The sequence below is a fragment of the Nelumbo nucifera genome, chromosome 6, assembly GCF_055504915.1.
Source record: "Nelumbo nucifera cultivar China Antique chromosome 6, China Antique-T2T, whole genome shotgun sequence".
Classification (NCBI taxonomy): Eukaryota; Viridiplantae; Streptophyta; class Magnoliopsida; order Proteales; family Nelumbonaceae; genus Nelumbo; species Nelumbo nucifera.
The window spans coordinates 3,144,181-3,351,353 of record NC_142654.1 but is presented as its reverse complement, the minus strand read 5'-3'; the positions used below and the strand labels follow the sequence as shown (position 1 = coordinate 3,351,353).

Genomic DNA, 207,173 nt, shown 5'->3' with positions numbered 1-207,173 from the left:
GACTTAGAGGCAAAGAAAGAAATAATATATATTGGACTCCGAACAAAAAGGTGCCCTTATCTGATAGAAACCCTTTTTTTAAAATATATATTATAAATAAATATATAAATATATAATATTATATAATACAAATATTACAAATATAATGTATATTTATATTTATATATAATGTATATAAATTTATATATAACATATAGTATAATATATATTAAAGAAATATATATATATTAATCTTCAATTAATCATTGGTTTTTCTTTAACCTAACCGAAATTGAACTGATACCACTGATTTTCAAAAAAAACACTAAACTGAAACAGAGCCAATCGGATTGATTAATCAGATTTTTCAGTTTTTATTGAGCACCCCTGGTGCTAGTAGTCAGTAATATGTAAAAAAACATTGAGTCAAATCCCATCAACCTGGATGATTAGATTAAATAAATTATAGGTTTAAAAATAAAATGGAAATGTTGAGATTAGTCAGTTGGGAAACGTTGGGATGTCAACGGGTTCTGTTTGATACAACATACAAGTTTGCCTTCATCCTTATCACTTATCAGACTCGTAGGCTTTCTTTCAGCAAATGGAATCTATTCGTGAGAATATATTTCCACGTGAGAGCACTATTATCTTATTAATTACAATAACAGTAATTACTGTAATTACTGTTATTTAAATTACTATTATTATTATACAGTTATTAATTACTATTATAAATAACAGTAATTACTGTTATTAATTATTACTGTTACTGATTATTACAGTAATTTAATAAATATATAATTAATTATTATTATTATTCTAAATATTATTAATAAATAGATATTTACATTGATTTTACTTTAAATTAAAATTATTAATATTGTTATTAATAAATACTATTGATAAATTTAGTAATTATTGTTATATTAAAAATAATTAAAAATGTTATTAAAAGTATTGTTATTGATTATTTAATAAAATACTATAATTACTATTACTGATAAATATGTTAATTTAATTTAATTTTGGTAATTATTAATTTAATGAATATTGTTAATAAATCCTATTCATAAATTTAATATTTACTTTTATATTAAAAATAACTAAATAATTTTATTAAAACTATCATTAATGATTATTTAATTAAATAGTATAATTACTTACTATTACTGATAAATGTTGTTAATAACGTTTTGACAACCGACGGTTTAATCGTCCAGTTCGAACAGAAGGCCCGTTCTGACAACAAAAATTCCAAAACCATTTTGGCCACTGGTTTTCAGGTCGACGTTCGATCATCTAGTTCGAACAAACGGTTCATTCTAATATCAAACATTATTGGAAAAAAATTGAGTTTGTGAGGTCCATTAAATAGTACCATACGTGTTATGTCATTCGAGTGTGTGATTCATACGACCCGAAAATGGAACCGTTCTGGCCACTGGTTTTGGGTCAACGGTTCGACTGTTCAGTTCGAATGGACAGCCCGTTCTGACAACAAAAAATTGCAAAAAATTACGGAACCATTTTGGCCACCGGTTTTCGAGTCGACGATTCGATCGTCCGGTTTGAACGAACGACCCATTCTGACAACAAAAATTACAGGCAACAGATTGAGTGTGTGAGGTCCATTAAGTAGTATCATACATGTTATGTCATTCGAGCGTGCGACTCATACGACTCGAAAATGGAACCATTCTGGCCATCGGTTTTTGGGTTGACGGTTCAATTGTCAAGTTTGAATAGACGGCCCGTTTTGACAACAAAAATAAAAAATAAATAAAAAAATAAAAAACCATTGAATGGGTCAATGGGTTGACCACTCGAGTTAATGGGTCGTTGATTGATTCAACGATTTTTGGCCAGGGACCAGGATTGGGGTAAAATGGAACTGGTTGCCTGGACGGTACCCAATTAAAAAAAAAAAAAAAAAAAAAAAGAAAAAACAGATGACCCATTTTGACAAAAAAAAAAATTACAAGCAAAAAATTGTGTGTTTGGGGTCCATTAAGTAGTACCATACATGCTATGTCATTCGAGCATGTGACTCATACGACCTAAAGACGGAACCGTTCTGACCAGCGGTTTTCGGGTCGATAGTTTGACTGTTCGGTTTGAATGGATGGCTTGTTCTGACAACAAAAATAAAAAAAAATGACAAAAAACCATTGAATGGGTCAACGGTTTGACCGCCTAGGCCAATGGGTTGTTGACCAATTCAATGATTTTTTTGCTAGGGACTTAGATTAGGATAAAACGAAACCGGTTGCTTGGATGGTTCCCAGTGAAAAAATAAAAAAAAAAATGGCCAAAAACCATTGAATGGGTTAACGGGTTGACAGTTTGACTGCTCGAGTCGATGGATTGTTGACCGATTTAACAGTTTTTGGCCAAAGACCGGGTCAACGAATCAACAGGTCGACGGTTCCATTCTAGCCCCTGCGAAGCAGGGTCCCTCCACTAGTATTTTTTTATAACACATTTTCAAAACGAAGCACAATTAAATTAATTTTAGTTGGGAATTGGTTATGGGTTCAAAAGTATTATTTTCTCATCCTCGTAAAAAAAGAAAAACCTTGGATGTGTTTGATTTGAAGGAAAAAATAGGAAAAAGAAACTGATGTAACCGTTTTTGGTCACGTACCATTTTTTGTGATGTATAAATTTTTTGGCTACGTACCTCGTTGTTTGACCCGGTGGTGACGTGCCTTGGTGATGAGCTAGTTGGTGGCGAACTCCCTAGGGGAGAACTACTTGGTGACGAACTGCCTGGTGGTGCTCCCTGGTGGCGAACTGCCTGGTGGCGAACTGCCTAGTGGTGCTCCCTGGTGGCGAACTGCCTGATGGTGAACTGCTCGGTGGCGAGCTGCTTGGTGGCGAACTGCGTGGTGGCGAACTGCCTGGTAGTGCTCCTTGGTGGCGAACTGCCTGATGGCGAACTACCTGGTGGCGAGCTGCCTGATGGCGAATTGCCTGGTAGTGCTCCCTGGTGGTGAACTGCCTGGTGGCGAACTGCCTGATGGCGAACTCGTCACTTGACTTGCTCCTAGGCGGTCTGCAACTCAGAGGATGGTGGAGCTCCCTGGTGCAGCGCAACCCGACTACCCTCCGCGTGAGGTGATTTTCTCTCCTTTGTAGATGGCGGGAGCTGAGGGACCTGCGAGAACTGAATCAGAGGACCCGGGGGTATTTTCCCGGCGGGGACTCTCCGATGCCTAAGTTAGCATTCTGATTACAGAGGGCTTGGAGAGAAATGAGAGAGCTAGAGAGCGGGGGTTACCATACGTTTTTCTCCCCCCTTGGCTTTGGGGGTCGGAGTCCTTATATAGTGGTGCCCTCGCGGGTTAGGTGGGTGAAAAGCCTTCAAATGGTAAGACGTCATATCCCGTCAGAACCGGGGTACGGTGATGAACTCCTCGAGGTTGTCAGGCTGGCACTTATGCCAGGCGGCCAGGTCGGCGCCTGGGCCAGGTTGTCAGGTCGGCACCTATGTCAGTCGGCGGGTCAGTGTCCGGGCCAGGTTGCCAGGCCGGCGCCTGTGTCTATTGGCGGGTCGGTGTCCGGGCCAGGTTGCCAGGTCGGCGCCTGTGTCAGTCGGCGGGTCGGTGTCCGGGCCAGGTTTCCAGGCCGGCGCCTGTGTCCGGGTCAGGTTGTCAGGTCGGCGCCTGTGTCCGGGTTAGGTTGTCAGGTGCCTGTGTCCGGGCCAGATTGCCAGGTCGGCGCCTGCGTCCGGGCCAGGTTGCCAGGTCGGCGCCTGTGTCCGGGTCAGGTTGTCAGGTCGGCGCCTGTGTCCGGGATAGATTGCCAGGTCGGCGCCTGTGTCCGGGCCAGGTTGCCAGGTCGGCGCCTATGGCAGGCTAATCCGGCTAGGTCGCGCAGGCCGCGCGGGCCGCGTGCAAGCCGCCCGTGGGCCGCGTGCATGTCGCGCCAGGCCAGCCAGACCGGTGCCCAGGGGGGACACCAACTTGGTAAGTTGTTGCCTGGGTGCTTGCCTAGTTGTCACGAGGTGCCACGTGTCACAATTTCATTGGAGGGCCAAATCTGCCCTCATCAATTGCCCCCCACTCCCGAGTTGAGAGTAACTCAGCGAAGGGAGTAGATTTCTTTTGGCCCGTAAGTCGACGAGCTAGTACGTTTTGATCCAATTCCTTAGGCTTTGGGAGCTGCCTGTATGTGGCGAGCTGCCAGTAAGACGAGGGGGTCTCCGCCAATTCAGTAGTGTAGCCCTTAGGCTCTGGGGCAACTTATAGTTCACTTTTGCTGATTTTGTTCCTGCTGAGAAAGCAACTGGATATTTAGCAATAGTGTGGCCCACAGGCTTTGGGAGTGACTCGTAGTCTACTCTTTTTTGACTTTTGCTCGTGCCGGAGAGGCGACCGGGCCTTAAGCAGAAATGTGGCCCGTAGGCTTTGGGAGTGACTCGTAGTCTACTCTTTTTTGACTTTCCCGTGTCAGAGAGGCGACCAGGTCTTCAGTAGTAATGTGGCCCGTAGGCTTTTTGGGAGTGACTCGTAGTCTACTCTTTTTTGACTTTTGTCCGTGTCGGAGAGGCAACCGGGTCTTAAGCAGTAATGTGGCCCGTAGGCTTTTGAGAGTGACTCGTAGTCTACTCTTTTTTGACTTTTGCCCATGCCGGAGAGGCGACCGGGTCTTAAGCAGTAATGTGGCCCGTAGGCTTTTGGGAGTGACTCGTAGTCTACTCTTTTTTGACTTTTGCCCGTGTCGGAGAGGCGACCGGGTCTTAAGCAGTAATGTGGCCTGTAGGCTTTTGGGAGTGACTCGTAGTCTACTCTTTTTTGACTTTGCCTATGCCGGAGAGGCGACTGGGTCTTAAGCAATAATGTGGCCCGTAAGCTTTGCCTGTGAGGTGTCGAGCTATGATTGTGCTGCCTCAGATTCGTAATGCCGGTCACCCACTCCTACAAGAAGCTACTAGGAGCTCGACCTTCGGGGACAACACTACTAACTTTAGGTTGCCAGCTCACATGGGAGCCTTGGAAGGCTCGACCGGTAAGGGCGCCTATGTAGTCTGTTGGCCGTCAACTCCCCTAGAAGCCACAAAAAGCTCATCTTTGTAGGGGGACCTTGCGGAGAGGACTGATGAGGCATTATCTGAATTGAAAGTAAGGTTGGTAGAGCTACTTAGTCTGTTAGCCCCCTGCATAGTTTTTGAGTTCATAAAAAATGTAAACTATAAAGTGATATCTTCAAAAAAGTGAGGACTTAGCTTTGGTAAGATGAGAACTTAGCTTTTGTAGGATGAGAACTTAGCTTTTCGTAGCGTTTCCCACAGACGGCGCCAATTGATGTAACCGTTTTTGGTCATGTACCATTTTTTGTGATGTATAAATTTTTTGGCTAAGTACCTCGTTGTTTGACCCGGTGGTGACGTGCCTTGGTGATGAGCTACTTGGTGGCGAACTCCCTGGGGGAGAACTACTTGGTGACGAACTGCCTGATGGTGCTCCCTGGTGGCGAACTGCCTAGTGGTGCTCCCTGGTGGCGAACTGCTTGATGGCGAACTGCCCGGTGGCGAGCTGCCTGGTGGCGAACTGCCTGGTGGCAAACTGCCTGATGGCGAACTGCATGGTGGCGAACTGCCTGGTGGCGAACTGCCTGGTGGCGAGCTACCTGGTGGCGAACTGCCTGGGGGCGAACTGCCTGATGGCGAACTCGTCACTTGACTTGCTCCTAGGCGGTCTGCAACTCAGAGGATGGTGGAGCTCCCTGGTGCAGCGCAACCCGACTACCCTCCGCGTGAGGTGATTTTCTCTCCTTTGTAGACGGCGGGAGCTAAGGGACCTGCGAGAACTGAATCAGAGGACCCGGGGGTATTTTCCCGGCGGGGACTCTCCGATGCCTAAGTTAGCATTCTGATTACAGAGTGCTTGGAGAGAAATGAGAGAGCTAGAGAGTGGGGGTTACCATACTTTTTTCTCCCCCCTGGCTTTGGGGTCGGAGTCCTTATATAGTGGTGCCCTCGCGGGTTAGGTGGGTGAAAAGCCTTCAAATGGTAAGACGTCATATCCCGTCAGAACCGGGGTACGGTGATGAACTCCTCGAGGTTGTCAGGCTGGCGCTTGTGCCAGGCGGCCAGGTCGGCGCCTGGGCCAGGTTGTCAGGTCGGCGCCTATGTCAGTCGGCGGGTCGGTGTCCGGGCCAGGTTGCCAGGCCGGCGCCTGTGTCTGTCGGCGGGTCGGTGTCCGGGCCAGGTTGCCAGGTCGGCGCCTGTGTCCGGGCCAGGTTGTCAGGTCGGCGCCTGTGTCGGTCGGTGGGTCAGTGTCCGGGCTAGGTTGCCAGGCCGGCGCCTGTGTCCGGGTCAGGTTGTCAAGTCGGCGCCTGTGTCCGGGTAAGGTTGTCAGGTCGGCGTCTGTGTCCGGGCCAGATTGCTAGGTCGGCGCCTGTGTCCGGGCCAGATTGCCAGGTCGGCGCCTGTGTCCGGGCCAGGTTGCCAGGTCGGCGCCTGTGGCAGGTTGATTCGGCTAGGTCGCGCGTAGGCCGCCTGGGCCGCGCCAGGCTGCGTGCAGGCCGCCCGTGGGCCACGTGCAGGTCGCGCCAGGCCAGCCAGACCGGTGCCCGGGGGGAACACCAACTTGGTAAGTTGTTGCCTGGGTGCTTACCTAATTGTCACGAAGTGCCACGTGTCACAATTTCTCTGGAGGGCTAAATCTGCCCTCATCAGAAACTAAAGGTAGAAAAACTTTTACAAACTTTATATAGATTTTCCTTCCTATCCCAACCTTTCCTTCAAACCAAATATAGCCTAAGTAATGAATTAGAAGTTAGAATTAGTTTGCCAACAAAAATCCCGACCAACACGTTTCAATCTGAGTTGAATTGTACATCATATGCATGGTGGATTCCAGTCTTGTGGCAGGTACGTAATTATGTGGTGGATCTCACACATGGATCATGTTGTAACGTGTTGGGAGGGATTTTTACTAGCAGAAGGTGGAGACTATAAAAGTTATACCAAATTGCAACAATACTCTGTCTATATATTAACGGGTATCATGACGTAGCAGGGGTGGGGCAGCAAAGTTTGAACTGAACTCCAAGCACTAAACTGACCTTACATCCAAATAAACATGATCTTAACCCACTCCTATGGGGTTAGATCAAGCCAGGGTTATCATTTAACCAGTCTGCCCATTAACATCCCTAGAGAGATACCAATCAACCGATAGTAAGAGAGAGAGAAGTGGTTTTCCCTTCAGGTTCAAAAAAGACAGTTGTATTCCAAAACGATAGCACTTCTAGAAAATGAAAATATTGGCTTTGAACCATAATAAACAATCTAATATATATGGTCAATGTTCAAAATTTGGATAAAATATGCCCCTTATCAGGTGTATCATATCGTTGGGGTTCTGATAAATCTATTTACATGTGTTTTGGGATCTCTCTTTTTTTAATAAAAAATATGTGAAAAAAAAGCTTTCGAAAATCAAATTTTGAAAAAAAAAATTAAAAAAGTTATAAAAATGTGTGGTTTTAAGTACCTACATGCCTTTGTCAATACGAGTGGATTCAAGCTTAGCCGAGCTGAATAGTACTCGGCTCGAGCTCGGTTCGAGTAAAAAAATCATAAGCTCAAGCTCGATTTTGAGAAAAAAATATTTTATAAAAATAAAAATTATACATAAAAATATTTTTTATTTGATATTTAAAAATTAAGAATTATAATATTTGTATTATATATATATATATATATATATATATATATATATATATATATATATATATATTCGAGCCGGCTCGTGAGGCTCTAGTAGGCTCGAGCTCAGCTCGTTTAATAATCGAAGCAGTGAATTAAGCTCGAGCTCGATTGAAATCGAACCTAGCCGAGCTTGAATAACTCATAAAAAGCTCAACTCATTGCCACCCCTATCTGCCAATACATAAGAGCATATTGATACTTTAAACCTTGTGTATGGTTGTGGTCGTAAATCATACAAAACCACCATTACGCTCATGGTCCTTTTTTTTTTTTATTCAACATGTTATCAATGTTTCTTTGTGGCTCACATGCATGGAAGTAATTTATCTATTACCGTTGAACTTTGATTGTACAACCTTTTTTTTTTTATTCAACACAACGACATGGGGGTTGTTACTTTGGATTATGGTATAGGGTTGTTCATAACAAGATTCAAACTGACCAAATAGACCAATCCAGTCCGATCCAATCCGAGTCGGCTAGTTTTTCTTCAGTACCGATCGGTTTTGGGTTACAAAAAACATAAATCGATGGTTTGGTTTGGTTTCGGTTTTCACACACCGAACTGACCCAAACCGACTTATATATATATATATCGGAAATATACATATTATATATAAAACTTCAGCTTTGATCCATCAAATCATTTTTAATTTCCAGGCATCTAGCCTTCGCTTCTTAGACTTGAATCCTTTATCGCTCACATCGAGAGAATCATTCACAAAACCGACCCAAACTGACCAGGTTGGTTTTACTTGGTACAGAGTTGGTTTCGGTTTCATTTATAGGTAAACCGGTTAGGTTGGGTCGGTTGGAAAAGCGCTAGTAAACCGACCCAACCCGACCCGTGAACAGCCCTATTATGGTAAAATCTCATGCTAGCAGGCATGAATAAATGGGCCCAGGGCCCCCACTTTGTGCAAAAAAAAAATGTCAAAGCTTATGACCTTACCCAATCGACCCCTCCCAAGACCACAAATAGTTGACCCAATATAAGATTATGATCCAAGATACACAAAACCAATAGACCACATTAGCTTTCTTTTGGACCATGTGGTTGTGTTAAACAAGTTGTCTTCAAAGCGTTTAAAAATGGAGATCTTGCTGGTTTTGGAACCATGGTTTTCTTATTCTATAACTAATAAGAAAATGAAAATATCCTTTATGATGAGGGGTAAAATTACCCTCCATTTACGAGTCGCTATGTGGTGGCCAAAACCATCTTCTGACATTTTGGCATCACACGTGGCATGACCTCGGTGGAATGCTTCTCGACAGATCAGCTTATGCCACCCAGGATAACACCAACATCGCTTAACAACAAATTGGCATGTGGAATCCTTTATGTAGTCTCTAACAATTCCGATTTGCCTTTTTGACCCAAGTAGCAAACGACTTGATGAGTTAGACAACCTCGGGAGCTCCGACCTACATGGCAAGTCTCCCCTTATTTGCTTGCATCACTTGACACCTTCGAAACGCATGGTGCCACATCACCCACCTAGCAACAATAAGCCCAATTCCTCTCGCTGCCGCTCTAAGCAAGGGGTTCAAGTTGTGCCATCGACTCATTGCCTCCCTCCTTCTTGAGTTTGACCTAGGCCAGTTGAAGACCTTGGCTCTCATCGATGAAATGGTGAGGGAGGTCAAGGAGGAGGAGGAGGAAGAGGATGGCGAAGATGAAGAGACTAGTGGTGGCAATGATGAGGAGATGGTGACCGGAGGGAATGACTTGCCCCCAATTGATAAGTGTGGGTAAGCCAAATAGTCGAAGTGAGAATACAATGAAAAAAAGTGTAGTGCGACAACCTACCTACAGGACTCAAGCTAGCTTGGACTAGTGCCTCCTCAGTCAAGAAATCCTCGACCAACAATTTTTTGTCCACCAATTCTTTTATTCGAGCTTCTAGCTGCTCGTCTAAGGGCTCCTCACCGATGTCACTGATGGTTGTGCTCCACTCCGTGGTGAAGGGACACCTCTTTTCATCCAAGATATAGAAAAATTTTCTTTTTCCACTCCTGCACTTTATTAGAGAAGCCACTTAGCAACTTGCGCTTGGAGCAGTAAGACAAATAGTAAAATCCCTTCTCGTTGACCAACTTCTTTATCTGGTAGAGGCCGGTGAAAGTTTGGAGGTTAAGACTTAAGAGGGAGGTTGAAGCGATGGTATGCCAAGATGGTGTTGATCAAGGTTTTGACAAAGTTCGGGTGGAGATGGCCTAAGATTACGTCATAGTATTCAAGGACCTTGATGATGAAAGGATGTAATGGGAACCTAGGCCTAGCCACCAGGGCTTACTCGAAGACACAAACTTCCTTCTTGTCATGGTCCCATGGAAGATGGCTTGAACCAGGAAGGATGACCTCAAACTCCTTGGGTATTCGATATGAACACATTATACCTCATAAGGCAGCCTCGGTCTGAACTCGGACTTTCTCCTAGAGCTGGAGGCCCCTTTATGGGAACCTCAACGCTCCTGGGTTGGGGACCCTTCTTCAGTCTAGACGTCACCCCGTTCCTCACTCCTAGATGCAGACATAAAAAAAAGGAAAAATGAAATGGACAAAGCAAGGACAAGGAGTCTCATTGAAGAAACACTAGAAGACCTAATCAACCTCATCGAACTCCTTAATTGCTCTTCACTCTCTTTAACCACACTACTAAGTAGCTCTCGCTAGGGACAAGTAGAAATGCACCCCTAAGGCTCCATTATTTATAGGTAGGAGACTCAACCTTTTAACAATCATGATTGACTTGATTTGGTGACTGTAAGTGGCGCGATGGTTCATCGCCGAGGGCCCGAAATCAGTTTAGCACATTTTTTGGCATCCGCTATAGCTAATTTTCACATCACATCTGTGTGTACTTTCCACTCGACTTGTCAGACGATTCCAACCAAACAAATTGGACCAACATAAATTCACAATCTGACGAAGCCGCACTCAGAGCATCTAACAGAAATCATCTATGATTGAGCTACTTCCTTCACCCGAGCTATACACCCCAAGCTCGGAAGCGAGGGGCAATTGATGAGGGGTAAAATGACCTTCCATTTATGAGTCGCCACATGGTGGCCAAAACCATCTTATGGCATCTTGGTGTCACACGTGGCACGACCTTGATGGAACACTCCTCAACATATTGGCTTATGCCACCTAGGATAACATCGACCTTGCTTAAAAGTAGATCGACAGATTGGTGGATCGTTATGTAGAATCCTTTAGGCAATCCCCAACAACTTTGACCTACCTCTCTGACTCGAGTAATAGACGACCTGATGAGTCAGATAACCTTGGGAGCTCCAACCTATGTGGAATGTCTCCCCTTATCCGCTAACATCACTTGATGCCTTCGAACCACACGGTGCCACATTGCCCACCTGGCAGTAGTAAGATTGGTTCCTCTCGCTTCTTGGAGAATTGGATAAGGGTCAAATGTGGCATTGTACGGGAGTACTCTGCAAGTAATTGATGGATAAGGTCTATCACCTCCAAACATATTGGACACACATTGACCGAACTTCGCAGCCTATATAAGGGCAACTCCTCGCCCTCTAACGGTACACTTACAATATTATTCTCCAGCTCTCTCTTTTTTAAATTCCTACCTACCAGTTCTCATTTTCTCACGGTTTGATACTAACTTGACCATTGGAGTCGCCCTTGCCCGACTCATCCTCTCAGGATCTCTAATGTGTTCTCTTCTTGTAGAACTGGTCTGTCGACTTCACTATCATTCATTGAAGATGTTGTAGCCAATAGAGACTTAGCCAGTTCGAGCACAATTGCTTTAGAACACTGATTTCATTTGTGAATCGAACAGAGCACAAACGTAGCCATGAACTTATTGATAAGTTGATTTTAGCAATAGAGTGGAGGTTGGTAAGGCATCTTCTTCATTCTCCTCCTTTCCCTCTTGCATTTTAAAAGCCAAAGGAATGCTTAAAGTAAACATAATATTCACATCTAATGTCTCACACGAGGTATTGTTATTACTAAGGTTTGACCCATTCAACTAAGTGGCTGAACCAAGGAACCGTCACCCATACATATAACATGTCAAGCTTTAAATTGATTTTTAAAATACCTGGGTGAAGTCAATGCATTCCATCCATTCCAATCATATTACTTAATAGAGCTTCTAATCTATATTATATTCTATTACAATAAAAAATGGGAATATTTCCTAAGGCTTTTTTTTTTTTTTTACTAAGATACCATTCTTTTTGAATTTGATCCCTATCAATACTACTTTTTAGTTAATCCTATTCCCCCTCATTATTAACAACTATTCTCTCATCGAATCCTATATTCAAATTATTTTCATTTCTCATATACCCCGCCCTAAGATAGTCAACCCTTCAAATATTTTGCCTTAAACTTAGGCTACCCCCTAAAATGTCCAACCCTTCAAATATTGTCTTGGAAGAGGGCTGGGTTGAGCTCGAATATGACTTAACTCGCTTGACTTTCACCCTAATGGCCCTCTATTACCCCCCCCCCCCAAAAAAAAAAAAAAAAAAAAAATCCAAAAATGGTCTTAATTGCATAGCTATAACCATCTCTACCAAATATATTTATGATAGTGACATTGCAAAAAAAAAAAACATCAATTTTTTTAGAGTTCGACTATGATATGAAAAAGATATAATATCTAAAACAACTACTAATAAATTGGAATCATAAATGTGATAGCAAATCGGATGGATTTTGATTGGTCAAAACTCTTTTCATATCATATCTTTTCCATCACTTTTTTAAAACACAAATATGTAAAGTGCAAGGTTCTAATAAAAGATAAATGAAAATGCAAATACATTATACAAAATACAAAGTTTTTCACTCTATATATTTGTAATTGTATTCTTACCAAACTGAGTATAAAAAGAAATACAAAAAGGTTCCTAATGAAGGGTTAAATAAAGTAATTGCAAATCACCCTTAAATAAAGGGTAGGTTTTAATAAATAATTAAAATATAAGGGATGTCTAAGTAAATCACCCTTAAATTTATACTTTTATATATACACGTTATCTCAAAAAAAGTTTAAACCAATAAGAAATCGACATCTAGGCTTCCAGGAGCTTCGCCATCCATCTAGCGTATGCTAAAAGGTGGCATCCTTTGTAAATACACTACACGGTGGGCCGCACTTTGGCGCGTCATTTTGAATATGGTGGGTGGGCCAGCCCATCCGCTCCTTCTCATTTGGACACCTAATAATGCCAGCAATACCAACAGAATACGACGGAATGAGAAGGATATGATGTGAATCTGTGATATGATAATGAATTCATCCTTCTTCAATTTTAAAACTTAAAAAATTAAAATCCGCCGAATGTTCTTCCTTCTTCGCGTTCGAGCCATTGAAAAGGTAAACGAAATATGAATTTCAAACCTTGATTTAGAATCAAACGTGCGGGATGCAAATCCGACGGTCTCCAGTCTCTTGACGTAAATTCCTAAGCCAATAACTACGTAATGATAGTAATTATGATGTACTTCCTACCTTTTTATCGTACATGAGTCGCATGGCATCGGTCTTCGCTGAACATCACATGATGATTTCATGTCGCACGCTTATTGAGAAGGAAAGGTGAAGGTGGCATCATTGATCAGTTAGTCGATTGGGGATCAATTGATCGGCGATGTGGTTATTCTTAAATCTACGGTCGATATAGTTTCATAAATATCTGATTGTTTGTATAAGAAAAGACCGAAACTAACAACAAACATTGCAAGCAAAGCAGTTTTATAACATTTCCCTCTCATTGTACAAATGTACAACTAGCATGAAGCCTTGCACGGCTCTTCTTCATCCTCGTCTCAACAAGACTCAAATGCAGGACAAAACATTTATTTTCTCCATTTATCTTCCCACGAAAGGAAAGATTTCCAATGGGTAATTCTGAGATAGTATTGGCGAGGACAGACCGATTAATTCGCCGGAAGCTCGGAATTGCTCTATTTCCCCTTTTCGGCTTTCTGCTCCCCGTTTCCCGGGCCGGGCTCGGGATGTCCAAACGGCGAATTGTAAGGAGTAATATAGGTTTTCTGGTTATCTGAATCAACGCAAGGAATTCGGTGTTTCTTGTAAGTATCATTGAGTTCGTTGGATGATTTTTTTTTTCATCGACCATCGTTAAGGGTTTTCCAATTTGTTTATGTGTATGGTTTGAAATTTTGAATGAACATGAAGAAACTTCCGTCGATGTGTTTTACCAATCAGCGGAAAATTTAAAGAAATTCGAACTGTTATGTTGATTATTATTTATTTATTGATTATTTTTCCGGAAGGAGGATGATGGCAAAATTCGAACCTGGGAAGAAGAATTGCGGAGATCCTGGTAGCGGGAGGTTGTTGCATGAGCTTGAAGTGCTGAGCAAAGCCCTTTATCTCGATAAAAACCCGCCAAATGGTATGGTTTCTGTCTCCGGTGGTCGTTCCAAATCTGCCGGGAAAACCCATGCCTCTGACATAAAACTCAAAACTAGGTTTCTCAAGGAAGACTTGTCTCACAAGTACATGGATTCGTCGCAGAAGGACAAGAAGTCTTTATGGGGTTGGAAGGCGTTGAAAGCCTTGTCCCACATTCGTAGCCGTAGATTCAATTGCTGTTTCTCTCTACAAGTGCATTCCATCGAAGGGTTGCCGCCAAATTTCAATGGCGTCAGCCTCTGCGTTCGCTGGAAGAGGAAGGAGGGCGAGTTGCAGACCCGCTCGGCTAGGGTTTTGGAAGGAACGGCTGAATTTGAAGAGATCTTGACGTACTGTTGCCCCGTCTATGGTAGCCGTAACGGACCTCACCATTCTGCCAAGTATGAAGCCAAGCATTTCTTGCTATATGCTTCTGTGGATGGTTCTCCTAACCTGGATCTGGGGAAGCATCGGATTGATCTTACCAGGTTGCTTCCTCTTACTTTAGAGGAATTGGAGGAAGAGAAGAGCTCTGGCAAGTGGACGACTAGCTTCAAGCTCTCAGGAAAGGCCAAAGGTGCTGCTCTGAATGTTAGTTTTGGGTTTTTAGTAATAGGAGATGGTCGGGTTGAGTCTACGGGTAACAGAAATGCTCCTCAACCTTTGAACCTGAAACAGAATAGATTGAGTGCCACAAAACCTGTTATTGATTTGGATCTTTGGGACAGCAAGGGCTTGCATAGGCGAGCAGGAAGCCTTCCATCTCGATCTGTAGAGGATGCGAAGATTCTTCATGAGGTCTTGCCAACTTCAAGGTCAGAGTTATCCACTGCGGTGAGTTTGCTCTATCAGAAGCCTGACGAAAGCAAATTCAGCTCTCTGTTGGATTCTAGGCCCAAATTTAAAGTTTCCTCTGAAAAAGTTGAACCTCTGAAACCAAATTCTGACTCTCCCTCTGAATGTGCAAGAGGAGATTGTGAAAATTTATGTGAAGATCCTGAGTTTGCTGTGGTTGAGAAGGGGATAGAAATTTCTGAGAAGAAAGAAGTGAAACTCGAATGTAGCACTGAGGAGGCTGTTGGTGATTCTTCTGTTGAAACTATCAAGGTCTCTGATATAAATAAGGGTGATGAGATGTCCCCTGAAGAGGACAGCAAGACTAACCCCCAAGATGAGGCCTATGGTAATTACAGAAAGGAGCTTTTGGTGAATGACTTTGATTCCAAAGAAAACAATATCTGCACAAAAGAGTCAGTAATGGAGGAATTAGAGCAGGCTTTTCATAACCTGTCACTTTTGGAGTCAGAAGTATTAGATTCTCCCCGGACAAAATGTGAATCACCTGAGCAAGCAGATTACACGGAGGCTAAATTGAATTATAAAGCTAGTAAAATGGGAAAGTCTCTGAGTTTGGATGATGCTACTGCATCAGTTGCAAGTGAGTTCTTAAGCATGCTTGGGATTGATCACAGTCCATTTGGGTTAAGCTCTGACAGTGATCCTGAATCTCCAAGGGAACGACTTCTGAGGCAGTTTGAAAAGGACACTCTAGCTGGTGGCAACTACATCTTTGATTTTGATTGTGGCAAGGAGTCAGGATTTGGTTATGATGCCCTGACTGGTCCTGGGTGGGGGGAATTTTCCGAGGGCTTTCAACGAACATCAGTTGTTCAAGATGCTGAGTCAGAGCATCATTGGGAAACAAAGGCAATGGAGAATAAAACAAGGGTAAAAATGCTGGAAGACTTGGAAACAGAGGCTTTGATGCGAGAGTGGGGCTTGAATGAGAAGATTTTTCAGAGTTCTCCACCTGACAACTCTGGTGGATTTGGTAGTCCAATCCATCTACCGCCTGAAGAACTACTTGAGTTACCTCCTCTTGCCGAAGGGTTGGGTCCCTTTGTTCAAACGAAGGATGGGGGATTTTTGCGTTCTATGAATCCTTCACTCTTCAAGAATGCTAAGAATGGTGGGAGCTTGATCATGCAGGTCTCTAGTCCTGTTGTAGTGCCTGCTGAAATGGGTTCTGGTATAATGGAGATACTACAACGCTTGGCCTCCGTTGGAATTGAAAAACTCTCTATGCAGGCCAATAAGTTGATGCCTTTGGAAGATATTACTGGGAAGACGATACATCAAGTAGCATGGGAAACTGCACCTTGTCTTGAGGCATCTGAAAGGTATTTTAGCTCACCATTGGCATTGGTTTACGAAGTTTGAAAAACTGTTTCTTTGTTGCCTTCTTTAACTTCCTGGCATTGTTGTCTTACGTCTTCCTTGGTCGTTACAGACAGGTTTTGTTGCAGCATGAAACAATGGTAGGGCAAGATACAAGTGGTGGAAGAAAGAAATGTAAAACTAGGCACAGATCTAATATCTTGAACTCAAGCTCCTTAAGGGGAGAGATAGGCTCAGAGTATGTCTCTTTGGAAGACCTTGCTCCTTTGGCAATGGATAAAATTGAAGCTCTCTCAATAGAAGGTTTAAGAATACAATCTGGCATGTCTGATGAGGATGCACCATCAAACATTAGCCCTCAATCAATTGGGGAGATCTCAGCCCTTGAAGGTAAGAGAGCCAATACCAATGGCTGTCTTGGTTTGGAGGGAGCTGCAGGGTTGCAGTTGTTAGACATTAAAGACTGTGAAGATGATGTTGATGGGTTAATGGGGCTCTCAATAACTTTAGATGAGTGGATGAGGCTCGATGCTGGGTTAGTTGATGATGAAGACCAAATTAGTGAGCGGACTTCAAAGATACTTGCTGCTCATCATGCTAAGTGCACAGACTTGATTACTGGAGCACAAAATGGAGACAAAATACATAGCAAGGGTTCTGGTAGAAGGTATGGTTTGTTAGGCAATAACTTTACTGTTGCACTGATGGTGCAGCTTCGAGATCCCTTGCGGAACTATGAGCTGGTTGGTGCCCCAATGCTTGCCCTAATTCAAGTGGAGAGAGTTTTTGTCCCTCCAAAGCCCAGAATATACCACATGGTTTCAGAAGAAAGAAGGAACAATGAAGAAGATGATGAGCCTGAATTACTGGTGAAGGAAGAGGAGATAAAGGACAAGGCATCAGAGAAAAAAGATGAAGAGGAAGGCATACCTCAGTTCAAAATCACTGAAGTCCATGTTGCAGGTCTGAAGACTGAGCCTGACAAGAAGAAACTCTGGGGTACCAAAACACAACAACAGTCTGGGTCCCGTTGGTTGCTTGCAAGTGGCATGGGAAAGAGCAATAAACACCCATTTATGAAATCAAAGGCTGTTTCAAAATCATCTCCACAGATGACAACAACAGTGCAGCCTGGAGACACCTTGTGGAGCATCTCATCACGTGTTCATGGTACTGGAGCAAAATGGAAAGAATTGGCAGCGCTGAATCCACATATAAGGAATCCAAACATTATCTTTCCAAATGAAACTATTAGATTACGATGAATTGAGCATCCAAATTTAAAATCACCTGAATGGGATTGTTGTACCAAATGCCCACCTGTTTAGGCATTGTAATCTGCTCCAAATAAATCTGGGTTGAGTTATTGTGTAGGCTGCAGAACTGGGTCGAAATGTAAATGAAATTCTTAGTGAATGTAAGCAAGATGGTTTTTGATAGTAAACAATAGTGATGGTTTCTGTCCCTAGAGTATTGCCTTGTATTCATTTCAACTTTTCAAGTATGGTTATTGGCTAATGGTCAGCCATGAAGCAAAATAGCAGATGTTCTTTTGCCCTTAACCCTTGTCTTCAGCAAATCGAATCTTCTGTAGAAGAATGGAAGCACACATGGAGGCATTGTAATTCATGTGGCATTTGATTTTCTAATATTTTTGTTATGCAGGAACAATGCAAATAGCTTCCTTTCTTCCAGGACTTGCAAACAATGCTATCTGCCAGGATTTGCAAACGATACTTGAATGAATACTTTCAAAGTGCTTTAAGGGCCCGACAGATGCATTTTCTCCTTTTTTGAAATGGTAAAAATATCCTACTCCCCTCCCCCCTCCAGAAAGAAAAAAAAACGAAGCAATGGATTTTCATTAAGAACTCCCGGGGCAAGGCCATAAGGTGAACTTATCTTTCTCTCCTTTTTTACTCTAGATTATCTATTTCTTTTTTCTCTCTCTTTTTTTTTTGTGTAGTTTCTACTATTATATTGAATTGGTGATTGACAAATGCGGCTTCCTATACTTTCATTTGAAAATGGTGAGAGACAGCCTTGTAGGCTCTCCTAGTCCATCAATTGGCGGACATGAAGGCTATACCAATGATCATAATCTTTCTGTTTGCCAAAAAGATGCAATTTTGCAAATAGATTTTGCTATAATCATTTTATTAGCGGTGATTGATGGCCTTGTAAGTGCCTTTTCATGGAACACATCTTGTTTGGTCATATTATTATTATTTATGATGATGACCATTTTTGCACAGGGAGACCCCCCCCCCCCCCCCGGGCTGCCCACCCTCACTGGGGAGTATCTAAACATATTTATTATTATTTTTAATCTTTTTTTTCTGGTAGGATTTGAGTTATATTAAATATATACTAGTATTTATTAATGGGGTGTTTGGGAACAACCGAACAGGGCAATGTAAATCCCACATACTAACTTGATTTTATTTTGTTTTTTCCTTCCCTCCGGTGACCAGATCAAGAGAAATTATGGTGCAAGAAAGAGAAGGATCAAATAACATGGTAACATAAGCAGTTAAGAGTCAGCTCCTCCCACATTTCTGGATAGCTGGATTATCTGCTTATCTCAGCACGACTGCACCTAAAGGAACGAGATGTTCCTAGCTAGCTGCCACTGCCAGAGATGTTGCTTCTTTGAAACAATGAAGAAGAAGCCACAGACCAGCTCCACCAATATCCATGACTAGTCCAACCAATCAACCTGCAATAGCTCCTCTACAGCTACTTCAGAGAAGCCATGAGAATAGGACAAGCACAGACCTGCAGCAAAGAAAGCAGCTCCACCCATGGAGATGATCCATGATTCTCTTGGTCCTCAATGAACCTGCAATAGCTGTCTCTTTAAACTCCAAGCTCCTAAAGGGTCCAACACTATATGCCCGATGGCCTTAGATTGCTCAAATAAAATCCTTTGAAACTCGGCTTTAACATTCCTTGCAGGGAAGTAGAGACCAAGGGTGAGAATATTTAGAGCTGAATATTGGCCGTCATCTAACTTCTAATCACATAACTGATGAAAACAATCCATGGACGTAGCTAGAAGCATCTTGGTTATTTGTGGCAGCAAAAGGACTCATTGCTATCACAATATTTTTATGCTTACAAATTACAATATAGTTTTCTTTCTTTGGAAATCTCTTAATTATGTAATTTTGATATTTTGGTTACATTCGCTTTGCATGAGTACATGGAGGCTCTAAAATAATCTTGAAGTGAAATCAAATGCATTGAAAACAATAATTTTCGAAACCTTTCAAGTGGCTACTCATTTTATCTTGGGGTTTCATTTTGAGAAACAGAATCAAGCTACGTTTGCAACCAGTTGGGAAGTAAAATAAATCACTTTTTTCACTTGGTGGCGGTTTGCTCTCCAGGTTAAAATGTGAGAATTTCTTTCTCCAAAAAAGATGTGAGAATTTCTGTGAGAGTTGTTCATAAAATGGTGTATAGTTTACGGTTGACACAGATATGATCAGCATATATGTTCTGTAAACAACAAGAGTACTCACTGATTTTTCTAATTCAAGGCTAGATGAGAAGAAGACGAGAGAGAGAGAGAGAGAGAGATTTGAGTCTGCTCAGGAAAAGGGGCTTTCGTGGTTATGGGTGCCTTCATATGTAGTTATCACATGGCGTGGGTCGTCTGCATCTCTTTCTATTCTCTTCTTAACTGGACATCCTTCAACTGAACACCGGAAGTAGTTCCTGATCAAATTACACGACGGAGTTTAGTCGTCCGCCTGCTTGTTTGTTAGCAACTATACAGAGCAGCAGTTGATAATATATCGTGATAACCAATCAAACCCCATGTTCACCCATTTTCAATGGATTTTTCTTTCATCTACTTGTTCTTCCTCTGGGCTATTTTTGGTTTGATAGAGAAGCAGAAATTGGAGGGAAAGTTGTTTAACAATTAAATTTTGTATAAAATTTCATTCAATGCATGCCTTCCATCAAAGCAAAGATTAATGGATGTTTGGATGCCACATGATGAGATAAGCAAAATTCAATCTGTTATGTCTTTCTCATAGTATTTGAGTTGACTGGTTAAATGAATATTATTCAACCATAGCCTTTGAAAAGCTTGCTAGAATATGGACCATTCAACGTGGTACTCTCAGAATTTCCTTTCGGTCCCTTTAGTTGGGTCATTTCAGTGATAAGGCTGTTTAACTTCGCTCTTTCCATAAATCATCCCTTCCAAGTGCAATACCCAAGGTTTAAAGTATCGAAAATATAAGGTGTATCGAAAAAATAATTTTAAGAAATGTATCGAGATACATTTTTAATATGCATAAATACGGACAAAAATTTAAGATACACATAAATATGATAGGAAATTCAAATAAATCATAAAAAAATATATTAGTAACAATACTTACAAGTTTTATATGATTGTAAATAGCTCATTTAAATGTAAAAACCATATTTTAATGTTTATATAAAATGTGACATATCAAGATATAATTAGTAACTGTTGAAAAATAATGAAATAACTAAAATGTGAAAAAAAAAAAAAAACTAAAATGTGAATATATATAATTTTCAAATAACCAATATAATTTATCTTAATATTTATTAGTATATAAATTTTAATAATTAATTTCAGCATTTATTAATAAGCACCACTAAGAAAAGATAAAATTTACTTAAAACTAAAAATGATTATAACAAGCAAATTGTAATGGCTTAGTGACAAAGTTATAGGTGTTAAAATTTAGTGACCAAAGTTCAAGTCTTGCTATTGTTAACATTTGTAATTTTTTATACTAACAAAATAAAATTAATGAAAGAGAATCATTAATTAATTGAATTATGGGATACATAATACTTTACAATATTTTGAACCTTGACAATACTTATAACTTTTTTTTTTTTTTTTTTGCATTGAATCACTCCCTTGTGCCCCATAAAGGCCTAGCACAGTACAACACTTTTTCAGCAATTAATTAAAACCACATCTATTCTAAGACTACAAATTTACGTACCAATGGAGCCACCACTTAGTTGGTAGCACAATACCTATCATTTAAACTAACAAAAATGCCTATACATTCATCACCATCATCATCATCCAAGTCTTGTCCCAACCATTTGGGGTCAATTACATTATTGTTGTTTTGTCATTCCATTCTATGTGGCATGTGACAAACTATATTAATCAACTTTCTCTTATTCATCACTTAGTGGAGCTGTTTCTACGTTCCTTTGTATGACTTCATTTATAGCCTTCTCCTTTTCTAGTTTTTCCACTCATATATTTAAACATTACCTATCACACTCATTTTTTTATTGCATGATGTTTCTTAGGTTCAGTTTGGAAGGAATACAAATACGAATATGTGCACTGCAAATACATACAAAATAATACAAAATACAATATTTTGCACTCTACATATTTGTATTTGTACTCTTTCCAAATTAAGCATTAATTACTGAACACTCTCCATACATATTATGGTACAAATGTTTTATACAATTTTCCTTAGGTTGTGTTTAATTGTAATGCAAATAAATTTGTAAGGATGCAAAATTATGGCAGTGCAAATGATTTGAGTATAAATTCTGATCTATTTTTGTTTCAAATTTTTAGCTTATTTTATTTGATTGCAGTACAAATGAAGTAAATTAAGACATGAAGCAGAATAAAATAAAACCAAAATCAAAATTAAACAAGAATTTACACTAGTACAAATAAAGTTGCATTGCAATCAAATACAGCCTTAGACTCAATTTGGAAGGAGTATAAATAATATAAAATATAAGGTTTTACGCTCTAGATATTTTGTATTTGTGCTCCTTCCAAATGGGGCCTTAGGACTAAATAGAATATATGCAATTTAATTTAATTATAATAGAAGCACAAATTAAGGTACACTTAAGATTGAAGAAAGAGATAATTTAACATGACTCCTTCTATTACCCTGGTTGGGTAATTCAAAACAAGGGAAAGAATGTTGTGCATAGAATTAGAGCAACTGCTGGCTCTATGCAGTAAATTCAATGGACCTCACGTACACTGCTCTATTGTCACCCCTTAATGTATTTTTTGAAAGTTTTGAAAGTGGGATCAAAACCCTAGTTCATTCCAGAGAACTGGAACGGGCCTCTGCCCATATCTTATTAACAACCAGAAACTGGTCTCCGTTAAGGAAACAACAACGACGGAAATCATTTCATTTCATGTGGTATCCAAACAGGCTTTAAAATCATTACAACCTATTTTCTAAAACCCATTTGGAGCTTGGAGTTGGAGGTGTTTATATGATCATCTTTGTGCTCTGGATTGCTAAGTATGGTATCTGTAACTGTGAATATATCTGTTTGCTCTGCTGCAAGTTACGACTTAACGTTGCAACAGTGTTATAGAAAATCTATGCAAATGTGCTCCTGAAACAGTTTTCGTGCGTGAAACTAATTAATATTTCATGTTTATTTAGTTATCAAAGTTTATTGTACCTTGGATATGGTTTGTTCTTCACCATCTTCTTTCCATACTTCTTCCACTTGAATCCATCGTCTAAGATATCTTTCTCGGTTTTTATTCTGAATGCAACTCTAGCCAGAACGGAATTTCTGGTTCGACTACGACGTCCCCTGACAACATGAAAACAAATACCAGTTTTAATTGATACAGAAAAGAAAGAAAATTCCAAAGCTGCACACAGAAGAAAGTAACACTATATTTAGCCAATCACTTGCATGTTGCTCGGGCTAGAGACTTCAGCTTGACTGCCATTCTTGCCGGAACCGACGATGTTGGGCATTGGAAGGATCAAATCCTGATTAGAAGATCCATGAGTGACAGATGCTGTGTCTCCTTCAAACCATTGGTTCAAGTCCAGGTAGTCGGGAAGTTCGAAGTTTAGGAGATGATGGGAGATTTTTTCCGGTGAAATTCCGGCTGGAGTCGGATGACGATTAGACATCTCGATATCGATAGACAAATTCTGGGCAATATTCATGAATCACGAAGAGATGGGCCTGACTTCGAGATGCGGCGAAGCTTCCGTCGGATCCTACTAATGCCGCCACCAGCACTCAACCTGGTAGGAGCAGAGGGAGACTACCCATGGAATCCGGCTTAGTCAGGGCAAAGCCCGTATCTCCGTATTTATATGGGGAAGAGATATTCCCAATCGAAGGTATCAAAAGACTGTTAGAACGGTGTGGGCGACTATCCATGCAGTGCGAAGTCAGAGGTCATAATTCGCGAGACCGTCGGGATCACCGGAGCCGTGAATTTGAGTAGGGAAGACCAGAAGACTGAAGACTTTCCGGGTCTGGATCATTGGTCTTAATGTCTTATGCTTATCAATTAGACCAGCCTCGTATTATATGACTCTGTCTAACTCGTGCTTTGAGCCTTTAGACCAGTCCATGTCGAGTAGGTGAGACCGACGACAGCTGTCTAACGCTAACGGGCCTCAGTGTTAGGGTTCCTCCAGAACGCCAGATGGCATTAATTTGCCCATATTTCCTGGTTTGTTTCCTAGTTAGACCCGTGCCATATGGCAGCTGGCCGGCTGCAAACAGTATCCGTTTTATCAGATTGATCCAGTTGGAGATCTTCTATCAGTTCATATTTGAATCGAATATGTGGCCTAATCCCAATCCCCTCCCTTATGTTCCCATTTTTTCACCCTCACCCCCCCCCCCAAAAAAAAATATATATTCTGCTTTAATTTGATTTGAAAATATACATTTTCATCGTCGTCATCACTATCATAATAATATCATTGCGAGTTGCCAAATCGAGGTCTCTTACTAGTTGTAACAGAGAGTTGAAATTGAATCCCAACTACACTAGATCCAACCACCTCTCTAAACCTTTCTTTCGATCCATACTCTCCTCAAAAACTTGTAGTGGATTATAATATTCAAAATCTAAAACCCTTCATACAAGAAAATGCAAATCCTTCAGTGACCCTACCCTCCTCGCATTTCAGGGTGGCGCAGGTTGGGTTGAGAACTAACATGTATTTTTCTATTATCTCTTGTAATATATACTGTATTTGGTTGGATGCAAACTCAAATATGTATTTTGTATAAAACTCTTTTTTTTTTTTAATTAAAGAATGCAAAGTATAACCCTTTTTTTATTCTTTTTTTTTGTATGAAATCTATATAAAAATGGGCCCCATCATTAAATGCTTTAAATTTGTATCTAAAAAATAGGTACAATAATGTGTTCTTGTCATGATACAAAGATGTTAAAAAAACATTTTGACATCTTAATCATTATATTTTTACATGGCACCAAACATTCACAAACAAGCACAGCATATAAGCAATAAATATGTAAAATAATGTGAATAAATATCAAAATTTCTAATTATTTTGATTAAGACATGTAAGATATACATATTATCAATTATCATTCACATAAAATTCAAAACATCATAGAATTCAGCCCTTAATACATAAAGTTTATATACCTCCCGAAGTTCCAATAATAAGGTTAGGGAAGGCAAGGTTTAGCCTAATACCATATGCTACAATACCTATACGGGTTCTAAATACCAAAACCCATCCCACCCTCAAAATCCATCTTTCAAGATAAAAAATAAAATAAAATAAAAAATTATCACATTGGGGTGGGTAGAGAGTAGGGGTGATCAGGGGCTGAGTCGGACCCGAGTTAGGCTTTGCACTTATGATAAGGGTTATAGCTCAGGCTCGGGCCCGGCCTGGGGTTTTGGGCCTGAAACATAAGCCCTAGCCCAAGTCTCTACAAGCCCGAGTTAGGCTGGGCCTGATTTTGGTCAATGTCTTTCATATATAAAACATCACATATCATTTTATATTAAATGACATAATATGCATATAAACTTATTTTATACATTATATAATATAAATTATACATGTCATGCTATAATTATTTATATATAAAATATATAATATAATGTAAAATAATATGTATACATATGTAATTATACACAAAATGTGTAAGTTTAAATATATGAGGGCTAATCCGGGCTCGGGATGGGCTTGAAGTATTAAGCCTAAGCCCGACCCTAAAATTTGTGGGCCTGATGTGGGCTCGAGCCGGGCCTAAATACAAAACCTAGGCCTAAGCCCGAATTTTCCAGGCTGGGCTTTGTGCCGGCCAGTCTGAAATGATCACCCCCAGTAGAGAGTAGAGGCAAATACTGATGGGTAGGGTAAAAATTGCCCTCCTTAATCCGGATGGGTACCCCAGTTGTGTAGCCTTATGGCTGTGTTTGGTTGCAATGCAAACGCAAATATGTACACTACATATTTACCTATTTGTTCGGTTCATGAATGCAAATACAGTTCATATTTTAAATCATTTTTGCAGTCATCTTGTTTGTTTGAAATCGGTGCAAAGGTGTGGACCCATCATTAAATGTTCCGACTATCTTATACTACAAATGCCTTAATTTTGGTCAAAAAGTTAATTATAACAAAATTGTATCCAAAAAATAAGTACAATAATGCTCTCTTCTCAAAGTGCAAAAGTGTCAAAAAAATATTTTTTCACCCCGATAATCATTACTTTTTTACGTATTAAATAAATGCTCACTAACCCAAACCGGAGTACATAAATACCCCGGGGTTTGTATCACAAACAATTGAGCAAAACGAAAATCATTGTCATTATCATCTAAGCCTTTTGCTATTCCATTCTCCATTCGGCATCATATCTAGATGTGCAATTTGGGCTGGTTCAAGTCATAAGATCAAGTTTCATACAAGTAATTTTGAATTCATTATGTGACAACGGATTTGTTTGTAGTGCAAACTGAACCGGATGTAAATTTTGCACCCGGTTCAGTTTTGCATCTGTTCGTTTGTAACCGGAAATTAATTCGGCTCATTCCCTCGTCTTCTCTTTCACTTCTCCTGTTAATCTGCTGCGCCACTTGCTAGGCTGCCCCAAGATGCGCTCCTCTCGGCTGCGCCCTGCAGTTGCCAAGAATGTGAAAGGCGGACGCCCGAGCAACGCCGATCGGTCGTCGTATTTCGCCCGGAGAGAAGCTGCCAAAGTATTGCGTTGCGTACTCCACGGAGACGCTCGGCGTAGGGCGGTTGCTTCCATCAAATCCCTCGTCTACAGCCCTTGTGTCAGAAACAAGAAAGCGACTTTCGCTCTTGTTTGTCAAACGCTCAAGCGTAAGTTATCGGTTTTCCTGTTGGTCTATTCCCATATGCAGTCTTGAGAGTACTGGTATTGGCTAGAGAGATGTCGCTCGCCGAGTCTGAATGAAACTGCTATACCTGATACATACAGAAAATTTTAAATTATTAAGAGAACCAGTCCGAGACCCCACAGTCGATATGCAGTGCTTCTGTTTGAAATCCTAACTACTTGAGTGAATTCAGTAACAGTTATTCTCTTTCTCATTATATTTTCAGTGCTTTTAGGTGAAATTATAAGAGGGCAAGTATTGGAGGCTTCCATGTTTAATAAAACGTGTAAGCATTGATGAGCTCTTGGATGTTGAATTGTAAATTCGACTGTGTGGAGATGTACTATTTTCATCGACACCGTCCAATTAAGATTTAGGACTACCGCGGTTTGTTTGGAAGAATGATACATACTACTGATACTGAGTCAAAGACCTTCCCAAGATTATCTAATTTGATGTCTTTTTGGCACCTATTGTTTCTTTGGGTAGTTACTGCTTTATCTATGTTACGCTTTGCAAGGGATTTGTCTTCCTAGGCATAATCAATTAGTCATTTTGGCTCCTGAGCCTCTATAGCTCCATGGCAATGGTTGATGACCACTTGGGCTTTTCTAGTTGGAGAGTACATTCTTCCTCTTTGTTCTGATGAAATGGGCTTGACCTTACTTATGCGGTAGTGCATAAGAATTAGTGCTTGAATTCAATTATCTCTATCTCTGAAAGCGTGACGGTCAAGGCCTGTAAGTGGCAGTATCTTGGAGTATCAGGGTATTATAGCTATTGCAGCATTCATATCGTTGGCTTATAGGCTTTAAGTTAATGTACACAAGTTCTGTTCAAGGAGAGTTCATTTATGTGATTCGCTGTTAATAGATGCATTTTGGTCATTTACTTGTGGTTATAAATAATGAAACTTGGTAACTAATTATTATTGTTATCTTTTTTTTTTTTTTGTCTCTCAGATCTTCCAATTCTTAAGGATGTTTTAGGAGCTACTACTATATTGAATGGAAAGTGGAAGGTATGTCTGACTGACTGTGTATGTAGGCATTTTTTTTTGTATTTTAACTGTTTGGTGATGCTTCAATATTGAAATTTACACTTATCTTTTTCTTTTTGGTAAACATATCATTGAGTTATGTTTCCTATTGTTAGTTTCCAAATATCGTTTCTTTCTATCTCTACTACCTGTGCAGTCTATCGAGATCAATTCCAATGGTAACAGTTTTGCTTTCTGTTATTTGATATATATCCATTGCTGGTGATAATATGCTTCATTTTTGCAGAAGCAAGAAGAACTGATATACGTAATCACATATGATATTCTCTTTGGCCAGGTAATTTATATATTTTCTTTCACATATTTGGCTTTAAAGCCAAATCTCATATTTGTTTTCTTTTATTTACTATGCATTTAGATATTTTGCAACCTATTTAATGACTTGTTCACTAAAAGACAAGGAACTGTCTCTAACTGCAGTTGGGTTTTTCTATCAGTAACCAGATATGTGGATTGCATTGAATAAGAAACCAACAATTACAGTCACCTCAAGTATCAAAAGTGAGGATTTTAGGGAAAAAAACGTTGTAATAAACAATTAAAAAATTGTAAATATAAAGTAAAGACTATCTTGGGGAAGATTTTCCCCAATTATAAATCTGCTCAACCAGGGAAAAAAAACCTTGTAATAAACAATTAAAAAGTTGTAAATACAAAGTAAAGACTATCTTGGGGAAGAATTTCCCCAATTATAAATCTGCTCACCCAGGGAAAAAACCTTGTAATAAACAATTAAAAAATTGTAAATACAAAGTAAAGACTATCTCGGGGAAGATTTTCCCCAATTATAAATCTGCTTATCCAAGTACCCCTCTAGGTATGCATGATGATTGCGGATCTTCAACTCTATCTGAACAAGATATTTACTCTGGGGATGCTAGGAGTTTAAGATTTGTAATATGATGAAAATATACCAAAAGCCGTCAATGCCATTTATGAACCAGATATAAGCACCTGATATATAAGAACCTCAGATGGAGAAAAGACTTTATCTCTGCTCTAATTATGTCTAATGTCCCCTTTGTTCCTGAGTATGCCAATAGGATACTACTTTCTGCGATCCTGTAGAGTCCCCCTACTCTTGATGGCCCTGGTTCCCCAAAGAACGGTCATCAAAATTGAGTTTAGCTACTCCTTGGGAGGGAGGACCAATCTTGAGCCATTAGCTGCCTTGCGCTAGAAGAGTGTCCACTGCTGATCAACTGCAAACAATGTCAAGTGAAGTCCTCATCAGTTAATACTGCATGAGTTGGCTGATAAGAATGAATTAGATATAGCTATAAGTTTGTCTTGACCTCACCAAAATGCTTAATGGTTCTGATATTTTGAATAATAATTTTTTAATTGATATAAAATGAGTGGTCATGGATGTGTTTAGGAGATATCATTTATCATCCATACGGTCTCAGCCATAAGGTTTTTCTTTTCCTGGAGTCTGAGTGAGACTTTTCTTCCAGCCATAAGTATTTGGTGGGCAGTTCTTCTCATTTCACTATACATCCTGAATTTAGTTGCAGCAACACCTATCAAATGCAGAAATCATTATAAGTATTAATATTTTGTTGCTGAGGTCTTAAATGGATTTAATTTTTAATGACATCTTTAATATCTGTTTATTATCATTCCTTTAATAATTGATTTAAATTCTTTATCATAGGCTATTGTGTTGATGGGTGCTGCAGAAAAGTTTCTCCTGCTACAGAAAGATGCTTTACAATCAGCTTTGGCTAAACTTTTAGTGAAGAAAAAAGTGAAGCAAGTTGAAGATTTACTACTTCTTTACCAAACTCCTGGTCTGTGTTTAGACTTCAGGCTACTTCTTACGAGTTAGAGACTATTACTATGGCATACATTTTGCATGTTAGTAGACACTATCAGAATGGAAGTGCCTGTTTGTGATTTTACAAAATAATAGTTAAATCAAGATTGTCTTTCATGTATTTTGTGTGTTAAAACTTGGCTTGTCAGAAAGGGAAGCAATGTTTTGTACTCGGAAGATAAGAGTTTTTGTCTTCCTTGCTGTAAAAAGTTTGATATTTCAATGAATTGAATGAATCTGTTATTGATAAAAAAAAAAAAAAAACTTGGCTTGTCAGCATTGAGTCAAAATAAAAGAAAAAGCAAAATAAACTCAAATTCTTGGGACCCGAATTTAATGATTGAAGTGTTACTGTTCTAAAATTTGGGTCAAGTCCTCAAAAGCAACTAGTGCACAAAACTCGTCAAATTGAGTAATCAAACTGGGTTTTAGTTTATAGGTGGTCCCTTGTGGATAACTCTCCACTAATGTGAATGGATTTATTTTTTCAAAGGGGAGATGGTGGTTGATGGTTTAGATATCAAGAAACTTATCTCCTTATTTTGGAAAAGTAAACTGCATTAAACTAACTAGGCTGGGTGTGTTACACTGGTATGTGGAATGAATGCCAAAGTATTCAGGTGTGATGCATGTCAACCTAAATTATGACAAAGAAACAATCACCATCATCCAAGCCTTATACCAACTATATGGGGTTGGCTGCATCAAACCTATTTTTCCATCCATTCTACTTAAATGACAGAGGAACACACTGCTAAATAATATGAAATTACATGATTAATTAAAAAATATAATAAAAAACGGAAAATTGAATGTTGATTCTTTACTGTTGCATCCTTTATGGTGAATCTGCACTAAGTGCTTGCTTTTCTGCTGACTTAAGCTTGAAGCTCCATTGAAATGCTGCAAGAAACATCATGCCAAGTACCATGTACAAACATATTAGACCCTTTAATTTTGAAGAATCTTGCTAATCTCTTCTGGCTGTGGTGCCAGATTTGGGTCAGCTGGTCTGACCACCCAGATTTATTTTTTCATGCTAGAATCCTTCATTGCCTCATTGGATATCCCTTGAGACTAATAAAATCAAAATATGAATTGGTCAATATTAAAGGGAACAATAATGCATGATAATCTTGATTATCTGTTGACATTGTCATGCATCCTGATTATGATGATGATGATGATTGTCATTTGGACACTGTCCTGTAAATCTATTATAATATTTGGATGAACTAACTTTTCTAATATCTCTTTGCAGAAGTGACCAAACCTCGTTATGTACGTGTAAATACTCTGAAATTGGATGTTGAAAATGCGCTATGCAAATTAGAAAGACAATACATGGTACTCTTTGGCAACCTATACGATGTAAAATTGGTTATTCTTGGTATTTAGATCTTTGTTGTAGAATCTGAAAAAATGATTATGGTATGTATTCAACTTAAAAACATAATTTTATTTTGGAAAGAGCATCTTGAATATTGATTCAATTGTCATTCTGGGGGTTCCTTATCATCCACTGCACTTTCTGTGTAAAACTATTGTTAAAAATAAACGATTATAGAGGGTGCTGATTTCTTGCATTTCTGGCCACGGGGTATTCTTGTTGTATAGTTTCAATTTTCTTGGTTGTATATCCCCGTTGTCTTTTTTATAATTTGATTTATTTACATCAATACAATATTTTTTTTGACAAGTTACATCAATACAATATTTTCTTTCTTCCAAAAAAAAAAAAAAGACGAGTTCTGGCCACGGGGTATTCTCGTTGTATAGTTTCAATTTTCTTGGTTGTATATCCCCGTTGTCTTTTTTATAATTTGATTTATTTACATCAATACAATATTTTTTTTTGACAAGTTACATCAATACAATATTTTCTTTCTTCCAAAAAAAAAAAGACGAGTTTTCTTGTAAAATATGGCCATACTAGTAAAATGGCTGGTTAATGGGTGTTTTTTTTTTGTTAGATGCCTTTCTGGTATAATTGTATGGTGGGCTTTTGTTGTGTGGTCATGTAGCCACTGAGGGCTTTCTTTTGTATGGTAATTTTGTATAATGGTTACAAGAAGAGCTGGTTCCTTCTTGATTCATCCTCTGACATTCCCACAATCTATTTTTACCTGCAAGATGAGAGAGAGGCGTTATTAACCTAATTGGCTAATTCTCATTCTTGATATTAATACATATACCTTATTACGAAGGGAGGAGGAGAGGTTGGGGGGAAGGAGGGAAGAAGAGGATGTGAGACATCTTTTCATTTCTTGTTAGGTGGCTACTTTTGTATTTTTGTTTGGCAGTTCAATTTATCTCTATTTAGAATGCAGTACTCCCAGCCTAATAATCTGGAATAGATGTTTTTGAAGTGGCAAAAAATTCAGTAAAAAAGCCAAAATCTGTTGGATCTGTATCCTTTTTTGTAGTTTGTTGGGGAATTTTGAGGAAAAAAATAGAAGACTTCTCAAAAACTAATTTTAGAAGAGTGAAGGAATTGTAGCTGATATTGGTAAAATGGTCATGAATAGCAGAAATAGTTTGGAGACATGGTTTAGGAGATTGAATATTCAAATGCTGTATCTTCTATATTTAGAACTAAGTTGTATTGAGGTGTTACAACACCTTGTTTCAGTGGCATTCTTTTTTTATTTCTATTAATAAAATTTTGTTTTGTCATTAAATAAACAAGGATAACCAGAAATTTTGGAACTGCCTATTGTTGTTTTGATCTGGAACGTTTAGAATTTTCTCAAAAGAGACAATGTAGGAGCTAGGGCAATTCTGCAGCTTTGGCCTTTGTTTGGCAGTTGGAAGTATGGGCCAAATAAAGCCTGTTCACAAACAAATTTTCTCCCAGATGTATTTTTCTATCTGCAAGGTTTCTTTTCTTTCTTTGATGTTTTCATCATGCACAATTGAATGCATTTTCTTGATAGCCTTAATGAATGCTTTTTTTTTTTTATATGTTTGTATTGCTGTGTATGCTGAATAGGCCAGAAAGGACGACATGGTTCCAGACTTGTTGGTACTTCCACCAGGAACTGATTTGCATGATCATCCTTTGGTCATGAATGGAAGTGTCTTTTTACAAGTAAGTTTATTTCAGACTTATACATATTGTTTTTTTTTTCCTGGGCCTCAAAATTTTATTTCATAAGCACAACTTTTTCTTTATCATTCCTCTTATTTCTATTTTTTTTTTATTTGAATCCTGGTCTTGTGTTTTGTGGCTTTCTAGGGCAAGGCAAGCTCCATGGTAGCAGTAGCCCTTAGGCCCAAGCCAGGTTGGGAGGTGGGTTTATGCTTCTCTCAGCTACTTTAGTTCACAATTCACTGGTTTTAGATAACCAAACTGCCAGATGTTATTGTATGTTAACAATTCAGTAGAGCTAAGTAGCTAATTTGCATTGTGAAGTTTACTAAAACTTGAAGAGCTATATATATTGATTTCCCTTTCTCCTATATTTACTGGTTATTTCGAAGTTGTTTTTCAAGCTCCTATTCACTTTTATAAAAGGTTTTAATTGAAGGTTTTGCCAACTCCATCACTATTGCTTCCAGCATCAACAAGTTTGAAGTTTGCACATATCTAATTCAGTTTGTCAGTTCAGTTGGGTTTATGCTTTCCTTGGCTCTATTACTGGTTTTAAATAGTCAAATTGTTAGATGTATATTGTATGTTACCAATTCAGTAGAGCTAAGTAGCTAGCTAACTAGTATTCTGAAGTTCACGCCTCCTATAAACTTGGGAGAAACATATCTGTACAGATTTCCTTTGGATGAACTAGATTGTTTCTAATGTTGTTTCAAGCTCCTGTTCACTTTTATAAAAAACTGTAATTTACTGTTGACTTCATCATTATTGCTTCCAATCAAGTATTCAAGGATTAAAGTATCGATATCGAGTATCGTATCAGACAACTTGGATACGGATACGCTTTGGAAACGCATGGATATGGACAAAAAATATAGATACGCTAGAGTAACACATAAAAATTTCATAATACGTTAATAATATTAAATTTAAAGTCAAACAATCATAAATAATGTATAAATACATGGAAAATGTATATTTTAATGGTGTATATGGAAAAAATATATTACAATTAATATAATATGATGCATAGATTTTATACAATTTTATTGATAATATATCAATCAAGAGTCCAAAATGCAAAACATATTTTCCTATTTTTACTTTTGTTAGAATGCTCGAGTTAGGGGTATTTTGGTCATTCTGGTTTATCTTCTTGAAAGAGAAAGGTCTATTGTATCTGAGTTTAAGTTATGTGTCCCATCTTCTATGAGGGACAAAATAGTCTTTCTTGTAGCGTTTTTTGAATAAATTCAAGTGGGTCGGCTAGGAGAGGTGATTTTACGTTCTCTCTTCTAGTCTGGCCGAATACTCTTCTTCTTTCTCTTTTCTTTCTTCTTTCTTCTTCTCTACTTTGACCTAGAATCTACTAGGGTTTACTCACAACTTTATTACATTAACAAAAAGGTCAACCAAATATTAAATTCTCTATGTAAATTAAAATATCCATTAATAATTTATAAAATGTATAATCTCAACTTAAAATCTATCAAATTTATTAAAATTTCTAAGATACATATCATATACAAATTCACAATTTTTTACTTTTAAAATGATTATTCCATTATTATATTTTTATTCCTATAGTTTTCTAATTAAAAATCTTTTTTGGTATAAATGTAGAATAGTATATTTGATAGGTTCAATTTAAGATTATATTCTTGAATATTTTGTAAGTAATTTCTTTATTTCCTAAATAATAAATATGATTTTATGTAATGTAAATTAATATATATATATATATATATATATATCATGTTCAAATTTATAAATTTGAAGTATTAAAATAATTATTCTCCTATTAATATTATATTTTTATAAATTTTTTGAGATTCAAAAAGTATTTTGATATAAATATGGATTTGATATATTATTTATTACTGTTATTTTATAAAACATTGATTTTAAATATTACTTTTTAATTTATAGTTGGAGTTAACTGTAATATGTATTATTTATTTGAATTGCATTTATGTAATAAAGAAATAAAAGCTATATTCATTTACTCATAAACACAAAAGGCGGAGTGGCGTGGTGGCTTACAGGCGCAGACGTTAATCTCTTCCAACTCTTGACGCGAGTTCAAATCCTTCCAACTTCCTTTTTCAGAGGAGTATGCACATTCGTGGATTGTGGGTAGCGTATTGTTTTTATTGGTCCGTATCGATATGTATCTGCCAATACAGTGCGATACAGACCCATACACACCCGTATTGGCGGGATACACACGACTGGCAGGATACATCTCCAGTCGTAGCGTATCTAGTGCCGGACATTAACGATGCCAATACGATACGCTTTGTATCGGACGTATCGTATCGATATTCCAATCCTTGCTTCCAATCATGGTTCAAAGTATCGATACACCTCTATGTATTGGCAGAGGCGTATCGGTACTTAGACACAAGCAGAAATAGCTTTTTTTTTCAAAATTTGGTTTTTGGGAAGATATTTTAGCATATTTTTTATTAAAAAAGAGTGGGGTCCCGAAATACCTGTAAACAGGCGTTTCGGACCCCAAAAGATATTGGGCGTATCGTATCGATACTTTGAACCTTGCTTCCAATGTTTTAAAATGCGGGCGCATAATGCAACTGCGAGGTGTTCCACTACCTAGAGGCATGAGGCATTGCTCAGAATGTAAGAGGCATAAGCCTCCCAGACATAAGGAGGACTAAGCCTCCTTAAGAGGAGGGGGATGAGGAGGAAGAAGGAGGAAGGAGAGGAGGAAGAAGAGGGGTAAGAAGAGGAAGGAGGATCTCATTTTTCTTTATTTTCAATAAAAATCTTTTATATAAAAAAAAATGAAGATGCATAGCACTAGTTTGCACTTTTCAGATGTCTACTAATCCAGTTTGTCAGCCAAGCTGAGTCATTAGATTGGGGTATTGATGGGGAATGCAAGGGCAAATCCATGTTACCTTCTCCACTGTCTTGTATAAATGCCTTTCTGGAATATATACTACATCAAGTCTAAGCAGAAAATCTTTCCAAGATTGTGATAGTTAAAGGAAGCATAAGCTCAAAGAGCATCTTTAGCTACATTTAGTTGATTCTCAATGTTATAGAAAGTACAACCTGGAAATTGTAGTGAAAACCATCAATGTGGACATTCTACAATTAAACTGCTCTCCCACATGGTTGCTTTGGTTAGCTTAATCGAATTTACTACAGACATCAACTGCCATATCTAAGGTCCTTGTAAAACGTCTACTTATCACTAATTTCAAGGAACAACTACTAGAGTTGATTTTCATTGCAGTTCTTGTTTCAACTCCATTTTTGCCATTTTAGCTGGATTTGGATATTGTTACTAATAATTAAAGGCTTTTCATTCAGTTTTGTTGTAGTTGTTTTTCTTGTTTGTTGGTGAAACATCTTCACCATTTCTTGTAATCCGTTTTCTCTCTTTTATCAAAATACTGTTTACTACAAAAAAATGCTCAAGCCATTCTCTCTTTCTTATGAAGGTTCTTGATGCTTGTTCAGCTCCTGGTAATAAGACTGTTCACCTTGCTGCACTCATGAAAGGACAGGGAAAGATAATAGCATGTGAGCTCAATAAAGAAAGGGTTAAACGTTTAGAAGACACTATCAAGCGGTCTGGTGCAACTAGTATCCTTCATGCAAGTAGCTGCCACATATACGTAGTTCCATATTTCTTAAATGCTTTCCTTTAGCTGCTAATATCATAGTTCACTGATTCAGCAAAGACTAATATCTGTGGTTTTTTTTTTGTGAGAAAAAAGTAAAGTATATTGTATTAGATGTATAATTGGATGGCTGCACATGGGGTGGAGATTCCCCTAAAAAATCTCTGTGGACTGTAAATCTGTAATGTCTAAATTTTTATAGCACAGTTGCACAGAAGGAGTAAAAAATTATTCTTTTTAGGATGATTGGCATTGTCTGAGATAGTGAGAAACAAGGAATTTCTAGTGATAAAATAAATGGATTACCAGTCTAATAGTCTATACATGTTACTGTGAACTGCTCCATAATAGTGGAAACTTGTTTTTTTATGTGTACGAAGGAACTTGTGGACCTTATGTCTGTCCTACCTTCAGGTTTCAGGCACTTCTGTTTAGAGATGGAACCAAGAAATGCTTCAGTTGTTGGCAATGAATTATAACATGTTTTCAAATTGGAGCTGAATGAACAAAGTTGCTAAAAAATACTAGAAGGTGTGGGCAGAAAAACATGGTTAACCCTTCCTACCCTCCTTATTTTAGGTAAACACCTTCTTATATTGTGCCCTTGTGTAATTGTGCGGTGTAGCGTTTTCTCAGACTTGATTTTCATGAAATAGGTGACCATGCATAAAGGATCATTTTATATTTGATAAAAAGAAAGAGATTTCATATATGGATTTTTTCTCCCATTTTTGATCAATAAGTCTAAAACATCTTACTTCACCCCTAGTACAACTGTTGTCTTGATTGGTTATTTAACTGTCCTGATCTGTGAGGAATTAAATGTTTATGTTAAATATATGTGGGACATCTCAAATTAATTCCTCTAGTTTCTCTTTGTGTATTTTATGCTGGTTGGTACAGTTCTAAGGTTATGATTTGTAACTTGCAAGTGCTTGAATTTATTTTCTTATTACTTTCCTTTTCCTTATCTTTAAATTCCTTGAGTTTGTCTGATGGCATGGCTCAATTGTTTTTCATACCTTAACCTGATACAAGATGTGGAGGTCTTGCATGCAGACTTTTTAAACTTAAACACAAAAGATCCTCTGTATTCAAAGGTATGCGCTGTATATATTTGTTATTTTCCAGCATTGGCAGTAACCTAATACTAACTACATCAGACTAGCCGACCCCATATGGTTGGTCTAAGGCTTGGATGGTGATGATAAAATTTCAATTGGGGGGGACCAAGGATCTACTTGCTATCTCATCATATGTATTACGAGAGGTCAGTACATATTTGCAGTACAAAAAAAATCACAATTGTTGAATTTGGTTGAGAAATATGCATTGCTGCTAGTACATGAAATGGGTTAGATCTTGAGCAGATCCAACTGTATCCAAATACAAATACAAAAAACGTAGTTGAATCCAGGTTGAGATCCTGTCCAGATCAGGTGGTGTATCGATATCCAATCATTTCCCATTCATGTTGGATTATGGGTTGACTTTCCATATCTAGTCTAGATTGCTATTTGAATCTAGGTAGGGTACACATTAAAATGCTGATCTTCTGAAGATCAAACATGCTCATTACAGGTATAGAGTGAAGTGGAACTGGGATTTCTCACTCCGCCATAATGTTTTGGTGATTTTGATGACCAGACCTTCTGAAATTTAGAGCATCTTGTGTTTTTTTATCCATCTTACTTAGAGTGTTCCATGGTAGAACTGTGCCAGTCACCAGTCTTTTGTATATTTGAATCATGCTATATGACCTCTCTGACCCGGGGGTTCACCAATTAGTATGATTTTGTTTTTCAAAACAAAAACATCTACTACATCAGTATTAGCCACAGTTGTTTTCCAAGTCATGGCATTTTCCCTCTTTGCTGTGGTGACAATTGATTTTTGTTTTAAAAAAAATAAAATCATACACTCCCAATTATGTTGCAATCTGTGGGTTTATTAGTTTCAAATAGACATTAAAAGTAAAGTCACTAGGTTAATTTTTTGGGCCGAAAAGGAAAAATGATGAATACATTGTGTCATTCTCTTATACATACTCTAATTAACAATGTCATGTACCTTTTACAGGTGCGGGCCATTCTCTTGGACCCTTCCTGTTCTGGATCTGGGACTTCTGCTGACAGATTAGATCATTTACTCCCCTCATATACCGCAGGTAATTATCTGTATCTTCTTCATATGCTTTGTAGTTGTCTATTCCATTATATAATTTTACTTATCCTCAAGATCTTTTCTTTCCAATATTAATGAGCAGTTTCTGATGCACAATTAACTGGACCATCTGAAAACCACTAATGCCATAATTTTCCTTTCTCTTGCCTTCTTTTGTATTGCAACAAGGTTATTCTGTAGTTGATTTCAGAGCATCAATATATTGTTCAAACATCTAATTGAAAGTATCCATGCAATTCATTGTTTAGCTATTTCTGTGGTGGTTCCTTTTTAGTCCATGAATCTCCCTTGATAAATAGACCTTGTCCTACTGATAAATAAATAAATAAATAGGCCTTGTCCTGCTACAATTGGGGGAGTAAATTTCTTTTTACATTCCACAAAGAATATAGAGAAGAAAAAGCAGCTCACATTCACAAACAGCTTACATCATGATATCAAAAATTCAAAATACCGTATATATACCAAGAGTCCTTTCATCAACTTCTCTTATTTCTCTCATGTGATTATTTATTTTTAAATTAAATTTTTAAAAATGTCACAAAGCCACTTTAGTCTTAATTTTCTCTAATAAAAATCCGTCATTGCTTTCTCTAATAAAATCATTCTCAGCCCCCCTCCCCCCACTCCAATAATTAATGTTAGTAACATCATCCCTCCCTTATTTAATCCCACATTTCCTTTTAAATCTCTCTGAACCTCTTTTGATTCTCCCTAATAAATCAAGGGTATAAATTAGATAGGTTGGGTCAGGTTAAGTGCCAACACAAACCTGACCAAATTTCTAGTCAACCCCATGCATTGCATGGATTTACTTGCTAGTTGAACCATATGCAAGAAATAGCTATATATTAAATAGGATCTTTGTTGTTCAAGTTTCATATTTTGTTGTAGTTGAACCATTGCATGGATTTACTTTTTCCATTTACATAGGTCAAGCTGCTGATGTTGCTGACACAGAAAGGGTGAATAAGCTTGCTGCCTTTCAAAGAAAAGCTCTAGCACATGCATTATCTTGTAAGTTCAATTTTCCATGGAGTTCCCTTGAAAATATCTGTTTTGGATGTTTGTTGTGAACAATTGGTTGTATGTGTATTTTGGCTATATTAGGAAAAATCAGGGAATGGAGCAAACAAGAAAATAGTTGGCTCTATTTAGCTGGTATTTTACTCGCAAAAACAAACTAAAAACTTTGCCTTTGACTGCCGGCACTTGCTTGATCTGTAGGATTAGCTGTATTTGTAGAGATAGTAGGTATTGACAAATGACATTTCTGGAAAATTTTTTGGTTGCCTTCCAGTCTTTACTTTTATCTGAAGAACCTTATGAAAACTCATCAAAATAATTAAACAAATTTGGAGATATTGTGTTTGGAAGCTTGGGGATTTAGTTTGATTTGAACTTTTATATAGTGCTTCGTGAATTTCATGGAATCATGGTGCTTTACATAAAAAGAAAAAAAAAAAAAAGAACAAAGAGGAGTTGAGAACATAACCAAGCCTTATATTAGAAGGTAGAGAATATAACGAGATTTATTTGATTTTTACAGTTCCAGCAGTTGAGAGAGTGGTTTACAGTACCTGCTCCATTAACCAAGCAGAAAATGAGGACGTCATTAAGTCAGTTCTTCCACTGGCAGCATCCCATGGTTTCCAACTGGCTACTCCCTTCCCTCAGTGGCCTCGCCGTGGTTTTCCAGTCTTCGAAGGATGTGAGTGTTGTTCTAAAGCAATCATATGTCAACGTTTTTTTTTCATGATTCTATTATCATATCAAAACTATCTGCAACTGCATTTTCTTACTTCTAACTTTTTTGTTCTTCCAGCTGAACATTTGCTTCGCACTGATCCAACCATAGACATGGAAGGTTTCTTTATTGCGCTATTTGTCAGGAAGAATGTGATAAATGGTAATCAAGAAAAGCAGAAGCATAGGAAACCTTCAAAAACTACCAGAACTAAAAACCCGTTCAAGAATGGATCATGGACCTTCCTTCACCAACGTAGAGGCGGAAGAAACTCGTTACGTCCGAGAAAGAACGTTAAAAACAAGATAACTTCTACACCCTTATTTTTCACTAGGATGTCTCAAATCATGTTGTATCCTCCCGTTACTGGGTGGGGTAGAACTGCACAAACTACTCATTTTGTACGCAGGCGGATTCATATACAATGATTAATGCCACCTGACTTTTGAGGAAGTTTTTTGTTACGTCGAATCCATAGAATTTTCACTGTGAAGAAACTCATCGTACGGTTTGCATTAAGAAAATCTATCTCGTCTGTATTCCCAGTTTCCTAGTTTTGTGCCACAAGGAACGATCAAAGTGAGTTCAAATCTTGATGAGCGGGTGCTACATTTCAATCGACACGACCTTTGTTCAGCTGGCACTCGCCAGTCGCCAACAATCAACATTTGCTCTAGATTTTTCGTTTCTTAGGCAATCGAATTAGGGAAAAACAGAAATAGAAAACGACTGGACTCATTTGTAGAGATTGCCAAAAAAGCAAAAAGACTTCTCATTAGTAGATAACTAGATATATCAATCTTAATACGCATAGACGACTACTACAGGGCAATGGGTGTCATCGTCTAGGTGGCAATCCGATGACGACCATATACCCAACCCAATATAGTAAGAACGAAACAGCCATGAAAACACTGAACCAAATACTCAATCCCACGACCTCGGCCAACATTACTCTTATACGATGAAACTACGACTTCCTTCCATTCGCACACCTAGGCAATTTTAACTTCGATGGTCTTGGGCTTCTTCGGCTCCGGCGGAGGCAGCTTGTTAACAGTGACAGTGAGCACGCCGTCCTGACAGACAGCAGAAATGGCATCGGTGTTGGCATTTTCTGGTAATACGAACTTCCTCATGAATTTGCCGACCCTCCTCTCCATCCTGACATACTTGACCCCTTCTTTCTCCTCCTCCCTCTTGCGTTCTCCGCTGATGAGGAGCACATTGCCATCCTCCACCTGAACCTTGATGTCTCCGGATTTAAGCCCAGGCATGTCGACGATGAACGCATAGGAGTTGGGGTATTCCTTAACGTCTGCCGGAGTCGAAGCCATGGCCTTGGCGTCGCGAACATAGGTCCTCGTCGGAGCGTTGAACGACTTGTCAGCCTCCTCAGACACGTCGAGCATGTGCTGGAGAGTCGAAAACAGAGGGCTGTCGAAATCCATAATCCTCAAATCCATTTCCTTTGCTTCTACTTTATTGACGGGAGAATTTATCAGAAACCGGGAGGTATTTGGAGGTAGCTTTCGTCTAACTTTTCTGCGATGTGTTGCAATGGGATAGAAAGAGGGAGATGTTAATTTATAGGAGGAGACGAGAGGAGAGGGTGAGCGGAACGAGAAGTTTCTGGAGGGAGCAATGCTGTGTTTCTGGATGAAAATGGAAGTTTCTGGAGGGAGTAACCCTTGGTTTAAAGAAGTTTCCGACTGTTGCCTCTTCGTCTTCGTCTGCCAGAGTCGAGAAAAGGATAGAAGGTTCTGAGAATTTCTCTCTGTTTCTTAGTAATTGTCTTTGTCGTTAAGGTTCCGTTTGGTTTGTAGGAAGATTTGGGTAGGATGGAAAAAGATGGGATAGGATGGGAAAAGATTTGGGTGAGATGGAAAAAGACGGGATGTGATGAAAAAGTGTAAAAAATTAAATTTTCATTGTTTGGTTTTATTGGGATGGGATAGAATGGGAAAATATAAAAAGGGGGAGAAGTTTATGAAGGAATCCACTATTCACTCTCATCCTCTTGACCGAATAGAGCAGCGACAAGGAAGAGAAGTGGTGGATCTAAACCATCTCCGGCTTCCCTCTCCTGCTCTCTTTCCCTGATATTCTTCTCTCTTCTCCTTCTTCCCCTCTTCCCCCATTTTCTCTCTTGTTCCATTTCGTCACCACTGCTGCAAGTTGCAACGGCGGTAGATCTGTGCGTCCTTCTCTCTCCCTCTCTTCTTCTTCTTCTTCTTCTTCTTCTTTTGCTTCTTTTTCTTCTTTGTTTTTTGTCTCCACTACTCTGTCACCATCGAACCAAAAATGATGAGAGCGACGACAGCATACTAGTGAATTCCTTCTCTGTTAATGTGCATGGGACCTTCAGCATGGTCGTTTTATGGGAGGAGGGAGATGAAAACTCGAGTTTTTTCATTGGGGTCGCACTGTTTTAGTGCGACCCCAAATCCACAATTTTGAGATCTCGCATCCCACTTTTTTCTCATCCCATTCCCCTCTTTCCCTCAAAACAAATATGAGAAAAGAGAATATTTTTGAAATATTTTTTTTTCTCACCCCCATCCCACAAACCAAACGGAGCCTAAGAATAGCAATGTGCCAAACTGGTTTCTTCTTGACATTTGTCTTTTATCTGGTTTTTTTTTTAAATATTTATCTTTTCAATCACTTTTAAAGTTTTTAATATTAACTCTTTCTCTTCTTTATGTCCCATTCTAAATCGAACCAATAAAATGATGTAGCCAAAAAATGTAGAGCTAGCCAATTAAATGTAGAGGAAAAAATAGTTTTAGAGAGAAAATTCTCAGGAAATATACACTCAACGATTTCACACATGGATTCAACGCACGCCTATGGAAAAATGGGTTAAGTACTATGCAACCCAATGCATAATTCTGGATGGCAGCCTCATAGTTTATAAGTAGTCCCTCCTCCATAAACCACATTCTGTCCGTGAATTTGGCATCAATTCACGGTCAGGATTCATCCCTAGTGGAGTTACAAAATTCTGACCTAGACTGAAGGTTCCTCAACAACTTCTTACTGCACTATTATCAAGCAGAAGCCTTAAGTGCTTCCTGGTTTCTTTATGGTATTTATCCTTTTTGTGGGTTTTTTGAATTTTATAATTTTAAAGTTAAACAAAATAATTCAAGTGATTAAGTACCTTCAAGATTTTTAACACTAATCATTAATACATTATTAACTCTTTCCTTCTCTCTCTCCTCTTTTCCATTAATTCTTTTAATAATCCTTTCTTATTAAGGCCCTGTTTGGTTCACGAGAATAGGGGTTTGGAACCCCCATTTGAGGGAATGACCATTCCTTGCCCCTCCCTTGGGAATGAAATTCCATTCCTGTTTATTTTAATTCACATTCTCATTACTATCTGAACCAAATAGACTATAGGAATGGACCATTCTGATTCCGATTCCAGAGGATTTCGATTCCGATTCCGATTCCAAATCTGATTTCGACTACGAACCAAACAGACCCTAATTATGCTATTAACTCTCTCTCATCTTTTCCATTAATTCTTTTAATCTTTCTCATTAATAAAGCAAGTCATAAACCAAGTCAAAGGTGATTGGTCACTTGAATTATTTTGTTCAATTTTAAAATTAAAATATAAAAGAGACATGCTGCCTTGGCACATTCCCTTTGAACCCCTACTAGACTACACGTGACCATCTGTCAAGGTGTTCTGCTAAATTCTTCAACGAAAAGTTGTCTAATCACCATGTTGAAAAGCCGAAGGGTAATTGTATCTTTTTGCACGTTGATTGACGGTCCATTAACGACAGGTACTAGATTGTCGCGTTTTGAAAGTTCGGATACTAGATTGTCATGTTTTAAAGTTCGGAGACCAAAGTGACAATCTAGTACATCCCATCGTGAATTCAAAACATCTCACCATGAATAATAACATACAAGTATGAGATATATTCATGAAATGCAGCTAGGACATGATGTAAGGTCTCTAAGGAACAAAATTATGATATAGGGTACTTGCATTAAACTTTTATGGCATGTACAAAACCTAAGGCAAATATCCACTATATCTATATCTATATATATATACACTTGCTTTCTTGGCACACTATATGATTGCTTCTAGGCATAAGTTAACTTGTTTTGAAAAGATTTGATGTTTGAATCAACCAAATAAATGAAGAGGAATGGCTACTTAGTGGTCTTGGTCTTTACCCCCCAAAAAATAAAGGTCTTTGCGTAACAATTAGGGGTAGCCTTACTTTAGTACCCCAATTTCAAAACATGCCATTACACTGAACTCTTAAAAACTGAGTCCCGATTTCCTACTCACCACATGTGACCTGTGTCTCATGTTTCTTTAACATCCCTCTCTCATGTAATATGCTCTCTGGTTTTATTTTGGGATTATAATAGATAAAGACAATTTTTGGCCTCTAATATCAATAAAATTAATATTTTTAATGAATTTTAAAAAATATATTAACTTTTTAAAAACAACATCAAACAAGGATAAAAACATTATTAATCTTTTTTTTCTTGCAAATCATTTATTAGCGCTGCCACCCACTATTGCTTCTGCCTCTGCAACCTCTGACAACTCCTCCGCCCTCCTCCACCTCCGCCTCTGCCCAAAGTTCTACTTCTCTTGAAAGAAGAATAAGAGGAAGAGGTACGAGGTGGCACTCAGTTCATCCCCATCGAATTTGATAATTAAGAAAACAATGGAAATGACAATTTTTACAAAGAGCAAGAAATACGATGCAAACGAGCATAAAAGAACCTCGTTTTCGCATTCATAGTCGTCGAGATCATTGTCCAACGAGCAACAAATCTCATCCTTTTCTCTTAAATCAAAAGGAAGCACGATTGACAAATTTTGTAGGCATACCATTATTTTTCCACAAAACTTTTTCTTTCTGAAAATATGTACTCCTTGGATGTCACAGTGAGTTAGGGGTTCTGTCTGAATTCACAACAAAGAAAAAACACTATCACAGGCGGTGAAGCAGAAGCAAATCACAACTACTTTGTTTGGCAGTGAGCACATGGAGTTCAATTGGTTGCAAAGCAAAAATAGCAGAGGTTGTGCTTTCAAACAAACCAGAAAATGATGCCCTGGCAGTTGTGAAGAATCATCATCACCTTGGCTAATCTACAATTGGTTTTTCTTCCGTCCCCAAGTTTTAACCATCATACCAATACCAATGGGTCCTTTTGTTTTTTCAATTTTTCTTCCTTTTTGGTAATTGGGTTCTTAAAGTCTTATTAATTTTGGCCATTAGTTGAATATTAAATGATGACGAATGAATTTGGCGACTAGCTGAATGCCAGTAATGAAAGCTCCTATCCATTTAGCACCGTTTAAATGAACCAAGAGGAATGATTATGATTTACCAAGTGTGAGACAGATAGTTAAATAGGATGAGATTTCTATTATGAAATATGAACAAAAACAAGAGAAAAAGGAAGGTTAAGTATCATATAAAAAGCCCAATTCGGACATGGGATATTGTGTCTTTCTCAACAGATTTTGATTAAGATTGATCGCTTGCCCAAATCAGACTGATTATGTTTCTTGCCTGAGCATTGCTGATTTTTTTCTACAGACCACAGTGATACAATATTGTGAATCTCTCCCATGTAAGATTGATCGTTGGTACTTCGCGGATTGGTCATCCAAGTTTCTTTAGTATTGAAACTTGGGTCATGTCTTTTTAGGCATTCCCGCACTATGCATCCATTGTTTACTTGAAAACCTCACTGTACCTGCTATTCTTATTTCTTCCATTTTCAATTCTAGAGCATTAGTTTGGATAATGATTTGGATCCATCTGCTTTCTTTTTCTTTCATATATTCACTTTAATACAAACATTTTTCTACATTCAAATCAAGAAAAAGAAATAATGAATAGTATGATTCAGTTTTAAGGTAGAAAATAATGAACAGTGTCTTTTTTTTTGAAAACCCAAACTTAATTATGTGAATGAACTGTGGCTAACCATCCAGCTGTCACCTATACTATCCATCTATCTATAAAGATAATTTCTCAATGACTAACATACTACCATATTGTAATTGTAACAAATATAATTTCCACATCAAACAATAACCATCCTTCATTTTCATTTTGATAATGTCGTTAGACTCGGGCTGGACCGGAAGTAGTTCGACCATTTGGGTTGGCAATTTATCAAAATGGTCTCTCAAACAAATTCATGCGTATTATCGAATCGACTAAAAGACTCCCTACCCTTGGGATGCCTTCGCTTTTCTTTGACTTCTTTAACCTTTCTCATCGACCATGTCGTCATTCTGAGCACATGAACTATGAAAAGAAACCCCATCAATCCCAACCATGTCAGCACCGAAATTCTGTTGACGTGAAAGAGGACATGCCGGGCATGGTCCGGCGTCATGGCATCCAGAGTAATGAAGTAAGTCACCGCCATGGCCGTGATTGCTATCCACATTATCACCATTTGAATCCACATCCATCTCCGTCGCTTTAATGGTAGCCCACTAACCAGCAGCAGTATTATACTGAGAGATGCCAAGAAGCCTATTGTGTTGAAGATCATGAACTGCCCATACTCTCTTTTCTTCTCGTATGCCATTACTGACCTTCCCACATGGTGTGGGTTTTTCGCAGGATTGCCGTTGGCATCCGTCGCCAGCTCGTCTTGCCAAACACCACCTGGTGGGGAAACCCCTGCTTGGAAGGCCACCGTCGCAATCAGTGATGCCACCACCATCAAAGCACTCTTTTTCCTTCCCAGCCAATCCCTATGCTTCTTCTCATCCTTCTGCCTGAAACTGCTTCCCTGCTTTTCCTGTGTGGGTGTCACCGCCGATATCCCCACTTTATCCGGAAGCCAATTATATTCTGTGGAAGGTTGTAAATCCTTTCCTCTCAAACCTCCGGCGCCTCGAAGTAACTCTCCAATCTCCATGTCTTTTGCATCTCCCTGGCTTTGTACCAGAACATCTAAGGCAGTAAATCCATTCGCGTTGAAGGTGTTTACTTTTATTCCATTGATGTTTAGCAGAAATTTGATGGTCTGCAAAGAAAAAACCCACATTTAGTTCCGACCGTTGTTTGGGTGCAGGCAGGGGTAGCTCTGTTCTGTTTTGACTTTTGAGAGCAAAGCTTTTCTGTTCATAATTTCGTATTCAGGGGAATTAATTAAAGGGTTATCCAAGAAACCTCCTGGCTGGGCTGGGCTGGGAATCAAAATATAATAACGGGCCAGATTCAGATCATTAGATATAAATACGTAGTCGTGGGAGGTACCTCAATCTGCTTCTTCGCCAGGGCCAGATGAAGGATGGTGTTGCCGTCATGATCTTTCCTGTTCAGAAATTCGTCTTTCTGTATTGGCTCCTCACGCTTCAGCAACAGTTTAAGCGCGTCAAAACGATTGTGTTTCACGCAGAGGTGTAGAACGGTCTCTCCGCGATCCGTCAGGACTTGACTGGCCTCGGGGTTGACCTCGATTAAGTCGTCGAGGACTGCAACTCGGCCTTTCATGGCTGCAAGATGAAGTGGGGTCCTGCCATCTTGATCGGTGGAGAGGCATGTGTCGGGATCGACAGATAACAAAACTCTTACCAGTTGGAGGTGCCCTTTTGCGGATGCCAGGTGAAGGGGCGAATGCCCTTCAGAGTCGATTTCCCGGGCGAGTTCGGGCTTTCGACGCACAACTTCCTTGGCAAAATCGATGTGGCCGAGCGTTGCGGCCACGTGCAGAGGTGTCTCCGGGGGGCAGTCGATGATGACTCGATCGAGAAGGAGCGGATCTTCTTGCAACAATTCCTTTAGTGATTCGACGCTGCCTTTCAGAGCGGCCTCATGAAGCCTGCTCTCCTCCATTCCCCTCATCTCTCTCTCTCTCTCTCTTACCTCACAGCTGCCCATCATGGCTTTGTGCTCAATTTCTTGAAGAAGAGTCAACTCAAAAGATTTTTGAACAAAACATGCTTCACTGTTGAGTTGACGCGGAGGGATTTAACGGTCAAATTCTTCGGTAGAGGTAAGATCAAAATGTTAAATTAAGGGTCTAAAGGCTGATGACGACTGCTCACTTGCTGCATCTGTCTGAAAGTAGGAATTTTGGGGACGACTGATGGAGGGTTAATTGAAGGATGAACTAATTCTACAATTTAATGGCGTCGTGTGCCCAATGCATGTGTCAAATTCTTCAATATTTGAACGCTTGTTTTTAGCTTCTTTCCTTCTTGGTATACATTTCATCCATTGGTCAAATGAAGGAGAATAAAAATAATTTCTAGGCCAGTCCTTTTTTTAGTATTCGATGCATTCACCGACTCACCGTTAATAACTTCCCCCTTACCCCTTTTTCCCCAAAATGTTTACTGCCGGATTTGATATCGCGTCAACCCTGGAACAAACAAGCTAACATATCAACGAGCCAACCCTCCATTGGCTTCTCTTCGATGGTTCCAATTCTGAACCAGTTTGAGATGGAATAATCGCATTATAAATAATAAAAAATTATACGGTGAATCCATAAAAACTGCATACTTTAGTTGATTAATAGTAAATTCATATTTTAAATTAATGCTTTTTCTTAAATTTTCATGTACTTTTTAGCCCAAATTCAGGCCTTATTTTCAATTCATAATCCATGCTGAATTTCAAAACATTGCATCACATGACCGTAAAAAAGATTCATATTATTCTTTTATTTTATTTTATTTCAAGTAGTTTGTTGGACTTTCTCCATTCAAGAAGGCAATGGTCTACTTTCAGCACCATTGAATTTGAAATTGCATAGTTCTTGCTTTTGAAATTAGTAATAGAGTAATAATGAGGGAAAGTGCTTAGTTTCTCCTCATCTACAAAAAATGATGCAGCGAATCCTGATTGTTAACAAAGGGACTCTTCATCAGAAAAAAGAAGGGTCCCCTCTTTTAATAAAAAAACCTATAGTTAATTGGTTATTTTGACTAGTTAGGTATCGTTTGAATACCTTATCTTCACGGTGCCCTTGTCCATGTAGCTCTCCTGCGAATTGCTTTAATCCCCTTTGAGATTAATCTTGATAGGAAAACAAAAACCTATTTTGGCCACAATTGGGCTGAAATTTGGCCAAGGACAAGTGGGTAATACAAATTTCTAGCATCCCTTACAAATGTAAGTAATTTGGTCATTTATTTTCTTTCAAATTTGAAACTTTTTTTTTTTTTAAGGCAAGGGCATATAAATTCAAACCCAAATAATTTTTCTTCTCAAAATAAATAGTCTGGTCTGAAATATACCATTCCATATATTCTATACATCAAAGAACAATGAATCACTTTCTGCTACTACCTCTACAACCAAATTAACAAACAAACACACAAAAACAGCGAAGCTCTGTGCTCTTTACTCGATAATATCACCAAATAGGTACTGCCATCTTTACAAAGTTGAAATGGATTTCGAAGAATTTTCTGAAATGCATTACCCATATTTCAAAAATCATCACCAGAATCATAGTCATGGTTTGGGTCCATAGGGACTGCAGGCTTATTCATCTGTGTTTCCTTCACCACCCCATACTTCCTCGCCAACCATAACTTGACGCGAATAAAATTGGCCAGTAAGACAACACCCATCAATCCCAACCACGCCAGCACCGAAATTTTGGTTACATAATACAGAACACCCTTCACACTGTCCGGCGTCATGTGCAGCAGCGAGATGAAGTACGTCAGAACCAGCGACGACACGGCAAGCCACATGATAACCATTAGAGCCCACATCCATCTCCGTCGTTTCAGAGGTAGCCCGCTCACCAGCAGCAAGATTATGCTCAGGGATGCAAGGAATCCGAGCGTATTGAAGATTATGTACTGACCGTAGGCGATCGGAATGTTGTAGGCCAATACAGATGTCCCCGCGAAGTGAGGCTTTTCTACGGGATTGCCGTTCGAATCGGTTGTGAGATCGTCTTGCCAAACGCCACCCGGTGGCGCAATTACGCCCTGGAAGGCCACCGTTGCTATGAGCGACGCCACCACCATCAGTGCACTTTTCTTCCTGCCCAGCCAATCCGTTTGCCGCTTCTTCTCAGGCTTAGGCTTCTTAACCTGCTTATTGGTCGATGAAGTTTTTGCTGTAGGAATCTCATCGCCTGCTGCCGCCGGAGGTATATCCTTGGCTCTCAGAGCCCCGGTGCCTTCAAGTATCTGGTAGATGGTGGTGTCTTTTGCATCTCCCGGGCCTTTCGCTAAAACATCCAAGGCCGTGCAGCCGTTCGCATTCAGAGAGTTTACTTCTACTCTGGTATTAGCGAGAAGAAATCTTATGGTCTGCACAATCAATTAATGTTCACATTATCTGGATCAATTAAGCAGCATAAATTCATCAAAAAGCTGCATAATAATTTCATGGGTTTGCTTTTCCTAACAAAAAAAAAGAAAAAGATAATAAATTCATCCTCCATTAGCTGCTGCCCGTCAAGATATACTAAACTCCATGATTCAGATTGCTGGAATACCAAAAAAACAAAAAAAAGATTCAGATTGCTGAAACTTCTGATAGAAATGGAATAAGATATACCCGGATGCTCTTCTTGACCACGGCGAGATGAAGGATGGTGTTGCCATCCTCATCCTTCCAGTTTACTGACTCGTCATCTTTCTCCAGCAATAGCTTTAACGCCTCTAATCGGTTGTGCTTCACGCATAGGTGTAGAACTGTCTCCCCTCGACTCGTCAGGGGCACTCGACTCGCTTCCGGTTTGGCCCGGATTAACTCGTCCAGGACTGCAACTCGGCCTTTCATTGCTGCTAGGTGAAGAGGGGTTCTGCCACCTTGATCCCGGGCGAGACAATTTTCCGGAGAGATGGATATCAGATCTCTAACTATTTGGAGGTACCCTTTGGCGGATGCCAAGTGAAGAGGTGAAGACCCTTTGGCGTTCAGCCCGCTGGCAAGTTGGGGTTTTCGTGTCAGAAGTTCTCTGGCGAGATCGACATGGCCCAGCATCGCCGCGACGTGCAGAGGTGTCTCCGACATGCGAGCATCCGTATCAATAGTCCTATCGAGGATGAGTGGATCTTCTTCAAGTAATTCCAGCAAGCAAGCAACGCTCCCCTTCAGGGCGGCTTCATGAATCCTTGACTCCATGTTCTCTCTCTCTTCCTCTCTCCCAGCGTCCAACAACTTCAACAATTTCATCTCATCTCTTCTCCTACCTCTCATCTTCCCTGGTCGATACACCGATTTTGGAGTTGGAATTCGACGATATTTTCTGTAACAGATGGTCCATATCCTCCGTTATGGTATAGCTGCCTGGGTTCAGTCAAGTCGTCGCAACTCGCCATCAGCGTCAAGCAGAGCCGAACCGGGGCCCCACTAGACTCTTTTCTTATATTTGCTTCCATTAGCGCCATTCGAGAGTCAACTTGTGGAGTTTCAGGGGAACTATACTAAAGTGTGCAGGGCTCTCACTGTCCGGCCATGTGGTGAAACAATAAGAGAAGTTATGTCAGCTTGGTTTTCATTTTTCTTTCTACCATGAGATCAACTACATCTACATGGCGATATCGTGCAATCTTGAGGTTGCTGGTTTGATTCAAGCATGCTTACCCCAAAAGGAGACATAATGTAAGAAAGAAAAAACTGACCGACTCCATCTGAAGAAACTGGCATTAAAGTTGAGGAGACAAAGCATTACCTCTGTCTTATTGTTGGTTCAGGAAAGAAAGAATCTGAGAAGGTTCAGCCCTTCAAGACATTATCCCGCATGTAACTTAAGTTGCTTGTAGACATCACCTTCTTTATTGGAAGCTTTGCTGGTACAAGAGTCCATTTGTTCTCAGAAAAGCTGATTATTATAAGTGCAGATTACTACCCACCAATTCATGTGGGAAATTTGGGTGAACAAGTTAATATGGGGCAACCACATCAATGTATTTTGTTTCAAACCCACCATTCTTGTGGGAATTCTGGGTAGGTTTTCTTATTTAATTGAGGAGATATTTATTTTATAATTAACAATCCATTTTCGGGGTGTTAGGTAGTATTGATATTCATTGGATTGTTTGGCTCTAAATATACACCAAACTCATTAGGTGTTCTTTTAATGGTGTGGCGTGTTTCTGAAACCATCTGTGGATGATTTCAAAACACAGTCCCATTGATCGACTCTCCTCCCTTTTTTTTTTTTTTTTTTTTTTTTTCTGAATAGATAACATTTCCAAATCCAATCCAAGTTTTGGTGGAGCGCGATAAGGCCCAAGCCCAACCAACAGCCTGAGAGTTGAAGTCTGACCCATGCAAATGCTTGGGTTGAGTTGGGTCAGGCTTAAGTTAGGCTTGCCGTAATTGCAACCCTGGACTTTGATCTAAGATTGGTCTTGGTTTAAGATTGGGGCCTAAGACGTCACAGCCCATGGGTCTAGCCGAGCACAAGTCGGACCTGAGCCTAGGTTAAGCTCCTATACTTAACACTAAGCCCACTCCATGATCTCTGCAATCCACCCAAGTGCACCCCTTACATATGGTTGCAAATTGGTTCATGCCTAGATCAATATTTTATTTATATTTGAACTAAATCTTATTCCTTAGCTTTTTTATTTTTTTTACTGAATTTGAAATTAAATTGGATTGTAATTTGGAAATTCTGTAGCATTAATAAACTAAACTAAAAATGGCCTTCATAGTTGATACTGTATATTGTATATTATTAAGTAATCAAGCTTTTCTAAATTATTAAGACTCAGTTTGGAAAGAGTGCAATACATACAGGTTTATCAATATAAAACATAAGGCTTCGTTTAAGATAATTACTTCACTTAATCCTAATTGGAAATACTAAAACATTGATAACATATTTTATGTTTTTTAAAAATTTTATTTTTTATCTCATCTCTATTGCTTGCCACCCATATCTTGCTATCCATAAAAGATCTATTATAAGTCATCATAATAAACTACAGTCATTTCAAACACTTTTTTTTTTCTGAATTTTGTATTTAAAGAATCAATAAAAACCAATGTTTTAAAAAACAACTTGGAACCGGAAATGTTCTAGCCACCAGTTTCTGGGTTAATGGTTCGACCGCTCGATCTGAACGGACAACCCATTCTGACAAAATAAATTAAAAAAATTAAAAATTAAAATCTAAAAACAGCCAAAAACTGTTGAACGGGTTGATGGTTCAATTGCTTGGGTTAACGGGTCATTGACCGATTCAACAGTTTTTTCCAGGGGCTGGGTTTGGGGTAAAACTAAACTGGTTGTCTAGATGGTTTTCGAGCCAAATGGTTTGACCATCCATGTCAACGATGGTTCGAAAAACCATGATAAAAACATCAACAAACAAATACTAAAAAAGCATAGAATTTATATATGTAATGAAAGTTGAGTTAAAATCTAAGATTAAGAAGTTCTACAAAATTTTAAGGGATGAAAAGAAGGTTGGGTTGGACTCAACCCGAAGTTGACTTTGGATTAAGGTGGATTGAGTTAGGCTAGGGTTGAAGAAATTTGTTAGGGTCAGGGTTTAGGTTGAATAGGTTGGGTTGGGTTAGGATTTGGGTTGGGGGTTTATAACTTAGGGTTAACCTCAACCCAACTATCCCGGCCCAACTTGCCCCTACTTTGTACTGTATTTATACTCTTTCCATACTGAGCCTAAATAACTAATTATATCCTCGTAAATTTTGTTATAAATTTGCTCTCAACTCAAATAATGTTATTTATCATCCTTCCTCTCTTGGATTCTCAATCTTGGACCTTCAACGTGCAGATTATATTTGAGCCCCACAACGCAGGCCTGAGATCCATTAATATTTTAAAATCGCCTAGGATTGGGCTGGGCCCTGCGTATTGGCCAAGCTCATGCTGTGCCGGTGGGTCTATTGGAGAGACGAGATAGCATCGGCCGCATATATTGGGAACATCTCCACATCCCCCTGTTTCACATACATGTATGTAGGAGAGATATTCCCGATGTACCGTAGGATTCGGTGAATAATGCAGAGGTTTCGCTGTTTATGGGAGGAAATCCGGACTCGTCCATTGGTTGGTCCCGTCCGGAGTCCAGTGGGAGCAGCGTACGGACATCCATCGCCCGCATCTTATTAGTATAGTGGATAGGACTGACACTTGGCCTACGTGTCAATATTTCACTTTCGATCACCGCCTCGCTAAACCCTAAAGAGATGACGAATAAGATAAGGACACGTGTTGGAATCATCGAGGATCGCAAAAACTTCTCCCTCAAAATCCCTAGCCTTATGGCTCTTCGCCCCAATTTTAGTTGACGCTGTCGAATCCGGTGGCCATAAACTCCTTCGCTTTTCGCGAAGCCGCATCGACCCTCTTCCTCTCCCTCCCTCCCTCCCTCCCTCCCTCTCTTTATCATTTCTAAATCCATCTACTGTTAATAATAAATTTCTATTTTGCTCTGATTTATATTTTTCTGATGAATGAATCCCTAGATATCCCGGCAAGATCTGCTCTCTCCGGCGGATTTTTTCCTGTCGGCGATTGGAGATGGATGGGATAAGGATCGAATCCGGTTCTTCGGTAAGGGACATCGTCGAACCTGAGTTTGTTTGCGAGAAATGGTCGATCCATTTGTTGTAAGCCACGTCCGATCCAAAATCTGGTTTAGGAAAAGGAAAAAATTTATATTTGTAATTTCAATTTTCTGTATTATAACAAGTGTTTTAATTTCCCTGAATTTATAATTCTGTATTATACTACGGGCTCTCTGGTCATTGTACAGTTAGGGATTTGCCTTTATTATTATTTTTTTTGTGATTTTCTTTTTCTCAGTTTGTATAGTTAGGGTTTTAGATTTTGAGTGGATTGGATTGGAAGGGAAGAGAGAAGACAAGAGAAGGGGAATTCATTCAATATTTCATCTATTATTGGTCTTATTTTTGATCTCGAAAGTGGCGAAGATGAGTTTGAGCACTGCCGATGAAGATTCGGCACCGGAGATCCATCTTCCGGCAGATATCGATTGGCAAATGCTAGACAAATCCAAATTCTTCTTTTTGGGCGCCGCTCTCTTTTCCGGCGTCTCGGGCGCACTGTACCCTGTTGTGGTGCTCAAGACTCGGCAACAGGTCTCGCAAACACAGATTCCTTGTATCAGAATAGCCTTCTCCATCCTGCGCCACGAAGGTTACCGAGGCCTATATAGGGGCTTCGGCACATCGCTGATGGGCACAATCCCCGCTCGGGCTCTCTACATGACAGCGCTTGAGGTCACGAAGAGCAACGTTGGAACCGCCACCGTCCGTTTGGGATTTCCGGAGCCAACAGCCGCAGCAATTGCCAACGCTGCCGCAGGCCTCAGTGCAGCCATGGCGGCACAGCTCGTTTGGACCCCGATCGATGTCGTGAGCCAAAGACTCATGGTTCAGAGCAGCAGCAGCGTCAGCAGCAATCCCAGCAATCCCAATGTATCATCTTGTAAATACCGGGGTGGAATTGATGCGTTTCGGAAAATTCTGACGGCCGACGGGCTCCGAGGCCTGTACAGGGGATTCGGGATATCGATATTAACCTACGCACCCTCGAATGCCGTCTGGTGGGCATCGTATTCCGTTGCTCAGAGACTCATCTGGGGTGGAATTGGTTGCTATTTCTATAAAAAAGACGAGGAGAATAGAGAGGGTATGGGCAGCGGCAACGGTGGCATCTTCCGGCCTGATACGAAGACAGTGGTGGCAGTTCAGGGGGTAAGCGCAGCCATGGCAGGCGGCGTCTCTGCGTTAATCACAATGCCTCTTGATACCATCAAGACGAGACTACAGGTCTTGGATGCAGAGGAGAACGGTTGCCGCCGACCCCTCACGGTTGGACAGACGATAAGGAATTTGGTTAAAGAAGGTGGATGGACTGCCTGTTACAGGGGATTAGGCCCAAGGTGGGCTTCCATGTCCATGTCTGCAACCACCATGATCACCACTTACGAATTTCTTAAACGGCTTTCAGCCAAGAATCAAGAGAACCTGACATGATCAATCGAACCAAAGAAAAGAAAAAAAGAAGGAAATGTTATATTTTGTTTTTCTTCTTTTATTACCTTTTTCCTCGTCTAATGTTTTTTTTTTTTCATTTTCTTTATGTGGCTCTGTTGGTTTTCTTTGCCTGCCTGCCCAGAGGCCTGATTTATGTAAGCGAAGTTAATGCAGGATATCTCCATGTAACAGTCTTCGCAACTTGTTGTTCACTTCTATCTCTCTTTCTTTTCAGATTTTTAGTAGGGACGAGGAAAAGTTTGTTTCACAGTGACGGTGGAATGTGGATGGTGGGGGATAAAAGGAAACTTCAGTTCAGTCAGAACTGATTTTAGGGTTTTATGAAGTTGCTTGGTTTTTCCAACCACCTGGGCCTCGTTACTCTCCTATTGATCTATTCAATTATGTCTTGGAAAATTTTCCAAAGTGGTTATGGCTCCAAAACCAAATGGATGATCCTCGTAGGCGTCCATTCCCTCTTGTTGTACCTTTATTATATATGCCTGTGTAATTGAAGAATTGAATATCTCTCATCTTCTACTCTGTTTTTATTGATCCAAACAATAAATCCCGCCATTAATAATTAGTTTATTATGGAAAATACATTGATCAGTCGTCTGTGTGTTTGCTCGGTTCACTTTAGTTATGTGCATTAATAATTGAGGTTTGAAGATTGGGTAGGAGGTTACTATCTTGTTTCTTGCTCGATAAAAGGAGCAAGTGAACAGTGAACTTGGTTAATGGTATCGGTTGTAGAAACCAGAGTTTCTATCATGGAGAGCATGGAGCCCGGCATGCCCCCCATTGATGATGATGGGTTAAGTGGCTAGCTTCAAGTCCAAGATTGATGCCCCCTGGATTTCATTTCAGCAAATTCCGTTGGAGGGTAGATTACTAGATTATTGAAAATATTGTTAATTGTTACAATAAATGCTTAGATAATGATAAACCTTTAAAAAGAAAATTAATTAGTAACCTTGGATAATGCAGTAGTAGTGGGAGTCAGACACTCGGACCCCAGACAGACATTAATGGGGAGATTAAAGACAGAGGAACGTAAGCTGAAAGCATCATAAATTTTATTCGTTGTTGGGAATCAAAAGACGACAACCAGCAGCTGCAAGTGCAATGTGAGAGAACTGTAGTACATATATTTCTGTGGATCATCCATCATTCATCCACCGTCGAAGAAACAATGGGCTCTGAATCTGTGTACCGTCCAACCAGAATTTCAGCTAAAGCTTTAATTCTCATTACATCAGTCACTACTACGCACACCATTTCTGTTCCTTCTTATTCCGCTATTTGTCTATTGAGCATCTGGATGCGATGTATTTGTTAGTTCATTCATTGGAAACTGTAATTCCTTCATCACCCATAGCCATAGCCTGTTACCTGTTGCGTTTTCCAACCAACCAATAATCGTCTGTGGAAGTGGAACCCAGTCTAGAAGTGTTTATTACGGTGGGTATGTCAGTACCGAATAATAGAAGATGAGAAGACTCTCTCACACCCAAAATCCAAATGTGAAAATTGAAATGCCCCTCCCCCTTGTAAAACCACAGGCGACAGGCGGCCATAGCTATTTGGTTTCCATATTTGAGGGCTAACCACCTACGGACTGACCGAGGCCTGAGGGATCGAAAACCACGTGCCTGTCATGTGCCCCCCACGAATTGGGTTTGCTTTGTTTAGTAGATATTATCCAGAAACTACAGACAGCAACTTGGACGGACGCTTGTTTTTCTATACTTTGTTTGTTAGCGACACGATAGGATTAGCGACCCATCAAGCCCATCCCAAACAAACCGATGCTCCCCTCCTATTGGATAAGGTCATGGGGACCACCTACTACTAGTTTATTGACGTATTGCGTATTCGAATCAGATCTACCAAAACCAAACAGCTCTTGGACACATGAGAAAAAAAGGGGAGAGAGAGTTTCTGTTTTCTTCTGGGATTTTAATTTTGAATAGAAGACGACTAAATTAGGTTTGATTTACAGTGAAATAATCCACTTTTATAGAACTATTTTATTTTATCTAAAAGTTCTATGAGAATGGGACACACAATATGACGTCTTCAAAACTTTGTGAATTTGGGATGTTTTTTATATTCTAGTTAGCAACATAAATTAGATTTAATTTTTTATTGCAGGATATTGACTAACTTTCTAATTTAAATTAGAAAATAAATCGACTTCAAGGTTAGATTGGGATTTCATTTTTTTGGACACCTGAGAGATGCACTGGACCCCATGATAGAGGAGTTTCTATGGGCTTCTGAAAGTAGAGAAGGAATTTTCCACAGAAAATCTTTTAATTAATTTTTAATTTTGTTTCAAAGTTTTTTATTATATATATTAAAAATGCAGTAAGAGTTTACATGGGAAAAAGAAAAAATTATAAGACCCACTTCTTAAATTTGATATGACTAAACTGAGAAAGAGTAGGGTGGATGATGAAAAGAGTAAGCATTTGTAACAGTTTCACCACCACTTTTTCTATTTTCTTCCTTTGATTCTTCCATAAAATGAAGAAAACTTTCACGGAACCACCTGGTTGGAAAAGGTAGAGGATCCTCCCCCACAGAATTCATCTTGGTTTGTAACTTTATTTGTATATGTGAGTCCCACTATAGCACCAAAAAGTATGGCAATCAGATGTTATTTCATTTACATTCACATGACACCACTTTGATTGATTAAAGTGTTTTAATTAGGTAGTCAATGTACCAAAGAAATTGGTTAGGGTTTTTTTTGATTTTTTAAAAATTCCAAACCAACCGATTCGACGAATTGGTTGAACACTGTTTCCCACTGTACTTGATTAACCTAAAGGGTGAAGTCTTCTATTGTTGAAGACTGTTTCTCACTGTAATCGTTTCATGGGTTAACAATTTGATACTCGAATGCGTTCAGAGAAGCAAATTTGCCAGCAGATTGGTTAACCAATTTTAAGCATCTCCAATAATTCGGAAAGCATGTTCTTCTAATTCTAATTTAGGGTGGCAATGGCAATAATTCAATTATATTTGTACGAATGATTTCTGGAGAGGTCTATCATGTTTTGCGTGGTCCATTTTTTTTTTTTTTCCTTTTCTACCAAAAAAGTAAAAAACGATAAATCGGAATTAATACACAGAAGCACATAATATAACATGCATGCTCTAACCAAACACAAAAGTTTTATCGATCAAATATAAATGAAGGCCTAAAAGACAAACATAATTCGAGCAACGAGCACATTCCTGAATAAGTGGACCTAGAAACGTTGGCAATTAATTAGGCAGAAAATTTCACCATCCTGGGATGATACCACTGTCCTCTGACATGAACGGACTGGGTGGTTGAACCGGTGAATGAGTGACCTAATTAGCTTTTTGAATTCTGGTTATTTTTCTGATCTCATGGACTGAGCAATCTATTCTTCCCGTTAATGAAACCCTCTATATTAATTGTTGTACAGTTTACTTTTTAGTGCGTAAGCAATCTATTCATTTATATTATGACGTTTTAGATGAACATAAGAAAAACAAACATTGAATTGGTAATACCGAACCCATCATGATCCATCAACAGATTGTGAAAATCAATTGAAAGAGCAAAATTTAACCACCTGATGAGTTCGGTGGTTCAAAGCCAAATTGAGCCCCCCCCCCCCCCCCCCCCAAAAAAAAAAAAAAGTTGAGTTTAAATGAGCAATAATACCTATCTTTTACCTGCTCTAGGAAGTGGTGGTGGAAACAAACTTTCCATGAAATCACTAGATCTGAAACGTAAAAAGCAAATAATGAACAAATAATATAAAAAGTTTCTAAGATGAAAAATTTCAGGAACGAGGATAAATTAGTCATGGAAGTGCTGAAAAAAAAAGTGCAAAAGTTTCAGATGGAGTAGTCACATGGTTTGAATTGTTGTTAGGAAAATTAAAGGTGGAAGCGACACTTTCTATTTTCTGTTTTGAAACAATTCCACTATTTTGAAAATTTAAAAATTTTAAGACTTTTTAATGATTCTACTGGATATAACTCAAACAGGGGCGGCATTATAGTCTAAATAAAAAATGAGGGGAGATTTCAGTATTTAGGGGAAATCTGAAGGGAGTTTTAAGTCTTTTAAAATTAGTAGTCTAAAAAGCTTAGAAATCTCATACAATTCCTTATTTAGTTTTATTTAACAAAATCTTGTGCTTGGCAAGGTAAATTTAGTATATAGAAGGAAAATATGATTTTAAGTGTTATATTTTATGTTTGAAGTTTGAACATTAACAACTTTAAAACATTATTAGAATTCCATCTTCAATTTTGCTGAACCAATTTCGTGCATCTCATGGCTTCCAACTAATATCCAATAAAGTAAAGTGAAAGACACATTTTCTTTTAGTAAAACGAGAGAGAGAGAGAACAATATATTATCAATGTTAGGGGTGTCAACAGTATTCGAAAATTCAATTTCAAATTCGAGATTCAATTGAATCAAATTCGAATATCTAATCGGTCCAATTCAGATATGACTTAATTTGATTTGATAAATATCTGAATTTAATTGATTATTTAATTCTTATATACAATATTTAAATATTTTATATAATTTATATATAATAATTAAATTATATAAATAAGTTATATATTTATATAAATAAAATATTTACTTTATATAATCATCATTTGGCTAAAATAATTAATTGGTCAAATTCAAATCGAATTGAATTTAAATTCAATTATTAATTTTCAATATCTATCAAATATTGAATCAAATTCAGATATTAAATTTTTAATTGGACTTAAATTCTAATATGTGAATATCTCTCAAACAAAGGGTGGACAAAAAACTTTATATTCTGATCCAATGGGTAGGGCCCATATCTGATGAAAGGTGTGGATATGCAGAATATGAACGAGATGATAAGTATGGTGATACCAAGAGTAGTACCATTATCCCATTTCCATGTATATGGATATGGATTGGAGCAAAGCTACCATCACGGGCTTTGTCAGTCAGGAAGATCTTAAATTAATCACAAGAGGTTTTTTTTTTTTAACAAATACGATAGCTCTGGAATGGTACATCTCACATCTTATCTGTTTTAGTGATTTAGGCTCAGTTTGTAAAGAGTATAAATGCAAATATGTGCAGTGTAAATACATATAAAATATAAGGTTTTGTACTCTATATATTTGCATTTGTATCCTTCCAAACTGAGCCTTAAGGACGATCTTCATAGCCAAGACCCATCTCCAAAGCTCCTAACCATGGTTTTCAAAACCGGATCGGACCAGAAAAACCGGGAACTGGTCACCTGATTGGTTCCATTTTTTCTCAAAACCCTTTTTTTCCCAAAACCGTTGATTTTCATTAATAAACCACTGAGCCGGCCGTTTAACCATTCAAACAGTTTTAAACATTTTTCAAATTTTCAATTTTTTTAATTTTTTTTGTCAGAACGGACTGACTATCCAGGTCGAATGATCGGACTGTTCAAACCGGTAACTGGACCCCTGACCGGTTCGATCACCGGTTTGGTTTTAAAAACCATGCTCCTAACTTTTATTTTCTTCTTCTTTTTTTTTAATTACATCTATTTTATTTTCTTTTCTTTTTTTTTTAATTTTGTCTTTGATTAAGCGTTATTGAGCTGGGTCGTTCCCGTTGTATTATAGACTTTATGTAGGAGAAAGGGATGCGCCCAAGGTTTTAAGGTATTAGTATTGCAAAGAGTATCAGAGAGGCATATTGACACACTTAGAAAATGCATGAATTCAGTGGAATCATTAGCATAGTCAGAAAAAACTCGCACTAATCCCTGAATTTCAAGTTAAATGACTATTACAATTCATAATTACATAAGAGAAACTTATTTGTGAAATTGAATTACTGATACAATCAAAATAGATTACATTTGGTTGACTTGTGTAGATGCATGGAGTGAAATGGGCTGTGGTTAAATTCTGGTTTATTTTTGCTTCAAACTTAACCTTGTCTTGTTTGTTTGTAAAAAGTAAAAAAAAAAAAAAAAGTAAAATAGTGCTGTCCCACTTTATATGCAGGAGAATGGAGGTACGTATGAGAATGATCATTTGTTTGGGAGTGAGGAAGGAAGCAAAATGATTTGGTCCCCATTTTATATGAGAGAGAATAGAGGTAGGAGGAAGATGATACAAAATTTGCACCCATTTTTGAGATGCAAATTTTACGCTGTTAGTAAGTGCAAGTGAGACAAGAAGTACAAATTCCATGTCAAATAAAAGATTAAGAGTAAAACTCATAGCTACAAACAAATAAATGCAAAATTGAAATAATGCAAAATTCTTTATCTGATTCAGATTTGCACTACAACTAAATGTAGCTTTAGGACATAATGGAAGAATTAAGATATGCATGGGCATGCTTAAAGGCCAATTTAAATCTAAAAATGTATGAAATACATCAAAACACAAAAATTGTGTATATAGTATTGATGGTGTGCGATTTGGCAGCTCCCTGCTGAAAGAGAGCTTGGACATTGAATTGGTGAGCTTGGCAGGCCGAGCTGTAAGAAAATAGTGTCAGAGTATATGGGGTGGATACTCCGATGTTTAAGTTAGTGGTGAGAGTAAAAAGAGCAAGAGAGCTTAGAATGCAAGAATGAATTTAGTGCACAACTGTGTGTACCTTTTGTAGGTTAAGGGGGAGCATGGCTTATCAGTCTATAGCGTGTCCGAAATCTTCAAGGGAAAGCAGCTTATCGACCCACCACCCTCAGAGGTGGTTTTAGTGGATAGCGATAAGGCTTATCCCATTATCTCTTAAGCGGGTGATACAAAAGTTAGTTCTAACAATCAAGCGACATGGTCATGGAGGAATCAGAGACGACAAAATGCACATAACGAAAGTCGGTCACCACACCACGTAAGTCATCACCTCAGACCTCGGTCAGGTTGGTAAGTACTCGGCAAGGGGTCAGCCCTCCTGCCAAGGTCTCTGGCCTGCTCCACCGAGGTGATGCTGGGAACTTGCAATCTCTCAAAGCGTCCGAGGTGTGTTTGAGGTGGAGATGAGGTGGTGTCGATTGACCTAATAAGAACATATCTCTACCTACGTGGTGCCTAGGTATAATGCAATCTCTCAAAGTGGCATGAAGTCATTGGAAGGCCAAATTAACTCTCATTAGGTATAAATAATATATAATGAATCTGGCAAAAGGGCATGAGCACATACTGTATTTGTCCTCTACTCTCTCAATCTCTTACACATAAATAATAAACAAAAAGCGAACTGCACTGTTTTAATTCAAGAATCCTAGTCCAACCCAATTTGAACTCAATCAAGAGGTAGCTAGAGGTGCAAGTTGGACCAGAATCTTAGTCCAACCCAATATGTTAGAAACTTCAATCCTAGCCCAATGGGTTTGTAGTAATAGTGTGTACCAGGGTAGTGCATTCTAGAATATGAGATAATTATTTGTTCAAATTTTTACCAGATTTTCAATTCAAGATCCATGAACAATGTGCCAACCAAAGGCTGTGCGCGGTTTGAGAAAAATTTAAAAAAAAATTGAGGAAATGTTTGTTTAGCAACTTCAACAAAGATCCTAAAAAACTTCCAACTTTCTCTCTTTTGTTTTCTATCAAACCAAACATAGTATAACTTATATAGTTTTTTTGCTACTATCAAACCAACATATTAAATGTATAATGACTACCATACATAATCATCTTAGTAATAGTTAAAGAAATGAATCGTTGCCATCATATGGACATGTATTTAAACATAACATACATCAAACATCAAACATCATGGTTGGGTTTCTTTCCTTTGTTGCTCTATTTGTCAGTTCCGGCATCCATTTCAAATATTTCTATGAATTCCACTCACTTCACTTTCTGAAATGATGAGGAATGCATGTTCTCATCTCATCTTGGTGAAAAAAACTTTATATGCTAGGATCTGTTAGTACATTATTCGAGTAGCTAGGAATGATCCTAGGCCTGGCCCGCAAATTTCCGGGCATGGCCTGGGCCTGAACACAAAACAAAGGCCCAAGCCCAGAAATTGTCAGGTTGGGAAGGGCCGGGTCAGGCTGGAATGATCGCTCCTACTACATTAACATTAAAACTTCCCTTCACCACTCCAGCAGCAATGTCCCGTCCAACCTGCATTCCCCCTTTCCTTTGTCTATCCGCAGTGAGCGGCGTCATTGGACTGTTCGGCCCACTTCAGCATTGAGACCAGCATAGAATATATACATTTAACATTTTTAGAGATAAAAGAGACATTTACTGAGAGCACTAAGGACAAGTTTGAGGAGGTATGACTCGAGACTGTATACAGTATATTCATTCATGATAGTTGAGTCATCATTAGAAGTGTAAATCGGGTCGTACAGTCAGCGACTTAGCACGGTTTGGCAAAATGGTCCATGGGCTGTGTCAGGCCTGACATGTTTGTGTGGACCATGCTGGGCCGGGGGCTTTAGGTCCACGGGCCTTGTCGGCACGACACAGTCGAGCGGGCCGTGTCGCCTGTGGCCCGCATGTCGACACGGCCCAGCCCGTAGCCCGACCCAGCACGGCCCGCGGCATGGCCCAACATGACCCATATATTATTTATATATTATATATATATATATATATATATATTATATATATATATATATATATATATTTATATAAGTTAAAATTATATAATATATTAACAAAATAAATATTTTTTAATATTATTATACTAATTTATATAATTATTGTATATATAAGCAATTGTATACATTAAAATTCATATAATTTTAAATTTTAAATTTTGTCATTTTTTTAAATAAATAGCTTTGACCCGATGCACAGCCCAACCTAGCCCAAGGCTCCTCGACCCACAGACTAGCCCGGTCCGCAGCACGACACGGACCTGGGCCATTAGTCATGCCGGGCCAACCCCCCCAACTTATCCGAGGAGAGGGCGGCATGACACGACCAGCACTTTGCGCAGGCCGCCCACGGGCCCGTTTTACACCTCTAGTCATCAGCAGCTAGAGCTCTCCATTGTGTAGCACAAATGGGAGATTTTAATGTGGAAGTGGAACCATTTTCATTAGGACTTTGGGTTTGACGGAATGCTTTGGTTTTCTTTTTCTTGGATTTACATTTAATTGCTAAAACACTTAGGCTATGTTTGGTTTGAAGGAAAAATTAGGAAAAGGAAAGAAAAAGTAAGAAAACATACACAAGGTTTGTAAAGGTTTCTCTACCTTTCGGTTTTATTGTAATTTGGTTTTGATTTTCATTTTTTTTTATTTCAGTTTTAAAAAATTCGATTTATCCAGTTTGGTTTTTAACCAAATAAACTAAATGATCACCCCTGTTTTCAATGGTTTTTAAGGATTTAGCGGTTTACAGTATAACCAGACCCGGAGGGCTGAACGGTTACCGATTTTTCCGGTCTGACCGTCCAGTCCGGTCCGGTTTTGAAAACCATGAAATTAGTCCATAGTGTTATAATGAAAAATAAAAAAATGCATTTAATATTATATATACGTATTTAGATGCAAAAAGAAATAAAGGAAATTAAAGGAAGTTATTCCAACACCGACCAATACAGAAATGGAACGTTTCTTACACAGTCTATCTATCACAGATTCCAAAAGCCTCTGCCAATCGTGGCCGACGGAGACCTCAGCTTGTCAAACCAACCCCAGTATTCAGGATATAGTGTGCTGGAGATGACAACATCGGCCTAGGCGTGGAAGGTCCAGCTGATCCTCTCCAGAAAGCCAAACACTTCATTAATGTCTCCCCCAGCGTGGCCTCATATACCTTCTCTATATGCTCTCCAGGACTCACCTTCTTTGCACCACTCAGAAGTTCAGTTCCCACTTCTGTCCTTACAAACCTGTAAATGGGATATGTCCGACATTTCTTCATCCCGTTTGGTATGGGGAAATCGCCATTGTCGAATCTCTCTCTGGCGTTACCTATCTCCTCACCCAATCTCGCCTTCAATTCCTCTTGAAATATGGGTATCCGTTTAAATATGGAGTACCCGCTATCAGTCGTCTTCCCTTCCTGCTTTGGAGATCCCTCAATCGACATTTCCACCAGGACTTCCCGCAGTTGGAGGAGTAGAGCGTAAGATGGATTCGTCGGATCGTCGAGGTAGGAGAACACGGGTTGGTGTTCGATAATCTGCAAGATTTCCTTCTCGCAGAAACGGGTTTCGAGCATCGACCCGTCTTCACCCGTGTACAGTGTCTTCCTTATTACTTGGTTGACGATGTGTTTCATCACTTCCTTCATGTTCTCCTCCAAATGTCGAAGATCAATCGCCTGGCAAAGTGCCACCATATACGTTGCAGACATGAGCTTTAGGATCTCTATGGCTTCTGCGCTCTTCCTTGCGGAGATCAAACCGAGGGAGTTGACGTCCTGGTTATGTTGTTCTGCGCTTTGGACATGCGTGGTGACTGGGTTGGCCAGGTATTGAAGCTCCGAGCAGTAGGCTGCCATGGCGATCTCCGCTCCTAAGAACCCGTAGTCCAGGCTCGGGTTGGTCCCGCCGCTCAGATTGGAAGGCAATCCGTTGTTGTAGTAATCACAGACGAGCTCAGAGAATTGAGCAAACATGAGCTTCCCAATGGCTGCGATGGCGATTCTGAGGTTATCCATCGAGACCCCGATTGGCGTTCCTTGGAAATTCCCTCCGTGCAGAGCCATGTCGCGAGCCACGTCAATCAATGGGTTGTCGTTAACAGAGTTGATTTCTCGCTCGATAGAGTGAGTCGCCATGCGAATCACTTCAATCTGTGGCCCAAGCCATTGAGGAGAGGTCCTGAGCGCGTAGCGATCCTGCTTGGGCTTTGTAAGCGGGGCCTTCTCGTGACGGGCCTTTGCCTCTTTCATGTAGTCGCTCTCGTCCAGAAGGAACTCCATGATGACCGCCGATTCGATTTGGCCAGGATGGTGCTTCAGCTCGTGGGTCAGCGGATCAGTGAACTCGGGCTTCCCGTGCATGACTTCGCAGAACAAAGCCGAGAGTACTTCAGCAAGGAGAGCCAATATATTGGCGTCGAAACAAACTGTGGCAGCTACAGCAGAACCGACTGCAGTCCCATTGACCAGAGCTAGACCTTCCTTAGCCTGCAGCTCAAACGGAGAAGGGATCCCGGAGGCGGTGATAGACCCTCTCAAAGGCAACTTAGGAATCAAGTTTTGGTTCATGAGCTTGGACATGGCTTCCAGTATCTCTCACCTTATACCGGAGTAGCCTTGCATCAGTGTGTTTGTGCGAACGAGAATTGCCGCTTTGGCGTAACTGGACGGAAGATTCTCTTTCCCGATTACACCAGTGTTGAGGAACCGGATGAGTTCCGTCTGGAGACCAGTGGTCTTGTTGGTACGCCGGTGGGATGCGGCGCCAAAACCAGCGGTGACACCGAGTGTAATAGTCCCACGAGCAATAGTGTGGGCAATCCAATTGGCACTTTTTGTTACACGGTCCCTGGCCGCACCCTCGTCAAGGCTAACAGTTACACCAGACCGACGAGCAACTGCCGCCACCTGAGCGACGGTGAGGGTGGTGCCCTGGAGGTTGACCGTCTGAATATGCTGGAATTGAGGCACCATGCACCGTACTTCCTCATAGTGAGTGCATTGGAGAGCCTCGGCAACCTTGGTCCAGATGGGATTCTCTCCATCTTTTGGGATGGGAAGAGTGGGAGGGCGCCAGTTATCGACTGGATGGCGTATGCCGTCGGTTGCCATTGCTGGAAGGTCTGAGGAAATGTACGTGTGACGACCTGTCTATAACAGTACTAGGAATATAATGTGCTGAGATTAGTTTTGTGAGAGAGGGAGAGGGGTTTGTGGGTGTATATATAAGAAATCAGAAATAACGTATCAGAGAGAGAAAGAGAGAAATGAAGTGGGGGAGTAGAGTACTAGGGAGGGAGGGGAGGTGGGCTTCGTTCAAACTGGCTGGTGGGACTGGGGAGTAGGGACGACCAGCTGGCTTGCTCAACCTCTTCATCAATGCAGGTGAATTTTTGGGCAGGGATCCAAGCCGTTTATACCCGATTCTGATTTCCGATTTTCATGTTTGGTGAAAAATGGGGAGAGCCCAAATCAGCTATTGGTTAGTCATTTGTAAAGCTGTCCGCTTCAGCCTCTTTGAATGAAGAGCACTTAAAAACAGCTGAAATAGTTTACGAGGGCTTTCCTTAAGCGGCTTCCAGCGTTACAAAATAGGCGAGACATGGAAATTGGAAATTCACAAACTCAACTTTCCGTGAAGCTAGTTTTGATAGCTTTCTCCGAAAGAGTCGGTCAATGCAACTCATTCAGCACAGAAGCCCTCTCAAACGGAGAGATAAGCTTTGATTCAACCAAGGTTCAAGGTATTGATACCGATTGATTGGTTATAATTGAACCCCATTAATATTATCTTTACTACAATCAGATTTGAAGTGGTTATAAGATTTTTAATTTACGATGATCTTATCAAATAATAATTCGGTAGATCCATTCAATTTCTATTGAATTCAAACCAATCAGATTAATTTCTTGTCGAATCAAATTCGGACGGATTCTATGTTCGGTCCATTTGTAGCCTTTTTCTTAAGTGAATTGGTCTGTTGGTGAATGTTTGTAACTTTCAATTTTTATTTCGTGTCGTAGTAGCTAGAATTTTAAATTTTGACAGTTGATCAAGTCCATTGCCACTCAATTTACATTGACCAATCTCTAAAGCATCTATTTTTGTTTTGGCATATGAGACCAGGCCACATCAGGGAGATAAGATTAGCTGGACTCATTAGTTGTTCAAAAGGCTATGGAACCAATGGTAATGTATTAGAGAATGTTTGGAACCGTTGTCATTTAAAAAAAAAAGGTGCTACGTCGGATTTACATAGGCGTTTCAACAAACGTCAATGTATCTCATTGTTTAGTTCAGCCGGTTATTAAAAATCAGGTATGCCTCGAAAATTGGGAATCAAAACAGTTGTCTGATGTATATCCTATGTGATGCTTACCTGTCAGCACATATATGAAAAGCGGTGATGAAAATCACCTTACCAAACAGCATAGTGTTACTCACTGCATACGTGACAGAAGCGTGTTTTTTTTTTTGTGAACAAACGGGTCTTGAAAATATGGGTATTTTTTTCTTAAAAATCGGTCCCAAAAAGCACCCACACTTCCAAACACCATGTTAATTTACTTAAGTTGTACTGCAATCAAACAAAATAAGTTAAAATTTGAAACAAAAATAGGTCAAAATGTACTTCAAATCATTTGCACTGTTATAATTTTGCATCAGCACAAATTTATTTGCATTGCAACCAAATACAGCCTAAGGAACAAGTGTGATAACAAACTTTCTCTCCGATATTTCACGGGCTTCACCATGCCAAGTGGAATAAATAAAGTGATATCCCATAGTTTTGGACTTCGTCGGGTTGAATCTAGTCTAGTAGGTAGAATTAGTTGAACATGAGATCTATTACATAAGCACCACTTACTAAGCATGGGGCAATTATGCCTATTATATATTTTTATTATTTTTGTTTGAGATTAATATGATTTGGGTTTCTTATGTAATTAGAAAATTAATCAAGTTAAATTTATAGTTAATGGTATATTTCATCTGAAAAAATAGGTATCACACCATTGAAGGTCTTTATGACGATTTAAAAGAATGGATCCACTTTGTTTGAATTAGTAAGAATATTGAATCAGAAGGTTAGTATGGATCCCATATGGACGAGCTTTAATTTTTTTAGTTTTTTTAACATATAACCACGTCTTTAAAATGGTGACGGGATCTGCTCCTCACAAATGGGCTCCTCCAGGCACATCCACCCTGCATTGGGAACATCTCCCTTGAATTATAAGTAATAAGTACGGGAGATGTTCCCAATGCATGATAGGATGTGTGTGTGAGGCGCTAGTTGTGAGGAGTAGATCTGGTCTCTTTGAAATGAATACTTGTGAAAAGAAATATTGCTTATAAACTCTTTCTTGGAAAGATAGATAGCCACTTGTGTGAGGTAAAAGTTCTACCTTGAAAACCTATCGTCATTGTTTTGAAAGAATTAGGATCTGCTCCTCACATAGCACTCCTTGCACCTACCTCACAGCTGCCATGTCAGCAAAAATAATATAACATTCATTTGATTTTGTTTTCACAAACAAAACCAACCATATTATCAAATACCCCCTTAGTTATCAGTTAATCCTTTTCTTTCTTTCTCTAATTTTGTTATTGATATGGGACTAATAAGTGAAATTTGATGAAAGTGACTTGAAAATTATAAGATTTAAAGCCCATGCTATTTTAACAAATTGTTATGAAATAATGCAATTAGATTGTTGTCGTGGGTTATTGGGACTTAAAATTGTATATTTTAATTACCAATATTTGAAAGGAATCAATAAGATCATCTATATCTATATAAGAAAGAGGAGTTTAGAGAGGTGAAGGTCTCTCACCACAAGCCTCATAAGGAGTCTCCCCTTCTCTCCTTCTTCACACATGTGAAAAAAGTTAGAGAATTTACTATAATGAAAAAAAAAACTTTTAAATTATGCATCTTAGTCTCTTATCATAAAGTCTCATAAATCTCAGGGTGCAAACATGTCTCCTCATAAAAACCCTCTTAATTTTTTTTTTTTCTATTAAAATCTATCATTACTCTTCTCTAATAAAATTATTCTCAAATCTCTTTCCCTTTTTTCTCACTTCAATACTTAATGTTTATAACATCTCCCCTCCCCATTAAATCCCTATATTTGCTCTTAAATATCTCTAGACCCCTTTTGACCTCTCTAGTAAAACACGGGTAGAATTTAGATGGGTTGAGTGGGGTTAAGGGCCAACTGAAGATCAACTCTAAACATGGACCTTAACCAAGAACCAAATTAATGTCAAAAACTAAATTTGCCAAAACAAACTTGACCAGGGTTCTATTCAACCCCATACATCTACATGGGTTTTCTTGCTAGTGTAATTATAAAGAGGAAAGAGGGAAGCCATGAATCCTCTTACCTCAATGCTCACTCCACCCTCCTCTTCCTTTCATTTCTCATGCATGGGGTTATTTTTTTTTAAATTAAATTATTAAAATTACAAGAAGTCACAATAAAATTTTCTTAGGTCTTAAGTTTTCTAAGAAATTTATAATCTCTCTCTCCACCCACCAAAATTCGGATTTGCTCCTCACACCAACCTCACAAAACTTAGACGCACATCCGGAACAACTTAATACTTATAAGTAATCATTCATGGGGAGATGTTCCCAATGCATGGCTGCGATGTATATGAGATTCCTCGGTGAGGAGCAAATCCAAATTAAATATTTGTAACATCTCCCTTTTTCCTATTAAATCCCTTATTTCCTCTTAAATATATTTAAACCTCTTTTGGCTCTAATAAAACAGTGGTATAAATTAGATGAATTGAATCAAGTTATGGGACAACCCTAAACATGGGTCTTGGCTTGGACCCAAACTAAGGTCAAAATCCAAATTAATTGATCCAAACCCAACTAAATTTCTATTCGACCCATTACCTGGTTGTAATGGGTTATAGCAATACTAACATGGGTGAATGGCTCATCACATCACCATCCATCTAGTTTACACTAGTTTACACAGATGCTTAGATGCTCAAATCCGATTAATTGACATTGTGAAAATCAAGGCGGAGGAATGTGGTATTCAAAGAGCCAATTGCAGGGCCCAGATCGACTTTTTAATGACTTATTGAAAGGATTGTGAGGGTGGATTTCTTTTTGTATATATTTATTATATATATTATATATTTTATATATTATAAATTAATAAATACGTATTATATATAAATATATATTTATAATATGTTATTTATTATTTATTATTTAAAATATAATATTTTATATATATTTATAATTTTTTATTATATATTTATACATATTTTTATAATAAATATTATAAAGTCAAAAAACCAAAAAATCAATGAATCGAATCGTTGATTAATCAAACCGATCAACCGATTAATCAACTGGTTTCGGTTCAATTCCGGTTACCGATTTTCCAGAAACCAGTACTACCGATTCAATTTACAAAAAAAGGCCCACGATTCGATTACCGGAACCGTGAAGCACCCCTACTTACGGACCACCCAAAATTATTATATTTTTATTTTTAGAAATATTTAATTAATGCATAAAAACAGGTATTTCTTTAAAATAGTATCCAACGGAGGAATTAATTAAGGCATTAGTCATTAGTCAATCGTTACACTAGATAAGGCTTAGTCACAGCTGGAATAATTTTTATGGGTTAGTAGAGAGGCGAGTAGAGGGAAGTTAGTAGGAAATCCGGACTGTTTTTTTTTTCAGGCTCAAAGGCAAAATTAATCCATCCACCTACTATTTCAAACTGTCCGATGTTGTCATTCCATTTCGCGGGTTCAAATCAGCTCGTTAATCCACAACGCAGACAGAGCTCTGTCTATATATTGCTTGATCTGACAACCTGATACCTCCTTCATACTCTGCACAAAGGGACTTCACCTCTAAGATTGCTGGTTCGCCTGAACCCATGTTAGCATGTTTAGATAATGTTTAGGCTTTTAGAAAGAAGAGTAGAAATTTTACTGTCAACTGAAATCCATAACAGGAAAAAAAACACGATGTGTTGAATTAACAATTGAAACAATTACAACAGAGGCCTTTTGTTCAATACACAGTTAGTGTTGATGAGATAATTTCTTCCAACATGAAGCTTCTTCTTCGCCTTCCTATTCAAATTTCAAAGCATATATATTCGGATGTAAAAAGAAAAATAATAATAATAATAAACGAGAAGTTATTCAATTCTAACACCGATCAATACTGAAATGAAACTTTCTGCTTGCACAGCCTACACGGATCGGACGAAAGAAGAGAGCTTAGAGATTTCAAAAGCCTCCTCTCCCACTTGTAGCCCAGGGAGATCTCACCTTCTCAAACCAGCCCCAGTATTCAGGATTGTAGTGTGCCGGAGATGAGACCGTCGGCCTAGGCGTGAACGGTCCCGCCGATCCTCTCCAGAAGGCCAAACACTTAATCAATGTCTCCCCCAGCTTGCCTTCATTGATGGCCTCATATACCTTCTCTATGTGCTCTCCAGGACTCACCTTCTTTGCACCACTCAGAAGCACAGTCCCTACTTCTGTCCTCACAAACCTATATATGGGATAAGTCCTACATTTCTTAATCCTGTTTGGTATGGGGAAATCGCCATTGTCGAATCTCTCCCTGGCCTTGGCTACCTCCTCACCCAATCTCGCTTTCAATAACTCTTGAAATACGGGTATCCGTTTAAATATTGAGTACCCGCTGTCAGTCTCCCCTTCCTCTTTTGGAGATTCCTGAAGCGACTTTTCCACCAGGACTTCCCGCAGTTGGAGGAGTAGAGCGTATGATGGGTTCGTCGGATCGTCGAGGTAGGAGAACACGGGTTGGTGTTCGATAATCTGCAAGATTTCCTTCTCGCAGAAACGGGTTTCGAGCATCGACCCGTCTTCACCCGTGTACAGTGTCTTCCTTATTACTTGGTTGACGATGTGTTTCATCACTTCCTTCATGTTCTCCTCCAAATGTCGAAGATCAACCGCCTGGCAAAGTGCCACCATATACGTTGCAGACATGAGCTTTAAGATCTCTATGGCTTCTGCGCTCTTCCTTGCGGAGATCAAACCGAGGGAGTTGACGTCCTGGTTATGTTGTTCTGCGCTTTGGACATGCGTGGTGACTGGGTTGGCCAGGTATTGAAGCTCCGAGCAGTAGGCTGCCATGGCGATCTCCGCACCTTTGAACCCGTAGTCCAGGCTCGGGTTGGGCCCGCCGCTCAGATTGGAAGGCAATCCGTTGTTGTAGTAATCACAGACGAGCTCAGAGAATTGAGCAAACATGAGCTTCCCAATGGCTGCGATGGCGATTCTGAGGTTATCCATCGAGACCCCGATTGGCGTTCCTTGGAAATTCCCTCCGTGCAGAGCCATGTCGCGAGCCACGTCAATCAATGGGTTGTCGTTAACAGAGTTGATTTCTCGCTCGATAGAGTGAGTCGCCATGCGAATCACTTCAATCTGTGGCCCAAGCCATTGAGGGGAGGTCCTGAGCGCGTAGCGATCCTGCTTGGGCTTTGTAAGCGGGGCCTTCTCGTGACGGGCCTTTGCCTCTTTCATGTAGTCGCTCTCGTCCAGAAGGAACTCCATGATGGCCGCCGATTCGATTTGGCCAGGATGGTGCTTCAGCTCGTGGGTCAGCGGATCAGTGAACTCGGGCTTCCCGTGCATGACTTCGCAGAACAAGGCCGAGAGTACTTCAGCAAGGAGAGCCAATATATTGGCGTCGAAACAAACTGTGGCAGCTACAGCAGAACCGACTGCAGTCCCATTGACCAGAGCTAGACCTTCCTTAGCCTGCAGCTCAAACGGAGAAGGGATTCCAACTCGCTTCAGTGCCTCCAAGGCCGTGATTTCTTCCCCGTCCGGGGTGACTACTTTCGAGTTATGCCTGCCGGTTAGTAAGCCTGCAATGTAAGACAGTGGCACGAGATCACCGGAAGCGGTGATAGTCCCTCTCAAAGGCAACTTAGGAATCAAGTTTTGGTTCATGAGCTTGGACATGGTTTCCAGTATCTCCCACCTTATCCCGGAGTAACCTTGCATCAACGTGTTTGTGCGAACGAGCATTGCCGCTTTGGCGTAACTGGAAGGAAGATTCTCCTTCCCGATGACACCGGCGTTGAGGAAGCGGATGAGCTCCGTCTGGAGATCAGTGGTCTTGTTGGTACGCCGGTGGGACGTGGCACCAAAACCAGTGGTGACACCATATGTATCAGTCCCACGAGCAATATTCTCGGCGACCCAATTGGCACTTTTTGACACACGGTCCCTGGCCGCAGCCTCATCAAGGCTAACTGCAACATCAAGCCGACGAGCAACCGCAGCAACCTGAGCGACGGTGAGGGTGGTGCCCTGGAGGTTGACCGTCTTGATCTGCTGGAATTGAGACACCATGCGACGTACTTCGTCATAGTGAGTGCATTGGAGAGCCTCGGCAGCCTTCTTCCAGTGTGGTGGATTGGAGACATAAGAATCTCCAGCCACCCAGATGGGGTTCTTTCCATCCTTTGGGATGGGAAGAGTGGGAGGGCGGCAGTTGTCGACTGGGTGGCGGATTCCGCTGGTTGCCATTGCAGCAAGGTCTGAAGGAGAAGAGTAAGGACCTGTGTGTTACAGAACACTAAAAATAAATTGAGTTGAGATTAGTGTTCCGAGAGAAGGAGATGAGTTTGTGGGTATATATAATAATAAGAAATCAGAAATGATGAAGTGGGGAGGAAGGGGTAATAGTGGGGCAGTAGCAGTAGCAGGAAGGGGAGATGAAGGTGAAGGATGGCTGCGCCAACGATGAAGTCTAACTTAAAATCCAAAAGAATTTGAACACAAGTATTGGTTGGTGGGAGTGGGAGTGGGACCAGGATTTGGTGCGTTGCTGGCTGGCTGGCTGGCTGGCTCAACCTCAACTGCTTCATGGATCAACTCTGATCAATGGAAGGAAAGCGGAAGTTTACCACTGTTTTCCCCGTGATCAATTTAGAATATAGGAGAGGAGGCTAAGCTATAGCCTATGGGTTTTCATATTTTCTTTTGATAATTGGGTGAGTTGGTGAGTGCTTGTCGCTTTGGTCTGGTGTGGCGGTGGCACTATAAATTTGACTGTTGATCAAGTCCAGTGGCCACTTAATTTACATATATATTGACCTTGACGAATTTGTGATTGACTTTGATGAGTAGAGACCTGACCCACAAGGCCACAACTCTTTTTTTTTTTTAATGTTTCGATAGGCATGACTCATGAGAGAGACCCACACAACTCTGTATTGTCTCCACGTCCGCCTGCCTCTTGATTCATTATTCTTCTTGCCAAAGCCAGCCAGCCCAGTCTTCTAGCTTTTGGCTAGTTGAGGTTCCTAAAAATCGGACTGAGCCACCGGTCCAGCTGGCAAGTTCAGTCCAGGATATTTGGTATTTCTTTCCATCCATCCGTGAAATCAGCACCGAACCCAGTCTGCTGATTATTAATTTCAGGTTTTCAATATCAATGCTGAAATTTCATCATTTTTACTCCCTTCCCTTCCCAGTTCCCCAGTTCCTATATGTGAGGTTCAGGTAATGGTATTCTTTATCAAATTTGCACCTGAGACTATGAAATACCCCCACCAACCCTGAGCAGAGAGAGAGAGAGTCTTATCTCTGTATGCTGCTGACGAATGCATAGTTAAGAGACCGAGGCAAAGCCTGAAAGCATCTTACCTTTAAAACAAGCTAAGTATGTGGATAAGGCAGGAGTTGGTAAGGAACGAGTCTTATGCAGCTAAGCTCACTTTGACAACGAACTTAACAAGTCTAAGACTATTTCTTCATTGTAACGGCACATGCTACGATAAAATTGACATTGTATAATCAAATTTTAACTTTTATATATCAACTGCACCAGACAAGTATTCGCTTTATAATAGTTTTAGATAGATGTGTAAAAGTGGTTGAATATAATCTATGTAGCGGGTGGATTTAATTGAATATATATATATATATATGCATAATTTCTTAAGCAGTATCCGTGAAAAATCAAAACTTGGAGATTGCTCCCACAAAATGCGTTCCAACACGCTTCCAATTTAATCTGGCACCACACATCTCACCGAGTCCGGATCTCCGGCTAGCAAAAATCCCAACCAACATGATCTGTATCCACACATTAAGTGTGGAACCCATCATACATGTGATGTGCAGATACAGATGATATTGGATCTCATTGGTTAGGTTTTTTATTGGCAGGAGATTCTAACTCGTATGAGATGTGCATTGTCAATCATGTTGAAATTAGAAAATTAATACAATTTTCCGAGAAAAGCAAACCATAAATTTATCTTTTTTTTCTTTGAGGTTTTTATGATTCAGTCGAACTAAGATTTTTTAGGGGTAGACTGAATCCTGCTCGTGGATTGATGCTAAATTTACGGGCAGGATGTAGTTTATAAGGGGCATTGCAGTCCAAAAATTCCTTTTTCTTTTTGTTTTGTTGATGTGGCAATTAAAATTTGTTTTGAAAAACAAAATATCAATGTCTAGTGACCATAATACACTGGCCACAATACCCTACAACAACACATCTAGAACATTAAGGAGGTTATAAGGGGTGTTGGTCAATATATAGGGTTTTTTTTATCATTTTGTTGATATGGTACTTGTATTTTATTTCATAAAACAAAGCCATGCATATCATGGTTTTCAAAACCGGACCGGATCGGAAAAACAGGGAATCGGTCACTGATCTGACCGCTTCCGTTTTTCCCCAAAACCGTTGATTTTGGTCAGCAAACCACTGAACCGGCCAGTTAACCGTTTGAACAGTTTTAGCCATTTTTTTATTTTTTTTATTTTTTTTATCTTTTCTGTTAGAACGAGCCGACCATTCGGGTTCAAACCGATAACTGAACCCCTGACCGATCCGATTTTAAAAACTATGATACATATTGTTTAACAAAAGGTTTACTGACCACATCAGGAACAATCTGTTGTACGAGTCCAGATCTGATCATGATACATTGCTGGCCATGCCCATCCAGTTATACATCCGGAATATCGGTGATATAAAGTATAATCAATATTCCCGATATATGACACGATACGTATGTGTGATTCATGGAAGATGTTCCCATGTGAGGTTGTAGTGCCTTGTGGCTAGTATGTTGCCAGTGTATTGTACTTGGTCAGCATATCTGAACTCTTGCCTAACATCCTACATCCATTAGATATAAGAGAAAACTTTGGCAGTCCATATTTACAGCCTGAGCCTGGGCTGTTAACAGGGCTTTTGCTGCGTGAGTTAGTTCACGCCAATCGCCAGGAATGTACAAAGCACCAGATTTTAGATCTACTAGCCACAAGAAACTATAGCCGCACATTTCCCAACGATAAAGCATGGTTTTCAAACCATGGAGCTTTTAATTCATGTTTTTTTATTTCAGTTTTTAATTTTTTCTTTATAAAAGTATTAAAATTGCATTTTGAGGTTAAAAAAAGGGTTTTTTGTGAAAACAGTAAAGCAAGACACCTACAGCTCCTTGGAACGCACAGAGCTTAAAAAGTTACCCCCAAAAAATTACCTCAATTAGACATTAAAGTACAAATTTATGGCCTCCTAAATTTTGCATACGTAGTTAGTATGTAACTTGCAATCTGATCACCATGTTGATCAGGTCAACAGTCCAACCATCTGGGTGAGATGGTTTTTGACAAAATCAACATTTTTGGCAATTTTTTGGGTTTTACTTAAATTAAATCTAAAATCTTGACCAAATAACAGTTCAAACAGTTCAATTGATCGAATCAATGATGAGTTGAAAACACTAACCATTACAAAGAGTTTGTATGAACTTATATATCATGCAAAAAAAAAAAATCAAAATATTGATACCATGATACGTATTACTTAAGACTTGATGAAACACTAGTTTTTTTTTTTTTTAAGACGAAACAATAAATAGGATAACCTTGAACACCCCCCCAATACTAAGGTGTGTTTGTGTCTCTTTGCTACCTCAATTATCAAAAATTACATACTGTTCTTACCCATGATCCACCCCACCCCCAATTTTTACAACTATACCGCAAAAGCTCCTCCATTAGCCTACTGTGAGGAAAATGGGTGGAAAAAAGTTACATGCAATCATGTGATTTGTTAAAATTTTCAAAATGCCCAGATTGCCCTTATCTTCTTCATGTGGCATTTCAAGAGAAGAGAAGGGCTTGTTTTCTAATTTGCTTCTTCTTTGGTGGTGAGATGCTTAATTTTGTTTTGTTGGATTTGATCAGAATAAAACCCCACCATACATGCAAAACAAGCAGGATAAATTTCGTCATTTTACTTTCACTATTGACACAATTGTGATAGTTCATTTAAAGAAAAAAAAAAACTTGTGAAAGTAAGAGAGGAGGGGGCATATAAGGGTTAAAGCATGGTTTTCAAATCACCATTGATCAGACGATTGGATCGTTCGACCCAGGAACTGTTCAAGCAATCGGTTCTGTTTTACCCCAAACCTAGTTTTTGGCCAAAAACCATTGAAAAAGTTAATAATTCGTGGACTCAGGCAGTTGAACCATCAAACCCGTTTAATAGTTTTTGATTGTTTTTTATTTCTAATTTTTTATTAGAACAAGCCATGCATTTAAACCAGACGATCGGACCGTCGACCCAAAAACCGATGGCCAAAACGATTTTATTTCCAAATTGTTTTTTTTTTAATTATGGTTTAGATTATCGATCCGCCCTTTATCAAATGTATCATATCGTATCAACAAGCCACCAATACTCTAAATAGAGAAGATTTGGGATTTTTGGTATTTTTAGAAGGTAGACAGGCCTAAAAGTCTAAAACCAATCAAACAATTTTGGGTAAAAAAACTAAACAAAATAATGTTTTGTGGACCGATATGCAGGTTCTTGCCTATGGGATGTTATTATATTTTAAAACATGGAGATATCTGCAACTTTTGATAGTTTTTAATAATAAAGACTAAAGGACACAGTTACCTTTTAAATAATAGCGTGCAATAATGGTGGAATAATGGACGTCCACTAAAACTCAAAAAACAGAGTATTGATGCTTTTAATTACTCGATGTACTGAATTTTAACATTACACAGTACCGACGCCCCTTTGAACCTTACTATAAATAAGATACAAAAGATACATGATAATAATTTATATGAAGTGTGTGGATATTACTATCAAGGTATACCTAAAAAACGTGGAAAGTGATATACGCACGCTTTAATCCACTAAAACAAATCTCATTAATAATTCAACTAGCGGGGGGCTGGGCTAATGACAGATTGTAGAGATCTTGGATTGGATTGGATCAGATTCTACTTTATATTTTTTAAATTAAAAAATAATTACCTTTTAACTTATTTATCATTCATTAATATAAATATAAAAATTGAAATTATCATATATAAATTTATAGATTAAATTAATATATTATAAAATAATCTGATTTGAATGTATCATACAAAGGAAGCCTATCGCACATATTCAAAGTATGAGAACAAAACATCAAATGGGTGTTAGAATGAGCATCAACTGGGCAAGAAATATCCCATGAAACATAATTGCAATTCCTGACTTTTATTGAATAAACTGGAAGGTAGGAAATAAAACTTGTACCAATACAATCTTCAAATGTGATGTAGCATAAATTTGTCAATACTTTGAGTTTCACTTGTTTCCTCCAAGTAAATTCTCTATACATTGAGTTCAAGAAATGGAAAAATGATGAATTAGAAATTAAAACCTAACTACTTTAAATAAAAAAGAAAAAAGACTGAGCAAATAGTAAGAAAAAAGATTTTAAATTAACAAAAAAGAAGGCTAAAAATGTTGCTTGTTCACAAATACATAGAGGGCTTATGACTAAATTTAAGTAATATATGATGTTCATGTTCAACTTTGTGCATCTGCAAAATTGAAAACAAAATCAAATCATTAGTTAGATATAATGGATAAACCAACCAATTTCAACAAAAAGAAAAACAAAGTTAGCATTCATAAGAGGAAGGGAAAGTTGTATTTGGTTTTATTGCTGGGGGTTGTCCCACCAGGCATCAATAGGGAAATTTGTATTTGATTTTATTGATAAAGCTGGGACATTATTTCTAAGATAAGTTGTTGCCTAAATGATTTGTTCCGAGATGTTAGATGTTACAATGTCGTTGGAGGACGAAATCCACCCTCGTCAAATGATACGACCAGCGTGTCCACCATGCAAAATATAATTAGTAGGTATGATTAATTAAAATTCATTATGTTGTAATTAATTACAACTAAGAGATTAAGGGATTGATTACTTACCCACTTAATCTCTTGAATGATTACTAGATTGATTACTTACCGATGTAATCTCCTAAACGGTCGCCGGTAATTCGACAAAGCAGACAACACTATCAGCTCAGCTGGTATGAACTACAAGAAGTGTAGGAGAAGAAGAGAGAAGGGGGTAGGGTGATAGAGTTTCGGGGTAACACGGTTGAGCACCGAATGAAGACAAATCCATCTTGTAGAAGAAGGAAGGTAGGGTTTGGGACTTTGGGACCGAGAAGAAGAGGTAGGGGGCAAAAGAGGGTTGCAAAGATCGGACAAGAGAAAAGAGCCTATAGGAGCAAAAGTACATACTGTCCGAGGGGAAAACAGTAGGGTCTCTTTCGCTCTCCTTAACCGGAGGGCAAAATAATAGGGTTTCCTTACCTCTCCTTCTCGGTTAGAGTAGAAGGATATATAGAGTTGAGGGAAAAACGGAGATTGATTGCTTATCGATGCAATCTCCTAAACGGTCGCCGGTAATCTAACGAAGCAGACAACACTATCAACTCAGCTGGTATGAACTACAAGAAGTGTAGGAGGAGAAGAGAGAACGGGGTAGGGTGGAAGAGTTTCGAGGTAACATGGTTGAGCACCGAATGTACACAAATCCATCTTGTAGAAGAAGGAAGGTAAAAGAGCACTATAGGAGCAGAAATCCATACTGTCTGAGGGGAAAACAGCAGGGTCTCCTTCGCTTTCCTTCACCAGAGGGCAAAACAATAGGGTTTCCTTACCTCTCGTTCTCGGTTAGAGTAGAAGGAGATACAAAATTGAGGGCAAAACAACAGGGTTTCCTTAGCTCTCATTCTTGGTCAGAGTAGAGGGATAGATAGAGTTGAGGGGAAAACGACAGGGTCTCCTTCGTTCTCCCTCACCAGAGGGAAAACGACAAGATTTCCCTTAGCTCTTGGTCAGAGAGAGAGAGAGAGAGAGAGACTGTAAGAGTTAAAAATGAGTAGAGAGAGATAAAAATGAGTAGAGAGGCGGGGCCGCGGGGGAGGCAGAAATTTGAGTCACACGATTGTATTGGATTGCTCTCACGTGGGATTCTTGATCTACTCGCACAAGTGGATGCCATTTACTAAAACCTGGTGCTGCCACGAATCACCATTCCATATATATATAAAAGATACTTGAAAACGTTAAATTCAATGGTCAGTTGATTTTTTTACTTTTTCATCTTTCATTGTTGATGTGGCACCAAGAAGTGAAAATTTTGATAAAGTTTTAATTAATCCCGTGTTATTTTAACAAGTTGTTACGATCTTATGATAGATGCAATTGTTAGACTGTTGTCTTTCACGTAGTGATGGCAATTTCTATCCTATTCGGTGGGTATTTTTTGCTTAAATGATGGGATTCTACAATCCATGTGGGTACAGGTAGGGTATGGAAATAGGCTAAGCCTGATCATTTCCAACCCGTATATTGTTGTAAAGCATATAAATTTTATGTACTAGTTGTTGGATTTAATAATATTTTAAATTTTATGTGAAGGATAATTGATAGTTTATGTATTTTTTACATTTCTTAGTCAAATAACTAGAAATCTTGATGTTTATTTGTGTTATTTTACTTATTTATTGCTTATATATGACAAAAATAATAGGAAATTAGATATAGGTTTTAAACCCAATTCACTCCTATCCTTGAATGCTGGGAGGGCAGGGTCGGGTAGGGTTTTGCACTTTCATGTGCAGGGAGGGTTTGGATTCTCAAAATCCAATGCACTGCGAGTTTTGGGGTGGGTACGGGTTGAGAGGTTTCGAGAAACAGGTAGGGTCTAGAATTTACAAAGCCCTCCCCGAACCCACCTCGTTGACATCCCTACTTTCACGTAGGTGACTGAAATTTAAAAACTTAATATTTAATTGCCATTTTCAATAAGGTTAGTAATAATAGAATAGGTCATGGCAATACTAAAATACTGGTACCAAGTTGGAGGATATGCATCCTATCATAATCATTTCATACACTAATTTTAGGTTTTATTGGTAGGATTTAAGAATGTATGGTTTAAAATTCAAATGTTTAAGGATTTAGGGTTTAAAGTTTAAGATTTAGGGTTTAAGAATTTAGAGTTTAGATTTTAGATTTTAGGGTTGAAGGGTTAAAGAGTTGAAGGGTTTAGAGTTTAAATTTAGGGGTACAGTCTACTTATCCCTTAAATTTAAGGGTTTAGGTTTTAGATATAAAAATCAGGAGGTGGAAAGACTCGTGTCCGTGGTAGACAAACCAAGTATTGCCCATTACTGGCCAAAGCTGCATGGTCCCTCATGTTTCCTTTTGGAGAGCTCAGAGCTCAGAGCTCAGCTACGATCTAGGCCATCTTGGGCGAGTTCGGATTCAGTCCTCATTGAACCGTTTATGTTTATTTTCATAAAAAGATATTCTCAATGCATGATTGCAAGAGACTGTGAACAAGGTCTTGTTTCTTCTTGGTCCTGGAGGAGTCTGTTAATGTGTGAATACATGAGTCCTGGATGACTCATGTGACCCAAATCCCTCTCACCTCAAGGTTTATTCAAACCGGACTTCAGATCCTCCTGTTACGAAGGTCACAGATTTGATAAATCACAGTTTTCGGCCCTGGAAGATAAGACCTGATGAGAATTTTGTTGTGGGAGGAGGAAGACGAGGCAATTCTTGCAATCCCTTTATGCGGGGTCAAGAAGCAGGATGAAATAGTGTTGGGCCTGACCAGAGATGAAAACTTCTCAGTGAAGTCCACTAATTATGTGGCCAAAGAAAAGTCTTCACTAGCAAGCATGCAGATGCTATGCCTACTCCTGTGTCTGGTCGGAAAGAAATATGGAAGCTGAAGGTAACCCAAGAATTAAGTTTTTTCTATGGCGGTGCTGCCACAATGCAATGCTGTTCTGTCAATGGCTAGACTCAAAGAAAGACATCTTCAAGACCACGACTCTTGTCCTAAATGTGGTGATCACCCTGAGACTCTAGGCCGCCATGCCCTTTTGCTAGAGCCTTTTGATTTGAATTTCGAAATCGAATTTGATCCTCAGAAAACCGTCTTCATACTGTCCTCACAGCCTCTCTCCCCATGAATAAATAGACACAACTAACGGAGATATTCTCAATGTAGGACTGCAAATGGCTGTGAATACAGTATGAGAACAGTTTTATAAGGAGGAAATCCGAATTCCTTTGATTCCGTTTAAACTTCGCATCAAATCCCTCAAACTGGCAATCAGATGACATCGGTTGGGTCCTTTCTTGGCTTAAGCACTTAAACTCTTATCTCCTCTCAGTCTGGGCGATTGCTTGAAACTCAACGAACACTCTGGTTCATGAAGACCGATCCGACTTCCAAAATTGTTGATTGCTAGAATTTCATTGCCTGGTTCCGAGCTCAGTTAAGCTCTCCCAAATTCTTTGGCTGGTCCACCCTCGCCTTCTTGGGAAAGCCCGGTAGAGGCTTTTTTTAAATGAAGAAGTACGGATACACCCAATGCAAAATTCTGAATTCCAGCCCCCCCCCCCCCTACTACTATCCCTTTCCCCCCTATAAACCACATCCTGCCTGTGAATTGACATCAATTCACAGTCAAAATGCATTCCCCTGTAATTTGGGGCTATATAATTCTGATCTGGGCTGATTGGTCATTCTCCCTTTTTTTTAATTGAACTAAGATACGTCCAGAAGTCTCGCATGATAAAGCAGCTATTGGTTTCACCATAAGATATTTTGGCGACCGTAACTCCGCAGGCGGTGGTCGGATTGCATCTTCCTCTTTTTTAATTCTTGAAGCTTTGGCTGTTAGAAGAGGACTAGCCGAAGCTTTGAGCCTCAGTATTCCAAACCTTTTGGTTGAATTGGATTCCCAAGAGCTTAACAACGCTGTTCGATGAAGCACAGTGGGGTGGCTCCAATCCTTCTGATTAGCAGAAGTGATAATCAGATCGCTCACAAGAATACAAGATAGCTGCAGTTTGTGCTGCCCCAAAAAAAAAATTGATAACAATGTGAACGATGTTTACACTTTACAGTTTACCAACCCATTTGCATCATGCGTAGACACCATGTCAAACAGAGGAGTGAGATTATTCAGTAATGCAATATTCAACAAAAGAATGGCCACTATGCCCCCCACCTACCAAAGGCGTGAACCGCATTATAACAGTGGTCAGGACTCAGGAATAAAGTGGTTTCTTTGTGCTTAAATACCTACTTGCGGTCAATTTCTAAAACAGAACACATTTATTCCGAGAAGACTTTCACTTGAATACCTACGAATCTACGATCAACAACCAAAGCTGCAGCCTTTAACAACGAAACTCGTTTCCTCCAGAGTTGATACCGACCAAGCCTACCTCAGTGACGGAACGAACAGACGTTAGTGAACGACTCAGGTTCAATGTTATTAATCAGAAACTGTGGTAGAATAGATTACCAAAGGGCGTCGACGGAACAGAACCATAAATTCTACAGCCTACAGGGAACGCATAATCCTAGCAATTCTGGGTTCTCTAAAAATGTAATCGAAAATGATATGACCACTCGAGAACCAGTAGACCAATCTGTGACTTTAAAAGTACTTGGTAGCTTTTCTGTCAGATCATTAGAAATGCGTATACGAAAAAGGGTTCAACGGCAACATGCACAAGATGGTGCTTATGATGGTCATGCAATTAAAAAAGAAAATGCATGACTGCTAATCCAACAATTCCCTACCGGGGAAAAAATAATATCCTACTTGAAATTAAACAAAGGGCATTTTAAAGACTTACAGAGAAGTAGAAGTAGCATTTCTGTTCCAGAGTCACATTCAAGATCAAAGCACCCCCTACACAACGTGCCCAACGGGCACCAGACTAGAAAAAACCTACAATTACACAGTTAGCCAAGTGTACCATTAGAACATACAGATTGTAAGAATCCATCTGTTTATGCCATCAAGGACGTGCTCTCTTGTTGCTGCAAGACGGACACTTGTACTGTTTGATGTGTTCAGCCCTCGCTGGGGTGATCTTCACACACTTTCCATGGAACCACTTTTCGCAAATGTCACAGCAAATCCAGAACTCATCTGAAGCATAGTTCTCACCACAAGCTCCACACAGGGTCTCTCCATGCTCCTCTTCATCTTCCTCGTCTAAACCCTCCTCCTCTTCCTTTGGAAGCCCTTTAGAATACTTGCCCTGAGATTCAGACCCTCGCTGCCAAAATAAATGGTAAGATATATATATATATCAATAACAGGTTAATAAGGCTTTCTGGACAAAGAGAATGAAAGCACTTCATTTTACTTTTTCATAGCATTTCAACAGATGACCAGTATTTTAAAAACCGGTGCAGAGGCTGAACCACTTCCCATCCAGGTCACAGGTCAGCGGTTTACCCATTTGGGCCGCATGGGTCACTTTACTTTTTAAGATTTTATGAACTAGGAAAGCTAAAACTTGAGATTGAGGGAAGAAAAAAGGCTTTACAAAAAAATAGTGGGCCAAGACACCTTAGGCACTTTACATCACATAGATCGCAAAAAGTAAACCAAAATATAAAAATTAAAAAAAAAAACAATTTGACCACCAAGCGCAAGGTTATGGCCTCTAGAACTTTCTGTACTATAGTAATTTGTAACCTGTGACCTGTTGCCAGGGTCAAACAGTGGCAGTTCAACCACCTATCAATGGTTTTAACCAAGTCAACAGTTTCTGACCAATTCCAGGGTTTGGGGTTTACCCGCACTGGAATTGATGCCAAGTGACAGTTCGAACAGTTCAACCACCCAGGTCTACAACGGTCTGAAAACACTGCAAATGACAAAGAAAGTTGGATAGGTGGTGTGCAACAAGCTCTTTTTTCATGTTCAACAGGAAGTTCATCTGATGGAATTATCAAAAACCTGGAATCCAGTCGTTTGTGTTACCAGTTTGACCACCCAGGTCACAACCTTATGTTGGGTTTCTGCCCAACACAGACACTGATTCGAGATAGTGTAATCTCCTAGAGAAGAAGAGAAAAGGGAAGAGAGAAAACAGAGAGGTTTCTGGGTTGAGTCAAGGTGTGTTTCTTATTGCTTTGCCCTTTATTTATAGGTGTACAATTGGTAGTTGTAACAACTCAAGAATTCAAGAATCAAGATTCCCACTTGTATCTTGCATAGCTGGCTTTACTCCATGTGCCATTTTCCTTGAGTAAACCCTCTTAATAGCAGGTCTACTGACTTCATTTTGTTCTTGGCTTCTAATACCTTACAACTGCAAAATTGAAGCCCATTACAGAGAAGACTTCGTGCTAATTGAAGGCAGAACTATTAGCCCTTTTTCAAGGGGTGAAATTAGCACAAAGCAGAGGCTGTTGTGGGTTTGAAGTTGAAGGAGACTGTTAAGTGGTGATCAGTTAGTTTTTCCAAAGCTGAAGAACTTGATACCTTAGATCTCAAATTACAGGGTCTGCTAGGTGCTAACAGGCTTAGCAGATGGTTGGCTAGAATGGTTGTCAACAAAAGAGAGCAAGATTGAGCAATGCCAGGACCAAGGGAAAATTTGTATTACATGATTCTCTCAGCAAATGGCCTAAATGCTTTTTCTGCCACTAGTCTCTTTTTGGAAAATGTTTCTTTTCCCAAGTCATTTCACATACAACCAGTGGAAAATAGAATTTTTGGAAACTGTACATTTTCATCTTATCATAATCACCATCACCATCATCCATGCCTATTATATGCAATTGGGATCAGCTAAATGAATCCTGTTTTGCCAATCCATTCATTTTCATCTTATTTGCAACCAAAAAGAGCACAGAAGGTATGATTAAGGGTGCAAATTAGTCATGCAGAACCACCACCTGTTACAAGAAATTATAAAGACAAGAGAAGAGAAGAAGTTTGAAAGATGATATGAAAGACTTATATTTCTCAAAAACATAATGTCATACAACCCTAACATAATGTGTATTTAAAAGAAACCTAGAACCAAAAATTACAATTAAGTCCCTATCAAATATGAAAGTTTCACTTAACCCCCCCCCCCTCCAATGAAAATTACAAATACCCACCAAGAAGAAATTTTACAATTAAACCCAAATTGTGCATTAATCAAAGTAACCCTAAGCTAATGCCGTCTACACCTAAAATAAGTACGAATTCTATGTGGTGCTTTGGTCTCAAAGTTATCTCCATCAATTAGGTACCTGGTTTGAAAATTTTACACTCTCAGGCCCTGGTTCTCAAGCTGGGCCCACCCAAATTGCACCCCTAGGTATGATAGATTCCATGCTAAAATCAATTAGAAAGAGATGAACCTCCTATTCTTCCCTGATAAAATAAAATCAATGACTTGTTGCTAAAAGAATAGGTAAGACTTTTCCACTCTACAGTCCACACTCCACACTCGTTCCAGTTGAAAATATCTTTTACATAAAAAGAAGTCAAAAAATAAACCAATTGAATCGAGAAATTTGGGGAAGAGTTTCAACAACTAAGAATTGATAAAATTAAGAAACAGTAATATAGGTGACATTTGGCACTCAACCATCTAACTCAGCACATGCTTGGACAATTAGAAAGGGTAAATTAATGCCAACCTAGAGTCCAAAATACTAGTCAGTCCAACTACAATGCATGTCATGGACCAATCATTTAAAACTTGGCCCAAAGAAAAAGGAAGAAGAAGAAACTTCAAGATTGCTTTCTTGTAGGGGTGAGCATTTGGTTAAAACCAAAAAAAAAAAAATGAACCAAAAGTTTCAGTTTCGGTTTTTTTTGTTCAGTTATTTCAGATTTTAGTTAATTCAGTTTGGTTAGCCGAAAAAACCAAATTAACTGAACTTTATTATTTATACAATATATATATATGTGTATATATTAATATTATATATATATATATATATATATATATATATGTGTGTGTGTGTGTGTGTGCACATGTGTGTGTGTTAACATATATTAATATATTAAAGAAAACCGGTTTTAACTGAAACAACCAAATAAACCGATTGTTCACTTGTCACAGCCCAATAGTCAATGTTCTGAAACTTATATTGGAAATTGGAATTTGCATCAGTGCCTCACAGCCCATCCCAGCTGTGTATTAGGATCATCTCCCCATGATAAGTACGGGAGATGTTCCCAATGCATGCTGAGATGTGCATGTGGGGCATGCTCTGTGGGGTGCCAATCTGATCTCCCTATATTGGAAACTGACTCACTAAGGCTGATGGATAACGGTCCAAATCCCTATATTTGTTAGCATCTACGAATAAGCCAGTCTCAGGCCCAAGCAAAATCCCAAAGAGTCTGACCATCCAGTCTAGTCAAAAGTCACATAACATGGCAATTACTTTGATCAGATTCTATTTACCAACTGTAAGCCAGAAAAAAATCACTTTACCGATTTAGAATTTGGCTTGGATTTGTTGCTGCTATGATTTGAAACTGACGATTTTTCCTTTACTTGTTTCTTTGCAGTTCCAGTCACAACCTCGAAAATTGTCGGGAGATCATTTATCATGCTAAATAGACGCTTCCTGCATGACAAAATTCCAGCATGAATTTTTCTTTTTCTTTCATGCAGGATTCATGCTGTTGGCCACACTTAAGTGGGAAAGGATAGAAGAAGACTTTTTTTGATAAATAGGATAGAAGAAGAATTCTAATACAGCATTATAATACAAAGAATTATAATACAGCATTTCACTTAAAAAGTCCAAACCAAAAAAAAAAAATAAACATAAGAATTTCTTTTTTTGGGTGGGTAGAAAAGATAGAAATTTTCTTTGCATAATAATGAAACAAGCTGATTACAACTTACAAGCACCCAATAGATTAAACTTCTACTAACAATATGGTTCACGACCTCCAGTTAACCTTATTGTTTGCAGTTTAGCACCAAAACTGGATCAAAGATCAAGCATGCCTTCAGCGTATTCATCTAAGTTCTTCCAAAAAGAAGTTGCAATCATGTGCTCTACATAAGCACAATAAGCGACCAGCTCAAGTTGGAAAAGTTATATTGAAAAAACATGATGCACCTTTGTTACAACCAAGTACACTAACCGTATTCCAGAACCAGCAAAGCATCCACAAATTCTAATACCTTTCCACTTAGATTATATTTTGCATAAAAAACCAAAAAGACAGTTTTTTTTATGAATAACGGTAAATTTCATTGTGTAATTGCTGATTTGATCAGTCGGCCTTTTCTGGGACTGATCTCAGCCTCCATTGTATAATTTTTATCTCAATAAATATTACTTAACCTTTTCCAAAAAAAAAGGGTAAATTTCATTAAATACCACCTTAATACACAGAAATAGTGCAGCAGGCTAAAAGGAAACAAACCAGCTCACCCAAATGGGGCCATATACAGCAGAGAGCTCATAAAAAGATAGACAGAAAAGATGAACTTAAACCTTACAAATTACAACCCAGATCTGGTTAAGGATTAAATAATGATACAATACACCCTGTATCAGGCGTATTGCATCAGAACTAGTGCATCCAAATACACATGGATACACCAATACAAAAGTGTTTTAAAACATTTAAAACATTCCAATAGATCCAAACCCTCCAATGATTATAAAATAAGAAAAAAGTAAAAACAATTTAAAAAAGGGAGTACCAGTCTTTCTTTTTTTTTTTTGGGAAAAAGGTAACATAATATTTATTGAATCAAAAGCTACACAAACAAGCTGAGATCAGTCCCAGAAAGGCTGACTGAACAATTCAGCAATTACATATTCCACCAAGAACTGGAATGAAAAACAACAGACAAATTACAATTTCTGAACTCCTCAAAGACCGACACCCAAGAGATTAATTTGCCCACAGCTTTCTGGATAACCTCTTCAAGACTTAAAGCCTTATTACAGAAAAGCCTGCTATTCCTCTCAGACCAGATGGACCATAAGACAGCACTAGGAATAGTCTTCCACACTATCTTTCTTTTCTTGTTAAGCCCATTAAAATTCCAGCAACACAAGAGCTCCTTTACCGAACTTGGCATAACCCATCTTAAGTTCATAGAGATGAAGAAGTGATTCCACAGCTGAGAAGAAAATGGGCAGTGAATGCACAAAAGATCAGTAGTTTCAGAATTGTTCCCACAGATTGCATGAAAGGTCCAAAAGCCGAATGCCCCTTCTCACAAGATTAGCTCTAGCCAGACATTTATTCAGAACCATAGTCCATACTAGAAAGTTGGATTTAGATGGGCTAATGGGATTCCACACCTGATGACAAGGGAAATCAGTAGCACCCATTCTACAAAGTTTGGAAGCCAAGGACTTGACAGAGAAAACACCATCTGGATTCCACTTCCAATACCACTCATCTTCTGAGCAGAAGTCAACCTCTTGAGTCTGAAGAACCCAGTCGAAAAGGTTCCTTCTAAAGGTAGGGGACCAAAAAACTGAATCTCCAGATAAGCTGCAACACTCAGCAAAAGAAGCCTCTTGGTTAGATGCACACTAAAAGAGGAGAGGAAAAGATTCAGCAAGGGGGCCATCCAAGCACCAAGAATCCTTCCAAAACTTGGTTCTACTACCATTGCCAACCTTAATTGAGATCCCATCAGCAAGAACAGAGAAGTTCATCATTATCCCTTTCCACAGAGAATTTCCCCAACTGGGAGGAGGGTCCCTAGTTCTCCAGTTGCTCCACTCCACTCCATACTTGCCAACAATGAGAAATCTCCTAGGCATCATTTTCAGCCGCAAATCTCCAAATCCACTTATAGAGAAGGGCAGAATTAAAAGTTTCAGCTTCCTTATGCCAAAACCACCTTCATCCTGGGGAGGCAGACTTGATCCCAACTAACAAGATGAATTTTTTTCTCCTCTTCCCAACCCCTCTAAAGAAAATTCCTTTGGAGTTTTTCAAGCTTTCTTGCAACTTTGTTAGGAATTGGGAAAAGGGAAAGAAAATAGGTAGGTAAATTGGAGAGTGTGCTCTTAATCAAAGTCACCCTACCCCAAGAAAGGTATTTTGCCTTCCAAGAAGCCAATTTTCTCTCCATTCTTTCAATAACCAGGTCCCAAATTGAAGATAGCCCACAACTCACCCTCAGAGGAAGACCCAAATATTTAACTGGAAGAGACTCAACCTGACAAGCCAAAATCTCCGCACAATCAACTAAGTTGGATACCTGACCCATTGGAATGATTTGACTTTTATTCCAATTGACTTTAAGGCCAGAGACCACCTCAAACCAAGATAATTACATAAAGTATCATTTGCAAATTGGAGAATGTTAACCTTCTCCCCCTCCAAAGTAATTGCAAAACCTTCCCACTCACCAGATTCAGCAACCTTTTTACAAAACAAAGTGAGGATCTCCATTACACATATAAATAGTAATGGAGACAGGGGATCACCCTGTCTAAGACCCCCGCAACTATCAAAGAGGCTTGCAGATTGTCCATTAATCAAGACTAAAAATTTTGGAGAGGTGATACATACTTTTATTCAGTTCCTCCATTTCTGCCCAAAATTCATCTGCTGCAATACAAGATCAACACATCTCCAGTTGGCATGATCATAAGCCTTTTCAATATCAAGTTTACAGATCAGCCCTGGGGGAACCTTCTCTTCTTATTGAATGAATTAGCTCATTGGCAATAAGCACTGAATCAAGCATCTGTCTACCCGGAACAAAGGCACTTTGATTGTTAGAGATAACACTACCTAAAACCCCTTTCATTCTCTCAGCAAGGACTTTGGCTAAGATTTTACAGAAGCTATGCAGAAGACTAATCAACCTAAAATCTTTTATATTCACTGCACCTTCAATCTTCAGAATAAGGGTAATAAAGGTAGTGTTTAAACTCCTCTGCAGTGAACCTCTCTCATGAAAGACATTCAGAATATCCTATTTTACAAAGTCCCAGCATTTAATGTAGAAAAGATTTGTAAGTCCATCTGGCCCCGAGGAGTACCAGTCATATTGATACATAATTTGAGTATCAAGTGTATCAATATTTTAATCCTTAGGCCTAATTCTAACTCAATTTTCCCAACCCCAACTCTAGCCAGAGAATCTGCCAATAGCATCACTCCTATGAACCCATTTGAATGAGAAATTCAATAAGCCACCTAGAAATTGAACCAATCTCACCAGTTTGGGTATCAAGTGTATCGATATTTTAATCCTTGGGCCAGGGCAACCCAATTCTAACTCAATTTTCCCAACCCCAACTCTAGCCAGAGAATCTGCCAATAGCATCACTCCTACGGACCCATTTGAATGAGGAATTCAATGAGCCACCTAGAAATTGAACCAATCTCACCAGAGTCCTGAATTTCTAAGGACATTGGTCCTATGAACTCATCCGGCAAATGATGGTTTGACAGTCCCCTTCCACTTCCACATTCCTCATACCTTGCGCACTCAATGGTTTCAAGCCTTGAAAAGCTTAGAGAAGAATGTTACTAACAGCACCCTAACATAAGAAGCTCTTGGATTCCCTAAACAGAACCCATCAAAGTTAAATTTTACCACCCCAAAAGAAGGGGGAGTCCACTCTACCAATCTCTGTTGCATGTTATTTCGGATATTAGCCACAACCTGCCAGCCCCTCAATAAATCAAGGGAAACTCCTTAAATTTTCAGAACACTGAAACAGATCAAGCATGTCTTTAGCATATTCATCTTTAAATTTTCCAAATGGAAGTTGCAACCATGTTATCTATATCACAACTCACAGATAACCATAATAAGCGACCAGTTTAAGTTAGGAAAATAATTTGAAGGAACATGATGCACCTTAGTTCTAACCTAATGGCCAGCACATCAACTATATTCTAGAACCAGCAAAACAACCACAACTTTTTTTTGATAATTACAAAACAACCACAACTTCCTATACCTTTCAGCTTTAGATAATAATATGCATAAAAAAAGGCATTTGAAGCAAGGTGCAAACTTTTTTTAAAATTTCAAAAAAAAACAAAAATAAAATGAAAATGATATCAATTCAAAAAATTCAAACTTAGGTTTTAAAAGAACTTAATATTTTAAAAATCCTATTGGCTCAAATTATAATACATAATATATAAAATATATTCAAAGTGAATATATAAAAATAAAAACAAAAATATAAAAATATTCAAGCACTCAACAATTCAAACAAGTGAAACTTTCCATCTATTTATTTTTATCCCAATTACATTACTTCAAGCAGTTAATGTGATGTTAAACATATTGTGTTCCTATTTCTATGAGATTGCCATCATAGAAATAGATTGGTTCTGTGAAGGTCCTAAAATATATAAAGAGATTGGTATTGTTATTTTAGTTGCATTTCATAGTGTTTTGGGAATAGAAATCAAATGGTTTGACAAAAAATATTGTGTTAAAAAGGACGAGAAAACACTAGCAAAAAGGGGGTTTGGACGCAAGATTGGGCTGAGGCGCATGCATGGGCTCAGGTGAAAGGCACACAAGAGGCACGCCTTTTCAAAGGGGTCGTGCCTAGGCAAGGCAGATACCTTACCTCCAGTGTGCCTAGGCATGCCTTTAAATCACTAGTTGAGTATAGGTGTACTATATGGTGGACAAGTCGGGTTGGATTCAATATCTCTTCTTCATTTAGTCAGGTTGGATTGTGGCTTCAGGTCAGTGTTTTAAAAGTGTAAGGCACAAAAGGGAATTTTACACTTGAGGAGCAAGGTGCAAGGTGAGACGTGTGCCTTTTTCGGGGTGCAACTTGGGCAGGCTTGGGTTGGCCTTTTGTCGAAAATTTAAATGGACCAAACCCAAAGGCTTGATTCCAAAGCAGCATAAAATGCTAACTCGGTCCAACCTGAGTTGCACCCCTAGACTTTTTGAATTAAGGTGCAAATTTAAAAAAAAAATCAAAAAAAGAATGTAAAAATTTCAAAAAATGAAGAAAATATTAAAAACAGCATTAATTAAAAAATGCAAACTTAAATTTTAAACTAAATGTTTTAAAAAGCTTATCATCTGAAATTAAACTACATAAAACTAAATGTTTTAAATTGAAACTTTCAATTTAAAGCTTTAAGCCTCAAAGTAGAAAAGCAAATTTGATGAATTTTAGAGGGAAGGTAATCCAAAGTCCAAACAGCATTTTGTAACAATAAAGGAAATAGTCCAATTTCAAAAACAACCCCACCTTTGGTAATATAGGATATTTTCTAAGTGAACTTGTAACAAGGAACATATTGGCAATTAATCATAGAAAGATTACCTATCATTTTTATCAAATCCAAATCTGGCACCAAAATAAAATGCCACAGCAAGTAACCATGCATCACTATGGACTGCAACCAAGGACAACCAGTCCTTTTCTTGCATCCCATCTCTGGCGAAGTTGATGCCCAAAGCAGGCTCAGGGAGTTCTGGGGGCACCTCTTCAGCAGGCAAATTGACTTCCCACTGCTCACTAGGAAATCCATACAGGCAAAGATTCTCCTTCTCTGCAAAGGACATGAAATAGTGAATAAGAAATCCATAGAGCAAAGGAGTTGTGAAAACAGGCAATTACAAATAGAAAATTAACAAAGTTATAGGCAAATCCTAGATTAGAATCACTAATGTACAAAGTTACAAAACATTGAACACAATAAATTTACGAGGATAATATACATGTTTTTGGACAAAGCAGCGAGACCAGCATAGAGAAGCAGTAATGACAAACAAACGAATTAATGAGGAAACTCCATACTTAAATTTTCCAATTCCAACTTATGAGGTTGCATTTTGCAAAACATTGAACACAATAAAATACCACAACCCCTGGAAATTTATATATTTTTATTGCATTTATTTATAAAATTTGGGGAACAGCTGCACAGGGAGGTCTTGTGCTCTAGGAAACTGGTGTTGTGCCCTTCTAGAATATTGGTAGAGGTATTCAGAAGAAATGGGTAACTATCAAGGGAGAGCAGAGGATTGCTGAAATCTTCTTTCTATAATGCTTCTTGTCAACAGAAGGATTGCTGAAATCTTCTGTTGTCTGGTTATCTTGTCAATGGCTTGTCCTTGCCATGTCAGGGTAACATGACCAGCTATTCACGGGTCATTAACAATTGCCACCAGAAATCAAATACATCAATCATGTGAAAACCACATCTAACAGAAATGTCGATATCAGGTCATCAGCCACCAATCACCATATCAGCAGATTGAAGATCAGTTGATGTAGATTAGGATCTGGTTTTTTCTAAAAAGAACTAAAAGTTGAATACAAGGACATACATCTCCTTTTTTATTTTAATAAGCCAATAATTTCCATCTTAATTTGCTTTCTCTTAAAAACTATCATTCAAATGGACAATCATCTCTTTCTGTAATTACATCATGTCTGGACAACAAATAGTAAGAACTATGTTCCTCTATAGCTTTTTTTTTTTTTGATGAATATGTTCCTCTAGAGCTTCCCATGTCATCATAAGAAAAGAATCACCTCATACATTCCTTGCACCATCTGTAAACTAAAATCCAATACCACTTCCAGCATATTGCTCTTCTTCTTTACATGTCTGGCATATGCACTTATATAGTTATATTCTTTTTGAGAAGAGTGATCTCAGGCTTCATGTGCATCAATTGTCAATGCATACCATATGTTGTCTGGCCTTTGCATTTTAAGAAGACAGATCAGCACAACGGAAGAAAAAAGACCTTAAGAGATAAAAACGTGAGAAAAAATAGACCTCAAAAGATATTGTTCAACTTTAACTTATCAGGCTCAAACGACAGTCGATTAGAAATTTTAGTCTACCATTTTCTGTACTCTGAAAAAACTTACCTTCTCTTCCACTCAAATGTAAAACAGAACAGAATCTAAATTTTGTAGGAATAAAAGCCCCTGCTCCATGTTATTGCACACAGGTAGGTTGTTTTTTACCACTCAGATAGGTCTTTTGACCCACCTAGGAAACTCTCCAGACACAAAGATGGCCATCTCACATACTCAGGTCAAAGCATCACCCAGGCCTGATCCAAATTCTGGGCACATGAATGGACAAAACTGAATACCCGTAATTCGTTATTAAACAACCAGAAGAACATGGAAGCAATCAAGCAACTGTGCACTTCTTTATAGAAATCAAAAACATAATAAGAAAAACAGTTATCTATGAGCATTTGGAGGTAATATATCCTAAGCAATCAGTAACAAAAATACTATATTGTTCTAAAACTAAACAAAATTTACAATCATAACCCCAGTCCACCCTAGCACTTAAAGCATTCAATCCAAACGATATATATGAACAAAATACACATAAAGAACACGCTCTTAAAACTTCATAAAGTAAAAAAGAACGAAAAGAAAAATCAAATTAACATCCGCATCGTGAAGCGAGCAAAGATAATCTTCAAGCATAAAAGCAGGAATTGTGTAGAACTTCTGCTTCCCGTAAAATAGTAAAAAAAACGGAACAAACCGAGACCAAGAAACTGCGGTATCCACAAAAAGAGTCCAAATCAGAGAACCTGAGAATAAAACCACATTACGACATCCAAGCATAATGAACAACTCAAAGAAAACTATTCATGCACACATATTATCACAAAAAATAAGTAATAATAATGAGAAATAAATATCCAAGGGAGAAGCGAAGCGTAAACCCTAACCAGGATCACACTGCTGAAAAAATTCATCAACATCTGCAAGAAGAAAAGAAGAAAAACATGAGGATTGAAAAGAAAAACAGCCCAAACACCCCAAATTCAACGTAAAAAAAAAAAAAGATAAACCAAGAAAGGAAAATCAGAATGCCTCGAGAAATGAAATAAAGAAGTACCAGTGGTGAGAGCTTTAATCATGCCAGCTCTTCGGCCCTTGAAATCCCTAAATACCTCCTCGACAGTCCGAGGATTGTACGTTCCACCTCCGTCCATTGCTACAAAGCTTCAAAACCGTTTTTTCCTCTTCTAAGGGAAGTAAAGGAGAGAGAAAAGCCGGAGGCCAGTAGAGATAAGACACAGAAATTACTGGTTTGTGAGGATATCCGTCCAGATTTGAAGGACGCAAAAAATTAAACAAACAGAAACAGGAGAAGAGAGTGAGAGAGTGAGAGAGATGGCGAGAAACTGCAAGAGCTTGGAGAGAGATAGAGAGAGTGTGTGTGTGTGAGAGAGAGAGAGAGGTGTTTGAAAGGAGGGAAGGGCAAAATATTTGACCTCCCAGAGTTTGAGAGAGAGAGATATGAAAAAATAATAATAAAGTTGGCGGAATTGAATCACCTAGAAATGAGAGGATTAAGTGGATTTGAGACAACGGTAACAAGTCCGCGAAAATGGATTGTGATAAATGGAGGAAAAGGCTAACGTGAGCCGATGAGTGTCTGGTCTAATACAGGAGAGGAGAATCAAATGTTTTGTTGTTGGGACTCTCGGACTCTTTGGATCTTGGACAGGGTTACAGCCTACAGGGGTTTCCACTTTCCACTATCCAGTTTCGTTCGAGTTCAAATCAGCCCCCACAACGTCCCACAGTTCAAATCATCGGGAGATGCTCTCAACACACGGCGGAGATGTGTTGTGGGATATTGTGGGGGGCTGATTTAGTCCACGCTCGGGCTTGGCTCATCACAGATCTCACCACACCACACCAGGCCCCAGGTATAAAGTTCTTTCCATTTTCCAGATGACTGAACCGGATCCCACGGTTGAGATCGAGAGTGATATCATCTGATTCTGTATATGTCGTCCACGTAATAGAGATTGCTGATTGCATCACATTCCAATTGGACCGGGTTGGTTGGGATCTGCTAAACTTTTATTTCTCCTGCACTAACTAAAGACAATCAGTGTATGATACGTTTGGTTTTGTAGGTATTTATACGAAAAACACCTTCACATTAGTGATATATATTAGCATGTGTTTGGAACCGTGGATAATTATTGATTAAACGTTTTATATTTTATTTATTTGAAAAATCTAGAAAAGCAATGATGAATCCATTTATCGATACTTAGGTGTTATTAGGCTTCACATCAATAAATCATTAAATAAACACCTACCCATTGAGTGAAACACTAAAATGAAACTTCTATTAATGGCAAGCACGTACATAAATCGACGTCTATTTTTACAAATCCCCATGTGTACGAATTTACATAATGGAATAAATGTTGAAGTGATGTCTATGTAACAATGTTTATTTAATAAATATCCACAATTCCAAACACCCTCTTAGGTATTAATATCTATTGTGCATGAAACCACTATTTGGTTTTAATGTTTATAAAAACAGATATTAAAAAACAAAAAATGTTTGAATTTATGTGCATGAACTGATGGAAGAAACTTCAAATTCTGGTTTCCCTCAAAGGCCCAAAGTTGATTGAAATGCAATGCTAACCTGGTGCATATAGTTTTCTGAACTTAAGAATTAAATAATGCAACTCATCAACATCTATAGTAGTGGCTGCCTCTCCTTCTCAGTCTCTAAAAACCTTAAAGAAACAAAAACAAATATCGAGGATATGTAGTTAGATCTCTATGCATAACAATTTTTATTTTTCTTCATTGGCTGAAGAAATTTCTCCATTTTTTAAAATTATATTGAGGGGGTGTTCTACTTGTGCTCAATTTGCTTTTGAAAATGTCACATTAGCCAAAGACAAAAAACAAATGCATGTGTCTTCAACTGACTTTTCATTGGGGGTGTGAAATCGGTCGGGTCAGGTCGATTCAACCCGATGGCCTAGCTGGTTATTCGGTTTTACCGTTTCCTTTGACCAAACCGAATTGAAGTATTTTAAAACCGAACTGACCCTAACCAAATTTGGTTTGGTTGGGCCCTGGTTCCATATAAATGATAAGCATTTAATAAGTGTTATTAATGGAAAGTTAAAATGGCCCTAAAAGCCAATTGTTTTAATTAATTAATTATTAACTATTATTAATTAAAAGTTAAAATGACCCCAAAGCCTAATGATTTTAATTAATTAGCTATTATTATTTAAAAGTTAAAATAGGCCCAAAGCCCTATGCCAATGGGGAATTGACAAATTAGTCATTTTCAAAAGTAATTAATGATTAATGAGTAATAAACAATTAATAAAGAGGCTAGGTTTTAATTAACTATTATTAATTATTCATTGAAAAATATAATAATTAATTAGTATAAAGTATTAAATAAGATATTAATATTTAATATACTTAATTAAATAACAACATAAATTCGATTGAAAATTTTAGTCAAACCGAACTGAAACTGAAAACCATTTTTTTTAATAAAAAGCAAATTGAACCAATAGCCGAATTAACCGAACCGAAATAACTTATTCGGGCCATCTCAAGGCCCCTAAGGTTCCATCTCAGGGCCTATGACATTTGTCTGTGATTGCAAATGTGACACTTCAGCTGAGGCCCTCAGGCCAACTTTCTAGTTCTACCCAAGATTGGTATCAATAGTTTTGAAAATCAAAAAACAAGTTGGTTATTTTTCAAAAAAACTAGGAATGCAACTTGGGTCGGCACGAGTTAACATTTTACATTGCTTTGGGATAGGACTATCTAAATTTTGACAAAAGCCCCACCAAGCCTACCCAAGTTGCATCCATACAAAAAAAAAAAAAAAACTGTCAAAATGATTGGTTTTAATACAAAAAAAAGAACTTCTTTTATAGTAAAGGAATTATATAATTTATGAAACAAGATATATTAAGGTGTCCAACAACTTGTTTGGTTTTGTTTTTGAAAATAAAAATAAATTTTCTGATGTGATAATTGTATGGTAATTGTTTTTGTTTTGTTTTCGAAAATAAAACCAACTATGATGTCAAACACCCCTAAATAATCTAAATAGTCTGATGGAAATATGCTCTTTAAATTAGAAATTCAAAAACATGTTTTTAATTTCGATTTAAAAACATTTCACATAACTAATAAACCCATATAACCCCCTAACCCAGACGCAGACAGGATTTGATCCCAGGCCTGATCGTAGCAAGAGACCTTAACCAAGCAGCTGGTTGGCACCTTACATTTTATCATCCTAGTCCTAGTCTCATCCGTCATCGCCCAAATAATATTTGTGACCATAAGTCAAGGCAATGCATTGAAATTGGGTGATCTAGATTAGAGATCACTTGAATTGTATCGGGTTAGCTGGAAACTTAGAAAATTAGCCCCAGCTAGACTGAGCTTCCTCTTTGGTATTTGAATCAATAGATCTAATAATCCAAAGTGTATAAACTTTGGTCCATCAAGCGGAAAGAAACAATTGTTACATCATCAAAACAACATTTTCTTTTCTGCCAAACCTGAAGGAAGATCGATTAGCTGAATGCATTGATTTTTTAATGGGCAATATAACCAATAATAACACTCCACACTAGTATAAATTTTCTTTGCCAAACCCTAGTAACGCTTAAAGTTCACGATGGGTTTAAAAGTTAAAACTTTAATTTGTAGTTTTAAAAAGCGCTGAGGCGCATGCCTTTAGGCCAAGTGGAGCAAAAAGGCCTTAACTCAACCACCTTATGTGTGAAGCAAAGGGGTTATGTCTCAAATTTTATGAGGTGTACTCACCACATGATGCCTTGAATTGAACAATCCTGTAGAGATTTGCTACCAACGAAATGCTCCTAACACTGTCCCAATAAGCCACTGTAACTGTATATTGGGAACATTTTTTTTTTGTCATTCATGGGGAGATACTCTTGATATACCACTGCAATGGTTTAAACAATATTAAAATTGAAAAAAAAAAGGAATGTGTTAACATACAATGCCTCTGAAAATTGAAATATGGTTGTCCAATTTGATCACAAATTTACAGAAAAAATATGATCACAAAATAAAAGGAATAAAATAATCTAAACACTCATAATATCTCTCTCTACCCAAAAATATTTCTTTATTTTTTCTCTTACTAAATATAATAATTCCAATGTGCTACCCCACATCATAGTAGCATTTCCATTCAAATATTTAGGGCCCACAAATAGTTATGATTTTTCTTCAAAACAAAAATTTTCAATACAATAAAACTTTAACAGAAATTGTCAAACTAGATCCGTTTTATCCACTCTCATTTACAAGTCATTTGGTTATAAAGATAAGTTAACCATGAAACAAAGAAATTATATAAAAAAAAATGTAGGGGAATTTATGTGTCAGGCCCCTTCATAAATGTTTATGGCCGGAAGGGGTATACGATCAGCCCCCCACAACATCCCACAGTACATCCTTGCCGTGTATTGGGAATATTTCCCAATAATGACATCATCATTTCTAGTATTATCATCGGGAGATGTTTCTAATACATGGCCAGAATGTTCTGTGCGACTTTGTGGGGGGGCTGATTTGATCTCATTTGAATTATCCCCTTTCCATGAATGAGCCGATTAAAACTCAAAACACTCCACTAGCCCACCTACAGCAATGCCACATCATCCCCACATTCAGAAATCCTTAAAATGCCCTTCGAGAAATCCCTAAAATGTCCAATTCACATGTGACTACTAATTTCCCTGTTCACTCCCATCTTCATTTTCACCTTCCAACAGTCTGAAATCTATAGCGCCTTCGTCAGAAAATCTACAATTCTTCGATCCTCTTCATTGGCGCACACCAATGGAAGGGGAGATATCTCCCTCTTCCCCCATTCATTTCCATCTTCGTTTTCACCTCCAACTAGCTTGAAATCTAGTACCTTCGATCTTCTTTACCAGCACACATCGACAAAAAACGACAATATCTCCCTTCCTTTGTTGTGCCTTCGTTGTCGGACCCCATTCCAACAACGAGCATAGAAGCGTGGATTTTTGGCGTGGACTATACTAGTGTGTGCATCTGGTAATGAATGAACTGGATTGGTTGTTCAAAAAAGTGGTGTTAGCCCAATGTATATTGTTCATCTCCTTGAATGTCTATAACAGTTTCAATGAATAATTTAGCCCAATGCATAGGTAACAATGTCTATAGCAGTTTCAGCGAATAATTTAGTTGGCTCAAATGGTAGGATCTAAGCTAGAATGATGGTCCTTAGGACCAATGAGTCAGCATTTTTCTAACATTTTTTTATCCTCCAATTTGAGGTCTATATAGTTGCATAAAGAATGGTAGGAAACACAATGGATCAAAGAAAAAAATAGGGTAAATTTCTTAAACTACCCTTATGGTTTAGCTAATTGACTATGTGTATCCTTACTGTTTTTGCCAATTGATTAACTCTCTTCTTATCGTTAACCTCCATCAAAAACAATGCAAAATGCCTAAATTATCCTTCGGAGTTCAGATGTTGTTGCTGCTAGGTGGAGTTACAGAGCAGTGGGTGGAGTTATAGGGCAGTGTTGCTGCCATCACCCAAGAAGAAGATAAAGAGATCAGACTTCAGTTGTTGTGTCGTCGCCCACAGGAAGAATGAAAAGGATGAAATGTCCGCCTTTAAGTTAAAAGAAAAACTCTTTCCCTAATCTCTTCTCCCCTCTTTTGAATGTTAAATATTGAACTGGCCGGAATTTGCATAGATGAGTTTGAGTCTGAGATCTAGAGTGGCATGAGTCTTTGCAATGTGTAGATCGGCCAAATAAGTTTTGAGTCCGAGATTTCCAGCGATGTACAACATGAGTTGGATCTCTAGAGCAAAGGTTGAGATCTGGACTGTATCTGTTGCGATGTGCAGCATGAGTCTAAGTTTGAGATCTGTTGTATCAGATTCATGCCACTCTAAAGGTCTGAGATCTCTGGTCAGATACAGACCAACTAAGTTGGTAGTGGCATTGTTTTTGAGTTGAAGAGGATTGAAGTTTTAGAGTAGGAAAAGTTTGGGTTGCTGCATGATAAGGGGGAGAATGATGAGAAAATCAAGCTTCTTACAAAGGAGATCGAATGATTCAAGAAGAATCACGGGTTCTACTTCCAAGGATGCATCAATGGACGAAAATGTGTTCAGGGTGTTACATGGACAACAAGTTCTACGTGATCATAGAGCAAAACGAAAGAGGAGTTGATCTCACCTACGGTGAGTTCTATGATGCAAATAGGAACGCATGGGAGCTAGTTCTAGACATGTTGAAGGATGCCCCTGTTTCGACATTGCGATCCCCACCCCTTGTTACTGTTGTGAACAACGAACTCTACTCACTCAAAGCTTCATGAAACCAACTGAAGCTGTACTTGAAGAAGAGCAACTCATGGAAGGATTTGGGGATGGTTCATGCGAGAGCCGATCAAAACAGGGCACTTTGAGCATTAAATTTTTAGTTAATCAAAATACTGGTATAAAGAAGATTGTAAAATCAGAGTGCAATCAGAACCCTGTAAACCTTATGGTTTAGCTTTGGCTTACCCTGCATTCGCTTCAGGTGCTAAATCCAAACCACTGTTAGTTCATTTTGAGTTTTAGAACAGAGAAGAAATTGGGTTTTAAAAAATATATATATCACGTGTGAATGAGTTTTGACGGAATATTAACAGAATTTAACGGTAAGGATAGAGTTAGTCAATTGTTAGAAATAGTAGGGGTAGCGTTAGTCAATTTTCTCAAACGGTAAGATTACACTTAGTCAATTAGCTAAACCATAACTTGCCTTCACATTTAAATTGCCATCTAATGGAGGGAAAATTTTAATATTATTCAAGGATTGAAGACCACATTTGTTCTCTTTAATCGAGGTGTCTAATAATCATTAGCACTAGAAGAAGATTAATCAGCAAGTAACAATTAAAAAAAAAACGGGAATCCAGACCATAATCATTTCCATTCTTACCATATTGAAGTCAACACTAAACAGGCTTAAACTATTGCTATATAGTTTGATTTTCAAAACTATGACATGGAGTAAGATAAAATTGCTACCTAGTCTAGAAAACAAAATGTGCAAGCCAAAAGAACCAACATTATATGTCTGAAACATTAAAACGTCACATAGAAGGACAACTTTCAGATTCAAAAGCAAGAAGGAGAAGAATTGTTATATGTAATAATCTCATTCATGGCTTTACACATTGAGGCATCATGTATGATATCTACCATTAGCAATTGTTCTGTACTACGTCTCTTATGCTCCATAACTCGACAATGGTTACAACATAGGATATAGCAATTTCAGACATGCGGGTGAGAGAAAAAATGTCTAGTTTAAAAAAAAATGAGTATGATAATATGAATTTAAGCCAAGTTGTACTTTGAAGTTCATGGTAGCCATTTCCACTAAATTTTTTGGAATTTCAATGTGCCTTATACATAATATGTATTTGTCTAATAGTAATAGCCATCTTTATAATTGAATTTATATTTTTTTTATTTCAAGCTATAATAGATGATAATGCATGGTTTTTATAACTGAATTTAAATTATTTTACTCCAATCTATGATAGATGATAATATAGGAAATGTGTTCACATGTCGTGTAGTGGTGTTGGAATTTATTTGTACTTGGCATGGGAGTATTTGTTATGTATTCGTTAGAGTAGTTCGGTGAGTATGGATAATGGTTCTGCTTATTTTGTATATTCTTGTTTATAGTATCTAATGCGTAGTTGGCTGAATAATATGTGGGTATTTTGTGATATGTTCATGGTGTGCAAATGTTATGCGGCTTGAGTTAAATAGTGAAAAGTGATTCTAGCATTTTAAGTCTTTGGTGCAAGTATGTGATCTGCATGATATTGGTCCAAAGTGGTCTGTATGCATTGAAATGTTTTTAATAGTATGTGAACTATAGTTAATGAACATATTGTTTGCGTTACAACCATGAGTTGACAGTCAACAAGAGGTTGTTCCCCTACAACCAATTGAAGTACGAGGTGAAATATTGCAAGTGCTAGAAGAAATGTATTATTCATATGTTCAAAACACTGTGGAATCCTAATAAGATCTTTTACACTTGCCCTGACAATCTTGATATAACTAATATTGCCACTCAATTAAGTTTATTGTTTAGATATTTAAAGCTTCAGTATTCGTATTGACTTTTTCTCTTTGAATGTGAACAAGGAAATTCGCTAAATCTGAGGCAATTGAACGCAAGTCAGATAGAAGCACACACGGATGGTGGTTACAACTACTTTTGTTGGGCAATTTCCATTGGCTCCTTAGATGAATTTATTTATGCGGTGAACATCAGTGGTAATATTGGTGGACGTGTTCTTGAGTTGGAGAGAGTGGTGTTTGAGTGCTACAGACAGATGGGATCCATGGTGTTATCTCAAAACCTATTGTTGGAAGGGTTGAAAACAATTAGGTTTTTAGTCATTTTTCTATGTCGTTGTATTTCTATATTCTTATATATTTAAGAACCAATAGTGAATAATCATGTTTTTAGAAGTAAAGGGCTGTAAGTTTGTAATATAGGGTTTTGGATAAAAAGTAACGAAACTCAAATGCATCTATGATTTATGCAAAACCAATTATTTGTATAGTTTTTTCTGCATTTTTTTATTGAACTTATATTTTGAACATGTAGTAAGCTCTTGACAGAAATATCGGTAATGTTTTTTTTTTTTTTTTGGGAAACAAATATATGGGTAATAATCTATTCTCCAGAATTCAATGTTGGGGGATTTAGTGGGTTCAACTTGACGGCTATTTGGTGGTGGGTTAACAAGTTTAGTTGAACCTAAAAGCAAAGTGTTATGCAAAGATCCTATAGTTGTAACATTTTAGTGGGTGGTGGGTAACCGTTGGACACCCATTTTGCTTCATACCTACCTTTAGAGGTGTTTTTATTGACGACCTCACCTTTTTGGGTGCCTCTAATTTATATCTTCCGTTTAGCACTCCTTAAGTAAGAGAAGATGGTGAATTGATGCCACACTTAAAAGTAGAAGTCAACTTTACGTAAGAAGATGAGATTGTAGAAATGTCAATTTTGTGGGGTTGAGCCATATACTATATGGCCTTCTACGCGGGATAGTGGAGGAGGGTGCCCGTTAGGTCAGTTATATGGATAACTGGTGAACATTGATCCTACCCCCAGAACATATTATCATGTTATCTGTGTTTGTTGCTGTCCTTGATCCTATGGATGAGAACAAGGTGAATCAATGCCGTTGTTTTTGAGTGAGTGGACCACAAAGTACCTCCAATCATGCCCGTGCGATGGAGGAGAAGCTAAATCAATACCGTTGGGTGTAGCAGAACCCAGGTTTAATAAAACCGTAGCGATGGAATTAGAAATTTTATACACCCATTTGTGGCGACCCCCACTTTCGCCTCACCCCCTTAGTGAGTAGTTGGCAATGCATGACTTAGTCCATCCCAGAGGTAGAAACCCAAGTCAACTCAAGCTAGGACAACGGCCGACGACGGTCGCTGAATCACATTCCTGATTAGTATTTTACATACATCCAACTTCCACTTGATCCTTCTCTGGCATAGATTTACCTCCTCTATTTTCAATAGGCAAGCAAGAGTGGGAAGTATGATGGTAAATAAGATTTACGTCAACCGATTGCCACAATCGCGTGGTGAAGATAACAAAGACAGTGGCAGACGACAATCACAAAACTAGATTCCCGATTAGAATTTTGCATACATATAACTTCCACCTAATCCTCTCCCCATGCATTGATTCACCACCATTGCTTTTGATAGAAAAGTGGGATGACAAGTACGTTCTGTGTTACCCCCCGGACCCCCGGTTACTGCAATCCTGCAGCGATGCAAGTAAGTCTTAGTTGACCCAACCTTTAATTCTTTTTAGTGATTTAATATCAATGCGAATGGTCAACAAACTGACAAAATAAAAGCCTTGCTTTATCGTACTTTGTGGAAAAGACTTTCAAACACAACTCCATCTTTTATTTTATTGTTGAGCTTGGTGGAAAGACTGAAACTTATTTGAGAACTAAACTCAAAATTTTTTGCCTATACAAACAAATTTTGATTTTCCAAATTGAAGTCTAACGGATATATCCGAAAATTACCTTTTCTTATCAATAAGAAATATTGCATTAATTTAAGAGTAATCAATCAAGGAGGTGTGGGATCGAACCAATAGAGATAACAGGCTTTCTTGGTATGGCCATGATCAGTTAACTTCACGTGCACCCAAGTTCCCTGTACTATGTAGCATGTAATACCATAGATAAAATGTAAGAGTAATCAGACATACAATGCAAGAAGATGGACTCTTAGAGTTCACACAAACTCCCTTTCATGACAACCCTGCAAATGCATACTCAATGCATCAAAGAGGCTACTAACATCTGCACTTAAGAATGAAACCGTGTAAATACATTTTCCACACCTGAAATGAAAAGAAAAACTATAGAGAACAGAAGTCTTCACTTATTTTTGCAGTAGAGACAGTAGAAATTCTCAGTGGTGGATTCAGGACCTTTGATCGACACACTTGTGACTTCACCTCTTAAGCCCTTTTAAAACCATGAATCTTGTTTTGCAATTCAGTTCTGTTTAGTGTCATATTCATTGTTACATTATGAGCCCTAAATCATTTCTTACTACTTTGGTCCATGTGGCCATGTCCTTTTGGTTTGCCTTTAGCACTTTAGCTTTGCAAAAAGTACAAAACTAAAACAAAAATAAATTAAAAAACTTTATCTTTATAGTAAAGTTCTAAACAATAACAACAATCAATAGAAAGGCTATTTGATGCCTAAAAAGCTACTTTAGTAGTATATGGTGAGGTTGAATTTAAAAAGAACCTAGTGGGCACAAGTTTCCTTTGGAGAAAATTTTTTGTAAAGATTGTATACCACGTTCCCTAATTGTAAGTGAAAATTAGTGCCCGTATCAGTATTTTGTTAGTGTACTTTGTAAATGGGTTGATGTAAACATGCATTCAAAAGTGAGAAATGTGAAACTGGTCTCTATATTTATGTACATTTAGGAGCTATATACTAAAATTAACAGATCACTGGTAGGGCTGTTCATAACAAGACCCAAACCGACCAACCCGAGTTGGTCGGTTTTTCTTCAGTATCGGTAGGTTTCGGGTTACATATATATGAAAACCGAAACCGAACCGACTTACATATATATATATATATATATATATATATATATATATCTGATATATTTCAGTTTCCATATATATTTCAGATATATATTTGTGGAAATATATATATTTCAGCTTTATTTCAGAAATATACATATTATATATAAAATATTAGTTTTAATCCATCAAATCATTTTTAATTTACAGGCATCCAGCCTTTGCTTTGTTAGACTTGAATCCTTTACCGTTCACACCGAGAGAATCATTCACAAAACCAACCCAAACCGATTCAAACCGACCGGGTCGGTTTCGGTTTCATTTCTAAGTAAACCGACCAGATTGGGTCGGTTGGAAAAACGCCAGTAAACCGACCCAACCCGACCCGTGAACAGCCCTAATCACTGGATTCATTTTTATTGAGATCAACCCAACCCGTGAACAGCCCTAATCACTGGATTCATTTTTATTGAGATCAAAGGCTCATCCCCCCCCCTACCGTAGGAAAAAAAGCAAGAAAGAAACAGATTTGTTACTCAAACAAGAAGAAATCAACAACTATATGCTTCATAAACCTGTGAATATCATACAGTGGCCAATAGAGAAAGAGGGGAGAGAGGGCAAAAAAGAACGATGGAGAAATACCTTGTTGTTAGTTTCACCCATTTGCCGGGATGACAATGTCTTTAGTTGCATTCATTAATGATTTAATGTTCATATAGACAAATGACGAAGTATTTCCTGCAGTCAAAACAAAATTTTGAGGTCAGCCAAATGATCTCTCCAAGAAAATCATTAAGAAGAAATACAACATTGTCCTCTTCCACTTTTAGCAAAGACAGCCTAAAGGCTGACCACCTCTATGATTTTTAACCATCTGTATAGCTGTCAAATATTTGATGGATAACAGTAAATTCCACTTTTCCCTTGAACACATACAGAAAACTGATGATTGTAAGTTTGTAACAAATGTACCACACTACATGATCCTGTTCCCTTTTGGTCCACTTCACATTATAGAAATACTCAAAATTCATTTAAGAAAAAAGCCATTACCCAATGCTGGTCTCGGTTATCCAAGGTCCTGTGAAGGTTGGACAGGATATGTGCCTAACCTTCAGCATTTCAACACAAAGCAGCTGTTTTTAGATTTGAACTAGCTTTCATAAGCTTGCAATTCATTTCTCAAAATAAAAGAAATTATTGAAATATGATGTTTTGTACGGCTGGTCAAAATGTCTCTTTTCTCTCAAGTACGTAAATACAAATTTACACCTGCTAATGAGAAGGTCTACACTCTGTCTAGACCACCAGTTTCAGTTTTACAAGAGCAAGCAGCAGCTCTTTGTCATGAACATCATCAGAAGATGGTTTAGCATTGCAGTCATTGCTGCTCAAGCCACAGGCAATATTGGATGGTGAATTGAATTGCTGACTTGCAGTTACAGGGCAAGGAACTCTTTTCATACAATGCTTCCATGATATGCCTAAGATAGACAACAGCATCTAGTGTTTTCCATGAGAGAATATCATATGAAAGTCATAATCTTCCATTACTTAAGACTCCTTTTGGACAAAATGATTGGCATTCAAGACTAAAAAGAATAAAAACTGTCGAGCAGAATTGATCCAGAGAGAAATAATGATTTCAGAAAAGGGAAGAAATCAATATATCTATCTGCACTCCTCTATTGCTAAGAGAAATGATGATTTCAGAAACATATTGAAGCTACAGGAGATTAAAAGGCAGATGGACCAATTATTAAAATCCTAAACTGCAAGGCAAAATAATAACTGATAAAACTAAAAGCTGGGAATCCATGGTGAGACATGCTACCCTGCTACGTACTGATAACAACATCGCTTCCAACTTCAAACAGATTAACTAGTGAACAGGGAAAGAGCAAAGATCAGTTAAAAGCACCAATACTAGCTCTACTCTGCCTGGCGTGCTTTGTCCATTCAGTATGGAATGATCCTGGACGATCAATGCGCTCGTAAGTATGGGCCCCAAACAAGTCCCTCTGTGCCTGGACAAGGTTTGCAGGAAGCCTTGCCCGCCTGTACGTGTCAAAGTAAGAAAGACTGGCAGACATTCCTGGAGTGCTAATCCCCGCCGCTATTGCCAAACCAACTACCCTCCTCCAAGCTGCCTGCCTCTGCACTATCTCTCTTGCAAACTCAGGATCAACAAGTAAACTTGCCAATTGAGGATTCCGCTGGTATGCTTTCTTAATACGGTCCAAGAACACAGCTCTTATAATGCAACCGCCTTTCCAGATCCTCGCCAATTCGCCCAAAGTAAGATTCCAACCCTTCTCCACACTCTTTGCCCTCAACAAATTCATCCCTTGAGCATAGCTACAAATCTTCGAAGCGTACAATGCCTGCCTCACATCATCAATCAACCTCTTCTTATCGATGCCACTCCTTACTGCTCCAACATCCTCCCGCATGCCAGCCTCTCTCAAAACATCCGACGCAGCTTCCCTCTCTTCCTTCAACCCACTCAAGTATCTGCAATCCAACGAGGCAGCAATTGTGGGCGCAGCAACCATCAACTCTGCTGCCTGTTGAACCGTCCATTTCCCGGTTCCCTTCATCCCCGTTTTATCTAAGATCTTATCCACCAACTCACCTTCGCCATATTCGTCCTTAACCCTGAAAATATCAGCTGTTATCTCAATCAAGAAGCTCTCCAGCTCTCCCCTGTTCCAGTGGGCGAAGATATCTGCCAATTCGGCATTCGACAACCCACCGACAGTCTTCAAGACATCGTAGGCTTCTGATATCAGCTGCATATCACCATACTCGATGCCATTATGAACCATCTTGACGAAATTCCCAGACCCTCCTTCACCTATGTACGTCACACAAGGCCCATCTTCGACCTGTGCGGCGACCTTCTTAACTATGTCCTCGATATTCAAGTAGGCCTGGTACGACCCCCCGGGCATGAGCGAAGGCCCATGACGGGCACCCTCTTCTCCACCTGAAACGCCCATACCCAGATAGAGAATACCGCGATCTGCCACTTCGCGCATTCGGCGCTCTGTGTTCTCGTACCATTCATTGCCACCGTCGATGATGCAGTCGCCGGCCTCCATGAATTCAGAGAGAGCGGCGATGGTCTGATCGACGGGGGATCCGGCCTTGACAAGTATGATGACGGATCTAGGGCGTTGAAGAGAGAGGACAAAATCACGAGGTGAATAGTGACCGGTGAGTGGGAGGTTGCCTTCTTGCTGAGCTCTCTCCAGTGTCTCGTCGACTTTGGTGGTGGTTCGGTTGTAAACAGAAATGGGGAAGCCTTTCTCGGCAATGTTGAGGGCGAGGTTTTGGCCCATGACGGCTAGGCCAGCGAGGCCAATGCGTGAGAGAGTCATTGAAGCTTCCATGCTTGACGGACTAAACGAGAATTAGGGTTAGGGTTTAGAAGAAAGGAGTATGAGCAGGAAGGTGGGCAGTGGTGGTGGAGGGTTGGAAGGTTTTGTTCTTTTCCAAATAAAAATGTATAGGCGGCGTCGTCGCTACTCGCTACTCGCTACTCGGAGATTCGGATATTTGATTATTTTCTTTTCTCTCTTTTTTGTTTTATTATGGTTTCAGGAATACACGAATTTGGTGGTGGTTCTATCATCTATGAAAGTTGGCGATGAAATGAAAGTGGCAGATTGGTCCCAATCGTTAGATACCCTAATTAGAATAATCTATGGCGATGGTAGAGATTATCAGCAACGTGTGGCGTAAATGGCTGGGAGCATGAAACTTTGTGTATCTACGGTGTAGCGAAAATGAATAAGCAAAAAAGCAATTGGCAAAACTTTCGGGAATTTGGCAGACGGAAAATTACCGATGGACCGCATCACCGCCCCACACGACGTGCGACTGACACCTGTCCAGTCGCACGCGGTGGGGCGTTCCCGCGTGCGACGCTAACGTGACGGACGTTAGCCCCAAAATCAACTCAAAAGTGCTGGAACGCGCCCCCTGAAGCTCTTTTCCCATATTCGCGCCCCTCCTGAAGCTCAATTCAGAGGAGAGGCTCTGACCCCCGTTCTCTGCCCGAGCTCGGATCTCCGCTCCCATCTCCGGCACCGGCGAACGCTCCGGTCACCAGGTAAGCTCTAACCCTTGTTTTTTGTCTGGGGCTTTGATTTTTTCATTAAACCCTTTTTTATGTTTTATTTTTCTTTGACTTTTTTACCCTCTTCCACCTCCTCCGGCACCGGCGATCGCTCCGGCCACCGTCACCAGGTGTTGGACTGTTTTTCATTTCAAGAAACCAATGTGAAGAAAAAACTAAGGAGTGATGCGCTAGCATGTTAAGTAGTTTATCAGTCAGGTGATCCATCAATCATTTTTTAAGAATTGGGTTCATGTTCAGACTTGGGTTCACACTTGGGTTCATGTTCAGACAGTGAATGTAGGGTATTTTTAATCCATTAATCATTCTTTATGCTCAGATGATGGAAACACTCAAAACACAGATGTTCAATCTATACTGATTTATATTTGCATATAATGTATAACAGAAAAGAAAAACCTTTGTTCAGGACATGTGGTTGAAAGGATAAGAACCTTAGTTCTTGCTCATGATGAGTTTGCAACTTGATGGTGCTCCTGACTTTGTGTGTTCTTAAATCTGTGGTGCTTGTAGGTTCATTTTCTAAACAATTCCATCTGTTAAGGGACCCTCTTGATTGACCATGTCTTACTTCCCCGAAATATGTGAGCCATACATTTTAGCTGGGTGTATTAGATGTTCTCAAAGTTTGAATTTATTATTTAAAAGAATGTCACAAGAAAGGGCTTATTCAGGACATGTGGCAGGTGTCCTTATGGTTAAAAGAATGTCACACTTAGAATTGCATTCAACTTTTTTATTATGCAATGGCTATTAAAAACTCACTTATAAAGTTGTTTGGTTTACAGGTTTTGGCTATGGTTATGAACTCCATCCACCTTAGGAAAAAACTACAGAAGGAGAAAGTAGTGCAGTGATTGGCTATGGCTACACAAAGCTGAATTTTCTAACTTTATTATTAATTTGTATGCTTTGGTACAGATACAGAAAGCTGAATTTTCAAACACTTTATTATTAATTTGTATGCTTTGGTACAAATGTTGTTTGGCTATGGCTATGAACTCTCTCTCTCTCTCTCTCTCTCCTCTTTAGCTTTCAAGGGTATATTAATATATTAAACACAGGTTTATGGTATTGTCCAACTAACTAGCCTAAAGCAGGGCATTACAACTATCTTCCTGTCTTAGTTAAACAGAGGCTGGTCCCCTGAAGAAGGATCAATAATAGCTAGTCTTTGATGAGCCAAAAAGCAGTCTCCATGCTGGTACAGTCCACTCCAATCAGGCCCCCCATGATCCCATCTACATGATAAATACGACTGCTTTGAAGTAGTTTAAAGAATCCAACAGAACTACGGTTACTGTCACAAAGCAAGCAGAATCCTCAACTTAATCTAATACATGGTAACAGTAGTGTCACATGGATTGGAGACCCAGAACAAATCATGGGTTTCATAAGATCTAAAGTAACATGATGGTGATTAAACAAAAAACCATATTAATCTAAACCCATGTCAGAATCTTTTTCTTCTTTTTTCCTTTTGAGAAATCCGACTCTGCTTCTTGATAGAGCAAGTATACGTATATGTTGACAGAGATATATTGAACCTTCTCTTCATGGTGTTCATTCAATAAGGTATCATCAATCTCAGCATCGCACGACTATTTTGCAGATTAAAATAACATATTACGAAGCTTTATAAACTATTGTTTAAAAAGATGTAACTAGAGAGAGAGATTCTTGTTTATTTGTTGTAGAAGTGTTGCTTTGACTTATCTCTTGGTCCATTAGAGTAATTGTTGGTTGAAAAAATGTCTCAACAACTGTTTAGTTTGAGAGAGATTTGTGGGTAGTTCCTATCCATTGGAACAAACTCAACAGTCATAAAAGGGTCTATAAATAGAATCCAAAATATTGAGTGCCCTTGAACTACCGAGAACATCAAGAGTTTCTGGATTTTCACATTGTATCATCACAACCTTCAAATATCATGAATAAAAAAAAAACTGGCATAAAAAACTGGTATTTGTTACTTATATCATACTTTCTTCTTATATGAAATATTCTTGGATAAGTATTTCTCCCATTGGCGTTTTCATTAACGTGGTTCTTTGATCTGCTTTTGGTTGCTAAGAAAATGAGATATTCTTTTCGGATAGCATGGGGTCAGTTTTGTTTCCTATCACTCTATTGTTTTGGGTCTGTCTTCTCTACCTTAATGAAGAGAGAAAAATAGAGGTCAAAGAGGAAATCTATTTACCTGTTTCGACTTATTGTCTTTTCTCTTATAGTTTCCAAAGTTGTGTGCGCACAAAGACACAGTAAAGACATGCAGGGGCATCACTCCTTAGTTTTTTCTTCATAGAGTATTGGTTTCTTGAAATGAAAAACACTCCAACACCTGGTGACAGTGGCCGGAGCGATCGCCGGTGCAGGAGAAAGAGGGTAAAAAAAGTCGAAGAAAAACAAAACATCAAAGAGGGTTTAATGAAAAATATCAAAGCCCCAGACAAAGAACAAGGGTTAGAGCTTACCTGGTAACCGAAGAGTTCGCCGGTACCGGAAATGGGAGCGGAGATCCGAGATCGGGCAGAGAACGGGGGTCAGAGCCTCTCCTCCGATTTGAGCTTCAGAGGGGCGCGAATATGGGAAATGAGCTTCAGGGGGCGCGCTCCAGCACCTTTGAATTGGTTTTGGGGCTAACGGACAGGGCTACGTCCATCACGTTAACGTCACACGCGAGAATGCCCCACCGCGTGCGACTGGACAGGTGTCAATCGCACGTCGTGTGGGGCGTTTGTGGGGCGAAGTGCGGTGGATGGCCCATTAGCTGTTTGGTTGGACAGAGTAGGATTTGGTTCCCATTCCTGCTATTATAGCATTTTCCGGTTTGAGAGAATGGCCCTTACCTTGGGATGAGAATTTAAGAAAAAAAAAAGGACGAGTGACTTAAAACCCCAACATGGGTTTGAGATATATACAACAGAAGTGAAAAAACAAACAAACAAGTCTTGAAAACTGGTGGATTGTTCTCCAAATATGTTTATCCAGCATTTTAGATTGTTTGGACAATATCACTAGTATAAGGGATTGGATTTGACAAATAACACACGAGTCAAGATCTCCTCATCCCCACGTATGAAATGTTGTGACACGGATCATGTCCAAAACATATTGGAAAGTGATGAAGGAAGATTTGGTCCGATCTTGTAAATCACGGCACGTGGCAAAAAAGGCAAGCAGTTCGGAACTCAAGACCATACCGAGGGTACAAACGCCAAAGGGACCAAGAGGCCCGAGCTCCCTACTTAGAGCTCGGACTCCCTAGCAAGAGGCTCGAGCTCCCTACCTAGAGTTTGAACTCCCAAGCAAGAGGCATGAACTCCCTACTTAGTGATCGGACTCCCTGCGAGGAGCTCGAACTCTCCCTTTTGACTCCGTCACACGAAGCGGAGACCCGAACGGGCCCATCTTATGACAATTTGGGGCCTCCCCTTCTCCAAACTCGAGACTTTGCCTTACGCATCACTCCAGGCACGTCGCTTCCGGAGCGTTGAACTGGACGAACCACGCCGTACCTGACACCGAAGGAGTCCGTATCCAAGGGCGGCGCACTGACTGATTTGGGATCTGACGCTTGACGGCCGCATTTCCAACGGCCACCTGCCACCATCACCTGTCACCACTGCCTTCAGTTACAGAGACGGCTCCAACAAAAGGAGCAGCGACGGTCCTGCTTCAGCAAAGGCGATGGCGCCCGGACTAGCAGAAGCACGGAAATACTCATTCCCGACCTAACCAGAGTCTAGGAGTGAGTGCGCGAGGTGGTTATAAAAGGCGTTCCACCCCCAAAGATGAGGTATGCAAACTTTGCGCTATCTGGTTTATCTTGCCTTTGAAAGATCCTAACTTAAGCTTCGGAGCCTTTACACCGGGTTCTCCCCGGAGCTTCTTCATCTCCTACGTTTCAGGTCCCCGCTACTCGATTCAGAGGCAAGGTCATTGACAGCTAAGATCGGCCGGATTGCGCATCATCAGAAAGTTTGACGAGCTCGCGTTTGACGAGCTAAAAGGTTACCTCACCAGTGTGCCATCCTTAGCTCGACCCGAGGAGGGCGAGGTCTTAGAACTATACCTCTCGGCAAGTGACGAGGTGGTCAGTTCGGTACTAATAAAGGAAACAGATCGGGTCCAGCGACCCATATATTATGTTAGTAAAATTTTGCAGGGAGCAGAGACAAGATACCCGCAGATAGAAAAGCTAGCCTATGCACTGGTGATAGCAGCTCGGAAACTCCGCCCGTACTTCCAGGCTCACACCGTCATTGTCCTGACCGACAAACCTCTGAGACAAGTTTTACTCAAACCCGAGGTTTCCGGTCGACTGACGAAATGGGCCATCGAACTCAGCGAGTACGATCTCCAGTACAAGCCAAGAACTGCCATCAAGGCCCAAGCCTTGGTAGATTTTATCGCAGAATGCACGTTTAGCCTCGAAGCCCCCGAGCCGGTTGAGCCCGAGATCCCCAGTCCGGGCGAGCTCGGAGCTCCCAAGCCAATCGAGTCTGAACCTCGTGAAGTAGCAGCCAGTGTAGCATCCCTCCTGGTTAGACCAAGCGCGAACTAGGATGAGGAGCCCTGGATCCTTCACGAAGATGGCTCCTCGAACCAGCAAGGCAGCGGGGCTGGAATAATGCTACGTGGCCCGAGCGGAACAAAGTTGGAATACGCACTACGCTTTGAGTTCGCGACATCCAACAACGAGGCGGAGTACGAGGCACTGATAGCCAGGCTGAACCTAGCGCACAAGGTTGGAGCAAAGCACGTAGTTATCTGCAGTGATTCCCAGCTCGTGGTCAACCAAGTTATAGGCAAATACGAAGCATGCGAGCTCACAATGATTGCATACTTGGCAAAGGTAAAGGAGGCTCTGCTCAACTTCCAGTCACACTTCATCAAGCAAATCCCGAGGTCGGAGAACACTGAGGCCGACGCCCTGTCCCGACTAGCCAGCACGAGCCACAACGCCATGAGGATCGTGTATGTAGAGGACTTACCTCGGCCCAACATTCTCGGTGGGGCAGAAGAGGTCGCTCCCGTCACTGAAGCAGAGCCGAGCTGGATCGACCCACTCGCGAGCTTCCTGTTAGACGGAACCCTCCCCGCGGACCGCAACGCAGCCAAGAGGGTGCAGCGCCAGGCAACCAAATACGTCATGATAGACGAACAGTTGTACCGACGATCCTACACGCTCCCCTACCTGCGATGCTTGCGCCCAGCCGAAGCCGAGCTGGTACTCCGCGACACTCATGGAGGCTTGTGCGGCGGACACCTGGGGGGCAGAGCCCTCGCCCAAAAAGCACTTTGACAAGGATACTACTGGCCAACGATGAAGACAGAGGCCATCGAGCTCGTCAGAAAATGCGACAAGTGTCAGAAGCATGCCAATATCCACCACCAGCCCGCTGCCGACCTCAAATACCTCACCAGTCCATGGCCCTTCGCCCAATGGGGCATCGACCTTCTGGGACCATTCCCACCAGCGACAAGCAGGAGAAAATTCCTAGTGGTGACAGTAGATTACTTCACAAAGTGGATAGAAGCTGAACCTCTAGCAATGGTTACAGCCCGAAACATACAGAACTTTTTTTGGAAAAACATAGTATGTCGCTTCGGGCTACCTCGGGTACTGATCTCCGACAACGGCAAACAGTTCGAGGATTTCAAGTTCCAAGAATGGTGCCAAAATATGGGAATTCGTCAGAACTTCACGTCGGTCGCACACCCGCAGGCAAACAGTTAGACAGAAGTAATGAACAGAGCCATCCTCCGCGGACTAAAAGCACGACTAGACCAAGATAAAGGGTTGTGGACAGACGAGCTACCAAGTGTTCTATGGGCTCACCGAACCACAGAAAAAACCGCCACAGGAGAGACCCCCTTTAACCTCACCTACGGCACCGAGGCGGTAATCCCGGCGGAAATCGAAGTACCTACGTTGCGACTAGAAGCATACGACGAACAGACAAACGAAGGCGAATTACGCACCAACCTCGACCTACTGGACGAAGTGAGAGACCTCGCGCACATCCGAGCTGCGGCCTACCAGCAAAAGGTAGCTCGATATTATAACGCGCGAGTAAAGAAGAGGAACTTCCGCGTCGGTGACCTGGTTCTCCGTAAGGTCACGGTGCCCGAACCCGGCGTAGGGAAACTTGGACCAAATTGGGAAGGACCCTATAGAGTAAAGAAAGCACTCGGGGGGGGCATACGAGCTCGAAACCCTAGAGGGAAAACAAGTACCCCAAGCATGGAACATTGTCAACCTAAGGCGATACTACCTATAGAACGCCAAGCGAAATGGGTAAAATCACCACCAAAGCCTACGGGCTAGGATGCCGAGCTAACGAAGGAATCTCGGCACAAGCAAACAGACTGGACGTATAGTCAGTTCGACAAATACATTCAGTTCGGCAAATATGCTCAATTCGGGAGAGAACAAGCACTTAAATCATTCTATTCCAAAAGTAGGGTAATACAAAAAAAAAAATTTACGAGCCAGGAGCTATTTCATCATCGTCTGAAGGCACTTCGACAAAACCCGAAGGCCCCGCCTCACCCTCGGAGTCTGGCTCGGTGTCAGCAGCATTATCCATCTCCTGAATTATGCGTGAAGTGGATATGGTGCTAACATCGAGCGCGGGGTATGTATTCCGGATCATCCACCGGCTTAGCTTAAAACCCCTCCTATATGAATCCACCATCAGATCGTCAAAACCCAGCGAAGCGAGGTACTCTTCGACGGCCTTCTTCTTGGCATCTTCGATACTTTGGGAGAAGATTTGCGTCCTCTCCCTGATGTCCTCCTGAAGATACTCGACCTGATGCTGCAAATCCAGCCTCAAGTCCGCCATGTGCTTCACCACCACTCCCATGGCCTCGGCATCTCTCTGAGACCTCGCCTGCCTAATCCAGGAAAAACGAGCAGTCTCTTCGGTAGCACGTGCAGTCTCTTCAGTAGCACGAGCAGTCGCTTCAGCAGCACGAGCAGCTTCCTCGTCCGCACGACGAGCCGCTTCAACAGCCCACGCCTGCCTCGAGCTCCTCTCCACCTGAGCTGCCAAGGCGTGAATGGAAGAATTTACCTGCCAAAAGAGAGACTGAATGATCAAAAGAACCAACCAAACAAAAGCCAAAGAGCTAAAAAAGGAGAACACTTACCACCATAGCGTGGGTAACGGCACGGCAGGCCACTTGATGCAGAGGGAGATCAGTCCATGCCGCGACCTCCTCGGGGAAGATGGCCCTCTTTACTCTTTTGAAGAGCGTAGGTCGGCGTCAACACGCTCCTGAAATCCCCCGGGGCCCCCGAGCCCGAAGGACCAGCTCGCATATGAGCAGACCCGGAGTAAGCAGGAGCACCGGAGTATGTAGGAGCCCCTGTGTATGTAGTCTCAGCATAAGGGCCCCCCATTGGCTCCTGCATCGGAGGGACCATCTCGGGCCCCCTGTGCGGATCTTCTAGCTGGTAGCCCGGCACCTTGGGCTCCGCATCCTGAGGCACCTTGGCGCGAGTTCGCTTGGCAACCCGCTTTCTCCTCTTCATACCTTGAAACAAGTGTCCTCCTCAGGTCCCTCGCGAATCCATCACACCTACAAAAAGTGGTTCGCCATCAGTAAAAAGTAAGAGACAACAAGATAAGAATCTCTAAGTGAAGGACCTACCCGAGCTCAGGCCGGCCGCAATAAGCTTGGCCTCCGTCAGATACTGTTCACACTTCAGCCCAAGCCGCGCCCATTGCCAGAGGCCCTTAGCCGTCTCCTTGTCAAGCGTAACCCCGGAGTCGGGAGCGGCCATTCCCCACCCGGTCTGAAAAGGCCACCCCAACACACTTCGCACCCCGAAATAGTCCCGCTTCCATGCTGGGACCTTGTTGGGGAGCTCGTGTAAAAGCTTAAAACTCGGGCGAGGAGACAGGTAGTAAGCCCGCCTGCGCCCGGGGAGAGGACCCGCTTACTTCTTGAGCATCAAGATTGAAGAAAAAATCTCCAAGTCCAACGGAAAGTTCTCGTCACAGAAAAGGAGATTGTCCCCACCAAGTTCCAAATAGAGTTCGGGTGAAGCTAGCCAACTGTCACGCCGAAGTGGTTCAAGACTTCGACGAAGAGGGGGTGGAAAGGCAATCACAGCCCCGCGGCGAGCTGCTCCTAGAATATTATGATATCATCAGGACCATGTTCCCAAGGAAAGCTACCCGATGGTATGAAATAAGCATACTCCTCGGGCAAGTTATAGTAAGTAATGAGGGATTGGAGCCCCTCGGGCGTCATGGTCGAAGGGCCGAACTTGTCTAACATCCGACCTCGGCGAGAGGTGGACGCCAAACTACCCGAAGCACCACGGCCTACAGGCTCGAACTCTTCCTCGAGCTCTACCTCTGGCTCGCTAAGGCTATCGGGGGATGCAACTTGGTTCGTAGAACCTGCATCAGACCCGCTGAAATGACTATCTGAGCCATCCGAGCTAGACATTGGGAGTAGACCAGGAAAGTACTCACCCGGACGAAAGCTGTAGACCACAGGAGCTCAGACGAACGGAAGACCTTGAGTGCGAACTGGAAAAAAAAAAAAAAAAAACTTGGACGCGAACTGGATGCGAGTTGAAACTCAGGCGCGAGCTCGAGAGATAAGCGACAACGAAACGGAAATGATATTTGAAACGTTAAATGATATTTGAAAAAGACACAAATGTCATTTAAGTGCTATCTAATTTTCTTTATCAATCATCCAAACATTGACAAAAAATTAACAGTTTCAAATCCATACACCTCTTCTATTTGAGAAAGTTGGGATCATCAGGATGCCCACTCGAACATGACCCTAACTTTGTTGAATGGAAAAAGTAAAGATATGAGACTATTAATTTTTTTGCCAATATTTAGATGATTGATAAAAAAAAATTAAATAACACTTTTAGGACATTTGTATCTTTTTCAAATACTACTTAACAACTGGTTAACAAATAGTTAACAGCAGGTATTGGATTGTCATATTTGGGGACCAAAGTGACATGTAACCCAAAGTACAAATTACTAATCGAAAGTTTTCCCTTTTTTTTAACAAAGCACCCAAGGTATTGTAATGGCTCCAACTCAACTCTATTTCGGTGTCATTCACTTAACTAAGGAAGCTCAATCAATATTGGGCTTGGGCCACAACAGTACAACACAAAGTCGTTATTAATAACATGTACAGATGTACTGTGGTAGATATGCTTTCATTGGGACACTTTAAAAGAAGCTTCAACAGAGAACCGCTTTCTTGGCTGAAGAACAGCAAATTTGAGCTTTACAGGTAAACATTGCTCATGAGCTGTTCAGGTGTGGCCTACCTCAGTATCTCACAAAGCCAAAAGCCACCACCACAAGAAAGCTCCCAAACGGGCACTTGTGCTTTTTTGGCTGCACTGAACCAAAGTAGGCTATCTAATTGATTCTCCAATCTCCTTGTCATCAAAATGGAAAGAGGAAAAGAATCGCTAATTCCTTTTTTTTTATTTTGGTAAAAACCATAAAATGCTGATTCTGCTTGGTGGAAGAGATTAAGGCCGAGTTTGGAAGGAGTACAAATGCAAATATATAGAGTGCAAAACCTTATATTTTGTATTATTTTGTATGTATTTAAGCTGTACATATTTGCATTTGTCCTGCTTCCAAACTGAGCCAAGAGAATGAAGATTTGATACGCTAGGTATTCAGCAACACTGTCACCATCAAACAAACCATACATGTTAAGTAATCCCCAATGCCCAGGTGATTAAAAGAGGAGTGTGGTGTAGTTACTACCTTCACTAAAACAATTGCCGTGTCTGCTCCTTGTGGAGTTGTTTATATAACAAAGATAGCCAACAAACATGAACAAAATATAGATGTGGCATGTTTTTATGGGTGTTAATCTGAGGTAGAAAGCAAAAATCATTTAAAATGATGTCCAACCAAAAAAAAAGCAATAAATGTTTAAAATAAAATAACACAAATAAACATTTAAAGCAATAAATGACGTTTATCTAAACGCCAGCGGAACCAAACATATACCAGTATCAAAGCCAAGGATGAATTGCCAAATGGAACACCAGTCAGCCGCTTCATAGTTGCCCTACCCAACCAATTAATGAAATTTCATCAATCAAGTTTAGACTGTAGACGGTAAGGTAACACCCTAGTTGAGCTGATCTGGTGGTTGCCATCATCGTCATCCCTCATCGCATGACAGGAACCCGGACTTGTGAACCATTCCTCATAATGCCCACTCCACCCTGCATGCTACTACCAATCTCACTCTGGGCAGGATAGACCGAGAACTGCAGGCAGCTCTCATCGCTTGTGACATCAGAGCAGTATGGGGCAGAGCCACCTGCAGTCCCAGTGTCCGACTGATGAACTTCAGATTCCGATTGAGTTCCACCCTGTTGTAGAGAAGCAGAGTCTGAGACATCATGGCCACCCACAGGGGCAGTAGGCTTGGACTCCTGGAGCTGCTTTATGTTGAGAAAGCGTCCTCCAGATCCCCGAGCCCTCTTGAGTGCATGAAGATGTCGAGACTCATGAAGATATGCCTGCAAATAATTTTTAGATTTTAGTATAAATGGGGGGTCAACTGTCCAAGGGAAGAAAGGAGGGACAGTGGATAGGCAAAAGATACAAACCTTGCGACTTTTGACAAGTTTATTTTGGGCCTCAAGCTTGGCACGTGACTGTCTTCGTCTGAGAATTCCACGATACTGCTTTGCATTGACATAGATGGGTTCATCCTCTGAAAGCCCAAGAGGCAATGGGATTCGTGCAGGTACCATCCCAATCATCTGTGGGTGAATCTGTTTTAAATTCCCGAAAAACGTCGCATGTGAGAGAAAAGGTGGAAAAGGCATCATTTTATGGTAGTAACCACTTCAAATGAAGCTATTTCACATTCCCTTCCGGAACGACAGCAAATTATAATTAAATACCAAAAGACTGGCACTGATGACATTGTCCCCTGCTCAAATTGACAAAGATATAGTATAGCGATGCCTTATCAGGCTTTCAAAAAAAAAAAAAAAAACTACAGTACAGCGACAGTTCAATAAGACAATAACTGTCTAATTTCTTGGTCTCGGCTGATGAGTATGAGACCGTGGGTAGAGTCTGAGTGACCACTTTATGCATAAAAATGCCAAAGGTTAGTCTCTGGGACCAACATTGGGTAATGGCCTTTTTTTTTTTTAATCAAGGTAATGGCCTTTTTTATGTATCCACTAAGGGTTTTTGCCTCATGGCATGCTGAGATGACAGATAGAACCTGTATGATAAGGTGGCCCTCTGGATTAAACATTTAAACCTGTGCCCCTTTCTTGTTCACCCATGCTATAATGCATATTTTCATTTTTCATGTCAAAATAATTGATCATGAAATTTATTTGGTTCTATAATTATGAGAGAGATGACTCTTTTACCACATGGCAGAGCGCCATTTGGCTCTAATTTGGCACATGGAAAGTGGAGAACATTAGAAAGACAAAGACCCAATTTGGACTTTACCTCAGATGGCACATGTAAAAATCGCTAATAAACAGAACTGAGAACCTTTTGGCTTAAACAACCAACGACTCTTATAAGAAAGATCAGGAGAGGGTAAGGCCATACAGAAGGCAATGCCTATCCCAACAAACAAGGGAGCAGGGCCTACAGAAAACAAAAGGTGGGAAAGATGATACTACAAAAGAGTGCAACAAATTATAACATACAAGAAGTGGTCCCTTTAATTGCCTCAGAAGATAGATAAAGAAACAATAACATGGAAAACAAAAAAAGATTGAAGAGGAAAAGAAAATTAAGAAAATAAATGAACTTGTGAGTTCTTCCGGGCATGGTGAACAAATTTTCAATTGGGAACTTATTAGATTGGGCTTTTATATTTCAATATGCTTATTCAAGAAAATTAAATAAAGCAGCACATAAAATAAAAAAAAATCATATAATAAAACAGAGAGCCCAAATCCTGACAAAAAAAGATATGCAAGGCCCGATAAAATAACAATTCATCGATCTCTTTTTTCTGATAGGTAGCATCATTAATAGAAAAATGAGCTAGCCCTAAACCAAGATTTGTCTAAAGGACAAGATCTGAAAGAAACGCTAATGCCCCAAGGACACATGATTAGTTTGGCATGTTTCAGATCATCAGCCAGTTTCATCCAACCCCAAACTCAATGTTGTATGAATTTCAACATCACAGGAGACTGAATCAATGCTGTCAAAATATTATGATTTACGATACGATTCACAACTTGAATCATGAATCCCAAGGGTTTCGATTCAAATCTTATGTCTGAATATTTTTCTGAAAAAAATCTTACGCTTTTATGATTTGATTCATAAATCTTTCAATTTATACAATTCATTGGGATTCAAATAAAAATTCATTTCATAAATTTTACTATGAATCTGTTCATATATCCTCCCCCCCCCCTCTTTGTGAGTAATCAAAAGCTGTTTTACAGTGCACAATAATGGCAGCCTAAATGTTATACCAAATAACCGCAAAATCCCAACTAGAAAATGAGCTGTCATTGAAAGCTAGAGACTAATCAATGAGAAGGTTTCTTGCATAATCACAAAGATGAGCCAGTGACCTAACTTACATATAATCTCTACCAAGTGGAAGCAATCTGGAAATGAGATTATATCTGTACATTAGAAAAAACAAGATATTTGACAGTACTTACAACAGTCTGTGGTACATAAGCAGTCAAGTATCCACTCAAATATGGTTCAGCATAAGGGTATGGAATGCAGGCCTGAAATATGAATTATGAAACATCAGACCAATACCCACAATAATAATCGTCCACCTGAATACATAAAAGAAACTTACTACTGATTGGCTATAATCAATTTGTGAAGGTACAACCAAATCAGGAGTCCCCAGTGACAGAACTGGTTTTATATGACCTCCAGCCTGTTTTCCATAACTCTCTGTCAAGCCTGAAAAATGGAAGAATTGAAATCAAAATAAGGTATGTGCCACTTCTGAAACAAGATCTTTTAAAGCCTGCAAACTTGAGAAGAAAACCTCAAGGTTTTGATAACAGATGACCTTCCAGCAGTTGCATGGACTCTCCAAAATGGATGGTGTGTCATGTTGGCCGTGTGTCCAAGTCTGACAATCCATGGATTCTTAAGGAAACTTCTATATTACATTTCCCTTTTATCTCCTAGATTATTTGACATAAATGAAAAGCTGAACTACAAGATGAATCCTTCTTTTTTTGTATCAAACATTATTTAGTAACTAAAGTAACATTGTTTGCATGTATATAATGTTAATTCAAAAAATATGAATTATTTTAATATTATATACATTTCCATAGATGTGCCCATGAGTCCATGTTTTCTTTTTTTTTGATCAATTAGTCCATGTTTTCTCATCTTGCTGAGTCAGACTCTGGGAATAAACATCATATTTTGACTTCTCGGTCCATGTCCATGCAATACTGCCTTCCAGAGCCTTTTGACATGGATTCTGATACCAACTAACAATAAATAAGTCAAACCTGAATTCTAGATTGTGATTTGATTAGTGATCAGATCAAAATTGGAAATACGACAATTCAATCTATTAAGTATCCAATTCATTTAGCTAGCTAAAATAGTACTGGTTATGCTTAAAGTACTGAAAGGATATAATGAGATTTTCATTATCTTTTTTTTCTCTCACACACAAATGTTCTTGCAAGTTGCTAATTAATGGAATGAAAGGACAAGATGCAACTTCTCTCAGTTATTTTAACTGTATATCTAGATGTAAATGTGCATTTCAAAGATCAAATCCCATCACCCACCCTCTACTCTCTATCATCTACTGGTCTTGGTTGTCAGTTTTTTGTTTTCTTTCTTTTTTTTTTATTATCTACTTTTGGGATTTTCAGTTTTCACTGGGAATTTGAAAGGATCACAATGAAGAATAAAGTAGCAATCACACATCAATAGGCCCACCATTGATGATCATGATCATCTAATGGGTTCAAAGTAATGGTAAAAACCAACTTTTTTATTTACACTAGCCATATGACATGTGCATTGTGCATAAAATCCACGAGAGAGAAGAGAGACAGAGCTGGTTTTAAGTCATTTAGTAGAGAGGAAGGACCCAAAAGGGAATAAGAGAGGTGGGGACATATTTGGAAATATATTTTCCTTTTGTATTTCATATATATCTTGCTGTCTTTCATTCATACTAACAAGGTTGTTTTTTGTCCATGGTTTTCATTAAGAATCAATTCAAACTACATTTATTTCAAATTGAATTCAGATTCAGGATCTTTCAGATCTATCAGATATCAAATCAAATTAGGATAGAACCATAGAAGATACATCCTATCAAGTATCAAATAGAATCAGATATAACCTTATCTGGATTTGATTCAATACATTTACAACCCTATTGGTAAATTGACACAATGCCAATTGAAACAGCTGAAAATGAGAATAATTGACGCAATGCCAATCCATTTACAACCCTTTTTACCTCCAATAATTCATGGTTAAGATCCCTCAGCTAAAAAGAGAATTCACAGCTGATCCCTTTTCTGCAAATATCATGACACTCAACTTATATTGAGGAAATGAGTACGATGGACACTTGAAGTTGAAAATTTATTCATTCACTTCAAAAGGACTAAGCTACTAATATATTCTAGACTGATAGGTGTTGGGAATACAAACAAGACAGAACTTTCTATTCTCTGAGGATAGATTGGAGGTGAAAAGGGACTCGCATCTGGTCATAGGTTAGCTGGAAAGGGTGAAAAGCACCATGGAGGTTCAGAGTTTAGATATACAATTAGAGAAGCAAGATTTCTGGCTGATAGAATGAATACCTACTTTGATGGGAGTAGTAGAGGGAACCCTGGACAGTCAGGGATTGGAGGTGTCTTCAGGGATGAGAATGGGATCATTTCTGCCTTGTACTCAGGCCCAATTGGAGTGGGGGACTCCCTTAGAGCTGAGATTTATGCAGTTATGGAAGGGATCCAGAAAGCCAAGGAGATGAATATCAGAAAACTCATAATTGAAGGGGACTTGGAGGTGGTAATAGGGTGGCTGAATAAAGATAATAGTAGCCTATGGAATTACAGTAATGAGAGGAAAAAGTTTCAGTGGCTGGTGAGGGAGATGGAAGTGAAGATGAGGTGGGTTCAAAGATCAGCTAATTCTTTGGCTGATGGATTAACTAAACAAGGGGTAGAAAGGGACTCAATGTTTTGGGCCAAACTGTAAATTACTGTTTTCATTTCCTTTTCTTTTTCTTGAGGGCTCAAGCTGTATTTGGAAGACAAGAGTGCTTGTCTTCTTTGTAATCATCCATTTCCTGATTTAATGAAGTTGCTAATGAATTCGTTATTGATCAAAAAAAAAAAAGAATGAATACCTAGTTCAGATGAATTAGGAGACCAACCAATTCAAAAGCAGATGAATTAGCTAGACATGGGATAGAGGCATAGGACCTATATCAGGGGCTTACAATTACCCTGTAGGCGATCTTTATTTGGAATGGGGAGCTAAAGGGTTCATTTGTAAGATTTGTGGAGTATGATAGCTTTTATATAGTTGTAATTCTTTCTGTTACTTCCTTACAATAAAATTTTTCAGATCAATCAACAATTAAATAAAAAAAAAATTGTGGGTCTTGAATGCAGTAGCAATTTCATATTTATGGTGAAGAACAATAACTGGAGTCACTCTAGTTACTTGCGTATATCTGTTATTTTTCTCTTTGATGCAGCATAGAATAAAAATTGGAGCTTGTGTTGATTTTCTTTCCCCAAACCCTCTCTTCTTTGTCTAAATATTGATTTGAGCTGTAATTCAATCTATTAGAAGGCATCAACTTCTTAAATTTGATCCATCTTCAACCTACAAGTTCCCTCCACCCTTCTTCAACTTTCATTGAGTTTTCACAAAACCCTAGACTAGAACTTCTCTCTAGAAACCCTAAAAAACTCCATTAAAACCTCTATGTCAACTGTCCTCTTTATTTCACCTTTTCTCTCAACCCTGTCAGGAATCAAAAAGAATTTCCTTTCCCAATCTTGAAAATTGTGTATATGCAGAATTTTAGCATATTTTCTTTCTCTAGAATTCTCTCTCTTAAATCCCAACATTCTCTAACAATCCTAAATCATTCCTCAGACCTACCCCATCTTCATAGCCCTAAATCCTAGCTTTAAACCCTATCATTGCCCTACTTTTCTTTGTTTTTTCCTGTCCTTTTACATCAGTCACCTATTTTCAGCACCTGTCGAAGTGTTCTTAGGAAGGTTCAGTATCCATCTGAATAATAGTTATATACCCAGAGGTCCCAAATACCTGTACAGGGGCGCCATATGTGTCAGACACTTCAATTTTTAGTATAAATTTGGTATCCTATACCATCTCCAGCTCTGTCCTCTCCATATCAGGGTAACATAGCATAACAGTACATTTCAAAATCACACATTGATACATGCAAGCTAACTTAACTGAATTTTACACAGCCCTTTGTCTTAGGGACTGCAGACTGCAGTTCTGATATTCTGTGCATGCAGAACCTTAGAAGCATTAATGAAGCCAGAACGGCTTGGTCAAAGAAGGTATTACAAACAAATGTCACTGTCACGCTACCTGGAAAGTGAATCCAAGTTTTCTTTTCATTCCTCACCATCTTATAAAAATGAAACATTGTCTTTAAGTAGATAAAATAATTAAATAATAAAACATTCAAGGGTATAGTAATCAACCCAACTTCAGCTTCAGCCATTAAAGAGCTCACAACTTCCTTAATAACTTATCCAGTAAAAGACAAAGCAATACCATTTAGTTCAGACACTAAAGCTGTTACCAAAAACAGCCCCTAAGATCTCATTTCTCAATATCTAAAAGTCCAATAAAAAATTTATAAGTTACTTATACCTCATAATCTTAAATAGGAAAATAAGAACATTATATAAAATCTAATACAAATAACATCATTTTTATACCACTTATCTATGAGTAACTTATACCAGATTGTTCCGAAATGCATTGTCCATTATGGCCACTCCCCACAGCTTCCACCTCATGGTGAGATTGGCCAGTTGATTGAGTTGACGATGAATCCTGCTCTTGTGATTGAAGACCTAGTTTCTTTATGTTATGACAATGTTGAGATTGAGCATCCATCTTCAAGATCAAGCTCTTGGACAGAGATGATGCTGGCATCTGTGACCCAACAGAATTCCTCCACAATAGGCAATTAACAACACAAGGGGATGTCGACTGGATACAACTTTAATCAGAACCTTTCTTGGTTATGTTTTTCTTTCTTTTGTCCTTTTCTTCATTGCATGTATGGAAATTAAGATGTGAAATCTCCTAGATCCATAATAATCTCTTCAAAGGCCTTTCTTGCTTGAATAGGAAGTGCCTTCAAAAAAGAAATCCAATAAACAAATAAGCTGTACTGGTCCAGGCTTATCAAAGTTAAATGCAGATTACATGTAGATTTGCAATGTTAAACAACACATCTCCAAAAAGATAAACTAAATGTAATTATAATATCGTTACTTGAGGAGTGAATGAGATATTTACAACTACAAGATTACAACGTGGGATTAATTAGATTGCAAAACTACTACCAAGAGAAAACTGTAGCTACCAACTGTCTGAAATTGAATGCAAATGATTCCATTTAATAAACCACCACAAGTCTAAAAGAAGAAGAAGGCACAGCCTCCCCTCCCAAAAGAAAGGCAACTAAAATGGGCAAGAATCAAGAAAACCTCGGGAAGGGCCTCTTGCTATTAGCAATTTGATAACATCAAAAAGCAAACAAATATGTAAAGAAATTTGACTATTCTTGTGAACCTAATCCTGTCAAGAATACTAGTAAATAGTGCCATAGTGGTTGTTAAGTATTAACTGATAAAGTAGTAATTCCTAACCATGATGTACACACAACATAATTGCTAAGATGTCAGCTATCTCCTTTGGCTTCAGATGACAGTAAATAGAAGATTCAAGAATTATCTCTTCCCAGTCGTCAAAGTTAAAGCTAAAGTGTTACATGACTTACAACCCAAGGTATATTAGCAAGAGATGCTCTTGGAGCCACAAATGTTTCTCCCACAACAACAGAGAAGAAGATAGAGAAGAAACAAAGGAAGAGGAGGCTCTCAATACAAGCAAGCCATGACTAAACACACCCAAGACCACAACCTACAAAAGGATCAAACCCCTACAAAACCAATATCCTAGAACTCTGAAATCAGACAGCCCAAAAAACAACCCAGCCAAACAGAAAGTTAATGGTCTAGGCGCTGATAAAAAAAAAAAAAAGAGTTAATGGCCTAGACATGGATTAACAGCTCAAAAAACCCCACCAACAGAAACAGAAATAGTCTCAAATGAGACCATTTGGTCAATGGAACACCAGATACTCCAAAAAGAGAACACTTTTTTTTTATTGCTAACAGGTGTGACTTTATTGATAGAGGTACAATTTTTAGTACAACTCTATTCTCAAAAGATATCAGAAAAGTAGAGGAGAGCATAGAAACAACCATAAGCTAACAAAGGCATTGAAGCTCCCTAATTCTATTAAAAATTAACCCCCAGATCTGGTTTTCCCTAATTTAAAGTATTTTTGTTCATCCCCATGACCCAATCCTCACCAGACTATCTGCCATGCAGTTTTCCAACCTTGGAATTCACCTGAATAAAACTCAGATTGGATCCTAGAAGTTTTACTTCTTTGACTAGAACATTAGGTTTCAAGGACCATCTAGATCCACTCCAACATTCACCAACTGCTAGAGATCAGCAAATTCAAATGCACATAACCCAATTCACACCCTTCCTTTCTACAGATCAGCAAGTGTGTTAGCCAATAGTTCAAAATATAGGCCAGGAATTTCACTTCTTTAATGTGGTTTCTGAATTCTCCAAGGTTGTCATTTCCACTCCTCATCAACCCAATTACCACCTGTTAATCTCCTTCCACCTCAAATCTAGATGGCAATAGGTTTGAAGTAAGGCGCAAGCCATGTAATAGTGGAAGTAATTCTGATATAAAAGTATTGCCCACGCCAATAAGTCCAAAATACATAAAATCACCTCTTTGTGGTGCCAAGAGGCCTTCTTTACCTCAACCACCTGGATTCCCCAAACAGCACCTGTCAAATTTTGGTTTTATTACACCTTGGAGAGGGGGTAACAGTCCAATAATGATACCACCCTGTTGGATTAAGATGCAGCCATGTAATTTCAATTTATGATGATGACATCTGTCATAAACTCCTCAAAATTTTCCCTAGTCTTTACCCAGTCTACAACCCTCACAGTTATCCTTCTGAGTTGAAGTGGGGCATATGTCTTAAAATGTAGCTCATCTATGTGCCCAGGGGCACCTTTTAGAACAATAGATTTTAGGCTTTACTTAGTTCTACTGTATAACCATCTCCTTAAATTGTCCTCATCAAATAGAACTCCTGATTTCATGGAAGTCTATCTCCTCCATGTAACCCTAAAACCTAGTAGTTTAGCCCATGACCTTTTTCCAAGTTTTTATTAGAAAATTTAGTAAAAATGATATTTTTTGTATACAATTATTTTACCTTGCAAACATTTTGCCTACCAAAAATATTTTCCTAGGATCTCCACGCAGCATTTGTAGTGGAATTTTACCTTGCAAACATTCTGTCCTCTTACTCCAATTTGTCTGAAATCTATTTCACTCCATCTTCTCCATTATCAAGGGAAGCTCCAATGAACTTTTCAGTCTCCACCACACTCCACATGTCTCATTAACACCCAAAGAATCATCAACATCTTGATGTTGCATAATAGGTAAGGGTATAGACTCTATCATCCACGTCTCTGTAGTGGCAATGATCATCTAGGCTATCCACCCACAAAAAATAAAATAAAATACAATGAAAATAAGCTTTCTCCTCAAAACTTCATCTGTCAGAAGTTCCTCTTCTAAGAGAATCCCTACAAAACTTGGGTACATGACATGGAGATCACCAGAACGATATACAAGTTAAATGATGAAACACCCCCATCTGAACACAAAACAGACAAACAAGCAAATAGAAAAACTAAAATGAGAAATAGCAAAGGATACTAACCTAAAAAGTGAAGAGCACTCTCCAGGAACTATAAAATTCAAATATGACAAGTCTAATTTCTTGAAAATCTGTTGAAATTAAAAAGAAAAATACCAATATACTTGGACATTCTAGTTTTCCTCAATTTTTTGGAGGGAAATTTATGATGTTTTAATGGGAAACAAAAGTATTATATCCTAAGAAATACAGATCTTTTCTTGATGTTTGTGCATGAAATCAAAAGGGCATTTGCCAAAAAAAAAACTTTAATATAATCACTTTTAATAAAGTATTTGAAAGCCATCTAGAATGAAATCATTTCAGGTTTCTCTAGCATATTAGCACACAATCCAAAACGGGGTTACTCAAGAGGAAAGTGAGAAAAATAGAAATGAGATTCCCAGGAAAACAACCATTTTAGATGATGAATTTACATGTTCAAATGGACCAAAAGAACAAAAATGAGAAAGAAATGAATCTGTTCCACATTGACTCCCTCCCCAAAAAATAAATAAATAAATAAATAAATAAACAAGAAAGGATAACCAAGCACCATAGGGCCTAATAAAGCCATCTAATAGGAAACGATTTCAATCTAGATTTTCAATGCGGTTCAAGCCACAAACTTATCACCTAAAATGGAAACATTTCAAGATGCCAATAGAAATCGAAATCAGAACATGTTAGGATTTCAATACATGAAATTGTTTCTATCATTTTCTTAGCCTCTTAGGATTTCAATATACGACTGGCGAGAGGTGCATTCCTCAATCATTTGAATATTTGCTACGAATTCCAGGCTCCATCAACTGCCTCGATAACAAGTCAATGTTAGTCACCATCATTAGGATTTCTGCGTCAGGAGCCAGGAAGAATCCCCTTTCCACCGTGGGGATCATTTCAGATGAAGAATCTATTGGTTAAAATTGTATGAAAAAGAAAAATGAAGTAATCTCATCCCGAACGGCTGCCAAACACCACAAAGATGAAACCAGACAATAAACATGTGACTATATTCCGCAAAGAAGATAACTTGGAAACCGATGTATCAAATTGAGTGAAGATACAACCATCGTCCAATTAGTAGAGGCAGAATAAAAGAAAATTCACAGATTTTAGAACAAATGCACTCGGACTGCAATAAAAATGAAACAGAAAGGACAACATAGAGTCAAAGAAAGTTGCCCCAAATAGAAATTTATTTTTTCTTTTCAAGGAAAGCAAAACATGCAACAAGAAGACCCACGTCAAAAACTGCAGCAAGCAACTAAGCAAGTAGTAGTTAGAACTCGGAAGGTATAAAACCAGGAAGAAATATCATAACTGCTATTCCATCGGCTTGATCTCAAAGTCCAACCACATCCAAAATCAACAAATAATACAAACCAAAATACACAAACAACCGATAGCATGCTAGCCTCTACATAAACTACGATAACAAAAACATAAAAAAAAAAACAAAAAAAAAACTGAAAAAACTAAGAGAACGGAAGGGAGAAACTAAAATATGAACATTGTTTTTCCTGTTTGGATAAGCCAAAAACAACAAATCCACGAAGAAAGAAAAGAAAAAGGAAGGAACCGGAAAATTGGAGACAAAGAAGAAGAAGTACAGAGAAAAGATGAAGGAGAGAGAGAGACCTTTGGCTTTGGCTTTGGCTTTGGCGTTGGTACTTGGTATTGATAAAGTGAGAAGAAGTGAGAAACAGTTGATGTTGGAAAAGATCTGGGCATGTCTCCCCTGTTGAAACCTCTTCAGTCTTCCCTCCCTTCTTGGCTTTGCTGCTGAAACTCTGATTTCCACCGAAAACCGCGGCACATTGCCCCTTACACGCTAACACCCAAACCTCTAAAAATACTCCACGAAAACAAATCACGCCATACAATTGATAGTTGATACAAGCGCAACGCAGCTCAGGCAGTCATGAGTCATGAGTGATACAAGCGCAGCGCAGGCAGTCATGACATGAGTCACCCCAACCCCTCCCTAGTGGGCCTAGTCCCTCCCTACTCCCTACTATTTCACCTTTAAAATATTAAATTATCTTTATTATTAAGTTAATTAATTAAGTATATTTTTATTGTTTATATATTATCTTAAATAACCCTACTGTTTTTAACAATTGTCATTGATGTTAAATGCTAATGAAAAAACAAAATATCGAATTTGTCCTTTTTATCATTTCTCAAATTTTCAAAATAAAACCCAATTGGTAAAAAAGTTTCGTCAATCTCTCCAAACTTATTTTTCCCTCGAAGAAAAGTGAAGACACAGAAAATGTTCTTTCAAGACGAAAGAACAATAAACCAGACGGAACGATAGGGCCCCTCGTCAAAACGACGAATGATTTGCCGATTGTTGGGTTAGCGATGAGCAACTGGGAAACCCCTTCGTCTCTGATCAAGAAGAAGATTAAACCAAAGACATAGAAAACGTTATTTCCTTGCAATTTGCTTGGTTCTTGCCATTTCCTACAGAAAACATAAAAAGAAAGTTGTGAAGGAATGATGCAGATGATCACATAAGGGTATCATTATATAGGGGCTGAGCGAGGTGGAGGACAATGGAGTTTTCATGCGTTGCTAGAGTTCCTCTTAGCGGAGAATTACAGGGGTTTTAGGGGTGAGGGAAGAGAAGAAGACGAATCTTCTTTGGAGAGGGATTCCGCCCCTTCTGAAGGATTAACTTTGGGTTTTGTTCAATCGGTACTGGTCAAGGATGGGGTTCCCTGAACCTAAAAGCAATTAGCAACTAAAGCGGCTAGGAAATCGGCTCTAGCGACTAGTGGAGTGAAGAACACCCAAGTTTCAGACCTGAGGCGGTGGCTCTAAGAGAAACCAGGGCGACTAGTGGAGTGAAGAAGACCCAAGGTTCAGACCTAAGGCGGTGGCTCTGAGAGAAATCAGGAAGTATTAGAAGAGTGGAGACGACACGACCTCCTCCCCACCAACTAGAAATTCCCGAACAAAGTTATCTCTGGATGTAACTTGTCGATTACGTACAGGATTCACCAGAAATTCCCAACTGACGTCGCCATCGGTGCAACCCAGCTCTCGGTTTGAAGAGCCAACTATTTTCAGCTTGGGATGCTCGAAAGATCAAAGCTCTCAACTGTGATGACTCAAACTAATCAGCTTCCAAGGTTGAATCTTCGTGAAGGTCTGCTCTTTACACGAAAATAAGCCTTGAACCAATAGATCTGCTTTTGATGGGCCCTAGGACTGAATGCATTTTCAGACGATAAGCACAAGCATACAAGCACACCCCCTCCCTTAAGGGTATTACTGTCATTTTTTGAAAATATAGCAGTCATGTTGTGTGGTATATGAACAGATTATGATGAATTGTGACAAAACTCCAACGATAAAAGAATAATTAGTCAATTGTCAAAAATAATAGAAGTATAAGATAAATAGATAATATATAAACAATAGGATAGAGTTAGTCAATTAGTTAAAGAGTAGAATAGTTTAAAAAATTTATCTTTTCTTTTTTTGTTTTATTTTTTTTATTTCTTATGTTATTACAAAAATACTTTATATTTGTTTCGTGTATTTACATAAAAATAAATATAATAAGCATTGTCGTTTCTCAATGTTGTCATACGATACCACGGTGACCACACGCCAAATTTGTTTATAAATGCCTAAATTATAATTGCAAGGAATATAAGCAGATAGGGAGCAATATCAGAAATTAGAGTAAGGTCATGTTGGGAATTAATGCCTTTTCATGATAGGTGGTTTTTTTTTTTTTTGAAAAAAAAAAATAATGTTACATTGGCATGTCAAAATATTCTTTGGATCGTTGCTGGTTGCTGCCACACAAACAAGGATTTGTCGCACATCAGCATACTACTATTGTTAGCAACATTAAAAAGATAAAAAAATGACATTTTCTCTTGATTTTCATAACATGGTTTAAGAAAACATTTTTTACAAAAAAACGTATAACCAAACATCAGGTGTGGTATAAAAAAAAAAAAAACAGATTTCAGATGGTGACACTAATGTAGATGTAGTGCCAATTTTGTCAAGCAACAAAGTGTGGGTCATCCTTTGATTGTAGGACCAAGATCCAAGAGCTAATGCAGTGACTTGAAAAGGAGGGGCTGTGGAGAAACGCAAATTTGGCCATCGCAAGGCAAGGCATGATGGTAATTTGTCCTAATTGTTCAATTATCAGATGGTCACTATTACCTTTCCAATAATTTATACCACAACACATTAGCTTATTGGGGAGGTTCTAGACTTCTAGACTTCCAATAATTTATTATACGTGTCTGATCTGATGCCCCCAACATGTCCTCATGCAATATAACAGGATCCCAAAACTTAAATTGAATTTGGAACCGGTGACAATTTGTGGTTAGTTAAAATAGTTTTCATAATTATAAACCAACTTTTTTACCAATTTGAAGCCCCATGTTGTTATGTGATGATGTCAAGTACTGTTATTACACATTTTTAATTTACAGAAAAAAAAATATATCATATTATAATTATAATTGCCTTTATTTATCACCATATTATTATTATTAAAAGTAGATCTAGTACCTGACTCCCAGGGACAAGTGATGGGTATATATGATTAAAAGTTTAGGTTGTATTTGTTTTGATTCCTTACATTTCCTTTTCTTTACCTACCATTTTCCTGCTGATCAGACACTGCCTTTGCGATCAAGATTTAACATGATTGGAATTTTAAATGAAATTTCAAAATCTCATATAATAATTGTTTGTTGTGGATGTTGAGATTCCGGACCCAAAAATGTTGAAAATGTACTATCCTTAGATTGGATTAATATGTATATACAAAAAAAAAAAAAAACATATCTATATAAACAAATGGATGAAGATTGAGAGTCGAAATAATCAACAAATCCCTTCGCTCAATCTTTTAACCGGCTCTGTTTGGAGTTGAGATCGCCGGTCAACAAAACACGTTCTATCACCTACCAACTTAATCCAACACCAGACATCTCACTATGAAATTGGGCCCACCATAAAATTAGACCCGTCGTCGGGGGTTGGAATGCATTTTATTGGCACGTGATCCGGGCTCCTCTGTTTGTTTGGATTTTGGATGCTTTCACTGTCATTTAATATCAATATTGAATGAACATTGAATTGCCCACATCTTAGGACTATTAGTATGCATGTCCAAAGGCAAGAGTCGCTTTCTGATTTTTCCCCTCCAAATGGGTTTTCAGTCACATAAATGCCATCAATCCAATTAAGGGGCCCGTTTGAAATGGTTCAAGTTTGAGTTGAGATGCTAATTGGAAGTTGAAAAGAGCCAAAAGATTGTTAGGTGAGCACTTTGGTGCCCTTCATGGTTTTCAAAACTGGGCCGGACCGGATGGTCGGATCAGAAAAACCGGAAATTGGTCATCTGTTTTCTCTAAAAACCGGATTTTTCCCTAAAACCGTTGATTTTGGTCAGCAAATCGCTGAACCGGGTGGTTAACTGTTCAAACAGTTTTGACCTTTTTTTATTTTTTTATTTTTCTATCAGAACAGATTAAGCATTCGGTTCAAACAGTCAGACCATTCGACCCTGTAATCGGTCCCCTAACCGGTTCGATTTTAAAAACCATGATGCCCTTGTCATTGAGAAAAAATGATACTAACATAGAAGAATGAAATTTGATGAAACCTGATGAACTGATGGTAGCTATTCAAAGTGCAAGTTCAATAACAATTACATCCAATGTCAATGTTGTTTTTTCTTCAGGACATTGATTCTTAGCATTAGTAGGTTTAAAAGAAAAATGAATGGTATTAAACAAAACAGAATGGCGAAACAGAACTTATGTAATTAACTACATATCCTATCTTATGTGTTGTTATTTATAGAAGATATTCTCAATACACACTGGGATGTGGCATAAGATCACTATGAAGTGCATTCTATGATAAGCAAATCCCAATTACTCCCCACGTGAAGGCTCAGATGATGAGGGATTCTCAGCTTTCACTGTCTGAAAATTCATGAAAGCTGAAAACAACCAAAAAGATAGCCCTCCGGAAAACTAGTCCTAAATAATCAATTGTTATTATTTCTCCCTCCCAAATGAGGACTATGGGTGTTAAATTTAGGGAGAATGAATGATCAGTCCAGGTCAGAATTTTATAGCCCCATCATACAGAAGAATGAATCCTAACCGTAAATTAATGTCAAATTCATGGACAAGATGCGATTTATAGGGGGGAAGGAGCTACTAGTAAACCATGGGAACTATGGGATTATTTTGCTTTGTTTTTTTGCTGATGTTCTGATCATGAACATCGAATAATCAAATTTGCCCTTTATTGCTAGGCTTACAAGGCAAGTATCATTTTTACACGAGCCATATTGCTCCACCTATCTTTAGAAAACTGCGAGGAATCAAGCAGAAGGATATTCCAAACTTTAGAACAAATGATAGTAAAAAATAGGTAACAATAACAATTGTTGATTGCTCCACCTGTTTTTAGAAAACCTGTCAAAGGATATTCGTATTCCAACCTTTAGAAATATTGATGTTAAGGAACAGATCGCAGTTACAAACTTACAATTCAACTCATGATACTTGAAATTAAAGTAATGCTCTCAGACTTGAACCAAGGAAAGTGCAATTGAATAATAATAATAATACCCATACATTTGAATCATGATTGATTAGAGAGAGAATAACAAATTATCATAGATGTACATCATGAACATCTCCCTTAGTCCAAACGGTTCTCACACCATGCTCAGTCTTTTGCAGCGGTTCATCTCTGCATTTTTATGAGGAAATATTCGCAATGCACAGCTGCTGCAAATGGCTGTGAGTACGCTACATCAGACAAACAGATAAAAACAGTAGAGAGGTAGAGGCGTTAACGTTGACTCGATCTCACATAATACACGCTGCGTAACCAACCAAACCCCAACTACTACTCCATGAATCTTTTCTTGTTCTTCTGCTCACAAAGCAAATATCTTTAGCCCACTTGATGTGTGATTGTGATATTCTGATGTCTTTTAAATTAAATATTTTAATAAAATAATATGATCTTCATCCGCTACGACAAGGACCATTTGTTGCTCCAAGGGGTGGTGGTCCACCATTTAGGAATTGGGCCTTAAAAAATGTCAGAATATAACCAATTGGACTGGGGAATATACGCAAGAAGCTATTTGAACTTTTAGATCTTAGAATTGCTCAATTAGCAAGCAAAATTGGCTGGAGATACACATAACGCTTTGGGTGGTTAAGGCCTTTAAGGGGTCCATTTCATTTGAATATTTAATGCACTAGAAATCTCTATGGATCTATTGGAGCAACAAGGGGGCTTCAATGTTATATTAAAAGAATTAAATCATTCAATAAAAAGAAAATTGTCCAAAACTCACAATGAGTTTTCAGTATCTCTTAAACTCACCACAACTTTTCAAAATATCTAAAACTCACCATGTCACTAACTTGACATTAAACAGACTAATGGGTGTTAATATTTTACCATTTTAACCTTAACTATAAAATATATACAAAATAAATTAACGGGTGTTAATATATTATCATTTTAATATTTAGACATGAAAAAATTCAAAAATTATTTTCAAATTATAGAAACTATAGAAATTGAAAAATGAAAACAGAAAATAAAAATTGTAAAAAAAACACCAAAATTATAAAAAAACACAGAAATTACAAATAAATAACAGAAAATACAGGAAAATTTATAGATTGTAGAAAATAGAAAATTAAAAAAAAAACGGAAATTATAAAAAGCATTGGAAATTATAACAAAATGCTCAAAATGCAAAAAAAAAACAACAACAAAATTGAAAACTGAATAAGACCATTTTTCCTCTAACTCGCCATTCAAGGGTAATTTGGTCATGAAAATTGTTATTTATGCTGACATGGACACCTTTGTTAAGAAGCATTAACGGTGCACTAATGGAATGTGAGTTTTGGAAAATAAAAATTTACTGACATTGTGAGTTTTAGACATTTTGAAAAGTTGTGGTGAGTTTAAGGGAAATGCTGAAAACTCATGGTGAGTTTTAGACAATTTCCCAATAAATAAGGGTAATTTAGAATTTTAAAAAATTTTAAACAGCTGAATAGGAATAAGTTTAGAAGTTAATTGATGGAATCTTAATAAAGATGGCATTTGTTGCAAAGTGAAAATTCAGGAAGGTCTTTGTAACAAATGAAAGTTGAGGTGGATATTTGTCACTAATCACATATTACAAGGAGTATATTTGTAATTTGCCCAGCAAAACTCAAAACTCCATGAATATTGTTAAGCCAATTACATTCTACGAGCGAGTCGATGTTTAGGATCCATGTGTACAGAGATGACGTGGAGTCGTGCAAATCCAAATCTGCCCCCATAGATTACACCCCCAAAACGTCCCATAGCACATCCCAACCGTCAATTGGGAACATCTTCTAATGACAAGTACGGAAGATGTTTTCAATGCACATTGAGATGTGAATGTGGGACATTTTTGGGCGCATTCTGTGGGGGCAAACGGGAACTCTATTGGCTCACACGGCAATGAATATCGTTGGACCGGCACGGTACGATGGCACGTGGGTTGTGCTAGGCTCGGTATAATGGTCCGGGCCATGTTGGGCCTGAGGTTCCAAGTCCACGGGCCAGCACGGCACGACCCACCCTGCGGCACGGCCCACGGGCCTATAGCGGGCCACGCTTGGCCCGCCCGATGAACTAGTCATTGAAGGGGTTCCCAACAGCTAGTTTCAACTTTTTGGGGTTTTTTTACAAAAATACCCCCAAACAACTATAAATAGCTATATAGGGGGTATTTATGTATTTTGGTTTTGGGGGAAGAAAGAATGACACAAATGCCCCCAATTGCTATATAACAGCTAGTTCGGTGGGCATTTTAGGTAAAATGATAAATAACCTAACAATGACCAAAATATCCCTCTCAACAACTAAAAAATAACTAGTTTTTAGGGTATTTTGGGAAATTGAATTATTTTCAATTCCTATAAATAGTCCTATCCTCCACCATTCTCATCACACCAATTCAACAATTCTCTTAATCTCTTCTCTAATTATTATACTCTCTGAAGTCTCAATCTCTCAATCTCTCATACATGCTATGATTCTATAATTCTTCAATTATCAAATTTATTAAAGTTTCAACAAGAAGAAGGCTTGCTCAATAGCTCAAGTATCTCAAGTTAGCAATTTGGGAAGCCTAAACTCTTGGAGTTGAAAGGCTTTAACCGTTGAAATCAAGTTGGGATTCCGAATCGGCAATCTAGATAAGTGCAGTTAAATTAATTTTTATTTTTTAGAATTTAAAAAAATGCCCGACTCCTCCTGAAACCAATTCCCCAACATGTTCAATGTCGATGATATTCAGTGTAGGAAAGACTTTAAATATTGTAGCAAGAATGCATACTAGCCATTTGGGCGGACATTTGCTCACCCATGAGAAAAAAGAAGAATGAAGAGAAACAACACAAACACAAATTAGGCGGGGGGGGGGGGTGGTATTTTTAAATATTATCAAGAAAAATGAGGCAAGAATTAATAAAATACATTGTACATGTCGAACAACCAATTTTGTTAGCTGAAGATACTAAACTTGAAAAATGGTTACGTAATTCTGTAAATCCACAATTTAAAAAAGTTTATAGTAATACTATTAGATCAAATGCTTTACTTTTTTTTATTCATGTAAACAAAATTTAATTTATATGTTATCAAATCTTAATTCTAAAGTTACAATTACTTATGATATTTCGACTTCTAAATTTAACATAAGTTATATTTGTGTTACCGATCATTTTATTTATAAAAATTGGCTTTTAAATAAAAGAATTTTAAGTTTTACTAGGCTTGAATGGCCACATACTGTCCCATCTATTGCTGCAAGTATTTTAAATACCTTACATGCTTATGAAATTGACAATAAATTATTTTCTATTAGTTTTTTAATGCTAGTGATAATTATTCAACATTTTAAAATCTCAATTAAAACCATGTTTAAATGGTAAATTATTTTATATCAGATGTGCATGTTACATCTTAAATTTATGTATTCATGATGCTTTAAATATTATTTCTACTCGTGTTTCTAAAATTATAAATTATATTATATATTAAAAGTTCTAGAGCAAGAAAACAATCATTTAAATATTTATGTCAAAATTATGGTTTAAAATATAAACATTTTATATTAAATGTTAAACATAGATGGATTTCTACCTATGCTATGTTAGAAAGTTGTATTTCTCACAAATAAATTTTTAGTGATTTTTATAATGCAAAAATGCCTACTGAGATTATATTTGAGGAAGACTGAGAAATGGCAATTTGTATAAGAGATTTTTTTAAACATTTTTGTGATGCAACTAATAAATTATCAAGCATTTATTATCTAACTAGTTGTATTTTATCTTATCAATTAATGGTGATTAGTGATTATTTTGCAAAATATAGAAATAATCCACACTTTAAAAGTAGTGTTGAAATAATGGAAAATAAAATTAAAAAATATTAGGAGAACATTTCTCCTCTTTATTGCTTAGCTACAATATTAAATCCTAAGATTAGGAAAGATGGTTTAGATATTTTACTTAAAACATATTGTGAAGATATGAATATTGAAATTGAAAACAAAAAAGAAGAAATTAATAGTTTATTATTTAAAATTTATAGTTTATATGAATTTGAAGTAACAAGGAATGATAAAAATTCTATAACTTGTACAACTGGATCTCCCACTTCTGAATTTGAGTCTAATAGTGGAAGTGAAAAACTTTTTATTTAATAAATAAGAGGCAGAAATCCACTCGACAACAAGTTCATTTATTGAACTTAACTTTTATTTACAAGCAATTTTTTCTACTTTAGGTGATTCTTCTTTCACCTCAGAGGGAAAAATAATTTTGATATTTTAGCCTGGGGGAATGAACATGCAAAAAATTATCTAGTTCTCACTACCATGACATTGATCTACTAACCCCTCCGGTATCTACAGTCCATCGGTCTTGTTTTAGTGCAAGAACTAAGGTGTTGGACGACAAGAGAAGTTGTGTGAACGATGAAAGTTTAGAGATGTGCATCTGCTTTAAAAATTGGCTAGATGCTGAAGATAGATTACAAGACAAAGGAGGGCACGACAGAGTGACACTACACTTGATGTTTCACCTAAAGCAAATGATCAGAGTCAAGAACAATAGGAGAAAATGACGAAGTTAATTTTTGTATACTCAATAGTTGTATAGCATTTTTTTTCAAATTATTATAAATTTTGTTTTAATTTTATTTAATTTATTTGATATTTTTAATAACGTAATTTTTATTTTCAATTTGTAACTATATTGTATTTTTTATTTTATTAATTTATTCCATTTTCCAATGTTCATATTGCATTCATCCAACCATTGTATCATTCAAATTTAAATAAAATAAAATTCTTATTTTTCTTCTAATTTATTATTCACTTTGAGTTTTTGTCTCTTTTACTTCTTATTTGGTTAAGTATTTTTTTTTTCATTTCTTTGTTAAATTTCTTATTTTTTCAAATAGTTTCCAAAGGAAAGTTAAATATTTTAGTTTTACTTAGCAAAGAAATAAAAAATAAAAAATTTCGAAACAAAAAAAAAACAGTTTGGCCCAGTTCGGCCCAGGGAACCGAAAAATCGATTAACCAAACTGACCGGTTCGATTTCGGTTTGGTGTTTTTAAAAAACCGGGCCTAGGGGTGTTTTTAAATTAATTATGTTAAATATATATATAATGTATTATGTATTATATATTATTTAAAATATAAGGTTTTATATATATTTATACATATTTTTATAATATATATTATAAAACTAGAAAACCAAAAAAATCAATGAACCAAACTGATGGTTAACTAAATCGATCAACCGATTAACTAACTGGTTTTAGTTCGATTTCGATTACCGATTTTCAAAAAAGACCCCTCAAATTATCCATGAGAAGAACAATACAACCCAAAACGATCTGCGAGCCAACACGGCACAGCCCGCATTTAGACGTCCGTTTTACACCTCTAGATAAGGGGTACGATGTACTACTTTATTATTATTATTTGTTGAGAAGCTGAATATCTTCCCATGTGATGTCATAAGCTCCAAGTCAATGATATGCCTTTAATTTGCCCCGGAATGGAGAGGCACGTCTCCATTAAAAATGATAATATAGATAGATGGTTAGATGATGTTTTTTCTTTTAACACAAAGGATAATGAGAAGAATGAAAAGAAAGAAAAAGAAAAAAAGGTCGGCTTAGATAAGGATTAGGAATCTTGTTCCGAAGCGAAGCCAAGCGATGATGCTTGATGGATATGCACAATAAATAAATTATAAGAAAAGCTAAGTCCTAATCTAGAGAGAGAATAAATATCTACCATCCTTGTTGGCTATGCAGAGGGCTATGCAGAGTAGTCAGCACTCAGCACATACTCTTCGCAGGATAAACCCGAGAACCCCAAGTGATTTTTTGAACAGGTAGATAAAACATCACGTTAAGAGACCCGATCTGTTCCTCGCACAAGGCGCCTCGCACCCACCTTATATGCATATCTTAGCATGCATTAGGAACATTTTTCATATTTATAATTTATTATTTACGGGAGATATTTCTAATACAGGGTGGATGTGTCTGTAAGGTGCCTATGTGTGAGGAGCAGATCCCGTTCTTCATGTCAAGCTGGTGTAGAATTAAAGTATTGGCGTGTTCAAAAATCAATGGGGTTTTGGGCTTGTCCTGAATATGTGGTTGCAGGAAATGTGTTCCCACTTTATGGATGGATTGGATACTGCCATACCGGGAGAAATTACATCAGGCACAGACACCCCACATATACATCTCAGTGTGCATTGGGAACATTACCGGGAGATTCCCAATACACGGTTGAAATGTGCTGTTGGACACCTATGTAACTCATTCCAGGAACCAGTTCCAAGGTCACTTGGAACAGGTTTGAATCTAGGCCTTTTTACATTATAACTCATCTCAGAATTCATAAATTAATTCCTCAAATGTATTTATTCCCACCCCCCATAAACAGAATCTCTCTACATTGAGAATCTTTCCCCCCTTAGCATTCACCCGAACTCTAGATCACAAGCCACTACTAGGGGTGCAAATGGATCGGATCATGACCCGGTCCAATCCAAAGTCTGATCCTATTTTGTCGGATTTAGATATCCCCACTTCAGATCTTTGGTTTGGATTAGATAATAGGATCAAATCAGAAATTACATCGAATTTGGATCACCCCTATCTGATAATATATATATATATATATATATATATATATATATTGCATTTTTATAAATTTTTTATATTATGTATATATATTTCTTATAATAATTGTATTTTTTTGTTTTTCTTTATTTAAATTATTATATTTTATTTTTCTTTTAATAATTTATTATTTTTTCAAATAAATCAAATCGGTTCAGATCCAAATATTCGACTTCCTCATCAAATTCGAATTCGAATCCATATTTGTAAGATTCATTGGATCTTCAAATCAAATTTAATTCAGATATACCCTGATTCGAATCCGATCTGGTTGTATCCTTAGCTGGGTACCACCACTCTAATTAATCGCGAGCGAACACATAAATACATGTCAGTATATGAAACATTGATTGGAGATGTTGTGAATGTGTGGCTGTAGTGTCTTATGCGTAGCATATCTATAGTCACTTGGAACTTATGTTTTTGTAAAAGACAGAGGTGGGGCATTAAGTTGCAAATCTTATTCATTCATAATTCAATAAGTATCTTTGTCAGTTTTTAACAATGGGTAGCCTAGCCGATCCCATATACTTGGAATTGGGATAAGAAATTAAGAAGAAGATGATGAATCATTCCCGGTGGACAAGGCTAAGTATCCACTCGGGCTAATTAAACAAAGGTTTACTTTTTTTTTTTTAAAAAAAGGTAATCTTGGTTGCAAAGCAGATCAATCAAGTCCTACAAATAACACCCTATTCCTTTGGCTTTTCAACCATTTGAGGCAAAGCATCTCCTTCAGGCTTCAACAAGTAATTACGGGTCTTCTTTCCTTGAATTGCAATCCAAAACATGATTAAAGATTAGAACTTCAAAATCAGTTACCATTGCAACAATCACTTCTTTTCATTTTGTTTGTGGTTCAATTACGATAGAAATAATGGGGCTATACATGGCTTACAACAAATTCAATTCACTCTCCCTTCTATTTATATTTACATCATGAAGGGTAAATTACAGATTACCATCATTGGGGTAGTGACACTTAATCCCTCAACTTTCATTTATAATAAAGATCCCCCTAAACTTTGAGATTCTAACACTTTGCACTGACTCGATAATTACCAAATTGCCATTCAAAATTAATGTGCTGACAACAACAAATATCAAGATGAGAAAAATAACCATTTTCACGCCATTGGGTTATTTTCAAGAAGGCCATTGGGTTAAGGTTAACTGTGCTTTCAATGCGATCAGACAACGCTTGCCGGTTTACGTCCCCAAATTGATATGAAAACAGGAAAGGAATAGAAACTGGTGGAGACTGTCAGCGCCAAATTCCTCATTTTTCAAGGGTTAAAATTTTCTTGAAATTCATGGAAAATCTTGTTTAATTTTGCTTATGAAATGGTTCTCTCCCTTTTTTTTCTTTATATGAAACAGAGCATCAAATGACGCCATTTTTGAAGAAGAGTATGGTCGAAACATAATCTCTTCAACTTCCTTTTGAACAAGAAATAGAGCTGGGCTGGGTTGGTTTTTTTTTTTGCATCCTTCTTCTCATTGCTCTAACTTTCTCTTAATTTCTCTTTCAATGGAAGCAACCGTCTACCCGGAAGGACTATCAGCTCCCAGTACTTCTCCTTCCGAAGACAGTATCTAATATATCAATATTACGATCCTTGGCCTGAAGCAGTCTCCGAAGGGGTTTTCAAGTTGGAATTATTGTTTCATAAATTCTCCTTATATGCAAGAGGTGCTTGATGATGTAATAAAAGCATTCTCTAACAAGTAACATTTATGAGACGTAAGCTATTAAATGGGCGTGAGATGTCTGAAATGGAAATGGAAGAATTGATCACTGAACCATCACAAATTAATCTCGTCAAGCTCTTCAACACCAACTGTTGTTCATTTTCCTCTCATGGAAAGCACAAATGATGTTACTAGAGGTGTAAAGTGGGCCGTGCCGCCCTCCCCGGTGAAAAATTTGGGGGTCGGTCCGGCATGGCCCATGGGCAGGAATGTATATCAGGCCAAAGCTATTTTTTTAAAAAGAATTGACAAAAAAAACTTAAAATTTTAATTTTATATGAATTTTGTGTATAAATTTGCTTATATATGCAATAATTAAATAAATTAGTATAAAAAATTAAAAAATATTTATTTTATTAATATATTATATACTATATATTATTATATAATTATAATATATATAAAATATATAAATATATATGGGCAGTGTCGGGCCGTACTAGGCCGGTCCAAATTCGTGCTGGGTCGTGGATAGCACAGCCCAATTTAGACCACTAGATGTTACCAATTTACCATTGACATTGAGATTGACAGAAAGAATTTGGATATCCGAACTGACACCGTCCCCACAGCCCTGGTAGTCGTGCATTGAAGATATCCCCCATGGCCCATGAATTAAATCACAAGTACGAAGATGTTCCTGATGAATGACTGCAAAGGCTATGAGGACAGACATTTTGTGAGGATGAAACCCGTGTTGACAGAAGAGACATGAGAAGATATATCACCGGTAAAAGGGGCGGAAGATGGAATGCAAAAGAAAGCAAGGAAGTCCATTAATGGTGATGATGTCATTACCTGATTTCATTAGGAGATGTGGAAGACACAGCAAAAAATAAATATTCAATGAAGTTAAACTTAAAGAATGCTAACAGAGGGGGAGGGGGTGGGGCAATATTGTTGGAATCTAGATTAGGGGCAATTCCTAATTTACCCTATTAATTATTTTGATCCGAAGTGATTTTGTTTGTGTTGCACTTTTATATTTTATTTGGGTTTTAGAGCCCAACTTGGGGAAAAATAAAAGAAAAATGCATACAAGCCATATGCATAGAATGTATAATATGTGTATGCACGCATATGTTTGTGCACTTGTGGGCCCTAATTGATCACATACATATCATAAATACTCTACGGTGTAAATGATGCTGTTTCATAATAATATATACATATTTATACATGGGAATATGGGATAAATATACATAATAATATAATAGACTTATAGCTTAGAGTGGGTTTGGTTGGGTCGGCCTTAGTCTAGGCCACAACCCAAACTTCGATCAAGCTCAAGCCTACACCACAAATCAAACATTCATTCAAGCCCCACCAATGCAAAGCCTGACATTAGGTCGGTTCAGAGTTCAGACTCGGGTTAAACCCACCAAAGTACTAGGCCGAATCGTGCTCAATTTGCCTTTCCACTTGCAGACGTCTTACACTAATACTTCTTAATAGTAACTTAAATTATACAAATACAAAATTCCTTTTTTTCTTCTTTTTGGAGAATACAAATACAAAATCAAATTGATATTTGAAGCATCTAACCTTCCTATGGCTTTTAGAAGGTGCTACAGAATCTTCACATTGAACACTGAGACATTGGGTTTCTGTGATAAAATTTTGTCTCATCTCTCAGAATGGTGTTATTTACAAGCACCTACAGCCACTGAGAATGCATTACCAAGCTCAAGTGGTTAGAAATCGCTTCCTTTGTATGGCATTTCCTGTCCAGAACACCAAATTATATAAGAGAGAGTTGCAAGCTTGTATATAGTGTAAACACGGGCAGGTAGGTAAAACCCCGTGCCTAGCATGTATTGGAGCGGATAATCTGATATCAAGAAGCAAAACTAATATATAGTGTAAACTTGAGCCTCACTAATCTGGATGAAACGATGAAACATGAGATGAAGCATATAAGTAACATAAATGAAGCTTAAGCCTCACAAAAACGTATTTATTCTTTATAAATAAGTCTTGCACTATAATGATCTTTTTCTGTGTTTTTAATGTTGCAAGAGGTTCAAGCTAAAACCCAAGACTTTTTAGCTAGAGTCACCATAGATCCCAATATGTAATGATTAGTATCCACCATTCAATTGGCCAATGCCTCAACCCTAACCTGACCCATAGTCTGGTACATATTTTCAACCCTAACCCTAATCCAAACTTCAACCCAACCCAACCTGACTTTTTTGGGTTGGCCAAAGCCAACCCAGCTCAAGTTGCACCTTTATACCTTGATTTCTTTTTGCAAGACCACTCTGTGTTCTTTTGGCCAGCCATGAATGCCCAAATCAGTCAGTTTCAGAGGTTTGATTACTTGGAAATAGCTACCATGTTGGAAATTTCAAAAATGTCATGCCAAAGCTCTGGAAGCATTCATTCATATATCTGCCAGTGATGGAACAAGCATAAACTCAAAAACTTAAATTGGCACATTGACAAAAAAAGACTTTCTACTCACATTTGAAATATCAAATATTGATTCTATTCTATTTCATCTTATTGTAATTTGTCCACATAGGTTTTAAGATTTATGCATTTCAAAATAACACATTTATTCTTTGTAGGAATGTCAAAGATTGGGGCACAGGTTATCATTAACTAAATTAATACATGAATTAAAAATTATCTCAGAAAAAGGTCAGTCCTAGCTAGAGAATTTGTGTCAATGGAATTAAAGAAGCAAAAATAAGAAAAAATTGAATCTTATTGGTTTAAGAACATTTCTGTAAATGTAAGCTATAATTGTGTAACTTAAAAAAAAAAAAAAAAGAGAAAAAAAAGGAGAAAGTAAGATTTAGTTGAAAGTTGAAACAATATAACCGTATTAGCGCCACCAGAACATTTTATAGGAAGTAAATCAAACATGTAGTTTTTTTTGGATCATGAGCTACCTATAATCTTTTGGGACACAAAACTTGGTAAGTTTGCATTGATCCTTTTTTCAATCAGTTTACCTTAATCTTATGGGACTTTGGTCTGTTTTTATATAAATTTAAGAAAAACATGTAATATGTCATGTCTCATACCTGTCTCGAGATTTTAAAAAGCCACACACCTCATGCCTAATGTTATGCTCATAGTTGTGTGATGATGCACTTTAGCTTTGCCTCTTTTCCACAAAGCACCCCCCCCCCCCAGTACATGTATTTCAGGTATCATAGTTCCATAAACTCTGTTATTTTAAGACACCTCAACTACAAGGCAACAATTTTCTATTAGAGCGAAAGCCTCTGCAACCAGGCTCAGCTACCAGAACTTACAAATTGTCGATCCATATGATAAGAAAACAAACAGTGTAGCTCCTGAACTCGAGGAATATGTTAAGGCTGAATTTTGATTGGGGCAGCTTAGGCAGCCCAGAAGCCTTAGGAGTTAGGAGCGGGGGGAGCTTTTGAAACCACAAAAGAGTAGTGAAAGATAGTCTTTCCAGGTCCAATTGGATGAAAGAACTTAATAGAGGCAGAGATGTTGGTTGTAATTCAAGGCTTGAGTTTGGGGAGATCATTGGGATTTAAAGATATTATGGTGGAAGGTGATTCAAGGAAAATAATAGGTTGGCTGAAACAAAATTGCCCAATTCCATTGAAAAACAGAAATACGGTGAGGAAAGTAAGAAGCACATAGCAAAGGAGTTGAATGCAATTTTTGTTTGGGTATGTAGATCTGCAAATGGGATGGATGACACTCTAGCAAGACAGGGGACTGATAGGGAGCAAATTTTATGGAGTGTCAAGAACACTGATGGGGATTGGTATGATGCAAGCAGAATCTCTCAAAAGCTAAGGCAGGGACAGAGTGAATATGATGATGAGTTGGGTACCACTTGTGCTCTTTGCAATGTATAGACTATTATTTTTTGATAAATAATGTATAGACTTTATTTTACCATTACTTAATAAAATTGATGATAAGTTACCAAACAAGAATATGCATATCATAATAAAAAAGCATTATTCAAGCAGTCTTACATGAGGGTAGCTTGGCATGTACAAAAATTGTCTAGGGTGGCCAAGAATCATCTGCTGCCCATACTGCAAAAAAGGGGAAAACAAAATCATACTCCATCACTTCTATGGGTATATCAAATTGATAGGCAGCATAAACTATCAATAGAAAAGTACAAAGAGAAAGGTGTAATAAAACCAAATCTGCATACCACTGGTGCACTTGGATGGATATATGCCTGAGGTGATTGTATAGATGCAGTCTGTGGATTGTAAATAACAGGCTGGTGTCCAAATGAGGGTTGAATCTGCAAACGTTGTAAAAATAACTCTAACAGCAAAGCTTTATTCAAACCATATGAATCAGCTAAATGGATCCTGCTTTGCCATCCCACCGTGGTCAACATGGCCATTCAGGACTCATGTCAAAATAGTTCTTAACTTTTAAAAAAGGATCTGAATAGAAAGTGAAGATGGGCATGCTGCTATCAAGAAAAATTAAAAAAATAATATTTATTTTATCGAAGAAAGAAAATTGAGAAAACAAAAAGAAAAGAATGTTTTTTTTACCAGCAACACAAAAATGATTTATTAATTATAAAAAGGAGTACAACAAGGAGTTGCGGCAAAGAGCAAGCCCAAAATCACTTCCAATATTTACAAAACAGCCTAAAACGTGGATTGAACTGAATTCGTAATCCACTTTATTCGGATTATCATGTCTTTAGAAACCTGCTTGAAGCACCTAAATTCATTCTTTAACTGCCAAATTACTCCTTCCCCCTTTTTCAGTCAGCCCACAACAACAAAAAGAAAAGAATGTTGTCCAGTGGAGGAATGTCTATAAACATAAAAATATCCGAATATCAAGTTTCAACACGCTCATAATGTGCCCAAGATAAATCAGATTGGGTGGAGTGAAGAACTTGTCCAATTGGTTGAGGGGGTTGTAAGAACTCAAAAATCTAATCTTAGCAGCCTTCGCCATCAATGAGAAATAACACTACTTTGTGTAGTAGGAAGATGGTACAGAAAAAAAAAGGGATAGACAATTAACTATTTAAAGTGACAAGAAAAAAAAGGAATAAGGAACATGAGTTGGTCTTCATGAGCTCACCCCAATGCCCACTGGTAAACCGTGTATATGTTGGACAGCAGTAGCATTCGGTGGGAGGTAAAAGGAACCTTCAGCTCCTGGAGAAGAAGGCCTTAAAGGTGTTTGAGATGGGATGAAACTCTTTGCATTGGGATTGAGCTTGAATTCCTGAAACACAAAATCTAATCAGAAAGCAAATCAAGACTACCAAGGAAAAATACCATGAAGGTGGATGCAGGGGGAGGGGTTGTAGGGATGTAAAAACATGAGAAAAAATGTCACCTTGGCATGGGGATTTAATGTGGACTTCCCTAAAGACAATGATCCCATGGATGAGGTTGGAGGCAAACCAGGACCACTTAAAGCTGAAGTTCCACCTACACATTCTGAAGTTGAAGATGTAGAACTACCAGGTCGTCCTTGAGAGTTTACAGGTTGAGTTGCATCATGTTCTTTGGCTGTAGAATCTGATGCTTTGCCAAAAGGAATCTCGCAATCTTGCCCCTTTGAGTGAAGAGAAGATGAAGGATCATATGCTGTGGCACTGGGAGATAACCCCCCTTTATCAGAAATAGCTTTCTTCAAGTTCAGTGTTGATTGGGCATCTACATCAGTTATGGCACTTCAACATGATTAACAATGTAGCTTTATAATTGGAAGATGCTAAAATGATACAATCAGATCAACAATTATTGCCAACATAATTACAGATTTGAACCAATTAAAAGGCATCCTCCGATATTAGCTCACCTGACTACAAGATCTATGGAAGCTATACAAAGACATGGGAAGGACTAAAAAAACAAACATTAAAGTTGAAGTTACACAGGCAGCTGATAGGTTGCAGTTTTCAAGAAAAGAGACCAAAGGTCAACAACCTGGACTCTGTTTCACATCATCCCTTTACTCTGAATTCAACATAACCAAGTAAATAATAAAAATACAGTCTATTTACATATATGCACTTATGCAGTGTTTTCAAGGGTCATTTTTTCTTGAGGAGACAACTCTAATGCCTTGGGGTTTCAAGTAACAATTAGGTGCTCATCACATTAAAGTGAGGCTGTAATTGGGTCGGATCCAAATCGATTCAGTAACATCTGAATCCAATCTGACTAATGAAAACTGAAATCTGCATGTGATCTGAAATCTGATTGGATTTGGGGATCTCAGGCTCAGATTGGATTCAGATTTAATCCAACTCAGCTTCATATATTTTTTTAAATAAAGAAAAAATTTTAAAAATTAATTACTTTTAACTTATATATAATAAATTAATATAAATATGAGAGATTGAATATTATATGTATAAACTAATATAAAATATATTTTTATATTTATGTATAATTATATAAATTTTATATATTTAATCAATATATTATAAAATAATCAGACTCTGATTTTAATAGGACCACATGGAGCAAAATCCACATCTGATCTTGATGTAGGTGCACATATCTTTGGCAGCAACAAATCTGATTATTAATCAGATGTAATTTGTAAAATCCAAATCTGACCCAATTATGTAAATGGATCATCCAAATCTAAGATAATCAAATCAGATGTCGGATTGGGTTTCGAACTTTTGGAGTCCATTGACAGCCCTACATTAAAGTGAAGCAATAAGCCATGGAAAAAAAAAAAAGAAAAAAAAAAGCTCAATCCTATTCCTAAACCTTCTCATAAGATCCACCAGGCCACCACCACTCAGCTCTAGATGTCAACTTACTTAAATATCAGATACTAAAGGGAAAATAAGGGATAGCCCTGCAATAAGTGTTTCTTAGCCAAAAAAGTCATCAGCAAAACCACTTACCAGCACTTAGTGATGTGTCAATGACCACCCGCCTCTAATCCACAATCTCCACTCTCCTTAAAGCTCTTTATTTTTTCAAGGAGGCCAATACACATGATCATAAGCCTTCTATAATGGAAACAAAGCCCTTTCCATGAGACCACCTCATCTATTGGAATTTGATCCACTTCTCTCTAAAGCTCTTTTTTTTTCAAGGAGGCCAATATGCATGATCAGAAGCCTTCTATAATGGAAACAAAGCCCTTTCTATGAGGCCACCCCATCTATTGGAATTGGGTCCACAATTTCAAATCCTTTGAAAGAAACCCCTTTCAGAAGGATAAATATCCAAAACACCTGATACATCTATTAGAAATTATTTTAAAAATGACCTCAGAAAAACTATCCACCAGACTAACACATATAAAACTATAGAGATGAGAGTGCCCAGCTTCCTACATATCTACTATTTTTATCAGCACTTGACCATGGAAGTGCTTTATTGATCCCCCCTCCCACTCTCATATGATTCCATAAACTTGACATAGGCCATCCTTTATAATGTCCCAGCAGCAATAAAATACACTGTAAATCCATTAGGACCCAGAACTGGAGTTTCATCCTTATCCATCTCTGGAATAATCCTTTAGCCTCCACATCTTTGAAAGGTCTTTCTATAGAAGGAAAATGATTGGAGGGTGCTGATCCAATGCAGTCCCTTCAAAAGGGGCCTAGGAGGAATTAATCATATAAAGCACTAAAGTACATAAAAGAATACTCTGTGATTCTGTCTTCCTATTGGCTAGTCTAAGTGAAGACTCATGATTCTTTCCCCCAAGACCAAATTTTTTTTTCTCTAACTGACCCATCAAACCCAAACACACGTTCTCTGTCACTATCCATTAGCTCACCTGGAAACTATGCGACCAAATCCATATCCTATTGATGTCCCTTCCAAGTTCTCCTTTACCCCCTCCAATCACCTTGTGACCTCTAATCAACATCAGAAATCACCCAACAGAGCTTTGACATTCTGATCATCAACTAGGACACTGGCATAGACTGTAGGCATGTTGGAGAAGACAAGATATCCTATTGATGCATTCCCTTCCAAGTTCTCCTTTATCCCCTCCAATCACCTTGTGACCTCTAATCATCCTCAGAAATCACTTTGAAACCACCCAACAAAGCTTTGGCATTCTGATCATCAACATAGGACACATGCATAGACTGTATGCATGCCGGAAAAGACAAGAGGAGTGGTGGTTATAGCAGGATTATATTGAGTAACATGAAAATTACCTAGGGTTGAGACCAGTTGAGAGTTAAGAGGAATAATGATGGGATGAAGAGCCACCTCCCACTGGAATTTCCTACAGACAAGAGGCCATGCTCCAGGATAACTTAAGACAAAATCATCATGCACTCGGTATTTGTCTGGAACTATTCCATTCAAGGTCCAAAGTGATACTTCTCTTCTAGGTTTTCTAGTATGATACTTTGAGGTGAAGTTGCAGTCACAATGCATACTAGCTAGAGTATAAACTAATTTAGCTTGGCTAGTTCTTATCCCAACCATATGGAATTGGCTACATGAGTCTGGCTCCATAATGCAATCCAGTTTAGGTCATATCTTCTGTTAAGCCATAAATTCTCATAATCATTCAACACTCACTTCCATTTCACAACTTGTTAACCATTGGACAAGTATTATAAGCTAATATTGATAATAGAATTGCAGCAAGAAGTTAGGGATTGACGTTTTGCAGGAATTCTATTAAAAATGGTTACAACTTTAAAATCAAGGACATCATTTTTTATTCCTCACCATAAAATTATGTCCCAATATCAGAAAATAGACAAAGCAAACATGTTAAACATTCATGACCACAAACATACATGGTCTAACATGTTTAACAAATAAAAATGTAGATCCTACTCACCCTCTAGTTTTGAAGGCTGCACCTCCTCACTGACCTGCATTAAGCAACATAGAGAAAACAAATATAAAGTAGATATAAGAATGCATGCATAAGCATGAAACCCAAGAAAATCAATGACAAAACTGCATAGCATGCAAATCTACAAAGAGAACACTCAATGATAATTGAAGTTAACTGACATTTTTCCTTTCCTCAAAGTCCTTCGGGAAATTATTTCCACTATTCTGTTCTCTGAACCGGTTCTCATGCAACCTAAAATTTTAGGAATGTAAGATCAGGGCTTCCTGGGTAAAACTCTTTGAGGACAACATTATTCATCTGTTATGAACTATTCATTTCCAATTCTAGTAGAACAGAATGGGAAGAAAATACATAATTAACAAAAAAAAAACTATTAACTAGATACCTGTTTTCTCCTTCCAAAGCAGTGAAGCTCTTTGAAACAAAATCTGAAGGCAACTGTTTGGCAAGGTCACCAGATCCAAAATGGCATAAATCCCTGCCAGTATTTAATTGAGTAAATTGGGCTTCATCCTGCATAATACAAAGAAATAGAAAGAAAATGGAATCTTAGATATAGATAAAGAATGCAAATGCAATTTAAACTTTAAAGGTCATGCCAAAGAGTCAAATAACCATTAAGCAACGATGAGAAGGCCAGGGGATTAACCCCAAGTATAAAACCAATTAGTAATTCTTGTAGATACATTAATAAACATGAAGAAGCAGAAGTATTAAAAAAATGACCAACAAGCAAATCCAATGAACATCTTTTGAGAGAGAGAACTATCAATAATCAGTCTTTAACTTAAAAATGAGAATAAATGGTGCCATTTATAAGCGACGAATTAGATGTCTGAGAAAGTCACAGTATGTACTTTGGAAGAATATTACGTTGAACATTTCCAAAAAGATGCCAGGCTTAGGGTTGGTGCTGGTGATAGGAGAACAGATAGGAAAAACTCCTAAGTTGCTTCTTCTGGGCTCATGTTGTAAAGTTCATAGGGATCAAAGTCCACAACTAGTACCAGCAAGCACATCTGCAGCCCAGGCCCAGACATCTACTGGCCAAGTGGCTGCTCTAGGCAAGAGGGTGAGTACTACTCCACCCATAACTTTGTTTACTCAAGGAAGCCACGTCAGAACAAGTAGTTGCTGAAAGAATATTCTCATGTAACTGGATATAAATACCTGTTCAAACATCATGAAACCGGATTCATGTAGCCAACCTCATATAGTTGGGAAAAGGCTTAGATGATGATTTGTGCAAAATGCATTTTATACTTCCTTTTTTTTGTCTGTTTGGAGGAATAAAGTGTAAACTATGATACCCATGTATCTGTACCAGGGTGCCATATCATTCCCAATACTTCTTCTTATAGCATAAATTTTGTATCTGATTCCTGATACTTCAACTTATAGCGTAAATTTTGTATTAGATAACTTATCCAACTATATCCTTGTCGTATCTGAGTAACATAGAGTGTGAAGTTATTCTACAGGATCTTGGTTTAGATGATCATACTTATACATGCTCCTTTGAAATACTACATGTCACAAAGTAGGAGAAGGAGAAAAAGAAGGCACAGGTAGGTGAGAGATGATTCTTCTTCAGACAAACATCTCTATTTTGATGAATATTTTGTACTTCTATATTTTTGTCCCAGTTCAGCAATTAAATATGCTATGGAGTATTTCATTGTGGCTATCTTTCATGCAAGGTTCCAGAACCCTTCTAGAAAAAATGTTTATTTTAATACCATGCAATTCATAGGGTGTGAATTTCAATTCTTATCCTGAGGGCCTTTTTCTCAATAGCCAGTCTTTTTGTGAACCCTTCCAGAAAAATGTTTATTTTAATACCATGCAATTCATAGGGTGAATTTCACTTCTTATCCTGAGGGCCTTTTTCTCAATAGCCAGTCTTTTTGTAAAGAACGCCAACTGCCATGTGTAACAGCTCAATGTACATGGAGGACACCACCCTTTTTTGTGATTACTACAATATCCTTACCTTCTTCAAAAAAATGCAATTCAAGCTAAATGTGTCTTTTGAGATTATTACCACTACTAAACCATAGAAGATCGTATTATGCAAGATTAAATGGCAGAAAGCTCAACTCCTTAGCTATCCTTACCAATAAATACAATATTTTATAGAAAGAAAATGGTCACAGGGCTACCATTAATGAAGAGCTTGATGATGCATGAGTTCCATCATTGGTCTTTCCTCTGACCACATCTGAAAAGGACCTGCTAATGACAGATCCAGAAGAAGCTCCAAAGGTATCAGAATTATGTGAATCCAATGCTGAGTCCTCACTTTCTTCATATCCACTATCATCAACCCCCCTGAGTACTGATGAGAACCTGGCCTCCTCATCATAGTCATCATGAAAGTTAAGGCCTCTTTCCTGTTGAGTGGATCAGTAAAAATGTCAAAACTTGATAGAATCAAACAAGAAGAAAGCAAATCAGACAATAAGAGCAAAGGAAAGCATGATAAGTAGGTAATTGGTCACCTCAGCTAAATGAAGATCATGAGTTTCTTCATTCTCGATTTCTCTTGCTATTCTTGTAGCTTCCCTTTCCAATTCTCTCATATGAGGACCTCTCTCAAGTTTTGTGGTATAAAATTCCTCATTAAAGGTGCTCTTTACTCCAAATAATGATTTGTTAGCTTCAAACTGATCCCAATTCCTTGTTAAGAAATAAAAAAGGAAAAAAAAAATCAACCAATATACAATAGGAAAAAAGAGGAAATAGATGCATTAAAGACATTTCAGATGGAAAAGAAGACAAGGATGAAGATTATGATTCTTAAAGAACCGTACAACCTAAAAGTTTAAGCTCTTAGGTGAGGTCCTTAAATAGGTTTTTATTCTCTAACAGGCCCCCTCGTACAAAAGTCTATTGGGCTTGAAGCATGGACAAGCACAGGCCAGCCCATACCTTATGCTGAACTTTAGTTAATTATAATGGGGCCAGCAGTGATTGAACACTAGATCACTTGGTCAAACAGGCTCTGATACCATATTAAAGAACCATTCAACCTAAAAGCTTAAGCTCTTAGGTGAGGTCCCTGAATAGGTTTTTATTCTCTAAAAACGATTATCAATTTTGCATGGGATTGACTCCATGTCAAGGACATGTTGGAATACCATGGATTCTTAAATGGATGCTTCTACCTAATGTTTTTCTCTTTTTCTTTCTTTGCTTACTACATAAATGAACAGCTAAGAACAGTACAGACAACACTTTCTTTTGAAGAAGGCACCTTGCCCAAGCACCTTGACTTTTAGCAACTATGCGCCCTTCTAGGCAACTAAGCGCCTGCCTAGGTGACAAAAATGACAAGGCGGGCACTTTTTATAATATCATTTATATTGTTGTATCATATTAAATTATTAATGTACGTGTTAATACATTTTATTATATATATATATATATCAATTATACTTTGTTTTAATGTTTTACTACTGAAATTTAAAAGATCAAAGGGTTTTGAGGAGAGAGAAAGAAAGAAAGAAAGAAAAGAAAAGAGGAAAGAAAGAATAGAATTATAAAGAGGTTCTTTTTTTCTATTCTCTCTCTCTCTCTCCCCCTCCCATTAAATAAAACAGAAACTCCATCCTTGTTTTTTCTATTTTACTTTCCCATCTTGAATATTTATCATATAAAGTTAATAACCTTCTTTAGCTGTTAATTGATATGAAATTGCTCTATTAAATACTTATTATAGTAGTATTGTTTTTGAAAATAATGAAATTAATATATGTAAAAGATTTTTATCTTTTAGATGTGATGATTTGCCACATTTTAGAGGAAATTTAATGTTCTTAATAAAGAGAATTGCTATTTTTCATTTATACATGCTGAATGGTATATAAAACTAGGGAATTAACCAAAAGTTAGTTTTTTATATTATAAATTTTTTATCGCCTAGGTGAATAGGCACCCCAGTGTCACCCAGAATCACCTAGATGCCTTGAAAACTATGGATACAACAGAAAGCTAGGAATCCCATAACAAGACAGTTACAATGCTGAATCAGGGACCGATCAGCAAACTCTTTGGATACAGAACTCCAAGAAACAATTCTGCATCAACTCCTCCACACATTTAGACTAGACTAAAAACAACCATCTATTCCTTTCAGTCCAAATGATAGCTGTTGGGACTAGCTGTCAAACAAATGTGAAATGTCACTTTTTTATCAGTAAAATGCCACTTATATTTGAAAAATGATATCTGTATTGTGTATTATCCGAAGGCTGTCACTTTTTTTATCAGTAAAATGCCACTTATTTTTGAAAAATGATCTGTATTGCGTATTATCCAAAGGCAAAAGAGAGTATGATTACATTCACATTCTAGGGAAATCATCTGAAGTGCTCAAAAATATTGATTTATTTGAATGGTAGACCAGCCTCCATGGCCCAATACCAACCATTTGGCCCCAAAGTATTTTGCTGACCAAGTCTCCTTTAATAACAGGGGAGTATGTAGCTGTTTAGCTATACCAGTTCCTATGTATAGCTCACATGCCTGTTCGTGTCATCGAGCTACTATAAGCCTAGAAATTGCACCCATCAGATTGGAGAGACCGCTCCCTCAGAAAAAATGCTAGAAGGCCTTAGGTCACGTCTAGCACTACCATCAAATTGCAACTGCGATTTACTATCAGAAGGTAGGAATGTAGGATAACTCTACGAGTCACTAGGGGAGAGTTTAGGATTTCTAGTAGATTCCTCAAGTCATCACAAGAGAACTTTTTGAATTCTTCTGCTGCCAGCACCTAGGAACTGAGGGAAAGGATGTGTTCCCTTAGTACTTCCAAAGATGCTTCCTTATATTCAAGAATTCATCTATTTCTCTCTTCCCACATGTCCCACATCTATCCTCTAAATTCTCCTACCTTATGGTACAATATCCTTCATATAATTGATCCTGTACTTGATATTGGTCCTAAATTACATATCTTGTTTTAACAAGGATCATATACCATTGTGCAAGCACTAATTGGAAGGGTTGAAGACACACTAAGATGACAGGTGTCAATTCTCAAGGCCTTTGACAGTAAGTCAGACAACTTTAATGGTCATTGAGACAGCGACGTCATAATTCATCATTTGGTAAATAGAGGATTCATTTGTACTCCACCTTGTTTTTTTTATCAGCACTCTGCCTTGTATTTTCTTGTGGTTCCCATAGTCAAGTAAAATATTCCATACTGTTATGTAGCACCCCCTTTTGTATCAATAATTGAAAACACATTGCATTAGGTGAAGCCTCAAACCCAAGAAAGGGACCGAGGAACAATAGAAGAAACAGTCCAAGGCTGTCCTAAGTAAAACTTCTTTTAACCACACTATTTTCCAACATTAACCCCAGGCCTCAGACCTCCAAAAAAGGAATCCGGATTAGCTGAACGCTTTAGCTGTGTAGCAGGCTGTGGAACCAGTACAATGCTCAACGCCAGTGATAAAATCCATGGGGCCCACAGGGAGGGATGAATGTCTGTGGGTCTCATGTATTTTATGACCGGTCTGGAGCATTATTATTGGTTGCACAGCCTGCTGAACAGCTATTGTGTTCACCTAAACCTATCTCCCAAAAAAGATCTTGCTAGTGCATCAGCAAGCTTATTAGTAGATCGAGGAGCCCACATGAACAAGCAGTTCAAGTTGGACATCAACAACTTAGCCTCTCTAATCAAATGATTAAGAGCCCATGGACCTGAGTCTGTCAAAGTAAATCAAGAAATGACAACTTTGCAGTGACCTTCCACTGTAAAATTTGAGAAGCTGTGAGAGAAAGCCAATCTAAGACCTTGAAGCAAAGTAAGCGCACGGCACTCGAGGAATTGTTCACTGCAATAGCACCTGAGTACCTAAGCAAAAATGAGCCAATTTCATCGCTCATCACCTCACCTAGCTTGATTGCCCTGGATCTCTTATCACTCCACCTAGCCATTTCCTCCTTTTAGTTAATACAATGTACAACTTATCCAAAAAAGGCTCATGTCTCATGAATATAACCATAGGCAACTTTGTGTAAGTCAACATTGTTGACTACATCAGTGCTAGCCAATGCAAGAGAGATTTGGTACTTTTGTTTCTATTCAACCAATGATACCATTAAAATTTCAATAAATATGAATGACACCAGTGTTCAGTCTAAATATCAATTTAACATAAGTACTGGATAAAGGAATACAGAGATCCCAATGTCAATCCGTTTCTCAACACCCATATCTTTGAAAGTTCAACAACTTAAGTATGTTGATGCATGGCATCAAACACTTTGTTAACAATAGCAATTAATGGTTAACCGGTAAGCAATGTCCAATATCTATTCCATACCACTGTCTTATATAGAAGAAATTGGTTAGTGATGAAAAAAGAATCAGTGTTAAAAGCTCCCCAAATTACAAATCTCAAACTTCTATCTGCACAGTCCCACTAAAATGACATAAACATTGTTATGTACTAGATTCAACAGCCTCACCCAAACTTACATAAATTAATTTTTTATGTAAGTTCACTAATACCAAAAGTATCCCTCAAACTATATATTAGAAACTAGGACAAACCAGGAGAATGATACAAAAATTACTAGTAGTAATTTTGAAGAACTTTATTGGCCCACGTGGGGAAGGAAACTCATTGAGGGCTGAAATCATTTGCTCCTTCAGGGTCTAAAGCTAGCTTATTCTTCGGGTTGGTCAAGCTTAGATGTGGAAGGAGATTGCCAAGTGGAAATTAGTTGGATGGAGAATAAGATAACCCTTGGATAATATGACACTATAAGAAAAGCCCAATATTTGGAATCCAACATGAACTTCTTTCCAGATGGATAGTTAAAGCAGAAAAGTTTATGGCAAACAGGCAAGGTAAGGAATAACAAGGGAGAATCTATTATGGCAGGAACCAGGTCTGGGAATCAATGTAAACCAAAGTGATAGTGAATTGTTATAATGCATATTGGACAGCCCTTGAGCTGATTGTACTGTGCTTTCACTTTCCTCTTCATATGATAAAAAGGATTTTCTCCCTTTCTTGAGTTTGTTTTAATAAAATTTACCATGGTTAACAATTAAAAAAAAAAATCAAGCATGCTGTATTAGATGTGCATATGTACTCAAAACAGACAAGAAACCTTAAATGCAAAAGAAGCAGCAAATTTTTCCACAAGCAAGGAACGAGGTAAGCGTGTGACTTAATGTCCATTACCTTTTTCTCTATCCTTTCAATCACTCCCAATAATTCATTATGGCCAGAGTCATCAGACAGGGAAAAAAGAAGGTTTCCCTAGATAACATTCAGAACACAAAATGCTGCACAACAGGCTTCAGAAATAATATCCAACTTCTGAAATGCGTCAAAGCAAGCCCCATGCATCAAATTGACAAAGATGCTCATGTGCACCACGTTACATCTCCCAACTTCTAACTCCATATTCTCCTCCAAGAAATCACTAAAGTTTGATCAATAAAAGAATTTTAGTTGCAATCATATAATCTTAGATTACTAGAATCCATGTTTTATATTCAAAATGTTGAGTGGGCCGATTTATGTTTAGTTTGTTTTCTTTTAAATTAAGAAGTTGTTGGGCCTTGGGCCCATTAGTTTTTTATTTTTAAAAGAATTGTAAGTACTTAGTTTGAGTTGCCGCCCTACTAGGGGCATCTTTGTAATATCTCATATTTAAGTTAATTATAAATAGAATGAGGGGCTGGCGGCTAGGGTTATGAATCACTATCCTAGTTGACCTTCTTCTCCTTTTCTTCCCTTTCCTCTGTCTATTGCTGAAACCCCCAACTTTCTCCTCTTCCTTTCACAAGAAGCTTGGCCGAATCAGCACATAAGGCTTTCTACTTGGTATCAGAGCAGGTTGAAGGTTCTTGAAGAGATTCACTCCTGCAGCCCTAGATCGGCCGACTGCATGGAGATTTAAGAGGCTGATCGAAGCTCTTAGGTAAGCCCAGTTTTTGGATTTTCTTGATGGATCTATATGCCATGTAGCTGGTCTAGGGTTTCTCATCAGAATCAGGAAAAACTGGAGAAAGGGGAAGAGTCCTGATTTTGTTGGACTCTTCAATTTTGACCTAGGTAGTGGCGCCCTAATTTTTTAGGGTTCCTCTGGATTTTTTGTAAGGGGCGATTCAAGTTCCATGTGGTTTGGAGGCTTCTAGAGAGGGCAGTTGCTTTTTCTCTCTCTTCTCCCATCCCACAGAAAAGGAATCTTTCGTGGGAAGAAAGTCCAAAACACCAAAGGAGTGTCGTTGGTTCCAGAAGGTATTCTGTTTGTTCTTGTTGTTTTTTTTTTGTTGTTTTCTATACCTCTTTTGAGAAACATGGAGGGACACAGAATTGAATATAAGCTCGGGAATGAAATGGGACCAGTGGGAAGGTGCTGGAGACCCCTTCGGAGCTGGGACCATTACTACAGTTAGGTTGGATGGTACAAACTACTTGGAATGGTCCCAATCTGCAAAGATGGCCATTGGGGCTCGTGGAAAATTGGGGTACATTACTGGTGAAGAGGTGAAACCCGAAACTGGCAACTCCCGGTGGGTGCAGGAAAATTATATGGTAATGACATGGTTGTGTAATTCTATGTTGCCACATATAAGTAAAAATTTTCTATGGGAAAACACTGCTAAGGAGATATGGGATGGGGTTGCAGAAACCTATTCACAAAGGGAGAATGTTGCTAGGGCTTATCAACTGAGAAATCAAATTATTGCCACAAGGCAGGGAGATAGATCTGTTGCAGCCTATTTTTCAGTCCTTAAGACCCTACGACAGGAGATCGACCATCTAGAGACCTTTGCTTGGGAAACCACCAAGGATGCAGCTACCTATCAAAGACATTTAGAGAAGTATAGGGTGTTCGAATTCCTTGCTGGCCTTAACTCTGAGTATGACATTGCACGACAACATCTTCTTTCTAGGGACAGTGTCACTCTCTCCCAAGCATATGCCTTTGTGTTAGGAGAGGAGTGCAGGAGGGATGTAATGATGAAAAATCTCAGTTCTGATCAGTCTGCTATGGTAAGTGCTGTGAAATCTAAACAGAATGGCAATGAAAACAAAAAGGAAGACAAAAGGAACTTGGTCTGTGACTACTGCAAGAAGCCTAAGCATACAAGAGACACTTGTTGGAAGCTTCACCCATATCTTGTGCCGACCAGATTGAAGAATAAGAAAGGAAATGCACACATGGCAGTTACCGGTGATACTCCGGCCCCCCTACTACAGCGCTTTGGAGTCCGTTGCAGCTGCTGCAGTAAGGGCCAAGCTTGAGAGGTTTGGGTTACTTCTGAATCAGAGGGATACAGCTAGTTCCAGTTCATCCGTAAGCGGACAACAAGGTACAGGCAGCACAGGTGGAGCTCACTCTACCTCCTTTGCCCACACAGGTAATTCACATGTCACTGCAAACTATGTTTCTGCTTCAGGTAAGGAGAGATCTCCTTGGATTATAGACTCTGGAGCCTCAGAGCATATGACCCATTGCTCCACTATTTTCTCCTCTTATCAGCTCTGTTCTGGCAGAGATAAGGTCTCCACAGCTGATGGATCCCATGTTCCTATTGCTGGGAAGGGATCAGTCAGGATTAATGATTCTATTTGCTTACCCTCTGTCCTCCATGTTCCTAGATTGAGCACTAATTTGTTATCTGTTAGTAGTTTGACTAAGAATCTGAACTGCTCAGTGATTTTTTCTCCTGGACGCTGTATTTTGCAGGATCTGGATTCAAAGAGGATGATTGGGAGTGGTCGTGAAGTGAATGGAATCTACCTCCTGGATGCTCTCCCTCTTCACCAAAGCCATCATGTTTGCAGAGATAGTGAGTCAAAATCTGTGGGTCAGATTATGCTTTGGCACAACCGTCTGGGTCATTTATCCTTTTCTTCTTTAAGTTGTTTGTTTCCAAAATTGTTTGAGTCTGTGAGTCTGTCAAGTTTGAAGTGTGAGGGTTGTGAACTTGGAAAGCATTGTAGACACTCTTTTAAACCTAGTAATAAAAGATGTTCTTCTCCCTTTGATGTTATTCATTCGGATGTGTGGGACCCTTATCGTGTTCCCTCTATGGGCGGCTATCGCTATTTTCTCCTGTTTGTGGATGATTTCTCTCGATATTCCTGGATTTACCTAATGAAATCACGCGATGAAATACCATCCTTGGTGAGGCAATCCCACCAGATGGTACTAACACAGTTTGGGACGAGAATAAAGATGTTCAGATCTGACAATGCTAGGGAATATTTTGAGAGACATCTTGCCTCATATCTGTTGGAGTATGGTGTTGTCCATCAGAGCAGTTGCTCCTATAGTCCACAGCAGAATGGTGTTGCAGAGAGGAAGAATAGACACATCGTTGAGACGGCAAGAAGCATGATGATCACAGCCACAGTTTCGGTTCATTTTTGGGGTGATGCAGTTCTCACGGCAGTATATCTGATTAACAGGGTGCCCTCTCGTGTACTCGGATTCAGCACCCCATTCAGCCTTCTTTTTCCTCAGGGGGAGATGTTTCATATTCCTCTAAGGGTGTTTGGATGTGTCTGCTTTGCGCATATTCTTGGCCCTTACCGTTCGAAGCTTGATCCCAAGGCAAAGAAATGTGTTTTCCTTGGATATGCAGAGAATCAGAAAGGGTACTGCTGCTATGATCTAGTCTCTGGGAACCGGTATGTTACTATGGATGTTACCTTTTTTGAATCTACGTACTTCTTCTCAAAGGATTCTTCTCAGGGGGAGTGTTTTGGGGAAGTAAGTCAGCAGTCTATCCTCTCCCAGTTCCAGTCCCTGTGTCTACTCCTATGCTTGACCACCACCCGATGTCACCCACTTTGCCACCTCCTTTGCGTTCCATTTCACAGCATTACTCACGGCAGAGACTCCATAAGGCGGTTGATTCCACTACAGCAGAACTCACACCACTTCCTATCGATCCCTTGGAGACTCCAGATTCGGCTGATATGGATTTAGGTATTCCTCTTGATCCCACTACTATTTCAGTTCCCATTGATCCTACTGACACTGTTACAGATAACCTTGATCTCCCTATTGCTCTTAGAAAATGGAAGAGAAAGTGCACTGCTCATTGTATCTCACAGTACTTATCCTACAGTGGACTTTTTCCTTCCTACCGTGCTTTTCTCTCTTCTCTTGATTCAGTGTCTATACCCAAGGGTGTTAGTGAGGCTCTCTCCAAACCTGAGTGGAAGACAGCTATGCAGGAAGAGATGGAGGCTTTAATTAAGAATCAGACATGGGAGATTGTGGACCTACCAGAAGGCAAGGAGACGGTTGGATGCAGATGGGTTTACACAATAAAGTATAAGGCAGATGGAAGTATAGAGAGGTACAAGGCAAGACTTGTTGCAAAAGGGTACACACAGACCTATGGCATTGATTATCTAGAGACATTTGCGCCAGTTGACAAAGATGTTGCACAACAGGCTTCAGAAATAATATCCAACTTCTGAAATGCGTCAAAGCAAGCCCCATGCATCAAATTGACAAAGATGCTCATGTGCACCACGTTACATCTCCCAACTTCTAACTCCATATTCTCCTCCAAGAAATCACTAAAGTTTGATCAATAAAATAATTTTAGTTGCAATCATATAATCTTAGATTACTAGAATCCATGTTTTATATTCAAAATGTTGAGTGGGCCGATTTATGTTTAGTTTGTTTTCTTTTAAATTAAGAAGTTGTTGGGCCTTGGGCCCATTAGTTTTTTATTTTTAAAAGAATTGTAAGTACTTAGTTTGAGTTGCCGCCCTACTAGGGGCATCTTTGTAATATCTCATATTTAAGTTAATTATAAATAGAATGAGGGGCTGGCGACTAGGGTTATGAATCACTATCCTAGTTGACCTTCTTCTCCTTTTCTTCCCTTTCCTCTATCTATTGCTGAAATCCCCAACTTTCTCCTCTTCCTTTCACAAGAAGCTTGGCCGAATCAGCACATAAGGCTTTCTACTCAAAACATGGATTCAGAAGTTGACAATGATGCTCATGTGCACCACATTACGTCTCCCAACTTCTGACCCCATATTCTCCCCCAAGAAATCACTAAAGTTTGATCAATAAAAGAATTTTAGTTGCAATCACATAATCTTAGATTACTAGAATCCATGTTTTATATTCAAAACATGGTAAATCTCCTTTCTTCTCTCAATGTAAAATCCTTGTCATGTTGAGCACCCCACCCCCAAAAAAGTATCAAAAACTTTGATATCATGAATCTATTTCTAAAATAGTAAAATTAGATGGATGTTTACAACAATATCACCAATACTGCTTAATGTTCAGGGACATATGAATGGATGAAAAGCATTTAAATGATAGCCATTCAAAGAGGCAAAGAAGAAAAGTCATTCAAAAAGCTGCTCAAAAAAACAATCCATGCCAAACAACATTTGCAAGTGCATCCATCCTCTGAAGTAAGAACTGAAAAATGATGACTACAATCAAATCACCATCATGTATGGCTACAATCAACTGACAATATAATCAGGCCAAATATGTATAATACAGGAGTGGGAACCATAAGTAGCATCAGGTTATGATCATGCTTAAATCCCAATAGGTTTTTGTAACAACCTATTCCAAGGGTTATCAAATATACTCTCCAACTCAGGGCACTGTGGACCATCTTCATCAGGAGTCCAGTGCTCCAGCTCTCTCTCTACCTCAACAACCTGAGATTGTGATATTAAAGAGTCTGTCATAATATCTTGCCGCCTTTCACGTTGGACCCCACTTGTCAAACCATCCCAGGTCAATGGCACACCCTGACACAAGTGATATAGAATAAGATCACAAACTATCACAATGGAAGAACCGCAATAGGTTTAGCTGCCTTATCCAATAAATAACATAAACCTTATTTATTAACTGTACAGTAATTATCTGTGTAAGAATGAGATAAATCAACCAAAATCATTGAGAAAATGCAGTAGAACCTTTGCTATAACTTGTACAAGTTCTTTAGCAGGTATGATCAGAGTCTTTGAAGGAGCCTTGCTAGTAGAATCAGATATTGGCTTCTGTCCTTTGAATGAGCAATCCTTGGTTAACCTAGCCATTTTCAGGATAATTCCTGAAATTAACATGCAACTGGATATTGAGGACGGAAATGATTGAATTATAGGAAAATAATGTGTCATTTTCAAAACAAAAGTTGAAAACAATACATAAACTTGTAAGCCCTTCAATCTCCTATGCAAAAGCATTACCACTAACACATTAAAATCAGTAACACATACCAAAATCATTTTCAGCGTTTGTTGCATGAAATATCCCAGAATATATAGATCCATTTTTCAACTGGACTTCCACACGATATCCAATAAGACACATTGTCAAATAAATAAGCCGGTCACGCAAAGGATTTTCATATTCTCCAACATTGCTGCCATTTAGCACACCTGCACCAAAGAATTTTAGGGGGAGCAGCATGAGAACAAAACATATTTCCATCTATGGTGCCCAGAAACCTGTACAAGGGTGCCATATCATGCTGGACACTTCAACTTTTAGTGCAAATTCCATATCTGACACATTGTCCAGCAGCGTTGCATGAGCTCTCCTAAATGAACGTGTCTACGTCAGACACTCATCAGAATCCAACACTCCACATTGAGGACAATTCTACATAACATTTCCCTTTCATCTCCAAGCTTATATGCCATAAGTGAACAACTAATATACAAGATGGATGCCATTTTTCATATCAAACATTATTTAGTAATAAAGACACCATTTTTTTTTCTTATAATAAGTAAAAAGGAAAATTATATTAAAGAAAATAGAATTTGAATGAAATCTATGTTAGACCCCCTTATGCAGGTAGATAATTTTAGAATTCAAAAATTATGAACTACTTGAAATACTATATATTTTTGATAAATGTGTCTGTGAATCCACATTTTCTCATCTTACTGAGTCAGACTCTTGGACACAGATTGGATTCTGACCTTGTCCATGCAACACCAGTGCCATATCCTTGCCATATCTAGGTAAAATGGATTTCCCTTAGCAGTGGTTACCTTTACCTGGGTTTGACTTCCCAGTGTACAGCTTGTTTTCAAGACTAGTCCCCATCTCTTCCTCAGTACAACCAGGATCAAATCAATTGGCAGAAGAGACTATATAGCTAGTTCAAGATTCATCCTTGGCTGCAACATACAATGAACCGGATATAAATTGAAAAAAAAAAAGATATACTCAAAACAAACATTACAAGCAATAAAATTACAATAATACTAAAAGGGCAGCCCAGTGCACTTCTTTGGGGGGGCGCAAATGTATGCAGCCTTACCCCTGCACATACAGAGAGGTTGTTTCCAAGATTTGAACCTTGGTCACCCTGATTGCAATGGAGCAACCCAACCGATACGCCAAGGCCCAACCTCAGTTAAATTAAAAAGATGCTAATAGCAAATAATCCACTTAGCGTATAAATAGTTAAATGCAGCTCAAATGGCATAGAATATGCAATAATAAGGTGGACAATTAGAAGCTACAAAGCATCATAAACAACAATATTGTCCTAAGCAAAGCAATTTGGCTTCCGCTTCTTGGAAGTAGAGGGGGACTCAAAACTGATCATCACTTGGGCAACTTGTGAAGTCCCTTGGATATGCAGGCACATTTTTAAGGAAATGGAATGTCTCTCAAGGGAGTTAAGCTACATTGGCATTTCTTGATTGTCATACATTCATAGTAGTCCCTATTTTTTTCATATGGTAGTAGGTAATTTATGTATCATTTAAGATAGAAGAAAAGCATGCAGTCATTGGGTGATTTGATTTTTCATTTAATTGTTAGCATGTCTATGTTTTATTGTAGAGTTGCAAGAAAGTGGTGTGGCCATGTGAATTCATCAAAACCAAATCACCCAAGCATGCACTCATTCAGTGATTTGGGTTTTAATTTGATTAGCATGCTTGTGTCTCATTGGAGGGTCACATGAAAGTGTTGTGGTCGTGTGATCTCATCGTTCAACATGTTAAGGCTACCCTAGTATTTGTAAGTTGTCATAGTAAGGTAGTATACCCTAGAAGCAATCTCTATTTTTTCATATATTAGTGGGTTGTTAGTGTGCCATTTGGGATAACAACAGGTGCACTCACTAGATAATTTGGTTTTTCATTTGATTGATAACATGTCTATGTTTTATTAGATGATCGCAAGTAAATGTTGTGACCATGTGAACACATCAAGGTTTTTAAAACCAAACCGGACAATGAACCGGTCAGGGGTCCGCAAAAAATAAAAAAAAATTAAAAAACAGCCAAAACCGTTGGACGGTTCGAACGGTTCAACTGCCCGGGTCAGCGGTTTGCTGACCAAATCAATGGTTTTTGGCGAAATAACGGTTCTGGGGTAAAACGGAACCGGTCACCTAACCGGTTCCCGGTTTTTCCGGTCCGGTCCGGTTTTGAAAACCATGGAACACATCGATAATAAATCACCTAGGCAAGCACCCATTGGGTGATTTGGTTTTTCATGTAATTGATGGCATGTCGTGTTTTATTGGAGGGTCAAAATTAAAGAATGTGACAGTGCAAACTCATTGCTCCACATATTAAGCTAGCTTTCTATTTCTTGATTGTCAAAGTAAAGGATTGGACCCTGACAGCATACCTTTCAAGGCATCTAGGTGAGGCTGGGCAAAAGGGGGATGCCATATCGCCTAGGCAATGACCTTTTTTTGAATAAAAAAAAAAAAAACCATGAATCTTAGGACAATTCCCTAGGCTCCATAGCAAGCAGCAACCATCTTTCACTATTAATTGTTTACAATCTTCATAAAACATGTATAAACTTCATTTACATAAAATCAACATATTCATAAGATGAAGAAAGAAAAAAGATTCCAGAAAATAGAGTGGTTAAGCCTTTATTTTTGTCCTAGAAAAGGAAGAAAAGAAAAGAAAGGATGAAAGAGGACGAAGAAGAAGAAAAAAATAATAATCAATATGTGTTGATTGGACAAAATTTTGAGTTGTTCCATACTTACCAGTTCAAATCTTGAAATCTTCCAGGGTTAAGGCAGTATATATGTTGATTGAACCCTAACAAATGAGAAAACTGATAAAAAGAAAGTAGTGTTTTTAACTTAAACTGAATAATTTAGTTTAATAATGTTTATTTTATTATTAAAATCTCAAAAAAAAATTAAGGATACATTGATACAAAAGTATCCAAGACCATCTTGTACAAAATATCTTTGCGATAAAGCGAGGCAAGTAGGCCACACTCCATGAGCACCTTATTGTCTAGGCACCGCCTTGACATGACAACTATGGGTGTCAATCACTATTCACTCAGTCTATGACAAAATTTGAGTATTTCTATTTCTTTGGGTCAATCTTGGAATTGCTCCACTGGATGGCCAGGGCGTTAAAATGAGACCAGCACTGGCTTCTTCAAGCTGTTAAAATCGGGACCATTTGAATGTCGCCTAAAATAAAATTCATTGTCCCCAAACTTGCATTGGGAAGACATGAGACATTTCATTGTGGTTTGAAGTGTAGGCTTGCATTTGGGAACGCAAAATCTAGCAGGAGGCGATACTATGTCAAAGTTGATGGTTCTACAATTCTTAGTAAAAATTTAATGGGATCTTAACCTTTAATTTAATCAAGCACCCCTAGCTCCAATTTTAAGCCCATGTAGAAGATAAAGGTATCCATTTGTTTACCAAAACCAAAGAACTAAACTTTCATGTTTTCTCATAGAAGATTAACCAATAGGTCCAATACTAATATACACAAGCAGAAGCCACCCGGGAAGAGGTCATACTGTGTCAAATCAACCATGGTTTAAGTAAAAATACTGAAGATATGATGAGAGAGAGCTTTGACCAATAACCATCATAATTGATCACCCTCTTTTTTTTCAGATAGGCAGAGACCACCTTCCATTTTCATACTTCTCTTTTCTCGTATAGAATGACAAGAATCATACCTGAACGCTCCCTTGGTTGCCAACTTTTTCACTGGTCTAAATGGTGAACCCTCTGAAGATCCCTTCTGTCTCCCCTTCTCCACCCTCACTCGAAGTCTCGCAAAAGCCCTAACGGAAGAACCCCATGGCATTGCTCCTGTTTGTAAATTGCGATCCTTAATTTCTTTTCTTTTAAATAATTTACCTTTGGTCTCTGTTTGTTTCCTCGCAGAATGGACGTTAAAATTTTCAGGCAGCTATTATTTCCATCCCGTCTGCAGCGAAGAAAACTTTTGTTTTCCGTCCCTCCTAACGTGATGTGGTGACGGTGACTGTAGGGACGGTCCAATTGAAATACAGGGGACAGCGAGATCCTTAATGCAATTACTAGTTTCCTAAGGTACCAAGAGGGTAACATAACTAAATCACTTTTAAGTTTTAAGTTTTAACCAATCAAAATAGATAATCTTTTTCTCTTTCCCCTCTTTTTCTTTTTTCCTCTCTAGTTATGCAAGAAAACACGTTTATTAACCCCAACTTTACTTTGAGGTGGTGGGACGGCGGGCCGGGTTTGAACTTCACTTTTATCAGAATTTGAATGGCCCAAACCACGAAGCCCGAGCCTAATACAGTATATAATTAGATCCAAAGCCCAATCCGTGAACAAATCTAGAAACGGCCACCTTAAGATTTTATTAAGCATTATCAAAAAAAATAAATAAAATTACAGGAGAAGACATAGCCCTCTGTCCCAAAGGATAACAAAACCTTTAATTGATTAAATAATTTTTTTTCTTAATTATTGTAATAAAATTTTCAAGACTAAACCACTTGTCCTTATTTCATGGCCAGAGGAGCGGGTCTGCAAAAAGAGTTGCATAGGGGCACCCACTCATTCATCGTTAAGGCTTCGTTTGTGAAAGTAAACTGGGCAGAAATTTTTTTCAGGATGAAAATTATCCAAGTTCTCGGCTATATCTCTCTGTCTGTCCAAGAAGCGGAAACACAACAAACACAGCCTAGGTTGAGATCAAGTTGTTACAGTTGAGATTCAAGCTTTAAAAATTTTTTATCTCCTATCCATGGTTCAAAAGTATCGATACGCCTCTGTGTATCGGCAGAGGTGGTACCTTGAACCATGCAGAAATATTTTTTTTTCAAAAATTGGTTTTTGAATAGTTTAATACCCATATTTATCATTAAAAAATAGTGAAGTCCTGAAATACCTGTAAATAGGCGTTTTGGGACCCAAAAGATACGATACGATACACCTGATACGGGGTATATCGTATCGAGTTTTTGAACCTTGCTCCTATCTGATGGTTGTTGTGCAACCGTCCATCAAGATTGAAATAATTAACAATGGGAAATTGTCTTAAACTCACCATGTTACGAATTTGACGTTAAACAGACTAACGGTTGTTAATATATTGCCATTTTACCCTTCATAGAAAAATATAAAATATATACATATATTTTAATATTTTAACTAAAAATACATAAAAAAGAAAACGTATTTTTAAATTATAGAAACTATAAAAATTGAAAAACAAAACCAGAAAATAAATATTATAGAAAAAACACCAAAAATTATAGAAAAACGCAGAAACTGCAAATAAATAACAAAAATTACAAGAAAATTTATAAAATGTAAAAAATAGAAAAATGTGAAAAAAAATGAATGAGTAGATATAGCTCTTTCAAACAAAGAACAGCACTAGAAGAAAGAGTAGAGCCAGAATCCCTGAGAAAATCAAAGAGGACGACAAGGACCTCTATCTTCTGAATCAACGACCTAGAATTCCTCCGTTGGAAGGGGAGCGCTCGATACGAAAAGGACGAGATCAACTCATTAGCAACGACTGAGAGCGTCTGAACTAGCACGGCATCGCTGAGTTGGACCGGAGCCAAGAAAACCTCTGAGGACGGTGTTCTTCTTCTTCGCAAAGAAGAGAAAATAGCAGCCGATGCCATAGATCCTAAGTTAAGGATTCAAAACCCTTTCTTCCTCTTTCTCTCATCCTTCTTTTGACAAAATGAGAAATCAACCTCAACCAAACCTTTTCCCAACCTTCACCTTTATAAACCTCTCATCCCTCGATTAGATTTCCCACATGAAAGAACAAAAAAGACTACTTTTTTTTATTCATGACCCGGAAATTTGAAGAAGAAAGCAATCTAATCTCTTCCAAAATCAAGATCTAAATCACCTCCAATATATTATAATTCGTATAAAAACAACATATATATATATATATATATATTGATGCGGCGCAATCCGGACACTCCTAACTGGCACTCGTGTGGCTCCTCGAAGACACCTGAGACCGGGAAGAATAAGAAGAATCCCTTGGGGGGCTGCCCGGCGGGGACACTCCAATGCTTAAGTCAGTACTCGGTAGAAGCAAGGGAAAGACGAAAGGCTAAGAGTGAGGATAGCGCGTTACCACTATATTCAAGAGGTCAAAGATTCAAGAAGAAGGTTCTCTTCTGCCCTGACGGCTTTTATAGGGACACTCACATTAGGTCGGGCATAACCGCCACTGGGCTCCTGCCACAGCCGTTACCTGCCAGGGCTGCGCAGGTGGCCGTTGTGGCGTACGCCTCACCCGGGTGAGTGACACGTTCCCAAAGTGGCAGGCATGCCTTTGCCTACTGAGAGACGTGGACGCAGACTGTCGAAAGGACTAGGACTACGCCGTCAGTAGAGGATAAAGCGCAGTCTGACCGGTACGGTCTGTCAGTCGGAAGCTTCATGGAGAGCGCTAGTGCGGCTCGTTCGTGAGCTATTTTGTGGCGAGCTTGAAACACTCCAGGATTACCCTTAGTGGAATTGGTCCTCGGAATGACCTGTCTGGTAGGAGCTCGCGAGCTACAGTTGCCTCAGAGTATCTCTTCAAAGATAGCACGGGGAACCCGGAGTCCGCCTCGCGGCGGACTCCTCCCCTCGTGAGCTGTATCGTAGCAAACTGCTTCGTGGGCCCGTCACTTGGTCGCTCCAGGCTTCAACGCTAGGCTGTCGCTCATGCTAAGTCGGCGTCTACGTGTCACTGCTTCATAGGTTGGGTCAAATCATCCTACATCAATTGCCCCCCACTCCACGAGCTAAGAGTACCGCCTTAGCGCGGGGAGTTTATGAAGTGGGATGGACTGATTTGACCAAAATTCAAACTTGATTGACTGCCCTCATTAAATGCATTTGCGGGAATCAAGAGATTTTCTGACTTTTCGGATTTCGAAAACGTGCTGAGGTGGCCTTTAACTCCGAACGTCGTACGGCTGCGACTACCTTAATTATGCCAATCGCCTTCGGTTTTCAGAAGGCGTGCGGTCAGGGCGCCCACGGGCCGTTGGATCTGCTTTGATCCGGGCCGTCAATCTGGAAGGGTGGAGACTATAAATAAGGGGCCCCCTCGGGCCTCATTTTCTCCCACGCCATTTCGCTGTCTTTGGATTCTGAGGTCGCGCACTTCACCTAGTCTACCCAAATTCCTCAGTTTGCTTCGTTCCATCTACTCTGTTGAGTCCCAATCGCTGTCATCCATGTCTGGGTACCCATACCACACCTATCACAGGGGCGATGCCCAGGATGACGATGCTCCCTCGAGCTTAGGGGGAGCCTGGGAGCAGATCCCGGAGGCTCGGGAGGCCTCTGGCGACATGGCGTCTACTTCTAGGGGGAGGGATACCTTTGGCCCTTCCTTGATGACAGTGGAGAGACTCATGTCTCTGATCCGCTACTTTCGCCTCCCTGGGGACCTAGTTTACAGCCTCCCCACTAGCAACTTCCCTTGGGAGCATGGTCCCAATGACATAATAATCTTTCAGGAACAACTCGAGGCTGGCTTACGTCTCCCCCTGCACCCCTTGATAGTGGAGGTGTTAAATCACTTCAACGTCACCATTGACCAGCTTCATCCCAACGCCATTCGAAACATGGTTGGGACTATATCCCTGTGTTACGAGTACTGCCTTCCTTTGGACCTTGATATTTTTGTCTCTATCCTTTTGTATAAAGAACGCTGCTCCTAGGGTTCCTCCGGAGAGGCGCTTTTATTACCTCTCTCCCCGCCGCGGCTATAAGCTCTTGTACGAGCTGCCGAATAAGATTCCTGCTTGGAAGCGGGATTACTTTGTGGTCCGTAACCTCGAGGGGTGGCCCTTCCCCACTGTTTGGAGGGGCGCCATCCAGGACCCCAGGGCCAAGCTGGACCCTGAAATTCGGAAAATGATGTTGTCCTGGGCGTCGGTAGGCTTCCTTTGCTCGGATTACTTTACCGAGGATAAGCTCGTGCAGACAGGCTTGAGCCTGAGTAGGTCGGCCTTTTAGGTCGCGTAGTGCCTTGTGACAATGTTGTGCATATATGTATTTTGCTTTTTGTTGGACTAATATCTTGTGGTCTTTTGGCAGCCATCATGTCCAGTGCCGATTCGCGCCGCCTTCTCTCGGGCAGCCAGAGGCGCCATGCGAAAAGGACGCGCCCCAACCGGACCCCCCCTTCGGGAAGTACTGAGTTCGGGTCTGCCGAGCCGGTTCTACCCTCTCCTCTGCCCGAGGTTCCGATGCCCCCACCTGAGGGGGCTAGTAGGATTAACCCTGGGGGAAACGAGCTCCCTCAGCCGGGGGAGGCTCCCTGTAATCCCCTTCAGCCCCGTCCTTACCCCCGGTTCCCAGTGGGAAACTGGGAAGGGGTAAATGATTATCTGGTGGCTCGCCGGAGGATCCGAAAGGCGATCACTAATGACGAGGTCGCTCAGTGGGGGAACATGGAGCCTGGGGACCTCTCCGCGTTTGCCTCTGCCCATTGCATGGTGGTAAGTGACCTTTTTCCCTTTTTCTCTCTTGTTTTGCCCTTTTCCGCTGTCCTCTGATCTTCTTTTCCGTCGGCTGGTGAATTCTCCATCCATGCCATGGCTCTCCAGACGCGCATCCATCGCGTCGACGCCCTCGACCAGCAGGCTGCCAACCAGAAGCTCCAGGGCGAGCTCGACCGGATCCGGGGCGAGCTCCATCACACCCGCAAGGGGAGCGAGTCTCAGGAGCTGCTCGTCCACGACCAAAAGGCTCAAATCGTCCGGCTCTCTGAAGAGAGCACGTGTTACAGGGAGGAATCGTCGAGGATGGCGGCGGAGAGGGAGCTCCTTAGGCAGCAGGTGCGGGACTTGGAGTTCACTCTTCTAAATCGGACTCGAAACTTTGATCAAATGGTGAAGGCTGAGCGAGAGAAAGCGGTCTAGGATTTTAAAGACTCCCAGGAATTTCAGGACCTCCAGGCGGAGTATGGTTCGGGTTCATACTGCTCGGGGTTTAAGCTTTGCTGGTGGCTGGTTCGGAAGAAGTTCTCCGAACTCAACCTCGACGGCATTACTATGAAGGGTCTGTCTCTAGAGACGGCGGACCAAGCGGAGGAAGAGGAGCCTGACTCCCAGAGGATGAGGAGGCGGATCCTTGAGGTGGCGTTTCTCTGGGCTTCTAGTGGCTTCTGGGTGCCGTAAACCCGATCTTTCACAAGTCTTTGGTTGGGCGGTTGTGCCTTGTGATAGTCAAACTTTCCCGAGCTGTTTAGCTCGGTTACCGCATTTGTTATTTTTATTCTTTCTTTTCTCTCTCCCTTTTTTTTTTTGAAGTGACAATGAAAGTTCTTTCCTTCTTCTGAGTATGATGAACTCTTTGTATCTTTGCTAAGGCAATCTCGATACCTAAGCTATTAGAGCTATTTACACGAAGTAAGGCACCTCCATGGTGCACGAGTCGATTACTACATGCACCCGAACCATTTGTCCATTGGTCATTCTTTACTTCGATCGTTGTACTAGGACAAGCCACATTTGGTGGGGTTTAAACCCGAGTTGCTTACACTCCTCACCTTGACAAGCTACCATGGAGACGACTGGGTCTGACTGCGCCGAGATCGTGTTAGCTCGGCATTTTTTGCCCTTAGGCTCTGGGGATGACTTACAGTCTATTTTTGAGGTTTGCCCATGTCTCAAAGGCGACCGGGTCTTATTGCGCTGAGATCGTGTTAGCTCAAGATTTTTGCCCTTAGGCTTTGGGAGCGGCCCGTGGCCTACTCGGTTGTTACAGGTAGTATTGTCTAGAGTTGACGATATTTCATGCCTGAGGTACTTGTTTCCCTTCAAGGGTCTCGAGCTCGTACGTTCCTTCCCCGAGCACTCGCTTCACTCGGTAGGGACCTTCCTAGTTGAACCCGAGCTTGCTAGCGCTGAGTTCAGGTACCATAACTTTACGAAGGACCAGGTCGCCAACGCGGAGGTTCCGCCTCTTGACCCTGGCATTATAGTACCGAGCTACTCTCTGCTAGTAGGTTGTGGTTCTGATGTACGCGAGGTCCCTTGCTTCATCGAGTAGATTGAGGTTGGTACATAGCTCATCTTCGTTCGTCTGATCATTGTATGCTTCTAGTCGCAGCATGGGCACTTCAATCTTTGCAGGGATTACTGCTTTAGTGCCGTAGGTGAGATTGAAGGGTGTTTCTCTCATGGTGGTCTTCTCTGTGGATCGGTATGCCCACAGAACACTGGGTAGTTCATCTGCCCACAACCCTTTAGCTCGGTCCAACCATGCTTTTAATCCGCGGAGGATGGCTCTGTTCGTTACTTCTATCTGACCGTTTGCTTGAGGGTGTGTGACTGAAGTAAAGTTCTGTCGGATTCCCATGTCTTGGCACTAGTCTTGGAATTTGATGTCTTCGAACTGTTTGTCGTTGTCAAAAATCAATACCCGAGGTAATCCGAAGTGGCATACAATGTTTTTCCAAAAGAAGTTTTGAACATTTCGGACCGTGATCGTTACGAGGGGTTCGACTTCTACCCACTTGGTAAAATAGTCCACTGCTACCACTAAGAACTTCGTTCCACCCGTTGCTGGCGGGAATGGCCCGAGTAGATCGATGCCCCACTGTGCAAAGGGCCATTGACTAGTGAGATACTTGAGGTTGGCAGCGGGTTGGTGGTGAATATTGACATGTCTCTGGCATTTGTCACAATTTCTAACGAGCTCAATAGCGTCTGCCTTCATTGTTGGCCAATAATACCCGTGTCGAAGCGCTTTCTGGGCAAGGGCCCTGCCCCCCAAGTGCCCACCGCACAACCCCTCATGAATGTCACGGAGTACGAGTTCGGCTTCGGTAGGACGCAAGCAACGCAGATAGGGGAGCGTGTAGGATCTCCTGTACAGCCGCTCGTCTATCATAACGTATTTGGTTGCCTAACGCTGCACCCTTCTGGCTGCATTGCGATCTGCAGGGAGGGTCTCATGTAGCAAGAAGCTCGCGAGCGGGTCAATCCAGCTCGGCTCTGCTTGAACGACGGGAGCGACCTCCTCTGCCCCCCTGAGAATGCTATGCCGAGACAGGTCCTCTATGTACACGGTTTTCATGGTGATGTCGTTAGTGCTGGCTAACTTGGACAGGGCGTCGTCCTTAGTGTTCTTTGACCTAGGGATCTGTCTAATGAAGTGTGACTGGAAGTCGAGCAGGGCCTCTCTAACTTTGGTCAAGTAGGCAATCATGGTTGGCTCGCGAGCTTCATACTCGCCGGTGACCTGGTTAACCACAAGCAAGGAGTCGCTGCAGATAACAATGTGCTTTGCTTTTACTTCTCTGGCTAGGACTAGTCCAGCTATCAACGCCTCGTACTCTGCTTCATTGTTAGACGCCGCGAACTCAAAGCGTAGCGCATATTCCAGTTTCATGCCGCTTGGGCCGTGTAAAACTACTCCGGCTCCGCTGCCCTATTGGTTCGAGGAGCCATCTACGTGAAGGATCCAGGGCTCCTCATCCCAGCTCGCGATTGGCCGAGCTAGGAGAGATGCCACACTGGCTGCTACTTCACAGGGTTTAGACTCGATCGGCCTGGGAGCTTCAGGCTCATCCGAGTTGGGAGCCTCATGCTCAATCGGCATGGGGACTCTGAAGCTGAATGTACATTCGACTATGAAATCTGCTAAGGCTTGGGCCTTAATGGCAGTTCGTGGCTTGTTCTGGAGGTCGTACTCGTTGAGCTCAACGACCCACTTCGTCAACCGACCAGAGACCTCGGGTTTAAGCAACACTTGCCTCAGAGGTTTGTCAGTGAGGACGATAATAGTATGAGCTTGGAAATACGGGCGGAGCTTCCGAGCTGCGATTATCAGTGCGTATGCTAGCTTTTCCATCTCCGGGTATCTCGTTTCTGCTCCCTGCAATACTTTACTAACATAATAGATTGGTCGTTGGACCCGATCTACTTCCTTTATTAGTACCGAACTGACCACTTCGTCGCTCGCCGAGAGGTACAGTTAACATCGCCCGCCTCGGGTCGGGTTAAGGTCGGCACACTAGCGAGGTATTTCTTGAGCTCGTCGAATACGAGCTGGCAATCTTGGGTCCATTCGAAACCTTTGCTCTTAATTGCCTTAAAGAACGGCAGACAGCGGTCCGCCGATTTAGACATGAAGCGGCTATGCGGCCATTCAACCTCTGAACCCCTTCAATTTTCGATGTGGTCTCATATCTAAAATGGCCTTAATATTATCCGGGTTGGTTTCGATGTCGTGCCGGTTAATGATGTATCCTAGGAACTTGCCCGAGGTCAAACCAAACACACACTTGTTTGGGTTCAGTCTCATATTAAACTTACGCAGAATTTCAAAAACAGAATGCAAATCTTGTATTAATTCATGTGAGAATTGAGTTTTGACGACCATGTCATCTACATAGCATTCTACTTTTCTGCCGATTAACGGCGCAAACAACTTATTTACAAGCCTTTGAAAGGTTGCCCCTGCGTTTTTCAACCTGAAGGGCATAACCTTGTAACAATATAGGCCGAATTCCGTGATGAAGGCAGTCTTTTCTTCGTTCGCCGGGTCCATCTTGATTTGGTTATAGCCCGAATAGGCGTCCAAGAAACTTAGCAACTCGTGCCCTGAGGTCGCATCCACCAAGCGGTCGATTATGGGGAGCGAGAAGCAGTCTTTTGGGCAAGCCCAATTCAGGTCGGTGTAGTCGACGCACATGCGCCATTTGTCGTTCACTTTCTTTACCAGGATGGGGTTGGCTACCCAGCTCGGGTAGTGGACTTCTCTTATGAAGTTAGCCGTGAGGAGCTTTTCGATCTCCTCGTCGACCGCTTTCCACCGCTCTGGGGCTAGGTTGCGTTTCATCTGTCTAACGGGCCTAACTACAGGATCAGTATTTAGCTTGTGAGTTATGAGTTCGGGGTCTATCCCGGGCATCTCTACCGCGGACAATGAAAAAATATCTAAATTTTGAAGTAAGAAACTTACCAGTTCGGATCGCAGAGGTTCCTGGACAGAAGCGCCGATCTGAAGCGTCCGAGCTAGGTCTATGGCTGAGGTCAGAACTGCGACTATTTCTTCTGTGGAAGCGGCTCGTTCTCCGCCTTGCTCCATAGGCCGCTCCAGCTCGAGGTCATCGGCCACCTTGGTTTTTCCCTTCAGAGCGGCGACGTAGCACTTGCGGGATTCGAGCAGGTCACCCCGCGCTACCCCCACACCGAAGTTTGTTGGAAACTTCATAGCCAGATGGTAAGTGGAGACCACCGCCCGTAGGACATGGGTGATCGGTCGACCTATTATGGCATTGTAGGGGTAGGGGTCACGACCACCAGGAAGTCATGCTTGAACCTGACCACGCAAGGTCATGTGCCAACTTCCACAAGTAATGTTACTTTCCCAAGGGGTCGGACTTCTTCTCCGCTGAAGCCTACCAAAGGAGTGTTCGTAAGCCTCAGGTCGCCTCTCTACAACTGAAGCTGGTCAAACGCGGCTTTGAAGAGGATGTCGGCTGAGCTGCCTGAGTCGACGAGTACGTGCCTGACCTCGAAGTCGTTGATTCTTAGCTTTATCACAAGCGCGTCGTCGTGGGAGTAGTGGACTCCTCGCGCATCATCTTCTATGAAGAAAATTGGCTCTTCCGTCCTCGGCCTCTTTGGGGGGTTATGCTCCTCCCGGGTGGCCTCACGAACCGACGTCCGAGTTGCTGCTGAAGTGCAACCCGCAACGATCGAACCTCCCACTATCATGTAGATGGTCCCCCAAACTGGCCTCTCCTTCGGAGGCTGCCTCTACAGTTGTTCGGCCGGCCTGCTACTGGACTCGGGAGCATCCTTACCGTGCTCCCTTTGCCGACCTGTATTATTACTATTATTATTATTCTGTACAAAGTTTCTTAGATATCCACGATGGATGAGCTCCTCTATCTCGTCGCGGAGGTTTTTACAACTTTCAGTACTGTGACCGTGATCTTTGTGAAAACTACAATACAGATTCTTATTTCTTTCATTGGGATTCCCCCTCAGACGGGGTGCCCACTTCACGTACGGGGCATCCTTGATTGCCATCAGGATTTCAGCCCGCTTTGCGTTCAGTGGGGTGTAATCAACTCGGTCCGCCACAGGGGGTCAGAAAAACTAACCCGGCTTTGCCCCCCGAGCTTTGTCCTTTTTCTTTCGGCTGTCCCCTTGACTGGAAACCTCTCCTTCCCTCTTCCTTTTTTCAGGCGCGCCCTCGCCCTTTTGGTTGATTTCCTCTTTGGTGGCAATGAACCTGTTCGCAAGTTTCAGAAACTCGGTTATGGTCGCTGGTTGGTTGACGACCATGTGCCATTTGAACTCTTTGTGTGTCACGCCTTTCTTGGCTGCTGCAAGGCATACAGCGGGGTCCAGGCGCGGTATCTGCATACAGGCATCATTGAACCGCTTGATATAGCCCCGGATGGACTCTCCCTCTCTCTACACTAGGTTGAGGAGGCTTTCTTCAGTTCGTGGGCACCGTTTGCTGGTGACGAAGTGGGACGCGAAGGTTTGTGCGAACTGCGCCCAACTTCTTATCGACCCAGGTGCCAAATTCCGGTACCACGTGCGGGCCGCTCCTCTAAAAGTAGTGAAGGCCACGCACATGCACGACTCACTGGCTCTCGCCAGGTGCATCTATGACTGAAAGGCATCTACATGATCATTCGGGTCAAACGACCCGTCATACTTGTCAAGAGGGGGGAGCTTGAAGTCTTTGGGCATTGGGACTGCCAAGAGTTTGGATGACAGGGGGGATGGAACCGAGAGGAGGGGAGCTTTGACTTCGGCCGAGCTTACCTCTTCTTTGCCCATGAGCTCGGGCAAATCGCGGGTGACAGATCGGCGAGCTCGGCGGTGGCGTCTCTGCTTCTTGGTGTGCTCGGCGTTTGTGTTGCTCACCTCTGCGCTGTCCGGAATGGTTTGTGCAAGAAGTAGCCCGGTCTGCTGGTGATGGCTGTGGACAGAGGGATCCCGCTTGGAGTCTGTTGCTAGGATCTCGAACCAGTTTTCAAACTTTGACTGCCAAGGTGATGTAGACCTGGCGAGCTGGGGTCCTCCCGACCTGTCCGCCTGCGGCGAGATCGGGGCTCGTCTGCCGCGGGGGGAGGCCTGGTTTTTTGGGAGGTTTTGGGGGGCCTCTCCTTGGCCAACGAGGTGCTCGTTCTGGCGGCGAGACTTAGCTTGCTGCGAGGCTGGGTGCCGAGGCGGGAACTGTGGCTGAAGTTGAGGTTGAGGCAATTGGGGGAACTGCTGCTAATACTGATACTGGGAGACCTGGTGCAGTACATGTTGTTGATAGAGCTGAAGTTGCTGGAACTGTTGCATTTGGGCTTGCATGGCCCGCATGCACTGCATCAAGTCCTCCAGTTGGTTTGGGCTGGCCGCTGGGGGCACGACCAGAGGTTCGATGAACGTCGCTCCGACTGTAGCAGGGAGTGAGGCGATGACAGGTGCCATTGTGAGAGGCACATTCAAGCTGGGGATTCCGTCCACTGAGAGGGGGACGGTGAACTGTCCGATACAGACGGTAGGAAGCTGGGGTTGTTCCCTGGAGTTATCCATTTTTGTGCTTCGTCCGACGTTGCTAGAGGAAGCCATGAGCGTTGGATTTTTTCAAGGAAGAAGAGAATTGTGAGGGTTTAGAGAGAAAGGCCTTTTGAAGCGTTTCCCACAGACAGCGCCAAATGATGCGGCGCAATCCGGTCACTCCTAGTTGGCACTCATGTGGCTCCTCGAAGACACCTGAGACAGGGAAGAATAAGAAGAATCCCTTGGGGGGCTGCTTGGCGGGGACACTCCGATGCTTAAGTTAGTACTCGGTAGAAGAAAGGGAAAGACGAAAGGCTAAGAGTGAGAATAGCGCGTTACCACTATGTTCAAGAGGTCAGAGATTCAAGAAGAAGTTTCTCTTCTGCCCTGAGGGATTTTATGGGGACACTCACATTAGGTCGAGCATAACCGCCACTGGGCTTCTTCCACAGCCGTTACCTGCCAGGGCTGCGCAGGTGGCTGTTGTGGCGTACGCCTCGCCCGGGTGAGTGACATGTTTCCAAATTGGCAGGCACGCCTTTGCCTGCTGAGAGACGTGGACACAGACTGTCGAAAGGACTGGGACTGCGCTGTCAGTAGAGGATAAGGCGCAGTCTGATCGGTACGGTCTGTCAGTCGGAAGCTTCTTGAAGAGTGCTAGTGCGGCTCATTTGCGAGCTATTTTGTGGCGAGCTTGAAACACTCCAGGATTGCCCTTAGTGGAATTGGTCCTCGGAATGACTTGTCTGGTAGGGAGCTCGGGCGAGCTAATAACTTTAGCTCGCGAGCTACAATTGCCTCGGAGTATCTCTTCAAAGATAGCACGGGGAACCTGGAGTTCGCCTCGCGGCGGACTCCTCCCCTCGTGAGTTGTATCGTAGCGGACTGCTTCGTGGGCCCGTCACTTGGTCTCTCCAGGCTTCAACGCTAGGCTGTCGCTCATGCTAAGTTGGCGTCTACGTGTCACCGCTTCATAGGTTGGGTCAAATCATCCTTCATCATAAATGAAGAAAAATCCTTCCTTTCTATTATGCTCTACCGATTTGCAAAGCGAAGCAAAGAGAACCCAAAAGAAATGAAACCCTTTTTTGGGTTGAGAGTGAAGAGAAAGAGAGACTGTTGAGGACTGGAAGTTATGAGCGACAGAGGAAGGGTGAAGATCGGCAAAATGAGAGAGAGAGAGAGAGACCCTAAATGAGCCTTTTTTTTTCTCTGGTACAGTAGTTAGGAGGGGCAATTTGGTCATGCAAATCGTATTTATGCTGACATTGACAACTTTGTTAGTGAATAAGGAAAGGTGAGTTTTGGAAAATAAAAACTCACTGACATGATGAGTTTTAGACATTTTGAAAAGTTATGGTGAGTTTAAGAGAAATTCTAAAAAAGTTATGGTAAATTTTAGACAATTTCCCTTAACAAATTCATAAGTAGAGGAGAATCAATAGAGCAGTTAATTAGTTACCTTCGTAAATGGCACGAGACAAAACTCTGCTTTCCATATCTCTTTTATTCCGGTGAATCCCATAAACACAACCAATGAGAGATTTTACTCAAACGACTTTGGCAAGTCAGGGTTGCTAAAATCATAAGTGGGGTGGCTTCCGATGGTTTAGGCTTCAGCAATATGAAGCAACCGACTTTGCCATTGTCAAAGACACCTCCAAATGTTGTTTCTGGAAAATAGACCTAAAGTCGGTGGTTCCATCTTTTTGCGAGAAATCACAAAGTTGAAGGGAAGAGAGAGAGATGGAGGGTAATATTGAATTTAAAATAAAAATAATGTCACATGTGTACAGATGTTGGTAGAGCATTAACGGAAATTAACAGTAGGGGTAGAATTAGTAAATTGTCAAAAACAGTAGGGATACTTTAAGACAGTACTAAAAATGTAGGGATATAATTATTAAATTTCCAAAACCTTAGGGGTAGTTTAAGAAATTTGCCCATTAAATAATTGGTTCAAGAGTGGTTCTACCTAATCCCAACTTATTGTCAACCTTAAGCCAAATTAGGGCCCACTATAATTATTTATTATTTGTAATAATATAGTTATAATTATTTTATTTAACAAAAAGATAATTTATTATTGCATGTCCAAATGGCATTTTCTATTTTGCCCCTACGAACCTGCTAATATATATACTTAAACATTCTATTTATCGTCCTCCAAAACATATGAACAGGTTTCAAAAGGTTCACACAAGCAATTGAATTCCAAGTAAAGATGATGACTAGTAGGGATGTCAATCAACCTGTTTTGGTTTGGATCCAATCCGATCAAAACCTTATCAGATTGGATTTGGACGGTCCATTATAATTATTGGATTTGGTCAATCCAAAATAAATTTGTCCATATTCTTATTGGTTTGAATTAGACCTAAACCGAATTTCCAATAATCAGATCATGAGGCCAAACTCATGTCCAATTTGAAATTAATCAAAACTTAAAACACAATAAAATCACTTTTATGAAAATGCTTTTATGAAAACATTTTTATAAAAGCACTTCTATGAAAAGTATTTTTACAAAAGCACTTTTATAAAAATACGTTTACAAAAGTATTTTTACAGTACTTTTATGAAAGCACTTTTACAGAAATAATTTATAAAAGCACTAATACAAAATCACTTTAATAAAAGTACTTTTATAAAAGCACTTTTACAAAAGTACTTTTATGAAAGCACTTTTACATGAAAACACTTTTACAAAAAATTTTTTACGGAAGTGCTTTTATGAAAACACTTTTAGAAAATCACTTTTATGAAAGAACTTTTACGAAAACACTTACGAAATTACTTTAGAAAAATACTTTTACAAAAGTACTTTTATAAAAGCCTATGGAAGTACTTTTCAAAGAGTGATTTTACAAAAACACTTTTCCGAAGTACTTTTATAAAAACACTTACACGAAAATACTTTTACAAAAGCACTTCTACAAAGTACTTTTATAAAAGTCTATGGAAGTACTTATCGAAAAGTGTTTTTACAAAAACACTTTTTCGGAGTACTTTCAATAAAATGCTTTTTCAATGCTAGAAGTGCTTTTATATAATTTTTGACATTTCATTCGGTTTGGATTGGATCCAATCCATTCCATTTACATTTTAATGGATTGGATTGGATTTGGACTGGATTGGCCCCATCCATTTATAAGGGGCTCACTTTCGACGAGATCAGGTTGGTCCAAATCCGTCCGATTGACACCTGACTAGTTAGAATTACAGAGGTAGGACTCACTAGAAACTATAATTACAATAAATCTCAATATTACAGCTTTTTTTGGGGGTAAATAATTCATACTATTCACAAATTTCCTAGTGAAATGAAAAATGAAAGAAAAAATACTACATAATAGGTGAGGAAACCAAGTAGATGTAGGATCCCTGAATCTCCAAACCACACTAATTGCTTCTTTTTCGTTTCCTTCATTTCCACCCCTCCCGTTTTAACTTCACGATTCATGAATATGCTTTCCTATAACGTACAAGTAGAAGATGGCAATACTTGGGAACTTCAGCTAAATTAACTTATTCATCTCTCCAAGTCCAGGCAAGAGGGAAAAATGCATGTCTTCTTCAGATACTCCATCTACCGTCTCCCAAAGGATTAAAGATCCAAGTCCCCTGCAGGCAACTACCATAACATAAATATAGCTTTTTTTCTCTGCAAAAATAAAAGAAACGAAAAAAAGGAACAAACACAAACGAATATCTACATAAATAGACAGGACGAGGGGGCATTTGCACTTTGGCTCTCACACGACAGGACACTATAAGGTGGAATAATTCAGGCAAATAGCAGTCCTAGGCTGTAAATATATATATATATATATATATATATATATCTCGAGAAACTTTAGGTATTACCAACTGAGATTAGAGCTGCAAGTTGATACTGTCAGACCACTTAAAGATGTCTGAGTAAACTCGATCACCCCCCAGCTCTTCTCCTGTAGCTCCTGCTGCCACTCTTATGATATCCTCAATCAGAGCAAAATTTCCCATTATGTCAACATGAGCACCACTCTGGGTCCCCCGGCCCTCTAAAAGATTGACTGGAGGAGCATGATCATATTCCCGAATGAAAGTCCGAATGCCTGAAGGATTGAACCTAGATTTCCCACGCCAAGCTTTTGCACACATGAAACCTGCACTTAGAACAGGCACAGTTTCATCTCCATCAACTGAAAACACTCCACCTTTGAGACGGCTACCCTCATTTTCACCCTCTGCCGAGGTATCTATCTGAAAGGGTATGTAGCATTCAGCAGCAGGGGTTAGCTTGTAAATATATGCTCTTTCTGTGGGAATGCCAACTCCATACATTGAATAGATTTCCATGTCAGGGGCATTTGGTAATCTGCAAAAACAATCCAGAAGAACAATTAATCATCATCTTGGCCTGAACCAGGACAACAATTAAATATAAAATATGTATCTCTGTTTGACGTCCTTCGAGAATATGCAAGCAAAGCAATGGGTATGTCTACTTCTCTCGTCTCTAGAGCTATCTACAGTAAAAGGCTAAATCTTTGCAAACCATATTCCCAGTAATAAAAAGGCAGAAAAATGTATCTTAAAAAATAAGAGCAACAATCAACGCCCCATGGGATGTTGAGTGGTTCATGGGATGTTGTTGAAAAATAGTAGAGTACCAATCTCTAGAAAAAACAGAATTCTCAAAAATTAAAATCAATAACAAAAATAACATATAGATACTGACTTGGTTTCCAAAGGATTTGACCAATATTTGTAGTGATTGTATTTGGGGTCATCCAAATTCTCAGCAATCCCATATGAAAAATGAGCATCTCCACGTTTCATCATCTTTGGAGCAACAAAATGAAGCAGATCCAAAATTGATCCAGCTGTGTAAGCTTTATAGTCTCCTACAGCTTTAATACCTCCCCAGCCCATGTCATGGTACTCTGTCCATACATCACGACAGGTTGTATTTCCAAGGTTATTACCCTTAACAGCATCCTGTACATTAACAAATAACTAAGCACAAAATGCTAAAACTGTGAAGATGTCGATTATTATAAATCATAATATGTAATTAAGTAAAACTAAATGACAAATTTCAGTCAGCAGAATTTTCCAACTGCTAATATTCCCATTATAGTAAGGAAAAAAAAAGCTCCATCAACAACAACACAACAGTCTCAAGTTATACATTGCTGGACTTCTTTCCAAAGGAAACATATGTTGATATGATAGTGAAGCAAACCCGTGACATTAATAGTTGTGTTATGACTTGTTAAAGCACACCTCTTATTTAGAATCAATTCTTATATATTAGCTCATCATTAACTGCCTTTGACTGATCAACTCCAACAATATTCTTCAACAAGAGAAGTGGATGGATTCTGTTAACATTTTTTTCTCAGTTGGCATGCATATTTTTTTCACGATGTGACAGGAGAAAAACAAACTTGACAATCCTGATCAGTGAATAAAACCACAGTAGGAGGAAATGCTTATCATTATAGAATAGATGTTCTAACATCAACAAAATCATGATACAACACATTAGAGAGAAGAGAGAGAAAGGTAAAGATCATTTGAAATTAGTAGGAAATAATGATGAGCAAAAATAAAAAAGACCCCGAACATAACAACACACTGAGATAAAAGGATAAAGTGGTTATTGTTTGTAAGTTGGAGTCTGAGAGAGGCTACTTGGTGCTAAAATGCCTGAAGCTAGGATGTATCCAGTAATCCCTCCCAATACCCTGAATAGCTGGGAAGGATGCAGCATGGAATCCAGGAGAATTCAGCATTTAGGTATACGGTTGTTATCCAAAAGAGTCCAACTATGCTATCAGAAAGGCATGATACTTAAAAACCGGTATCATAAAATCGGTAACCAATCATAAAATGGTTGGAAAATAGGTAGGGTTGGAGTGTCAGTCACCCATCTTCAATTTGTAGATGATTTCTTAGTTTTCAGTGGAGGGAACCTTGAGCAGGTAAGGAATCTAAAGACAGTGGTGAAAAGGTTTGAAAGTATGTCCAACCTGAGAGTTAAACTTGCAGAGGTGGAGGCAATTGCAGGGTGTTTAGAGTGTTCTATAGCTTCTTGGCCTTTGACTTACCTGGGTCTTCCGATAGAGGTGGAGCCACCCTAACTAACCTACCTACTAATTTTTTGTCAATCTTTAGGATTCCCTATAGGAAATCTAAGAAGCTAGAAAAGTTGATGAGGGACTTCCTTTGGGAACTGGGAGAAAGTAGGAACGATCACCTGGTGAAGTGGGAGGTGGTATGCAGAAGTAAAGAAGAGGGAGATCTAGGATTAGGGAACTTATTGCAAAAGAATATGGCCTTGTTGGGGAAATGGCTATGGAGATGGCCATTAGAGAGAGAAAGATTGTGGTATGAGGTGATAGGAAGTATTCATGGCCACTCAGAGAACGGATGGGATGCTGGGGTTTCTCAACGGGCAACTTTAGCAACACGCCAACACCTTGGAAGGCAATCCACAGTATTCTCCCTCAACAATTTTCTCAGGTATGATGTGTGTACTGGTAATTCGGTTTTGTTTTGGGAAGACATTTGGGTTGAAGAGGTTCCGTTGAACTTGAAGGACCTCTTTTCGTCCTTATTCTCTATCTCTCTGTATAAGAAAGAGCATGTTTCTTCTTTTTGTTCCCCTTTGAAATCTCCTTTGACCCCAGTCTGGGACTTTAGGTTCCAAAGAGGTCTAAGGAATAAGGAAATTGCAATTCTAAATGGCCTATTGAATTCTCTTGAAAAAGTTTGCTTGGATCCCACAGAACTAGATAAAAGGTTTTGGACTCTTGTGCCTCAAGTAATTTTTCTTGTGCTTCTTTCTTCAAGGCCCAGTGTCGTCCACTGTCTTTTCTTTCTTTCCCTTTTAAGGAGGTTTGGTGTAAGCCTATTCCCCCTAAGGTCTTGGCTTTCTGTTGGGAAGTGTTTCATTGGAAAGTAAATACCTTTGATAATCTACAAAGGAGAAGGCCCTCTTCTGCATCTCACCCAATTGGTGTACTCTTTGCAAATCCTTTGGTGAGGACTGCAACCATTTACTAATTTCCTGTACTGTTACGGCAGATTTGTGGGATTGGGACTACTCTTGATTTTTGGATGCAGGTGGAATAGGCCAGCAGATGTAAGCAGGCTTTTTGACCCTTCTACCTTTGTTTGGCGCCATCAAAGAGGAAGAATAATGTGGAGGGTTGCAAGAGCAGCCTTGCTTTGGACAGTGTGGGAAGAAAGGAATGCCAGAATAATCCAAGAGTAGGTGTGAAGCCAGCAAGATATGAAGGAATGTATCCTATACAGGGCTATAATGTCGCTAAAATCTCTAGATTTATTTCAGCAATTCTTTTTTAATGACCTGTGGAGGCATTGGGCAGAAGTGGCAAGCAGTTCCTCTCTGAAGACAAAGATGCACATGAGCTGGGTACCCCCACCTGAAGGATTCATGAAGTTAAATTTTGATGGTAGTAGTCTGGGCAATCCAGATCTTTCTGGGATGGGAGGGGTTATAAGGAAAGTAAGTGGTTCTGTAACTTTTCTGTTTTCAGGTCCTTTGGGTGAAGGGGACTCCACGAGGGCAGAATTATTAGCTGCAATACAAGGGGTACAGTTTGCTGTACAGCTAGGAGTGGAGCAGCTACTAATAAAAGGTGATTCTCAGGTGGTTGTGGGGTGGCTACTGGCTACAAAAACCAAAGACTACAGTTTGGTGCTTCAAAATGAACTTAAAAGATTCAAATGCTTGATGAGGAATTTGGATGTCAGAATACAATGGGTAGAGAGATTTGCCAATGCTATGCTGATTGTTTAGCCAAGCAAGGGGCAAATAGGGAAAATCTGTATTGGGCTCAATTGTAATCCTTTTTAGTTCTTGATGATGATGGGTTGGATAGGTTGCAGCTTGTACCTCTCCAAGTGTATTCTGTAACAGTGGTTTATTCCATTAATAAATTCTTCATTTATCAAACAAAAAAAATCGGTGGGGGTCTGATTGGTCAAAATTCTTCCAGTATCATAAATATTGCCTGTCCAGAGTTATAATGGACCGCTTAGGAGCAACTGATTATGAAGATTCTACTAAGGTAGAACTTTTAGCCCCTCAGATAGGTTCATTCTTTCAATTACAGAAAATGATATAGGAAATTAGGGAGGTTGTGGGATGGATCAGAAATGAAAACCCAGGTAATTTGCAATATAAAACACTTTTCGAGAGAAGCAAGAAGATTAGCAGCACAGATGGGAACAATATTTAATTGGATTCATTGAGCTGCAAAAGTTTAGTCAATGCTTTGGCTAAATGAAGAGTGCAAAGAAGATAATTGTGTGGGGGAAATATGTAAGATGTATGGATCAAGATGCTTAGGTGGCTGCAGCCAACCAATTAGCCTTTAATGGGTGCCTGGCAGTTATTATACTTGTAAGCAAATATTTTTTTCTATGTTAATAAATATTGAAGCAGTTCACTTAATAATTAGATTCTGATCTCTATCTACATATTTAGAAATTGAAGTGACCATCCTATTAATTAAACAAGGTGAACATAGAAGGAGGAGAGGAGAATTATTAGCCAATTGCAAAAATAATTCCCAGAATCTTATAACCCCACTTTCTATCCAAACAGGTAAGGGTGTGGAAAGTGGAAACTAGAAAATTACCCAAAAATCCATCCTCTCGATTTTGGACGAATGTTCCTCTGCCACCTCTTTCCCAAATGATATGATTCTTCCATAGTTCACTCTTTTTGGATAGCTAAGACCCTCTGTCCCACTTTGGCCTGCAACCTGAGTTTCATTATTTCTTTGTCTTTGTGGATTACAGGCATAACCTTCCTCTGGAGACCAGTCCATATTACCCCAGATAGTGTCTCCGCCTTTTGGTATCATTGACATGGTTGAATCCCATGTACGGGTCATCTGCATAAAATGCTGTAAAGCTTGAAGACCAAATACATCCTTGTCCAAAAAAACAGGTGCAATAGCCCTGCACAAGGGTAGCATTTGGTTGGGATCTCAAAACATGTTACAGTCAAATAAATATACAGATATGTACAACAAAAATCATCAAGTGTAGAGATGGCAAGTACATCTAGAACACAAGTTAGAATCATCACATGAAGGGATGGAAAATATAAACTAGGAGTACCTAAATGATGAGCATCGATGTAATCTTGGAAACAAAACTTGCACCCCTAGAAATGAGAATGATGTCATAAAAAAATCATAAAATTTGAAGCAATAAACACATCTATAAACAAAAAAGACCCCTTGAACAAGAGACCGGATCTGTTACCCATACCTATACACAAGACACTACACCTGCACATCACAAACATGTTACATACTTGTATGTTGTCATTGATGGGGTTGTACATGATATTGTGTGTAGCAGATCTGGACTACGTGGATGATGAACAACAGCCAAGGCCCTTGGTGTGTTAGCAAATTTTGTTCAGAAGTATCATGCAAGGCTGGCAGGTAGGATAAGACATAAAGCATCTAACTCCAATGAGATTATTTCTAAGTAGCCAAAACTAGATGGGAACAAGAAAGCAAGTCTTTTCTAGAGCACAATTCCAATTGCAATCTACTGGGGCTTATGGAAAGACAGAAATAGAAGAGCATTTGAAGATAAAAATAGAAACATCAAAAAGAGTATGCATAATAATAGGGTCAATGATCATGAATTCAGAAAGATGCCTAAGTTATCTTTCCATTCGATTTGTGGTCATCTCTTGATTTCATTTGATGTAATAGATTTTTTATTCATATTTTACTTTATTGGTAAATCCTGTATATAATGATGATCTCAGATGGCTGAGTTAGGACTCAGCAGAAAGATTAATGTACATTTATTTTAAAAAAAATCTTTTCTTACAAAAGGGTAATTATGATGCTCTAACTGGAACCGAAGTTGAATCTATAGTCATGGTCTGTAAAGATAATTTGAGATCTCTATGTACCTTCAGCTCCTTGTGTCCTCATCTATATTGAGTTTTGTCTGAGATTGTGTCTGTTAACAATGAGCTCTTTATTTATGAGTACAAGAAAGTATAAAATCCTTTTTTATCAGTAACTATTTAGGATTTTATACATATGACAAAGAAATGACAGTATACATCAGTACAATGCCAACACCCCTAGGAGGTAGCTAGGCTTGGCTAACTGCCTCTTAAATATTTAAATTACATTCAACCTCCCAGAAGGGGGTTTGACAGTGTGGGTGTGAAAGTGAGTGTTTGTGTGTGTATATACACATAGTGATAGAGGGAGTATTTTCTTTTATTTTAATAAAATTTCACTTTTGCTACAATCATTATCATCCAAGCCTTATCGCAACAACATAGGGTCGACTACATGAATCCTGTTTCGTCATTCCATCCATTTAATGCCATATCCATTGTTAAATTATTGGCACTTAAATCATTTCTTACAACTTATACCATGTCCTTTTTGGTCTAGCCCTAGCCCTTCTAGCCACTTCAACTTGCAAGGTGCATGGCATCAAAGTGCAAAAGCCACCAAAAAAGAAAAAAACAGCAGGCATTTAATAAATTTGAATAGATTAGATTTTAAACTTACCATGTCAGGAAGAAGACAGGATCAGTTAAATAAATGACTAGTCCCATAAGCTCATCGGTGCCCATGTGAAAAAAGAAAATCCAGTATAGTTTACAGTGAAACAAAAATATAAATCATTTAAAAAAAAGAAAAGAAAAAGATAAGCCTGATTTCATTAACGAGAAAGAAGGGGGGAGATACCACCCAAAGCAAGTACAAAAACACTGGTTCAATTGCTGTGCAACAAGGTTCAAAGTATCAATTCGATACACCCCATATTAGGCATATGGTATTGTATTGTAGGGTTTCCGATACACCTGCTTAAAGGTGTTTTCAGGAAATAACTTCTTATTTATTAAATAATATAAAAAAAAACATATGTAAAATGAAATCTTGAAAAAAACACTAAAAAAATTAAAACACGTGGGGTAAAAAGTATCGATACACCCCTGCTGATACATTAGAGTCTATCGATACTTTAAACCATGCCTTGCAAACAGTGTAAAAAATGTCATCATAGGCCCATTGATGGTGATTTGTTTGGATTAAATGATAAGCCTTTACACTTTTAAGAATGTAAAATTAGGACTAAAGATTTAATTACCCCACTATGAAACAAGTATCTAACAAAATTTTAAACATCATCCAAAAGCAAAACATAATGAGAATTGAAGATAACTGCAGAATATTAAAAACTGCATGGTAGGTAAGCAGAACAGAACCTGGCAACAGCAATATCTTTGGCTTCAGCAGAGAAAAGTCCCGAGACTGCTTTTGGCACACCCAAAAATGGTCCACCAATGTTCATAACTGCCTTTATATGCTTAGCACACCAATCTGACCCACCCCCACCGCCCATTGGAGCTGGTGCCTCAACCCACTTCATGAAATGTAAAAAATACAGAACTCCCATTGAATGTGGAATAACAACGACCTTTCTCCCACCATTTGTAGCTACCATAAGTTCTATATTACTTTTTATCCTGCTCAAGGTATGGTCTCGCACCTGGTCAATGGAGTTTCAACAGAATTGTATAAATTTTCCTTTTCTTTTCTGCTGGGGAGGAGGGATATTTTAAAGTTATAGTATAAAAAGACAAACTAGCAATTGGAAAAAAATAAAATTAAAAAGAAAGAATGAAATTTAAGAAATGCTGCAATTAAGTACAAAATATAAAAAAGTATATAGTTTGCTGTGAAAATCCCAAAGCACAACATGATGATGGAAAAGAAGATAAAATCCTGTACAAAAGAACCATTACTCAAAAGAATACCTCAGTGTTCTGAAATGAGAGCCTCCAGTCATATGCAGCCATGTACATGGTTTTCTCCTCATACCCAATGCGGGCCAAATTGGCAATTAGAACCGCCCAGACAAAATAGCCAGGTGCAAAGTAATCTGCTGCCACAAGTCCTGGGACAGGCCTAACTCTTATACCAGAAGGATCAAGTCCAGTTTCATTGTCTAGTGACATGTGTTCAACCCAGCATAAGGGTCTGCAGAAGTTTGAAGTGAAAACATACAAACTGTAAAAACTTGATATATTTAATGTATAAAACAGAAAAAATTAAAGCTAATGTCACTAACCACTGTATGCAACAATATCCACAGTTATGAAGCAATTAAAAAAAAGGAGAATATTATGCAACAATCATATCTAAGATATGCAATTTGTCTGACCTCACATAGAAAGAATGGCTAGTTTTTCTTTTCTTTTGGCTCCATTGGGCTACACAATGGGGGGTAGCCCATTCCCCAAAACCATAACCCCCAAACCTGGATGTATATGGGATTCAATCCCAAGTCTCTGCTACAACCAGCCGGATACCTTACACTAACCAACTTGTTACACCTTCCTAGAAATACTGGCTAGTTAAACATATACAAATACAATCATGAGTAGAGTATCTTTGGTACAAGAACCAAATTGGCAACAAGATAATTAACAGCACCATCGCAAGAATTAGGAAATTGATAAAGAAAATTACCAATAATTAGGGAAGAGCACAAAGGAGTTGAAATTTTAACTCTCTCAATGTCACAATAAATAGAACCGTAAAACTGAAGATCTTGAAACATTAAACTAATGTGTCAAATAAACTGATCCAAATTTTGACCATAGTAGCCCTTATAAATGGCATTCATTTCCAAACTCTCATCTTGTGCTGGCCAATACAGGATTTCTGATATGGTTGGGTTACTTCACAGTTATCTAGGTCATTACCTAGAATTGGATATGGACCTACCCACCAACATCTTTAGCACGAAGTGATTGCTTTCACACTTGAATATGTGTTCTCAGTTGTCACCCTTGTCAACCCAAGATTTTAGCATCACTCATATAACATATGCAGCTATCCGCCTAAGTCAGCATAGATAAAGGCATGCAGAAACATAGTTCACCAATTTCCTTTCTAATCATTGTTTTATTATCTTTATATTTTAAATGAACACCATGTTGTAGATTTTGTACTCAATCTATTAAGTAATGTCTAAAGCCCTTCTCCCACAAAACAATTAGTTAAAAGTCCTCCATCTCGGAAAAGAATATGACACCTAGGGAGGATCCAAAAGAGAATACAGAAAAGGATCAATTTCAGTGACCACATCACCCACTCCGGAGAGAAGCAAAATGTCTTAAACTACGTTAAACTGAAAGCTCTGGCAAAGATGCCATTTTTAAGCTAAAGAAACTTTTTCTTGAAAGAATTAGCTGGTTTCTAACATTCCATTTGAGAGCACCCAAAATTAATCAGAAACAGAGTGAAATGGATATAAAGTGGAAATTGCAACATAAAATTGGTGACCATTACTTGGAACAACTTGGCGAACAATTAAAAACCATGTTGTCATCTACCACACTGATCAAACTTTGTTAAAGTTGCTACCGATCAATGGTTTAGGAAAAAAACCTCTTGTAGACTTCTCCAAATGTCCCGCCCCAAAGCCGTTTTCTGAACAGCCCATCAGCGCACTGATGCCCTTCCCAAAGCTCGAGTCCGCCGGTGACGATGCCCGGAACGAACACCACCGGGTGCTTCACTGTCAAGCCTTCTTTCTGCAATTTTACGCCAGGTGGATCGGGCAATGGTCCGTTAATGGCTTCGGTCACATACTGAGGGAAAGACGCCGGCATAGCATTATAGAGAAAGAGTAGAAACCACCCAATCGAGCAGATGCAACCAATCAACCAGCAGCAACTATCGATGCAAGACCATTTCTTCTTTTTCTCCTCTACCTTCCTCTTCGAAATCTTATCCTTCTTCTCATCTTCGACGCCTTTATATTTTGTCTCTTTATGAGTATCCTCTTTAGAAGCTTTTTCAGTTTCAGAGGCTTTTCTGCGCCTCAGTATCGACATATTCGTCTACTTCTTCCTTTCCTTGTTTCTACTTTTAAGTTTCCGATACCCTACTATCGATGCTAAACCAGAAGAAGCTTCGACGATTTATGGTAATAGGTGGGATAAATGGTTTATAGAACTTCGCCCAGTTCGCAATTTCGCATGATGTTCTTAAACCCTAACCCTATATTTAACCGGTAGTATTGGTCTTTACACTGTTTGCTGTTGCAGCGGCAACAAAACCACCGGTTAAATCTAGGATAGAGCCGCCGGAGCCATGAAACCGATGAAAAGCTAGACCTAGGCAAGCTTTTGAGCGGCAGAGATATTCTGGAATCTGTATGGTCATCGTGGGTCCCACCGTGAGATGCTGGACAAGCTTACACGTGGCATGGTACAATCAGATGAGGCATTTATACAATCAGACGGTCCAGAAAAACAGCAGCATTGTCGAACTTGAAACTGAACCTCGTGGTCGTGGAAGGAAAGACCATTATCTTGGAATTTTGGGCAATTAACGGACCACAGTTGGCAGTTGGCACACAGATTCGGAGTACACATAAGGAAAAGAACCGTCGGGTGAGAATCATTTATCTCCTTCCAGTAGATGCATGCAGCATGCTCAACGTGATCACGTGAATAAGTTCAGTTGTTCACTCTTCCACATATTCTAACGTCTAACGATTATTAAAAAAAACGAAAAATAGGTTCCAAAACAAGGGTCTCCCCACAGTTCTATTTTATTCCTTTATTTGGTTCGAGTTTCGAGTAGGGAGTTAGGAGAAATGGGAGTTGCGAACATGTCACGTACTCACGTTGGGTAAGAATAAGAAACCAAGTAAAGATACTTTTGTAAACGTTGACTCAATCCTCTTTCTATTTTCTACTTTGCATTTGTTTTCTCAAAGCTGTTTCCACTTTCCACTTTACATTTGCGATAACAATGTGGGTATGTATAATGTAAGGGTAAATTTCTTAAACTACCCTTGTCGTTTAGTTAATTGATTAAATATACATTTTGTTTGTAAATTGATTAACACTATCTTTAATGTTTATGATAATTGATTAACTCTACTCTTATCGTTAAGATCCATTAATATTCTGTCAAAATTCATTGGCATGTGATATATATTTTTTTAAAACCCAATTTTACCCTCCACCTCCCTCCCCCTCTTTCTCTCTCCCCTTCTTTTTCCTGATTGATTCAATCCTCTCCCTCCCTCTTTCTCTACTATTCACCACTCTAGTTAGATCGCTCTGGTCAGAAACCCTGTTGCAGGGTAGTGGTATTCATAAGCTCATAACACTTTTAGTGTTCAGTCGCAGAAAGTAAGCCGTGTTAAGCTACCAAGCCCGGTCATCTTCCACAACGACCGCTTAGTCCAAAACCCAACTCCTCTCCTAGGGCTAACAATGGCACTCTTGGTTTGATGAGCATTTGCAGCATCAAGAGGAAAAGGCCGCGACTGGTAAAGTTTGAAGAAGAATCCAATCGGAGTCATCCAATTTTTTCCAAATGCAAACAAGGGTTTTGCCGAGGGAGATTTTCATTAACTTCCAATTGAGCCCCATAAAGGTTATCGTTTTTGGAGTTTTTTTGTTCAATTTTGAAGATTATGAAGTCACTGATTTTAAATCCATTTTCAGCGGTCTGCTTTCGCTCTTCCAATCGATGGTATTATCCATAGTAGTGGGAGTTTTGTTCCTACAGTGAGTCGATCACATTCAAATGGTAGTGACAATGTGAGCACTGTTTTTATTGGAACAAAAGAGAGATCTGTGAAGTTAATGGAGTGCTTAATCGTGGCTTAGCTTGTCTATGTCTTCAGAATCTGGAAATCGTTGGATTTCCAGACAATCAAAGTATGTGTGGTGGATTGAAGTGGTTAAAGTCCACCTCGTTCTGGCCGTCTTCTCCTTCATCCTCTGAAGAAAGAAAAACCCCCATGAAAAGCATGAATCACCTGACTATAGAAACCGAAGATTCTTTATAGAGTTTACTTGAGCTCGCGGCTAACAATGATGTTGAAGGCTTCAAGAGTTCGTTGGAGAGTGGTGCCTCTTCTATCAATGAGATTGGTCTTTGGTATGTCCACCAGAAAGGCTCGGTTGCTGCAACTTATGGTAGTATTGATGTCTTCAAGCTAATCTTTGCTCTGTCTGAGGCTGATATAAATCATTACTATGGCCCGGATAAGAGCACTGTTCTCCACCATGCTGCCTCCAGTGGATCTGTAAACGTTGTAGATGTTGTGAAGCTGCTTTTGTTGGTTTTTCTATTCGAGAGCAATGGTTCTGATGATTTTTCTATTGGAGAGCTCAGTTTGCGGGTTTCCACAACCACATCGAATTCAAATTCACCCCCTTTGTCATCATCCCCTGAGAATGGATCTCCGTCTGCCTCAGACTCGACTTCATCTCCCATGATCAAGTCTCTAAAGTCTTTAAGGGGTGTTATGCTTTCCCCTTTCATTTGTTTTATTTTGAAAATTTGAAAAAGAATAAAGAGTAAAATCATCTTTTTAATCTTTTTATTAATATTAATGGGTGCTAACGGTAAGGAAAGTATTAATCAATTGTCAGAAAACAATGATAATAACAGTAGTGTTGGTCAATTTTTAAATAATAAGAGTACACTTAATCAATTAACTAAACCATAAGAGCAGTTTAAAAAATTTAATCATAATATAATTGCCTCGGTCTCACGTCTAGACAACCGTCCCAACCTTTCTCCCTGTTTTCGTGTACATGATATTCAATTAATTTCGATTTGGTTGTTGACAGTATTACTTAATTAATATACAAGACGATAGTTTAGTTGTACCTGTAGGTGCAAACTATTGCATCATAATCATAATTAATTGATCCAGTTCAACAAAGTCCGATTTTATAGGTTTGGCTTATGAAAGCAAAAATGATATAATGTGCAATGACTAATCACCATTATTAATTAGCAGCATAGAACGACCCATAGACCAGTCAAATATGAATCTTAATGGCTGAGACCACATGATATAATCTCTTCATCAGTCAGATACGTCACAGCCTTGACCGTCACCAACAAGACTTGGACTTAACATCCGCAGGCCCACTGGGCGAACCAATTCGAGCCCAAACCGAAATTTTATTGGACTTAGATTTTCAAATTTCAATCTTTGAGCCGTCTGGTTCCTATCTCTCTGAACCTTCAATTTTTCTTTTATATATTTTGACCGGATCAGGCTTGATTCTCAGATAATTCAAACTCGAAGCAGTGTTTGGCTGCATTTGGCATTTTTTATTTTAAGAATTTATCTTTTTTTTTTATAGTTAAAATGCCCTATAAATACTGATTTTTTAATAACAAAAGGAGATAATCCTTAAATTAAGAAATACCAAATATCCCATCAAAACCAATCAGAATTTAACTTAACTACATATATACACGTAGATACATAAAAATAGTCCAATCTAACAGCTCGGATAGGTTAAGGATTAATTTTTACACATTAGAGCCTATACGCCCATCCAATCTTGAATGATCAACTTCAGCTTAAATCCAGTCCAAGTTGAGCCTGGTAGGATGGATTGAACTTGAATTTAGGCTTGAGCCTTAAACCAAATTATTATAGTTGTGCCCAGTTTAACTATAAACCCAACCCACCCCACACCAAATTGCACAGGTGCAGGGGACTATTTTAGGGATGGGGATCTAAGTTAACTCGAGCAAAAATCAATCCCGACACAGCTCGAGTTATTGAACCCCCGAACCATAACTCTGACTCTACCCAATCTGCTCTGAGCTAGGTTGAGCTTTGACAGGGTTTGGGTTGGTCTGGTTTCCTCATTTTATTTTACTAAACTATTTTTCACTTCTTAGACTAGATAAAGTGGATTAAGGTTAGGGATGCAAGCAATTAAGGCAAAAACAAAAGAACAAAGTATTACGGATGCAAGTCAGGACAGGTTAAATTGGTTTGAGTCTTTGAGATCAATTCTAATCAGATTGAAGTCGTGAAATCCCAACCCAAACCCAACTTTAAATGACAGAAGTTTCGATCCGGCATTCATCTTAACACATAGTTTTAAATTTCAGAAAATTCTTATAAAATAAAGGGAAAAATTTTCGATTAGTACCTACTTTGAGTCTAGTGCCACTTTGGTCTCCAAACTTTAAAATGCGACAATTCAGTACCCGAACTTTCAAAACATGACAATCCAACACCTATCATTAAGTAGCCGCTAACCAGCCGTTAAGTAGCATTTGAAAAATACACAAATGCCCTTTAAGTGTCGTCTAATTTTCTTTATTAACAATCCCAACATTGACAAAAAATTAGCAGTCCCAAATCCTTGCCTCTTCTATTCAAGAAAGTTGGGGTCACCAGAATGCCCACACAAACATGACTCTAATTTGTTTGAATGGAACATACAAGGATTTGAGATTATTAATTTTTTGTCAATGTTTGAATGGTTGATAAAGAAAATTAGATGACACTCAAAGGACATTTATATCTTTTTCAATGCCACTTAACGACTGATTAACAGCTAGTTAACGATAGATACCGGATTGTCACGTTTTGAAAGTTTGAGTACTAAATTGTCACATTTTAAAAATTAGGAACCAAAATGGCACTAAACTCAAAATACAGGGTACTAATCGGGAATTTGACTGCATTTATTTCACAGAGTTTATATAAATATATCAAATTTAATTAATATAATTTAAGTATTCGTGGACATGACAATGAATATAACATAATGCCAACACATAATTCATGCAACCCCATATAAATGGTACAAACGTATGGAAAAAACCTATGATGATGAAGATGATGATCATAATTGACTAATATAAAAAAATATAAATCTCGAAAGGGTTATAAAATGCTAAAAAGTTAATTAAATTCATATGATTTTATCAAATAATTGGTATAACTCTTTTCTATTTTCCAAAATAACAACTTCATATACGATGCTTTCCATGGTTGAAAAATTCATGAAATTTTCCCATATAATTAAAAGTCCTATAAATACTTACTATAACGGATTGGGCATTATTTTTGCCTAATGTTGACTTGCAGCTTTTTTATTTTTGTACACAATATTCAAGACAATTTTTTTAATAATAGGGAAAATTCCTGATAGGTACTTTGTACTTAGGCCGAGTATCAATTTAGTACCCGGATTTTCATTTTGTGACAATCTAGTACCTACCGTTAAGGACTGTCAGTTATATATATCACGTGACTTTATGTGCAATCTAAGACTTTTAAAAATATCAAAATTACCCTTGCACATTGTTCATCATTTTCTTTTTGAAGAAAATGAAACAGAGCCCAAACGCACTGTTCATCATCTTATTTCTCAAGAAAATGAAGATCAGGTTATGGGAACCCAAATCTCTTGATGGAGGTAAAGCCTCCATCCACCACCAACCAGACGTTCTTCGCTGCACTGAAGAATGCTTGCAGCAATGGCCGAGTGTGTAGGTGGCTCCATGTGGAACCGAACGGTAAGGTGGGTCCTACAGCTCTCTAAACCGCATTAACTTGCAAACAGGGTCTCCAAGCTAATCCAATTCCCGGTAAACTCCATCTATAAATACACCACACCTTCGGCAATACGATGCCACCCTCCAGGCTCCCACCACCATCGTTGAGTCTCGTCGTTTTGAGGGTTTGTCTCATTCAGCATCCATCTTAGGGTTTATTTCTACAAGGCTTCTGTCCAGAGTTTCTTCTTCTCTTGCATGGTAGTTAGCTTGTTGGCTCGCGAGGTATCCGACCTCTGCCTTGGAAAGCTGGCACTGAGGTCGCTCTCCATTTCCGCCACCGTCAGTGATGCGTTGTTGATGCTCAAGGCGGTCGGGTGACAACTTTCTCAGCATTTGGAGCTGTGATCACTCCTCAAATGCGAAAATCAACTTCAAGGATTGTCGATATATAGGGAAGCTTTGCATGGTTGATGTGATCTGCTATCTCTGTAAAGAGGAGAACCTCGCTTACCCTTCTCTACGCTTAAATCTCCGGTCTCTATTCTTCTCATGAAGCCAGTAGAAATAGTGAGGCATGTAGAGCGTCATTCAAGGTTCGCATTTGGAAGCAAATCCAAGCTTCATTCTGTTTTCTTACTAATTTAATTTTACAAATTTTCCATTGTTTACTTTGATTGTTTTGATTTCGTGAGTATTATAATGCCTTTGTCTGTGTCTTTACTTCATTTTACTTAATATCTTCCTTGAAAATTCTTCTGGGAATGGTTACTATTTTGTTAAATTTTCTATTTTCACCCTTTGAATTCTAGGTTGCTTAATGAAATTTAAGCCACCATCTCATTAATTGTTTATTTGGTGGGTTTTATCTCGTTCTTTTTTACGTTTTTCATTAAGTTATTTCATACTCGCTATGAAAACTCTTAACAGATTTTCCCTTTTAATTTAATCCATAGTCGTCCGGGACTCTATTTTGAACGTACATATTTTTCCCATTAAAGCTCTATATTTTTCCCTAAATTTTGATATTTTTTCCTGAATTTTCAGCATAGTAGAGGTGATTGAGCTTATAATGGAAGGCGCCCAGAACCTGGTAGTTCCAATACAGAGTACAATCAGCAACAGGAAGAAGCTCCTCCAAAAATCTTCATTTGGTCCCACTCTACACAATGGATGTGAATCTGCTGGCTCACCCAAGAGGATGTTATTTGATTCCTCTTGAGCTCCATCAGCCTCTTTTCACCCATCCCGACTCAATCAATCGATTCTCTCAACATCACCAGCACTAAAGTCCTGGCCATTTGATATCACGATCTGGCCTATTCCACTATGGAATTAATCTCCAGTTCCTTGTCTTCACAAATCTCTGTCGCCATCGTAGATGATGGCTGGAAATTAATCGGGGAGATCTCCCATACACCCTGGCAAGTTGCGACGAAACAGTCGCAGCGGCAATTTCAACCCTCTCAGCAGGCGATTTAATGGCTTACATTGACTACAACGGTTTGCTGGAAGCCCTGGTGCAGGGGATGATGGCAAGGTTAAAAGAGAGGAAGTTGGAAGGAATGTTGGAGGAATTCTCCCCGTCATCGTGTTCGTCAGGCGAGGAGTCCTCTTCATTGTCACCAAGGGCGCTGCTGCTGCCGAGCAGGTATAGTTGGCAGGGAAGTTACTCGGTGAGGATGGTGGGGAGAGCGGAGGCATCTCTCTCTCTCTCCACCGGTGCTTCATCGGTGAAGTAGTTAAACAAGTATGTAATTGTGGAAGGTTAGGAGTTTACACAAAGGAGTAGGGTTGGGAGTTTACACAAAGGAGTAGGGTTGGGAGTTTACGCTTGAAGGGCATTTTTGCTTTTTTGCATGCTATTTAACGGTTGGTTAAGTCGGGTATTAGATTGTCGCAAAATGAAAGTTTGGGTACTAGATTGTCACATTTTAAAGTTTGGGTACTAAATTGGCACTCGGCCTAAAGTATAGAGTACCTATCGAAAACTTTCTCTTAATAATAATAATATGGCTTTTCTTTTCTACAAGTTAAAACAATCATTTCTCCACGTATGGCCAAGACTTTCTTT

At 39.1% G+C, this 207,173-nt stretch overlaps 13 protein-coding genes, 3 long non-coding RNA genes and 2 pseudogenes across 36 annotated transcripts; 5 read left to right on the top strand and 13 right to left on the bottom strand.

Annotated features, from left to right (window-relative positions):
• Positions 1-13,445: 13,445 nt before the first annotated feature.
• Positions 13,446-17,765, top strand: LOC104609370 (protein PLASTID MOVEMENT IMPAIRED 1-RELATED 1). The gene is made up of 2 exons (XM_088890507.1): positions 13,446-16,301; positions 16,412-17,765. Exons 1-2 carry the CDS (start codon positions 14,005-14,007, stop codon positions 17,562-17,564), a joined length of 3,450 nt encoding a protein of 1,149 aa, XP_088746633.1. The 5' UTR covers positions 13,446-14,004; the 3' UTR covers positions 17,565-17,765.
• A 769-nt stretch (positions 17,766-18,534) lies between these two features.
• On the bottom strand, positions 18,535-23,638 carry LOC148790555 (putative WRKY transcription factor 50). Of its 3 annotated transcripts, XR_016077726.1 has the most exons (4): positions 23,020-23,638; positions 22,777-22,914; positions 19,827-20,022; positions 18,535-19,250 (listed from the first exon to the last, which is right to left on the bottom strand). XR_016077726.1 is itself a non-coding variant. In XM_088890508.1 (3 exons), the coding sequence occupies exons 1-3, from the start codon at positions 23,280-23,282 to the stop codon at positions 20,027-20,029; spliced, it is 432 nt and encodes a 143-aa protein (XP_088746634.1). In that variant the 5' UTR covers positions 23,283-23,638; the 3' UTR covers positions 18,535-20,026. The 3 variants fall into 3 exon arrangements, 1 of the variants encoding a protein (XP_088746634.1); XR_016077725.1 differs by having other exon boundaries at positions 18,535-20,022; XM_088890508.1 differs by having other exon boundaries at positions 18,535-20,057.
• Positions 23,639-26,155: 2,517 nt separating this feature from the next.
• Positions 26,156-40,572, top strand: LOC104609368 (S-adenosyl-L-methionine-dependent methyltransferases superfamily protein). Of its 2 annotated transcripts, XM_010275665.3 has the most exons (14): positions 26,156-26,454; positions 27,434-27,492; positions 27,758-27,808; positions 29,189-29,324; positions 30,612-30,697; positions 32,343-32,441; positions 32,589-32,642; positions 35,915-36,059; positions 37,136-37,197; positions 37,290-37,367; positions 38,177-38,264; positions 39,215-39,298; positions 39,831-39,992; positions 40,107-40,572. In XM_010275665.3, the coding sequence occupies exons 1-14, from the start codon at positions 26,223-26,225 to the stop codon at positions 40,454-40,456; spliced, it is 1,686 nt and encodes a 561-aa protein (XP_010273967.1). In that variant the 5' UTR covers positions 26,156-26,222; the 3' UTR covers positions 40,457-40,572. The 2 variants fall into 2 exon arrangements, with proteins under 2 accessions (XP_010273967.1, XP_010273968.1); XM_010275666.3 differs by lacking the exon at positions 37,290-37,367.
• Positions 40,573-40,776: 204 nt separating this feature from the next.
• Positions 40,777-41,604, bottom strand: LOC104609367 (17.1 kDa class II heat shock protein). Its single transcript, XM_010275664.3, has one exon. It carries the CDS (start codon positions 41,492-41,494, stop codon positions 41,024-41,026), a length of 471 nt encoding a protein of 156 aa, XP_010273966.1. The 5' UTR covers positions 41,495-41,604; the 3' UTR covers positions 40,777-41,023.
• A 4,509-nt stretch (positions 41,605-46,113) lies between these two features.
• LOC104609402 (ankyrin repeat-containing protein BDA1-like) lies at positions 46,114-48,072 on the bottom strand. The gene is made up of 2 exons (XM_019199754.2): positions 47,315-48,072; positions 46,114-47,081 (listed from the first exon to the last, which is right to left on the bottom strand). The coding sequence occupies exons 1-2, from the start codon at positions 47,939-47,941 to the stop codon at positions 46,227-46,229; spliced, it is 1,482 nt and encodes a 493-aa protein (XP_019055299.1). The 5' UTR covers positions 47,942-48,072; the 3' UTR covers positions 46,114-46,226.
• A 1,172-nt stretch (positions 48,073-49,244) lies between these two features.
• LOC109115560 (uncharacterized) lies at positions 49,245-51,857 on the bottom strand. 2 transcript variants are annotated; one of them, XM_019199751.2, is made up of 3 exons: positions 51,708-51,857; positions 50,588-51,480; positions 49,245-50,337 (listed from the first exon to the last, which is right to left on the bottom strand). In XM_019199751.2, the coding sequence occupies exons 2-3, from the start codon at positions 51,230-51,232 to the stop codon at positions 49,498-49,500; spliced, it is 1,485 nt and encodes a 494-aa protein (XP_019055296.1). In that variant the 5' UTR covers positions 51,233-51,480; positions 51,708-51,857; the 3' UTR covers positions 49,245-49,497. The 2 variants fall into 2 exon arrangements, with proteins under 2 accessions (XP_019055296.1, XP_019055295.1); XM_019199750.2 differs by having other exon boundaries at positions 50,588-51,849.
• Positions 51,858-54,279: 2,422 nt separating this feature from the next.
• Positions 54,280-56,230, top strand: LOC104609366 (uncharacterized). Its single transcript, XM_010275663.3, has one exon. It carries the CDS (start codon positions 54,947-54,949, stop codon positions 56,012-56,014), a length of 1,068 nt encoding a protein of 355 aa, XP_010273965.1. The 5' UTR covers positions 54,280-54,946; the 3' UTR covers positions 56,015-56,230.
• Positions 56,231-65,612: 9,382 nt separating this feature from the next.
• LOC104609401 (phenylalanine ammonia-lyase pseudogene) lies at positions 65,613-67,741 on the bottom strand (annotated as a pseudogene).
• A 4,868-nt stretch (positions 67,742-72,609) lies between these two features.
• Positions 72,610-75,302, bottom strand: LOC148790554 (phenylalanine ammonia-lyase 2-like). Its single transcript, XM_088890130.1, has one exon. The coding sequence runs from the start codon at positions 75,201-75,203 to the stop codon at positions 72,918-72,920; it is 2,286 nt and encodes a 761-aa protein (XP_088746256.1). The 5' UTR covers positions 75,204-75,302; the 3' UTR covers positions 72,610-72,917.
• Positions 75,303-80,183: 4,881 nt separating this feature from the next.
• Positions 80,184-84,347, bottom strand: LOC104609365 (uncharacterized). Its single transcript, XR_737256.3, has 2 exons — positions 80,972-84,347; positions 80,184-80,537 (listed from the first exon to the last, which is right to left on the bottom strand). It is a non-coding gene; the product is annotated as an uncharacterized LOC104609365 (long non-coding RNA).
• A 1,290-nt stretch (positions 84,348-85,637) lies between these two features.
• Positions 85,638-98,070, bottom strand: LOC104609364 (PHD finger protein ALFIN-LIKE 4). Its single transcript, XM_010275662.3, has 5 exons — positions 97,680-98,070; positions 97,510-97,542; positions 95,117-95,345; positions 89,296-89,431; positions 85,638-86,118 (listed from the first exon to the last, which is right to left on the bottom strand). Exons 1-5 carry the CDS (start codon positions 97,774-97,776, stop codon positions 85,855-85,857), a joined length of 759 nt encoding a protein of 252 aa, XP_010273964.1. The 5' UTR covers positions 97,777-98,070; the 3' UTR covers positions 85,638-85,854.
• A 9,695-nt stretch (positions 98,071-107,765) lies between these two features.
• Positions 107,766-112,452, bottom strand: LOC104609360 (6-phosphogluconate dehydrogenase, decarboxylating 3, chloroplastic). 9 transcript variants are annotated; one of them, XR_737252.3, is made up of 3 exons: positions 110,633-112,452; positions 109,441-109,536; positions 107,766-108,046 (listed from the first exon to the last, which is right to left on the bottom strand). XR_737252.3 is itself a non-coding variant. In XM_010275660.3 (3 exons), exons 1-2 carry the CDS (start codon positions 112,191-112,193, stop codon positions 109,454-109,456), a joined length of 1,557 nt encoding a protein of 518 aa, XP_010273962.1. In that variant the 5' UTR covers positions 112,194-112,452; the 3' UTR covers positions 107,766-108,087; positions 109,441-109,453. The 9 variants fall into 9 exon arrangements, 3 of the variants coding, with proteins under 3 accessions (XP_010273962.1, XP_010273961.1, XP_010273963.1); XR_016077498.1 differs by having other exon boundaries at positions 107,766-108,005; XR_737253.3 differs by having other exon boundaries at positions 110,645-112,452.
• Positions 112,453-112,593: 141 nt separating this feature from the next.
• Positions 112,594-113,900, top strand: LOC104609361 (uncharacterized). Of its 2 annotated transcripts, XR_737254.3 has the most exons (4): positions 112,594-112,915; positions 113,053-113,140; positions 113,456-113,526; positions 113,731-113,900. It is a non-coding gene; the product is annotated as an uncharacterized LOC104609361 (long non-coding RNA). The 2 variants fall into 2 exon arrangements; XR_016077502.1 differs by having other exon boundaries at positions 113,053-113,900.
• A 143-nt stretch (positions 113,901-114,043) lies between these two features.
• Positions 114,044-115,974, bottom strand: LOC104609362 (uncharacterized). The gene is made up of 3 exons (XR_737255.3): positions 115,417-115,974; positions 115,143-115,283; positions 114,044-114,183 (listed from the first exon to the last, which is right to left on the bottom strand). It is a non-coding gene; the product is annotated as an uncharacterized LOC104609362 (long non-coding RNA).
• A 6,767-nt stretch (positions 115,975-122,741) lies between these two features.
• On the bottom strand, positions 122,742-136,326 carry LOC104609359 (nuclear transcription factor Y subunit A-7-like). Of its 3 annotated transcripts, none has more exons than XM_088890549.1 (6): positions 134,688-136,326; positions 129,963-130,363; positions 125,795-125,904; positions 125,646-125,717; positions 123,588-123,743; positions 122,742-123,497 (listed from the first exon to the last, which is right to left on the bottom strand). In XM_088890549.1, the coding sequence occupies exons 2-6, from the start codon at positions 130,156-130,158 to the stop codon at positions 123,141-123,143; spliced, it is 891 nt and encodes a 296-aa protein (XP_088746675.1). In that variant the 5' UTR covers positions 130,159-130,363; positions 134,688-136,326; the 3' UTR covers positions 122,742-123,140. The 3 variants fall into 3 exon arrangements, with proteins under 3 accessions (XP_088746675.1, XP_010273959.1, XP_010273960.1); XM_010275657.3 differs by having other exon boundaries at positions 122,801-123,497; positions 123,588-123,755; positions 134,688-136,313; XM_010275658.3 differs by lacking the exon at positions 134,688-136,326 and adding an exon at positions 133,745-134,604 and having other exon boundaries at positions 122,801-123,497; positions 123,588-123,755.
• Positions 136,327-149,536: 13,210 nt separating this feature from the next.
• Positions 149,537-174,067, bottom strand: LOC104609358 (polyadenylate-binding protein-interacting protein 3-like). 5 transcript variants are annotated; one of them, XM_088890042.1, is made up of 16 exons: positions 173,895-174,038; positions 172,945-172,999; positions 170,975-171,097; positions 170,186-170,347; positions 169,883-170,019; positions 169,521-169,711; positions 159,413-159,590; positions 159,074-159,304; positions 157,297-157,424; positions 157,070-157,142; positions 156,891-156,924; positions 153,435-153,757; positions 153,174-153,320; positions 152,269-152,364; positions 152,081-152,143; positions 149,537-149,827 (listed from the first exon to the last, which is right to left on the bottom strand). In XM_088890042.1, the coding sequence occupies exons 3-16, from the start codon at positions 171,021-171,023 to the stop codon at positions 149,798-149,800; spliced, it is 1,842 nt and encodes a 613-aa protein (XP_088746168.1). In that variant the 5' UTR covers positions 171,024-171,097; positions 172,945-172,999; positions 173,895-174,038; the 3' UTR covers positions 149,537-149,797. The 5 variants fall into 5 exon arrangements, with proteins under 5 accessions (XP_088746168.1, XP_010273956.1, XP_010273955.1 ...); XM_010275654.3 differs by having other exon boundaries at positions 170,969-171,097; positions 173,895-174,034; XM_010275653.3 differs by lacking the exon at positions 172,945-172,999 and having other exon boundaries at positions 170,969-171,097; positions 173,895-174,067.
• Positions 174,068-188,932: 14,865 nt separating this feature from the next.
• LOC104609357 (phospholipid:diacylglycerol acyltransferase 1-like) lies at positions 188,933-199,940 on the bottom strand. 2 transcript variants are annotated; one of them, XM_010275651.3, is made up of 7 exons: positions 199,196-199,940; positions 197,557-197,779; positions 197,005-197,288; positions 194,381-194,705; positions 190,444-190,703; positions 189,588-190,080; positions 188,933-189,344 (listed from the first exon to the last, which is right to left on the bottom strand). In XM_010275651.3, the coding sequence occupies exons 1-6, from the start codon at positions 199,642-199,644 to the stop codon at positions 189,597-189,599; spliced, it is 2,025 nt and encodes a 674-aa protein (XP_010273953.1). In that variant the 5' UTR covers positions 199,645-199,940; the 3' UTR covers positions 188,933-189,344; positions 189,588-189,596. The 2 variants fall into 2 exon arrangements, with proteins under 2 accessions (XP_010273953.1, XP_010273954.1); XM_010275652.3 differs by having other exon boundaries at positions 188,933-189,354; positions 199,196-199,937.
• Positions 199,941-205,357: 5,417 nt separating this feature from the next.
• On the top strand, positions 205,358-206,841 carry LOC148790553 (CBS domain-containing protein CBSX5 pseudogene; annotated as a pseudogene).
• The last annotated feature ends 332 nt before the right edge of the window (positions 206,842-207,173 follow it).

What these genes read in the sequence shown, in the direction of transcription:
- LOC104609359 (XM_010275657.3), bottom strand. Translation starts at nt 130,158, where the DNA reads ATGCCAGCATCATCTCTGTCCAAGAGCTTGATCTTGAAGATGGATGCT. An exon ending in ATGCATTTCGGAACAATCTG is followed by an intron (nt 125,905 to 129,962) that starts GTATAAGTTACT and finishes TCCATTTTTCAG; the next exon opens with GCTTGACAGAGAGTTATGGA. An exon ending in AACTTGTCAAAAGTCGCAAG is followed by an intron (nt 123,498 to 123,587) that starts GTTTGTATCTTT and finishes AATTATTTGCAG; the next exon opens with GCATATCTTCATGAGTCTCG.
- LOC104609367 (XM_010275664.3), bottom strand. Translation starts at nt 41,494, where the DNA reads ATGGATTTGAGGATTATGGATTTCGACAGCCCTCTGTTTTCGACTCTC.
- LOC104609364 (XM_010275662.3), bottom strand. Translation starts at nt 97,776, where the DNA reads ATGGACGGAGGTGGAACGTACAATCCTCGGACTGTCGAGGAGGTATTT. An exon ending in TTTTCAGCAGTGTGATCCTG is followed by an intron (nt 95,346 to 97,509) that starts GTTAGGGTTTAC and finishes TGTCCTTTGCAG; the next exon opens with AGAAGGAGAATCTTTGCCTG. An exon ending in GGATTTGATAAAAATGATAG is followed by an intron (nt 89,432 to 95,116) that starts GTAATCTTTCTA and finishes TTTGTCATGCAG; the next exon opens with GAAGCGTCTATTTAGCATGA.
- LOC104609402 (XM_019199754.2), bottom strand. Translation starts at nt 47,941, where the DNA reads ATGATGGGCAGCTGTGAGGTAAGAGAGAGAGAGAGAGAGATGAGGGGA. An exon ending in TGGCGAAGAAGCAGATTGAG is followed by an intron (nt 47,082 to 47,314) that starts GTACCTCCCACG and finishes TTTTCTTTGCAG; the next exon opens with ACCATCAAATTTCTGCTAAA.
- LOC104609368 (XM_010275665.3), top strand. Translation starts at nt 26,223, where the DNA reads ATGCGCTCCTCTCGGCTGCGCCCTGCAGTTGCCAAGAATGTGAAAGGC. An exon ending in TGTTTGTCAAACGCTCAAGC is followed by an intron (nt 26,455 to 27,433) that starts GTAAGTTATCGG and finishes TTTGTCTCTCAG; the next exon opens with ATCTTCCAATTCTTAAGGAT. An exon ending in GGCCCAAGCCAGGTTGGGAG is followed by an intron (nt 32,643 to 35,914) that starts GTGGGTTTATGC and finishes TTTCTTATGAAG; the next exon opens with GTTCTTGATGCTTGTTCAGC.
- LOC104609370 (XM_088890507.1), top strand. Translation starts at nt 14,005, where the DNA reads ATGATGGCAAAATTCGAACCTGGGAAGAAGAATTGCGGAGATCCTGGT. An exon ending in TGTCTTGAGGCATCTGAAAG is followed by an intron (nt 16,302 to 16,411) that starts GTATTTTAGCTC and finishes TGGTCGTTACAG; the next exon opens with ACAGGTTTTGTTGCAGCATG.
- LOC104609360 (XM_010275660.3), bottom strand. Translation starts at nt 112,193, where the DNA reads ATGGAAGCTTCAATGACTCTCTCACGCATTGGCCTCGCTGGCCTAGCC. An exon ending in GCAGAGTAGAGCTAGTATTG is followed by an intron (nt 109,537 to 110,719) that starts GTGCTTTTAACT and finishes TTTTGACTGCAG; the next exon opens with GAAATACTTCGTCATTTGTC.
- LOC148790555 (XM_088890508.1), bottom strand. Translation starts at nt 23,282, where the DNA reads ATGAATATTGCCCAGAATTTGTCTATCGATATCGAGATGTCTAATCGT. An exon ending in GTCTCTAGCCCGAGCAACAT is followed by an intron (nt 22,915 to 23,019) that starts GCAAGTGATTGG and finishes TCATGTTGTCAG; the next exon opens with GGGACGTCGTAGTCGAACCA. An exon ending in AAGAACAAACCATATCCAAG is followed by an intron (nt 20,058 to 22,776) that starts GTACAATAAACT and finishes ACAAACAAGCAG; the next exon opens with GCGGACGACTAAACTCCGTC.
- LOC104609358 (XM_010275653.3), bottom strand. Translation starts at nt 171,023, where the DNA reads ATGGGGACTAGTCTTGAAAACAAGCTGTACACTGGGAAGTCAAACCCA. An exon ending in GAAGTCAAACCCAGGTAAAG is followed by an intron (nt 170,348 to 170,968) that starts GTAACCACTGCT and finishes TCTTTGGTGCAG; the next exon opens with GTGTGCTAAATGGCAGCAAT. An exon ending in AAACGCTGAAAATGATTTTG is followed by an intron (nt 170,020 to 170,185) that starts GTATGTGTTACT and finishes TGTTAATTTCAG; the next exon opens with GAATTATCCTGAAAATGGCT.
- LOC104609357 (XM_010275651.3), bottom strand. Translation starts at nt 199,644, where the DNA reads ATGTCGATACTGAGGCGCAGAAAAGCCTCTGAAACTGAAAAAGCTTCT. An exon ending in TCTCATTTCAGAACACTGAG is followed by an intron (nt 197,289 to 197,556) that starts GTATTCTTTTGA and finishes TCCATTGACCAG; the next exon opens with GTGCGAGACCATACCTTGAG. An exon ending in TCGAGAGGATGGATTTTTGG is followed by an intron (nt 190,704 to 194,380) that starts GTAATTTTCTAG and finishes GTTAATGTACAG; the next exon opens with GATGCTGTTAAGGGTAATAA.
- LOC109115560 (XM_019199751.2), bottom strand. Translation starts at nt 51,232, where the DNA reads ATGAGAGGTAGGAGAAGAGATGAGATGAAATTGTTGAAGTTGTTGGAC. An exon ending in TGGTCAAGAAGAGCATCCGG is followed by an intron (nt 50,338 to 50,587) that starts GTATATCTTATT and finishes TTGATTGTGCAG; the next exon opens with ACCATAAGATTTCTTCTCGC.
- LOC148790554 (XM_088890130.1), bottom strand. Translation starts at nt 75,203, where the DNA reads ATGGCAACCAGCGGAATCCGCCACCCAGTCGACAACTGCCGCCCTCCC.
- LOC104609366 (XM_010275663.3), top strand. Translation starts at nt 54,947, where the DNA reads ATGAGTTTGAGCACTGCCGATGAAGATTCGGCACCGGAGATCCATCTT.